The sequence below is a fragment of the Myxine glutinosa genome, chromosome 2 (genome assembly GCF_964187855.1).
Source record: "Myxine glutinosa chromosome 2, kmMyxGlut1.1, whole genome shotgun sequence".
Taxonomy (NCBI): domain Eukaryota; kingdom Metazoa; phylum Chordata; class Myxini; order Myxiniformes; family Myxinidae; genus Myxine; species Myxine glutinosa.
In genome coordinates, this window is record NC_136262.1 from 35,098,649 (window position 1) to 35,387,006 (window position 288,358).

At 45.6% G+C, this 288,358-nt stretch overlaps 3 protein-coding genes and 1 non-coding gene across 8 annotated transcripts in view; 1 reads left to right on the plus strand and 3 right to left on the minus strand.

Annotated features, from left to right (window-relative positions):
• Nucleotides 1–14,468: 14,468 nt before the first annotated feature.
• Nucleotides 14,469–14,540, minus strand: TRNAD-GUC (transfer RNA aspartic acid (anticodon GUC)). Its single transcript has one exon. It is a non-coding gene; the product is annotated as a tRNA-Asp (tRNA).
• Nucleotides 14,541–15,192: 652 nt separating this feature from the next.
• Nucleotides 15,193–207,267, plus strand: WDR35 (WD repeat domain 35). Of its 5 annotated transcripts, XM_068108360.2 has the most exons (27): nt 15,193–15,391; nt 57,300–57,408; nt 59,606–59,680; nt 61,766–61,858; nt 68,410–68,538; nt 119,296–119,429; nt 124,724–124,889; nt 125,993–126,135; nt 130,301–130,426; nt 137,827–138,012; nt 157,039–157,099; nt 164,209–164,353; nt 164,485–164,551; nt 164,740–164,793; nt 167,834–167,943; nt 168,034–168,235; nt 174,442–174,522; nt 179,775–179,911; nt 179,999–180,202; nt 188,966–189,112; nt 189,219–189,351; nt 195,882–195,992; nt 196,514–196,678; nt 196,817–196,942; nt 204,230–204,383; nt 205,199–205,445; nt 206,367–207,267. In XM_068108360.2, the coding sequence occupies exons 1-27, from the start codon at nt 15,368–15,370 to the stop codon at nt 206,521–206,523; spliced, it is 3,486 nt and encodes a 1,161-aa protein (XP_067964461.2). In that variant the 5' UTR covers nt 15,193–15,367; the 3' UTR covers nt 206,524–207,267. The 5 variants fall into 5 exon arrangements, with proteins under 5 accessions (XP_067964461.2, XP_067964463.2, XP_078629302.1 ...); XM_068108362.2 differs by lacking the exon at nt 137,827–138,012; XM_078773176.1 differs by lacking the exon at nt 130,301–130,426.
• RIDA (reactive intermediate imine deaminase A) lies at nt 206,991–224,906 on the minus strand. The gene is made up of 6 exons (XM_068108363.2): nt 224,582–224,906; nt 219,138–219,243; nt 209,704–209,758; nt 209,541–209,609; nt 207,433–207,488; nt 206,991–207,324 (listed from the first exon to the last, which is right to left on the minus strand). Exons 1-6 carry the CDS (start codon nt 224,644–224,646, stop codon nt 207,250–207,252), a joined length of 426 nt encoding a protein of 141 aa, XP_067964464.1. The 5' UTR covers nt 224,647–224,906; the 3' UTR covers nt 206,991–207,249.
• Nucleotides 224,907–247,413: 22,507 nt separating this feature from the next.
• Nucleotides 247,414–288,358, minus strand: part of DST (dystonin) — a 390,037-nt gene continuing 349,092 nt past the window's right edge. Inside the window, exons 84-101 of the mRNA XM_078772579.1 lie at nt 285,211–285,417; nt 278,305–278,424; nt 277,871–278,040; nt 277,524–277,683; nt 271,096–271,290; nt 268,358–268,486; nt 267,921–268,064; nt 267,558–267,746; nt 267,200–267,329; nt 266,466–266,629; nt 266,032–266,194; nt 265,637–265,791; nt 260,730–260,804; nt 257,208–257,225; nt 255,334–255,451; nt 252,861–253,129; nt 250,615–250,663; nt 247,414–248,136 (exon numbers count right to left, since the gene is read on the minus strand). Of these exons, the coding sequence (XP_078628705.1) occupies nt 247,847–248,136; nt 250,615–250,663; nt 252,861–253,129; nt 255,334–255,451; nt 257,208–257,225; nt 260,730–260,804; nt 265,637–265,791; nt 266,032–266,194; nt 266,466–266,629; nt 267,200–267,329; nt 267,558–267,746; nt 267,921–268,064; nt 268,358–268,486; nt 271,096–271,290; nt 277,524–277,683; nt 277,871–278,040; nt 278,305–278,424; nt 285,211–285,417 (2,745 nt within the window). The 3' untranslated portion in view covers nt 247,414–247,846. The remainder of the gene's footprint in view (nt 248,137–250,614; nt 250,664–252,860; nt 253,130–255,333; nt 255,452–257,207; nt 257,226–260,729; nt 260,805–265,636; nt 265,792–266,031; nt 266,195–266,465; nt 266,630–267,199; nt 267,330–267,557; nt 267,747–267,920; nt 268,065–268,357; nt 268,487–271,095; nt 271,291–277,523; nt 277,684–277,870; nt 278,041–278,304; nt 278,425–285,210; nt 285,418–288,358) is intronic.

Sequence of the window (288,358 nt, forward strand, 5' to 3'; positions counted from 1 at the left end):
ATAGCTTGGTCAGGATTTGAACCTAGGCTGGATAGTTTATAGCTCGGTCAGGATTTGAACCTAGGCTGGATAGTTTATAGCTTGGTCAGGATTTGAACCTAGGCTGGATAGTTTATAGCTCGGTCAGGATTTGAACCTAGGCTGGATAGTTTATAGCTTGTTCGGGATTCAAACCTCGGCTGGATAGTTTATAGCTTGGTCAGGATTTGAACCTAGGCTGGATAGTTTATAGCTTGGTCAGGATTTGAACCTAGGCTGGATAGTTTATAGCTCGGTCAGGATTCAAACCTGGGCTGGATAGTTTATAGCTCGGTCAGGATTTGAACCTCGGCTGGATAGTTTATAGCTCGGTCAGGATTTGAACCTAGGCTGGATAGTTTATAGCTTGGTCAGGATTTGAACCTCGGCTAGATAGTTTATAGCTTGGTCAGGATTTGAACCTAGGCTGGATAGTTTATAGCTTGGTCAGGATTTGAACCTAGGCTGGATAGTTTATAGCTTGGTGAGGATTTGAACCTAGGCTGGATAGTTTATAGCTTGGTGAGGATTTGAACCTAGGCTGGATAGTTTATAGCTTGTTCGGGATTCAAACCTCGGCTGGATAGTTTATAGCTTGGTCAGGATTTGAACCTCGGCTAGATAGTTTATAGCTTGTTCGGGATTCAAACCTAGGCTCGATAGTTTATAGCTTGTTCGGGATTCAAACCTGGGCTAGATAGTTTATAGCTTGTTCGGGATTCAAACCTAGGCTAGATAGTTTATAGCTTGTTCGGGATTCAAACCTGGGCTAGATAGTTTATAGCTTGTTCGGGATTCAAACCTGGGCTAGATAGTTTATAGCTTGTTCGGGATTCAAACCTAGGCTAGATAGTTTATTGCTTGTTCGGGATTCAAACCTGGGCTAGATAGTTTATAGCTTGTTCGGGATTCAAACCTGGGCTAGATAGTTTATAGCTTGTTCGGGATTCAAACCTAGGCTGGATAGTTTATAGCTTGTTCGGGATTCAAACCTAGGCTAGATAGTTTATAGCTTGTTCGGGATTCAAACCTGGGCTAGATAGTTTATTGCTTGTTCGGGATTCAAACCTGGGCTAGATAGTTTATAGCTTGTTCGGGATTCAAACCTGGGCTAGATAGTTTATAGCTTGTTCGGGATTCAAACCTAGGCTGGATAGTTTATAGCTTGTTCGGGATTCAAACCTCGGCTGGATAGTTTATAGCTTTGTCAGGATTCGAACCTAGGCTGGATAGTTTATAGCTTGTTCGGGATTCAAACCTGGGCTAGATAGTTTATAGCTTGTTCGGGATTCAAACCTAGGCTAGATAGTTTATAGCTTGTTCGGGATTCAAACCTGGGCTAGATAGTTTATCGCTTGTTCGGGATTCAAACCTAGGCTAGATAGTTTATAGCTTGTTCGGGATTCAAACCTGGGCTGGATAGTTTATAGCTTGTTCGGGATTCAAACCTAGGCTAGATAGTTTATAGCTTGTTCGGGATTCAAACCTGGGCTAGATAGTTTATAGCTTGTTCGGGATTCAAACCTGGGCTAGATAGTTTATAGCTTGTTCGGGATTCAAACCTGGGCTAGATAGTTTATAGCTTGTTCGGGATTCAAACCTGGGCTAGATAGTTTATAGCTTGTTCGGGATTCAAACCTAGGCTGGATAGTTTATAGCTTGTTCGGGATTCAAACCTCGGCTGGATAGTTTATAGCTTTGTCAGGATTCGAACCTAGGCTGGATAGTTTATAGCTTGTTCGGGATTCAAACCTGGGCTAGATAGTTTATAGCTTGTTCGGAATTCAAACCTGGGCTAGATAGTTTATAGCTTGTTCGGGATTCAAACCTAGGCTAGATAGTTTATAGCTTGTTCGGGATTCAAACCTAGGCTAGATAGTTTATAGCTTGTTCGGGATTCAAACCTAGGCTGGATAGTTTATAGCTTGTTCGGGATTCAAACCTCGGCTGGATAGTTTATAGCTTTGTCAGGATTCGAACCTAGGCTGGATAGTTTATAGCTTGTTCGGGATTCAAACCTAGGCTAGATAGTTTATAGCTTGTTCGGGATTCAAACCTAGGCTAGATAGTTTATAGCTTGTTCGGGATTCAAACCTAGGCTGGATAGTTTATAGCTTGTTCGGGATTCAAACCTCGGCTGGATAGTTTATAGCTTTGTCAGGATTCGAACCTAGGCTGGATAGTTTATAGCTTGTTCGGGATTCAAACCTGGGCTAGATAGTTTATAGCTTGTTCGGGATTCAAACCTGGGCTAGATAGTTTATAGCTTGTTCGGGATTCAAACCTCGTCTCGGCACCTTGGAGGCGAGTGTGTACCTCTCAGCCATCACTGCAGGCCTGAAATGGAGGCGGAGGGGGCGAGGGGGGATGATGGGTGTTATATAATGCCCAATTACATAAATAGTACTGGGCGACAATACATGAGAATCATCATCAGTGAGATGAAGAACTTACACTGGACTTGCACAGCAGTGATTATGATCATTAGCCTACATCCCGTGGAGTTTGTTCTTTCTCGGCGCTTTTCCATGCTCCGCGCACCCTCAAGACCGTGTGTCTGTGCCAAGGAAGAGGCACCTCGACCTCGATCGGAGGAACTCACGCTACCCATGTTTCTCTCCTTCGATGTCCGCGTCCCCATAAAACAGGATCGTCCCCATAAAAAACCCCAAAACGAAAAACTGCTGTCATGGTGCCGAATCTCACAATTTCTTTTAGGATCCTATTAAATCATGAAAATCGGTGGTATCGGCTTCAAATGCCGATGTGTCGCCCAGTTTCGGGCTGTTTACCGATGGTCGCGGATCCCCAAACGGTTTCACGAGACATCCCATGTCAAGCCGGTGACGATAATTTGAGGCCGATTTGTGGCAAGGAAGACCGTGTGTCTGTGCCAGTTTGCAGTTTTCACGGTCCACCAGCACACGTTTTGTTTGCTTAACCGCCTTTGTTAGCATTGCTCTGCGTTTGCTCAATCGATCCACACGAGAAAAAAATTGCGCATTTTGCAAACACCTTGCGTGCAGCACGCTTCCGAAAAGATGGCAATTTGCGACCATGTTCGAGGGATGGGATGAAACTCCAAACGTCCCAAAATGTCGGGAGCCAAGGAGGCTTCGTGCGTGGTTGTGGTCGACCGGAGATGCAATGCAGATCGCTTTCGCTCTAACCACATGGCAGGTATAACAGGCCGAGGCAAGAGCCGTTGCCTGGGATCCCGAGTTTAGGAGAATGTGTTTGATGCAGGGAAACCACAAACCGCCGCAAACACATTCATCAACACGGGCACAGCTACTGTGAAGGGGTCACGGGTAGGAACGACGTGTCACCACCCACTTGTTCGTCATTATTGAGACACTCGAGACGTTTACAAATGCCCCCACCTCGCCCCACTAATCGTTACATCCACAGGGTTTGGCTTTTCATTTGTTTCAACTTGCAATTCGGTGGATGGTGTACATTGTGACAGCAAGAACGATGGCAAATCAAAACTGATCAGGATATCTTCAGAATATTAATTGTTTGATTGGGGTTCTTGCTACTTTGACCCAGGGCCTAGCTTCCTGTGTGTGATAGTGGCCCATAGGCAAGGTGGTCAAATCTAAATGAGATCTGTAAAGGAGATTGGTTGATCGGGGTTCTTGCTACTTTGACCAAGGGCCTAGCTTCCTGTGTGTGATAGTGGCCCATAGGCAAGGTGGTCAAATCTAAAGGAGATCCGTAAAGGAGATTGGTTGATCGGGGTTCTTGCTACTTTGACCAAGGGCCTCGCTTCCTGTGTGTGATAGTGGCCCATAGGCAAGGTGGTCAAATCTAAAGGAGATCCGTAAAGGAGATTGGTTGATCGGGGTTCTTGCTACTTTGATCCAGGGCCTAGCTTCCTGTGTGTGATAGTGGCCCATAGGCAAGGTGGTCAAATCTAAAGGAGATCCATACAGGAGATTGGTTGATCGGGGTTCTTGCTACTTTGACCCAGGGCCTAGCTTCCTGTGTGTGATAGTGGCCCATAGGCAAGGTGGTCAAATCTAAAGGAGATCCATACAGGAGATTGGTTGATCGGGGTTCTTGCTACTTTGACCCAGGGCCTCGCTTCCTGTGTGTGATAGTGGCCCATAGGCAAGGTGGTCAAATCTAAAGGAGATCCGTAAAGGAGATTGGTTGATCGGGGTTCTTGCTACTTTGATCCAGGGCCTAGCTTCCTGTGTGTGATAGTGGCCCATCGGCAAGGTGGTCAAATCTAAAGGAGATCCATAAAGGAGATTGGTTGATCGGGGTTCTTGCTACTTTGACCCAGGGCCTAGCTTCATGGATGTGATAGTGACTCGTACATAAGGTGGGCGAATCTAAACAGGATCTGTGCAGGAGACCCTTTGATTGGGGTTCTTGCTACTTTGACAAATGGCCTAGCTTAATGGGTGTGATAGTGGCCTGTAGGTTAGGTGGTCAAATCTAAACGAGATCTGTACATGAGATTGTTTGATTGTGGGGTTCTTGCTACTTTGACCCAGGGCCTAGCATCATGGGTGTGATCGTGGCCCGTCAGCAAGGTGGTCAAATCTAAACGAGATCAGTACAGGAGATCTTTGATTGGCGGTTCTTGGTACTTTGACCCGGGGCCTAGTTTCATGGGTGTGATAGTGGCTCGTAGGCATGGTGGTCAAATCTAACGAGATCAATACTGGAAATTTGTTGAGCGTGCACGACCAATGGCTTGCTGGTTCCGATTGGGCATCTTTAATTGCGACATCATAGCATGCTATTCAAAGGATGGCATGCTCCACCATGGGATCCCCTTGATGACCACACAAATCATATTGCAGGTTATTTGTCCAATTTGATGCATCTCCTGTGATCAAACAAAAAGTGAATGACTTGGCGGGGGCAGAATGTGTCGGGAGTAGAACCAGAATAAGAGCATCGAGTCTGTAACAAGTCTGCAGAGACTGGATCATCGAGTCTCCAACAAGTCTGCAGAGACTGGACCATCGAGTCTCCAACAAGTCTGCAGAGACTGGATCATTGAGTCTCCAATTAGTCGATGGAGATGGTAAACAAGGCCAGGACCTCGAAGTCTTGGTGGACCTTGATGGAGAGGGAAGTGACCAAGACCCAGGTTTTTTTGACCAAGAGTATTTAATACAGTCTGGCACCCCACCTTGATCTCTGGCCTACATCACACCTATTAAGCTAGGACTGGGTGCCTCCGAACTCTCTGCTTATGGCATTCAAGGCCTCTTCTCATGCATCCTTGACATCCTCCACTTCCGCATTCAGTGTGTAGCTCTTAATGGGATCCTCTCATCTCCTCTCACTATGAAGGCTGGAGTGCACCGAGGCATTGTCTTGGGCCCAGTCGTGGTCATCATTTTCATCAATTATCTTTCTGATTCCCTGGAAAATGCTGTTTATCCCTGCTGATGATTCCACTCTCTGCCATATCATCTCTCATCCTTCAGACTGGAAGGCAGCATCCTCTTCCCTCATTGCAGACATTCATAAAATCAGGAGCTGGTCCAACACTTGGCATATGTCTTTCAACCCTGATAATTCTCACACACTCACCCTGTCTTTCCGAAGGGACCATCTGCAAACCCTGCAATCTTCTTCCCAAAACAAAACACATGAAGAGGTTAAGTCACTCAAACGTTTGAGTCTCACCAATAGTCATGATCTTTCGTGGCAGACCATATTTCAAAGACGGCCTCTAAAGCCAGGTGCCGACTGGCCATCCTTCATCATGTAAGGTCTTTCCTTGGGCAGTCAGAACTTTTTCAATCTACAGGTTCTTTATTCATAGCATGATGGAGTACTGCTCTCTCCTTTTGACTGGGTTCCCCTGCCTCACAACTTGTCCTTCTTGATGTTCTGAAAACCAAGCCCCTCAAAATCATTAGGATCTCTGGCGACGAAGCTGAATGTCTCGGCCTGTTATTTTCACATCGCAGACAGGTTGTTGGCTTATCTGTACTCAACTGCCTCCTTTTTGGTCTTGCACCCTCTGCCCTCTCTTGGCTCTGTCCCTCCCAGGTTTCTGCAACACATGTTCTGCTACTAACCCACACTGCACTCTCTGCAGACTTGGACAAAATCACAGACTGGGCAAACAAGTGGAACATGTCTTTCAATCCTGACAAATCTCACACTCTTACGATGTCTCTCCGAAAAGACCGACTGGACAACCCTCCCATCCACTTTCTGAATAATCCTCTTGAAGAAGTTCTGTCACTCAAGCTTTTGGGTCTCACTATCTGCAATGATCTTTCCTGGGAAAACCACATTTCAAATCTGGCCTCCAAAGCCAGTCGCCGACTGAGCATCCTCCGTCGTGCGAAGTCCTTCCTTAGCACACCTGAGCTCCTCACCACATACAAGGCTTTCATCCGCAGCTCAATGGAATACTGCTCTCCGCTCTGGGCTGGTGCTCCTGCCTCACACCTAGCTCGTCTTCACGCTGTTGAAACCAAAGCGTTCAGAATCATTGGAATCTCCCGCGATGAAGCTAACTCCGAGGGCCTTTCAGTTTTCACTCACTCACCGCAGGCAGGTAGGTGGTCTTTCTGTCTTCTACCGACTCTTCTCCGGCCTTGCTCCCCCAGCTCTCTCTGTGCTTTGTCCCCCAAATATTCCTACAGGTCGCACCAGATCTGCCAGCAACCCTCTGATGGTTAAACTGCCGAAATCTCGGCTCTCTGCTCACCTTCACTCTTTCATTCCTCTTTTCTCTTGCCTGTGGAACCAACTTTCCCAGTCGGTTCAGTCCCATTCTTTCCTCCAGAGCTGAGACAGCTGTTCACGACTAGTCCAATCCATACACAATGTGTATGGTGTAATACACAATGTATTACACCATACACAATGTAATGTATTACACATGATCTCTTCTACCTCAAATTACTCAATTCGCAAGCACTCCCTTGTCCAGGTTATAGTGATTTCCCCCCTCTCCGTCACCTGTTTTTGTTTGCTAGTTCTCAGTTGGTTTGTACCTTTTCTGTTTCATCCCCACTTCCCCTTCCTGCTTTGTTTCATTCAGCTTGTGTGCAACGTTTTTCTCCCCTCCTCCTAAACCTTGATCTCACTCTCACTTCTTCTCTGCTGTTGGTGTTTCCCCCTTTCCATTTTCTTCCCTTCCATTCTGCTCTAGATCTTTTCCACGAGTCTTGATCATGGAGAAAAATAAAGAAAGAAAGTCCCAGCACGAGCAAATAGTAATCTGTGATCATCGACTATTTATCCATCTTTCCGATCCGATGTACCATACTCTGTATGGCGTTGTATACGCAACAGAGCTTTAGTTCTGCCGAAGCAGTTTCGTGTGATGCTTTGCCTGTGGTGGTTTGCCATCCCTTTCCCAGCAGTAGTTAGGGCAGGAATTTGTAATTTGTTCAGGGTGCTGGGCGATAGTTCACTTACTCTTCGCGAAGGACATTGTGGGATTTTTTAACGTCCACAGATTAATGGCGGCAGACTGGACGCCCAGTTTAAAGTACAACTGAGGACGGCACACACATTGATGAATAGACCTGCCTGTGAAACACTGAGATGACAGTCTTTTTATTGTTGGGTCAGGATTCGAACCCAGGCTAGACGGCTTAGAGGTGAGTCTCTACCTTTAGGTACTTTCAAGGAAGAAAGACACGAAAGGTAAATACATACTATGCATGAGGTTATCGTCAAAGTTTTCCTCTTTCATTCAATCAAAACCGTGTGCATTGGGACTCATCTATCACACGGACAGGACATTATCAGCGGCCTGCAATGAAACCTTCGTGCTCTGATGTTGACAGAAGGAAACACAGGCGTGGCTACCAAATCTACTTCACTTGGACGACGTCTCCAGGCGTTTGCTCATTAACTCGGACAATTGCGACACTGTCCAACAAAGGTTTCTCAATTTCAATATGAACCTAAACAACCTCATCATTTAAAACCCGAAACATACTTGCAATACGCGACTTTCAAAATGACGTGTGACTGCTAATGAGGCCTTTGGCACATACTCTGCACGTATGCGTTTTCAATGACTCGGTTCTGCTCGCTTGGGCACTTTATTTTAACCTGCTGTTGCTAGCGTGATTTAAACAAGAACAAGGTGTTTTTTTAAACAAGAACAAGAACCAAGCAAACAATATATTTATAACAGCTCTCACAACTCCCATAGATCCCATTTCCTACCCCTCCCTTCCAACATGATAAACAGCAAATCCCATCATTTTAAACTTACCCTGTACATTCCCAAACCCCAGATACATCCTTCTCATCGGTGTTCAGAAGCATCCAAACCAGATACACAAGCTTCATGTCTTTTCAGGTCGTGAAGATGTCCTTTACACGAAGATTTAGTTACTGTTACTTGGTAATGACGTGTATAACCATCTTTCCAATTGCAGATGCCCACTAAATAAATCACCAAGGCTGGCATGCTCACAGGAGGCACTCCCACAATGTTCAAAGTCCATGCAATGGTAGCGACTCATTGGGGGCTTGTGTAGCACACATCCGTTCACTCGGGCTTTGCACCGGCCCACACAGCTGGAAATTTTGCAGTATGAGCAGGTGCCCGTTCGGCAAGCTGAGAAATTTATCCAAATCTTTCGTTGTGCAGAGGCACAGCCCTTTCTCTCAGACACTTTTCCAAATATTTTCAGCTTCTTTTAGAAGCTTTGTGAGCCATTTTAGGTAACAATCCTTATTTCGCATGCACAATATTCTTTACTAGCCGAAACCCGTGGAACATCCACGGAAGGGAGGATGTGGTGTATGGATAGAGTGTACCATTATGGATGGCATAGGGGATTTGCTTGTCCGAGTAAGAGTTAGGAAGAAAGATGAGAATGAAGAGTGCGTATATGAACAACGATCGCCGACACCGGCACAAATGCATGCTCTGGATTGTCCACTCAGTGGACGGCTTGCTTTCGCCTTCGCCTGTCCAATCAGTGGACGGCTTGCTCCGCCTTCGCCCAGCAGACGCCAATACGATGGCGTCATAAGATGGCGTCGTATCGGCAGTTAATCAGATGCTTTTGGGCCCCAACATCGGCTAATTCAGATTTTTCGAGTATGGCTGTACGTGATAAACAAAGAGCGCGGTTCGTAGATCGTAAATCCATTAGTGCCGTGGGCATCGGGTCACTGGGTGAGGCGTAAAAGGGATAACAAAGTCGAGTCCTTACGCTATTATTATATAGATGATGCCCTGAACACTTCCGGGGTTTCTGCACATGTGCACATATATGGGCCGTATTGCGTCATTTCAAAAGTCATGTATTCATGATGGTTGATGTCACATCCGGCTCAGTTGGGAGAGGAGAGGGAGAGGGAAAGCAAATAGTTTCATCAAAATGTTAATCCCATGAGGAAATACTGCATAAAGAGTAAGAAGGTTGTACAGGCAGACAATAAAATTTTCAAATAGTCAAGCATAAAAAGCCCCCCCCCCCCCCCCGTCAGGTAATCAAACCCGGTCTCCCGCGTGACAGGCAGGGATACCACAATACTAATGAGGAACAACACAGTGACATTGCTATAGTGAGTGACATGTTAAATGTTGACTTTACACACCCTGAACTTGTTTGAACAACCTGGAATAGTGTGACTCATATCCTATAATTAGAGTATGACATATTTTGTTACGGATTCGTCACTTCCAACCTTTGTTGTTATGATATACTAGTAGGATATATTTTAGTTTCAGGTAATATTGTTGTTAAGATTTTTGTGTGAAATGGAGATGACTTTCGTAAAAGGAAGAATAAATGTTTGTGAAGGAAAAAGGAAAATGCGGCAAAGAAACCAGAAGAGGAGAGAGGAGGAGATCAGCAGGGAGAGGTGACGGCCATGAGAGAGAGACAGCCATGAGTCGCATCGAGGCTGCGAGCGGACTTTTTGATATTGGTCGCTAATTAGTTGAGGCTTCCCGTGAAAGGGATTGCCCACGACATCGTCCTATATTGCGATTGCAATTAAACATGCGTCTCAGGTTTCATTATGAAGCGTGAACTATTGTTGGCGGGAAAGCAAGCACCTCCATTACAGGCCAATCTGCCATTTTGTCCTCAAAGAGGCCGTCCGATTGGTGCATCTTGTTTTGTCGTTGGGATTCCCATATCAACATCATCGTGTGGATCGCCGTTGGTTTCCATATCGGCTCAATTTGCATATGGACATCACCGTGTGGAATGCTGTTGGTTTCCATATCGGCTTAATTGTTGGTGGACGTGAGATGTGGATTGCAATCCCGTTTTGGGGAATTGTTACCGTGCCACCAGCTGCCCGACTTCCCACCTCGTAACTCCTCGTCCGCAACCACGCCGATACCTGCCTGTTATTGTCATTCTGCATGACTTCAACCTTCACCCCGCGTGGGGATTTGTACACGGACTTTGGGGAATGTTACATTCCACTCACGTTTGGCGTATCGTGAGTTTATTGCTTTGAGAGCATTGGGGAATGATGGTACCATCATATGTATTGTTCATTTGATGCAAGTGATATTTTCATGGTACTTTATTTAAGAGTGTTATTATGGTGTATGTGAGAGTTCTTAATACAATTACTTGTTTGTTCTACACAACTGCATTGGTCTGGTTTTATCATGGTTTATTAGAACACTCAAAATAACAAATCTTTCTGCCGCATTCCCTCTCAAGACTTTGAGGGGCACTGTAACCGGAGTTTGGGGAGGTAACACGTAACAATTTACTCTTCCTTATTTACCCTGATGACTTGGCCAACTCATCCTGACCGTACCTATCACTTTTTAAAAACAAGAACGAGGCTCATGGAAGAGCAAGGTTAACTGATGGTGAGTGGTTCAGCGGGGCAATAATTGGCACAATCAGCAATTGGGACTGACCCAACAACAAAGTAAGAGGTTGAGTTAGGAAAGATTCATGGGGGTAATAAAGATCATGGGTCAGGATGGGGAAATGCACAGGTGGCGGTGCACTGACAGCTTGGAACTCTGGAGGGAAGAGTAGAAAATAACTTTGGCCTCTGGAAGGAGCTTCCATGGACTGTAGAATTGTTAATACAAACGTATCTTCCAACAATAACACAGCATTCGATCCATTCCAATTAAACGTGTTTGTTGTCCATGCTTCGGTGTTTGTGGCCATAAGAAATGCACGTGCAGACATGTCGTGCAGGGTAAAACCTAGTGGCAAAAGACACAGATTAATGCAAAACGTGAGGTTACGGCCCCTACCTGCCCCTCATTACCTCCGCCACCGAATGTGGATGTCGGCTCTGTTTTCACCCCTGTGTGATTGTTTGTCTGTTTGTAAACACAATATCTCAAAAAGTTGTGAGCAAAGTCGGACAAAACTTGGTGGACAGGTTGGGTGTGTGACGACAACGAAATGATTCGATTTTGGTGAATATTCGAATCCGGATCAGAGAATTTTTAATTTTTAAAAGTGATTCTTCACCATTGAGCGATGGGGGCAAAAACGATATATAGCATGATGTTCCAAAAGGTTGTGGACGACATATGACAAAACCTGGTGGATGAGTTTGGTTAGTGACAAGAACAATTGATTGGATTTTGGTTGATGTCCAGATCTGGCCCATCATTGGGATACAAAACGTAAACTGTTCAGCCTGGCAGAGCTGGTATGCTCTCTACCGAGCGCTGTTCGAGTTACACTCGCCGGAGGAGAGGGTGTTGCTTTTGGGTCCGTTTGTTTGCCTGTTTGTTCTGCAGAATTTCTCTGCAACCATTTATCCGATTGACACACAATTTTCACTATAGAAGCATCTCCTCCTGTATAACTTTTCAATGATAATTATGACATCACAGGTCACATGGTATGGGTGCCATTTTGGGAAAACCGAAAAACTTTGCACTTCTATATCTCTGAAACCGCTCAATGGGAAAAAATGGAACATGGCTCATTGTCAATTACTCCCCATGGGGAACAACCTATAGTCATGATTACTTGATGATTACATGATTACAACATATATTCATGATTACAACTTCATTATGATGTCATAATTAAGATAAGTAGCATGTTGTTCCGATCGCTTTGAGCATGACCAAACACACAAATTGTATCTGAGAATTAAGTTGATGACGTCATCAGTCACGTGGTTTGACATATTGGATTGAAAATGGCACCTTCAAAAATGTTTTTTTCAGAACGGCTTACTAGATCGATGCAAAACTCCACAACATGATCTACTGGCTTGGGGAATAAAGTTTGAAAAGGAATAAGTCATAAGTCAAACGATCTGGCAGCCATATTGGATTATATGCAAAAACGGCATAAAGGAAATTATTGTTCTTCTCTGAAAGCACTGAACGGATCGATGTGAAATATTAACCATACGATTGACTACCCATACATACCCTCCTCCCATCATCGGTCACATGGTTTGGCAGCCATATTGAATGGGTTTCTCTCATCTCCCCTTCTTGTTCAGGCTGGAGTTCCTCAAGGCAGTCCACTCTCTGCCCTCAGATCGGCAGGCAGCAGCCTCTTCACTCTCTGCAGACCTGGACAATATCACAAACTGGTCAAACAAGTGGAACATGTCTTTCAATCCTGACAAATCTCACACTCTCACTTTGGCTCTCCAAAAAGACCGTCTGGACATCCCTCCCATCCACTTTCTGAACAATCTTCTTGAAGAAGTTCTGTCACTCAAGCTTTTGGGTCTCACTATCTGCCATGATCTTTCCTGGGAAAACCACATTTCGAAGCAGGCCTCGAAAGCCAGTCGCCGACTGGGCATCCTCCGTCGTGCGAAGTCCTTTCTGGGCTCTTCTGTACTCCTCACCACATACAAAGCTTTCATCTGCCTCTGGGCTGGTGCTCCTGCCTCACACCGAGCTCGGCTTCACGTGGTTGAAACGACAGCTTTCAGAATCATTGTTATCTCCCATGATGGAGCTGATTCTGAGGGGCTTTCACTCTCTCACTGCAGGCAGGTAGGTGTTCTTTCTGTCTTCTACCGACTCCTCTCCAGCCTAGCTCCCCCAGCTCTCTCTGTGCTTTGTCCCCCAAATATTCCTACAGGTCGCACAAGATCTGCCAGCCACCCTCTTCTGGTGAAACTGCCAAAATCTAGGCTCTCTGCTCACCTTAACTCCTTCATTCCCCTTTTCTCCCGCATCTGGAACAATCTCCCACACTCTCTTCAATCCCACTCCACCCTCCAGGTCTTCAAAACAGCTGTTCACGACCATCTCTTATCTTCCCCCCATCCAAAACCTTGATCTTTCCTACCTCCGTTAAAACACTCCAAATCCACCTCTTTCAATCTCCAACTTCTTTCCTGAAATTCCTAGTTGTGTCAATTGGTACCGCCCTGTTAAACGTAGTAAACAAATTTTGGTGGCATTTCATGCATGGCGTGCATTACCAGTAAAGTGTATGGTGTAGCGGTGGTACATGAAAATTAATTAAAATATGAGTGCGTCAATAAAGCACATGCTATTAGGAAGGTGTTTTTATCTGTAGGGTATGTATTATTAGAATGTGCTTACGTTTATAGATTACGTACAATTGGAACGTGAGTACGTCTATAAAATACATACTATTGGAATGTGAATCGAGACAAGAAAAAAAGGTCTGTTTGTGTGTTGCATGAACATAAATCTTCGTCGTCAATACACCACACAAACACAGCAGCTCTAACAAACACGACACAAAATACACCACACAAACATGTCCCAGCGAGGGTCTGCCATCTCTGATTGCTCTTTCTTGTAACTTCTGCAGCGAACGGGCCACCCACGCCTGCTCATCCAGACCTCACAACCACTGTTGTGGTCAGCTGACCATTATCCAAGAATTTTTTTTTTTCTGGAATGGCTCAGACTTCCATGTGCACTGACCTTTTTTGGGCGGCTCATGGTCCAAACCTGACTGTCTTGAGCAGCCTTGTGGCCCTGGTCGGTCTTTCTGGCACGTGATCGGCCGGTTGCCCTTGGAGCACGAATTAGCTGATTGTGGGAAGCGGTGGGAGCAATGGATCTGAGTACGTCAAAGGAACAGTAAGATACTTGGAAATCTGCTCTGGGTATTAAGTAAATTGCATGAAATGAGAATGGGGCACAATCACGATGAGTGGGAAGAACAGCAAAGGGGGATTATAGTTATAGCGCAGGAAATGGACGTTCGCACTTAAAATTAAATGCATGTAATGTGCCACACCCTGCCAAAGAACACATAAACAGGCCATCTATACCAGTACAAGTGCGGACGAAAGTGGAGCGGACGAAAGTTCAACCAAAACCTCGGACCTAATGCATGGACGACCCGAAAACCATCGTTGGGTTACGTAAAATTGACACGTGATAGTTATTTCAGTTGCCTTAAAGGAGAATGCGTCATGCACTTACTATCGTGAAAAATAAATACTGGATAATAAAGAGTACCAAGGTTGCACAGGTAGTTACTGGTAATAAAAAATGTAAGCAAAGTAAAAAAAAAAATAGCCTCCCCGTCGGGGAATCGAACCCCGGTCTCCCGCGTGACAGGCGGGGATACTTACCACTATACTAACGAGGAATGGCACAGCAATAGTGTTTGCAAATGCCTTTTTCAAATGAAATAACAATTTTACACATCAATCTGGAATCGTTTCTTTGAGTAACCTTTGAACATTAACTTGTTCTGAACAACCTGGAATCGTGTGACTTATACTCTATGGCGAAGGACTGCGCCAACTCAACTGGTCTGATTCTAATTTTGTTGGGATTATTTAATTGGATGAAAAATTAAAGCAAATTAATAGTTGATGAAAAGACTCGTGGTTAAAAGTAAGGAGTTAAATAACAAGTAAGTGACAAAAACCGTGCTGCAAAAAAGATCGACACATGGAAAGGAATAGACAGACGGTCGTGTTTCGTTTCGATAATGTACCTGATGTACTCATGGGTTAGCGAATTGTCAAGTTTCTTCTCTGTTTTCACAAGTTATATAAACCCTCGTGCATTGCTTGGCTCTTTGCTTAGAATCTGCTGAAAAGATCGATAACTGCTTGAGGTGTATTGCACTATAAATAGTTGGAAAGGCTGGCTTCCTACTCTTTCCGCATTTTGTTCACTTTCAGGGTAGAATGATAATTTAAACCTCAATATGCGTAAAAGGTAGTATATTCATGTCGGTTGAATCGGAAAAAAAAAATCGCTTGAGCTATCAGTTACACGATGACGAGAGTGAGATAAACCTTTCGGTGAAGAAGAAGAGCGTCACTAACGATGGCGAGAGAATAAGCTTCATCGGTTACTAACTTACTATGACAATTGGCTCAGGCTGTCATCGTTCTGCAGTTGCGAGGAGATTTGAATAAGAAATCCATCCTTTCTTTCTGAAAACTGAGACTACGAGTGGTCATGTTCCTGTACCTTATTAATAAGGTATGTAAACAAGGCAAACCTAGTGGAATGTTTTGTTTTGTAGCGCTGGATTATTGGCTCGGCGAACGTTTAGGCCGCTTGGAAAGTCAAGCATTCACAGAAAAGACATTTCTTTTATTTTATTTATCATAAATGGCTGCTAACTGTCGCAATGTAATGTCAAAATGTGGTGTATAATGTTAGTAAAAATGTTGTATTGCTCATTTTGACATTTAAAATAATAATATTTTTGAAATAAAAATCTTACAAGGTGGAAATGTTGGAGACGAAAGTTAAGGAGGTATTTGTTTGAAATGGTGGGGATTTTGGGGTCAGATGGAGTTTGGGTTTGGTTGTGTAATGTGGAATAGAAACTTTGTGGGGTTGGGATGGACGTAGTGGAGTGCAGGAGTGAGATTGGGGACGCGGGGGGTCGGAAGGGGGGGGGGGGAGGGGGTCGGGGAGGGGGGCAAAGCGTAGTGTGCCAAAGGTCTCAGGTGTTTTGAATGTGCAATTGCCAAATATTTTAAAATGTTTGACTTTCAAGACATTTGCCATGATTACATAATCATTTATTTGTTTGACCTGTCTGCTTTTGAGAGAATCTTACTATAATTCACCAAATGTCCGTCCGTCTGTCTGTCTGTCTGTTCGAAGGTACCGTAAAAACTGCTGAACCGATCGCAAAGATATTTTGGGTGGATAATCCTGGGATCTCCAGGAGTAAAATAGGCTATTTAGTTTTCCTAATTTCAGCTTTAGTCTCCAGCATTCTCAGGTTTGGACTCCCGCATAACATTCGCGTTCGCATAACGTTCATTGTTCTCATTGTGACGATGTTGCTTTCCCGGGTGCCGTGCGATCGGTGCAGCCGTTTGTGCGGCACCCGGGTGTAAGGTATCACGACAAACTATGATCAATTGTCGTACACGTTTATTCACTCTGCCGATACAGGCCCGATTCACCTCAGCGCCATCCGAGCTGGGGCGTAGGGATACAATGTGGTCATGGTGTAGGGATACAACGGTGAATATTTGCACTTCATACATGACATCCTCCCCTTTAAGTCCAAAATTACCAAGAGCAATACGTGCTAGATTTCAAGAATTGACATTTCAAAAGCAACATTTCCAAAACATGTGAAAATATGTGTGCAAACGATTATGAGAATAATGAAAATACGTGAAAATAGAACATGTGTCACCGTGAAAATAGAACATATGTCACCATGAAAAAAAAAACATCTTCAAAGATTCAACCGGTCGGGTGCTTTTCTCTCACGCATTGAGCGTCGCGGTGTACCAGTGGATACAGAGTCCGAGGTGATTCCTTTGGGTCACGGTGTACCAGTGGATACAGAGTCCGAGGTGATCCCTTTGGGTCGCGGTGTACCAGTGGATACAGAGTCCGAGGTGATTCCTTTGGTCTCCACGAAGGGTGTAGCGTTCACAGAGGTTTTCGGGGCATCCGAGCCGGCTGGAGCGGCCACGACGATCTCCGGCAGTGGTGGGTCGAACTGTTGTCCTGACTGTGACGATGCTGCAGGCTCTATCGACTCACAGTGACGATAGGTTATGTGGTCCTGATGTCGACGAATTTCGCGGCCATCCTGCAGGCGAATCACGCAGGACAGTGGACCTGGCTTCTCGATGACCCGGTAGCCACGTTGCACCTGCACCAAAATTTCGGGCAAACACTGGATCTCCAATGTTGATACATCGACTGTTGGACGTCTTATCGTGCACCAACTTTTGATTAAGCTGGCTCTGATAAACATTTGATGATATGTCTGGTTTGAGATTGTCAAGTGTCGATCTCAGGTGTCGTTTCATCAATAACTCAGACGGAGCTGCACCGGTTGTTGATTGTGGCGTGATGCGGTATTTGAACAGGAGACGAGACAGCTTTGTTTCCAGGGTTCCCTCCTGAAGTTTCTGCAATCCGGATTTGATGATTCCCACAGATCGTTCGGCCAAGCCATTTGAAGCCTGGTGATGTGGGCTGACAAACTTATGTTTGATGCCGTTCCGACGTGTGAACTCGGCAAACTCGGTACTGGAAAAACACGAACCGTTATCACTCACGATCATCCTGGGCAGACCATGAGTGGCGAAACAGCGTCTGAGTCTTTCGATGACAATGGCTGACGTAGTACCACGCGTCACATAGGCATCAATCCATTTTGTGTGCGCGTCCGTAATTATTAGAATCATGCTGCCGTTAATAGGCCCGGCATAATCGAGATGTAGGCGATGCCATGGTTCGCTGGGCCATTCCCAGGGATGCAGTGGCGCTTTCGCAGGTGTATTCCGGGTGCTCTGGCAGGGGTAACAATGTCGAACATGATGTTCGATATCAGCATCACGATTCGGCCACCACACATAGTTTCTGGCGAGTGACTTCATCTTCACAATCCCGGGGTGACAGTCATGGATTTCATCCATGACCCTGGAATGCAGATTTTTCGGGATCACGACACGACATCCCCAGAGTAGGCAACCATTTTCCACGCTGAGTTCGTTTTTACGTGCTTTAAAAGCCGCAAAATCTGGGTCACCCTCAGGTAGCAAATGCCATCCAAGCTGTACAGCCTGGACAGTTCTGGACAGAACGGGGTCTCGTCGAGTATGAGTGCGGATCTGGCCGGAATCGACAGCACAATCTTCCAGATGATCCATCAGTGCGATAATGGATCCTGGTGTAGGCGAATCATCAACGGATTCTGGAAGGGGTAACCGACTCATGGCATCTGCATTTGTGATAGACGAACCGGGTTTATAACATATGGTGTAGTCATAAGCAGCGAGAAACAGGGACCAGCGGATGATCCTGGGCGGTAGTGTGTCAGATGTCGCCTTAGTTGGACCAAACAGACTGATCAGCCGCTTGTGATCAGTGCGAATCGTGAAATGATGTCCAATAAGGTACTGGCGAAATTTGCTGACGCCGAAAACGATTCCCAATCCTTCCTTGTCAAGTTGGGAATAGTTCTTCTCTGCCGGGGACAACGTTCTGGATGCAAATGCAACCGGTCTTTCCGTACCATCAGGCATCACGTGCGATAATACACTCCCCACTCCATACCGACAGGCATCGCATGTCAGCACAAGATCCTTCTCTGGATCAAAATGAACGAGAACATTGGACGATTTGAGCAGATCCTTAGAGGTCTGGAATGCTGATTGTTCAGTAGACCCCCAGCTCCAGGAGACTCCTTTCCTCAAAAGCCGATATAGGGGGCCCAAAACATCGGTCACATTCGGAATGTAACGACCATAGAACTGAAGCAAACCGAGGTATGACTTCAATTCGGTCACGTCTCGTGGAGCAGGAGCATCCTTGATAGCTTGGACTTTCTCATCTGTCGGGTGTAGACCCTCGGCATCAATCGTATGACCCAGGTACGTGACTGATGGCACCATAAACTTGCACTTGTCTCGACGCAAACGTAGGCCGGAGTCCGAAATCTTCTTCAGAACTCTCTCCAGGTTTTGTAGATGTTCTGCGTCCGTACGACCAGTAATCAGAATATCATCCTGGTAACAAACGACGTTGCGTTCGGCGGGAAACAAACTGTCCATGACACGCTGATAAATTCCAGGTGCAGATTTCACTCCAAAACTGAGTCGGTGGTACCTGTACAACCCACGATGCGTGTTGATGGTAAGATACTGTTTCAAATTCTCGTCCAAGCGGAGCTGTAGATAGGCGGATTTGAGATCGAGTTTCATAAAAGTCTTGCCTCCCGTGAGACGAGCATAGAGGTCTTCGATCCTCGGGATTGGATATTTATCCAATGAAGAACACTTGTTCATGGTCATTTTATAATCTCCACATATGCGGATGGACTGGTCCGATTTTATGACCGGAACGATGGGCGCCGCCCATTCGGCATACTGGATTTGCTCGATGATCCCCATATTTTCAAGATGATCCAGTTCCTTGTCAATCCGCTCCCGCAGGGCGAAAGGGACTGGGCGAGCTCTGCAAAATATAGGATTGGCATCCCGGTCAACCCTGAGTTTAGCCGTATGTCCTTTCAAGGTTCCAAGCTCATCCTTAAAGACATCCGGGTACGTATCCAGCACATTTTAAAGTGTGTATGCTGCGGTAGGAGAAATGTTGGCTGCCCGGAGTTGATGAATGCTTTTCCACTTCAGTCGAATTATGCTCAACCAGGTCCTGCCGAGTAAGGAAGGGCCCTTTCCAGGAATGACGATCAGGGGTAGGTGAAACTCACGGTTATCGTAGCCCACCGTGACATCACATGTACCGCAGGGAACAATCTTCTCACCTGTATAGGTGGAGAGACCATAGGTAGTAGGTTTCAGATGGGGTCGGTCAGCATCACTCCACAGGTTTGTGAAAACAGCATGGCTGATGAGCGAGACGGCCGCACCAGTGTCGACCTCCATTTGCAATGGCCGATTGTTGACGACAACAGTGGCAAGAAGAGGGTCCCGCCTATGGTGAGAATCAATATGAAGCAGGTCATACGATTCTGAGTTGTCGGAAACAGAGCTCACCTGGTCAAGCTCAGGTTCCTCCGAACCGATAAACTGATGAATCTTGTCAGCAGCTTTTCCTTTTCCCGATTTGCGAGTGATGCAAGCTGGAGCAATATGGCCAGTTTTCGAACAGAAATGGCAGGTGGCATCTTTGAACCGACACGTCTCCAGAGGGTGCTTTCCGTTGCACCGAAAACATTTGTTGTGGGTTTGAGACTGCACTGGCTTCTGACGAGGAGCCTTGTTCCAACGTTTTGGCTGAACATGATCCAACCGATTCACAGCAGGGCTGGTACCAGATGAGCGAGTGGCACCGATGCTTGTAGCGTTGCGTTCAGCACTTTCCATGGAAATGGCGGTGTCTCTGGCATTTTGGAACGTCAGTCTTCTCTCAGCAAGCAGGCGCCTACGAGTGCGGTCATCGGACATGCCAACCACGAGCAAATCAATCGTCATCAATCGTCGTTCATCGTTCAGCACGTCATCAATCGTGTCCCCAAACTCACACAGATGTGACAGTTTTTTGAGGTGTGCAATGAAGTCTGCGATCGACTGACCTTGATGCTGTCTGCACATGTAAAAATTAAACCGACACATGATGACTGAAGGAGATGGATTACAATGTTCCTTCAAAGCGGCCTTGAGCTCTGCATACGTGAGCTCCTCGATTGTCCGAGGCCGAATCAGGTTTTTAACAAGTGTGAACGTCTCACCTCCGCAAACGGACAGGAAGACGGCCTTCATGCGGGCTTCGGTCGCGATGCCGTTCGCCTCGAAGTAAAAAGCCAACCGCTCAGAATACGTGTCAAAAACCCCCTCATGAGGGTCGAATTCATCGATATGGCCGAAAGAAGTCATGGTCTAGATGTTTATCCTCGTCGCCATGTAAGGTATCTCGACAAACTATGATAAATTGTCGTACATGTTTATTCACTCTGCCGATACAGGCCCGATTCACCTCAGCGCCATCCGAGCTGGGGCGTAGGGATACAATGCGGTCACGGTGTAGGGATACAACAGTGAATATTTGCACTTCATACATGACACCGGGAAAGCAACATGTATCCATCGATCGCTAACAGATCGCTGTCTCCATCGATCTTGCCAAGGCCATAACAGCTATCGGCTCAAAATCCTTTTAACTGTTGATTTGGTACAGTTACACGTATCGGGAATTTGGTACACGTATCAGGAGTACATACAATATAGCGATTGTGAACACGATTAATCGATCACATTCACGATCACGATCATAGTGTATCGATCATGATTTGAAACACGATGGAATAATATGTACCGATATGAACAGTGATGTGGCTTTTATTGAAATTCTAAAGATACTGTTTAGATTTTGATGATTTGCGTGTGATATGATTCAATGGATGTTTATATGAATCGTTTAAAATAAAAAAAACCCTTCAATTTCTGATATTTTGCCTTTTCATTTGGGCCTCCCAATTGAAGCCCCGCCCATAGGGCGGGTACCTTTGCTAGTTTGCTATTAATATAATCTTGGATGAATCCATTGCCTGTTGTATTGTTACGTTTGTGTTGGGCCGGGGAAGGGGTAGAGATTACCTTAGAACAGGTAGAACTGCATAGAGCAGTATGGTCCGTGTACATGTAGTTAGCCAATATTGATGCAATAAGCAGGGACATGTAGCTTAAGGATTGTAGAGCAGCAACGAAGGCTGAAAAGGGTGTAAATGCGAATGGTTGGGTGGATGTGTGGAGTATCGTTGAGAGAGAGGAAGACAAATGATGAATTGTGAAAGATGATGGGAATGGAGCCTGTGATGGATGCTGTGAAGAGAAACAGGTTGAGATGGTTTGGTCATGTGTTGAGGAAGGATGAAAGTGACTGATTGAGAAGAGTGATGGAAATGAATGTAGAAGGAAGTAGAGGATGGGGAAGACCAAGAAAGACTTGGCTAAAGATGGTGGAAGAAGAAATGCGAGCAAGGGGGTTAACAAGGGGAGATGCAGAAAATAGAGCAAATGGAGAAGATTGTCATGGGGCTCGCAAGGCTAACCCCCGCTCTCGCAGGGAAAATGGCCTTAAAATGCCTGTTGTTGTTGTTGTGTTGTATGTAGCTTAAGGATTGTTTGTTTGAATGTGCATCATAGGTATGGTGATTCTTTGTAATAAATAGCGAGGGTTTAAAGTTAAAGAAACGTGTAAAACCTCCATTGTCATCCACCTGATTCACCGGGTGGCATGAGAAGAGCAGAGGAGAGTGAGGCAGTTTGTAATGGGGCTCTGCAAGACAAGGGAGAGAGAGAGGAGGTGGAGCTATGACCGAATGCTGAAGGGGGTGGAGCCCAACGCCTCGAGGGGCGTAGGGTTGTCGAGAGAGAAGGTAGGAGCTTGTATTGAGTGGGTTCGATGCACTTGAAGGATCACGGAGTTCAGGGGTTCTGAGGAGATTTGGAGACCACCAGAGAGTGTTTAAGGGTCACGCTCTGAGTCCGGTGTGTAGCGCCATTGGTCCTTATTTTTATGCCTCCGCTCCCGAAGGTGGCTGGAGGCATTATGTTTTTGGGTTGTCTGTCCGTCCTTCCATACGTTCCTCCATCATCCTTCTAAGGTCGACAAAATGACTAACAGCTTTTTGGGGTAATAAGCCATTCGAGTATCCTGCATCAGGCCCGATTGTACTCAGCCAATGAAATGACTCGGCAGCTTCTATGCACCTCACGGTGTGAAAGGAATGGTTATTCTTGGGAAAAATGCCAGGGGCATAGAAAGGCCCCTTTATATATGGTATGTGCCATGTGGCAAAGTATAGAAAAGAAGGGACTTAAAAAAAAATCTCATGTGCATGCTGGACTACCCTTGTGTTCTTAGGATGAACCAAGTAATGTTCTAGAAAAGTTCATATATAATGGGGCACCAATTTGATTCATACAGCTACATGAAGAAGTAAATGTATTTTCAATACAGTTACATTCTCTTGATTTCAAAGGGACCTCTTTGCGGTCCTTCATTTTTCTGTAAAAAGTTAAAATACCATACATAATATTAATTTTCTATTCTATTGCAGAAGTAGGTGTACATATACAATTCATCCATCATCTCTAATTATCATCAGTATTCATCATGTACATATCATGTTTGTCCAATATGTCTGCAATGTCAACACTTGCAAGTTTATGTAATGTGCAATTATGGTCCAAAAGGGACTGGTAAAATAGGCGGCACCAATTGTTGCCTGTAATGTGTACACACATCGCGCGCTTGTCCAACACTTGTCCTGAAGAATACATCACACTCAACATGTCTGCAATTTGTTGGTACATAGTGCATACAAACTTTATTAATTTTTTTAACACATTAGATTTCACACACATGCACACGATCTTATGTGTTTTCGTTTTCAGAAAACCGTTTCGGTACACAGAAAACTTTACGTACTGATGGCTTTACGTACTGATACCAGTAGAATCCGAGAGATGAATTTTCAGTCCCCATGTTAAAGTTGCATACAGAGAAACGATCCCATATAAAGGGAGGGGTGCTTTGCGCCTCCCTTTGATTAATTATTTAAGACGATATAAAAGACTTTAAAAAAGTATTTTTTAGACTATGGTGTTAAGAGCGTCAACACATTTTGGATTGACGGACAGACACCAACGTGAATTCAAGGGTTTTTAAAATAAAACTCATGAATGCATAAACAGACGTTGCTGAAATTTGGAACATATTACCACAACGTACAAAGCATTTACTTCTGAAATTTGCAGCCCATTTCGTCCATTTTATTGTTACAGATCCAAATGTAATGTAACAATGTAATGTAATGTAACAAATGTAATGTAACAATCCAAATTGTTACAGATCGCGGTTTAGATGTTATGATGACCGAGCGGTGGTATATTACCGCGACCTAACAGGATCCCTGACTCACCCGATTCACCCAGAACTTTGGCCGGATCGCACCGCAGCTGCTCAATGAGGGGAAAAGACTAAAACGACGAATGCAAAGAGGAAAAGGAATAAAACGAATAGACGGACAGAAGAGCAATTGGATTTATTATTTACACAAGCAAAAAGGAGCAATCAAGGTTTATTTACAACACATAAGACGCAAGTGACACAGTGCAAATTTTAGCTTACCTACAGACTTAATTAAATACCCAGGGACAGAACAAACAAAAGACAGACTCACGCGGGGAATGACCGGAATGGCAGGAGGTGGATGGCTGGAGGTGAACGCTTGGTGGAGCCAACGCGGAGCTTGGTGGAGCTTTGGTGGAGGTGAACGCTTGGTGGAGCCAACGCGGAGCTTGGTGGAGCCTTGGTGGAGGTGAACGCTTGGTGGAGCCAACGCGGAGCTTGGTGGAGCCTTGGTGGAGGTGAACGCTTGGTGGAGCCAACGCGGAGCTTGGTGGAGCCTTGGTGGAGGTGAACGCTTGGTGGAGCCAACGCGGAGCTTGGGGAGCCTTGGTGTGACGGGTTCTCTCTCCTTCCCTCACAAGCTTCAGGACTCTTTCTCTCTCTTTACGACCAACTCTTTGTGACCAACTCTCTCTGGCAACCGACTCCTCATTGCTCCCCTCCATTTGATCCTGGGTTACTCCTAACCCCTCTATCTCTCCCACCGGCATCCCGTCGCCTTGACCAGCCATGGCGCGATTTCAAAGTTCAGGTTTTGTAAAACAAAACAAATTTCGGCCGCTCCAAATTTTTGACCAAATTTTTTCTAGATGTTTAAAAAAAAAAAAAAATTTGGTTCGGGCCCCGAATCTCACTCCCAGACACCAATTGTTACTCTAATAGTACAATTGGTGTTCCAAAATTTGGGCCTAACAAATTTAGTCCCAGGTCCGAATCCAACTCCTGACAACCAATTAGTGTGGCTCGTACCGAGCGATAAAGTTATTGGAGCATGGAATGAAGGTATTGGAAAGGGTGTTGGAGAGGAGGATAAGGAAGAAAGTGAAGATCGACGAAATGCAGTTTGGATTTATGCCAGGAAGAGGAACGACAGACGCGCTTTTCATTGTGAGGCAGTTGCAGGAGAAGTACATGGAGAAGAGGAAGAAGTTGTTTCTTGGGTTTGTTGATCTGGAGAAAGCATTCGATCGGGTTCCACGCAAAGTATTGACATGGGCATTGAGGAAGTTAGGAGTGGAGGAATGGTTGATCAGAGTAGTGATGGCAATGTACAAAAGAGCACGCACAGCTGTAAGGACGAAGGACGGGAACAGTGGTGAGTTTGAGGTGAAGGTGGGAGTGCATCAGGGGTCGGTACTAAGTCCACTACTATTTGTAGCTGTGATGGAGGTGCTGGCTCAGAACGTAAAGGAGGGTTTACCGTGGGAGTTGTTGTATGCAGATGATCTGGTGTTGATTGCGGAAAGTATGGATGGACTGAAGGAAAAGATGAACACGTGGAAGGAATGTATGGAGACAAAAGGTCTGAAGGTGAATATCGGAAAGACGAAGGTGATGGCAAGTGGTAAAGCATGTGGTGAGGTGGAAAGAACTGGGAAGTGGCCCTGTGCTGTGTGTAGGAAGGGTGTCGGAGTGAACTCCATTCAGTGTACAATGTGCGCTGAGTGGGTTCATCAAAAATGTAGTGGTCTGAGAGGGTCATTAACCAGTGTGGCAGCTACATTCAAATGTAAGGTGTGCACAGTGGGAGCTGCAGATGGAGGAAATGTTGAGTTGGATCTTGGAGATGGCGTGAAGCTGGAAGGTGTGAAAACATTTTGCTACCTCGGAGACATGCTGAATGGAGAAGGTGGATCAGACTCGGCAACGGATGCTCGAGTGAGATGTGCATGGAAGAAGTTTCGGGAATTGAGTGGCGTGCTGATGATGAGGGGAGTGTCGTTGAAGCTGAAGGGAAAGGTGTATGCTGCATGTGTGAGAAGTGTTATGATTTATGGGAGCGAGACATGGGTAATGAACGTAGAGCAGCAACGAAGGTTGGAAAGGGTGGAAATGCGAATGGTTCGACGGATGTGCGGAGTATCGTTGAGAGAGAGGAAGACAAATGATAAATTGCGAAAGATGATGGGAATAGAGCCTGTGATTGATGCTGTGAAGAGGAACAGGTTGAGATGGTTTGGTCATGTGTTGAGGAAGGATGAAAGTGACTGGTTGAGAAGAGTGATGGAAATGAATGTAGAAGGAAGTAGAAGACGGGGAAGACCGAGAAAGACTTGGCTAAAGATGGTGGAAGAAGAAATGCGGGCAAGGGGGTTAACAAGGAGAGATGCAGAAAATAGGGCAAAATGGAGAAGATTGTCATGGGGACCGCAAGGCTAACCCCCGCTCTAGCAGGGAAAATGGCCTTTAAAATGCATGTTGTGTTGTTGTTGTATTTCGTCCAGTCGAAGCCGAGAAACGTATTTTCAGTCCCCATGTTAAAGCTGCATATAGATAAATTATCCCTTATATAAAGGGAGGGGTGTTTGCCCCTCCCTTTAATTATTATCTCTGGACATGTGGAATTGTGACGAATTTAGAGCCAAAATATGGTACTGTAAAACGGCAGACTTGTCTGCTGAAGGGATTTAAATTAAACCTTCATAGAGGTAATGTATTGTTATGAATTTTGGGGTAGTGATATATAGATTCAGGTAAATCTGCATAGGTAGGTGCTTCGATGATCGTGGATAGAAAGAACCATTTCGATGTACATAAGTCAGGGACCTGTTTAGCCCGAATGTCGGATTAAGTGTATATTTGTCCCGATTACGAGGAATGGTGCGTGTTAACTAGTGTAGGGATTATGTTAATTCCCCTGTGCGTGAGACCTTGTGATCTATCCTTTGGCTCTTTTGGCACTGCACCATAGACACTAGTTAGGCCCATTAGTACAATAATGAACACATAACAATAAAAACTAACCAGAACCCAGATGACGCACTTGGGCTGACAACCCCGACTTGGCAGACACACATATCACAGGCAGGCCGGGAGCCATGCCCAAAAGGACTCGCTGTTGGGCAGGAGTCGACCAACCAAAGGCCAGATTAAAGAGGGGAGCCGTGACTGGTCACTACGAAGCAAGAAGCAGCTCGCTGATTGGTGAAGTAAGAGCAACGAGAAGCAACGCGCTGATTGGCCACCGACCGATGGCATGAGGGAGAAGCGAGCAGCCATTGGTGGAGTGCTGTTGGCCTGCGCTGAGTGGAGGAGGAGCACGTTGACGTCAGAGCCAGGATTATAAAAACAATGGTGAGACCGACATTTTTGCTCTTGCTTTGGTTGGTGCCTGCCTGCGAGTGTGTGCTGACGATCTTCTCCTCTTGGCGTTCTGGACCTCGGCGCAAGTGGTTGTGTGCCGGCCTCGTCTCCTCGGTCCCCTGTTCATTTGACATCTGGGATTGAGAGAAACAGCTGATGGGAGAGGCGGCGCGTGGACGAGAGTATGAGCGCTACGGCATGTGAGGACATCGAGGCCTGGTTCCCACCAACGCGCGTGCTTCACACCAACAACCGGAGGTTTCCACCAATGCCCCGGACGACTTTTGGCGACCCTGACGAGATCCCACAAGCCGCTCGCACCTAAGTCACACATAAAATCCTAACCCCTATTTATTTCATTCGTTTACCCCCTGTGTGTGTGTGTCTGTAATAGGAGCGCTCCATTTAGATTAGAGGGATTAGTCCACCGCGTTTACCTCGTTGTTACCGGCCTTTCATTTCAATAAAGCCGGCGTTTATTTTTGTACATAAAATCCGGTTGGTTTGAGTTACTTTTGCAGGTTTGAAGACTGATCGGCGGATCGCGACAGGTAAAAAAAACTTCGGCTTCTTCTTCTTCTTTCTTCCTCCCACGCATATATAGTGAAATCCGCATTTGGGCATCGCCTTTGGAGTTAAAGCTGTCTTTGGCTATCCGTGATTTCCCCGGTATTAACCAAGGGGAAGTCACGTGACGGTATAATGATGTAAACATGAAGTGATTAAATTTTGGGGTCAATAAGTCAAAGGTCAGAGGTCATGTCAGGTGAAAATGTGATAACTTGAGAACAGCTGAATGGATTTAAATGAAACTTGGTATAAGTATTACAATGATGTAATAATGTGGGCGGAGGCATATCGGTCGACATCATGACGTCAAAAAGTGTTGTTCTAGTTTAACCTTTGGTACTGGAATGATAACTGAAGATTTCCAATTTTGGGGAATAACACCATTGTCTAAGATTGATTAATACTTTTGTGTGAACACTGGAGCAAGTTGATGACTACACAGTTTCAGAACGTTATTGAAAATACCATCTGGGCCAGTGGCTTTGTTCACTTTAGTCTTTGGCATTGAATGTGAAGGAGGTTCGTGGTGAATTTGCAGACTCTTGTCCGAGTCCCACATTTTATCCTTTAACATTTCCACAACAGAATCATTCTCAACTTTGAAATCATCAACATCAAAAATAAAAATCATTCAAAATTATCAACAAGTCGTTCGTACAGTCTGCTAGCCTCATCGACATGTTTTTTATTCAGCCATAGTTTGCATTTTCTGCCAAGCAGCTCGAGAATTATTTCCTTTAAAATTCCGTTCCAGCTTTAGTTTATGATCTGCCTTAGCCTTTGTAACTAGTCCATGTATTCCTTTCTGAATAACTTTCACTTACGTTACAACCGATCACCATCTAAAAAGGCTTCCCTCTTTTGCTTACGTAAGACCTTCAGCTCCTTGGTGATCCACGGCTTATTATTGGTTTTACAACCTCGCAAGAGATGACAGAATCGACACAGAACTCGATGTGCTCAGAAATAACAGCCAAGTCACCATCATGTCCACAGATCCAGATGAGTCCATTAATACACTCCAATCTGTACAATCAAAGCATGCCCGCAGCTGCCCAGTGGTATCCGTGCTCACACACCACCGTTCCTAAGTAACGGCTTTGCACCTTTTCAGTTTCTGCTTGTAACATGGGAGCAAAGGAATATTATTGTGGTCGGAGTTTTCCAGCTGAGGACAAGCTTTTGATGAATATGCACAAGGAATGTTGGTATAACATAAATCCAGCGTTGCCTCATTCCGTGTGTGTTGTTGTACATGTTGATCAAATGTTGGTAACACAGTGTCAAATCTGCACTGATTAAAATCTCCCAATATCATTTTGGCTGAATCAGGTGACAATGCCTTGATACCATGAAACGAAGTGTTCAATTGTTGTTGATACGTTGGCCTGTGGTGGAATGTAGACAACCATTACAACGATCTGGTTTAGTTCCCATGGTAAATAAAAGCTCAGCAACAAGCAGTTCATGGAGAGCTTCGTAAGCGAACCTCTATGGCATTATTGCATGTATATGTAAATCCATTCAACATTTCACTGTCATTCCCCATTCCCTTGGGAACAAAATTTCATGTTGTCATTTCAAATGTCCCTTCCATGATCCGCCATCTTGCTCACGTGATCTTGCTTTGCTGGCCGATCTCTCAAGCGTTAAACGAAGGCCACACGAAGAACGTGACGTATTTCCGTTTTATTTTTCTACTTCCGGCTTTCTTCAAATTAAGGGTTACTTTCCGTTACACAATGACAGGAAACAGTCCTGAATACGCTTTGACTACCTTTAGAGTCGACACCACCACGTAGCTCACATCTCTCAACTAAACAATATAAAAAAGCGATCCTTATTAGAGCCAACCGCGAACGATACCATTGACCATTGTCGACGAAGCTCTCACTTTACGCAATGCGTATTTTCATATTAATCTAGGGTACATGTGTTCACCTTCACTGACCAGTTATTACACCATCATGAATTGATGTACATACACACATCGCCTCCACGAGATTTCCCAGACCTCCTCTCACATTCTGATGATTCTCCAGATCCATTGCACGATCTGCACATAGTTGGTCCATTTTGTTATGCAACTAACGGATATTACCCAAAATGATGATGGGTAATCGCCACTTCCTCACATTCTGTCGAAGATCACCTTTCTTACTCCTTTTTCTCGGTAAAATCTATTATAACAAGTGAATCCTCTTGGATTGCGCTGAGGTTCGGGCATGGAATTTCGAGCCTCGATCATGGTTCGAGCCTCGATCTTGTATACAAAAATAATAATAATAATAATAATAATAAGAACCTTGGGCCGAATCTCGCGCTTCACCAGTGCGCGTGCGCGAATTTACGTCACGTCGGCAGCGAGAAGGGGTTCCCCAACACGAACCAATCAGGAACTGCCACGTCACACTTATATGATCTCAGAATTCCTGTGACAGGAATTCGCGTTACACTGGCTGGAAGTCATTCGCTAGAGGCGCTTCCTCAGCGCTAATAATAACAAAAAGATACCAAACACGAACCAAGAAGCATGAAAACAGTCCCTTCAACAGGACACGAAATGCCAGTGGTGGTCGCCACAGTGCAGTGCCAGATCCAATCGAAGCACAAATACTAATGATATAACTAGGGAACCTATGTGCTATGCCAGGGGCCGCTTTTCATAACCGTTACACTATAGTCAGCCAATTATAAAGAAACAAGACCAAAAGTCTAACAGCGAAGTAGCTGGGCTTGTAAAATATTATAAACCACAAACACACATTATTAGCTTTTCAAACAGTCGTTAATGCTGCTTATAACATTAAACAAAGAAATTTGGAGGAATCCCGACATCCGTGACGTAAGTTTTATTTACAGAATCTACTGTAATCTATATACCCCAAAGGGGAATGACCCTTCCTGCAGCTCCCTTAGTGAGCGGGTGTAGGCCTCCTTGTAAATTAAAATGTTGGTCGGTGGAGTCAGCCATTGTAATGACATCATCAACGTAATGACGTAACGGACACAAAACTGTCGCGACTTTAATATGTAGAAGATGATATATTTTAACTTCCAGTACGTTTGGAGTCACTACAAAGGGATTAGTGCTACGATTAGATTTACTATAATATTAACGTTACTATTTCAAAAAAACCGAGGCTAATTCCTTACTTCTGCGATTATTAATATTCGTGCCGTACACCGCTTATCACTGATTCATGAACCATACACCGCTTCAATCCATTAACTTTCCATTCACGACACTGGGATTAAAGTGTTAGGGTGATATTTGCTATGTCGTCGTCGTCGTCGTCGTCGTCGTCGTCGTCGTCGTCGTCGTTATTATTATCTGGCCTGGTGTTGGCTTAGCAGTTAGGGTGCCGGCTTTGGATCATAGGATCCTGGGTTCGCAATCCCGGTCGATCGCTGAATTAACACCAGTGGGGTTGACTCAGCCTGTCATCCTTCAGAAGTTGGAAAATTGAGTACCAGCTTGCTGAGATGAATGATCCTGGTGTGTACCCTGATTTAGAATAGGTACACCGTATCCCTGCGCATCGTAAGAGGCGACCAAGGGTTGGCGTCAGGAAGGGCATCCGGCCATAAAAACATTGCCTCAAACAGGGAACCATGATTGTCATGGGGCCCACAAGGGTAACCCCTGCTCTAGCGGGAAAAATGGCCTTAAAAACGATCATTCATTCATTCATTCATTATTATTATTACGAAAATGAAACTACTGAAATGATACACCACTGTATTAAGAAACCTGGGCTTAATTTGTCTGAAGCGGCCGAAGGCGAGTCATAACACCTAAGGCCTATACGTACCGTTTTGTTGGAAGAGACGTAACGCCGATTCTTTCGATATTTGATGATCATTTTAACAATCGGATTGTTTGTGTTTCACACTGAATGAAAAACGTAGAGGTAGAGCATGGCGATTGTGATATATGACGTGTTCAACGATATGTTCGGCATGAACGGCATATAAATAAAAATGGCTGAGTGTTTGGAGAGTCAGCCACAGCACCACCGTAATGACATCAGACATAATCACATCACCCTGTCATGTGACCAGATCCTCAGCTCTGATTGGTATACGTTTGAGGGGACATACATACACACATACGGACGGACAAACACTGTTCTAGACTGGTTTGCCCGATGGGCTACGCCGTAAAAATAATCCAACCCCCGTCAGTTTTAAATTATCACTCTGAAATCCCTTCTAATCCTAAACACCATTCCTGTCAGCCTGCCTGCTTAGTCTCTTTCCTAAATTACCCACTGGTCCCCATGAAATCCTTCACAGAGAACTCTGCCTCGGCTGCCACACCCAACACACATGCCGTGGAACCTCTGTGAGATCCCCATGGGTCTCATGGAGACTCTGCAGCTGTGGTTGTCATGCCTACTTGGGCTGTTTGCTCTGCACGGTCCTCCGTGCATGCTGCGCCCTTCGCACGGCCCGCCGGGCCCCATGTGACCCCTCGCTAACTGTGTCGGCGTTCCCAACTTTGCGCCAATACCTGTGGGAGACCGTGGAAATTTACTCTGCATCTACCCCCTCCCTTTCTAAAGGGCTCACAGGGGATCCGTTTCACCCCAGCCTCCCCCAATTTGCCTTCTGGCCCCTTCCTTTTCTATAAAGCTTATGGGGGCAATGAAATTCGCCTAATCGGTGGTGGTTAAACATCCGAGACTTCCTGTGAGGTCTCGAGGAAGAATGCAAATCCCGGTCTAACTAATCTCCAGGGGCTTGCACGCACACATACCCACTTTGGCGCCCCCCCCTGCTTACTCCTCAACTCACCCCAAGCCAGAATTATGCTCACTAATCATGGCCTTCACCTCATGGAAAGCAAATCCAACTAAAAGCAATCTCAGTGCCTTCCACAAAGCTCGCAACAAGTGTGTGTCTTCTCTCAGGAGAGCCAGGAAACACTATCTCTCTACTCTCAAGACTGAATTCTCAAACCTGTCTCTCTCCTCCAAATCCTGGTGGCATCTGGTCAAATCTGTTTCTGGTGTTTGTTCCCCTTCCATCCCCTCCCTTACCTCAAACGGCTACACAGCTACATATCTAATCTGCTTTTTCTAATGACCTCTGTGACTCGAGGTTTAGTTGAGTTATCTTATATAACTAGGCATCCTCCATTGTGCGAAGTTTTTCCTTGGCATTACTGAGTTACTCACCACTTACAACAAAGCTTTCATCCGCAGCTTGATGGAGTACTGCTCTCCCCTCTTGGCTCATGCTCCTGCCTCTCACTTAGCTCGGGTTCACGCTGTAGAAACCAATTATTTTAGGATCATTGGTATCTCCCATGATGAAGCTGATTCTGAGGGTCTTTCACCGCAGGCAGGTTAGCAGTCTTTCTATGCTCTCCTACTCCTCTCTGGCCTTGCATCGCCTGCTCTGTCTGTGCTCTGTCCCCCAAATATTCCTGCGGGATGCACAAGGTCTGCCAGCAACCCTCTTCTGGTGAAACTGCCAAAATAGTTTGTCGTTTCTACCCCTGTTAATCCACCTCCTTCCAATTCCCCGTTTTCTTTCCTGAAAGCCCCTGTAGTGTCCATCTTGTTTATCCTGTGTAACCCATCCCTCTCTCTTCCACAGATTTTTGAAATACCAACCACCTCCCCCCAAGCCCTCTCTCCCCCACAGATCTCCCGATGTCCCTGCTCTCAAATGTTGTGTTTGTGTGCTTCCCCTTCTCTCCCCATCTTATCTACCGCTCCCCTTATTATATGTTTTAGGTGTCTGTTTGATTTTTGTGTTATTAATGTCAGCTCTTTCACGAACCTCGATCTTGTATACAAAAAAAATAAAAAAAATAAAAAATAAAAATCTCCTGATGTTCCTGTTGCCGACTGTTGTGCTTCCCTCTGTCTCCCTCGCTTGTCTCCCTCTCCCTTTATTATATGTTCTATGTGTTAGATATCTAGCAGCAGGTCCATGATACTTGCGTATAATCATAAAGATTCTATTTATTATGTACCTACATACGAAGCACGGGTTGTTATTGTTTACACAATGTGTAAGCATACTCCCACTCTTATAACGCTCATTCTAACCACTAACTGACTGACTGATATGAATGTTCAGTACCTTCTGGTTGAGAAAAATCACAGAACAGTTGAAAAGCATCCGTAAATGAAAATGTACGAAAAAACAGTAACATTGTGGGAGCTGTGCTCGCACTATAAAGCCAGACAAAATGGACGACACAGGAACGAAGTTTCACCGAGCTATTTATTTAGCTCAAAACCAAAGAACTCAAAAGCACACTCAATCCGCCCCTCGAACGGGCGGCAATTTATAACGCAAACTGAACGCACAAAAGCCACGCCTCTCAGGCGGGGCGTGGTATGCAAAATAGGTAAGTCACGCCTCTCGACGGGGCGTGGTATGCAAGGCGAGTGTTCGCCCGAGAGGGCAAGTCTGGACACGCCCGGGCGAGTCCGGACACGTGACCGCTCGCCGGTTGCGTCATCGGCCGGTGCACGGTAATTGTGTCATGCTTCCGTAACCGCTACATGCGCCCCCCCAGAATTAACCTGCACCGGGAGAGTCAGTTTGAGGGGGGTCCTGATGACCCGGCCGAAAAACGACCCCTGGCGATTCGTGTGGGGGTGGTCGGCGGCGTGGCATTGGATGGTCGGGCGGGGGGCTTGGTTGACGGGGGACGGCCCCGTCGTGGAGGAAGGGCCAACCGTGGAGGTTGGTCGAGGTCCAAATGGGCCGGTTTGAGGCGGTCCACGGAGATGCGGTCCGGCTTGCCGCCGATGTCGACGATGAATGACTTGTCGTCCCTCTGTAGGACCTGGAAAGGCCCATCGTACGGCGGCTGGAGCGGTCCCCGGTGTGCGTCGTGCCGGATAAAAACGTACTCCGCAGTGCGAAGTGCTGGGGGGACGTGGGGTTGGGGGCAGCCGTGGTGGGACGTGGGCACGGGGGAAAATCTCCTGGCGGCCTCCTGGAGGTCCGAGCGTTGGCGAGCCGCGGACCAGGGGCCGGTGGCATCAGGGATGAATTCGCCCGGCATGCGCAGTGGCTGGCCGTAGACCAGCTCGGCGGTGGAAGCCTGGAGGTCGTCTTTAGGGGCCGTTCGGAGGCCCAATAGGACCCATGGGAGCCTGTCGGCCCAACCGTCGTCCTGGAGGCTGGCTCTGAGAGCGGCCTTCATCGAGCGGTGGAATCGCTCGCAAAAGCCGTTGGGTTGGGGGTGGTAGGTCGTGGTGCGGTGAAGCTTGACCCCCAAGGCCTGGGCGACCGCGCCCCAAAGCTCGGAGGTGAATTGCGGGCCTCTGTCGGAGGACATGTCCGAGGGCGCGCCGAAACGGGCAATCTAAGTGCCAATGAAGGCCTGCGCCACTTCGGCGGATGTTGTTGATGCCAGCGGGACGGCCTCCGGCCACCTGGTGGTCCTGTCCACCTTCGTGAGGAGGTGGGTGAAGCCCCGCGAGGAGGGAAGGGGTCCCACCAGGTCCACATTGACGTGGTCGAAGCGCCGCGCGGGCACGTCGAATGGTGCCAATGGGGCCTGGGTGTGCCGGTGGACCTTCGCGTGCTGGCAGGCGACACAGGCATTGGCCCAGTCGCGGACGTCCTTACGGAGCCCGTGCCAGATGAACTTTGCTGCCACGAGCTTCTGTGATGCTTTCCGGCCCGGGTGGGAAAGGCCGTGGAGGGCGTCAAAAATGTGCCGCTGCCATCCGGTGGGCACGATGGGGCGAGGTTGGCCCATGGAAACGTCGCACAGGAGAACCGTGCCTGTGTCCTCGAAGGGGACGTCGGCCAACCGCAGGCCTGTGTCCGCTGTCCGGCGGGCTTGCACCGTGGGGTCGGCGGTCTGGTCGGCCGCCATGCGGGCGAAGTCCACACCCAGGTGGATGGCGTTCGCGCCGGACCGGGAGAGGCAATCGGCCACAGCGTTGTCCTTGCCCGCAACGTGCCGGATGTCCGTCGTAAATTCGGACATGGCGGAGAGGTGGCGCTGCTGGCGGGCCGACCACGGCTCCGTAACCTTGGCCATGACCAGGGGTTTGTGGTCCACAAACGCCGTGAACGGGCGGCCCTCCAAAAGATGGCGGAAGTGGCGAACGGCCAGGTAAAGGCCGAGGAGCTCGCGGTCGAAAGCGCTATACTTGCGCTCGTTAGGTCGAAGCCGCCGGCTGAAGAAGGCCAGCGGTTGCGAAGCTCCGTTCACCCACTGTTCATGCACGGCGCCCACCGTGTAGTCGGAAGTGTCCGTGGTGAGGGCGATGGGTGCGTCGAGCGCCGGGTGCGCCAGCATGGTCGCGTTGGCGAGGGCCAGCTTAGCGCCCGTGAACGCCGCATCCATCTCTGTGGTCCAGGCGACGTCGTGCTTGGCCGGCTTGCCCCGGAGGGCTTCGTACAGGGGGCGCATGAGTTGGGTGGCGCGAGGCACGAACCGTTGGTAAAAATTTACCATCCCCAAAAATTCCTGTAGGGCCTTGATGGAGCGGGGGCGCGGGAAACTTGTGACTGCCTCCACCTTGGTAGGCAGCGGGACGGCCCCGCGCTTCGTGATGCGGTGCCCCAGGAAGTCGACGGCCGTTACGCCAAACTGGCATTTCGCCGGGTTGATGATGAGGCCGTGCTGGCCGGGGCACTCGAAAAGCGTGCGCAGGTGGACGAGGTGCTCCGCCCGGGAAGTGCTGGCGATGAGAATGTCATCCAGGTAGACGAATAGAAAGGTGAGATCGCGCAGCACACTGTCCATCAGCCGCTGGAAGGCCTGGGCCGCGTTCTTAAGGCCGAACGGCATTCGGAGGAACTCGAAGAGGCCAAAAGGTGTAATTACAGCCGTCTTCAGATCGTCGGCCGGCCGGACAGGTACCTGGTGGTAGCCCCGAATAAGGTCGACCTTGGAGAAGATCACCCGCCCCGCCAAACGGGCGGAAAAGTCCTGTATAGTATATGTGGTATCGGGTACCGGTCGGGGGTGGTGGCGTCGTTGAGGCGGCGGTAATCGCCGCATGGTCGCCATCCGCCACCCGGTTTGGGCACGATGTGCAGGGGCGAGGCCCACGCGCTGTTCGAGCGCCGCACAATGCCCAACCGCTCCAGCGCGTCGAATTCCGCCTTCGCCACAGCGAGTTTGGCCGGGTTGAGGCGGCGAGCCCTGGCGTAGACCAGTGGACCTGTGGTCGGGATGTGGTGTTCGACGCCGTGCTTGACGGCGACGGCCGAAAACGTGGGCTGCGTGAGGGCGGGAAACTCGGCGAGTAGGCGGGTGAAATGGGAAATACAGTTTGTTTGAAATAAATCACAAATATCAGAAGAAAGTTTTTAAAATTTAGAACTATTCTCACTCAGAGTTAAACATCACCGTAATATTATGCGGTTGCTTCAACGTTTTCGGTGAATTATATGTCATTCCCATCTACACGGGCATGTATTCCTATTAACGTTATGTAAAGTACATAAATTGTGTGGATTACATCGTTTGTGGATGTGATCAATTGCCAGTAACCATTTTATATAACTGAATGTGCAGGCGCAGCATCTAACTCAATATGTCGAAATGTCACACACATCCATGCCCGTGGGATTCCCACCCGTGGGAATCCCACGGGCATGGATGTGTGTGACGAATTTTAAATATATGTCGACTGTTATTTTAGGCGGTGTATTTTCGTTTATCATCATGGCGCGATTTTAAAAAATATATCTCTGCATTTTCCTCTCCAATACCTCCTCACACTTTACACACACACCGGCCCATGTTTACACACACACACACACACACACACACACACACACACACACACACACACACACACACACACACACACATATACACACACACGTACATCGACACACATGCACGCACACATGCACGCACACACACACACACACACACACACACACACACACACACACACACACACACACACACGTACAGACACATATACACATATGCACATATGCAAATATGTATACACATAGTCACATATGTATCCACATATACACATATATACATGTACACACACACACACACACACACACACACACACACACACACAAAACAGACACGCACACACACGTACAGACACATATACACACATACACACACACAGACATATATATACACATACAACAACAACATGCATTTTAAGGCCATTTTCCCTGCTAGAGCGGGGGTTAGCTTACATACACATACACACACATATATACACACACACACACACACACACACACACACACACACACACACACACACACACACACACACACACACACACACATATGCACGCGCACACGCGCACACGCACACACACACGTACACACACGTACACACACACGTACACATGTCCCACATGTATATATCCCACATCCCACATGTATATACATGTTTAAACTTAAAGTGTACGTGCCCTTCCCCCCTCCCCCGCCCGGCAACGCTGGGTACTTCTGCTGGTAACTAATAAAATGAAAACGAAGAAATATCTCTCGGTAATTTCGTGAAACTCGGTGGAATTGGATGAAATTCGCTTGGTGAATTCACTCGGTGTATTCGGTTCGGCTCGGTTCACTCGGTTTAAAGAAAAAGCGATAATGTCGACATGTTGCTGTCTGTGTCATGTTGGGCGGTGTATGATACTTGTTGGCTGTTGGGCGGTGATATGGTGTATTTTAAAAAATATATCTCTGCATTTTCCCGCGTTGCTGACACCGAGTCGTTCTTCATCGACTGTGTCATTCATTTTGGAAATGGAAGTTTCCACGCAACGCATGAATTGTCACGAGTCAAGAGGAAGTGTCTCGTCATCATCAAATGACAAATCTATTACATTGTGAAAATTAAAGATTTCAAATAAACCTATTTAAAGTGTATGCGCAAATAACTAATAAATAAAGAAACGAAGAAATATCTCTCGGTAATTTCCTGAACCATATTTTACTTCCGGCTAATAATGTTGAATGAAATAAAAACGAAGAAATATATGTCGTTTTGTGACGACTGTCATTAAAAGTAAATGGTGAATTCATTCGGTTTATTCGGTTCGGTTCGGTTCACTCGGTTTAAAGAAAAAGCGATAATGTCGACATGTTGCTGTGTCATGTTGGGCGGTGTATGATACATGTTGGGCGGTGTATGATACATGTTGGGCGGTGTATGATACATGTTGGGCGGTGTATGATACAAATTGGGCGGCTGTTGGCGGTTGGGCGGTGATGTGGTGTATTTTTTTAAATATATCTCTGCATTTTCCCGCGTTGCTGACACCGAGTCCAAAACCATCGATAAAAATGAAATCATATGGCGAGTTAGATTGGAGATAAAGGCGTGAGAGAGACTCAATGGCCTTGAAGTTACAGGCCTTTGAGAATTCATTTGTTCTATAAACGGCAACTTTCATCGGATTTTCTTCCCGTTTTTTTTCAACCGAGTCTACAACTATGTTAGCAACTGTGAAAAATGAAATGATATATCGAATTTTTAATATATATCGACACGTTGCCGTCGGTGTCATGTTGGGCGGTGTATGATACACCATGACGCGATTTTAAAAAATATATCTCTGCATTTTCCCACGTGTGTGGAATGTTCTCAATTATTGCTGACACCGAGTCCAAAACCATCGATAAAAATGAAATCATATGGTGAGTTAGATTGGAGATAAAGGCGTGAGAGAGACTCAATAGCCTTGAAGTTACAGGCCTTTGAGAATTCATTTCGTTCTATAAACGGCAACTTTCATTGGATTTTCTTCCCGTTTTTTTTCAACCGTCTAAAACTATGTTAGCGACTGTGAAAAATGAAATGATATATCGAATTTTATTTGAAATAAAACTGGGAGAGAGAGCAAGACACCACGGGCCTACAAAACAGGCCTCAAAGCTATGCGAGTTAATAAAATGGTGGATATTTTTTTATAATTATATGAAGCCACTCCCAGAATGGGTGGAGCTATGGGTGGAGCTACCCTGCAAACCGAGTAAGCCACACCCCGGACAGACGCCCAACAGACAGACAGACAGACAGAATCATCTACGGCTATTATAATATAGAGTATGTTGAAAAAATAATTTTATATATATATATATATATATATATATATATATATATATATATATATATATATATATATACACCACCTTCGGTGGCAGAGGTAAAAAGTCTGACTTAATGCAATTTAATTCCAGGCTATAAGGCAACAAAGGTGACAATTTTGAAAGGGGGTGTAGACTTTCTATAGCCACTGTATATATATGTAAGTGTGTGTGTGTGTGTGTGTGTATGCATATATATATTGTTACGGATCTCGGACGTCGGCTCTCCCCTTATCAAGGGGGGGTTAGTCCCCTTGTCTTGTTATCTGGCCGACCCGAGTCCTGGGGGTTATAACGTTCCTTTCGGTCGGTGGTAAGTAGGGTTGTTGGTCGAGTCTTAGTCCAATTACCTAAGTACTACCACCGGCCGTAAAGCAAGGAGATAACTCCCGCTCGAACCACGGATATGATGGAAAATGCCGAGCGGATAGCAATCCGCGATCCGAGCCGTTAACAAAGTGACTAAACCCGATTATAAGCGGTTCCAATCGTGCCACGTTTACCCAATGAGAGAAAAGACGAATGCGATCGGATTAGAGGAAACCAAGAAAGAACAATGCAATTTATTACACATGTACAGAAAGAAGAGGAAACAAAAGGATGTACAGGATAGGAAGAGGAAGAAGCAGAACACAGGGCAGTCTTAAAACAGTCTTATTCTTAATACCCAGGACACACATACACACTCACATGGGGATTGTAGATGGTTGATGGAACAGGTAGAGGGTTCGGCGATGGGGTCCAGGCTCCGGTCCAGCGGCAAAACCCGGCAGGCAGCTCCGCGCGTAGTTGAGCGCGACCGGACAGTTTTATATAGCGGGGGGGAAGCTGGCTTCCTGCGTACGTAATATGTGCACACTTGTGCCAAACGCCCTCTCTCCAAAGTCCTCCTTTGATAAAGGTGCGCTCTTCCAATTGTCCAATGCAACGCGCGTTTCCCAGCGAGTCCTTAACAAGCGCTGCCGTATCTCTCCTTCAAGCCAATGCAATGTGCTCGCTGGCAAGTTCTTTGATCAGCGCACTCTCCCGACCAAGTCCGAGTTCTGCGCACCAATCCTTCTCCGCGTAAGTCTCCTTACAACGCGCGCGCCTCCAACAACTCCTCTCCGACGAGCGCGCCTCCGACAAGTCCTCTTACAACGCGTGCGCCTCCAACAAGTCCTCTTACAACGTGCGCGCCTCCAACAAGTCCTGTGAAAGGGCTTTGCGCTCGCTTATATATCTCCACCAGCAAAACGCTCCGCGAGCCTAAAACCACGCCTGTCGGCGATGTCCCTTCAGCTCTGGTTGGCTGGTGAGGGCTTACCGGCTCTGCCTTTGACGGCTGGATGACGTGGCCACACCTTCTGGGCGTTCCGCCCCCTTTCCCGGGCCTCACCGCGTGGCTTATGGCGGCGTTTGGACGGAAGCCCAGCGAGGCTGCGAACGCTGCTAACAAAGGCGCGTAACAAATTGGGAGAGCCATAGGGCAGACTGGAGGCCGCGTAATGGCGTCGCTGGGAGAGGGAGGTTGCAAACTGAACGGAATGGGGCCTACTTCTTATTTGATTGACACAACGCAGATTCAACTATTGGAAACATGGCCTTATCTAAAACACATACTAATGAAATAACTGGAATCCTATGGTGGCCTACGTGTTGCTTGTGGACTAACTAGGGGTGCTACCTTTAACCTTTAATGATGTTGAATTTATTTACACAAGTGTGGGTTCTAAAAACCGCAACAATACATATATATATATATATATTGTTGCGGTTTTGAGAATCCACACTCTTGTGTAAATATGACATTAAAGGGTTAAAGGTTGCACCCCATAGTTAGGCCACAAGCAACATGTAGGCCACCATAGGACTTCAGTTATTTCATTAGTATGTGTATAGGTAAGGCCATGTTTCCAATAGTTGAATCTGCGTTGTGTCAATCAAATAAGAAGTAGGCCCATTCCGTTCATTTTGTCAGCCTCCCTCTCCAAGCGACGCCATTACGCGCCCTCCAGTCGGCCTCATGGCCCCTCCCAAGTGTTACGCGCCTCGGCCAGCAGCAGCTGCCTTAGCGGTCGCTCAACGCCGCCATAAGCCATGAGGCAAGGCCCGAGAAAGGGGGCGGAGCGCCAGGAAGAAGGTGTGGCCACGTCAACCCACCATCAGGGCGTGGCCGGTAAGCGATAAGCAGCCAACCAGGGCTGAAGTGACATCACCGACATGCGTGGCTTTGGGGCTCGCGGAGCGATCGCTTGGTTGCGTTATAAAAGTGCGAACGCAAAGCCCTTTCACAGGACTGACTGGGAAACGCGCATTGCAAAAGGACTCATGAGAGATACGGCGCGCTTGATGAGAGAACTTACCGGAGGACCTTATTAAAGGAGGACCATATTAAAGGAGGGCCTTATTAAAGGAGGACTTATCGGGAGAGCGCACCTTTGTGAAGAGATATACGGCGCGCTTGATGAGAGAACTGCCCAAGATGGCGCGTACAGGACTGTGAGGGCTGCAAGGAAGCGCGCTGATTAAGAGAACATTGGAGAGAGGGGGCGTTTGGCACGAGTGTGCACCGATTATATTACGTACGCAGGACACCAGCCTTCCCCCCGCTATATAATTGTCCGGTCGCGTTCCACTACACGTGGAGAGCTGCTGCCGTTTTCCATCTGCTGCACGGTACGAGTCGAGGACTGGACGAGGTGGACGTCATCGCCGGACCCTCTACCTGTTCCACCCTACCATCTACAATCCCCGTGTGAGTATCTGGTATTAAGAATAAGACTGTTTAAGGCTGCCCTGTGTTCTTCTTCTTCCTCCCCCTATCCTGTACATTCTTTCGTTTCCTTTTCTCCTTCTTGTAAATTGTTAATAAACCAATCTTTGTTCTTCCTATTTTCTGGGTTTCCTCTTTATCCGATCGCATTCGTCTTTTCTCAATTGGGCAAACGTGGCACGATTAGGAACCACTCAGAATCGGGTTTAGTCCCTGTTAACGGCCCGAATCGCGGCTCGCTTCGCTCGGCGTGTCCACCAACGCCGTGGTTCGGGCGGGAGTTATTTCCCCGCTTCACGGTCGGGGTTAGTAATTAGGTATTCGAACTAAATTGACCAATAACCCTACCTAATACCGACCGGAAGGAGCGTATAACTTCCAGGACTCGGGTCGGCCAGATAAAAAGCAAGGGGATTAACCCTCCCTTGATAAGGGGAGAGCCGACGTCCGAGATCTGCAACAATATATTAGGGTGGTCCAAAAATTTGAAGATTGGATTTTCATTTCTCCACAAGCCTGCCCCTATTCCTATTGAAGAAAGTATTTTGTGGTGAAAATTTGAGCTTGATTGGACAATATTTAGAGGTAGCTCAAAATGTTGACAAATTTTAATGAATAATAAGATACAGAATTTTTAGCATCATACATCAAATCATAGATAATTATCTATTTTCAATTACTCAAATTATTTATTATTGTTATTGTTGTCGTTTGTTTGTAAACTAATAAATAATTATGTACAATGTACCATTGTACAATGTACATATATGTTCAATTGTTCATTGTTCATTGTTCAATGTTCATTCATATAGTCAAATTAAGATTAAAAACAAAACAGTAGATTAAACATTCATGTATTAATTTGACAATAAATTATTTATTGGAAAAAGTAAATCATCCATCAGAAAATATAAAATATCTATCAGAGACGATAAAACAAAAATCATCAGAACAATTAAAACAAAGTAAACATCAGAATACACATAATTTGAATGATTTTACGTAACATTGTTTTCAGAAACTTGTGTTTCAAAACATTGCCTACTTCTTTGACAAGATGGCTTTGGTTGACTGGAAAGTTTTCACGATGAAGTTTCACAACTCTCAACACAAATTGCTTCTGCTCTTCATTCTTGGTCAGAGTGTCATGGAAAGTTTGGATGACAGCAACACCCCGCTCAGCACAGTCATTGATAACCTTCATGCTGCGTATCTTCTTCTCAAGCTCTTGGTATGAGTTGTCTGTGTTCCAGAGGTGTTGCTCCTTTTCCAGAAAACTCAGTGATACTTCTTTGTCAGACTCTGAGATGACAACACCAAATAATTCAAGAGATCGACTTGTGATGTAGGTGTCCACTGAGTCAGAAAGCCTGAAGGCTTTAGCATATATCCTATGAATATTGTTTGGCGTTGGAGCCCGCTTGAAGTTCTTCACCATCTTTGCCTTTGTCTCATCATCTACCCGGCTATCAAAAAGAGCTAATGCAGCAAGGTGTTCTGATAAATACCAGAGGTGTCTAGTGAATGCTTTGACAGCAGTTTCACGGACAACCATATCTGGGTAAGAATCAAGGGTTTAAATAAGAAGCAAATCATTGAGAGGTGCCTTTATGGGTAGCGGTGCCTCATTGCGCCTTTGGGCTTCTGGAAAGCGCCTTTGGGCGCTTTTGGGCTTCTGGAAAAGCGCTATACAGCGCCTTTGGGCTTCTGGAAAAGCGCTATACAAAATAAATGAATTATTATTATTATTATTATTGCCAGAATCTCGCATACACAAGTGCAACAAAAAGAGCAATCTGTGTGATTCCCTTCAATTCACGTGATGTTAGCTTTATTTGGTCTTTGAAGAGAACGATCTTGAGAGCATATATGGCTTTCATCATCCAGTGGGCATTGTGCATAGCTCCTGGGGCACGGAATTTCACCTCTCTGGCCTCACATCCACCCAGAAATGTATGGCATAGTCTCAGAAGTTCTTCATAGTCATCACGTGGGTGTGTTCTTCGAGTGCAGCTGCATAAAAATGTATCATATTCTGACATTCAACAAGGTTATCGGAAAATATTTTATCTTCTACTTGGAACCTCTTCTTGTCAATTAAAGGCCACTTTTTCTGAAACCTCTTGAACAGTCTGATCTCAGGTCCGCTAGTGGGTCCTATGACTTTAGTTGTAACATCAGAGAGCATTACTTCAAACACATGATGACGACATGCAATCCAGACAAGCTTAGCATCCAAAGCTGCTTCAATGAGGGTACATGCTCCGTTTCTCAGCCCTGTGTTGGATGCAGTGGTGTCAAACACTATGCCTTTCACCAACTGTTTGACATTCCACTCCTCAAGATGTTGTATGCATGCATTTGCTTGTGCTACACCAGTGCCTTGGGGAATTTTTGGGACTCCAAGCAACTTCTCGGTATTCATACCAGTTACAAGTATCGCTACCCGATCAACAGATTCTTTGTGATTGCCAGTATAATCAGGGAGCAGTTTCCCATCCCAGTGTAGTAGGAGTGGTCTATTACATGAGAAATTTGCCTTTTATTCAGTGGCCATTATTTCCCTTCCACGAATTCGAGCACGACGAATTCCACTGTGTGACAGAGAAATGTCTTCAATGGTATGACCAAGAGATTGTGCAAAAGCACTGGCCACAAACATAGCACGCCGATCTGAGAGATTTACTCTGTCCAGAGTTGCCACTATTGCTGGAGTGATCACCTTGATGGGAGCCTTTTTCGCCTGTTTGGCAGAAGATGGACTTTGGAGTTTGAATTCATTGTCCCCTGAATCGGAGCTTTCAATCTCAGACTCATCATCATCATCAACCACAGCCGATGTTGATGGAACAGATTGCATTGCTGTTAGAGTCCCAGCAGCATGTTTCTTCTTTCTTTTATCTTCATTCTCAAGCCTGATACGCTTTCTGTTCTCCTTCACTGCCAGAGTGTTGTCCACAGATCCCATACGTGAACTTGAGGGATCCTCACGCTGCATGATAAGGAATGCTTTGTCTTCTTCATTCGTCATTTTCTCAAGCGCATCATTTGGTGAGATATCGAAGAGGGATTGAAGATCATCTTTGAACATCTGCTCCTTCACTCTATAGTTTTCGAATGTCTTGGTTCTATTTTTCTTTACCAGTTTGTAGGCATCATACAACTTCAAAAGTTGGCGCTCACAGGAATCTACTCTCTGCACTGGAATTCGTGCTTTCTCCCAGTATGCACACACAGCTTGTACACTAAGTTTGGCACTTTCACGAACTGTATGGTGTTCTTGTATGTGATGGTACACCATTTTCTGCAATGTGTGTCCTTTGGTTGGTAGTCGCCCACATATTATTTCCTTTTCAGACTTGCCCAGCAACCAAACTGTGGAAGAGCTGCGAGTTTCTGCCATCTGAAAAAAACAGGATAAATTTAAAATGTTACGTTTTGAGCAACCTCTAAATAAGTTCCAATTGACTTCATATTTGGTTCATATGATCTTTATAAACATAGGAACAAGGGCAGCCATGTGGAGCATGGATTTTTAATAGTATTAAATATTACATATATCTGTGGATTACATATATCTGTATATCTGTATGATATATACACACACGAGTATATAGGCATAATGAACCTGCCATTCACAGCTTTAAAAACACTGCAAGAGCCCTCTGTACTAGGTGTCGTAGTGAGCTCATTGTGATGCTGAGTCACTGCTGAGCAATCTTGTAAGTCATGCAATTTATTTGTGTTGCCAAGCTGTTAGTTATTGAGTCAGTCACAAATTATTTTGTGGAAAATGCAATTCCTTCTCGCTCGATTCAAATCTTGGGTTTTCGTGAAATGAATTCCATTGTTCATTGCTGCACCTTTGGCAATCTCTTTAGATACTCAGGAAATGTTGGAGCTGTTGATATTTTCATGAGGTGGCTGTGAAAGGGTTTTATTTCAAAATAATGTTTGCCAAAAGCATATATACACAAAGAATTAAGTTAAGCACCCCCCCGTTTTTTTACAACCTCGCACATTACAAGTTTGTTGTCGTCAAAACAGTGTAATATACCCATGATATTGCTATATTTTCTGGAGAAGTGATATTATGGTCACATAAAAACATAACAATCATGCCGTTTTCAATATTTTATTCTGAATAATTTAAGGTGAAATTTTTTGGGAATTTTAGGCATATTTTCACCTCAATTTAAGTATGGAGCTATAGGTCCATCACGGACAGTGTGGATGACGTTTATGTTTTCTAACGTACAGTCATTGTTCTGAGAAGACCTCTAGCGATCTTTGCGTCAATAACGTGTGTAGGACCCACGTGATCGGATGGAGCAAGGTGCTGTGACAACCATCCCCTGGCCTGCGTACAGTCCTGACCTGAACCCCCTCGAGCACGTTTGGGACATGTTGGGACGACAAATTGCGAAGATGGTCCCTCCAATAGCCAATCTGGATGAATTGGAACGTGCATTACATCGGGAATGGAACAACCTGCCACAGCAACGCATACGACGGCTTACAGGGTCTATGAGACGTAGGGTTGAGTCAGTGATCCGATCACGTGGGTCCTACACACGTTATTGACGCAAAGATCGCTAGAGGTCTTCTCAGAACAATGACTGTACGTTAGAAAACATAAACGTCATCCACACTGTCCGTGATGGACCTATAGCTCCATACTTAAATTGAGGTGAAAATATGCCTAAAATTCCCAAAAAATTTCACCTTAAATTATTCAGAATAAAATATTGAAAACGGCATGATTGTTATGTTTTTATGTGACCATAATATCACTTCTCCAGAAAATATAGCAATATCATGGGTATATTACACTGTTTTGACGACAACAAACTTGTAATGTGCGAGGTTGTAAAAAAACGGGGGGGTGCTTAACTTAATTCTTTGTGTATATTTGTGTGTTCCACAAAACAGCTTGTCCTGTTGAAGAAATGTTATTATTTCCTCAGATTAGGACCAGTGGATATATATTTATGAAATCAAATTGTACACTGCTTCTTTCCTATTCCATCTCCAGGCACTGCATGATGTCATTTTTCCTCCATTTTTGTTCTTTCTTGTTTTCTTTCTTGTTTGTTTGTTTGTTCGGGCGATATCTCAGCCATCCTTTGAGTTAGGACGCTGAAATTTGGCCACAATAGTGAGCACGTGCTTTGGCAAAAATGATATATTTTCATAAATTGATTAATTATTACCGATTTATGAAGTACTTATTTATTTTCTTTCTCATCTGGGAAATATCTCAGGCACCTTTTGAGCTGAGAAGCTGATATTTGGACACGACAGTGACCAAGTGATTTGGCAATAAAGGGTATTTTTAATTTATTGATTAATCAATTTATTGAGTCATTATTATTTTTTTCGATTAATTACTTAATTATTTTTCAAAAAGTTAGATTTGAATGAAGCATTGTGGTTTAGGTATGCTACTAGCCAATTGATTAAGAAATTATTTTATGATTACTATTTATTTATTTTATTTATGCAATTAATCAATTAATCATTGAATTGTTGTGCACCGTTCCTTCCCAATTCCGTCTCCTTGTGATGGAGAATATGTTATTTCTTTATTTGGCATGGGGGCGGTGTACTTTGAATGTATCTCTACTTGTTTTGCCTCTAACTTCTCTCACCCCATCCTTTTTTGTCCAGATAAACTGATTATGGCAATTGTCATTATATGTACTAGGGCATGCCCGTACTATATATAAGCTAGGACGTGCCCGTACGTGGGTGCCCGTTCCTTGCCAAAAAAAAAAAAAAAAAAAAATTTGTGTAGGGGTGTGTGTGTGTAAACATCCTAGGGCGTGCCCGTACGTGGGTGCAAAAAAACATGCGTGCAAACAACAACAACAAAAAAAAACTTTGAAACCACGTGGCAGTAACGACCACAGAACCCCCCCCCCCCCTCTATTTACATGAATGGTTTGGTCCATTCGCAACGACCACAGAACCCCCCCCCTCTATTTACATGCAATGGTTTGGTCCATTCGCAACGCCAAAGCGAACGGCGAACGGCTAAATCGCCATAGCTCGGTAAGTACTTGTCCGATTAATTTCAAACCTTGAAAAGGCACATCCTCGGGTCCCCAGCAATATACCTGGCAAGTTTAAAGTATATCGGACCCGTGGTTGTCGAGAAACAGCGGTCACAGACAAACATACACACATACACACATACACACATACACACATACACACATACACACATACACACAGAGATTAATGGAATTATAGATAGATATCTGACTCTGGACTTTAAAAGCCCTCTGCTCACAAATATATTGCTTATGGAAGAGTTTGAGGGCAAGGGAACTTTTTCTCCAAAGTCTCCTAGCCAGATGTTGCTGTCATTCAAATTATATTAATTTCTCAAACAATTTTCACATTATTTTGGGTTTGGCTGCCAGTCAAGCTTTAGGGCTGACAGCTTAGCTTAGATTTCATGTACTGTACTTACCTTTGAGCTATCTAGTCTTAGGCTCACGATAAACTATTCACCATGGTACTTCACAGGCAGGGTGTTGCACGAATGGCAACACTGTCATTTGGAGGTGGTACTGGACCTGGCTCCCATCTGCTTTTGCTTGTTGTGCTGTGATTTTGGTTGCATCTGCTTTGGATTTTGCTTGTGAAGATAACATGATGCCTTTTGAAACGAGTAAGCTATTGTGTATTGATCTTCTGCTTTAACAGTTATATTTATTCCCACCTTCTTGTACAGTCAGCCACAGAAGGTTTTTGCCTCAAGTCTTTCATGAACTGGCTGGCCAGGCTGGACATTTGACTGGAGTTGATTTCGGCAGGAATTTTGAATTTGTTTATTGTGATTGAACATTTAGCAAATTCTAAATTTGTCTCATGGTTTGAGGATGGTTTTGGTAGCACCCTGCGGTGGAGTAGCGATGTATCCAGGGTTTACTTTCACCTAGAAAACACTCATGACCTCTAATTTCATCAAGAAACCTTCTTTGGATAAAATTTATATAACCAAGAGGGGGAGTTGCTTTGCAATGTCCCATACCGGTCCCAACGAATGTTTTTGTTCCAAGCAAAAACAGTATAACTCATTGAAAAATTAGCGAAATGGCCCGAAACTCAAACTTGTTATGTAACTTATCAAATAAAGCCATGTTCCAAGTTTCAGTTGAATATGTGAAAGGGTATGGAAAATAAGGCCACAAAACCCCAGGTGAGACAGACAGATGGACGGACAGACAGACAGAGAGCAAACCTTCAGTCCCTTCTGGGTAGGGGGCTAATAAAAGGACAGTCTGTCCCTTTGTCCCGTTTTCTGTCTCCTTTCTCACAGCTTTGTGTGTGGTCACCAAATGTGTGTGCATAAATTAACATTGTCGTAAATTAAGCTTACAGATTCCAAATTTATTTCCAACTCCTCTTTTTATTTCCATTTTGCTCGGGTGGAAGTAGACCTTTGTTAAAGCGCGTTCTCCATGCTGGATATCCTCATGGCATTCGGGTGGGCAGCACTTCAAGGCCAACTGTCAGAGGATTGTTGTTGTGGTTCTCTCCATTCATTCCCTTAATCACAGGATTATTGTTGTTCTATGACCCTCTTGTCCTAAAAAATCCCATACCTTCTCATCAACGATATCCGCTCTTCTAATATTAATAATTTGGCATTTTTACCGGTCACTTTGCTGACGGATTTAATCAAAAGACAGCATGTTGTACTTCATAAGCATTATGCTCCATTCACTCTATAATTTTCCTGAAGTCATCTTCCATCTATTCAGAAGTCAGCTGACATCATCCTCGCCAGCCAACCATCCTTGCTGCTTCTGTATGACACAATCAAACATCACTTCTACTTTGCAGTGAAGCTCAGTGTTGGATGCTTTGGTTTAAACCTCTGCTTAAAATGAGTGAAATTAAACATTTTGAAGATTTCGAATTATTCATACTCAAATTACTCCGACAATAACTAATGCATGTTATCAAATTGTTTAAATTTGCTTTAGATAAGAAGATAATGATTTGTAATACCAGCTACCACCGGGTGGCACTACATGATACACATTTACATAGGAAGAATTTGGGGTCTTCCTCCACCCTCAATCCCCTTCCCCAGAAATGCTACCCAGATAGAAACCATACTTGGAGTACCCAAAGGCAAAAAGCAAAATTTGGTTGGAGTTGGTTCAGTTATTATTATTATTTTTTTTTTGAAGCATATTGTCGTGCGACTACCCTGTAGTGAACACCGCAGGGCGACACGGATGACCAAACGAGCTTTACTCCAAGGCGTTCAATCCAATGATGACGATATTCTTTACACGCGGGGGAAGGAGGATGACAAACTTACCTGGACGGCTTCCACCCGACGTCTTCGCACCTGGATAAATTAATTCCAAGCCGACACAGAATTAAAATGTACAATAAAAAGGTTTAACAAAAAATAATGCAGGACAATGAAAAGGTAACACTAAATTCCTAAATTGAGGGACCCTCCATACAGACTCGATTACAGAAACAGGGAAAAAATAACTGTGAAAATAAATGTGTGTTTATGTGGCACTTAGCTCTAATCGGCTGTTGAACCTCGTCAGGAATCGTCCTTGCGCGTGAAAATATGCTCGTTGGCACGAAGTCTGTGCGCGGGAACGACCTTGGCGCTCAGCTCGCTCTTCCAGCCGCCGAGCCCAAAGCGAGCAGGCCGCGCTCGTCCACTCACCGTCTGTTCCACACCAGCTCCCACGTCCCCCAGCGCAAGAGCTGTATGAACTCCGACCACTCGCCGTCTGCTCCACACCAGCACCCACATCTCCCAGCGCAAGAGCACTATGAATTCCGACCACTCACCGTCTGCTCCACACCAGCACCCACGTCCCCCAGCGCAAGAGCGCTATGAACTCCCGAAGCAGAGTGAGATATCAAATCGTGACTGTTCACAGCCAAAGCCAGAAGGTCAGAGCCAGCCACGAGAAGGCAAAGAAGAGAGGAGGCCAAGAGGAGGAAGAAGAGTTTGCTATGGAATCCCGAAGCAGAGAGCTTTTCGGCGACCGTTCATCAACAAAGCCAGGACTCGAGAGTGAGAGCAAACCAAGAGCGAGGAACAGCCAAGAGGATGAAGCCAAGAGAATGAAGCCAAGAAGAGAAAATGTCCGCAGAGCGTTCCTTTATACTCAAGGCTCTGACGTCATCCGTGCCTACTCCACCAATCCAATAAACCCATCTTAGCTGTCTTTGCGCCAATCAATCCTGGACCAATCACTGCTCTTTGGGGCGTGGCCTCCCGGATCTGCCTGTTTGTTGTGGCAATGTGACGGCTGGCAGCGCCAGCAGTATTGTTCGATGCCTGGTTTCCAGTTGGTTTTTATTTAGTGTGGTAAATGCACGATTTCCTGGCTATGTGTTTGTGCTGCATGGGTCATAAGGAACAGAGGAAAAATTAACAGAGGCCATTACATACAGGGGATTTATTACCCATAATCCCCAACTAATTAACATAACCCCACCCGTCGTGATGGGAATGAAGATACGAGCTTGCACGACATACGGTCTATCAGATCCTTACTTATGATACATGAGGGTTTCTTCTTCTTCACGACAGTCGGAGCACACTACCTATGCAATTATACCTGGACTAAGGTATTGTCTACCCCCTACAAACGTAACAATATATACATAAATAAACAAAACAAATGTTTCTAATAATATTAAACTGTTTGTATTATTAAGCCCATTTGTGCAATATTTTAGTTCAATTGCAATCAAGTGAATTTGTTTTTATCTGTCGAGGGGATGCCTTTTTATACACATTGAAACATCAATTAAAATTTTCCTGCTTTAGTTGCAATTACATGTATGAGTCAAATAAAACTGTTTAATGTCAGTTGGGAATCAAACGGAATAATATACTGTAGAACCCTGACATTCGCGGGGGATGCATTTCTGAAAAATGCCACGAATGTCGAATCCACAAATGTCAGGGCATTGTTTCAATGGGAAAAAGGGGGATAGGTTCCCGGCAGTTCATGATTCATAAGGGAAGAAATCCAAAGTCCCACAAATATGCCCATGAAAAACCACAAATATGTGAAGTACAGGGCTGTGAATGTTGAAGCATGTCAGAAAAACCGCAAATACGCCCATGAAAAACCGCGAATACGCCCGTGAAAAACCGCGAATACGCCCGTGAAAAACCACAAATACGCCCGTGAAAACCGCGAATACGCCCGTGAAAAACCGCGAATACGCCCGTGAAAAACCGCAAATACGCCCGTGAAAAACCACAAATACGCCCTTGAAAAACCGCGAATACACCCGTGGAAAACCGCAAATACGCACGTGAAAAACCACAAATACGCCCGTGAAAAACCACAAATACGCCCGTGTAAAACCACCCGTGAAAAACCGCCCGTGAAAAACCGCAAATACGCCCGTGAAAAACCGCAAATAGGCCCGTGAAAAACCGTAAATACGCCCGTGAAAAACCGCAAATATGCCCGTGAAAAACCACGAATACTCGAAGCACAGGCCATGAATGTAGAAGCCTGTCACATTTTATGAACTACGAATACGCGGGGTCCGCTAATGTTGGGACCGCCAATTTTGAGGTCGGACAGCACAATAACCACTGTACTATGGTATACTGTTATGTCATTGTTGATAAGGAGAGCGGCAAAGATATTTTTCATGCTGCAAACTCCGATGCTTAAAAGCTTGTTGCAAAGTGTCTTCAACATGCGAAACACCATGAATGTCCCAATTGTGGGTATATCTATTTATTACGTATGCATGGGAGAGGCAAATTGAGAAAAGGAAGAGATTCAATGAGAAACCAAGTTTTGATGTACAGTGGCCTGGCAGGATCATAAACTGAAAGGTAGTGCATTCGCCTTTGAGCTTTCTTGTCTGGGTTTGATTTCTGGCCCGACCACGCGTACTAAATTATTTTTATTCCTGTTCAAACAATCAGAAAATGAATTTTTCTCTCCAGAACACTTCCTGATAAACACTTTATGGATGTTGCTTGCACAAAAGTGTTTTTGTTGTTGTAAACCACTAAAGGTTCTTGCATATGTAAAGGAACTGTAATTGTTACCTTATGATACTTCAACTCCCATTAAAACCATGCTGGTTCCTCTTCATAAACTGTTCTGTACAAAAGCTCAGAAAAACCTAAGATGTGGTTAGATATTTAACCCATGGATGCAGTGATTGGGCCTCGGAGGCCCACAAGGTTTTTTTTGTTGCAAAAACTATGTTGCACAATTTTTTTTGGGAATGAGCCTCATTTTTACCAACTTTCATGTTGTTACACAAAATTCAGTGATATAAAAAATATATATTTCATTCAGGCTCGTGGGAAAATCTTAATTCTTCACTTATAACCCGAAAATCCGACACTAATGCAGGCCTGGGGCCTTCGAGGCCCCGCATAAATGTTGTTGTACCACTATGTTATATCATTATTTTCTTGATATGAGCCTCATTATATGCTCCTATAACTTGGTTACAAATAATTCAGTGACAAAAATATGAAAATTTCATTCAGGTTAGAGGCAAAATCTTCATTCTTCACCCATAACATGAATGCAGGCCAGGGTCTTAGAGACCAGCCATACATGTTGTTGTTCTACTATGTTATAATCATTATTTTCTTGATATGAGCCTCATTATATGCTCCGATAACTTGGTTACAATAATTCAGTGACAAAAATATGAAAATTTTCATTCAGGTTCGTGGGAAAAGCTTCATTCTTCATTCATAAAACGAATGCAGACATGGGGCATTAGAGGCACCTCATAATTTTACTTGTGTTATAACCATGTTATATAATTATTTTCTTTGCATGAGCCTTCTTGTATGCTCCTATAATAGGCTATGAGCCAAGGGGGTTGGTCGGTACCATACAGATGGAGTAAGGCTCATTGTGATTTTTAGCAAGATATATGTCCCTAGATATGAAAAAAAAGTGATAGCAGTGTATAACTCTCGGCCATCTCTGTGTTATCACCCGAAATATTATTATAGGCTATGAGCCAAGGGGGTTGGTCGGTACCATACAGATGGAGTAAGGCTCATTGTGATTTTAGCAAGATATATGTCCCTAGATATGAAAAAAAAGTGATAGCAGTGTATAACTCTCGGCCATCTCTGTGTTATCACCCGAAATATTATTATACGCCTGCTTCGCTTCGCCAAAAAATGTGATATTTGCTAAAATTGGAATAAATATGTTTTTAAGGACCACAGAGTGCCAATAATTTGCATACTGGATGCCAACTAATATAGTAATAGAAATATAGAACATTTGTGGGGGTCATTTATCAAAATATTGATATAATGACAAAAAATATGTTAAATTTAGTGAAAAAGTGGTCGAAATCGCTTCGAGTTCAGAATTCACATTGTACATTTTTGTCAATATTTCAAAAATGAAAACTCCCAGAGTAACATTTGACCCCTCAAAATCTTCGCAAGGAACCACTGCATTGGAATATATCATTACTTTGTAATATGGTGGTTGTTTGGGGCACATATTTTGGCAAAGTTCAAAATATGTTCAACCATACCCCCTAATTTTGATATTTTGGAACGAAACATAGCTTTTGAACATTTTAGGTTTATTCGTCTACTACTTTTGGTATCTCAGTGTAATTTTTGGTATTAGCTAGTATCCTAAAGTAGGTTTGTAACATCAGCTACATTATCTATCTATAATTCCAGTAATCTCTGTGTGTGTGTGTGTGTGTATGTCTGTGTGTGTGTTTGTTTGTCTGTGACCGCTGTTTCTCGACAACCACGGGTCCGATATACTTGCAACTTGCCAGGTATATTGCTGGGGACCCGAGGATGTGCCTTTTCAAGGTTTGAAATTAATCGGACAAGTAGTTACCGAGCTATGTCCAAAAAACGATTCAACCAATCAGAGAGCAGCGAGCTATCACGTGTGCCGAACGTGCCGAACAGACTCTGCCTCGGACGGCACATTTGAGAGCGTATTCATTTATTTCACGTTGGCAAACTATGTTGGCGTTAAACTATGTTTTAAAACTAATTAAAACTAATTTGCGATTCATCGTAACTGCGATTTGCGACCTTCCGGACAGTGAAGACTTCACTTCCGGCAGCCAATCACAGAATGCGTTGTTGCGAGCCGAGCCGAGCGCGTGCGCCATTACGGTTCGTAATTCGATTTCTTCCGGAGAAAATAATAATTTCTCGATTTCTTATGCGCATTATTTCTCCCAGAGCGAAGGGCGGAAGCGAAGAGCGTTGTTTTTTTTGTTTACGGGCGTACGGGCGTACGGGCGGGGTAGAGCGTACGGGTAGCGTTTTTTTTTTTTTTGGCAAGGAACGGGCACCCACGTACGGGCATGCCCTAGTATTTCACAATGCATGCAAACTTGCTCCACACTAGGTTTATCATGATCTCTCGAACAAATACGATCTCGATCTCGATCTCGGCACTCTGTGGTCCTTAAAAACATATTTATTCCAATTTTAGCAAATATCACATTTTTTGGCGAAGCGAAGCAGGCGTATAATAATATTTCGGGTGATAACACAGAGATGGCCGAGAGTTATACACTGCTATCACTTTTTTTTCATATCTAGGGACATATATCTTGCTAAAAATCACAATGAGCCTTACTCCATCTGTATGGTACCGACCGGTCAATTTGGGGGGTCTGGCTCATAGCCTATAACTTGGATATAAATAATTCGATGGAATGAATATAAATATATTTCATTCAGATTCGAGGTAAAACCTTCATTCATAACACATTACACATTACACATCACCCATTACACATACCCATAAACACATTACCCATTACAAATTACACATTTCACATTACACATAATCATGATAAGTAAATAAAATGCCCGGGCCTCCCAGGACTGCATTGGTGTAGGATTTTTGACAATGTTGTGGACATATACATTCTAAATAAAAGGATTAGTGAATCATATTTTGTTGAGCAAATACTCCTCCATGACCCTCAACTTTTTAGAGAAAAAAAAAGTTGAAAACCCAAGAACAAAAATAATTTTTTTCCAAATAAAATAAAATAAAGGATTAATTACTTGTATGGGATTCTTCCAAATAATAGGATCAATGATTCTCATTTTCTGAGCAAATACACGCCCATGAGCATCGACTTAGATTGAAAAAGGATATGAAAGAAAAAAAATCGATAAAAAATTAAAATAAAACAAACATTACACGAATACATCCGTTGGGCCTCCGAGGCCCAATGGCTGCGTTTATGTAGGATTTTTGACGCCTGCATCTAAGAGTTAAATGGAGGTTTGATAAATGTAGATTGGTTGATGATGCGGACAACCACAAGGTAACCTTCATTTTGCAAACAACCATTAACTCGTACATTGTGATTTGGCAATTACACATGTGAAATTACACAATTACACAATTACACATGTGAAACACAGTTTGACCGCTTGATGAGGAAGCGATGAAATAAAACCCCCCAAAAAACTGCAGTATTTCTTGCAAAGTAGTCTCCACAGGCTCCACAGGCAAATATAAGCCTCCACAGGTGAAATAAATGACATGACATGGCATAATCAAGGATAAACACAAGGGGTCATCATTCTTTCCCATCATTTCTGTGTTCCATCCACATGGCATCTGAGTTTTAATTATCTTGTGTTGTGGAAATATTTGCCCAAGGCACAACTTCTGCACCTTCTGGTACTTCCTGTTGATTAATGAAGTCTGAGACATTACAAGTGAAACTGCCATGTATGGGGAAATCCATGCCAGCCATTGTGTAATTTGTTTGGTCCTGCTGATGCTTTGCCAGTGGACTGTGGCTGATCATCAACTCCGATGTATTGCCTGGAGCAAAGATCAGGGCTACATAGCTCTTGGCGGAGACTGCGGCTTTCTGAATGTGATCAAGCTCGAACCAGGTAGGATGGTCCAAAAGTAGTAGCTACTTCCAATGAAGGTAATACATTGTTATTTGACTAGCAGCACAATAAAGGTAGCTTGTTCATCCATCAAGGCCAATTTGTTATCCACCTTAAGCAATTATATGGCAATCTGGATGCCTTGGTACAACACGTCAAGAGAAATCTTATTTTTGACTGAGAGTGAACGTTTCTTGCTTATGGAAAATTGGTCAGTTGTCACACTCTCACGTCATGAAGGTCCCAATTTTGGGACATCTATTTATTACGTATGCATGGGAGAAGCTGAATTGAGAAAAGGAAGAGATTAAATGAAAAACCTCCTCCATTTTAAATGGAAAACAGAGTTCTGATGTACAGTGGCATGATGTGATCATGAACTGAAATGTAGTGCATTTGACTTTGAGATTTGTAATCTGTGTTTCATTTCTGGCCTGACTATAAATTGACATCCTGGTGCTTTGCAGGCAAGACGTTGCATCAATAATTGTTTGCAGGCAATAGCTTGTTCTGGAAATTTCGATCAATTGCTTAGCGTCCTGGTTATTGCAGGGGTTGCTCAGCCGACTGTTCTGTCTGCCAGCATGCGTTGAAAGATGTTAAAGTTCCTGCAGTACCTTTCAAAACACAGAAAAAGTAGGAAATTGGGTGCTTGCACTTTGGCTGGCCATATTTTAATCCTCACTCCAGATCTCCAGTGGGCACTACATCAGCACCATAGCTCCACATCTCTGTAAATTATGAAAACCAGCAGCCAGGTGCCACATATGCATGGATGATTGAACATGTGCATGTAATGATGACTTTTTGCATTAAAAAAAACCACCTTTAGAGGCCATTTTTCCCCGCAAGCGGGGGTTGGCCTTTTTCGGGGACCGTGGTTGTTGTTGTTTTTTTTGGTCCCCTTTTTGAAGCAATGTTTTACGGCCGGATGCCCTTCCTGCCGCCAACCCTTTTTGTCGCCTTTTTACGACAAACAGGGAATTACCAGTGAACTGGTACTCAATTTGCCGACCTCGGAAGGATGACAGGCTGAGTCAACCCCCCTGGCGTTAATTCAGCGATCGACCGGGATTCGAACCCAGGATCCTAGGATCCTAAGCTGGCACCCTAGCCGCTAGCCCAACACCAGGGTAATGCACTTTTTGCATTACTAGATGGAATTCATAGAATACTTACCCTGCGCAGTCAACTTGGTGCGAACCATCTCTTCTGTTTTTGTAGGGTTTTTTTCTTTGTTTGAACATGGCTGCCAGACCACGTGAGCGATGACGTCACAAATTTATATTCTCTAATATAATTGTTGCGTAGATCACGCTCAATAAATTTCAAACCGATCAGACTAAGCATTGTCCCTGCCGAATTACGACGTCATAATTAAAGCACCAATGATGTCATTGTTAACAACACTTATTCCCCATGCAGAGATATTTACCATGAGCCATGTTTCAATTTTTTCCATAGAGCGGTTTTGGAGCTATAGAGGTGCAACGTTTTTTGGTTTTTCCAAGATGGCACCTGTACCACGTGACCTATGACGTCATAATTATCATTAAAACATGCTACAGGCGCTCCTATGGTCCAAATTTTGTGTCCATCGGACTAACAGTTGCAGAGAAATTTATTTTTTCATACTGATCAGATCGAGATGGACTTGTCAAATTATGACGTCATAATGAAGGCACCGATGACGTCATCATTAACATATCTTATTCCCCATGGGGAGTACTTCACAATGAGCCTTGTTTCAATTTTTTCCATTAAGCTGTTTTGGAGATATAGAGGTGTAACGTTTTTCCAAGATGGCATCCGTATCACGTGACCTATGACGTCATAATTATGAATAAAAAAAATCTACAGGCGGAGGTGCTCATATGGTAAAATTTTGTGTCAATCGGACCAACGGTTGCTTAGAAAATGAATTTTAAAAATGCAGCACATACGCCACATGTTCGCACGTATGCAGCCGAATGCCACCCCTGCTTTTTGCTTCGCGGGCGCAGGGTAAATATAGTGAATGGCATGAAATATAGTGAGCTATTTGTTCAAAATACCATGTTTTGTATTTTGAATAACCTGGATTATGCAGATGTAAATGACAAAGTAAACGCAATTTTTGCACTAAATATTTGAAAATTCATTTCGTTGGAAAGCCAACGCCTTTGTTAACGGTGCCTTTGTTGATCCTTCTATCCAGGTGTGGATGCCAAGGCGGTTGGACTTGGAGCTTCGAACAACCTCTGCACCGTGAATCAGCCAGAAGGACACAAAGGTACTGCAACTATAGTACACCAACATGCCCACCTGGTGCATGCTCGGTCACCACATTCCCTTTGGGCTCATGTATGAATTATGTATCGATACACGGTTGATTGTTTTCTAAACGGGCATCGTGATTGCAGTGGAATGTTTATTAGTGGCCAAATAATTTTAGCTAACAGCATTGAGAATGCTGTCGACGCAAGAAGGCACCCGTGCATCTGTCTTTCGAGTTACTGTGGGTCGAGCTTGCGGGGCCTGTTAAATCTAGACCCAGATTAGCAATATTGCTTGTTTCCATGGATGGCACCACGGAGCAATTTATTTATCGTCTCTTAATTATTAATTCGAGATGAATTGTCAATGTTCCAAGGTATAAATAAATTATCGGAATCAATCAGCTGTTTCAAATGCAATGTAATTGGTAACGCGGGATTAGTGTATGCTCATCTGTCACGTTGATTATCATTTTGCTGCTCTATTGGATCGTTGCCATCAGCAAAACTGTCAACACTTGCACAACCCTCCCCCACCCCCCCTCGTGTAATAAATAAATCTGCACCAACCCCTTTCCACCATGCATAAGCACCAGGCATCTCTCTTGTGCAATCGGTATTTTTCTGTCTTTATATTGGTTTGTCTTTTTGTCTTTATATTTGTTTTGTATATATCGTATATATCGTATATATCGGTATCGTATATATCGGTATCGTATATATCGGTATTTATTTATATTTTGTATATATCGGTATTTTGTTTGTTTCTCTTTATATTGGTATATTAATATTGGTTTGTCTGCGGTTCCCATCTGAGCACTGCCATCTGTCTGGTGTTAACTGGTGATGTTGAGATACCAGATTCAAATTGAATGTACTGAGTTGAGTTGTCCGTGGTTTCCTGGTGTCCTCGTAATTCAAGTACACAGTACCCTGATATCTCCTATTGTCCTTGTCCTGCATGTAATAATATAATTTATATACGACCTTCTCCACGAGTCGTTGACACTTTATAGAAAAGAAATGCAGACCATACTCCCTCCCTGTATCGCTTGCAATGGTTTATTACCCTCGCCAGAGGAGAGGGTATTGCATTTGAGTCCGTTTGTCTGTTTGTCCGCACAGAATAAATAGGATTTTCTCTGCAACCGTTGGTCCGATTGACAGGAAATTTTCACCATAGGTGCAACTCCAACTGTAGAATTTTTTAATGATAATTATGACGTCATCGGTCACGTGGTTCGGCCGCCATCTTGGAAAAACGGAAAAACTTTGCACCTCTATATCTCCGAAAGTGCTGAATAGAAAAAATTGAGACATGGCTCATTGTAAAGAACTCTCCATGGGGAATAAAATATGTTAATGATGATGTCATAGGTTCCTCCATTATGACGTCATAATTCGACAAGTACAAAACTTCATCCAATCAAGATGAAATTTCTTGAGTGCCATGTTGGCATAAAGTGGTGGAGGAAAAAAAAAAAAATGATGACGTCATCGGTCACGTGGTTCGGCCGCCATCTTGGAAATACCGAAAAACTTTGCACCTCTATATCTACGAAAGTGCTGAATAGAAAAAATTGAGACATAGCTCATTGTAAAGAACTCTCCATGGGGAATAAAATATGTTAATGATGATGTCATATGTGCCTCCATTATGACGTCATAATTCGACAAGTACAAAACTTCATCCGATCAAGATGAAATTTCTTGAGCATAATCTCGGAATAAATTAGTTTATAAAACAAATAATGATGACGTCATTGGTCATGTGGTTCGGCCGCCATATTCGTTTTAACACAAAAGCCTTAAAAACCACTGAAAATACATCCTGGGGAGGGTTTGCAATCTCTGATTGCTCTTTTTCTTGTTGTTTGTTGCAAAAGCACTTTGTCTCCCCATTTCTTTCCTGTGTAATAAACTCCACTTCAATTTTTCATTGGTAATGTGCTTTCTATTATTTCATTTTTTTGGTCATAGGGAATATAGCTTTGTTTTGATAAAAATGCATGTAAAGTCTGGGTTTTATTGAATTTTATGATGTATACATATAAAGCGTGCCAGCCTGTATGTACAGAATGTTTCTGTTGCATCGTGAGCAGGCAGCGTGAAGGTGCTGTCATGGAACGATCGTTACGAGAAGCTCACAAGTAGCGATGAGACTGGTTTCACCATTGTCTGGATGCTGCACAATGGTACGAGCATTCATATTATGTGGGGAAAAGCTGCAGGCTGTGTTTGTGCTGAGAATGGTACAGGGTGTTGGGACTTTGGTGTTTGGAAGTCACAGCTGTTGATTTTACATTTGATTTTGCGAAAATCTTTCATGCCATGTCGACCAGCTTGAATGATTACCTTTGCCACCCAAGGTGATTGATGGTTATGTTTTCATCCTTGTTTGTTACTTGCAAAATCGAAGGTTTTTCAAGTATTTTGGTCGGTTGTGTTTGTTATTCTGTCTGTTTGTTTGTTTGTTTGTTACTTGGCAACATTTTTTTATGCCTCTGCCGACGAAGTCGCCGGAGGCATTATGTTTTCAGGTTGTCCGTCCGGCTGTCCATCCGTCCGTGATAGGTTTTCGTTACCGTGATAACTTGAGAACGGCTAAAGGGATCTTAGTCAAACTTGGCGCAGGTATGTATAATGAGGTACAGATGAACTGATTCGATTTTGGGGTCACGAGGGCAAAGGGCAAAGGTCAAAGGTAATGTTAGGTAGAAATACTGTTACTACGATAACATGTGAACCAGTGATGGGATTCTGACCAAATTTGGTACACTTATGTAGAATGGTGTAAAAATGAACTGATTAGATTTCGGGGTCAAGAGGTCAAAGGTCAAATCTGTAATAGGTTTATAACTTGTGACTGCCTGAAGTGATCTAATTCAAACTTGGTACAGGTATGTATAATGTTGTAAAGATTAAGCGATTATATTTTGGGGTGATAGGTCAAAGGTCAAAGTCTGTAATAGGTCTATAACTTGAGAATGTCTGAAGTGATCCAATTCAAACTTGGTGCAGGTATGTATGATATTGTAAAGATTAAGTGATTAGATTTTTGGGTCAAAGGTCAAATATGTAATAGGTCTATAACTTGAAAATGGCTGAAGTGATCTAATTCAAACTTGGCACAGGTATGTATGATGATGTAAAAATTAACTGATTAGAGTTTGGGTTCAAGAGGTCAAAGGTTAAAGGCCAACGTCTGTAATCGGTCTATAACTTGAGACTGGCTAAAGGGATCTAATTCAAACTTGGTACAGGTATGTATAATGACGTAAAGATAAACTGATTAGATTTTGGGGGACCCGAGGTCAAAGGCCAAAGGTCAGAGGTCATGTCAGTTAAAAATATGAGAACTTGTGAACAGCTGAAGGGTTTTAAATTAAAACTTGGTACAGGTATGTATAATGACGTAAACATGAACTGATTACATTTTGGGGTCAATAGGTCAGAGGTCATGTCAGGTAAAAATGTGCTAACTTGGGCACAGCTGAATTGATTTAAATCAAACTTGATACAAGTATTATAATGATGTAATAATGTGGGCGGAGGCATATCAGTCAACGTGGTGACGTCAAAGAGTGCTGTTCTAGTTTTGACAAGTACAGCAATACCCCGTTTTACGCCATTTTGACCTATGTCAAATCCGACTTTACGCCACTCTTCTAGAGTAAATTTCATACGCGTACGCTATAATTTCATACGCTATACGTACGCGTAGCTGCTGGTTCTCATTCAAAACAAAGGCGACGCCATATGCATTTTGTCCTGTGCTGTGGTCGCGTGCTTGCTTTGCCTTTCGCTGTTATTTTTGTGATTATTCCTTTACTGTGTAAAGGTTCCTTTACTGTGTAAAACAACCAACGCAACGTGGCAACGGCGAAACATGACGACGATGCCGGCTCGGACGACCGTCCGTGGCAGACGTCACGTCACCGTGCAGAGTGTGCAATGTCCGTGACGAGGTCAGGCCCCAGGGCCCATGGCCCATGTGAAATGAACGACCGTGTCATGCCTCGAGCCGGGGTGCCTCGTCGGGCACCTCGCCGGCATCCGGCGTCGACGAACTGATCGACGTGTGCATGTGCACATGTGCATGGATTTGTAAATGCCTGCCTGTACGTCGTCGTTTCTGCGTATATCGCATCGTCCAAAAAAAAAGAACCACGCAACTTCGACCGCTCGAGGAAAGACGGGGCACGCCTACGACTCAGAGGCGAGCGTCGATCCCCGGGGCGGCCGGGTTCATGGAACCCTGAGCTCGTTCGTTCGTCACAGACGACACGACACGACCACCGGTAAAACTGCTCGTACACGTTGGGTAAAGCACGCCGTGGTGAAGCGGGCCACGGAGCCACTCAGCACACAAGCCCGCTCACGGTCGACACGTCCGTGCCGGTCACCCCGTTCGAGGAGAAGACCCGACCGATAGAAAACAAGGAAGGACTCCCGACGGGGAGCGGCAAAGATTCAGGGCGAAGCCACAGCCTCCTTCAGTTATTTACTCTAGTTTTTTGGTGTTTGTCTTCATTTTAAGGCATTTTAAAGACATTACGCCCGGTTTACGTCAAAAACCGAGTTACGTCACGACTTATGGAACCAATTAATGACGTAGGCCGGGGTATTGCTGTATGTTGATCACCCCGGTTTGTGTGTGTTTGTGTGTTTGTTTGTCTGTCCGCTCACTTATACTTGCCTACAGGTCACAATTTTAAACTGATCTTCACGAAACTTCACCAAATGGTAGAGTTTGTGGTCCGACAGAATCCTATTTATTTATTTACGTCAAAAGGTCAACATAGGCCAAAGGTCAACCACTTTTCTTCAAATTTCTAAAATACTCAATTTTCATCCAATTGACTTGAAATTTGAATAGGATTTACATATCAGCGAACTGAATTTAACCAACAACTATTTTTGAGATCAACATAGGCCAAAATGTCAACAACCTTTTCTAATTTCTAAAATCCTCAGTTTTCATCCGATTGACTTGAAATTTGAATAGGATTTTTATATCAGTGAACTGAATTCAATCACCAACTATTTTGGAGATCAAAATAGGCCAAAGGGTCAACATATGCCAATTTTCTAAAATTGTCTAATTTCATCTGATTAACTTAATTTGAAGACTATTTGCATATCAGGTCACATAATTCAACCACTAATTATTTGTGAGGTCAAAAGGATGCTCTACCGAGTGCCATTCTACTTTGTTCTCTTTTGCCGTGTCACTCTATGAGTGATTTTTCGTCTGTCTGTTTGTTTGTCACTCGCTTACAGGTCACAAATGCAAACCGATCATCATTAAACTTCACCAAGTTGTAGAAGTCGTCACAATTGAGAAGCCTATTGATTTTGAGGTCAAAGGTCATCTGGGGGTCAAAATTCTAAAATCGCCATTTTTCATCCGATTGACCCAAGCTTTAATTAAGATCGTCAATTTTAGTCTTAATGAAATTGACAATTTAATTTATCCATGGCAACCTTTTTGGGGGGGGGAGGGGGAGGGGGAAGGGTGGATTTTGCAGGTATCGTGCTCTGCATGACGTCTTCTTGTTTGTTTGTCTGTGAGCAGAATATCTCAAAACGTTATGGATGGATTCGGATGAAACTCGGTGGACAGGTTATGTGTGTGACAAGGACTAATTGATTTGATTTTGGTGAAGATCCGGATCTGGATACGAGAATATTTTTTAATTTTAAAAATGATTTTCAGCATTAAGAGATACACTACATGGCTAAAAGTATGCGGACACCCCATCTAATTGGTGGATTCAGCTGTTTCAGCCACACCCATTGCTGACAGGTATATATAATTATCAAGCACACAGCCATGCAATCTTCATAGACAAACATTGGCAGTAGAATATGCCGTAATGAAGAGCTCAGTGACTTTCAACATGGCACCGTCATAAGATGCCACCTTTCCAACAAGTCTGTTCATCAAATTTCTGCCCTGCTAGAGCTGCTCCGGTCAACTGTAAATGCTGTTATTGTGAAGTGGAAACATCTAGGAGCAACAACAGCTCAGCCGCGAAGTAGTGGGCCACACAATCTCACAGAACGGGACCGCCGAGTGCTGTAGTGCGTAGCGCGTAAAAATCGTCTGTCCTTGGTTGCAACTCACTACCAAGTTCCAAACTGCCCCTGGAAGCAATGTCAGTACAACAACTGTTCGTCGGGAGCTTTATGAAATGGGTTTCCATGGCCGTGCAAGCCTAAGATCCCCATGCGCAATGCCAAGCGTCGGCTGGAGTGGTGTAAAGCTCGCTGCCATTGGACCTTGGACCAGTGGAAACGCGTTCTCTGGAGTGATGAATCACGCTTCACCATCTGGCAGTCTGATGGACGAATCTGGGTTTGGCAGATGCCAGGAGAATGCTATCTGCCCAAATGCATAGTGCAACTGTAAAGTTTGGTGGAGGAGCAATAATGGTCTGAGGCTGTTTTTCATGGTTTGGGTTCGGCCCATTAGTTCCAGTGAAGGGAAATCTTACCGCTACAGCATACAATGACATTCTAGACGATTGTGTGCTTCAAACTTTGTGGCAACAGTTTGTGGAAGGCCCTTTTTCTGTTTCAGCATGACAATGCCCCCATGCACAAAGTGAAGTCCATACAGAAATGGTTAGTTGAGGTCGGTGTGGAAGAACTTGACTGGCCTGCACAGAGCCCTGACCTCAACCCCATCGAACACCTTTGGGATGAATTGGAATGCTGACTGCTAGCCAGGCCTAATCGCCCAACATCAGTGCCCAACCTCACTAATGCTCTTGTGGCTGAATCGAAGCAGATCCCCGCAGCAATGTTCCATCATCTAGTGGAAAGCCTTCCCAGAAGAGTGGAGGCTGTTATAGCAGCAAAGGGGGGTGCCAACTCCATATTTATGCCCATTATTTTGGAATGACATATTCGAGCACATTCGGGTATGATGTTCGGATGTCGACATATTTATGGCCATGTAGTGTATGGTCCCAAATGATATTGTTGCGGATATGGGATTTGGCCTCCATCCATATCCGCTTGTAAATATCCCCCTATTTCCCCAATACTCCCCAACTATCCCCAATCCCCCATTCCCTAGTCCCATTGTCTGTAAACAACACTCTGTAGAACCGACCTTCCCCTTTTTCCCCCATTAAATGTCGTGCCCAGGTTCACCGCATCTCACGTAGACAACTATAGGACCTCTTGCTAGTTATTCTTAGTCTATGTCAGTTAAGGACTCGTTTCCATTAATTCTGACTCTTCGTTGCACCAGAATGTGATTGTATGGCACCAGTAGTGAGTTTAGGACCTCCCCATACCTCCTCCCATCTTCCTCATGAAACTACAACAACAACAACAACTACAACAACAGCGCGCGGGGAGTGTGCGTCCTCACTCCGGCTTGGTTAGCCGCCATTGCCCATGTGCTCGACGGGGTTACCAAATAGGGGCTCCCTGTCAGCTCCTCGTCAAGGGCGGAGCCCGGTAACCCCCCGCACCCAATAAGAAGCGGCGGGCCGATTCCATCTGGGGCGGAGCTAACGAGCCGAGGGCGTGTCACTCCCCGCTGGATATACGCAGCCACTTACCGGACGTGACGTCAGATGCGCCCCCAGCTTGAAGAGAACCAGACGCCACCTCCAGCGCGACGATACCTCCCTGCATCTTTTGGACCGCGCTAACCTGTCCCTGAGCCAAGGTGCACCTTGTGCTGTCCATCGACTACCTGCCCTTCCTTGCCATCAATCCCTGTGTGAGTCAGTCTTGTCCTGTTTATCTGTGGTCTGTCGGGGCTACTATAAGACCGTGATTAAGTGCCCACCTTCCTATGCTGTCCCTCTTGTCCTTGTAATCTAAACGTTCCGCATACAAATATTATAACCTCCTCCGGAGGTCTTGAGAACTGTACCCCTGGTGTCGTGTCATTTAACCCAGCCGTTGTGTCCTTTCCTTAATTGATTTAGCATAGCGCGATTTGGCCAACGTTCGAGTGGAATCGGGTAAACTGTGCAGACGCGGTCATACCAAACCGCTCGGTAAACTAACATCCAAAACCGCGTCTGTAACAATATATAGCATGATATTTCAGAGTTGTGGATGGGTTATGACAAAATTTGATGGATGAGTTGGGTAGGTGACAAAACCAAGCTGATTAGATTTTGGTTCAGGTCCGGATGCAGATCCGGCCTATTAGTGGGATACAAAGCGTAAGCTGTTCAGCTTGGCGGAGGTATGCGCACTACTGAGTGTCCACTAACTAATGCTAGAAGACAGGATGCACAGTTTTTTGGCCATCTGATGGATAGTCCTGCGATGTGAATGCAACAGACCTTGTGCTTTGGTCTTAACACCAGAGATGCAAGTAATATTGAGTGTTTTAGATTCTTTGAAAGTGTTTTAGACATTAGGAAAACTTCTGTTACCATGCTAATTTGAGAACCAGTAATGGGATTTTGACCAAACTTGGTATAAGTATATATTATGAGGAAAAGATGAACTGATTAGATTTCAGCATTAAAGGTCAAAGGTCAGCAGTCATGTCAGGTAAAAAAGTGATACTTGAGAGCAGCTAAAGGGATTTAAATCAAATTTGGTACAGCTATGTATAATGATGTAATAAAGTGGGTGGAGGCATCGTCAAATGAAAAAAAAATCGCGACGTCAAAGAGTGCCGTTCTAGGTTTTTACTGTCCTTCCTTTTCACTAAAACCATTGACTTTAAATGCCTCAACTTCAAACATTTTCATCGTTTTAGGCCAATGGCTCGAGGAAATGGTCAATCGGCACAGCGGCTCTGTGGTGGGCGGTATGTGCTGGAACTCTGATGGGCAGAAAATCTGCATTGTCTATGAAGACGGTACCATCATCGTTGGTTCTGTGGATGGTGAGATGCTTTCCTGATGGGAATGGAAGTTTTTTTCTGCACAGATAGATTAGGAATGCTCAATTACCTGTTATTTTTCCCACATTTCACGATTCATAATAAGAATCCAATTTGATGATTTAAAATATATATATTGATCGGGCAACCAATTGAGCAGTTTTAAGGTAAGCTGGGGTAACTTTGACACCACTTTATCCTGAAAGCTGATTTGAGAGAAAGATTACAGAAAATAACAACTTTGAATCAACACTGGATAGATTGGGACTTGTTCTCTTTTTTGTGGTTATGAACAAAGACAATGTCCATTTATTGTATACAGCCATGAAGAGGGACAAAAATGTGCAACCTGTTAACATTACTCCAAAGCCTTGGGGTAATTTTGACATATGCTGTGGTAACATTGTCACCCACAATTTAATGGAGTAAATGTGAACAAATTTCACCACAACTGATGAAATACACATGGAGCATTGAACTACAATATCGTTTGAATACAATGGTGCTCGACAGTTGAGCAAACACAAGGGACATGTATATATGTAACAATTAACAAACGGTGTCAGGAATGGTTACCTAGTTTTTAATGCTACTGTGGAGGTATCTATGCATGTATATATGTATATATGTATATATATGTAATGTACATCATCATTTATATATGTAATGTACATGTATATATGTAACAATTAACAAACAGCAATTAACAAACTGTGTCCGGAATGGTTACCTAGTTTTTAATGCTTCTGTGGAGGTATATATGCATGCATAGATAACCCCAGTCCGCAGGCTATATTGTCCTAACGATAATGCAGTGCTTCGGGTCTAAAATACTCTTTGTCTAACGTTTTTAATCCCCCCCTCCCCCCCCCCCCCCCCCCCCACAAAAAAAACAAAAAACAAAAAAAAACATTTATTTTCCTTTCTCCACGTGTGCTGTTGTCTCAACGTGTACTTCTGTCCACGTGTGCTGTTCGCCCCGCCCCCATTATCTCCTTGCCATCCATCTTTTGCCCTGTTCACGTGACTCGTGGTTGTCCCTCTCGGCCCCCTCCCCGTTGGTATTTTGTGAATATAAGATTGTTCTTCACGGTTCTGTTTAAATATTATTTAAATATTGTTGTGGTTTTGGGAATAAAGGCAACCCCCCTATAGTTAGTTGCACCACAACATGTAGCCTCGCTTAGTCAGTTATTTCTTATTAAATGTGAAGTATAGTCTCCTTCCCAGTGTTAGTATGTGTTGAGGCAGGTAGAGTAAGGGTAGGCCTCATTGGAGCCTGGAAATGCCATGTCATGGACCTAGCGCAAGGCTAACAGGCCCGAGGGAGGAGCTGGAGGGCGTGGCTGGTAAGCAGCGAACAGCCAATGGGAGCTAAAGGGGAGTGGCCAATAACGGCGGCCAATGAGAGCTAAGGGGAGTGGCCAAGAACGGCGGCCAATGAGAGCTAAGGGGAGTGACTAATGAGGGGCTGTCATGACACGTGACCCCCCGGCGGCCAGTGGATGCCCGTGGAACATTCTGGTGGGACTCCGGGGGATATAAAACCCGGCCCGGACCCCCGAACTCTCTCTCTCTGGCCCAACGATCTCCCTGCCTGGACTCCCTGATATAGACATTCTGTCCCGGGATTCTGAACGATCTCTCTGGCCCGACGATCTCCCTGCCTGGACTCCCTGATATAGACTCTCTGTCCCGGGATTCTGAACGTGCTCTCTGCCCTGACGACCTCTGCCTGGACTCCCTGCACATGCGCTTTGCCTCGCTGGCTTTGGGACACGCTGCGTGGATTCCCGTTCGTGCACGGCTGAGATCGACGTCTCTGCCGCGAACATCCTCGGGGGGGAAACACCCAACAAGCCATCCAGGCGAACTGCACCAAGCGGCCGTGCTTTGTGCGCGTACCCCTCTTCCTCCCCTTCCCTGAACGAGTCTGAAGGCCCTTGTCTGGGAAACGTAAGTAAGGTTGTTTAGGTTCTCCTCTGTGTCCCTTTTCTATCACCATTGTACTTTTGTGAATACATCCTGTGGTTTGTTTCCAACTTGGCCGTTTTCGTCCCTTCACCATTGGCCTCGCATTGCACGAGTTAAAACCGCTCGATCGGGTTCATAGTGATTAACGGCATGAGTTATGCGACGCACAAACCGCTCGGACATACCATACCCGCGTGACTCGTGTGAGGTTCAGCCCCCGTTCTTGCGGCAGCGTGTGTTGAAGGTACTCGGGTTGTGACCGGAAACCCTTCCACACGTTAGCTGTGGGTTTGGCGGCTGGAATTGCCCAGCAATCTGTCGTCCACGAGTGTAGCGTGGGGGCGGCCTCGTGGACTCAAAGCTCGAGGGGGAGCAGGGCTTAACCCCCCCTCAGTACATTGACGAGTTCGAGATCCGCAACAATATGTTTAAACTTTCCCCTGCAGTGTTTTATTCAGTGGTGTATTACAACACGCTGTTTTTCTTCCTATTTAAAAGGCTTTTTTCAATTTCCTCTCCAACTCATTCCATTTCAAAAAAATATTCAATCTCTTATGATTCTTTCTCACTACATGCTCTAAATTCTCATTCATTCCACCCCTCCTCCATCGTTCTTAAACGGATCGTGAACTTGAAAATCACAACAAACCCAATTTGTTAGAAATGTTCATCTTTCATTAATCATCCACTTTCTAAACTCCCCCCTTGCCCCTCCCCGACAAATCTCCCCCCTTGCCCCTCCCCGACAAATCTCCCCCCTTGCCCCTCCACTCCTAAACTCCCCCCTTGCCCCTCCCCTCCTAAACTCCCCTCACCCCTCCCCTTCAAAACTCCCCCCCAAGCCCTCCCCTTCAAATCTCCCCCCATACCATTCCTCTCCAATTCTCCCTCCTCCCCCCTCATCCTCAAAGCCACCTCCTCCCCACTTTGTCTTCCTTCTATCTCATACCTCCACCTCCCCCAACCTTCTACTTTCCACTGCCCAACTTCAAACAACCCCTCACTGTGCCTCATCCCATCACCATCAAACCTTTTGTCCTCCTCATCCTTCCCTTTCATGTAACTCTTCTGTAATCTCTGACACACTATCAACTGCTCTCCCTACCTCCCCCTCTCATCCTTCAACTTACCCTACCCCTCCCCTCCTCTGTCCTGTACCCCCTCTCTCTCCCCCTCTCTCTTCATTAACGGTATGGACCTCAAACATCCGGGGCCTTCGCTCAAACCTGACTGATCTCTCCATACAGGTTGCTTCTGACAATCCAGACTTGATCTGCTAAACAGAAACTTTCCTCCTTCAAGATGTCTCTGATTCCTTAATATCTCGTCCTGGTTACTCCCTCCTCCGGTATGATACATCTGAGCCTCGTCCTGGTGGTGGGGTTGCTATCTTTATAAAAAAACTCTCTTCCTCACTCTCCTTGCACTGCCCTCTCTCCACCTCACCCCCAGGAGTACCTCTGGCTACGGCTTCCACTCCGCTCCCACCTTTTGTTCCTATGTGTTCTGTACCATACTCCAAACAGTGATGACTCCATTTACATTTCACTGTCTGACAACATGGACCAACTTCTATCCACTCATCCCAACTCTCTCTTCCTCATATGTGGCGACTTCAACTGTCATCATGCCAGCTGGCTGGGTGTGGGTTCCTCTCTCACCAGTCATGGCACCTCAGCAAAGGACTTCTGTGACTCACTGGGATAGACACAATCTGTCAATTTCCTGACCCGGATCTCAGCCAATGGAGTATCTTCTCTTCTCGACTTGGTTATGACAAACTTCCCTGCTGCGCTTCTTCTGCTCCAATCGGTTCTTCTGATCATGTGCTTGTTAAAGTGGACATCTCTCTGGCCATTCGCAGAGAGCCTCCTCAGCGCCGACGAGTCTGGCATTTCACTCAGGCCGACTGGCACGGTCTTCAAGCAGCCATCAATCATCTGGACTGGTCTCCCATCTCTACTGCCTCTGACATCAATTCTTCCTGGGAATTCTTCCAAAGCAAACTGCTCTCTCTTATGCACAGATTTATCCCATCTCGTCTTCAGTTGGCTTACCCTTCCTCCCGTCCATGGTACACTGAATCTTGTGGTGAGGAAGTTGCCCTGAAACAACTTGCCTTTGCCTCTTGGAAGGCTAATCCAACTGAAGGCAATCTCAGTTCCTTCCACCAAGCTCAGAACAATTGTGTGTCTACCCTCAGGAGTGCCAGGAAGCACTATCTCTCCACACTCAAGAATGAACTCTCAAACCTGTCTCCTTCCTCCAAATCCTGGTGGCGTCTGGTAAAATGCGTTTCTGGTGTTTGTTCCCCCTCCATCCCCTCCCTTACCTCAAATGGCTACACATTTGAAACCGCACGTCATAAAGCCGAATGCCTCAACTCTGTGTTTGCCTCAAAATCTTGTGTCCCAAACCAATCTCTCTCTGTTCCCACCTTACCCAGTCGAACCCAACTGCTCCTGGACTCTGTGTCCTTCTCTCCTGACAAGGTGGAGAAGTTTTTGTCAAACCTCGACTCTGATTCTGCAACTGGACCAGACGGCATCAGCCCACGGGTCCTAAAATCCTGTTCTGCCCCTCCATCTCACCTCTCTCTGTTCTTTTCACCCTCTCTTTTGCTCAAGGTCATCTGCCAGCATTTTGGAAATCAGCAAACATTACCGCTTTACACAAAAAAGGTGCTTAAACAGATCCTTGCAACTTCAGACCAATCAGCCTGCTCCCAATAATCAGCAAGGTCATGGAATCCATCATTGCTTCGGATATCAAATCCTTCCTCTTCTCCAATGGCTTGATCGTTGATCATCAATTTGGATTCAGACCAGGTCACTCTACTCTGGACATGCTGCTTCTGCTGTCTCAACAATGGATGGAGGTCCTCAATGCCAAACAGGAAATCAGAGCTGTCTCCCTTGACATATCACGTGTCTTCGATACGGTCTGGCACCCAGCTCTGCTCACCAAACTCTCCTCCTATGGCATCCATGGAAATCTCCACGCATGGCTTGCGGACTTCCTCTCTGGTCGAAGTCAACGTGTGGCCCTGAATGGATTTCTTTCATCTCCCCTTCCTGTTCAGGCTGGAGTTCCCCAAGGCAGTGTTCTGGGCCCTGTGCTTTTCCTGGTCTTTATCAATGATCTCTCCGACTCTCTGGAAAATCCTCTCTATCTCTTTGCTGATGACTCCACTCTCTGCCGCTCCATTCCTCTTCCCTCAGATCGGCAGTCTGCAGCCTCCTCACTCTCTGAAGACCTGGACAAAATCGCAGACTGGTCAAACAAGTGGAACATGTCTTTCAATCCTGACAAATCTCACACTCTTACTATGTCTCTCCGAAAAGACCGACTGGACAACCCTCCCATCTACTTTCTCAACAATCCTCTCCAAGACGTTCTGTCGCTCAAGCTTTTGGGTCTCACTATCTCCCCTCACCTGCTCTCAATCCCACTCCTCCCTCCTTCAATCCCACTCCTCCCTCCCTTCAATCCCACTCCTCCCTCCAGGTCTTTAAAACAGCTGTTCACCACTATCTCTTATCTTCCCCCATCGAAAACCTTGATCTTTTCTACCCCTGGTAATTCACGCCAGAGTCCTTGCAGTGTTCATATTGTTGTGGATATGAGAATGGTTTTTTTTTTTTGTTGTTGTAGTGTAAATTGTTGTAAAGATCACCCTTTGTAAATGTCATGATCCTTGTAAATACCTCCGTAGTGTAAAGGTCAAAGGGCGTCTCGGTAGTTATTCCATGAAACACCACATTGCAGGACCCGATAAAACCCTTGTTCAGTAGCTTATATCTTATTATGTGTTTTAGAGTAAGGCCTTGTCTTCCATTAGAATGACACTCCATTGCACCGAGTGAAATAAGAGTAGATTCCCTTCATTCCCATTCCCAAAAACCCCCATGTCCCCTTTCGTCATTGCCAGGCCTCAATTGCCATTGCCAATTACCTCCCCTCCAATTGCCGCCATTGACCACGAGGCAGGGTCGGAGAAGAAGGGCGTGTCTCCACCTCGTCATAGAGGGGAGGAGTGAGCCAGCCCCGAACAACCAACCGAGCACGAGGGGTTTGGTTTGAGAGGGCGGAGGAAGAGCGATCGGGGAGGTTCGCAAAGGTTCAAGGGTGGGGCTATATATAACCCATGAGAGACGCCCCCAAGAGAGATGCTTTTACTGAGACAAGGAGATGAGTCTGAAAAGAGAGGTCCATGACAAGAGCTGAGTTGGTCGTCAGGGGTGGTCAGTGGTTGCGTTGAGTGGTTGCGTTGGTTGCGTTGAGTTGTCGGTGGAGAAAGAGTGGTTGGACAAAAGAAAGAGAGAGGAGAGAACCCGTCACGCCAGACCCCATACCAGCGCGTCGGCTCCGACCGTGATCCGACCCGTGATCCGACCCGTGATCCGACCCGTGATCCCGCGCACACGACAGGATCGGTGGCATCAGCAGCCGTCGAGGTCCAGCCCGACGTCCCGTGCGGGATCAAGCTCCAGCCAGCTCCGTGCCGTCCTCCCCCTCCAGCCACACACCTCCTTCCAGCCAATCCACTCTGCAATTCCCCGTGTGAGTCATCTTTGTTTGTTCTGTCCTGGGTAGTAACTAAGTCTGTATAAGCTAGTAATTTTCACTGTGTCACCTGCGTCTCATGTCCCTGTACATAATCGTGACTGTCCTTTTTGCTTGTGTGTGTAAATAATAAATCCCGTTACTCTTCTGTACGTCTTCTTCCTCTTTGCATTCAGTCGCTTTAGAGTTTTCCAGATTGAGTAGCTGTGGCGCGATACGGCCAACGTTGGGAGTAGTGTAATAATGTTGCTTCTGGGACACCTCCGTTTAACATGGGAAATCCCTATCTAATGTCATTTACCCCCTTGTCTTTTTCAAAAATCATAAACACCTCTATTTCTCCCACCCTCATCTTTATGAACCTTTTGTCTGTAGTACCTATCCTTAATGTTGTTCATTAGACCACTCAAACACTACAAATATTTGTTTTCTCTTATAGACCTATCATCCTTCTTCTACATATCATCTGGCAGATTAATCTTTGACCCACTCAAACATTGACCCATTCACTTCCATATTAATTCTTTCCCTCCCTCATTGCCCCTAAACACCTATATTTCTCTCACCCTGTTCTTTACGAACCTTCTAACCTTTTGACATGTTATCCTTATTCATTAGACCACTTAAACACCTGTGATCCTTCTGACCTCATGGACCTTTTAACCTTTTACTCTTAATATCATCTGGTGAATATAACCCACTCAAACATCGATCCGACAAATATTTGTTTATGCGTGGGAAATAATTTAATTCTCTTGCCACTCTCTTCACCATCTAATATATTAACAAAAAATATGTTTGAGTTTGGTTCTTTATTAAGATATTTTAACTGAGCTAAGATAAAATGGTAAACCTCCCTCAATGTTCTTGTTTGAGCGCCTCCAGTGCCACATACCATTTTTTGGTAAGCTCCGCCCACTTTTTGGTAAACCACGCCCATTTTTTACTAAGCCCCGCCCGCTTTTTGTTAAGCCACGCCCACTTTTTACTAAGCCCCGCCCACTTTTGCTAAGCTCCTCCCACTTTTGCTAAGTCCCACCCACTTTATAAACTCTTCAGCATTGTATCATTTCCAGGTAATACATTACATCATTTTCAGGGAATTTCCATCACATCATTTCCAGTTAAGACACGCCCAGGGAATTTCCACAGGAAGACACACCCAGTCCTTATAAAAGGCACCGACCACACAGGCTTTTTCAAACACGCTTTCTGCTTCACTTGAGAATGGACTACTATGCCGAAATGGAATGGGATAACTTTGCTATTCCATGGAGTCCTACTACCTGTGTAGAACTCAACCTTCAGATTGATGAACTGGACTCGAACCTCTTATCAATGGAGGTAAGTTTGTTTATTTATTTATTTATTTATTTAATTTTTTTTTTTTTTTTTTTTTTTTTTAAGATGAGACTCGTGTAAGAGTTAACAAAGTTTATTTTAATATTCATAGAGCTTGATTTATACAAATAAAAAATATTGTATTAAATTAATACATTGTTATTTTCTTTCACAGGAAATTGTATCTGAGATACGAAATGAAAATTCTGCTTTTAACACAACTTGGGATGAAGTTATTTTTTTGTTTGAAGACATTTTGAACAACCAAGACCCCCAGAACGAGTTCTACCTTGATGACCCAGCCAAAGAGTTATACCTTGGAGATCCACAAAATCCTGAAAAAGAGTTTTACCATGATGATACTTGTTGTGAGTTATCAAAACAAAACCCACTGAACAAGTTCTACCTTGATGAGCCAGAATACAAGTCATACATTGGAGACCCACAAATTTCTGAAAATTGGGAAAGGAGAGTTCTCCCTGATGGTCTGCAGTTATACTATGTGAGACACATCATAGAAACCCTAAAAAATTGGGCAAGGAGAGTTCTCCCTGATGGTCCGCAGTTATACTATGTGAGACACATCATAGAAACCCTAAAAAATTGGGCAAGGAGAGTTCTCCCTGATGGTCCGCAGTTATACTATGTGAGACACATCATAGAAACCCTAAAAAATTGGGCAAGGAGAGTTCTCCCTGATGGTCCGCAGTTATACTATGTGAGACACATCATAGAAACCCTAAAAAATTGGGCAAGGAGAGTTCTCCCTGATGGTCCGCAGTTATACTATGTGAGACACATCATAGAAACCCTAAAAAATTGTGAAATGGGAATTCTCCCTGATGGTCCGCAGTTATACTATGTGAGACACATCATAGAAACCCTAAAAAATTGGGAAAGGGAAGTTTTCCCTGATGGTCCGCAGTTATACTATGTGAGACTTATCACGGAAACCCCCAATATTTCTGAAAATTGTGGTTTTACCTTGGGGACTTGGAAAGATGGTTATATTTTTGGAGACTCGGAATGGGGGTTTTGTTTTGATGACTCGGAATGTGATACCTATCTTGGAGGCTCAACAGGAATGTGGTTATACCTTGGGAACTTGGAATGTTGGTTTTATTTTGGAGACTCTACCTGTGGGGTTCCTCTTGGAGACTCTTTGGATTCTAAAGCAATGAACAATGTTCTTTATTTAATGACGCTTGATTTAAGCAATATCAAGAAAGTTCGAGGAAGAAAATGCTGGAAAATTCTTTCTTCCCATTTCTACTTCTTCAAACTTAAAAGCCTTGAAAGACAGAATTGGAGGAAGAGGAAAAAAAAAAAAAGAAATACGTATTTAAAAAAGAAGAAAAGAAAGATTATGTTAGGGTTTGGGTGGGATTTTGAATGTGAGGGTTAGGGATGGGGTTGGGTTAGGGTTGGGATTTTGAATGTGAGGGTTAGGGTTGGGGTTGGGTTAGGGATGGGGTTGGGTTAGGGATGGGGTTGGGTTAGGGATGGGTTGGGTTAGGGTTGGGATTTTGAATGTGAGGGTTAGGGTTGGGGTTGGGTTAGGGATGGGATTGGGTTAGGGTTGGGATTTTGAATGTGAGGGTTAGGGATGGGTTGGGTTAGGGATGGGGTTGGGTTGGGGATGGGGTTGGGTTAGGGTTGGGGTTGGGTTAGGGATGGGGTTGGGTTAGGGATGGGGTTGGGTTAGGGATGGGGTTGGGTTAGGGATGGGGTTGGGTTAGGGATGGGGTTGGGTTAGGGATGGGTTGGGTTAGGGATGGGTTTGGGTTAGGGATGGGGTTGGGTTAGGGCTTGGGTTGGGTTAGGGTTTGTATATTATTATGACTCACTCGCACATACACACACACACAAAAGTTAAGCCCCAACTAAAAAGTTGTGGGATTCTGTGTTTGGGGTTCACAGATTTAAAAACGTATCCCCATTATACACACACAAAAGTTAAGCCCCAACTAAAAAGTTGTGGGATTCTGTGTTTGGGGTTCACAGATTTAAAAACGTATCCCCATTATACACACACAAAAGTTAAGCCCCAACTAAAAAGTTGTGGGATTCTGTGTTTGGGGTTCACAGATTTAAAAACGTATCCCCATTATACACACACAAAAGTTAAGCCCCAACTAAAAAGTTGTGGGATTCTGTGTTTGGGGTTCACAGATTTAAAAACGTATCCCCATTATACACACACAAAAGTTAAGCCCCAACTAAAAAGTTGTGGGATTCTGTGTTTGGGGTTCACAGATTTAAAAACGTATCCCCATTACATTTTATTTATTTATTTATTATTTTCAAGGGTATTATCTGCTTACTTGTGTTTTTTGTAATTCTTGTGAGTAAAATGAACCCAAGATTTCTTCTCCATTTAAATCATATAATTTGTAGGTCCAAGGGACTGTATCCATTACATCAATGATTTTAAATAATTCACGAGTCCATTTTTGTGTATAACCTTTCTCAAAATGACTTTTCCATTTGTATATTCTTACAATATCACCAACTTTAAACTTGGGCTTTCTCAAATTAATCTCCTTTTCATATTCTAATTTTGTAAATGTTTCTGATGGTTTTGATTGTGTTGATGAATGAACTGTATTATTGTAATTATCTACAATATCCTGAATTAAATACACCCATTTTTGAGAACCGAGTTGTGTGAATTTTTTATATAATTTCTCTTTTAAAGTACGATTAAAACGCTCAATAACAACTGCCTTTCCTTCATTAAAGGTGCTGTATAATTTAATACCCTTCCCCTTAAGAAATTTCATGAATATTTTGTTATAGAACTCTGTTCCCTCATCAGTCCATAACTTCTTTGGTTTCCTTTTATCCCGATCAAATATTAGCTTAAAGGCTAACATTAAAGTATCACCCCTTTTATTTTTTAAAGGGACAACCCAGGCAAATCTACTCCTCAAATCAATAACGGTTAAAGCATACCTGTATCCCCTGTCATTATTCAATTCAATTAAATCAGCGGACCATATGTGGTCAGTGTATTTAGAATAAACCTTCCTTCTTTTAAACTTTGTGATTATAGGTTTGTGTAATTCTTCAGCCAAAAGCTCCTCAGTCTTGATGGCATCATTAGAGCCTAATAGTTTTTTGAGGAATAACCAAGACCAAGTTTCAATTTAGCATTTATCAAATTTCTCACAATAAACCTATCAACTTTCTCTCTCAACGTTGGATTTTGTATCAAAGACAAATTATACAACATTTCGCTGTCGGCTTTATGTTTTTCAGTCAACGTAGTGGTTTTCCCATAAGCAATATCATGCTTCATACACACTTCGTCAACCCTATTTGTAGGTTTAGACCAAGGTTTAGGATTGTCAGCCTCATCTAATCTTTTATCCAAGTTTGTTCCTGGACCACAGAAAGAATACCCTGGAAGGTGTAATTCCCCTGGAATTCCAGTTGTTGTAAATTTACTTCCTGACAGAAACTTTTGTATGTCTCCTCCTCTTTTAGGAGAGATGAATTGGCACTTTTTAGAGCCACATACTTGACATATTCCTTTTTGATAAACTCTATTATTTTTAGCTTTAACATAAGAGATATTTTTAGATTTAGTTTTCTTTTTACATTTGAGACAATAACTGATATTTATTTATCAGAAAAATTCCGACAGAGGATCAAAACCTTTTTGGTTTTCAACATATACATTTCAATCTTTATTTTTAAAACATAAAGAATCCTAAGGAATGCCTTCACTCTCTCCTCCATTTATTTACAAATAAAAACTAACTAAAGTCAATGACACCAACATCATCAATCACATAATCTTTTCCTTCTTCTTCTTCTTCTTCTTCACCACTTTCTCGTTTAAATCTCCTCCCTGAAATTGAAGACATTGACGTTCTTATTTTTGAAACCATTATCTTCATAAGAGTTGTTAATTCTTTAATTTCCTCTTCGGTGCGTTGAGATTGATTTATTTGCTTTAATACACTCAATCTTTTATGAAGCTCACTGATTTCCATCTTTTTATATTTTTCCTCCCTCTCTCTTTGCTCCCTCTCCTCCTCCTCCATTTTCTCCCTCTCCTCCTTCTCCTTTTTCTCCCTTTTCTCCCTTTCCTCCTTCTCCCTTTTCTCCCTTTCCTCCTTCTCCTTTTTCTCCCTCTCCTCCTTCTCCTCCTTTTTCTCCCTCTCCTCCTTCTCCTCCCTCTCCCTTTCCTCCTTCTCCTTTTTCTCTCTTTCCTCCTTCTCTTCTTCAACTCCTTCCTCATCCCTTGCTACCCTTGAGTTTGAACCCCAAAGAATATTATACATATACTCATCTGGATTTTGAGATATTCTTGTATCTATAATTATTTTTCTCATAATAGGATACCAATAAGATTTGTTGACGATTTCTAAAAGAGTTTTATATTTCATAACTTTGAGAAGTTCATTTTTATTTAATATTTTAAACAAGTCTCTATTTGTGGGTTTAACAATATCAGTATAAGGCCAGTTTTTAATGACAAAATTCCCATGTATATGCTCCAAATCATAAGGTATGTAATACCGAGCACCCTTTTCTTGTAGGTATCCTTGAATACAAAAATTATAATTCTCTTGTAGTCTTCTTCCTGCCATTTATGTATCAGAAATATATGTGAGATTAATATTATGACAGGTAATACCACCCCATCTTCCCACTACCAAATCGGTTTGTATTCCTCGGCTTTCTATCCTTATCTCATTACCTTCCTTCTTTGTCATGCGAACCATCGCTATACTATCATATATTTTTATTTTCTTAAAATCACGTATTTGTTGTTTACTAATTGTACTTCCACATAAATCCTTATCTTCACCAAGTGGATAATATTCTTCTTTACGAGACTGATTTAAATCATGTAGGTCTTCTATGTTTATTGAAAAAGACCAATTATACCCTAAATCAGGCATATCATACCCCCATTTATTAATTCGCATATTAACTAAATGTCCTTCTTTATAAAATTTAATTGTAAGCAGGTAGTTAAATTCAATGAGGAAAGGTGTATGGTCAGTATAACCAGGTGTTGTGGTTGTAAATTTTACTTGTTTCACAAAACGTGCTGTTTTCTTTAAAGATATATATTGTGATAAATCACTGAATCTAATCAAGTCATTCGCATCTGTAGGGTTTGGATAATTGATTAATTTATAAGTATTCTTCATATTAATATTTTTACTTACACTATATTTTTGTCGTTCAGCCTGTGCCTTTGTATAATAATTTGATAAATCAATATCCTGAGAGGATTTTCCAAAGATAGAACCATCTTTTCCAACATAGGTCATTTATATTAGATAAAAAATGATATCATAAAAATTTTCATTATTGTTGAGTTGAAATAATACATATAAACATAATTGGCCACAACATTTAGAATTAATTTCTTGAACTTGGAATGTTTGATAAACACCATTCTGTAAGAATTGTATTACTTCAACAGGTGGTGGCATACCATAACTATCAAAATAATATTTATCCTGACTATTATGAATACAAACCCAATGAGAACCATTCTGTGTGTCTAAATTCATAATAATATTCTTTGTATTCTTATTTATATGTGTTAATTCATCTCTCATACAAATAACCACATTATCAATTTTTAGTGTTTTACAATACTTAGCTAGTTCTATATTTGACGTTGTATTCTTTCCAAATTGTTTAAACCATTTATCCATTTATTTATGAGAAAGATACAATCCATTACCCCGTTTAGTTAGTTTAACACCCGCTTGAGCGATAGAGGAAAGCATATCTCCAACCAACAATCTAGCTTTATCAGGTAGACTTTCAAGTTTTTGAGCAAAATCTACAATTACACCACTTCCACTAATTTGTTTCTCCAACTCCTTGTTATGTCTTTCCAATTCTTTTTGAGCTTTTAGTTGTGCCTTCCTTTCGTTAGCAGTTTTTACCGCTGCTGAAATACCACCAGTCAATGCTCCCGCCGCACTTAAACCAGCAAATAAAGGAATTAGAAACGGGAGAAATCCTCCTCTTGACTCGTCTATTGAATATTTCTTTAACATAGGTTTCGTCATTTTAATTTTAAGTGATCCAACATCATTTAGTGTTTTTACTTGTGTGTGTGTGAGTAAAACATCAATTCTTACAGCTCCTTTTCTTTGAATTGTATTAACATTAATAATACAAGGCTTTTGATTTTGAATACAAGATGTTAATTTATTAAGATTGATTTGATTAACATATACCCCAACCATTTATTTATGAGAAAAAACCTATGTGATATTAATCATAACACCATTATCTGTATTAATCTGTAATTCTGTTTCCTCCAAAAGCAAACAATATGCATTAACCTCTTCACTCTCCCCTCTTTCAATGTATAGAGAAGTATCCACTCGATTAGACTTTATAGTTTCCTTTTGAGAACTCAGGTCAATTGCGTAGATTGTATAAAGTTTTTGAAACGCAACCATATCCAAAATAGGATCATTATTACCATTACTTTCACACACCTTTTGGTAGGACTTGTAGGCTTCCGCATAATCATTTTTTTCCCAATCAATTTCCAATCTATCTCGCGGATAAAATGTGCCATCAAGAGAAACCCGAAGTTGTTTCACCTTTGCATTATCACTCAGGGCATTATTCTTATTAGTACCGTCCTCTCCATCTGGTTTTTTAAAAATGAGCCAGAGGTATCGTGGCTTTCCTTGAAGAACACCTAAATTCCAAGTGTAGGTAGTGTGTTCCAGTTTAACGTGTTGACATCTTCTTTTAAGGTATGATACATTTAGCGGTTTCTTTGAGTTAAGTCTTCTATTTAACATCTCTTCCGTTTTAAGATTAGGAGTATATTCACTGATATACCAACACAAATCATTAATAACAAATTTATTATTTTCTCCAAAAGCATTTTCATCCCCAAAAAGCAATCTATTTACATTATCATTCCTTTGTAGTTGAAATCTAATTTTAAGCCCATACAAAACTTTATCATAATCACAAAATCCAAATATACCTTTCAGAGGTACTGCTACGGTAAAACTATTCTCAGCTTTTGCGTCATCATTATACATTGACTTCCTTTGACTATAACCAGGGTCTGCGTTTGTACCCGTTGACATATCAGGAATAAAACCCTCAACAGCTCCCTTACCCATTCTATCACTAAACGAATATAGTGTAAATTTCATCATTTCAGATGTAGCAGAGACATAATCAACCGCTTCAACCTCTTGTGTTCCAATATACAGGCGGACACTGTCAAACATTTTCCAGAAGAAATCATTTACGAGTGTAGCATTAGTATTATTCGCAGCCTTAGTGAATTTAAATTTACACAGCAAGAAACTATCAGCTATATTCAAGTAAGTTTGTTGATTATTTATTTCAAAACTTTTTGTTCCGTTTGAATTCCAGTCTGTTCCTGTTATAGCATTTACCTTAAAATAGTCTTCCTTTTTAGTGGAGTTTGAAATGATAATCGTATCATCCAAATCATAGATACTATCAATCGCTTCCATACTTGTATTTATATAGCATTAAAATTGTTGAAACCCTGACCCAAGTATTTTAATGATTTTTTGTCGTTCTTGTGAAGATAGTTGAGTTTTACCTTTTTTTATTTCTTTGATTGCTTGTAATTTATGAGACTCCTTTTGAGCATCTTTTATACTCTTTATAGCACCCGCAACGGAGCCCACGGCAGAAGCAGTTGAACCAATTAGGTCTTTATGTTTAAGGATGGTTGAACCAATACCCATTAGAGTATCAATTATCCCATCTCCTTTATTTCGAAATTGATGACCTACACCTCGTTGTCTCTTAGGTTTATAGTATCCTCTACCCACATACCTTGTATAGTCTGGTGAAAGGAACATGCCCTCCCCTGTAATTATTTTATATTTTCCCAACTCGTGTTTTCTCACAATAACCATTATTTATTTATTGAAAAACTTCACGTAGGTGAATTCTGATGGATATAATTTCATCATTAAAGGATATCATACGATTATCTTGGTCGGTTATCCTAAAATTTACTCTGTATATGGTTTTTCCTGACACAGGTAAATAGACAAGATTTTTTGGTTCCATATTAAATTTATAACCAATCGGGGTTGAGTATGCACTGAATGAAAATATTGTATTTGTTCTTATTCCATCGTTATAAGCACCATCAATCAAATCACAATGAATTAATACTGAATTTATACCGGAGGATATTTGGATAACATTATCACTGTAAAACGTCCCGTTATTTTCAATCTTTTTTGAAGAGAAACCCAATAGCTCTCTAAACGAATTTTCAATCGTGAAATCAACTTTATAATTATTTTTAAGTTTAATAGTTGATTTTGAAGTGTGTTTTTGAATATCTATTACAATATTTTTTGGTTCATCACCTTTTTCTTTCATAAGGCGAGAGACTTCTGAAGATATTTGAGAAATCTCGTAAGCTCCAGGTGAAACGGTTATAGTTTTATATCCACTTCCTGGATTATAACTAAACTTGTTGTTTTTCTCTGTGATATTAAAAAGGGTATTGTAAGTTTCCATTGACAACAAAGATGCCTCATATGAGGTAAGGGGGTCAAGTTGTAGTGGGTAAGGGAATGAAGCTGTGTAATCGCTCGTTGTGAAATTAAAACTAAGAATTGTGCTTCTCATCTTATTTAATATCTAATAAAATATCTTTGTATTGACATTTATTAATTATTTTCATGTTCATCAACTGATCTAAAATGGCTGAGGATTCATTAAAACAATTGTTGTTTCCAGCCTTCTGACTACCTAACAACAATAATAGCCTATTAACTAATTGTGATGGGTCATTTGGAAGAAAACTAACACCCGAACCAAGCTTACTTAAAGCATCAATAATATGTTTCTCCTTCTCATTCTTCTTACTTTTACCAGCAACAGAAACTCCATAATCAAGTGCATTTAGCAACTCAATATATACCCTAGCTTCCTCTCTTTCCATATCAAGTGGTTCCTCAAAATATTTTGAACCGCTGAATCCGGGGTTTGTTAGAAGAAACATTAATCTTGGAGTTAATTTAACATTTGGTTGAGTAGAACTCAAGAACATCAATTCATCATTAAATATCAATACCTTTTCTTCCACAAGATGAAACACTGCTGGTTCTTCTGTTGGAATGAGACCTGCTCTGGTTTTTGAACCCGCCGAATATTCATTGTTTTGAAGAGCTTCCACAACATAATTAGGGGGTTGATTTACCTCCTCAAGTTTCCGAAATAATCCCTCGTCATCATATTCTAATTCACCAAGTTCTTGTTTTGTTATCTGACTAAAATCTTTGAGCATTTGAAGTTTTTTCGGAGTAAATTCTACCGTGGGTACTGTAGGTGAGTGTTGAGTTTTCAAAAGTGGTTTAAAGAATTTCTCTTGTTTTCTTTCAAAGGCTTCTTCACCAGTTAGTTTCTGTCTCCGTTTCTTCTTTATCTCTTCCTGTTGTTTAACAACTTTTGAAACTAATTGTTGATGTTCCTTAAACTTTCTTTCTCTTTCTTCAGTATTCATTTTCTGTATTTATTTATTGAAAAATATCATTTAGTATCTCATCTTGTTTCACAACAATATATTTATATTTTCCAATCGTGTGTTTCATATAATTTTCAAATTCTTTTTTACTACATAACGTAGAGCAATTATCTCTCCAAAAATTATTTACATCTATTGAATTTAACTTAAATAAAATAAAAGTATTGGCATTGTTTCTTATTGAGCGTCGAGGGAGTTGAAAATATGATTGACTAAGATATATACAATTACAAGAAGAATGTCTCCCTCTTGTATAGTAGCTATCCATTACTGTTTGGTTTCTCTCATTAACACAATCATCAAAGATGACGAGGTTCTTTTTTGATTTATCTAAATCTTGAGGTGAAGGTATATCATCCGTATTATCACTGAGAATACAAGTTATGGGTTTCGATTTTGATTTCTGTGTATCACAAAATAATTGTATTATATCTTCAATATTATAATCATTCAGTTTGTTTTGAAGTTTAAATAAACCGATAATGTCTTCCTTTTTAAGACCTGCATTAAAACCCTGTGAGAGTAGTTGATACTCGGGTTGAAAACTTGACTTTGTAAAAATTATTAAATTATCATAATCTAAAAAATTAGGACCAAGGAGCATCTTTAAAAGTAAACAGGTTTTCCCACATCCGCTTGAACCAACTATTAGACATCTCAATGAATTTGGAATGTTTTTATGGTTATTAAATTTTATCTTATTTTCCCAAACGGGTAAAAAATCATTCATTTATATATTTGGAAAACAAGTCATCCAACTTTTTTTGAGCTATTTTAGAAACTCTATATTTTATCCTGAGTTCTGGTTTAATTTCAAAATAATTCATTATTTTATTTATGTAGTATCTTGTATTAACATTTCCATTAAAATTATTTTGAATAATAAATATCATTAAACCCTTATACATTTCCTCAATACAAAGAGTCTCTTTCCTTGTAAGAAATGGTGTATTATCACCATAATGCTTAACATTCATCTCTCTTATTAATCTTGTAAAGTAATTCATTTTTGGTTCTAATTTAAAAGAGTTATATGTTTTTTTATATTTCTTATTATCATTAATTAGAATATAATCACAGAATAAACATTGTTTATATGAATCCTCATCATTAAGCCCCACTCTATCACAAGCCGGACAATTCTCTAATTTATCATATGGAGAGTCTGGAAATTCTAAATATCCTTCAGAACTTATCATATTTATGTGGTAAATTTTTACTTAAACTAAACGCAAGTTTATTCATTAATAAATACAATGTTTCAAAGCACAAAAGACAAATTTCAATCAATCTCTACTTCGGTGGAAGATATAGAAAAATATGTCAAAGATGTTAAATTGAACAAAGATAAATATGGAAATTTTTGGGTAAAACCAGTTATGGAAAATAACATGAGCCCCTCTATTTCATTTAAAGGAAGAGCTCTAACTATACCTGGAAAGACATCCATTAAAGTAAATCTAACAAAAGTTTCTCCTCTACTCCTGGCAATTTATTCAAAGCTTGAAAAAGTGATTGACCACGATACTTTGAAAAAGAATGATAAGACCATTAATAATTCTAGAGGAGACATTTGTATTTTCTTTAATAATCCAAAGGGTGTAGATCTAAGTAAAATGAATGATGTTAATATTTCTGGTGAAATGTCATTTCGTTCTATGATAGTTAGAGATTATTTAAAAATAACTTTTGATATAAAAATTGTAGAGATTGAATCTGTTAATGAAAGAAAGTATATAGATATTGATGGGAATATTTTTCTTGCTAATTAAATATGAGTCAATACAGCAGTGAAGATTTTACTATTTCATTGAACTCGGACGATAGTGATGATAGTATTTCATTGAACTTGGATGATGGTGATGATAGTATTTCATTGAACACAGATGATAGTTATGATACTAATAGTTTGTGCTCAAATGATAGTTATGAGAGTAGCTTTATTGATGACTCTGAGTATGATTCTGAGTATTCATGTGATAGTTATGACTTAGATGATTCTGAGTGAAAAAGTGTTTTAGTTTAAGCACAGTGATATATATAAAACGGAGCTGTAAAGCTCAAAAGTGTTTTATTTTAAGCACAGTGATATATATAAAACACCACGTTTTCTCACGCTATAAATATGGTTTATTGTGATACTTGCGAGAAGGAAGTAAAATATTATAAACAACATATTCTCACCGCAAAACATACATACAACATTTTAAACAAACTTTCCCCTCTTCCACCTGAAACAAAACACTGTTCTACATGTAATAAAAATATCCTCAAGAAAGGCTTCAAAATACATCTTAAAACAAATCTACATTTATCAAATTTTATCACAACTAAAAACTCTGATGGAGCATTCAAAGGACATATTAAAATAAGAGTCTTTAACTTCAAACCTCCTGAACCAGAGTCTATAGTTGATGCTGTAGAAATAGTTAAACCTGCTGTTCAAACGTTGATTGAAAAAACACTAAAGGAAATGAAACCACTTAAATTTTATATGGGAGTAAAATTAGAAATGACAAAGGATGAAGGAGTTATAGATGCACCATACATGAGAACTGAGCCACACTTTATATCTTCATATCAAGATTTTAAAACATCAGGAGTCTATGATGAACTTATTAAACAAGAGCAAGATGTGGATAATTCAATCGTAGGAAGTGGATTCAATATAGGAAAAATTATTTACATAGACATTCATATTCTTAAATCAGATCCTCTAAAAGCTTCTTCTTACATTGATTTACCCAGTGTTATCAAAAATAGAAAAGCAGTTATCAATATCAAAAATAAAGACAATAAATGTTTTCTCTGGTCTATTTTAGCACACTTACATCCTCCACATTTTCATGATGAAAGAGTATCTCATTATAAAAAATATGAGAATACATTAAATACGAAAGATCTAAAGTTTCCGATGACTTTAAATGATATTCCTAAATTTGAAAAGATGAATAATTTATCAGTTAATGTTTATGGTCTAACAGAAACAAACAACATTCAGGTTTTAAAGCTTTCTGACAATTGTAAACAAACTCATATTAATCTTCTATATTTTAATTCAGACGAAAATTCACATTATACATACATCAAAGATATTGCTAAATTAATAAAACCACAAGTCTGTAAGAGAACAAATAAAATATATATTTGTTTGCGTTGTCTTAACTTCTTCAATTCACAAGAAAGATTAGATAAACATTCAAATTATTGTGGCGAACATAAATCAACGGTAATCAATATGCCTAAAGAAGGCTCAAAGATCACATTCAAAGATGAAAATAAAAAGATCAAACATCCATTTGTTATATATGCTGATTTTGAAAGTATTTTAGAAAAAATTGATACTGCTTCTCAAGATCCAAAAGAATCATACACAAATAAATATCAAAAACATACTCCTTGTGGTTTTTGTTATTATATCAAATCATCCGTTGGTGATAAATATAACAAGTTAGAGATGTATAGAGGCTCAAATACCCCAGAGGAGTTTGTGAAACGACTAGAAAAAGACTGTGTTCGATTAACCAAGATAATGAGAGAAACCAATAAACCAATGTCCTTAACAAGTAAAGAAAAAAGGGAATTTATAAAAAACAATGTCTGTCATATTTGTGAGGAGAAAATTGGTAAAGGTCTAAAGGTTAGAGACCATTGTCATCTCACTGGTAAATATAGAGGTCCGGCTCATCAAAGTTGTAATAATAATTATCAACTCCCCTCTTTCATTCCTGTCTTTCTTCATAACAACGCTCATTATGATACACATCTATTTATTAAGGAACTCTCAAAGACTTCTGGAAGTATCTCAGCAATTCCAAACACGGATCAGAAATACATTTCATTCACAAAAACAATTCACACATCTCCTATTACTCATATCAGATTTCTTGATACATTTAAATTCATGGCAAGTCCATTGGTTAACTTGGTTCAAAATCTAAAAGAGTTTCCATGTCTTTCAGAGTATTTTTTAGATAAAGATTTTCTAACACAAAAGGGAATTTACCCCTATGACTATATGGACTCATTTGAGAGATTCAATGAAACACAACTTCCTTCAAAAGAAAATTTCTATAACAAATTAAATAATAGTCATATATCTGATAAAGATTATGTACACGCACAAAATGTTTGGGAAAAATATAACATCAAGAATCTTGGCGAGTATCACGATTTGTATCTCAAAACTGATGTGCTTTTATTGGCCGATGTATTTGAAGCCTTTAGATCTGTTTGTCGCACTGGATATGGATTGGATCCTGCTCACTACTACACAGCACCTGGATTGGCCTGGAGTGCGATGTTGAAAATGACAAAACAAGATTTGGATTTGATAACCGATGTTGATATGCTTTTGATGATTGAAAAGGCAAAAAGAGGTGGAATTTCACAAGTCTGCTCGAGTAGATACGCAAAAGCAAATAACAAATATCTTCCAAATTATGATCCAATGAAAGAGAGTTCTTACTTGATGTACTATGACGCGAACAACCTGTATGGCTGGGCAATGTCTCAGGCTCTTCCTTATGGAAAACTTAGATGGGTAAAGGAAAAAGACTACAAAAACGTTTTACAAGATGTATGTATCTCTACACAAAAAGAATTGGATGAAGAAAAAGTTGGTTATTATTTTGAAATTGATTTAAAATATCCAGAGGAACTCCATAACCTACACAAAGATCTCCCATTTGCTTGTGAGAAAGAAAGTCCAAAGAAAGAATGGTTGAGTGATTATCAACGATCGTTTGATATAGGTGAATCAACAGAAAAATTACTTACTACATTATATAACAAGAAAAATTATGTTCTACACCAAAGAAATTTGCGACAATATTTATCAAAAGGTCTAAGAGTAGAGAAGATCCATAGGGTTCTAAAGTTCAATCAAAGTCATTGGTTAAAGGGGTACATTGATTTTAATACACAAAGAAGAACAGAGTCAAAAACAGATTTTGAGAAAGACTTTTATAAATTGATGAATAATGCGGTCTTTGGTAAGACTATGGAGAATGTGAGGAAAAGACAAAATATCAGACTATCAACATCTTGGGAACAAGCATCAAAATTAATTAATAGACCGAGTTTTACTCGAGCTGAGGTCTTTACTGAGAACTTTTGTGCGATCCATTTGATTAAAGAGAGTATTGAAATGAACAAACCTATTTATATTGGAACAACAATTCTTGATTTATCAAAGTCATTAATGTATGATTACTTTTATAATAACTTGAGGAAGAAATATCAAAATGATGTTAATCTACTTTATATGGATACAGATAGTTTTATTTTGAAAATTAATACCAACGATGTTTATTCAGACATGAAAAGAGACATTAATATCTATGACACGAGTAATTACAGTCCAGAGAGTGAGTTGTTCTCTTCTAAAAATAAAAAGGTGATTGGAAAGTTCAAGGATGAATTAGGAGGAAATGTTATGAGTGAATTTGTGGGATTGAGGTCAAAGGCTTATGCTTATAAATACATTGTGAATAACGTTGAAAAGACTGATAAGAAGTTAAAAGGTGTAAAGAAAAATGTTATTAAAGAAACAATAAACTTTAAGGATTATTATAACTGTTTAACAACAAAGAAAGAAGAGTTTAGAAAGATTAATGGAATAAGAAGTTATAAACATCAATTATATTCAGAAGAGATAAATAAGAAAGCATTGGGGGCTTTTGATGATAAGAGGTTTATTTTAGAAAATGGAATTGATAGTCTCCCTTATGGTTATATAAGTATATAAGTGATAAGATATATATATAAGTGATAAGATATATATAAGTGATAAGATATACATAAGTGATAAGATATATATAAGTGATAAGATATATATAAGTGATAAGTTAAAAAGGGGGGGGGGGGGGGTTGGGGATTTTAACGGGCTACCGCCGCCTTTTTTACTATTATATAAATGATAGAACCAAGTATCAACCAGACTAAAGAGTGGAGGTGTAATCAACCTTGGTATATAAATGGAAAACATAATGAATGTGAAAAATATCAAATAGGTATAATTGAAAAGGCAACTGGTAAAAAAATTCACAAAACAAATAAGAGAATTAATTTAAATACCGGTGAATTGGGTAAAAAAGATGGAAATATTTTTGAGTGGACGGAAAACTTTGATGGTTGTCAGGAAAATATATACTTTAATTTTAAAATGGTATGTGGCACTGGAGGTGCTCAAACAAGAACATTGAGGGAGGTTTACCATTTTATCTTAGCTCAGTTAAAATATCTTAATAAAGAACCAAACTCAAACATATTTTTTGTTAATATATTAGATGGTGAAGAGAGTGGCAAGAGAATTAAATTATTTCCCACGCATAAACAAATATTTGTCGGATCGATGTTTGAGTGGGTTATATTCACCAGATGATATTAAGAGTAAAAGGTTAAAAGGTCCATGAGGTCAGAAGGATCACAGGTGTTTAAGTGGTCTAATGAATAAGGATAACATGTCAAAAGGTTAGAAGGTTCGTAAAGAACAGGGTGAGAGAAATATAGGTGTTTAGGGGCAATGAGGGAGGGAAAGAATTAATATGGAAGTGAATGGGTCAATGTTTGAGTGGGTCAAAGATTAATCTGCCAGATGATATGTAGAAGAAGGATGATAGGTCTATAAGAGAAAACAAATATTTGTAGTGTTTGAGTGGTCTAATGAACAACATTAAGGATAGGTACTACAGACAAAAGGTTCATAAAGATGAGGGTGGGAGAAATAGAGGTGTTTATGATTTTTGAAAAAGACAAGGGGGTAAATGACATTAGATAGGGATTTCCCATGTTAAACGGAGGTGTCCCAGAAGCAACATTATTACACTACTGTTGGGTGAATCGGGTTTAGTGGGGAACAACTGTTCGGCCGCGGTTATACCTCCGCTCGGTAAAATAACATCTAATCCGCGGACCGTAACAATATGTTTTATTCCTCTCCCACCTCCCCCCAAGTCCTCCCGATGTCCCTGTGTGCATTTCCATGATATTTCTTGGGAAAACCACATTTCCAAGCTGGCCTCCAAAGCCAGTCGCCGACTGGGCATCCTCCGTCGTGCGAAGTCCTTCCTTGGCACACCTGAGCTCCTCACCACATACAACGCTTTCATCCGCAGCTCAATGGAATACTGTTCCCCCCTCTGGGCTGGTGCTGCTGCCTCACACCTAGCTCGGCTTCACGCTGTTGAAACCAAAGCTTTCAGAATCATTGGAATCTCCCGCGATGAAGCTATCTCTGAGGGCCTTTCACTCACTCACCGCAGGCAGGTTGGTGGTCTTTCTGTCTTCTACCGACTCCTCTCCGGCCTTGCTCCCCCAGCTCCCTCTGTGCTCTGTCCCCCCAATATTCCTTCAGGTCGCACAAGATCTGCCTGCAACCCTCTTATGGTTAAACTGCCGAAATCTAGGCTCTCTGCTCACCTTCACTCCTTCATTCCCCTTTTCTCCCGCCTCTGGAACAAACTCCCCCACTCCCTTCAATCCCACTCCTACCTCCAGGTCTTTAAAACAGCTGTTCACCACCATCTCTTATCTTCCCCCATCGAAAACCTTGATCTTTTCTACCCCCGGTAATTTCACCCCAGAGTCCTTGCAGTGTTCATATGTTTTATTCCTCTCCCACCTCCCCCCAAATCCTCCCGATGTCCCTGCTCTCAAATGTTGTGTTTGTGTCTCTCCCCATCTTGTCTGCCGCTCCCCTTGTTTTGTGTTTTGTGTGTCGGTTTGTCTTTTTGTGTGATTAATGTTCGCTCTTTCACGAGCCTCGATCTTTCACGAGCCTTGTTTTTTTACAAAAAAAAAAAAAAAAAAAAAAAAAATCGTTAAAAAAAAAATCATACTGAAGGATTTTGCGAAATTTTACACAAATGCAGGTCTCGGTCTGGGAGATCGTCAAAGACCCAATGCAAATCCAATAAAAAGTAAAAATCGTAAAATGGTGTCAAATAAGCTCACCTCGACCAAAGCAATTGAAGCAATAATTCGATGTTCAAACACGGGAAAAGCCTAAGAGAAGTTGTGAACAATCCAAAAACACAACTCACGTTAACAGCAAAGGAAAACGTAAGGCAGGAAGGAAAATTGAATGAAAAACAAACACGTGACCGGAAATTACGTCAGAGATGACTCTACCCGAGTGAATAAGTTTGGTAACTTTCGATAGCACAGCTCACATGCTAATTAGGTACTTTGAGAACAAAAGAAAGGCAAAAAATAACTCGGGTCTTGCAGGCCCAAAGGACTGCATTTTAAGGAAAATTTTGGTGTACACCTGACACCATGTTTGATTTGTTTGGTGTACACCTGATACCATGCAATGATTGATTTGTTTGGTGTACACCTGATACCATGCAATGTTTGATTTGTTTGGTGTTCACCTGATACCATGCAATGATTGATTTGTTTGGTGTACACCTGATACCATGCAATGATTGATTTGTTTGGTGTACACCTGACACCATGTTTGATTTGTTTGGTGTACACCTGACACCACGTTTGATTTGTTTGGTGTACACCTGACACCATGTTTGATTTGTTTGGTGTACACCTGATACCATGCAATGATTGATTTGTTTGGTGTACACCTGACACCATGTTTGATTTGTTTGGTGTACACCTGATACCATGCAATGATTGATTTGTTTGGTGTACACCTGACACCATGTTTGATTTGTTTGGTGTACACCTGATACCATGCAATGATTGATTTGTTTGGTGTACACCTGATACCATGCAATGTTTGATTTGTTTGGTGTACACCTGATACCATGCAATGATTGATTTGTTTGGTGTACACCTGACACCATGATTGATTTGTTTGGTGTACACCTGATACCATGCAATGTTTGATTTGTTTGGTGTACACCTGATACCATGCAATGTTTGATTTGTTTGGTGTACACCTGATACCATGCAATGTTTGATTTGTTTGGTGTACACCTGATACCATGCAATGTTTGATTTGTTTGGTGTACACCTGATACCATGCAATGATTGATTTGTTTGGTGTACACCTGATACCATGCAATGATTGATTTGTTTGGTGTACACCTGATACCATGCAATGATTGATTTGTTTGGTGTACACCTGATACCATGCAATGATTGATTTGTTTGGTGTACACCTGACACCATGTTTGATTTGTTTGGTGTACACCTGATACCATGCAATGATTGATTTGTTTGGTGTACACCTGACACCATGTTTGATTTGTTTGGTGTACACCTGATACCATGCAATGATTGATTTGTTTGGTGTACACCTGACACCATGTTTGATTTGTTTGGTGTACACCTGATACCATGCAATGATTGATTTGTTTGGTGTACACCTGACACCATGTTTGATTTGTTTGGTGTACACCTGATACCATGCAATGATTGATTTGTTTGGTGTACACCTGATACCATGCAATGTTTGATTTGTTTGGTGTACACCTGATACCATGCAATGATTGATTTGTTTGGTGTACACCTGACACCATGATTGATTTGTTTGGTGTACACCTGATACCATGCAATGTTTGATTTGTTTGGTGTACACCTGATACCATGCAATGTTTGATTTGTTTGGTGTACACCTGATACCATGCAATGTTTGATTTGTTTGGTGTACACCTGATACCATGCAATGTTTGATTTGTTTGGTGTACACCTGATACCATGCAATGATTGATTTGTTTGGTGTACACCTGATACCATGCAATGATTGATTTGTTTGGTGTACACCTGATACCATGCAATGATTGATTTGTTTGGTGTACACCTGATACCATGCAATGTTTGATTTGTTTGGTGTACACCTGATACCATGCAATGTTTGATTTGTTTGGTGTACACCTGATACCATGCAATGATTGATTTGTTTGGTGTACACCTGATACCATGCAATGATTGATTTGTTTGGTGTACACCTGATACCATGCAATGATTGATTTGTTTGGTGTACACCTGATACCATGCAATGTTTGATTTGTTTGGTGTACACCTGATACCATGCAATGATTGATTTGTTTGGTGTACACCTGATACCATGCAATGATTGATTTGTTTGGTGTACACCTGATAGCATGCAATGATTGATTTGTTTGGTGTACACCTGATACCATGCAATGATTGATTTGTTTGGTGTACACCTGATACCATGCAATGTTTGATTTGTTTGGTGTACACCTGATACCATGCAATGATTGATTTGTTTGTTGCACACCTGAAACCATGCAATGTTTGATTTGTTTGGTGTACACCTGAAACCATGCAATGATTGATTTGTTTGGTGTACACCTGATACCATGCAATGATTGATTTGTTTGGTGTACACCTGATACCATGCAATGATTGATTTGTTTGTTGCACACCTGATACCATGCAATGATTGATTTGTTTGGTGTACACCTGATACCATGCAATGATTGATTTGTTTGGTGTACACCTGATACCATGGAATGATTGATTTGTTTGGTGTACACCTGATACCATGCAATGATTGATTTGTTTGGTGTACACCTGATACCATGCAATGATTGATTTGTTTGGTGTACACCTGATACCATGCAATGATTGATTTGTTTGGTGTACACCTGATACCATGCAATAATTGATTTGTTTGTTGCACACCTGATACCATGCAATGATTGATTTGTTTGGTGTACACCTGATACCATGCAATGTTTGATTTGTTTGGTGTACACCTGATACCATGCAATGATTGATTTGTTTGGTGTACACCTGATACCATGCAATGATTGATTTGTTTGGTGTACACCTGATACCATGCAATGATTGATTTGTTTGGTGTACACCTGATACCATGCAATGATTGATTTGTTTGGTGTACACCTGATACCATGCAATGTTTGATTTGTTTGGTGTACACCTGATACCATGCAATGATTGATTTGTTTGGTGTACACCTGATACCATGCAATGTTTGATTTGTTTGGTGTACACCTGATACCATGCAATGATTGATTTGTTTGTTGCACACCTGAAACCATGCAATGTTTGATTTGTTTGGTGTACACCTGAAACCATGCAATGATTGATTTGTTTGGTGTACACCTGATACCATGCAATGATTGATTTGTTTGGTGTACACCTGATACCATGCAATGATTGATTTGTTTGTTGCACACCTGATACCATGCAATGATTGATTTGTTTGGTGTACACCTGATACCATGCAATGATTGATTTGTTTGGTGTACACCTGATACCATGGAATGATTGATTTGTTTGGTGTACACCTGATACCATGCAATGATTGATTTGTTTGGTGTACACCTGATACCATGCAATGATTGATTTGTTTGGTGTACACCTGATACCATGCAATGATTGATTTGTTTGGTGTACACCTGATACCATGCAATAATTGATTTGTTTGTTGCACACCTGATACCATGCAATGATTGATTTGTTTGGTGTACACCTGATACCATGCAATGTTTGATTTGTTTGTTGCACACCTGAAACCATTGCACACCTGATACCATGCAATGATTGATTTGTTTGGTGTACACCTGATACCATGCAATGATTGATTCGTTTGGTGTACACCTGATACCATGCAATGATTGATTTGTTTGGTGTACACCTGATACCATGCAATGATTGATTCGTTTGGTGTACACCTGATACCATGCAATGATTGATTTGTTTGGTGTACACCTGATACCATGCAATGATTGATTTGTTTGGTGTACACCTGATACCATGCAATGATTGATTCGTTTGGTGTACACCTGATACCATGCAATGTTTGATTTGTTTGGTGTACACCTGATACCATGCAATGATTGATTTGTTTGGTGTACACCTGATACCATGCAATGATTGATTTGTTTGGTGCACACCTGATACCATGCAATGATTGATTTGTTTGGTGTACACCTGATACCATGCAATGATTGATTTGTTTGGTGCACACCTGATACCATGCAATATTTGATTTGTTTGTTGCACACCTGAAACCATGCAATGTTTGATTTGTTTGTTGCACACCTGATACCATGCAATGATTGATTTGTTTGGTGTACACCTGATACCATGCAATGATTGATTCGTTTGGTGTACACCTGATACCATGCAATGATTGATTTGTTTGGTGTACACCTGATACCATACAATGGTTGATTTGTTTGGTGTACACCTGATACCATGCAATGTTTGATTTGTTTGGTGTACACCTGATACCATGCAATGATTGATTTGTTTGGTGTACACCTGATACCATGCAATGATTGATTTGTTTGGTGCACACCTGATACCATGCAATGATTGATTTGTTTGGTGTACACCTGATACCATGCAATGATTGATTTGTTTGGTGTACACCTGATACCATGCAATGATTGATTTGTTTGTTGCACACCTGATACCATGCAATGATTGATTTGTTTGGTGTACACCTGATACCATGCAATGTTTGATTTGTTTGTTGCACACCTGAAACCATTGCACACCTGATACCATGCAATGATTGATTTGTTTGGTGTACACCTGATACCATGCAATGATTGATTCGTTTGGTGTACACCTGATACCATGCAATGATTGATTTGTTTGGTGCACACCTGATACCATGCAATATTTGATTTGTTTGTTGCACACCTGAAACCATGCAATGTTTGATTTGTTTGTTGCACACCTGATACCATGCAATGATTGATTTGTTTGGTGTACACCTGATACCATGCAATGATTGATTCGTTTGGTGTACACCTGATACCATGCAATGATTGATTTGTTTGGTGCACACCTGATACCATGCAATATTTGATTGATTTGTTTGGTGCACACCTGATACCATGCAATGTTTGATTTGCTTGGTGTACACCTGATACCATGCAATGATTGATTTGTTTGGTGTACACCTGATACCATGCAATGATTGATTTGTTTGGTGCACACCTGATACCATGCAATGATTGATTTGTTTGGTGTACACCTGATACCATGCAATGTTTGATTTGTTTGGTGTACACCTGATACCATGCAATGATTGATATGTTTGGTGTACACCTGAAACCATGCAATGTTTGATTTGTTTGGTGTACACCTGATACCATACAATGGTTGATTTGTTTGGTGTACACCTGATACCATGCAATGATTGATTTGTTTGGTGTACACCTGATACCATACAATGGTTGATTTGTTTGGTGTACACCTGATACCATGCAATGTTTGATTTGTTTGGTGTACACCTGATACCATGCAATGATTGATTTGTTTGGTGTACACCTGATACCATGCAATGATTGATTTGTTTGGTGCACACCTGATACCATGCAATGATTGATTTGTTTGGTGTACACCTGATACCATGCAATGATTGATTTGTTTGGTGTACACCTGATACCATGCAATGATTGATTTGTTTGATGTACACCTGATACCATACAATGGTTGATTTGTTTGGTGTACACCTGATACCATGCAATGATTGATTTGTTTGGTGTACACCTGATACCATGCAATGTTTGATTTGTTTGGTGTACACCTGATACCATGCAATGTTTGATTTGTTTGGTGTACACCTGATACCATGCAATGATTGATTTGTTTGGTGTACACCTGATACCATGCAATGATTGATTTGTTTGGTGTACACCTGATACCATGCAATGATTGATTTGTTTGGTGTACACCTGAAACCATGCAATGATTGATTTGTTTGGTGTACACCTGATACCATGCAATGATTGATTTGTTTGGTGTACACCTGATACCATGCAATGATTGATTTGTTTGGTGTACACCTGATACCATGCAATGTTTGATTTGTTTGGTGCACACCTGATACCATGCAATGATTGATTTGTTTGGTGTACACCTGATACCATGCAATGATTGATTTGTTTGGTGCACACCTGATACCATGCAATGATTGATTTGTTTGGTGCACACCTGATACCATGCAATGTTTCGATTTGTTTGGTGTACACCTGATACCATGCAATGTTTGATTTGTTTGGTGTACACCTGATACCATGCAATGATTGATTTGTTTGGTGTACACCTGATACCATGCAATGTTTGATTTGTTTGGGGTACACCTGATACCATGCAATGATTGATTTGTTTGGTGCACACCTGATACCATGCAATGTTTGATTTGTTTGGTGTACACCTGATACCATGCAATGTTTGATTTGTTTGGTGTACACCTGATACCATGCAATGTTTGATTTGTTTGGTGTACACCTGATACCATGCAATGATTGATTTGTTTGGTGTACACCTGATACCATGCAATGTTAGATTTGTTTGGTGTACACCTGATACCATGCAATGTTAGATTTGTTTGGTGTACACCTGATACCATGCAATGTTTGATTTGTTTGGTGTCCACCTGATACCACGCAATGAATGATTTGTTTGGTGTACACCTGATACCATGCAATGTTTGATTTGTTTGATGTACACCTGATACCATGCAATGTTTGATTTGTTTGGTGTACACCTGATACCACGCAATGAATGATTTGTTTGGTGCAGACCTGATACCATGGTGTGGTGCACACTTGTTTGTGTGCACCACACCAATGCCATACATTGGTGGAGGTGGGGTAGAAAAAATTGCAATACCTTAGTGGGGGAAAAATCAAAATATCTTCGTGGGAGTTGTCAGAAAAAAAGAAATACCTCGGGAGGGGGGATGGGGGGGGGGGGGCGGGAGGAAGGAGGGGGGGGGGGGGTTTGGTTAGCAGAAATTAAAACACATCAGAAGTGGGGGGCGGGTATTTGCAGACCACCCCCATGACACTTTTTACAGTCCTACAAGACTCAAGTATGATTATGTATTGTTCATCATAACCTTCACAAAAATACATTGAAAGCTGAAAATTACTTCTTACCTTAATAAGATTGGGAGTGCAACTGCAAGCTGGGAGTTTTCTTCTATATTTGTTATCACTATCTACTGTTAAAATAAAATGCAATACGTTACACAGCAGTGGAGCATGTACACTGGAACAGTCTGCAGAGTGAGCAGTGTACTATTATCATGTGTCAATCAGGAGTGTTGCCATGGTAACCCCAGGGACCAGACACTGAGTGGATACATATGATGTCCATGGTGACAGGGTAGGACTGATTAATTACTGGGGCTGGAACCCATGCTGATGGACACAGTTGATCTTATAAATATCTGAAATAAACAAAGGCTTATACTTATCTTCCACATCCCACCCAATTCAGTTTACCACCTGAAAACAACTTAACATCACAGTATTTGTAGAAAATCTGGAAGTAAATATATGATTACAAGCTAACCTCAATGTATCACTATTCAATATATCACTATATTGGATATTTCACTTTTATTCAATGGATCCCAAATTGCCCATTTCCTTATTATTAGCATATAAAATCTCCCTATATATTGCTATGCACTTATAGTGTGGACCATTTTCATGGACCCCGTACATAGTGATATATCGAGGTTAGCCTATATTATGGTAAAATAACCATAATCAGTGACTCTTGGAAATATTCCGTTAGCTGGAAATATTATTAGCTTATTATGGATGGCTTTTAATGGAATATTTTCATGATATATGACTTTGCTTAATTACAAAAAAGCGCCAATTGGCCAAAATGTTAAGATGGAAAATAAATGGACTAAGCTACTCCTGTGGAAAGGTTATCATATATTAATTTGTTCATACTGACCCCACAAACATTTTAATACCACTTACGTTTTGCCCCAAATTTGGTACCGATTTTCTGTCTGGCCCATGGACTAAATCAGTTCTCAAGTTATAACACGACAAACAAACAAACAGACAAACAAACAGCTCTTTTTATAATATAGATTACAATGTACTATTTTGCTGCCATTTCTGTTTTCTCTATGGTTGAATGATTATGATAGGTTGAATAAAACCATTTTTTACTACTACTACTACTACTACTACTACTACTGCTGCTGCTACTACGACTACTACTACTACTACTACTACTGCTACTTTTTTTTTTCTTTTTTTTCTTTTTTTGTATACAAGATCGAGACTCGTGAAAGAGCGAACATTAATCACACAGAAAGACAAACAGACACATAAAACAAATAACATCGGGAGCGGTAGACAAGATGGGGAGAGAGGGGGAAGGACACAAACACAACATTTGAGAGCAGGTACCGAGAGACATGGAGACATCGAGAGAACTGTGGGAGGGAGAGGGCTTTGGGGGGGAGGCATGGGAAGGGGGGGGGGGGTGGGAGAGGTATAAAACATATGGACACTGCCAGGACTTCCAGGAAAGAAGTTGGAATTTCAAACAAGGTGGATCTGGGGTGAATTAGTGGGGGTAGAAAAGATCAAGGTTTTGGATGGGGAAAGATAAGAGATGGTGGTGAACAGCTGTTTTAAAGACCTGGAGGGAGGAGTGTGTTTGAAGTGAGTGTCGGAGTTTGTTCCAGAGGCGGGAGAAAAGAGGAATGAAAGAGTGAAGGTGAGCAGAGAGCCGAGATTTCGGCAGTTTAACCATCAGAGGGTGGCTGGCAGATTTTGTGCGACCTGTAGGAATATTTGGGGGACAGAGCACAGAGAGAGCTGGGGGAGTAAGGCCGGAGAGGAGTCGATAGAAGACAGAAAGACCACCTACCTGCCTGCGCTGAGTGAGTGAAAGGCCCTCAGAGATAGCTTCATCGCGGGAGATTCCAATGATTCTGAAAGCTTTGGTTTCAACAGCGTGAAGCCGAGCTAGGTGTGAGGCAGGAGCACCAGCCCATAGGGGAGAACAGTATTCCATTGAGCTGCGGATGAAAGCCTTGTATGTGGTGAGGAGCTCAGGTGTGCCTAGGAAGGATTTCACACGACGGAGGATGCCCAGTCGGCGACTGCCTTTGCAGGCCAGCTTGGAAATGTGGTTTTCCCAAGAAAGATCATGGCAGATAGTGAGACCCAAAATCTTGAGCGACAGAACTTCTTGGAGAGGATTGTTGAGAAAGTGGATGGGAGGGGTTGTCCAGTCGATCTTTTCAGAGAGACATAGTAAGAGTGTGAGATTTGTCAGGATTGAAAGACATGTTCCACTTGTTTGACCAGTCTGTGATTTTGTCCAGGTCTTCAGAGAGTGAGGAGGCTGCAGTAGTACAACTACTACTGCTGCTGCTGCTACTACTACTACGACGTTTGGTCTCTTCTTTCTATAACCTGTCCCTCACTTCCTTTTCTGTAATACTCTCTGCTAGACTGCACCTAACCCTTTTTCTTGAGGTATTCATTTTTGGGCCATCCAAAAATCGCAATTGTTTTAGGATGGCCGTATCTTGCCTTGATTTAGGAGTAAGATTCATGGAAGATGTTTTTGCTCCCAGTCTTGGTGGTTTGGCATGAGTGAGGGGAGTTTCCTTATTTCTGTGCTGATTCCCATTGCTCGTAGATGGACGGTTTTGGTCAGTGTCTAAACTCTAAAGGCATTTCAGGGTATACGATATCTTCCACGCCTGATAAAGAGGAGTCAGTGCTTATGGATGGCTGAGCATCTACAGTTAAAGTTGTAACAGGCATGTCTACATTGTGGTCGGTGAAGATTGCTGATTGGGTGTGGGTTGATGAACACAAATTTCTGGTTGGAATACTTGAGCTGTTGCAAATTTCGAAACTGATATTTTGCCAGGATTGATAGGATAAATGCTGGTTGCCGAGAGAAGCAGCCTGATGCATGCAGTTGCCTCAGGAGTGATGGGAATGTAGCTTTGTCTACATTCTTATGTCGGTTTTCAGTATAATGTTCAATCAGTATTTTGTGCCATTTGGATTTGGATGCCTTGTACACTCCCACGTACAGTGGCTGTTGTAAGAATTTGTAAGAAATTTAACAGTTCTGCTCAGAGCTTACGAGTTGACTTATTTGGAGATTGATCAATGGAGGTCTAAATAACCTGAACATGTTCCATGCAGGATGCGGATCGACCACTTTGTAGTGCATCAACTCTTTATCTTCCCATTATTGTCCCCCGTCGCACAGCGTAGCGAAAGGGGGACTATGGCTTTCCCCTCCGTCCGTGTGTCCGTCCGTGCGGGCGTCCGTGTGTCCGTCCGTCCATCCGTGCGTGCGTACGTGCGTGCGTAAGCGAAGGACCGCATTCGAATTTGGTGTGTGGGTGCAACCCACGTCAAAATCCAAGATGGCCGCCGCCATGTATGTCTGATGCCATGTCTGTCTGAACTTTGTAACCTGAATATCTTGAAAAATAAGCAAAGTACCAACTTCTAATCTGGTGTGTGGGTGTATCTCGGCATAAGGAAGAACGCGATTGAAAATTGTGTCGCCACGTCAAAATCCAAGATGGCCGCCACCATATATATGTCTGAAACTTGTGAGCGAAATATCTTGAGAAATAAGCGATGTACCAACTTCTAATCTGGTGTGTGGGTGTATCTAGGCATAAGGACGAAAGCTGTTGAAAATTGGGTCGCCACGTCATAATCCAAGATGGCCGCCGCCATGTATGTCTGAACCTTGTGAGATGAATATCTTGAAAAATAAGCGAAGTACCAACTTCTAATTTGGTGTGTGGGTGTATCTCGGCATAAGGAAGAACGCGATTGAAAATTGGGTCGCCACGTCAAAATCCAAGATGGCCGCCACCATATATATGTCTGAACCTCGTGAGCGAAATATCTTGAAAAATAAGCGATGTACCAACTTCTAATCTGGTGTGTGGGTGTATCTAGGCATAAGGAAGAAGGCTATTGAAAATTTGGTCGCCACGTCAAAATCCAAGATGGCCGCCGCCATGTATGTCTGAACCTTGTGAGATGAATATCTTGAAAAATAAGCGAAGTACCAACTTCTAATTTGGTGTGTGGGTGTATCTCGGCATAAGGAAGAACGCTATTGTATATTGGGTCGCCACGTCAAAATCCAAGATGGCCGCCTTGCGTCTTCCACTTTGTCAATCACATCACTTCACCGACGGGGGACCTAGGCGTAACGCTTGTTACAAAATCCTTGGCGTTGGTACATCCTTTCCAAAACGTTCATGAAACAAATGCTTGATATCCAAGACTTTCTGTTTGGTCCGTGTTCGTTCGTGCATCCACACCGAGGCTACGAGCCTCTCTTCAATATTGTATGGATTCTCATTACACATTCTGATATATATATACATATATATATTAGCCTGGTGTTGGCTTAGCGGTCAGGGTGCTGGCTTGGGATCCCAGGATCCTGGGTTCGAATCCCGGTCGATCGCTGAATTAACACCAGGGGGGTTGACTCAGCCTGCCATCCTTCCGAGGTCGGCAAATTGAGTACCAGCTTGCTGGGATGAATGATCCCGGTGTGTACCCCGGCTTAGAATAGGTACACCGTATCCCTGCGCATTGTAAGAGGCGACTAAGGGTTGGCGTCAGGAAGGGCATCCGGCCATAAAAACATTGCCTCAAACAGGGAACCATGATTGTCATGGAGCCCGCAAGGCTAACCCCTGCTCCAGCGGGGAAAATGGCCTTAAAACGATCATTCATATATATATTGTTGCGGATATGAGGACTGTATTTTTTTTTGATTGTGTGCTTTATTATTACTAGGGCATGCCCGTACTATATCTATATCTAAAATTATATCCCCCCCCTCTATTTACATGAAATGGTTTGGTCCAAAGCGAACGGCTTGCGAGTACGGTGACAATCCCCCCCCTCTATTTACATGAAATGGTTTGGTCCAAAGCGAACGGCTTGCGGAGTTTGGTAAAGAAATCGCCATAGCGTGCACAAACGTGCAGGAAAGCGAAATAATCGCAAATTAGTTTTAATTAGTTTTAAAACATAGTTTAACGCCAACATAGTTTGCCAACGTGAAATAAATGAATACGCTCTCAAATGTGCCGTCCGAGGCAGAGTCTGTTCGGCACGTTCGGCACACGTGATAGCTCGCTGCTCTCTGATTGGTTGAATCGTTTTTTGGACATAGCTCGGTAACTACTTGTCCGATTAATATGAAACCTTGAAAAGGCACATCCTCGGGTCCCCAGCAATATACCTGGCAAGTTTAAAGTATATCGGACCCGTGGTTGTCGAGAAACAGCGGTCACAGACAAACAAACACACACACAGACACACACACACACACACACACACACAGAGATTGCTGGAATTATAGATAGACTAGGGCATGCCCGTACTATATATAAGCTAGGACGTGCCCGTACGTGGGTGCCCGTTCCTTGCAAAAAAAAAAAAACTGCAAAAAAAAAAAAAACTGCAAAAAAAAAACAATGGTTTGGTCCATTCGCAACGACCACAGAACCCCCCCCCCCTCTATTTACATGAATGGTTTGGTCCATTCGCAAAGCCAAAGCGAACGACCACAGAACCCCCCCCCCCTCTATTTACATGAATGGTTTGGTCCATTCGCAAAGCCAAAGCGAACGACCACAGAACCCCCCCCCCCTCTATTTACATGAATGGTTTGGTCCATTCGCAACGGCAAAGCGAACGGCGAACGGCTAAATCGCCATAGCTCGGTAAGTACTTGTCCGATTAATTTCAAACCTTGAAAAGGCACATCCTCGGGTCCCCAGCAATATACCTGGCAAGTTTCAAGTATATCGGACCGGTAGTTGTCGAGAAACAGCGGTCACAGACAAACGTACAGACGTACAGACGTACAGAGATTACTGGAATTATAGATAGATTATTATTGTTATTCTGCGCCTCCTGCCTCCGGAGCTGTGTAAAGGTCAAAAGGGTGTCCCATAATTAGTCCACAAGCATACACGTCAGCCAATCATAGAATACCCCTGTTCGATAGTTATATCTTATTCTGTGTTTTAGGGTAAGGCTGTGTCTCCCATTAATAGAAATACTCCATTGCACCAGTGAAAGAGATAGATTCCCTTCATTCCCACTCCCAAAACTTCCATTTCCCCTTTCGTCTTTGCCAGGCCTCGAGTGCCATTGCCAATTACCTCCCTTCCAATTGCCAACTGCATTTTGGGCGGTTTTCCCTTCATCCGCCATTGACCACGAGGCAGGGTTGGGGAAGAAAGGCGGGTCCCCACCTTGTCATAGAGGGGAGGAGTGAACCAGCCCTTGCCGACCAACCCAGAACGAGGGGTTGGCTTTAGAGGGCGGAGAGAGAACGTTTTGGGGAGGTTCGCAAAGGGTCAAGGGTGGGGCTTATATAACCCGAGGCAGAGGCCCCCGGAGAGAGTCGAAGAGGGAGGAGATCAGAAGACAGGAAGGCCCAGAGTTGGACTAAGCAAGAGAGGAAGTTGTTGGACTGGGTGGGACTAAGAAAGAGAGAGAGAAAGAGTCCTGAAGCTTGTGAGGGAAGGAGAGAGAACCCGTCACACCAACCCCCCACCAGCCGTGTTGGCTCCACCAAGCGTTCACCTCCACCAAGGCTCCACCAAGCTCAGCGTTGGCTCCACCAAGCGTTCACCTCCACCAAGGCTCCACCAAGCTCCGCGTTGGCTCCACCAAGCGTTCAGCTCCACCAAAGCTCCACCAAGCTCCGCGTTGGCTCCACCAAGCGTTCACCTCCAGCCATCCACCTCCTGCGATTCCTGTCAGCATTCCCCGCGTGAGTCTGTCTTTTGTTTGTTCTGCCCAAATGTTAATTAAGACTGTAGGTAAGCTAGCGTTGCACTGTGTATCTAATCTCGTCTGTAAATAAACGTGACTGCTTTCTTTTTGCTTATGTGTGTAAATAGTAAATAAATTTAGTAGTATTTCCAAACCTTTCTTTGCCTTCGTCTTCCTCTTTGCATTCGTCGTTTTAGTCTTTTCCCTCATTGAGCAGCCGCGGTGCGATCCGGCCAACGTTTGGGTGGAATCGGGTTCTAATCGGGGAATAACTGTTCGGTCGCGGTAATACACCACCGCTCGGTCAAAATAACATCTTAACCGCGTCCGCAACAATTGCTTGTCAGGAGTTGGGATTCGAACCTGGGACTAAATTTATTTAGCCCAAATTTTGGACACCAATTGTGTTATTACCGCAACAATTGGTGTCTGGGAGTGAGATACGGACCCGAAGCGCGCTTAATGCGCTCAAAATTACAAGCTGCTGGAAATTTGTGTTGTTTTACAAAAAACCCGAATTTTGAAATCGCGCCATGGCTGGTCAAGGCGATCGAATGCCGGTGGGTGAGCTAGAGGAGGGGTTGGGAGTGGCCCAGGATCAGAGGGACGAAGTAGAGGAGAACATTGGCAATGTGGTTGAGGGAGTATCAGACGCACAAAATGGCGTCCTCGTGCACGTGGGTGTAGCGGCACCAAATTTTGCCGCGCCCGCGACCGTAGCAGCGCCACCGGTGGATTTGAATCTTTTTATGATACAAATGAAGGCCCTTATGGACAAGAATAGTGAGCGATTGGAAGGCCAAATGGGACAAATGGGGAACCGGATGGATGCTCAAAATGAGCAAATGAAGGCTCAGAGTGAGCAAATGGGGGCAATGAGGGACGAAGCAAGGGCTGATAGTGAGCGATTGGGGGGCGAAATGGGAGAAATGGGGGGCAAAATGGGAGAAATGGGGGAACGGCTAGAAGCTAAATTTGAGGGGTTAGACAACGGGATAAAAGAGGTAAAGAATGGGTTAACGGGGGTGGAAAATAGAATGGCTGCCCAGGAGAATCAGTTAGAGGGGGTGAAAAATGGGTTAATGGTGTTAGAAAATAGGATGGAAGACAAATTGCGGGAAATAGGGGAGCAATCCGCCCGGGAAATCGAACAGATGGGGAACCAGATGGAGGAGATGAAGGAGGAGATACGACGAGGTGTAAGTGAGGAGGTCTCGGGGGTACGTGAGGAGGTAAAGCGAGGCGAAAAGCGTATGGAGAAAGAGGTGAGGAATAATACGGCGAGGTTACAGGGGGGCATAGAGGGTCTGACGAAGTGAGTAGAACAGCTGACAGTGGGACAAAAGGAACTAGTGGACCAAGTGGAAAAGAACACGGCAATAATCGGAGGGTTAAAGGCGACACAAAAATAAATTAAAAATGACTTAATAGCGACACAGAGGCAATGTCAGATGGTACGTGAGGGACTGACAATGAGGTTGGACGAGGTGACAGAGGTAATGGAGACGAAGGACTGGCAGGTGAGGACGCACATAGAAACGGTCAAGGTAGCCTTAGAGGACGAACTTGAGGAGACGCACCGGGAAATAAAAGAGGTGAAGCAAAAATTAGAGGAAGTGGAAGAAGAGGTGAGTGAAATTAAGAAAAGACGGACAGAAACTAAAAGAGAAACCCAGGAGGAGGTGATGGAATTGGTACAAGGTCGGTGCTCAACTCATAAGGTGATGCTCACTAACCAAATAAAGAGTTTGCTGGTGGTGAAGGAGGTGCGACGAAGAGGTGCCAAGGTGAGTGGCGATATAATCGGAAATGTACATGATGTGAGGGGAGCTTCAGTCGGCTTGGGGGTTGTTGTGGACCCGGGTGTTCGTGAGAGTCCGTTGGTGAAGTGTGCGACAGGTCTGGTGTGCGAAGGAAGAGGTGTGCGAGAATGTCCGACCATGGGGTGTGTGAGGAAAAAGTGCGCGCCAAGGAGTGAGTGTGCTGTCAAGAGTGAGTTGGTCGAAGCGCGTGTGCGAGGGGGTACATGGAAGCGCGGTGTGGTAAGTGTTACGGAGGAAGTAACGAAAGAGTGTGCGCAAGAGGATGTGCGAGAAAGGTGTGTAACGGACAGGTGCATGGGGAAAGAGTGTGCTGTCAAGAGTAAGGGGGAATGCACGCCTGTGGTGAGTGTTACAGAGGGTGTAACGGGAGAGTGTGCGCAAGAGTATGCACGAGAAAGGTGTGTAACGGACAGGGGCATGAGGAAAGAGTGCGCTGTCGAGAGTAAGGGTGAGTGCGCTGTCAAGAATGGGGGTGAAAGTAGTGAGAGTGACACGGAGCGTGAGTTGGTTGTGACAGGTGAGCGAGGATGTACACCTGGAATGGAAGGATGCACACCTGGAATGGTAGAGCGTGTGTGGGAATGCACACTCGAGTTGGTAGTGAGGCACGTGGTTGGGTGTGCGAGTGAGAGCACACCTGTGATAGTCACAGAGGAGGTGACCGAGGAGGGGGCGCGAAGAGGTGTGTTGGTGAGGTGTGCGAGCGACGAATGTGTGCCAAGGTGTTCGGTGGTCAGGTGTGTGACCAAGTCTGTGAGTGGAATGAGTGTACCTGGGTGTGTAAGAAAAGGTGCAATGACCAAGAGCAGGGAAACGGCTGGATGTATGAGCAAGAAAGGGGTCGCGTATGCGTGTAAGCATGCAGGTGAGGCATCGACGGTAACCGGGTTAGCGGTTAGAGCGACTTATAGCCGAATCGGGCCCTCGGTGCGTGCCGGGCTTCGCGTGCCGCGAGAACCAGCGGGGATCCGAGCCACGGCGGGTTCGAAAGGACCGCCGTACGCGATCCACGCTGGGCCTCGCTTGGAACGGCCGCGTCCGTGCTCCACCAGGCGGAACGGGCAGCCCGATCGGAAGGGTCGTCATGGCGACCACCTTTTGTTGAGACGTTCCGGCAGGTCGAGATCGGGCCATTGGACGGCTCGGTGCCGAGGTGGTGCGTGGGATCTCGGCCCGGGTAAGCCCCCGTCCCGGCCCCGAATGCGGGACGTATCCAGCCGCTGGCACAAAAGAACCCGCGTTCATTGCTCGGCTGTACGAAGCCAGGCTGTAGATGTGAATTGGCGCACCGAGAGGATCTAATAAGTAGACGGGTGATGAGGTTAGTGTTTTGGACCCAAAATTAGAAAAAGGAAAAATTTGACGATTGGCAGATGATTGGCAAATTTTTGATTTGTTGGATTTGGTGTGCAAAATTGATAGTGGGAACGTCCCCCATGTGGAGGGATGGCAACTCTGTCATCCCTCGCGGGGGGGCAAAGGAGCACTAGGTTTATGGGGTTTATGGCAGTGAAAACTAGCCCGGGTGGGTTAGGATATCGTGTGTAGGGATCTAGCGAAGATGACATTAGGTAACGTTAAGATTAGTTAGTGACAAGGATACCTGCAGTGGGGACGCAGGTAGGTTAGAGTGGATTATAATGACGTGGTATGTGCTTAGTTTAAAGGGAAGACGGGGAGCACTAAGTTAGCAGGGCAACAGGTAGATGAGATGATGCCGTGTGTTTGAGGATTGAACAGGTGTGATTGCACAGGTGTGCAACTGAACAGGTGTATGGAGCAGTGTATGAGGGAGTAGTGGTGATTGCGTGTTGTGTTGACCAAATGGTCCAGGAAGAGGAGGAGGGTGCAGGTGGCACCAGGTGTGATTGCACAGGTGTGCAACAACAGGTGTATGGAATAAATAGTAGTGTGGAATATCTGGAGTATTGGAATGGATGGTCGTGGAGTGAGTATGATGGAAATTGTGGAGTGGAGCGGATGGTGCGGAGGTGTGAATGGGGGAAGAGTGGACCCCCATCACGGATACCCGGGAAGGGTAGTGTAATTGTTAGGTAGAGGGTATAGGTAAATTGTGGTTGGATATTGGCATCTGTGGTGCGAGGTGAAAGAATGGTATTTGAATGGGTGCATTAGTGTTGTGGAAATGGCTGGGCGTGTAGCCTGTTAGTGTGTGTAGTTGGTTTGGGCACTCCACCACTGTGAGGATGTCGGCCAGGTGAGGCCGCAGGTGGGCTCTGGGAGCCGGTAGAGTTGTTGTGGATGGGGCCCGAGGATCCGGAGGACGGACCCGGGTAGCCCAGTGCCAGAGGGCACCATGGGGTGACAGAGCCAGGAGGGGCCTTCCCCAGTTAGATAGGTTAGGTTGAGGAGCAGGTAAGCTCGGGAGGCAACTGCAGTGGTGGAGGTGTGCAGGTGGGTAGACCTGCTGGGAGAGCTACATGCCCCAGCCCAGAAATTGTGCAAGGGCACCGGGAGATGAATCGGGGGAGTGAGACCCCAAATTGAGAAGCACCACAGTTTGGTCAATGGGCATTGGTTTTTCGAACCCATAGTGTAAGTTGGCCAATGGATTGGCAGGGAGAGACCCCGGGTAGTGTAAAGTGTGTTAAAGTCATTTAGAGGATAGATAGGATGCAGGATCTCCTCGCACCATCTGCATCCACTCACCTGAGGTGACAGGTACTCCACACCATGCCATGTTTTGATTATTTTTTACTGTGCAAATGTTTGGAATGTGAGACGCATCATGACGTGGGTGTGACATTGTGCTTGATGTTCCATCTCTTCCTCCTTATGAGGATTGATGATGAATTGGGTGATGGCAAATTTTGGTTAGAGGGATTGTGGTGACGAATTTGGTATAGAGGAAATATGGGGAGACGTGACAGTAGCGACGGATTGGTAATGTGTAGATTTTGTACATATGGGGTAAGGGCAAGGGTAGTGTAGGTGACAGGGGGGTGACGTACGGTAGGGACGAGCTTTCTCACTTCGCTCTCCGTACGCATTTCGCCTTGCATTGCCTTATTGATGTGTACCCTTGTGACCTTACCCCTCGCTCATTTGTCTCTTTTGTCTCCCACATGACCTGTGCGCCATTGGGCGCCGAGGGGAGCGTGCGTGAGTCGGCCATTGTGCGCCCGGCACTCTCAGAACCAGCTGTCTGCATCGATGCACCACATTATGGACCACATGCCTGTGGCCGAGCACCACTGATGGACCCCATGGGTTGGGGCATGGCCCCTCTGCTGGAACCGGCCATGAGGGCCCGAAATCTTGCTGGCGGACCTTGGCCACAGGGCACCGATGCCCCACAGGTGAACCACACGTAGTCGGCCCTGTGGGCCATAAATAAAATAAAATAAAAAGGACACATTGGGTGCAAGTTTTAATACAAATAGGCCGCCAGTAAGAAAATGAAAGAATGACAACAACTGGAAGACAATAATAATAACCAGCAGAGGGAGCCGAAGAGCAAGAGATCACCTGCAGGGTTAGGGGTTGTTGGTTTTATTTTCTTGAACAATGGTGACTGCACCGATTGGTGCTTGGGTGTGTGTTGGTGCGTTTTTGGGTGCTTTCATGGTGCGTCGATGCAGAGCAGACTGTCTCCCCCCCAGAAAGAACAATTACAGGTCCTGGGTTAGTCTTGTAAATAAAAGCAGAGTCATTGTAAATAATGCTCCCCACCGTCAGTGTGTAGTTTGAAGACCATTCTGCAATTCGGTTAACTGTGGGCGTGTCTGTTAGGCAGGGTGCAATGGAGCAGCGGGACACATTTATTTATGTTTTAAAAACTGTCGCACTCAGGGTCAGGTTAAAAGTAGAGGGAACTACACCTACGTGTCACACTAAATAAAAGTTGAAGGCCCGGGTCGTGCCTAAGAGGAGGAGGGTGCAGTGTTGCGGATATGAGGACTGTATTTTTTTTTGATTGTGTGCTTTATTATTATTATTATTGTTATTCTGCCCCTCCTGCCTCCGGAGCTGTGTAAAGGTCAAAAGGGCGTCCCATAATTAGTCCACAAGCATACACGTCAGCCAATCATAGAATACCCCTGTTCGATAGTTATATCTTATTCTGTGTTTTAGGGTAAGGCTGTGTCTCCCATTAATAGAAATACTCCATTGCACCAGTGAAAGAGATAGATTCCCTTCATTCCCACTCCCAAAACTTCCATTTCCCCTTTCGTCTTTGCCAGGCCTCGAGTGCCATTGCCAATTACCTCCCTTCCAATTGCCAACTGCATTTTGGGCGGTTTTCCCTTCATCCGCCATTGACCACGAGGCAGGGTTGGGGAAGAAAGGCGGGTCCCCACCTCGTCATAGAGGGGAGGAGTGAACCAGCCCTTGCCGACCAACCCAGAACGAGGGGTTGGCTTTAGAGGGCGGAGAGAGAACGTTTTGGGGAGGTTCGCAAAGGGTCAAGGGTGGGGCTTATATAACCCGAGGCAGAGGCCCCCGGAGAGAGTCGAGGAGGGAGGAGATCAGAAGACAGGAAGGCCTTGAGTTGGACTAAGCAAGAGAGGAAGTTGTTGGACTGGGTGGGACTAAGAAAGAGAGAGAGAAAGAGTCCTGAAGCTTGTGAGGGAAGGAGAGAGAACCCGTCACACCAACCCCCCACCAGCCGCGTTGGCTCCACCAAGCGTTCACCTCCACCAAGGCTCCACCAAGCTCCGCATTGGCTCCACCAAGCGATCACCTCCACCAAGGCTCCACCAAGCTATGCGTTGGCTCCACCAAGCGTTCAGCTCCACCAAAGCTCCACCAAGCTCCGCGTTGGCTCCACCAAGCGTTCACCTCCAGCCATCCACCTCCTGCGATTCCTGTCAGCATTCCCCGCGTGAGTCTGTCTTTTGTTTGTTCTGTCCCTGGGTTAATTAAGACTGTAGGTAAGCTAGCGTTGCACTGTGTATCTAATCTCGTCTGTAAATAAACGTGACTGCTTTCTTCTTGATTATATGTGTAAATAATAAATCCAATTACTCTTCTGTACGTCTTCTCGTCTTATTCCTTTTTCCTCTTTGTATTCGGTCGCTTTAGAGTTTTCCCGATTGAATAGCGGTGGCGCGATCCAGCCAAAGTTTGGGGTAAATCGGGTGTTAGAGTCGGGGAATAACTGTTCGGTCGCGGTCATACCACCGCTCGGTCAAAATAACATCTTTAACCGCGTCCGTAACAATATATTGTTACGGATCTCTGAGTATGGCACTCCCCTTACCGAGGGGGGGTTAATCCCCTCGTCTATTAAGCTGGCCGTCTCCGGCCCTGTCGCTATGATGGCACTTCCGGTCAGCGCTGAATAGGGTGGTAGGCCAATTGTTCGTATTACCTAATTACCAGTGCCTTCCGGTAAGCGAGGAAATGAGCCCCGCCCGAGCCGCGGCTGTAATGGACACGCCGAGTGAAGCGAGCCACGACTCAGGCCGTTAACAAAAGGATGAAACCCGATTATAGCGGTTGGCCAAATCGTGCCACAGGTACTCAATGGGGAAGAGACTAAGACGATCGGACGAGAGGAAGCAAAGAATACGGAGGGTAAAGGAAGAACAACCGCTATGAAAAAGCTGAATGCCTCAACTCTGTGTTTGCCTCTAAATCTTGTGTCCCAAACCCATCCCTCTCTGTACCCACCGTACCCAGTCGTACCCAGCTGCTCCTCGACTCTGTGTCCTTTCCTCCTGACAAGGTGGAAAAGTTTCTGTCAACCCTCGACTCTGATTCTGCAACTGGTCCTGACGGCATCAGCCCACGGGTCCTAAAATCATGTTCCTCCGCTCTTTCACTCCCTCTCTCTGTTCTCTTCACCCTCTCTTTTGCTCAAGGTCATCTGCCATCTGCTTGGAAATCAGCCAACATCACCGCTTTGCACAAAAAAGGTGCAAAAACAGATCCCAGCAACTACAGACCAATCAGCCTTCTCCCAATTATCAGCAAAGTCATGGAATCCATCATTGCTTCAGATATGAAATCTTTCCTCTTCTCCAATGGCTTGATCTCTGATCATCAATTTGGTTTCAGACCTGGTCACTCTACTCTGGACATGCTGCTTCTGCTTTCTCAACAATGGATGGAGGTCCTCAACGCCAAACAGGAAATTAGAGCTGTCTCCCTTGACATTTCACGTGCCTTCGATACGGTCTGGCACCCTGCTCTGCTCACCAAACCCTCCTCCTTTGGTATCCATGGAAATCTCCACGCATGGCTGGCGGACTTCCTCTCTGGTCGTAGTCAACGTGTGGCCCTGAATGGGTTTCTCTCATCTCCTCTGCCTGTTCAGGCTGGAGTTCCCCAAGGTAGTGTTCTGGGCCCTGTGCTTTTTCTGGTCTTCATCAATGATCTCTCTGACTCTCTTGAAAATCCTCTCTATCTCTTTGCTGACGACTCTACTCTCTGTCGCTCCATTCCTCATCCCTCAGATCGGCAGTCTGCAGCCTCCTCACTCTCTGCAGACCTGGACAAAATCACAGACTGGGCAAACAAATGGAACATGTCTTTCAATCCTGATAAATCTCACACTCTTACGATGTCTCTCCGAAAAGACTGACTGGAAAACCCTCCCATCCACTTTCTGAATAATCCTCTCCAAGAAGTTCTGTCACTCAAGCTTTTGGGTCTCACTATTTGCCATGATCTTTCCTGGGAAAACCACATTTCAAATCTGGCCTCCAAAGCCAGTCGCCGACTGGGCATCCTCCGTCGTGCGAAGTCCTTCCTTGGCACTCCTGAGCTCCTCACCACATACAAGGCTTTCATCCGCAGCTCTATGGAATACTGCTCTCCCCTCTGGTCTGGTGCTCCTGCCTCACACCTAGCCCGTCTTCACGCTGTTGAAACCAAAGCGTTCAGAATCATTGGAATCTCCCGTGATGAAGCTAACTCCAAGGGCCTTTCACTCACTCACCGCAGGCAGGTTGGTGGTCTTTCCGTCTTCTACCGTCTCCTCTCTGGCCTTGCCCCCCCAGCCCTCTCTGGGCTCTGTCCCCCAAATATTCCTACAGGTCGCACAAGATCTGCCTGCAACCCTCTTATGGTTAAACTGCCAAAATCAAGACTATCTACTCACCTTCACTCCTTCATTCCTCTTTTCTCCCGCCTCTGGAACAAACTCCCTCACTCTCTTCAATCCCACTCCACCCTCCAGGTCTTTAAAACAGCTGTTCACCACCATCTCTTATCCTCCCCCATCCAAAACCTTGATCTTTTCTACCCCCGCTAATTTCGGTCCCCTTGTGTTTTATACCTCTCCCCCCCTCCCCCTCCCCCTCCCACGCCTCCTGCCCCCAAGCCCTCTCCCTCCCACACTTCTCCCTGCTCTCAAATGTTGTGGTTGTGTGCTTCCCCTTCTCTCCCCATCTTGTGTTCCGCTCCCTCTTTTTGTATATTTTGTTTGTCTGGTTTGTTTTGTTTGTTTGTTTGTGAAATAAATGTTAGCTCTTTCACGAGCCTCGATTCAGTATACAAAAAAAAAAAAAAAAAATTTATTACTATCTACAAGAGGAAACGAAAGAAGGGAATATACAAGGAGAGGAAATAAAAGGACATAGGGCAACCGTAGACACTCTTATATAACACGCCCCTGGACAATACAGACAGACTTACACGAATAGGGAATGGCAGGAAGGAATGGCTGGAAGGGGGAGAAGGTCCAAGCAGATGGCAGGGCCGGGCAGATGGCACTCCAGGTCGCGCTCCGGTCCACACTCCGGGCTTGAGGCAAAACCCGGCGGCAGCTGCACATATCGGTTTCATGCGGTCGGACAATGCGAATATATTGCGGTATTGTCGCCATCAACGGACCCACTCTCCTGCCTTACGACTCGTCGTGTTCATCTGCTGCCTCTCTCTCTCTCTCTCTCTCTCTCTCTCTGCCATTCAACTCAGCTGTATGCTCATCTGGTACCTCGTATCTCGGACCTTCGCACTCATCTGGTGAAGCAGTCCCTCCCAGCCGCTTTTATTGGGCGTTCATGTATCCGGCCGCCGGCTCCTAGGACACGCCTACCGGTCAGCTCACCTCGGCCCTGGTTGGCCGGCGAGGGCTCGCTGGCTCCACCTCTTGAGGAGACATTGACAGGCCACGCCTCGTTCCTGGCGCTCGAACCCACTCCTCCCCTTTTTCCTCCAGATTACCGCGTGTTCAATGGCGCCTTGTGGGCGAGCGCTAAGGCGGCTGTGGCTGGCAGAGGCGCGCTTAGTTGGAGGGCGGCTATTGCCGCAAAATGAATGTGGTTGCAAGGGGGCCTAGGTTATTTGATTAATGCAACGTAGATTCTAGATTCAACTATTGGGAACAGATCCTTAACTAAAACACATAATAATGAGATAACTACAGAGAGGTCCTATGGTGTTCTACGTGTTGTACATGGACTAACTAGGGTGCGATCTTTAATATTAGCCAAACAATGGGGATATTTACAGGGGATTATTTATAAGGGAATTATTACAAATATTTACATGTGAAGGGTTCTCAAAACCGCACAATATATATATATATTGTTGTGTCGGTAGGGTAAAGCAATATCGAGCACCAGGTAGATCTGAATAGGTAACATTCTTTGACTGTCGCGATAGGGAATCTACTTGCAATAAGTTCTGTGTTAGTCCGGTTTGTCGGGTTAATATGTATACCTGTGAACATACCAGGGTGTTCGTGTGCTAGGTAGTTAGGGATTAAAGATAACAGCCCCTGTGTGTCAAACCTGGTGGTCAAACCTTCGTCCCTTATGGCAATGCACACCGGTAGACACTTAGACAGGTCCCTAGCGCAACATTAAATAATTCCCTTCCCTGACAAGGACTTCGGAAGAGAACAGGCAAGAGGCCAGTTCGGGGCACCGCCGATGATGGCCGCCACCAGCTAGACCTCCGGCAGGCCTCAAGTAGCACGCGCTATGACCACGCTACATGCCTGTGATTCGGTGGAGGGCACTGATTGGGTGGCGCGCCAAGGTTGACGTCACCGCCGCAAGGTGCCGACGCAAGGTGCCGAAAAATAGGGGCGAGCCGACCGACATTTTCCCTCTTGCAGATCCAGCTGTTGGTCTTGCACATCCGGCTATTCTTGCTTGCGCAGCTTCCTCTGGCAGCTCGAGCTCTTTTGCACACGTCCTTCCCTGGCTGTCTTGTGCTCTCTGCGTTTTTCCTCTTGGTTTTGGGAGGACCTGGTGGTCTTGGCTCGCCATCTGCGTGGTGCCTGGAGCGGTGCTTTTGGTGCTTTGGGGCCTCGTGTGCGATCGGTGCATCTGGAGCTTGGAGTGGTGCACGGACCTCGTGGTGTGCGATCAACTGGAGCTTGGAGCGAGGCCTGGTGGCGCACGAGCGGGGCCGAATGGAGCTGTGTTTGGACGGCAGACAATACAAGACGACAGACGGGATAAGGCTGCACCCACACCCCACATTTACAAGTACACGACGTTTCCTTTTATTAATTCATTTTCCCTTGTTTGTTTCTAAAGTCGGTGTGTGGGATTCCAATTTAGGCCCTTTATTTGATTACCGTCGCGTTGCTTGTTATCGCGTCCGTGAATAAATCTATATTTTTGTACGATAAATCTGGTTTGTTGAGTTCATTAATTCCCTGCAGGATTGAAGCTGCCGTCGGTTCACCAGAAGGTAAGCGCTTTTACCACAGCTTTCCACTTCCCTTCTTCCTCCCGCGTTTATTATAGCACAATCCGTGTTTGGTTGTCGCTTCCATTAAAGCCGTTCTGGTCTTCCGCGGTCCGTGGTATTAACCGGAGGGATTCGCACGACAATATATATATATATATATGTAATTATATACTGTATATGGATGTAACTAATGATTTTATTGTCCTTGACAAAGAAGAACAAAAAATAACATTGAAAATATACTGATCCTCCACTTTGTGGCCACCATGTACATTGTTTTTTTGGGGGGGGTTTTCCTTGACTTTTTTTTTCAGTTCCTTATTTTGTTAATTTTTTTTTACTGCTGTTGCAGGAAACCGTATCTGGGGGAATCGTATGAAACATATGCAGTTTACTCAAGTGGCCTGGTCCCCAGATGGATGCAAACTTCTTTTTGGTTTGGCTTCAGGAGATGTCCACATATCTGATGGCAGTGGTAACTTCCTGGTAAGATTTCTGCTCTGCAAGTTAAAAAAATATTCTTCTTCTCCTCTTCCCTTTAAGGGGTGAAGTCCAATGGTAGCAAGCCCCAATTAAGAAGATTAAAGTATGATAAGAATTTAAAATTATGTGAATTTCGTTCGCCTTCAATGTTTTTGCAGTGGCGTTTGCTTTCTCTCATTGCATTGTACAGTTGTTCCATGCGTCTTGAATAATTGAAAATACAACAGGCATGAATCACTCTGAGCATATTTACAAAAGTTTATAGATTGCGTTCAGATATTTATGTTGTTAGGTTATTACCCCGCACACGCGAAGCAAAAAACGGTGTTGAGCAATTTGTCCATCCGTCTGTCTGTCTGTCTCTCTTGTCAGTTTATAATCGTCAGTTTATGATCAAGGAATAGCTTATTTAAATTGAATGTTATATTTTGGACACAAATCAGAACATGAATAGGAAGACAAGTCATTCGTTTTACCGTGCTTTGTCTCTGAATTTGTCCCGATCGCACATGTGCAGAGAGGAGTGAAATAATTTTAAAGTGGTGAAGCCGCTTCAATATTTGGCTATGTCCTTCCTTCCACCCATCCATCCGTTCGTGAAAAATGAAGAAGAAGAATCTTTCTAACCGACTTTGTTAAATTCTAAAGGGTTCTAAAGTGTAATTTTAGATGGTTCTATTTTATGTTCTCTTTATTTTGTTTTGATTTATCCTTATCTTTATCTAACCTTCCCATAGTCCCTTACATAGAGTGGCTTTATGGCTTATTTTGGGATGTTTTCGTTTTTAAAAAGTTTTAATGGGTTTTAAAGGGTAATTGTGAAGGGCTCTAAAGGGTAATTCTAATGGATTTTGTTAGTTTATAGGCTTTGCCTCTTTCGTATTAAAAATGCCAAACTGAACCACTCGACACATGTGCAATATATATATATATATATATATATATCGATATATATTGTTGTGGATATGAGAATGTTGTTGTTTTTTATTGTTGTGTAGTGAATAGTTGTAAAATGTCACCCTCCTTCCTGCAATTGTTGTTGTATAAAGATCAAAGGGCGTTCCCGTAGTTAATTCCATAAAGCATACACGAAGGACACCATATATCCCTGTTCAGTAGTTATATCCTTATTATGTGTATTAGTGTAAGGCTGTGTCTTCCATTAATTAAATACTCCATTGCACTGCATTAAATAAGAGTAGATCCCCTTTCCCTTCACATTCCCCTTCCAACAAATTGCCAACTGTTCCCTCCGCGACTCCATTCGCCATGTGCTCCGGCTCGGAGAAGAAGGGCGGGTCTCCACCTCGATATAGAGGGGAGGAGGGAGCCAGCCCCGAACAACCAACCGAGCACGAGGGGTTTGGTTTGAGAGGGCGGAGGAAGAGCGATCGGGGAGGTTCGAAAAGGTTCAAGGGTGGGGCTATATATAACCCATGGGAAACGCCCCCACCTCAGATGAGTTCGGAGAAGTGCGAGAGAAGCGCGGGGAAGCCTTGACAGAAGTGCGAAACAAGAAGCGCGGGGAAGCCTTTGACAGAAATGCGAAGTAAGAAGTGCAACGAAAGAGTTGCGCCCCACCAGTAGTTTTGGCTCCACCAGCAGTTGACTCCACCAGGCCGCTTCGACCCGTTACCCCGCGGGAACCAGATTGTGGTGGCATCGGTGGCCGTCGAGGTCCAGCCCGACGTCCCGTGCGGGATGAAGCCCGAACCATCTGCCCCAGCTGAACCTTCCCATTCCTCCTTCCAGCATTCATTCCTGCCATTCCATCCTTCTTGTGTACGTGAGTTTGTTTTGTTTGTCTTGTCCCAGGGAATAAGTTAAGCTTGTATAGTTAAGCTAGTATTTTCACTGTGTCACCTGCTTTTTCCATTTTCCCTGTATATAACCTTGACTGCTCCTTTTGCTTTAGTGTGTGTAAATAATAAATCCTGTTATTCTTCTGTACGTCTTCTTCTTCCTCTTTACATTCGGTCGCTTTAGAGGTTTCCATATTGAATATCTGTGGCGCGATTTTGGCCAACGTCCAGGAATCGGGTTAGTCGGGGTAACTGTTCGGGTGCGGCGGCCATCCGCTCGGCCAATCAACATCCTAGCCGCGTCCGTAACAATATATATATATATATATATATATATATATATATATATATATATATATATATATATATATATATATATATATATATATATATATAAATATATCGATATATATAAAACACAGTTTGTGTGTGTGTGTGTGTGTGTGTGTAATGTTACCGAGAGACTCCTAAACGGAGAGGCTCACATACTTGATATTTGGCACAAACATGGCCATTGAGTCTGGGAAGAACATGGCCGACCTAAAAATTTATTTCATAATATTTTTTTACCATATTTTTACCTCAGCGCATTTCAGTGAGGAATATTATGACCGGAATGGCAGAGCAGCGCGCTGATTCGCTCAGAGCGATCACGTGATGTTCCTTGCCGCCATTAACTCAGTTACGCGTTCGCACGTATTTCAGAGCGAAAAGTGATTGCGTGTTTTCACATTTCAGCGAGGAACATTGCCATTCACACCACATAGGTTTTTTTTTCTTTCATCTTTAGATCCATATTTTTTGCCATAACGTAGCGCATTATGGCTCTCTCGAGCTCGAGTTAGCCAATCACCTGGGAGCATGAGGCCACGTTGGCCACGCCCACGACACGACGCAGAGTTGCAATCGATCGCTCAGAGCGATCACGTGATGTTCCTTGCCGTGCGATTGCGTTTTTTCACTTTTCAGCGAGGAACATTGCCATTCACACCAGATAGGTTTTTTTTTCTTTCATCTTTAGATCCATATTTTTTTTCAGCAAGGAATATTATACACGGAATCTGAATCGGTGGGGAGTGGGACCGGCATTTGCCCCCTCCCCCTCCCCTCCCCCTCCCACCCCTCTCCTCTCCCCATCCCTCCCCCTCCCCCTCCCCCCTCTCCTCCCCTCCCCCCCTCCCCCCTCTCCTCCCCTCCCCCCTCCCCCCTCTCCTCCCCTCCCCCTCCCTCCCTCTCCTCCCCTCCCCCTCCCCCTCCCCTCTCTTCTCCCTCACGTTTATACACGGAATGCCGGGCAGAGCAGCGCGCTGATTCGACGATTCGTGCGCCCTCCCCCTCCCCCTCCCCCTCCCGTCCCCTCCCCTCCCCCTCCCCTCCCTCTCCCACCCCTCTCCTCTCCCATCCCTCCCCCTCCCCCCTCTCCTCCCCGCCCCCCTCCCCCTCCCCATTCCCCCCTCCTCCCCTCCCCCCTCCCCCTCCCCTCCCCCCTCTCCTACCCTCCCCCCCTCCCCCTCCCCCTCCCCCTCTTCTCCCTCACGTTTATACACGGAATGCCGGGTACTTCCCCCCCCCTCTTCTCCCCTCCCCTCCTCTCGTCCCCTCCCCCCCGTTCCCCTCCTGTCCTCTTCCCCTTCCCCTCCCCTCCCCCGCCTGGCAATGCCGGGTACTTCCCCCCCCCCTCTTCTCCCCTCCCCCCTCTCCTCCCCTCCCCCCTCTCCTCCCCTCCCCCCATTCCCCTCCCCACCTCTTCCCCCTCCCCTCCCCCCTCCCCCTCCTCCCCCCCTCCCCTCCCCTCCCCTTCCCCCTCCCTTGTATGATGGAACATGTTAGATCAGGTCATTGAAAGGATCAGAACATGCATGACATTATAACATGTTAGATCAGATCAACAAAAAGATCAGACTGTGCATGTCATTATAACATGTTAGATCAGAACATGCATGACATTATAACACGTTAGATCAGGTCATGGAAAATATATCATTAATATTATGCCATTATCTTAAATCTTATTACTTTTGCAATGAGAAGCGGCTTTGGAAAACTCCACAAAAAACGCCTTGGAAGAACTCCACGTTAGCGGCAAGAAGGATCGTGTTATTAATCCTTGTGGGGTATATAGACTACACGAGAGCTACAATCGTGTGCGTTTGGCGACATGATAAGCATTGAGTGATGTCTGGACCGGATTCCTCCAAATTTCTTTGTTTGGTGTTATAAACAACATTGGCGACTGTTTAGAAAGGTAATCAAACGTGTTTGTAGATTATAATATTTTTACTTCCGGTAGAGGCCGGTGGCCCGTTGCTCACATGAAAATGCCATGATAAGCTATTTAAAAATGTTATCACAGTGTTTGTTCAAGGAGGAAAAACCCCTTGGGGAGGTGGGACATTATTAGTGTTAATATTGTTTTGTAATAACATTAATATTATGCTATTAGTATTATCATTCTTTTTGTTACAAGAAGTGGACTTGGAAAAAAGCCACGATAAAGCTTGCTTAATACAGATATACACCTCAACACGCAACCCCATTGGCGGCAATGGTGATTAAAAAACCCCTTCGCGGAGAAAACCCCTTGGGGGAGGGGCAAATGAATGCGCTACAACCTTCATTGTGTGACCCTTAGTCCTCCTGTAAAGTTTGGTTGAGATTGGATAAGCAACGATTGAATGTATTGTGGTCAAAAATCGTGAGACAGACAGACAGACAGACACCAAATTGTGTATTTTAGTATGATGGAAGTAACACTGCGCGAGGTATCGTGTTCCATGAACTCTCTAGTTTGTTTTGCTTTTTCTTAAGACATTCTGACAAAGCAAGATTCTTTCATTGATCGATGTCTAAACTTGAGTTTATTGAAAGGATAAAATACAAAAGCTCCACTAACCCGCCGATATGGCACTGCACAAAGTAAATGGTGACTGGCTTCTTTTCTACACTTTCTTATCTCACTGCTTTGCCATGATTTATATACTTTATGCTTGGTCCAAAAACATTGGTGAAAGCCCCTCTCTCTAGAAACTGCTCAAGTATTATATGGTTCTATCCCCAAATTCCTCTCGAAATTGCGCATTAATGTGAGATGGTTCAATACCCTCACAAACAGCCAGAAATTTCCCCAACACTCACAATCTTTCCATGCAGCTTGAACTCTAATTTATAACATTAACGCTTATCACATTTTTACATCAATCTACACTTACAATTGGCATCTAGCCTCAAAAACATAAAGTTCTATACAATAAACAAATAATTCCATATTGGGTCACAGCTATACCAGCAAGGAATAATGCACAGAACATGACACACTGCGTAACAGTCACTCGTAAATAATTTGTGACAAGGCATGCTGCAAATCTTTCTTAATGGACAGCCCGTCAGATCCATTCCTCGCATTCTGAAATGATAAGGTAGCCACACTTGTTGTCTTATAATGACCAACTTCGTTCCCCACTATGCTTTATCCCACTTCCCTTCTCTGAGTGACAGGCCAAGATGGAGCTGCAGTGCATGGTTGGAAGGACAGAAATAGCCAGAATTGTGAGCTTGCAGTGGTATAATGGACGATGGGGTTACTTTGAACCAGACTGCCCATCCTTAGCCGTGTGCCTTGATAATGGTTGTTGCCAGCTGATGCGCACAGAGAATGACAATGGTGAAGCTTATGAAGCACACTTGCCCTTCTCTCCCTTGCTTCCTCATGTTTTATCCCTAAGTTAATACTTGAATTATTAATGATAATTATTCTCACCTTGCAGCAAACCTTTAAACATTATTGCTACCCCTGTTGTGCTGTCGTAGTATCGATGCTCAAATTAAAGTACAGCAATAATAAAGCCCTCACATTAATGGTAGAATTAATCAATCCCACCTCCGCGCTTAAGGTTCACATAACCTTTTGAAAAGTTTAAAGAATGAATTGGCCGTTTGGAAGAACTATTTACATTATTCATTTGGTGCAGTATCTATAAAAAGAAAAGCTTGCTTGAGTAAATAGTGAGAAATCTAACATGGCATTCATTTGGATGGTCTGCAATTCCCTTTCATTGTGATGTAATGGTGAAAATATTGGTGAATTTTTAACCCTTCAAATAATTGTTTTCGATCAATTGTAAATTCCTCCTCGAATTTCCTCCACATTTCCTCAACCCCTCCATACTTTCTCTTTATCGAAGCCCTCCCTGACAGACCCTCACCTCCCTTATCTTGGAGCAAGACCAGCAATAAGACGGTTAGAAAGTTGTCCATGAGAAAAGCCATTGAGAAAACATTGAATGAATGGAGAGAAACTAAGATAAAACATTGAAGGATGCCCTGAACATTCATGTTATGGATAGAAAAATAAAAAACTTCTGTATGACAGAACTGCCTGGTTTGAGTTGCCTTTGTGGCAATAAGTACATAAAACAGAAGAATGATTTCATCCAAAACAATCAAAATTCAGCACTGGGATAAAATGGTTAAAAATGGGCATGGAGTGCTATGCTCAAATTGTGACAAAACCCAGGTGTAGTGTTGCGATAACCCATCCATGAAATTGTACCTGCCATGAAGGCGAAGACAAATACTGCATGGTGGCATTGAGAGAACCAATCCTGACGTTATCAATTTCTCTTCCTTGTGCACACACAGGCACACACAGGCATGCGCTTCTCTTCTTTTTCCTCTCTCTTGTACTTTTGACCTTGACGTATATGTTTCTCAGTAATTTCTGTCCCTCTGAGTTCGTTTTTTCCCCTCATTTACACACGTGCACAGATGTTATACTACTGGACACTGGTATGAAGATTGTTGATGCACAGTGGAATCATTGCGGTTCTATGTTGGCGATTGCCTGCTGCCAGCAGATAAATTCTTCACAAAGTTTGAGTGAAGTGCAATTCTACTCGCCCTTTGGAGAGGTGAGCATGAATAACGATGAAGTGAACTTTTGGCAATCACAAATGCAAGTCATTGTCGCAGCTGTAAATCTATATACACATCAACACCATTGTCTCTCTCTCTCTGTGGCTTTCTTTCTTTATTTATTTCTATGTTACTTATACACAGATACATCTTTTAAGTTACAAGCTCCAAACTCAGGGTACAAATACAACTTTGTTTGGGGGGTAACATAGGCTATGCGATTGCGGCCCTTCTCGGAGGTGTGAGAGGCCGGAGAGGGGGTGGGCGTAAATTATCTATGTAAATGTGTACCGTGGAGCGCCACGTGATGGTGGTGGCAGAGGGTACTACAATTTCCGTTTTTACCTGGATAACGTTAAGGTTAAAGCACTCTTCACACAGGTAAATTTGACTCTTCGTACAGGTAAAAGTTAAAGCACTCTCCTTCCATTCTCCCCTTCCGATAATAGAGAGGCCTGTCAAATCCCCCCCCCCCCCACCTCCAAAAGATTATATATATATAGGGGTGTGCTATATATATATATATATATATATACAGTCACGTGAAAAAGTAAGTACACCCCATGTAATGTTTGGACTTTTTCAACATACAGCTATTTGATCGTCATTTCAACAATATTGATAGATAAAGGTGATATAATATAACAAATATCATGAAACATTTACATTTTGTAGTCCATTGTATAATTTAAATAAACATAAATGCAAATTTCGCATGTGGAAAAAGTAAGTACACCCTTGGCTCAAATTGGTGGTATTGCCCCCTTTGGCAAAAACAACTTCAAGTAGGCATTTCTTATAACTGTCTACCAGTCTCTGACATGGACTGGGAGAAATTTTTGCCCACTCCTCCATGCAGAATTATTTCAGCTGTGCGATGTTTGAGGGGTTTCTTGCCCCTCAAACCAAGCTAACCAAGGCTAACCCCCGGTCTAGCAGGGAAAATGGCCTTAAAATGCATGTTGTTGTGTTGTTGATGTTTGAGGGGTTTCTTGCATGCACAGCTCGTTTCAAATCCCCCCACAACATCTCGATGGGATTTAGATCCGGGCTTTGACTTGGCCATTCCAGAACCCTCCATTTCTTTCTTTTCAGCCATTCCTTGGTGGATTTACTGGTATGTTTAGGGTCATTGTCATGTTGCAAGGTCCACCTTCGGTTGAGCTTCAACTTTCCGACAGATGGTCTCACATTATCCTCAAGCACCCTCTGGGTCAATGAATAATTCATAGTGGATTCTATGATGATGAGCTGCCCAGGCCCTGATGCAGCAAAGCTGCCCCAAACCATAATATTTCCACCACCATGCTTAACAGTTGGTATCAGGTTCTTGTGGTCAAATGCTGTCTTTGGTTTTCGCCAAACATGCCTTCTGGTACTGTGGCCAAATAGCTCTACCTTTGACTCATCTGTCCAGAGCACATTGTTCCAGAAGTGCTGCTCTTTGCCTCGGTGTTCATTGGCAAACTTTAGTCTTACCCTGATGTTCTTTCTGGACAGCAAAGGTTTCCTCCTGGCACACCTCCCATGTAGATCAAATTTGTGCAGCCTCTTTCTAATGGTAGACTCGTGCACTTTGACATCAACAGTGGCAAGAGCTACCTGTAGGCCCCGTGATGACATTCTGGGGTTCTTAGAGACTTATTTCAGCATCTTGCGGTCTGCTCTCGGGCTGACCTTGCTGGAGCGGCCTGGCCTGAACAAGTTGGCAGTTGTTTGGAATCTTCTCCACTTGTCGATGATCTTCCGGACACTCGAATGATTAATTTCAAATTGTTTGGAGGTCTTTTTAAATGCCTTCCCAGACTCGTAGGCATCTATAACCTTCTTTCTGAAGGCCCCAGAGAGCTCTTTTGATCTAGGCATGGTGACGCCGCACACTTCAACAACAAAGAGAAAATCAAACTAAATGTCTGAGGTTTAAATAAGACAGGTTCCTCCAAGATCTTCTCTAACGATGTTCTAATCATTTGCACCTGAGCTGGTGCACCTGATTCTAATTTTAGGTATTTGAAGTAGTGATAAATGTAGGGGTGTGCTTACTTTTTCCACATGCGAAATTTGCATTTATGTTTATTTAAATTATACAATGGACTACAAAATGTAAATGTTTCATGATATTTGTTATATTATATCACCTTTATCTATCAATATTGTTGAAATGAAGATCAAATAGCTGTATGTTGAAATATGTTGAAAAAGTCAAAACTTTACATGGGGTGTACTTACTTTTTCACGTGACTGTATATATATATACAGTGCATTCAGAAAGTATTCAGACCCCTTCACTTTTTTCACATTTTGTTATGTTGCAGCCTTATGCTGAAATCGTTTAAATCAATTTTCTCCCTCATCAATCTACACTCAATACCCCCAAAATGACAAAGAGAAAACAGGATTTTAGAAAGTTTTGCAAATTTATTAAAAAGAAAAAACTGAAATATCACATTTACATAAGTATTCAGACCCTTTGCTATGACACTTGAAATTTAGCTGAGGTGCTTCCCATTTCTCTTGATCATCTTTCAGATGTTTCTACACCTTGATTGGAGTCCACCTGTGGTAAATTCAATTGATTGGACGTGATTTGTAAAGGCACGCACCTGTCTATATAAGGTCTCACAGCTGACAATGCATATCAGAGCAAAAACCAAGCCACGAGGTCGAAGGAACTGCCTGCAGAGCTCAGAGACAGGATTGTGTCGAGACACAGATCTGGGGAAGCCTACAAAAAAATTTCTGCTGCATTGAAGGTTCCCAAGAGCACAGTGGCCTCCATAATTCTTAAATGGAAGAAGTTTGGAATAACCAGGGCTCTTCCTAGAGCTGGCCACCCGGCCAAACTGAGCAATCCGGGGAGAAGGGCCTTGGTAAGAGAGATGACCAAGAACCGGATGTTCACTCTGGCTGAGCTCCACATATCCTGTGTGGAAATGGGAGAAACTCCCAAAAGGACAACCATCACTGCAACACTCCACCGATCTGGGCTTTATGGCAGAGTGGCCAGATGGAAGCCAAACAGTTCAATCTTGGTTTCATCAGACCACAGAATCTTGTTTCTCACAGTCTGAGAGTCCTTTCGGTGCTTTTTTGCAAACTCCTAGCAGGCTTTCATGTGTCTTTCACTGAGGAGAGGCTTCCGTCTCGCCTTTCTTCCGTCTTCCGTCTGGCGTTGTTTCCCTACTTATTACATCGAAATGCTCCTACACGTCACATGGCCCATGCTATTTCCTATTCAATCCTACCTTTCCTATGGTATTCTCTTACCTACCCTCATAAACGTGACAATATTTACACAGTATATCTCTCTCCTCTCCCCTTCCCCTCTCTTCCCCCTTCCCCCCTCACTCCTTCCCCTCCACCCTCTCCTGCTTCTCCCCTCATCTCCCACTTCGCTCCCCCTCCCTATCCCCTCTTCCCCTCTGCCTATCCCACCCTCCAACTCATTCCGGTATGGGTCCCCCTTCCAAGTCGCTCCTGATCGGTCACCCTCCAACTAGCTCCTGTCTGGTCCTCCTCCAACTCGCTCCGGCATGGATCCCCCTTCAGCTACCTCTGGTACAGGGCCCCCTCAAACTCGCTCTGGTACAGGTCCTCCTCCAACTCGCTCCTGACCTGTCACCCTCCAACTCGCTCCAGTACAGGTCCTCCTCCAACTTGCTCCGGCATGGATCCCCCTTCAGCTAGCTCTGGTATGGGCCCCCCTCCAACTTGCTCCTGACCTGTCGCCCTCCAACTTGCTCCACTACAGGTCCTCTTCCAATTTCCTCCGGCAAGGTTTCCCCTCCAACTCACTCTGGTATGGGTCCCCCTCCAACTCGCTCTGGTGCGGATCCTCCAACTCGCTCTGGTATGGGTTTCCCCCCACCCCCTTCAAGTTTTGTCCTCGAATAGTTCACCCCTCCCCCTCTCTCCAATTTGCTCTGGAACTGGTCCCCCCTCCACCCCAACTCGCTTTGGGATGGGGCCTCTCCTGCCTTCCACCCTGATCTGTTCATGATTTAGAAAGACCCATTTTACTCTCACACATAATTATCCTGAATACCTTCTCACCATCTTTTCTTAACCTTATTGTCCACTTAATTTGTGTTTCCAAAGAAGCTCAAGGATATGGGGTTGTTGCTTACACATCTGCTTGCACTTGTCTGTGGTTGTGCTCAGCACCTGCGCACACTCCCCTTGGCTAGCAAGAGGCTGTTGGGCTTGGCATGGGATGGAGCTGGCTGTCGCATTGCTCTGGCCCTAGACACGCTCGTGCTTTTTGCAAATGTCCGTCCTGAGTACAAGGTATGCACTCTGTCTACGCATGTCCATGTAGCCGAGACGGACAAGGATGCTAGCTGTTATTTATTTACAAATGACCAAGGGACAAGATTTAGGTATGATGAAAAGTTATTGAAAGTCCAGTAAATTACTTTTAGAGTGATTGTAAAGGCTTCTGCATCAACATATCACCATGCTGTTTCACTGATTTTATTGTTGGTCCTGTTAAAGGATCTTGTTTGGGTGCAAAAATGCATTTTGAGCGATGTTACAACATTTGCATGGAATACTTTATTGTATAAAATCAAACAGTGCAGGGCAGTTGGATGAACATTTTTTGGTGTACAGTACTAGTAATACCCACTCCTAACCCTCCGGTAAGGTCAACGGTTAAACCACTTGCACTATTACAGTATTACATGTGTACAGACGAAAATTGCAAATTGTCTCCCTAGCCTCTTGGGAGATTATTTTGTGCCCAGATCACAAGCACATATGCAGAATTTCGTGGAGATTAGCCAAGCTGTTTTCAATTTATATAAAATTCATCCATACATCCACATCAATGATTCCCCCGCTGTATTTTACTATAATTCCCCGACTATTGTACACACTTCTCCCATCAATGTGCGTGCATTGATGTTATCTTTGTAGAAGTCTTTGGGATGGGTATGCAAACGCTTCAGGACACGTGCTTTGGCGCCTTCGGCATTCATAAATTTATTGCCACCCATTTGTTCTTACAGTGGTCCAAAGAGATGAAATATATAATTATTCTAATTCCGTGTATTGCAATCTGAATTCCGTGTATTGCAAAACCTGGTGTTGGCTTAGCGGTTAGGGTGCTGGCTTGGGATCCTAGGATCCTGGGTTCGAATCCCGGTCGATCACTGAATTAATGCCAGGGGGGGTTGACTCAGCCTGTCATCCTTTCGAGGTCGGCAAATTGAGTACCAGTTCACTGGTAATTCCTTGTGTGTCGCAAGGTGCGACTAACAGGGTTGGCGGCAGGAAGGGCATCCGGCCGTAAAACATTGCTTCAAAAGGGGACCATGGTGCCCGAAAATGGCCAACCCCTGCTCTGCGGGGAAAAATGGCCTCTAAAGGTGGTTCTTCTTCTTCTCGTGTATTGCAATCTGACAATTCTCCAGCATTAGCTGTTCAACGCGTTTCATGTTTGCAATGAGTGACAGCAATTGGTTGCTTATGAGATCGACTCAAGATTGCACCAGTTCATGGTCATGACGTCACTGCACTGTATAATCGCACAACTACATGAAAGACAACAACAACAACAACATGCATTTTAAAGGCCATTTTCCCTGCTAGAGCGGGGGGTTAACTACATGAAAGACAAACGTCACTAAATTGTCCAAAAGTTTCCTGTGCATTTCAGCAGGTTTGGTGTTCTTCACAAGGGAGTTAATGATGCACCTCCATCCCACTGCGCATGCCATTATGTTGCTGGTCATCTTAGTTTTATGCAGAATGCTTTGAACAACCATGATGTTACTTCCTGTTGATCTTGCTCAAGGTGTAAACAATATAATGTCACAAAATATCAGCATTTGAATTGTTGTTACATGCTCTACAATATAAAGGCCATGTCTGTCTTGAACTGCCTTTTTATAATGATTGGTCATTTTAATGTAATTTCTAATTTATTCCTTACTCTTAGCAAACCTGTCAAGTTGCACATTTGAATTGTCTTTCTTTTAACATCCCTTTACCATTACCATTGGGTGTATATTTCACAGTGAATGAATATGAATATGAATGATCGTTTTAAGGCCATTTTCCCTGCTAGAGCGGGGGTTAGCCTTGCGGGCCCCATGACAATCATGGTTCCCTGTTTGAGGCAATATTTTATGGCCGGATGCCCTTCCTGACGCCAACCCTTGGTCGCCTCTTACGATGCGCAGGGATACGGTGTACCTATTCTCAACCGGGGTACACACCGGGATCATTCATCCCAGCAAGCTGGTACTCAATTTGCCAACCTCGGAAGGATGACAGGCTGAGTCAACCCCCCGGGTGTTAATTTATCCGACTTCCGGGTTCGGTTGCGAGAGGACGCTGGCGTTGCATATTCGCCGCTTCTCCGACTGGATGGATGTACAGGGTCCGCTTCTACCTTTCTGACCTGACATCTCACACCTGTCCTGCCTTTTCACACCCGCACGTGCCGCGTGTTCTCCGGCTGGATAACGGAATCTGCTTTTGATGGTACGGAATACGGAATTCGAAAGGCCCGCTCCCGTTGTTTGTGGCCGTGGCCTTGTTTGCCGGTGGCCTTGTGGCCTTGTTTGCCGCTGTGGTCTTGATTAGCGGCTGCAGTCGTTTGCCGCTGCGTTTGCCGCTTTGCCTCCTCGACCTTGGCCTCGTACTCGTCCCTTCGCTCCTGCCTGGCATGGCTCTGAAGTACTCCGCCGCAAGGCTTCTTCTGCTCAATACCCGCTCCACCCCATCATGCATCTCTGCCATCAAATCAAATGGACTCCTCCGACGACCCAGGTACATTCACCGTGGCTCCGGTCGCAAGTTTGTTTATTCGCAATCAGGTCACTCCATCCCCGTCCTCTGGTCGGCTCAGCGCACTCTCACTCTTCGTCCCAGCGCACCTGGTCACAGCAACCCACACGATCGCACCTCTTGCCTACGAACCCTGGCTAAATCACCTGAATTCATCCCTGCTGTTCAAAACAACATCAAGCTCACCCTGTTCAACACCCGGTCCCTCAACAATAAATGCCTCATCCTGAACGAATACATCCTGGATAACAAACTGGACTTTCTCTGTCTCACCGAAACCTGGCAACAACCTCTGGACTACTACACACTCAACCTCACCACACCCAGTGGATATTCCTACGTCAATAAACCACGCTCGGAGGGCCGAGGTGGTGGAATTGCCGTTATCCACCGTCAAGACATCAAGACCAACCTCATCTCCATCTCATCTGCTCCATCATTTGAACACCTGGCTTTAAAACTCTCTGGTCACACGCAGTCAGTCATGGCTGTCGTCTACCGCCCTCCCAAACCACACCCATCATTCCTGTCTGACTTCTCCTACTTTCTGACCCAGCTATGTTCCCTCTCCCCCTCAATCCTCCTCCTTGGTGATTTCAATATCCACATGGACTCCACTGACTCCACAATAACCACTGACTTCACTGATTTACTCACCTGCTTTAACCTCACTCAACATGTCGACTTTCCTACCCATATCCGTGGTCACATTTTGGACCTTGTCTGCTCCACTGGATTAAATTTGCACCATCTCTATGGCTCCGACCTCACCCTCTCTGACCACTTAGCCATCACTCTGACCATCAACATCCCCGCCCCAACACCAAGGCATTATCGCACAATCAACTTCCGTAAGCTAAACGCTCTTTCACCTACCTCATTCTCATCCACCCTCTCTGAAAAAATGTCCACTTCTCCCTTCATTGACCTCCACACCCCTTCCGACCTCACTGACTACTACAACCACACTCTCTCCTCCTGCCTTGACCAGCTTGCGCCTGTAAAAACCAAAACAGTTTCTTTCACCCATTCTGCTCCCTGGTTTACCCCTGAACTCCACCTGATGAAAACTCGTGCTCGCCAACTTGAAAGACTCCGCAATAAAACGGGTCTCACAGTTCACTCCCAAGCCTACAAGGACCACATACAACACTACAAAGATGCCCTCTCCCGCGCCCGCTCTGCCTACTACTCTCAAATTATCCACTCTGGCTCCGGAAACCCAAAAGCACTCTTCTCGACAATAAACAAACTCCTCCGCCCCCTGAACACCACCACCCAGTCATTCACAGTAGACAACTGCATCTCCTTCCTCTCTTTCTTCCAACGCAAAATTGACAACATCTACAACAGCTTGACCACCGCCGCACCCGCTCCCCCTCCAACCACCTGCCCCCCCTTGTCCTGCCATCCCCTGTCTCGGTTCTCCCCAATCTCTCCTACTGACCTCTCTGAACTCCTCATAGGAATGAAAACTGCCACCTGCACTCTTGACCCCATCCCCTCCAGCTTTGTCAAAGCCTCCCTCCCTGCTCTCTCTCCACTTATCATTGCAACAATAAACTCCTCCCTGTCTACAGGCATCGTCCCACCTTCCCTCAAAATTGCTGCTGTTACCCCCATTCTAAAAAAACCTGGACTAAACCCTGACACCCTAAACAACTTCAGACCCATCTCCAACCTACCCTTTCTGTCAAAAGTTTTGGAACGCGCTGTAGCCACTCAACTCAAACATCATCTCTCTGCCAATAACTTGTATGAAACATTCCAATCCGGATTCCGCTCCAACCACAGTACTGAAACTGCTCTCCTCAAAATCACCAACGACCTTCTCCTCTCCTCTGACGCTGGCAACCTCAACATTCTCGTCCTCCTCGACCTCAGCGCTGCCTTTGACACCATCGATCACACTATCCTCCTCACCCGACTTGAATCCACCTTTAACGTCACCGGCACTGCCCTCTCTTGGATTAAATCATACCTCTCTGACAGATGCCAGTTCATCTCCATCAATAACTGCAAATCCCCCACTGCTCCCCTCCCCCAAGGTGTCCCCCAAGGTTCAGTTCTTGGCCCCCTCCTCTTCATCCTTTACCTGTCCCCGCTCGGTCACTTAATCCGCCGTCATGGTCTCCAATTCCACTGCTTCGCTGATGACATCCAGCTTTTCATCTCCACCAAGTCCGTCTCCACCGACACCCACTCTATCCTGACAAACTGCATCACTGAAATAAAATCCTGGCTTCAAATCAACTTCCTCAAGCTTAACTGTGATAAATCTGAAATAATCATCATTGGCCCAAAAACGCTCACAAAATCCACCCATAACTTTGCCCTCAACATCGACGGTATCCCAGTATCCACCTCCCCTCACATCCGGAATCTTGGCGTCATCTTTGACCAAACCCTCTCCTTCGACAAATACACTAAACAGATCACAAAGTCAGCCTTCTTTCACCTGAAAAACATTGCCCGTCTCCGCTCATCCCTCTCCTCCACGGCTGCAGAAACCCTCATCCACGCCTTCATCACCTCCCGTCTGGACTACTGCAATAGCCTCCTCTATGGTTCACCCTCAAAAATCACCAATAAACTCCAATACATTCAGAACTCCGCTGCCCGTCTACTCACTCATTCCCGGACCCGTGACCACATCACCCCCGTCCTTTACAAGCTTCACTGGCTCCCCACCCCCCAGAGAATCCAGTACAAAATCCTCCTCTTGACATACAAAGCCCTCCATAACCTGGCCCCATCCTACCTGGCTGACCTCCTCTCCAGACACACTCCCACCCGCAACCTCCGCTCTGCTGGTACCAACCTCCTGACCCCCTCCATCCGGACCAAATTCAGATCCTGGGGGGACAGGGCCTTCTCCATCGCTGCTCCCACCCTCTGGAACTCACTACCTCACACCATCAGAGACTCCTCCTCACTCACCACATTCAAAACATCACTAAAGACCCACCTGTTCAACGCTGCATTCAACATTCAACCCACAGCATTTAACCCCTGACTATCTCTTCTCCTTCTCCCTCCTTTTGCTTTAAATATTTCCCTATTGATTCTTGTCTTGTCTTTTTGATTCTTGTCTTATATATATGCCGTATATCGCTGCTGTTTGTTTTCTTGATTCTTGTCTTTTTGCAATTGTTGTTTTCATGTATTGTTATGCATTATGTTTTCCACTCTGTCAAAGCGCCTTTGGGCTTCTGGAAAAGCGCTATACAAAATAAATGAATTATTATTATTATTATTAATTTAGCGATCGACCGGGATTCGAACCCAGGATCCTGGGATCCCAAGCCGGCACCGTGACCGCTAAGCCAACACCAGGCTCAATGCCATGCGTGAGCACTTAATCCTTTATGCCTAAGTCACACATAGGCGGATTTGTCGGCGACTACTGGTGACTGGAAAAATCGCCACCACCCGCCGACAATCGTAATGAAACCGTAATGGACGGTCGCCTGTAGTCGTGGTTATCCTCCCCAGGTCGGCTGCAGTCGGCAAGAGCCGCAAAGGGGCCAAATATATTTTTAAATGTTTAAAAACGGCGCGCTCAGTCGCACTCGAAAAAAATCCGCCATGCTGTCGTGATGGAACCGCCATGCTGTCGTCGGTATCCGTAATAAGAGCGTAAAGCGGCCGCAACCCAGTCGCTCATAGTCTTCCGCAATCGCCCCACCAGCTAGCACGGCAGAGATGCGAATGCCATACGGCCTTCCTGCGGCATCTTCCCGACTACGGGCCGACACTGTTGCGGCTGCATATCGACTACAGAAGAACTGCCACGTCTCCCCTGCGGCTATGGGAGACTGACGACGACAGCAGTAGGACTAGTGGCGGCCGAGTTACGGCCACTGGCGACAGAGATACGACTGCCTGGCGACTGCATTACGACATACCACGATTCCATGGCAAGACAGGATGGTGTGAGGGTCTCTGTGGAGTGAGGTCCTGTGGTGCCGACAAGGATATGGCTTTATTGTTTGGACTTGGGACTTTTGGGAACTTTATTTTTGGGACTTTGGTCCTTTGGAAACTTTATTTATGGGACTTGGGACCAGTGGAAATAATTTGTTGGACTTTATTTCCATTCTCTCTCCCTGCAGAAAAGTTTGATTTTTACATTACAATGATACATCTTTATTAACTTTCTTATTGTACATCAAACATCTTTATGCTTCATGTCATACATCATTGAAGTGAATAAAGTGAAATGTAAAATAGAGAAATAAAAAGATTTTAAAAGTTGTGTGAATCGTCTCCAATCGCCGGCGGTCTTATTGCAGTCTTGCGGACGTCGGAGTAAACCGCCACCCGGCCCCAATGCAGTCGCCGCGATCCGCCATCGGTCGTAATCTAGCCGCCAGACTGTCGCCACGCTGCCGCCGTGCATCCGCAATGCAGTCGTCGTCGATCTTCAACAGTCGCCATCCCACTCGGGGCGTCGTCGCAATGCAGTCGCAATGTGGCCGCCTGCAGTCGCCATACTGCCGCCTGACCATATTTGACCGCCCGAAATCGCCAGTAGTCGCCGAAAAATCTTGATCGCCGGCAGTCGCCAGTAGTCGCCAAAATATCCGCCTATGTGTGACTTAGGCATTAGAGTTTAGAATTTAGATGGATCGCACCATCTTTACTTCTTATGATTGCTAAATTTCCCAATATATGTCTTTTGGAATGATTCTGTTTGTGTGCCAGCATTGAAGCCAATATTTTTGGGAAATATCAAAACGAACATGCCACTTTTTCTGTTTTTTGGGGGGGATATTTCCAACTAGTCAAGATGTCCACATAGGATTGCTGCTGGAATCATATTTGTCATCTGCAATGTTTTGCTCCACATCCTCCTATTGTCCTCACTGCTTTTGTGTGCGCATCTATAGTGGGCGTATGTGCGCGGCACTTTGGTGTATGCGTACACTAATAGGGAGAATGCTGAACATCGTGTGATGTTCTGGAACACAAAGAATGGCGACAAAACCTCAAAGTTTGTTCACGGCCTGCGTGGCATTTCAGCCTGCGATGATGTGTGCCTGCTTTCCGCATCCTCTGACAACTCGCAGGAAATGGTCAGTGGAATTTGTACCTGCTGTGGGAAGTACTGTGTATCTAACGGTTCTGTTTTCGCTGCTTTATTAGTCCCCTACCGGTGTACACCGGAGGGGACTATAGGTTTGCACTCCGTCCCTCCGTCTGTCAGTCCGTCACGCAAAGAACAGCTTTCCGGACTTTTTTTTCTAAACTCTTAATGCTAATGATTTGTAAACTTGGTACATGGTTTCCTCATGATAAGTTACAGATCAAGTTCGAACTTCACGACGTTTCGATCATTTTTGACAAAGTTATGGCACTTTGAACTTTGGTAATTTCCCCAACAGTTTTCCGGACTATAATTTGGAGTGCAGTAAGTCAAAGCTGTTAATATTCCTTGTTTTAACTCCAATTTACATTCTGTTTCCACTTTTAGTGAGAAGTTGGGGTCTGTGCAACCATTCATAAACTGTATTTGGTGCAAATTGGATAATTTTTAGCCGAGTTACCTCAGACCGTGAGTGGGTAATTATATAATTCACACATAGTGCAATACATGCAGGCTGCTCCATGGAGCGACCTTGCGGGCTTATTTTAACTCCGATTTACATTATTTTCCCCTTTTAGTGAGAAGTAGGGGTCTGTGCAACCATTCATGAACTTTCTTTTGGTGCAAATCGGATAATTTTTAGCCGAGTTACCTCAGACCGTGAGTTGGTAATTATATAATTCACACAGTGCAATACACAAGACTGCAGGTAGGGGACATGTATTGCAGGGCAATACTCAGAATGCTTGTTAGTCCCCTACCGGTGAACACCGGAGGGGGCTATCGGTTTGCACGCCGTCCCTCCGTCTGTCAGTCCGTCCGTCAGTCTGTCAGTCTGTCAGTCCGTCACGCAAAGAACAGTTTTCCGGACTTTTTTTTCTAAACGCTTAATGCTAATGATTTCAAACTTGGCACATGGTTTCCTCATGATAAGTTACAGGCGAAGTTCGAACTTCGCGACGTTTCGATCATTTTTACCAAAGTTATGGCACTTTGAACTTTGGTAATTCTGATAATTCTGATGATCCTTAACTCAGTGCCATTTTAAGTTTTAATTTCCTTTAAAAACCAATTTCTCTGCAATAATAGGACCGATTGAGATAACATTTTCACCATATGATGGACTCGGTCTGTAGAATATTTTAATGGTAATTATGACGTCACAGGTCACGTGGTTCGGCCGCCATATTGTTTTTCGTGAAAACACGAAAACCCCTTTTTCTCTGCAACGGCTGAACAGATCGAGGCCAAACTTTGCAGGCAGAATCGCATACCCATGACGAACAAAAAAGTCATCGAGCATGACGTCATGTGTCACATGGTTTCAGAGTTATGACGTTTTTAAGCATGAACCTTTAAAACCGAGCTCCTCCCTCATTTTTGATCCAATCGAGGGGAAACTTCACAGATCTGTTCAGCACTAAAAATGTTCTTTTGGAATTTGCGATAGGGCACGTGATTTGGCAGATATCGTTAATTAAACGAAAATATTTAAAAAAATGGATATCTCTTGTTTATTCTCGAGTTCTCCTCAAGCCGCACTGCGCGTCCTCAGCCTCGTCTCACGAACGTCAACAGCGCAACACAGCGCGCGCTTTCCGGAGGGGCGGAGCCAAGCCGAGCAACATATATATACACATCGATAAATTGATCGTGAACCGGAAAATATAATAAATTACTGATGGTTTCAGAGTTATGACGTTTTAAAGCATGAACCTTTAAAACCGAGCCCCTCCCTCATTTTTGATCCAATCGAGGGGAAACTTCACAAATCTGTTCAGCATGTCAGTCTACTAAAATGTCATTTTGGAATTTGCGATAGGGCACGTAGTTTGGCAGATATCGTTAATTAAACGAAAATATTTTTTAAAAATGGACATCTTGAATCGCTAGTACCTCAGACCGTGAGTTGGTAATAATTTATATAATTCACACAGTGCAATACGTGCAGGCCGCTCCACGGAGCGACCTTGCGGGCTTATCAACGAGGCGAGGCGTGACACACGTTTCTCAGCATACCTCAGATCAAGTTTGAAAACCAGCATCAACCGTGCATAAATTTGCATATTCGATCATTTTTGACAAAGTTATGGCATTTTGAACTTTGGTAGGGGACATGTATTGCAGCGCAATGCTCAGAATGCTTGTTCAATTGGCGATTAAATTGAGCATTGATAATTGGGAACTTTTTGATACCACCGAGTCAACTTTTTATCAAGTCCACTTATTTTAGAATCCATATAATAATGTGCTTGTCATAGCTCTGTCTGTTTGTCTGTCTATCTGTAAAATATTGCGAGATGTTCGAATGAGGGGTTAGGTAGGAGTAGGTGAAGTTGGTAATGGCATAATAACGGGGTGGGTAGGATGTATGTGAAAGAGAGTTAAATATTTCACCATTTTAATGAGGTAATAAATAAATAATAATATGTAATTACCAGGGAACCACAGAAATTCCGTGTAATATAAAATGTAACGTCAAGTCATTAACCCACCTCCCCACCCTACCAAACTCCAAATCTTAACCTCACCCCACCCAACCCCAAGTCCTCAACCCCCTGTGCAAACTATATGTCTCCTCTCTGCCAACCCTCCCCCAACTCTGTCCTTCCATCTCCCCTTCCCATTTCTTTTTCAAGTCTGCAACCCCCCTCCCAACTCCGAGTTGTCAATCCTGCACCTCCTATGCCTCAACCCCATCTCCCCAGCTAGATGTCCTGTCTCTATCCTCCCTTCCCCCTTTCTTCTTCAAGTTCCCGACCCACCCCCATTCGAGCATTCAACTTCCGTCTCCCAACTCTCTGCATCCCTATCCCAACTCTCTGCCCCACCACCAACTCTCTGTCCTCCCCTCCCTCTTGCTTCCTGTTCTTATCAACGTTACACAAGGACACACAAGGAACTTTGGCACAGGAGGCCATTTGGTTCATCATTTAATTTAATTATTTTGTTGGGCGAGGGGAGTTGAGGTCTTGGGGTTGGGAAAGGGGAGAGGAAATATTAATTATTTGGGGTAGGGAAGGGGGGCTTGATTGAATCAATTTGGGGTGGGGGGGGATTTATTTAATCAAGCAACATCTTTAGGGATTTTTTTTTTTTTTTTTTTTTTTTTGTATACAAGATCGAGGCTCGTGAAAGAGCGAACATTAATCACACAGAAAGACAAACAGACACACAAAACAAATAACATCGGGAGCGGTAGACAAGATGGGGAGAGAGGGGGAAGGACACAAACACAACATTTGAGAGCAGGGACCGAGAGACATGGAGACATCGAGAGAACTGTGGGAGGGAGAGGGCTTTGGGGGGGAGGCATGGGAAGGGGGGGGGGGGGCGGTGGGAGAGGTATAAAACATATGGACACTGCCAAGACTTCCAGGAAAGAAGTTGGAATTTCAAACAAGGTGGATCTGGGGTGAATTAGTGGGGGTAGAAAAGATCAAGGTTTTGGATGGGGGAAGATAAGAGATGGTGGTGAACAGCTGTTTTGAAGACCTGGAGGGAGGAGTGTGATTGAAGTGAGTGTCGGAGTTTGTTCCAGAGGCGGGAGAAAAGAGGAATGAAAGAGTGAAGGTGAGCAGAGAGCCGAGATTTCGGCAGTTTAACCATCAGAGGGTGGCTGGCAGATCTTGTGCGACCTGGAGGAATATTTGGGGGACAGAGCACAGAGAGAGCTGGGGGAGCAAGGCCGGAGAGGAGTCGGTAGAAGACAGAAAGACCACCTACCTGCCTGCGGTGAGTGAGTGAAAGGCCCTCAGAGATAGCTTCATCGCGGGAGATTCCAATGATTCTGAAAGCTTTGGATTCAACAGCGTGAAGCCGAGCCAGGTGTGAGGCAGGAGCACCAGCCCATAGGGGAGAACAGTATTCCATTGAGCTGCGGATGAAAGCCTTGTATGTGGTGAGGAGCTCAGGTGTGCCTAGGAAGGACTTCGCACGACGGAGGATGCCCAGTCGGCGACTGGCTTTGGAGGCCAGCTTGGAAATGTGGTTTTCCCAAGAAAGATCATGGCAGATGGTGAGACCCAAAAGCTTGAGCGACAGAACTTCTTGGAGAGGATTGTTGAGAAAGTAGATGGGAGGGTTGTCCAGTCGATCTTTTCGGAGAGACATAGTAAGAGTGTGAGATTTGTCAGGATTGAAAGACATGTTCCACATGTTTGACCAGTCTGTGATTTTGTCCAGGTCTTCAGAGAGTGAGGAGGCTGCAGACTGCCGATCTGAGGGAAGAGGAATGGAGCGGCAGAGAGTGGAGTCATCAGCAAAGAGATACAGAGGATTTTCCAGAGAGTCGGAGAGATCATTGATAAAGACCAGAAAAAGCACAGGGCCCAGCACACTGCCTTGGGGAACTCCAGCCTGAATGGGAAGGGGAGATGAGAGAAATCCATTCAGGGCCACACGTTGACTACGACCAGAGAGGAAGTCCGCAAGCCATGCATGGAGATTTCCATGGATACCATAGGAGGAGAGTTTGGTGAGCAGAGCTGGGTGCCAGACCGTATCGAAGGCACGTGATATGTCAAGGGAGACAGCTCTGATTTCCTGTTTGGCATTGAGGACCTCCATCCATTGTTGAGACAGCAGAAGCAGCATGTCCAGAGTAGAGTGACCTGGTCTGAAACCAAATTGATGATCAGAGATCAAGCCATTGGAGAAGAGGAAAGATTTCATATCCGAAGCAATGATGGATTCCATGACTTTGCTGATAATTGGGAGCAGGCTGATTGGTCTGTAGTTGCAAGGATCTGTTTTTGCACCTTTTTTGTGTAAAGCGGTAATGTTTGCTGATTTCCAGGATGCTGGCAGATGACCTTGAGCAAAAGATAGGGTGAAAAGAACAGAGAGAGGGTGAGATAGAGCGGCAGAGCAGGATTTTAGGACCCGTGGGCTGATGCCATTTGGTCCAGTTGCAGAATCAGAGTCGAGGTTTGACAAAAACTCCTCCACCTTGTCAGGAGACAAGGTCACAGAGTCCAGGAGCAGTTTGGTTCGACTGGGAAAGGTGGGAACAGAGAGAGATGGGTTTGGGACTAAGGATTTTGAGGCAAACACAGAGTTGAGGCATTCGGCTTTGTCACGTGCGATGTCAACTGTGTGGCCATTTGAGGTAAGGGAGGGGATGGAGGGGGAACAAACACCAGAAACGGATTTGACCAGACGCCACCAGGATTTGGAGGAAGGAGACAGGTTTGAGAGTTCATTCTTGAGTGAGGAGAGATAGTGCTTCCTGGCACTCCTGAGGGTAGACACACACTTGTTCCGAGCTTGGTGGAAGGAACTGAGATTTCCTTCAGTTGGATTAGCCTTCCAAGAGGCAAAGGCAAGTTGTTTCAGGGCAACTGCCTCACCACAAGATTCAGTGTACCATGGACGGGAGGAAGGGTAAGACAACTGAAGGCGAGATGGGATAAATCTGTGCATGAGAGAGATCAGTTTGCTTTGGAAGAATTCCCAGGAAGAATTGATGTCAGAGGCAGTGGAGATGGGAGACCAATCCAGACGATTGATGGCTGCTTGAAGACCGTCCCAGTCGGCCTGAGTGAAATGCCAGACTCGTCGGCGCTGAGGAGGCTCTCTGAGAATGGCCAGAGAGATGTCCACTTTGACAAGCACATGATCAGAAGAACCGATTGGAGCAGAAGAAGAGCAGCAGACATTAGCAGGGAAGTTAGTCATAAGCAAGTCTAGAAGAGAAGATACTCCATTGGCTGAGATCCGGGTCGGGAAATTGACAGATTGTGTCAATCCCAGTGAGTCACAGAAGTCCTTTGCTGAGGTGCCATGACTGGTGAGAGAGGAACCCACACCCAACCAGGTGGCATGATGACAATTGAAGTCACCACATATGAGGAAGAGAGAGTTGGGATGAGTGGATAGAAGTTGGTCCATGTTGTCAGACAGTGAAATGTAGATGGAGTCATCACTGTTTCAGGGACGGTACAGAACACATATGAACAAAAGGTGGGAGCGGAGAGGAAGCCGTAGCCAGAGGTACTCCTGGGGGTGAGGAGGAGAGAGGGCAGTGCAAGGAGAGTGAGGAAGAGAGTTTTTGATAAAGATAGCCACACCACCACCAGGCCGAGGCTCAGGTCTATCATACCGGAGGAGGGAGTAACGAGGAAGAGATATTAAGGAATCAGAGACATCTTGAAGGAGGAAAGTCTCTGTTAAGCAGATCAAGTCTGGATTGTCAGAAGCAACCTGTATGGAGAGATCAGTCAGGTTTGAGCGAAGGCCCCGGATGTTTGAGGTCCATACCGTTAATGAAGAGAGAGGGGGAGCATCGGGTACAGGACAGGGGAGGGGAGAAGTAGGGTAAGATGAAGGATGAGAGGGGGAGGTAGGGAGAGCAGTTGTTAGTGTGTCAGCGATTGCAGAAGAGTTCCAAGAAAGGGAAGGATGAGGAGGATGAAAGGTTTGAAGGTGAAGGGATGAGGCACAGAGAGGGGTTGTTTGAGGGGGGGCAGAGGAAAGAAGAAGGTTGGGGGGGGTGGAGGTATGAGATAGAAGGGAGACGAAGTGGGGAGGAGGCAGCTTTGAGGAGGAGGGGGGAGGAGGGAGAATTGGAGAGGAATGGTATGGGGGGAGATTTGAATGGGAGGGGTTGGGAGGGAGTTTTGAAGGGGAGGAGTGAGGGGGGAGTTTAGGAGGGGAAGGGCAAGGGGGGAGTTCAGGAGTGGAAGGGCAAGGGGGGAGTTCAGGAGTGGAGGGGTAGGGGGGGAGTTTAAGAGTGGCGGGGCAAGGGGGGAGTTTAGGAGTGTAGGTGCAAGGGGAGGGATTTGGATGGGAGGGGCAAGAGGGGAGTTTAGAAAGTGGATGATTAATGAAAGACGAACATTGAAAACAAATTGGGTTTGTTGTGATTTTCAAGTTAGCAATCCGGTTCAGAATGATGGAGGAGGGATGGAATGAATGTGAATTTAGACCATGTAGTGAGGGAGACGTATAAGATATTGAATTTATTTTTTTGAGGTGGAATGAGTTGGAGAGCAAATTGAGAAAAGCCTTTTAAATAGGAAGAAAAACAGCGTGTTGTAAAATACCACTGAGTAAAACACTGAAGGGGAAAGGTTATACATATTTAAATAATATTTAAACAGAACCGTGAACAATCTTATGTGCACAAAAATACCAACGGGGGGAGAGCCGAGAGGGACCACCACGAGTCACGTGAAGGGCAAACGGTGGATGGCAAGGAGTTAATGGGGGCGGGGCGAACAGCACACCTGGACAGAAAATACAGGATGAGTCAACAGTACACTAGAGAAAGGAAAATAAATGTTTTTGGTTTTTTTTTTTGTTTGTTTGGATTTTGGGGGTGGGGGGGGGGGGAGGTGGGGATTTAGAACGTTAGACAGAGTATTATGTTCGGGGTAGAAGGGAAAAAAACTAAGAGCCAAGCAAAACACGATTAAGATAACAAACACCGACGGGGGTACAACTACAAGGCCGCACACGAGGAGCAGAACACGATTAAATAATTACAAGTTACAGGAAATTCAAACCAAAAGTAACTATAATCAAAACAATAACGCATGGACGATAAAATAACGAGTTGAAATTTGACAATCTATCTGGGGAAATGGGGGAGAAACACGTGGTCGAAGAACGAACGACCGAACGAATAAGAATGAATAAACGAATGAGAACAGAGAAGGAAATGTTTTTTTTTTGGATTTTTTTGAGTTGTGATTTACACAAGGAAGAGGGCTATGGGGTGAAAAGATTGGGAAAACAGAGAACGAAAGTTATTGGATCACAAAAACACGGACCGCTGAGAGAAAAACAAAGCCTCAAGGTTGTACAGTGTTCACTGTACAACTACAAGGCCTCAAAACACGACCCGAATTAACACGATTTTCAATACAGGTATGAAAGATTTGCACCGAAAATCTTCGTCGGGAGACAATATATACACCATAAAATAAATAGTTATAACGAAAATACAAATGGGAACAATTACTTAACTTCGATTTCGATGGATAGCATGGAGAGCTGAGAATAAACGAACCCTCGCCAGCAAGACCGGAAACGGAAGTCCTGGGAGCACATAGCGAGAGCACATATGAGGGAGCACATAGCGAGACAATATTAAAGTCACATGATATCTAACTGTTCTTTGCATAATATTGTTGGAATCACATTTTGCACTACTTTGAATTTCCAAGGGTACCTGCTAATTAATAATAACGTTATTCAAAGTTAATATTAACGAAATAAGATTCCATTTTAATTTATATTGGCATAACAACAATTGAAATATGGCAGGACACAGAACTTCTTGGGTGCAGTTCCCATGACTACAGATGGTAGGCCTACCTCCATCTGAAGGCAGGCATCTGAATCAGCACAGGCACACCTCCTCCATTAGCGAGACCACGGAATACTCGACAAGCCACTACATCGCATGATTATTGTGTGGCCATTGGCAACTCAATGGTGGGCCGTTATGATGACAGAAAGGATATATATCAGACAGAAAGGAGGAATCTATTGACATTTCTCTTTAATTGAGGTCGGTTGGGATAGATGGGAAAGCAGAAAGAAAAAGAAAGAACCACCTTTAAAGGCCATTTTTTCCCGCAGAGCAGGTGTTGGCCTTTTTCGGGCACCTTGGTCCCATTTTTGAAGCAATGTTTTACAGCCGGATGCCCTTCCTGCCACCAACCCTGTTAGTCACCTCTTGCGACACACAGGGAATAACCAGTGAACTGGTACTCAATTTGCCGACCTCGGAAGGATGACAGGCTGAGTTAATTTAGCGATGAGCGGGATTGGAACCTATGATCCTAGGATCCCAAGCCAGTACCCTAACCGCTAAGCCAACACCAGGCTAGCGGGAAAGCAGGATGCAGGTAAATTGTTCCAGAGTGATGCCGTGTGGGGAGAAACACGAGAGGGATACTTATTTACTCTTTGAGCCAGATACAGTGTAAGGATGGGAAGAAACTGCCAAACGTGTCGAGCGACAAAGTATGCTCAGGTGGAAGGAACAACCTGTGATTGACCCTCAGAGCACATTCCGTGGTAATGTCTGTAGAAAAGGCACAAGGAAGCAACAGAGCGGTTGACTGAGAGAGGTTCCAGGGATGATGCCAACTGCTGTCCCACCAGAATGGCAGCACGTTGCTGGATTCTGTCAATAAGAGATAGATAGGCCAGACCCCCAGCCCAAATATAAGCCATGAGACGAAATAAGCACGAAATAAGCAGCCATGAGAAAATGCTTAATTGAAATAATAAATGTTTACGAAATAAATAATAAATTCATAATAAATGCTTAATGGAAAAATAATACAATTAGGCAGATCATTGATATTGTTGCGAATATGGAATTTGGCCTCCATATCCGCTTGTAAATATTCCCCTATTTTCCCCAATACTCCCCAACTATCCCCAATCCCCCATTCCCTAGTCCCATTGTCTGTAAACAACACTCTGTAGAACCGACCTTCCCCTTTTTCCCCCATTAAATGTCGTGCCCAGGTCCACCGCACCACACGTAGACCACTTTCGGACATCTTGCTAGTTATTCTTAGTCTATGTCAGTTAAGGCCTCGTTTCCATTAATTAATTATGACTCTTCGTTGCACCAGAATGTGATTATATGGCACCAGTAGTGAGTTTAGGACCTTTCCCATACCTCCTCCCATCTTCTTCCCCGTCTACAACAACAGAGGGGCACGGCGCTGCGCGGGGGGGAGTGTGCGTCCTCCCACCGGCTCGGTTAGCCGCCATCGACAATGCGCTCCAGACAACGCGCTCCAGACCATGCGCTCCACGGGGTTACCACAAAGGGGCTCCTTGTCAGCTCCTCGTCAAGGGCGGAGCCGGTAACCCCCCCGCACGCACCCAATGAGAAGCAACGTGCCGATTCCACGAGGCGGAGCTAACGAGCCGAGGGCGTGTCACTCCCCGCCGGATATACGTGGCCACGTAGCGGACGTGACGTCAGATGCGCCCCCAGCTTGAGACGAAAAGACGCCACCTCGAGCGCTGTGCAACCTTCCGCATCTCTGGACCGGACCGGGTCGATCCTGCCCTGAGCCCAGGTGCACCTGGAGCCATCGACAACCGCTTTCCTGCCATCAACCCCCGTGTGAGTCAGCCTTGTCCCGTTTACCTGTCGTCTGTTGGGGTTAACATAAGGTTGTGTCTAAGTGCCTATCTTCCTTTGCTGTCCCTCTCGTCCCTGTAATCTGACCTTCCGTAACGAATATAATCTCCTCCGGAGGTCTTGAGAACCGTATCCCTGGTGTCGTCATTTTAATCCCAGCCGTGTGTCTGTTCCTTCATTGACCTAGCATCGCGCGACTAGTCAACGTTCGGGTATAATATCGAGTATAATCTTGTGCAGACGTGGTCATCCCAAAACCGCTCGGTGAATAACATCCAAGCCACATCTGTAACAATTGGTGTCGAGGAGTGGAATTCGAACCCGGGACTAAATTTATTAGGCCCAAATTTGTAACAAGTAGAATCGATTCGGAGCGCGTTTCCCGCGCGTTATTAGGCCCAAATTTGTAACAAGTAGAATCGATTCGGAGCGCGTTTCCCGCGCGTTATTAGGCCCAAATTTGTAACAAGTAGAATCGATTCGGAGCGCGTTTCCCGCGCGTTATTAGGCCCAAATTTGTAACAAGTAGAATCGATTCGGAGCGCGTTTCCCGCGCGAAATTATAACGGCGAAATTTGAATTTGTTTTACGAAAAATAAAAAAAAACCGAATTTTGAAAGTCGCGCTATGGCGGATCAAGACAGCTGGGGTCCGGTAAAGGAGAGTGAGGTAGGGTCGATCCAGGACCAAATTGAGGGACAAGAGGAGAGCGAAGCAGTGAGGGCGGCAGGTTCGCAAAATAGCGCCGTCACGCACGAAGTAGCGGGCGCGCAAAATGGCGCCTCGCAAGAGCGCGTGGTAGCCGAGGCCGCTGTATCAACGGGCTTTAACATGCAGCCGATTGACATGCAGGCCCTCATTGCGCAGTTACAGGCAGCTGTACAGATGAGTATGGAGAGCCAAATTGAGCGATTGGGTGAGCGGTTGGGGAACCGGATGGATGCTCAGGGTGAGCGATTGGAGGACCAAATGGGGGTAATGGGGAACCGGATGGATGCTCAGGGTGAGCGATTGGAGGACCAAATGGGGGTAATGGGGAACCGGATGGATGCTCAGGGTGAGCGATTGGAGGGCAAAATAGGGGTAATGAGGGACGAAGCGAGGGGTACCAGTGAGGGATTAGACAATAATTTTAAGGGATTAGACAATAATTTTAAGGGATTAGACAATAATTTTAAGGGATTAGACATGAAATTTGGGAAATTAGACGATAGATTAGGGGAAATACAGGAGGGGTTAACGGGGGTAGAAAACAGAATGGCCGCTCAAGAGAATCAAATGGAAGGGATGCAAAAAGGGTTAGAGGGGTTAGAAAACACCATGGAAGGCAAATTGAGGGACATGAGGGACCAAGCGGAAAGGGAAGTTAACCAAATGGGGCAGCAGATAGAGGGGGTCAGAATGGGGGTAGAAACCAAACTGGATGCTCACAGGGAGGAAATGGAGCAGATGAGGGTGGCATCTGGGCAGGAGATGCAAGTGATGGGAGAAGAGATCAGAAGAGGTGTGAGTGAGGAGGTCGGAGGAGTGCGCGAGGAGGTGAGGCACTGTAAGGAGCGCATGGAGAAGGAGGTGAGAAAGGGGACTGTAAAATTGCAAGGGGGTATAGAGGAGTTGACGCTGGGAGTAGAACAACTGACAGTGGGACAAAAGGAGTTGGGGGACCAGGTAAAGAAGAACACAGCGGTAATAGAGGGTTTAAAATCGACACAGAAGGAGATAAAAAAGGACGTAGGGGTAATTAAAAAAGAGTGTCAGACGGTACATGAGAACCTGACGAGGAAAATGGACAAGGTGGTAGAGGTGATGGAGGTTAAAGAGCGGGAGGTGCGGGAGCACATAGAAAAAAATAAAGTGGAGTTAGAGGAAGAACTTAAAGGGGCGCACGAAGAGATGAAGGAAATGAAGCAAAAATTAGAAGAAGTGGAAGAAGGGGTGAGCGAAATTAAGAAGCGACGGAGAGGGGATAAGAAAGAGATAAAAGAGGAGATAAAAGAATTGGTCCAAAGTCTGTGTTTGGATCGTGATGATGTGCCCATTAACCGGATGAGGGATTCGCAGGTGATGGAGGAGAAGCGAAGAGGAAGAAGACCTGGTGTAAGTGGTGACCAATATGGTCGTGTGTATGGTGCGCCAGGGGATTTAAGAAGCTTGGGGGTCGAGATGGACCCGGGTGTTCGTGAGAGGCCGTTGGTGAAGTGTGCGACAGGTCTGGTGTGCGAAAAAGGAGGTGTGCGAGAAAGTCCGACTCTGGGGTGTGTGAGGAAAAAATGCGTGCCAAGGAGTGAGTGTGCTGGCGAGAGTGAGTCGGTCGTAGCGAGTGTGCGAGGGAGCACATGGAAGCGCGGTGTGGTAAGTGTTACAGAGGGTGTGACGGGAGAGTGTGCGCAAGGGTGTGCGCGAGAAAGGTGTGTGACGGACAGGTGCATGGGGAAAGAGTGCGCTGTCAAAGGCAAGGAAGAATGCACACCTGTGGTGAGTGTTACAGAGGGTGTGACGGGAGAGTGTGCGCAAGGGTGTGCGCGAGAGAGGTGTGTAACGGACAGGTGCATGAGGAAAGAGTGCGCTGTCGGGAGTAAGGGCGAGTGCGTTGTCAAGAATGGAGGTGAGAGTAGTGAGAGTGACAAGGAGAGTGAGTTGGTTGTGACAGGTGAGCGAGGATGTACACCTGGGATGGAAGGATGCACACCTGGAATGGTAGAGCGTGAGTGGGAATGCACGCTGGAGTTGGTGGTGAGGCACGTGGTTGGGTGTGCGAATGAGAGCACACCTGTGATTGTCACAGAGGAGGTGACCGAGGAGGGGGCGCGAAGAGGTGTATTGGTGAGGTGTGCGAGCAACGAATGTGGGCCACAGTGTTCGGTGGTCAGGTGTGTGACCAAGGCTGTGAGTGGAATGAGGGTACCTGGGTGTGTAAGGAAAGGTACGAGGACCATGGGCACAGCTGGATGTGTGAGCAAGGAACGGGCTGTGGGGTGTAAGCGTCCAGGTGAAGCATCGACGTTAGACGGGGTAGAGTTTAGAACGACTTATAGCCGAATCGGGCCCTCGGTGCGTGCCGGGCCTCGCTTTGAACGGCCGCGTCCGTGCTCCACTAGGCGGAGCGGGCAGCCCGATAGAAAGGGTCGTTATGGCGACCACTTTTTGTTGAGGCAGTCCGGCAGGTCGAGATCGGGACATTGGATGGCTCCGTGCCGAGATGGTGCGTGGGATCTCGGCCCGGGTAAACCCCCGGCCCTGCACCGAGTGCCGGACGCATCCAGCCGCTGGCACAAAACAACCCGCATTCATGGCTTGGCTTTACGAAGCCGGGCTTTGGACAGGGATTAGCGCACCGAGAGGCATTAGTGAGTAGACTGGGTGATGAGGTTAGTGTTTTGGACCCAAAATTGGAGAAAAACAAAATTTGATGATTGGCAAGGGATTGGCAGTAGTGATTGGCAGATGATGAGTAGTGATTGGCAAATTTTTGATTTGTTGAAATTTGATGTGCAAAATTGGTAGTGAGAGACCCCCGATGGGGTGGGATGGCAAATCCACCATCCTTCCCATGTTGGGGGCAAAGGAGCTATAGTTTATGGGGTGTATGGCAGTGAAAACTAGCCCGGGTGGGTTAGGTTATATGGATAGGGCCCTAGAAGATGACATTAGGTGACGTTAAGGTTAGTTAGTGACTGATACCTGTAGTGGGGACGCAGGTAGTTTAGTATGGATGATAATGACGAGGGAGCGCAATAGTTTAAAGGGACGACTGGGAAGCGCAAGTTTCAGAAGGGAGTAGTTAGCTGAGATGATGCCGTGTGTGTGAGAATTGAACAGGTGTGATTGCACAGGTGTGCAACTGGACAGGTGTGTGGAGCAGTGTATGAGTAGTGAGTGTTGTGGATCAGCGCGAATGCGCTTGGGGAGAGAAGGGTGCAGGTGGCACCAGGTGTGAGAGCACAGGTGTGCCAGTACAGGTGTGTGGAGAGAGTTGGAGTAAGTGGTACGGAGTGGTGTGCATGGTGCGAAGGTGTGGATGGGGGAAGAGTGGACCCCTTTCACGAGTACCCGGGGCGGGTAGTGTAAGTGTTAGGTAGAGGGTACAGGTAAATTGTGGTTGGATATTGGCATCTGTGGTGCGGTTGCAGAATGGTGTTGTGGATGGGTGCATTAGTGTTGTGGAAATGGCTGGGCGTGTAGCCTGTTAGTGTGTGTAGTTGGTTGGGCACTCCACCACTGTGAGGATGTCGGCCAGGTGAGGCCGCAGGTGGGCTCTGGGAGCCGGTAGAGTTGTGGATGGGGCCCGAGGATCCGGAGGATGGACCCGGGTAGCCCAGTGCCAGAGAGGGCACCGAGTGGGGAGAGTGCCAGAGGGCCTTCCCCAGGTAGTTAGGTTAGGGTAAGGAGCAGGTAAGCTCGGAGGCAACCGCAGTGGTGGAGGTGTGCAGGTGGGTAGACCCACTGGGAGAGGTACACGCCACAGCCCAGAAATTGTGCGAGGGCACCGGGAGATGAATCGGGGGAGTGAGACCCCAAATTGAAAAGCACCACAGTTGGCCAATGGGAATTGGTTTTTAGAACCCATAGTGTAAGAGGGCCAATGGTTTGGCCGGAGAAAGACCCCGGGTAGTGTAAAGTTGTTAAAGTCATTTAGGAAATAGTTAGGATTGATGAACCTGTCGCACCATACGCAGCCACTTACCTGTGGTGATGATGATGACTCCACACCTGTGTTTTCTTTGTTTTGTTGCAGGAAATGAAATTGCTGTTGGATTTGTGAGACGCATCACGACCTGGATGAGACATTGGGGTGATTCCATCTCTCCCTCCTTAGGAGGGACTGATGATGAATTGGTGATGGCAAATTATGATGTTGAGTTGGAGATGGCAAATTATGATGTTGAGTTGAAAATGGCAAATTTGATTGGTTAGGAGGGAGAGAAGACGAATTTGGTATATGGGAGGAACGGGGAAGACAGTAGGGATGTTTGTTGATTTGTAAAGTAGATGTTTATGGGTAGTGTTGTGTTTTGTGGATACAGTAAGGGGTAAGGGAGGGGCCATGTAGGTTACCTGGTGGGGGGGGGGGGGGGGAGCGTACGGTAGGAACGTACCTGTCTCACCTGGTTCCCATGTGCCCCCAGTGTGCATTACCTTGCATTGCGTGCACTTTTGCGCCCTTACCACCTTACTCACTTGTCTGCTTCTTTTGTCTCCCACCTCCGAGGATCTGGCTTTGGGGTAGAGAGAGAGGAGAGAGCGGTGCTGGCTTCGCAGTTGTGGGCCTGCACTTTCGCTGCTTGCTGCTGGGATCGATACACCATATGGACCGCAATGTTTGTGGCCACCCACCATGGACCGCAGCTCTTTTGCGGCCAAGCACCACCCGTGGATGGACCTATGGGTCAACGTGGCACCTATGCCATACAGGTGAACCACTTATAGTTGGCCCCCTGACGGCCACAATAAAGAAATGGACGCGGTTGGCGCCTTTCTTTATTTTGTTTAAAAGAAGTAAGAAGGCCAAGTGCACCACATGAAGGCAAGACCAGCGGCAGAACATCGGCCGGCTGCGACACCACCGGTGATTTGTAAACACTTTATTGGTGCACCGGATGGTGCTCACTGTGTGATGGGGTGGTGCTTGATGCTTGGAAGGGGTGCTCTGCACATTATTAAAGGCCGTAGGCCACAGAGCACTCGTGGGTTGGTGTATCGATGCTAGCATGCGTGCTCTCTCTATGCATAACATCTGCATGTGTTCCTCCAAAAACAGGTCCTGGATCGTAGTGTAAATATCAGCGTAGTCTTGTAGATAATGCTCCCTACCGGCTGTATGTTTAGTTTGAGAATTCTTTCCGGATTCGGTTATCCTGTGGGTGTGTTTCTGAGAGGAGAAGGGTGCAACGTCGCAGGGGGACATATTTACTCATTTGTGAATATCTGTAAAACTGTCGCACTCAGGGTAGAGTTAATAGTAGAGGGAACTACATTGCGTGCCACACTAAAGTAGGTAAAAATTTATCGGGTCGGGACGCCCCGAGGGTAGAGAAGGGTGCAATGTTGCGAATATGGAATTTGGCCTCCATATCCGCTTGTAAATATTCCCCTATTTTCCCCAATACTCCCCAACTATCCCCAATCCCCCATTCCCTAGTCCCATTGTCTGTAAACAACACTCTGTAGAACCGACCTTCCCCTTTTTCCCCCATTAAATGTCGTGCCCAGGTCCACCGCACCACACGTAGACCACTTTCGGACATCTTGCTAGTTATTCTTAGTCTATGTCAGTTAAGGCCTCGTTTCCATTAATTATGACTCTTCGTTGCACCAGAATGTGATTATATGGCACCAGTAGTGAGTTTAGGACCTTTCCCATACCTCCTCCCATCTTCTTCCCCGTCTACAACAACAGAGGGGCACGGCGCTGCGCGGGGGGGAGTGTGCGTCCTCCCACCGGCTCGGTTAGCCGCCATCGACAATGCGCTCCAGACAACGCGCTCCAGACCATGCGCTCCACGGGGTTACCACAAAGGGGCTCCTTGTCAGCTCCTCGTCAAGGGCGGAGCCGGTAACCCCCCCGCACGCACCCAATGAGAAGCAACGTGCCGATTCCACGAGGCGGAGCTAACGAGCCGAGGGCGTGTCACTCCCCGCCGGATATACGCGGCCACGTAGCGGACGTGACGTCAGATGCGCCCCCAGCTTGAGACGAAAAGACGCCACCTCGAGCGCTGTGCAACCTTCCGCATCTCTGGACCGGACCGGGTCGATCCTGCCCTGAGCCCAGGTGCACCTGGAGCCATCGACAACCGCTTTCCTGCCATCAACCCCCGTGTGAGTCAGCCTTGTCCCGTTTACCTGTCGTCTGTTGGGGTTAACATAAGGTTGTGTCTAAGTGCCTATCTTCCTTTGCTGTCCCTCTCGTCCCTGTAATCTGACCTTCCGTAACGAATATAATCTCCTCCGGAGGTCTTGAGAACCGTATCCCTGGTGTCGTCATTTTAATCCCAGCCGTGTGTCTGTTCCTTCATTGACCTAGCATCGCGCGACTAGTCAACGTTCGGGTATAATATCGAGTATAATCTTGTGCAGACGTGGTCATCCCAAAACCGCTCGGTGAATAACATCCAAGCCACGTCTGTAACAATATATAACAAGAACAATATTGGAGCCAACACAGACCCCTGAGGAACACCAGCTTTCGCATTATGGTCATGGGATGACTGTCCCTCCTGTACCCCAATGATGATTCAGTGCTTCCAGATAGCTCATTCCTAGGAATATGGAATTGAAAATCTTGTTCCACTGCCAGCTACGAGTTTTCTCATAACGTGGGTTTCCCCAACAATGGATAAGAAATTAACTTCGATTGGCTCATGGAAGGGTAAAATTTGAAAAGAAAGTATATGCATGAAGGAGCTGGGCTCCAACGCGAGTTGAAAGAATTGACGCGACCAAAGATGGAAATTCGTCCGAGTAGGTTTAATAAATGTATCACACTCGGGTACTCTGAAAAGCCCGTTTATCGGGCAGCAATATATATACACATTTATGTCGGGAAGTTTGCCCGGCAAAAGCTATACCGGGCATGCCCGGGTATCAAGGGCGAGCCTTGGAAAGGCGAGTCTGGACCTGCCCGGGCGTGTTTGGCTGCGGCCTGGCAAGTCGAGGCTGGGCGTGCCCGGGCGCTCTGGACGAGCACTGGAAAGGCGATAGCGGGCATGCCCGGACGCTCTGGGCGAGCCCTGGAAAGGCGATAGCGGGCATGCCCGGACGCTCTGGGCGAGCCCTGGAAAGGCGATAGCGGGCATGCCCGGACGCTCTGGGCGAGCCCTGGAAAGGCGATAGCGGGCATGCCCGGACGCTCTGGGCGAGCCCTGGAAAGGCGAGAGCGGGCATGCCCGGGAGAGGCGCGTCTGGCCGTGTTCTGGCCGGTGCAAGGCGATTGTGTGCATCCAGCGGTAACCGCTACATGCACATGCATATTTGGCTTGGCAAATGGGAGTCGTGTATACTATAGGAGTTTGACAGTCAACGTGTTAACAGTAAAACTTACTTGATTATGATCAACATACAGTAAATGTTACTTTACTTTGTAGGGCTGATAGATAGTCTCTAGTTGGTGTACATGCTTTTGTGCTGTCTTGTTTTCATTCCCATCCTGACTATAAACTCTCCCCCCTGGTGCTTTGCCAGAAGCAAGTACGTCGTCCTTCACATGGACGGTCAGCTAGATGTCCTGTCTCCCAACATTTGATGATGGAGGTGAAAGACCTCACATTATTTAAAAATAAAAACGCCAACTTGTGCAGGTAACCTGGCCAGATTCCAAATCCCTTCTCACACTGCATCAACAGCACAGGCGCACTTCAGTAATGATGCAGCCAACAGGACAAATTCCTAATCGAATACTGCTTAAATGTGCTTCTGCTTGAATAACTTTTCTTTATTTGAAGTTTTATTTCCTAGCTGTCAGAAACACGATTGTTTATATTGGGCCAATGTATACTATTTACAGAGGTGTTTATTTTCATTTCTTACTGCTTCATGGACATTAAAGGATGAGGAAGAAGAGTCTTTATTTTGAATGGTAAATTTATTTAACAGTAATTGTTGCCTTTTTCTTTTGTTAGATTTTTTTTCTTCTCATTGTAGAACTACCAAATATTGTGTTGTTTATGAAACAACAACTTGATTTCTGAAAAGACTGCATCGCAGTTGTTTGTGTCCCTGCCGAGACGCCGTAAATGGGAGCAATTGAGGAATATGGCATGATTTGTTGAGTCTGACAGTGTTTGCTTTGTGCATGGAAATAATCAATGACTTCGTTGTTAGCCACCAACTTCAAATGATTTTTGCTAACGTTGTTGCTCTTCAGAAGCGTTAAACTTTTTAATGCCTTTTTGACAGTACAAGCTGTTGCTTTGTAACGACATTGGAACTCAGCTTGATAGCAAGTACTTGGATACTGGTGAGTTGTTCGAACTTTAATCCTGTGCATGTTTCTGGAGATTTTATGCCCAAGTTAGTATAAGATGATAAAGCCACAAATTGATTTGTTTGATTGTTCATCCAAAACATTACATATTTCATGTGAGATTATTGTATACTAGCGTGGATCAGCCCGCTACGCTCTCCTCACCACACGTCGCTACAGAGGCACGGGCCTGTTTTAACTGAGGATAATGACTATGTGAGTTGCTGTGTTGTCATGATTTATACCAATCAAAATACTTTTTTCTTTTTTTGTCTTACAAATTTATTTGTACTATTTGTGATATTATATATTTGTAATTTATTTGTAATCTAAAAATGTCCAAGTGGTTTAAGCCTCTAAATGGTCAAGGGTCCAAGCTGGTGTAATGGGTAGAAAGGGTCTTATGAGCCTTCATGGTCTTCAGGGTCTTTGTGGTCTTTAATAGTCTTCATGGTCTTTAATGGTCGTCGGGGTCTTTATGTATTTTGGGGTCCTCTGGGTCTTTAGCGTCTTTTGGGTCTTTGGGGTCTTTTGGGTCTTTGAGGTATTTTGGGTCTTTTGGGTCCTCTGTGTCTTTGGGTCTTCTCGGTCATCTGGGTATTTTCGGTCATCTGGGTATTTTCGGTCATCTGGGTCTTTTCGGTCATCTGGATCTTTTCGGTCATCTGGGTCATCTGGGTCTTTAAGGGTCTTTGGGGTCTTTTTAGTGTTTTGGGTTGTCGGGGTGTTTTGGACCGTTGAGGTGCTTTGGATCTTCGTGGTCTTTTGGGTCTTTTGGGTCCTTTGGGTCTTTAAGGGTCTTTGGGTTATTTTGGATCTTCGGGGTCTTCAAGGATTCTTAAGTCTTGTGGATATTTTGGGTCTTCTCGGTATTCAAGGTGTTTTGTATCTTCAGGCATTTTGGGTCTTCGGGATCTTTTCGGTCTTTGGGATATTTTTGGGTATTTTGGGGGGGTCTTTATGGGTCTTCAGGGTCTTTGGGGTCTTTTGGGCCTTCGAGGTATTTTGGGTCTTTTCGATCCTCTGGGTCTTTAAGAGTCTTTGGGTTATTTTGGGTCTTTGGGGGTCTTCAAGGGTCTCTTTGATCTTGGGCGGTCTTTTGGGTCTTCGGGGTATTTTTTGTCTTTGGGGTCTTTTGGTTCTTTTGAGTCTTCTGGGTATTTTGTGTCTTTGGGGTCTTTAAGGGTCTTCGGGGTCTTCGTTTTTTTTTGGGTCCTCCGGGTCTTTTGGGTCTTTAAGGATCTTTTGGATCTTTTTGGTCTTTAGGATCTTTGGGGACTTAAAGGGCCTACAAAGGTCTAAGGGGTCTTAGCAGTCTAAAGGGTGGAAATATATATTCCAACAGTACGTAATTAATAGAGGTACGTAATTAATAGACAGGATGTAACCGACTTTCACACAGTACATAATAACAGATATATATAGTCACACAGCTTCACCACCTCACGGCTTCATGGACCGTGTTTTTCGATATTCTATATTTGAAGAAGAAGACGTTTTGGTCAAAAATATACATAGACATGCATGCACACATACATACATGCATGAATGCATTCATACATGCATACATACATAACCATATACGTTTGCTCCAATATAAGATATGCAAAGTTGGAAAATAAAAACTTCTTTATTACGTACATGCTGCAAAAACTAATCATATGGTAATTTATCTAATCGCTAAGACTGTGTACATTTTAGCACAAACAGGGCAGAGGGTGCAAGATCAGAAAGGAGGCGAAAGAAGACTGAGAGATCACCGACCTGGTGTTGGCAAGGAGACAGGCCCATAGATTCAGCTTCATTGTGGGAGATTTTAATTATCTTGAAGGCCTTGGTTTCTACGACGTCACGCTGAGTAAGGTGTGAGGCAGGGGCACCAGTCCATAGGGGAGAGCAGTATTCCTTCAAGCGGTGGATTAAAGCCTGGTAGGTTGTCACAAGTATAGGTGGATAAGAGTTCAGGTTACCAAGGAAGGACTTTGCATGATAGAGAATGCCCAGTCTTTGACTGGCTTTGGAGGCCAACTTTGAAATGAGGCTGGCCAAAGAAAAATAATGGCTGAGAGTGAGATCCAAAGTTTGAGTGCCTGAACCACTTTGAGAAGGTTGTTAAGAACGAGGATGGGAGGGTTTGACATTCAGGCCTTTCCTAGAGAGATAGTGAGGGTTTGGGATTTCTCAGGATTAAAAGACATGCTCCAAGTGTTTGACCAGTTTGTGATTTTGTAGAGAGAGAGAGAGAGAGAGAGAGAGAGAGAGAGAGAGAGAGAGAGACAGAGAGAGAGAGACAGAGAGAGAGAGAGAGAGAGAGAGAGAGAGAGAGAGAGAGAGAGAAGAAAGAAAGAGAAAGAAAGAAAGAAAGCTTCTGTCTATCTGAAAGGTGAGGCATGTCATGGCACAGGGTGGAGTCATCAGCAAAGAGATAGAGGATTTTCCAGAGAGTTCGAGAGATCATTGATGAAGATTAGGAATAGGATGGGGCCTAGAACACTGTGTTGGGGTACTCCAGCCTTGACAGGGGAGAGGAGATGAAAGGAATAATGCCACATGTTGGCTATGAGAGCAGAGGAAGTCAGTTTCCCAAGGTGGAGTTGGCAATGGATGCCATAGGCAGAGAGTTTGGAGAGCAAGGTGGGATGCCAGACTGTGTCAAAAGCTCGAGATATACAGTGAAAAAGTAAGTACACCCCATGTAAAGTTTTGACTTTTTCAACATATTTCAACATACAGCTATTTTATCTTCATTTCAACAATATTGATAGATAAAGGTGATATAATATAACAAATATCCTGAAACATTTACATTTTGTAGTCCATTGTATAATTTAAATAAACATAAATGCAAATTTCGGATGTGGAAAAAGTAAGTACACCCTTGGATCTAATAGGTGGTATTGCCCCCTGTGGCAGAAACAACCTCAAGTGGGCGTTTCTTATAACTGTCTATCAGTCTCTGACATCGACTGGGAGAAATTTTTGCCCACTCCTCCATGCAGAATTATTTCAGCTGTGCGATGTTTGAGGGGTTTCTTGCATGCACAGCTCGTTTCAAATCCCCCACAACATCTCGATGGGATTTAGATCCGGGCTTTGACTTGGCCATTCCAGAACCCTCCATTTCTTTCTTTTCAGCCATTCCTTGGTGGATTTACTGGTATGTTTAGGGTCATTGTCATGTTGCAAGGTCCACCTTCGGTTGAGCTTCAACTTTCCGACAGATGGCCTCACATTATCCTCAAGCACCCTCTGGTACAATGAAGAATTCATCGTGGATTCTATGATGGTGAGCTGCCCAGGCCCTGATGCCGCAAAGCTGCCCCAAACCATAATATTTCCACCACCATGCTTTACAGTTGGTATCAGGTTCTTGTGGGCAAATGCTGTCTTTGGTTTTCGCCAAACATGTCTTCTGATACTGTGGCCAAATAGCTCTACCTTTGACTCATCTGTCCAGAGCACATTGTTCCAGAAGTGCGGGTCTTTGCCTAGGTGTTCATTGGCAAACTTTAGTCTTGCCCTGATGTTCTTTCTGGACAGCAAAGCTTTCCTCCTGGCACACCTCCCATGTAAATCAAATTTGTGCAGCCTCTTTCTAATGGTAGATTCGGTCACTTTGACATCAACAGTGGCAAAAGCTACCTGTAGGTCCCATGATGACATTCTGGGGTTCTTAGAGACTTCTTTCAGCATCTTGTGGTCTGCTCTCGGGCTGAACTTGCAGGGGCGGCCTGGCCTGAAGTTGGCAGTTGTTTGGAATCTTCTCCACTTGTAGATGATCTTCCGGACAGTCGAATGATTGATTTCAAATTGTTTGGAGATCTTTTTAAATCCCTTCCCAGACTTGTAGGCATCTATAACCTTCTTTCTGAAGGCCTCAGAGAGCTCTTTTGATCTAGGCATGATGAAACCACACACTTCAACAACAAAGAGCAAACCAAGCTAAATGTCTGAGGTTTAAATAGGACAGGTTCCTCCAAGATCCTCTCTAACGATGTTCTAATCATTTGCACCTGAGCTGGTGCACCTGTTTCTAATTTTAGGTATTTGAAGTAGTGATAAATGTAGGGCTGTACTTACTTTTTCCACATGCGAAATTTGCATTTATGTTTATTTAAATTATACAATGGACTACAAAATGTAAATGTTTCATGATATTTGTTATATTATATCACCTTTATCGATCAATATTGTTGAAATGAAGATCAAATAGCTGTACGTTGAAATATGTTGAAAAAGTCAAAACTTTACATGGGGTGTACTTACTTTTTCACGTGACTGTATCTAAAGAGACAGCCCTGATCTCATATCTGAAATTGAGGGCCTCCATCCATTGTTGGGAGAGTAGAGGCAGCATGTCCAAGGTTGAGCGACCTGGTCTGAATCCAAATTGATGATCTGAGATCAAGCTATTGGTGAAGAGGACGAATGTAATATCAGAAGCGATTGTGTATTCCATGACCTTGCTGATTATTGGGAACAGGCTGATTGGTCTGCAGTTGCAAGGATCTTTTTTTGCACCTTTTTGTGTAAAGCGGTTACGGATCCATCATTTCCGCCTTTGTTGTTGTTATATACTGTTAGGATTTTTAGTTTCAGGTATTATTGTTAAGATTTTTGTGTGAAATGGAGATGACTTTGGTAAAAGGTAAAAATAAATGTTTGTGGAGGAAAAAGAAAAACGCAGCAAACAAACCGGAAGAGAGAGGAAGAGACAGCTGTGAGCCACATCGAGGTTGCAAGCGGACTTTTTTGATATTGGTCGCGAATGAGTTGAGGCTTTCCGGGAAAGGAAAATCCGTGACATCGTCACAAATTGCGATTGCAATTCAACCTGGTTTTATCACTCAGGTTTTATCACTCATTTTATTTTTTGAAGGAGCAAGCTCATCCATTACAGGCCTATACGCCATTTTATCCTCGAAGAGACTGTCCGCTTGCTGCATTTTGTTTTGTCACTGGGATTCCCATATCGACATCATCGTGTGGAGCGCCGTTGGTTTACATATCGGTTCAATTCCCATATCGACCTCTCACCTCGTAACTCCTCGTTCCCCGTCGTGCTGATACCTGCCTGTTCTCATCGTTCTGCACGGCTTCAACCAGCGTAGTGTTAGTGCACTGACTTTGGGGAATGTTACATTCCACTCACGTTTGGCGTGTCGTGAGTTTATTGCTTTAAGACCATTGGGGAATGATGGTACCATCATATGTATTGTTCATTTTATGCAAGTGATATTTACATTGTACTTTCTTTAATAGTGTGATTATTGTGTATGTGAGAGTTCTTAATACAATTACTTGTTTTGTTCTACAATTGCATTGGTGTAGCTTTACCATGGTTTATCAGAACACGCAAAATAACAAATCTTTCTGCCGCGTTCTCTCTCGAGACTCTGAGGTGCACTGTAACCGGGGTTCGGGGAGGAACACGTAACAGTAAAGCGGTAATGTTGGCTGATTTCCAAGCAGATTGTAGATGACCTTGAGCAAAAGAGAGGGTGAAGAGAACAGAGAGAAGGTGTGATTTAGTGGCAAAGCAGGATTTTAGGACCCGTGGGCTGATGCCGTCTGGTCCAGTTGCAGAATCAGAGTCAGGGTTTGACAGAAACTTCTCCACCTTGTAGGGAGAGGAGGTCACAGAGTCCAGGAGCAGCAGCTGGGCTTGACTGGGTAAAGTGCGTTTATAGAGCGATGGGTTTGGGACACGAGATTTGGAAGCAAATGCAGAGTTGAAGCATTCGGCCTTTTCACGTGTGGTGTCAGCTGTGCAGCCATTTGTGGTAAGGGAGGGGATGGAAGGGGAAGAAACACTAGAAACAGATTTGACCAGGTCCCACCAGGATTTGGAGGAGGGAGACAGGTTTGAGAGTTAAGTCTTGAGAGTAGAGAGATATTGTTTCCTGGCTCTCCTAAGGGTAGAAACACATTTGTTCTGACCTTTGTGGAAGGAACTGAGATTGCCTTCAGTTGGATTTGCCTTCCATGATGCAAAGACAAGTTGTTTCAGGGCAACTGCCTCACCACAAGATTCAGTGTACCATGGTTGGAAGGAAGGGTATGACAACTGAAGACGAGATGGGATAAATCTGTGCATGAGAGAGATCAAATTTCTTTGGAAGAATTCCCAGAATGAGTTGATGTCAGAGGCAGTCGAGCTTGGAGACCAGTCCAGATATTTGATGGCTGCTTGAAGACCATGCCAGTTGGCCTGAGTGAGGAGTGAGGAGTCAGGTCTATCATACCGAAGGAGTGAGTAACCAGGAAGAGAGACTAAGGAGTCAGGGACGTCTTTAAGGAGGAAGGTTTCTGTTCAGCAGATTAAGTCTGGTTTGTGAGAAGAACCTTTATAGAGAGATCGGTCAGGTTTAAATTACAAATGACCTTGTATATTTTTTTATAATTTAGCTTACCTATCTGCTATTTTTACTGAAGAATCGTGAGATGGTGGAATCTCGTGAGATTGTGAGTGAAACATTATTCCATTGTTATTTGATTTTAACCTTGTTCTTCAGGAACTGGAACGCTTTTAAGAATGTGGAGAAAAGACGAGGGAGGAACATAGAGTTGGGGGGGGGGGGGGGGGGTTGACGTGTTGGAAGGAAGAGGAGTCGGGGGTTGAAGACTTGGAGTTTTGGGGGTGGAGTTGAGGATGTGAAGAAGAAATAGGGACAGGGAGTTGTGGTGGGGGGAGGGAGGGATGGAGGCAGATAGGGGACAGAGTTAGGAGGGGAGGTTGCAGACTTGGTGTGGGGGAGGGGGAACTGAAAACTTGGAGTGGGGAGGGCAATTGAAGATAGGGTGGGCAGGGGTTTGATGACTTGGGATTGGGAAGAGATCGAGGACTTGGGGTTGTGAGGAGGTTGAGGACTTGGGGTTGTGAGGAGGTTGAGGACTTGGGTGTTGGTGGAGGGGAGTTTAGTACTTGGTGTTTGATGGAAGGGAGTTGAGGACATAAAGTTAGGAAAGAACTGTTTTTGGAGCTGTGATGGAAACTTTCCAGTCTCTGCTTAATCCCGATGTAACCGATGTCTAACACAGCTCAACCTCGTATTTTGAGGTCTTTGTTTCATCTGATTACCTCTTCTGTATGCCTTTGGCAGAACCCCGTCATATTGCAGTCACACGCACACACGTTGTGGTTGCCTCAAGAACTGAGATATACGTGTGGCATTACCGCGTGGCTAAACGTCTTACTGCAATGGACGTGCAACAGGGAGCCAAGCCACGATGGGATGGGCGTGAGAAGTGAGCCAAGCTTTTGTACTTGACTTTACTTTCACTAAGGGTTTTATGCAATTTTCTCTCTGTAATTTGTTTTTATGTCTATTATTTATTTCCTAAAAATACTCAAAGGTAAATTGTAATGACTCTCCCAGGGTTTATGACATCGATCATGAACTTAAAAGTGGTGATCGTGCAGCTGTGGATACGAAAACTTCCAATGTATGTGAGCTCCTCACCTCTGTGAAGCAATGTTGGAAATGGTGTTTTATTGCTTTAACACTCGTGGATGTTTATTTATTTATTTGTGTGGTTTTGTTGAACGTTATGTTATCGGATATGGACATTAAGGAAGCACAGGTGCAGGAAGTGAGGCAACTGAACTTGTTGCATTGTTTTTATGATTCCAGCCCACCAGAGATCCTATTTGCTGCATTGCTGCCTTGGACAAGACTCTGATCGTGGTGGGTTAATAAGCAAGTTGTTTATCTGGTGCGGTGTCTCCCTCTGAGTTGTTTCCATTGACTCTGTTACGTTTATCGGGTAGAGGTCTAGTTTTATAGGACTTTGAATGTGTACTTCGGATACATGGATAGGGATAACGGTCTGGCGAACGGCCTGTGGAGAGGTGCTCCAAGCCAGTTTTAGTCTCGAGGGATTAAGGATGTCCTGTCACATGTCTCTTATGTTAAACGAAATCAAACGCTTCAGGCAATCCTCCCCTCACACCGACACAGTCAGCGGCGAGACGTATGCCGTGGTGTCTTCTGTTGCACACTCTTGAGGAAGTACCAGCCCTCATGTCTCACCAGCGATTGGCGAACCTTCCTGCATGGCCACTTCTGATTGGTGGCGAGCAAGTCAGTGTGCCATTGGACTGCATTACTTTGTGGTCACGGCGCTGATTGGGTAGGATCGCACCATCACCTGGCTGAGACGCTGTCGCTGATTGTGGGTTTGCACATCATTTGCTGGCACCTGGCGGGCCCTGTGACGTGAACATCTTTGGGGTCAAGGAGGAAAGGAGGAAGAGGAGGAGGGGGAGAAGGAAGGGGTCGGGGCAGGAGAAGGAAGGAGTAGGGGCGAGTGGCTATATTTTACGTAATTCTTCACCATTGAGAGATAGGGCAAAAAAAAAAGATATATAGCATGATCTCTCAAAAATTTGTGGACAGTGTTGAGGATGTACACAGATTGAATGTCCGCACACACCAAGAACAATTTATCGAAGATTTATTATCTGGAGAAGATTCACTTGATTATACAAGGATTACAACAAAGATAGCAGTACACTACACCGACATATACGACCACAGACTCAGCACAACATTTCAAACAAAACTTCTGCCCGACTTGGTTGAATTCAGTCCTTTTATAGTATTTCTGCGAACAAAGGAAAGTCTCCTGGAGCCTCGAGGAGTCAGACTGAGGAATGAGGGGTCAAGGGTTTGAGACAAGTTGGCGCCCATGGACACGATAGAACATCTGTTTAACATTTCAACACAGGCCATATAAGATAAGCAGCCTTAGGTGAAGGAGTGCAGACATGGTGTCTTCGTCATACTGGCACCTACTGGGTTTCTGGTCTTGTCTGGCAAAACAGCTTCATTTTCCTTTTGTATATTTCAATACCTTAAAAATATTGTATTTCTTCCTTGCGCAGATTATCAATGTAAGCTTTATTTCTATAAGTATTCCTAAGCACATCAAACACACAATTGCTATAACCCATAATGCAGATTGATGAAAGATTTATTTTTGAAGTATTTCTGCAATCACATCCAAATTGGAGTGCTTCAACCATGAGCAATACATTGAAGATTATAAGAACTGGTGTCTTTGTATTGATCCGTGAGGATTTAAACAATTAGTGGGAAGAGACCATCATTGGAGTTTTGCCATTGCCTTTAAACAGCAACAACAAATGACCCTTATCAATCCTGAGAATTAAATTAAGTGAAAAACAAATTAAAAACAAGATGCCGGCGATAGCTCGCCTACTCTCAAGAGAAAGACATCTCAATAACAGTTGGAAGTCCATTCAGACTTCCACGACGGATTCGGATGATACTTGGTTGGACAGGTTTGGTGTATGACAAGGATCCGAATCCGGGTCGTCAGGATCCGAATATGGTGAGGTCCGATTTTGGTGAGGATCCAAATATGGATCCGGATAAGATATTTTTTTCATTTTTTTAGGTGATTCTTCACGAATGAGTGATCGTGGCAAAAACGATATGTTGCATGATATTTAAAAAAGTTGTGGACGACTCATGTCAAAACCTGGTGGACGAGTTGGGTAAGTGACAAGAACAAGCCGATTAGATTTGGTTCACCAGTACACCCGCTCAGTAAGGGAGCGGCAGGGGGAGTCATGTTATTATCCTTACTCTTGCCAATTATTATTACTATTACTTATGTTAGATCAGGTCATTGAAAAGATGAGACCGTGGCTCACCATTCAAAATCCTGATAAAATGATGGAGGGAGGCAATATCGCAAGTCACAAAACCTCTTGGGGAGTGAGGGTATTGTTTCATAATATCATTAATATTATGCTATTATCATAAGTGTTGTTATTACTTTTGTAATGAGAAGCGGCTTTGGCAATACGCCACGAAAAACTCCTTGGAAGAACTCCACGTTAGCGGCAGGAAGGGTCATGTTATTAACCCTTGTGGGGTATATAGACTACAATAGATCTACGATCGGGTGCATTCGACAATGTGATAAGCATTGAATGATGTCCGGATTCCTCCCAATTTATTTCAGTTTAGTGTTAAACAGCATTAGCGACTGTTTAAGAAAGGTAATCATACGTGTTTGTGGTTTATATGTTTACTTCTGGTAGAGGTCTTCCCACGAAAACGGCATGATAGGATGTTTACACATGTTAGCATGGTGTTTGTTCAAGGAGGAAAAGACCCTTGGGGAGGTGGGATATTATTAGTATTAATATTGATTGGAATAACATTAATATTATGATATTATCATTACTTTTGTTATTAGAAGCAGCCTTGGAAAATCGCCACGATAAAGCTATCTTAACACGGATATACACCTCAACATGCATCCCCATTGGCAGAGAAAACCCCCTTGGGGAGGGGGGGCAAATGAATTTGCTACAACCTTCATTGTGTGACCCTTCGTCCTCCTGTCAAGTTTGGTTGAGATTGGATAAGTAACGACCGAATGTATGACGGTCAAAAATCGTTAGACAGACAGACAGACACCAAATTGAGTATTTTAGTATGATGTCGAATCCAGATCTGACCTATCAGTGGGGTACAAAACGTAAACTGTTCAGCCTGGTGGAGGTATGCTCTCTACTGAGTGCCATTCTAGTTCCTTTTGCATAAATTTTTCCATACCATATTCCACATAATTGTCATCCCTATGTCCATCTCTTCCGAGTGCCTACTTTGGCACCACAGCATGTTGGTGATGAAAAATGCTGCAGGTGTTTTTAATGATGACAAATCCATGTGAGAAGTTTGTCTGCAGGCGCAGGGGTCTGGCACTCTGATGCATTTCATCCTACCTGGAATGGAGCTCCAGCGAGCTTACACCACCTCCCAACAACCTTGCAGAATTTTCCTCAACTGTAATTGTTCGTAAGTCTTGTGCTGTACTGGAGATTTTGCCATTACCTTGAAGCAAACCATCTTGTATGCTCTAATTATTTAATGGCGTTTTTATTCCAGACGCTTGGCCATTTTAGACTCTGCCGGTTTGCTAACCCTCATGGAGCTGGAGTCTCAAGGTGCATCCAAAGATTCTTGTGGGAAAATTCTTTCACTGCAGAGAAAGGATGTGTGGGATGTGTGCTGGGCATCTGACGACCCGGAGTTTTTTGCTGCTATGGAGAGAACGTGGATGTACGTGTTTCGTAACTTGGATCCCGAGGTGAGAGATGATGGATAGGAGCACACTGGTTTGGTACTTATGAGACTGACTTACACATTTACTCTTGTTGCATGGATACATGGATCCTGACAAATAGAAAGAATGTAATCGCTAATTTCATCACAAAATTAGCGATCTGCGTGGGTGGAAATACAGTAAATGTCAAAACAAATGAGAAATAAAATATGCTAAATGGTAATTTATCCGTCGTGAATAAAAGACAAGCTGCCATTTCGTGCTTTACCCTTCATCCAAGCAAAAGAGAAAGGAAACAAGTACAGATACATTCAAAGGACACCACCCTCATGCCATATAAATAAATATCCTCCAGCGCGGCATTGCCGGGGCGCCTCTAGTGCCTGGCAATACCGCCGTGCAGCTCATAGAGACTGTATTGGGAGGGACAGGTGTACAATAATTGATTGATTAATTGCATAATTAAAATCAATAAAAGATTATGATGAAATATTTTCTTAATCTATTGGCTAATAGCATAACTAAGCCACTAGTGCTTCATCTGAAGATGGAACTTTTAGAAATTTAACTAAATAAGTCATTAATAAAAAATCAAATAATTAATGAATTAATCAATAAATTAATTAATCGATTCATTGATTAATCAATAAATCAAAAGATTCCTTTATAGCCACAACAGTTGGTCACTGTCATGTCCAAATATCAGCTTCCTAGCTCAAAACGTGCTTGAGATATTGCCCAGATGAGAAAGAAAATAAATAAATGATTAATAATGAAAATAAAAAATAATAATCATAAAAAATCAAATAATTAATCAATTGGCTAATAGAATACATAAACCACCACCATTTCATCCGTATCTGTAACTTAAAAAAATTAATTCATTAGGTCATTAATTGAATAATTAATTGATTAATCAATAAATCAAAAATACCCTTTACAGACAAATTACTTGGTCATTGGCATGTCCAAATATCAGCTTCCTAACTCAAATGGTGCCCGAGATAATGCCCAGAAGAGAAAGGAAATATATAAGTACTTAATTAATCGATAATAATTAACGAATCAATAAATTGATTAATCAAAAAACAAAAAACACCGTTTTTGACAAAGTACTTACTATTGTGCCCAAATTTCAGCTTCCTAGCTCAAATTATGGCTGAGATATCGCCCAGACAAACAAACAAACAAACAAGAAAACAAACAAACAAACAATAAAAACAAACAAACAAACAAGAGAACAAACAAACAAACAACCGGAGTGAAAACTGAGTACGCCCTTTCAGCGTGCGTCATTGCCGGGGCCCCTTCAGTGCCTGGCAATGACGTTATGCAGTGCCTGGAGATGGCACAGCAAAGGAGCGGTGTACAACAAGAAAGCAAACAAACAAACAACCAGAGTGAAAACTGAGTACTCCCTTTCAGCGTGCGTCATTGCCGAGCCACCTTTGGTGCCCGGCAATGACCTTATGCAGCACCTGGAGATGGCATAGGAAAGGAGCGGTATGCAATATTTTGTCTTGTTGGCATTGGCAATGATAAATGGATACATCTCTGGCTAGGCACGGACTGTACTAAGCAAACACTGCTGTTCACACCACCTCTGTAGGTAGGTTGCATTGATGCACAATATGTACAAGAGCATCTGTACGGACTAGCTCGCCCAGGAGAGAGGCCGCATCTATGAACACTTGAGTGGCTTACTTGCCATCTTCATCACTTAATAGATGATGCCCTGCCCTTCATATTCCCCCATCCCCTCCCCCCCACCCCCCATCCCTTCGCCCCTCCCTCGAGTAAACTGGTCATGCCTCCTTGAGGCTTTATATCCTTCTTTAAGCGTTATCCTTCTTCATGTTTTTCCTTAAGATAGTCAGACAGCAACCTCTTCCCTCTCTGCAGACCTTGGTAGAATCAGGAGCTGGTGCAACACTTGTAATATGTCTTTCAATCCTGACAAATCTCACAAACATTCTTTCTCTCCGAAAGGACCATCTGGTAAACCCTCCCATCTACGTCCTAAACAAACCACTTGAAGATGTTAAGTGACTCAAACTTTTGGACCTCACCATCAGCCATGATATTTTTTTGTCAGAACATGTTTTCAAGATGGCCTCCAAAGTCAGCTGGCAGCAGGTGCTCCAATCTCTGCCGCTCCTTACCTCATCCCTCAGATTGGCAGTCTGCAGCCTCCTCACTCTCTGCAGACCTGGACAAAATCACAGACTGGTCAAACAAGTGGAACATGTCTTTCAATCCTGACAAATCTCACACTCTCACTCTGTCTCTCCAAAAAGACCGACTGGGCAACACTCCCGTCTACTTTCTCAACAATCCTCTCCAAGAAGTTGTCACTCAAGCTTTTGGGTCTCACTATCTGCCATGATCTTTCCTGGGAAAACCACATTTCCAAGCTGGCCTCCAAAGCCAGTCGCTGACTGGGCATGAGCCTCGATCCAGTATGCAAAGTCGCTGACTGGGCATCGTGCGAAGTCCTTCCTTGGCACACCTGAGCTCCTCACCACATACAAAGCTTTCATCCACAACTCAATGGAATACTGCTCTCCCCTCTGGGCTGGTGCTCCTGCCTCACACCTAGCTCGGCTTCACGCTGTTGAAACCAAAGCTTTCAGAATCATTGGAATCTTCCTCGATGAAGCTAACTCTGAGGGCCTTTCACTCACTCACCGCAGGCAGGTTGGTGGTCTTTCTGTCTTCTACCGACTCCTCTCTGGCTTAGCTCCCCCAGCTCTGTCTGTGCTCTGTCCCCCAAATATTCCTACAAGTCGCACAAGATCTGCCTGCAACCCTCTTATGGTGAAACTGCCAAAATCAAGACTCTCTGCTCACCTTCACTCTTTCATTCCTCTTTTCTCCCACCTCTGGAAGAAACTCCCTCACTCTCTTCAATTCAAGTCCTAGCAGTGTCCATGTGTTTTATACCTCTCCCACCCCCCCCCCCCCTTCCCATACCTCCTTCCCCTAAGCCCTCTCCCTCCCACAGATCTCCCAATGTCCCTATTCTCTACTGTGGTACTTGTGTGCTTCCCTCGGTACTTGTGTGCTTCCCTCTCTCTCCCCTCTCTCTCTCTTTTTGTCTCCCGCTCCCTTTATTATATGTTTTATGTGTCTGTATTTTTGTGATTAATGTTAGCTCTTACATGAGCCTCGATCTTGTATGCAAAAAAAAAAGCTGCCGACTGTGCATCTTCTGTCATACAAGGTCTTTCTTTGACCAAACTGATCTTTTGACAAACTACAAGACCTTCATTCACAACTTGATGGAGTACTGCTCTCTCATTTGGGCTGCGACTCCCCCATGCCTCACATCCTGCCCTTCCTTCTTGGTCATGGTACCGTGGAAAGCAAGCCCCTCAAAATCATTACAATCTCCAGCAACGAAGCTGTGCCTAGCCCTGTTACTTTCATATCGCAGAGAGGTTGGTGCCTTCTCTGTATTCTGACACCTCCTTTTTAGTCTTTCACTCTCTCTTGGCTTTGTTCCTCCCAGGTTTATGGAAGGTGCACACAGTCTACCAGAAACCCTCTTCTTGTTACACTCCAAAATCCAGGTCCACTGCTCACCTCAACTCATTTGTTCCTCTTTTCTCTTACCTGTGGCACTAACTCCTCCAGTATGTTCAGCTTTAAGAAAGCAGTTCATCACGACCCCTTGTCATCCCTATCAATACTGATGATAACTTCTACCCAAAATAACCCCATTCTCAAGTGCACCCCTTTTCCAGGTTATTGTGATTTAGCCTCCCATCTCCCCCTTCCCCACCCTGTCCCTCACCCCTTTTTATTTTCTAGTTGTTGGTTTGTTCCTTTTCTTTTTCATTCCCACTTTCCCCTTCCTCTTCTTTCTGTGTTTCAGCTTGTTCACACCATGTGTCCTTTTCCCCCACCCCTTGATCTCACTCACATCTTCACATTTTGATACTCACATTTGCTGTTGGTGTTTCCCCTTTCCATTTTGCTCCATTACATTATGTTCTGGCTCTTTCACAATTTGAATGTATTTTAATGAATCTGAGCTCGATTTGGTTCAATTTTGGCTTCATTAATTAACCCTTTATACCCTGGTGGCTGGTTATTTATTTATTTATTTAATTATTTTTTTCCCCATGGTCTAAGGCTTGTAACGTAGCTCGTTTTATAATGGTCCAAGGCTAATTTTCTCTTGTTTACAAACATATCACAAGCAACTTCCTGAGCAATTAGCGGCTCCGTTATATTACACCTAATCTTCGGTCTGCGTCACCGCTAATTGCTCAGAAAGTCCGGGGGAAGTTTTTGTGGAGAATTCTTGTTAATCGGAAAGCCAGGCAATAACTGCTGGTTTAACTGGCACCACAAAGTAGACTATCTATATAGTAAATAAAACACAGTTTGTGTGTGTGTGTGTGTGTTACCTATAGACTCCTAAACGAAGAGGCTCACGTACTTGATTTTTGGCATAGACATGGCTATTGGGCCTGGGAAGGACATGGCCTACGTAAAATGACCTCCGATGACGAGATCCATATTTTTTATTCATATTTAACTTAGCGCATTTCAGCGAGGAACATTATACACTGAATCTTAGCCTGTGCCAGAGCAGCTCGCTGATTCGCTCAGAGCGATCACGTGATGTTCCGTCCTCGCCGCCAGACTCGCTCACATACTTGATTTTTGGCATAGACATGGCCATTGGGCCTGGAAGGACATGGCCTACCTAAAAATGACCTCCGATGATGAGATCCATATTTTAATTCATATTTAACTTAGCGCATTTGAGAATAATCCCTCCCCTTCCCCCCTCCCCTTCCCCCCTCCCCTTACCCCCTCCTCCCCCCCTCCCCTCCCCCCTCCCCTTCCCCCTCCCCTTCCCCCTCCCTTCCCCCCCTCCCCTTCCCCCCTCCCTTCCCCCCCTCCCCTTCCCCCCTCCCTTCCCCCCTCCCTTCCCCCCCTCCCCTTCCCCCACCCTTCCCCCCCTCCCTTCCCCCCCTCCCTTCCCCCCTCCCTTCCCCCCCCTCCCCTTCCCCCCCCCCCCTCCCCTTCCCCCCTCCTTCCCCTCCTCTTCCCCCTCCCTCCCCTCCTCTTCCCCCCTCCCCTCCCCCTCCCCCCTCCCTCCCCTCCCCCTCCCCCCCTCCCTCCCCTCCCCCTCCCCCCTCCCTCCCCTCCCCCTCCCCCCCTCCCTCCCCTCCCCCTCCCTCCCCCTCCCTCCCCTCCCCCCCTCTCCCCCCCTCCCCCCCTCCCTCCCTCCCTCCCCCTCCCCCCTCCCTCCCCCTCCCCCTCCCTCCCCCTCCCTCCTCCCTCCCCCCCTCCCCCCTCCCTCCCTCCTCCCTCCCCTCCCTCCCCTCCCCCTCCCCCTCCCTCCCCTCCCCCTCCCCCTCCCTCCCCTCCCTCCCCTCCCCCTCCCTCCCCTTACCACCTCCCCTCCTCCCCTCCTGTCCCCTTCCCCCTTCGCCCTCCCCTTCCACCCTCCTTCCCCCCCTCCCCTCCCGTTCCCCCTGCTCCCCTCCCCTTCACCCCTCTGCCCCCTTCCTCCCTCTCCCCCTTCCCCCCCGCCCCCTCCCCTTCCCCCCCGCCCCCTCCCCTTCCCCCCTCCCCTTCCCCCTCCCTTCCCCTCCTCTTCCCCCCTCCCCTCCACCCCTCCCCTCCCCCCCTCCCCATCCCCCTCCCCCCCTCCCCCTCCCCTCCCCCCCTCCCCCTCCACCCCTCCCCTCCCCCTGCCCCTCCACCCCTCCCCTCCCCCTGCCCCCCACCCCTCCCCTCCCCCTACCCCTCCCTCCCCTTCCCCCCCTCCCTCCCTCCCTCACCCCTCCCCTCCCACCCCTCCTTTCCCCCTCCCCCCCTCCCCTTCCCCCCCTCCCTCCCTCACCCCCTCCCCTCCCTCACCCCCTCCTTTCCCCCTCCCCTCCTCCCCCCTCCCCCACCCAGCAACGCCGGGTTACTTCTGCTAGTTGGTGATAAACTCAAAAAAGAAGAAAGGAAGCTATAAATCTATGATTCAAAATATAATTTCTTTGTAATTACAGGGCTAGAGAAACATTTTTACAGGCAGAAAACGGAAATAAAACTAATTAAAACTTTCAGTGATTTTTCTCCGGGGAGCCGAAAGTCCAAGGAGCTCAGGGTTCAAAAGGTTGAACTGTACTTTTTATCAGTTGATGCACATGTGTGAGAAGTCGAGATAAGGCAGTTGATTGCTGTTTGCTATCTCAGCTCTTCTTGATTGTTTGCAGGAGCCGATTTTAACCTCAGGGTACATCTGTGGCTTTGAACATCTAGAGATCAAATCTGCTCTCCTGGATGAGATAATGAAGGTAAGAACCAAAATGTTGGGAGTGAAAGAACACCAACTGAGGATGTTGTATCAAAACAAAGGGTAGTTTTTGTTTTGCATTTGCTGTTTCTGTTGGATTAAAAATATACAAGGTGATGTCGAAGCTATGTAAATTGTTTTGTTACATTTACACAGCTTCCTTGTGTCGATGTCACTCTGCATTTGCTACTTGAAAATGCATTGTTCATCCACTTCAGCAAAATTGTTCATAATGTAGCATCATTTCACTTAGTAAAGGTACATTGTTGGAACAAAGGTACACGACAGCTGGACTTGTATATTACGACACATATGTATCCTGCATTTATTCATTCATTCTTTCCCTGCTTCATTCGCCGATGGAACACACATCTTATTTCCATCAAGTCCATGACCGGTTTCATGACCAGGTTTTACAGGTTTCATGACCAGAAAAGAACCCTTTATAATCGCCAGGTTAAAATTGCCCCTAACCAGCCCATTTAAGTTTAATTGTCCCTTCCATCGCTCTTTTTATAACATCTAACTTTCCCTGATTCATTGACTTCACATTTCATGTCCCGATTCTGTGGACTTTTGAGAATCTCAGAGTTCGACTTTCGGTTCTGGTGACCTCAGCGACTGCATTTCCTTGAGGGTTTGATGCATTCGCTATTCAACACTATGGCAAGAAATTATCCAATTCATTTCGGTGTCACACTGCTGTTATGATCCTGAAGAATTTGCTTTCAATTTGAACCAGACACTTAGGCATAACCCTTAAATTTGGTCCACTTGACATATGACTCTCTAAAACTGACAATTGCTCTTCCTGGTCAAAAGCCGATTTGTATTCTTTCAAAATAACTGCAAATTGAAAGAAAATACTACTACTACTACTACTACTATTGTGCATGATCTGCTAAGTTTACGCTTTGCACTTCGTTCATTTGGGACAGGTGAAACGTGAGGTGAGGGTAGGAATTTGGGATTTTTTTGGCCATGGTGCCAGCGATCGCTCGCATGCTTTTCAGGAAGGACACCGTGGGATGTTTAACATCCATCAACTAATGCTGGCAGACAGGACACCCAGTTTAACGTCCATCCAATGGACAACACACATATTGATGAATTGCCCGTCTATGAAGCACCAGGATGACTGGGTCGGGATTTGAACCCAGGCTAGACAGCTTAGAGGAGAGTGTATGTACCTCTAGACCATCCGACTACCCGAAAGAAAATACAAGAAATCTATATTACTTGCTAACTATCAAACAACAAAACAGCAACGGACCATTGCTCTGAATCAAAGCAAATGCCGTGAATTTATGTATCTCGATTCTAGATTGAGAGCAACTTCACCAACGTTAAGGGTTTGTTCACTGTCATTGATAAACTTTTAAAACGGGTGAAAACCTCTTTTTTTCTCCCAATGCCCCCTTCTCTATCACTAACCAAGCAACTTGAAGCTGCGTTTCAGGACAAGACTTCAATTATTTGTAGTATATTGAGCAAACATGCTGTGGGCCCTTACACCTTATTCCTCCCCTCCAAACACCTCTGTTTTGATCACTTCTTACCTATCAGTCAAGATACAGTTAAATCATCTGTAAGTAGAAATCGACTTATTTACTCATCCAGTTTTGTCATCTTTTGTCGTTACCTTGATTTGAGTTCTCTTCCCACTTTTATAGTGAAAACAATCGATTGATTAATTTAAGTATCCTCAAAATTTCAGAGGTTTCTCTTTTCCCTTTCATTCCAAGATTTTAAAATGTGTAATTGCCAATCAACTTGAGAAATAATTGCTGTTTTTATTTTATTTTATTATTTTTTGGTTATTTTGGAGTATTTCTCTGAAATAACCTCATAGAGTTGGTTCCCGATGTCTGTACATACATACATCTGTTAACATTTGACTAAAACATCTCACAAACTACCCGACCGATATGGACCAAATTTGATATGATTCATCAGGACAACAAGGTCTCATGGGGTTGTGCTTCCATCCAGATGCACCCCTATTATAGGGGTAAAAGGTTTTTTTCCCCCCCAAATATTGGTATTTCATTCAAAAATCTTCTTCTCAGACCAAATCTGCTGACCAAACAAATCCAGCCCAAACTCTCCACGAGAAATCGCGACCATCCCTAACCTTAAGTTGTGCTCCTCATGGTCGTATCTCCCCTGGAAAGGGGGCCATGGGCTCCCTCCCATAATCCCTCATATTCACTAAAACATATTGTTCTTACAAACTATATGACCGATATGGACCAAATTTAGTACGATACATAAGAACAGTAAGGTTCCATAGGGTTGTGCTCCCCATCTGGATCCGCCCCCTATAAGAGGCTGAAAAGGGGGTTTCGCCTCAATTCAGGTAATTTATTTTAAAATCTTCTCAAACCATGGGGAAATAACTGTCAGTCCCCCATGGGGCTGTTTATTTTGTACCTTCTAGTCTGATTTCAAATTGGTATACAGTACAGCACTGAGAATGCCCTCCTGAAGGTCACACAAAACTGGATGTGGTTGGGAAGATCAATATTCAAAATTTAAGCCACCGTCAGTATTGCTGACCAGGAGGCTCATGTGTGATGTTTTCACCACCAAATATTTTTCCATTGGGCATTGTGTACTTGGTGATAATGTTACGTGCTCCTCCCCGACCCCGTGGTCACGGTGTACCTCCGAGCCCCGAGAGGAGTCACGGCAGAAAAATGTGTTATTCTGTATGTCAAAGATCAATGGTGAAGCCACACCAATTGTTACTCACAAACAAATATTGTATCAAGATCACACAAGAATAACAGTACAACAATAATATGAATCAAAAGTACAATCAATATCTTATGATGGTACCATCAGTTTTATAATATATAACTCACTGTGCTCCAAGTGAGTGAAACAAGAACATCCCCAATGTCTCTAATCCGAAAGACCGACTGGACAACCCTCCCATCCACTTTCTGAATAATCCTCTCCAAGAAGTTCTGTCACTCAAGCTTTTGGGTCTCACTATCTGTCATGATCTTTCCTGGGAAAACCACATTTCAAATCTGGCCTCCAAAGCCAGTCGCCGACTGGGCATCCTCCGTCGTGCGAAGTCCTTCCTTGGCACACCTGAGCTCCTCACCACATACAAGGCTTTCATCCGCAGCTCAATGGAATACTGCTCTCCCCTCTGAGCTGGTGCTCCTGCCTCACACCGAGCTCGTCTTCACGCTGTTCAAAGCATTCAGAATCATTGGAATCTCCCGCGATGAAGCTAACTCCAAGGGCCTCTCACTCACTCACCGCAGGCAGGTTGGTGGTCTTTCCGTCTTCTACCGACTCCTCTCTGGCCTTGCCCCCCCCCCCAGTTATCTCTGGGCTCTGTCCCGCAAATATTCCTACAGGTCGCACAAGATCTGCCTGCAACCCTCTTATGTTTAAACTGCCAAAATCAAGACTCTCTGCTCACCTTCACTCCTTCATTCCTCTTTTCTCCCGCCTCTGGAACAAACTCCCTCACTCTCTTCAATCCCACTCCACCCTCCAGGTCTTTAAAACAGCTGTTCACCACCATCTCTTATCTTCCCCCATCCAAAACCTTGATCTTTTCTACCCCCGCTAATTTCACCCCAATTCCACTTTTTTGAAATACCAACTTCTGTCTGGGAAGTCCTTGGTGTCCTTGTGTTTTATACTTCTCCCACCCCCCCCCCCCCCTTCCCACGCCTCCTCCCCCAAGCCCTCTCCCTCCAACACATCTCCCTGCTCTCAAATGTTGTGTTTGTGTGCTTCCACCTTCTCTCCCTATCTTGTCTTCCGCTCCCTCTTTTTATATATTTTGTTTGTCTGGTTGATTTGTTTGTGAAGTAAATGTTAGCTCTTTCACGAGCCTCGATTCAGTATACAAAACAAAATCAAAAAAAAAATCCCCGGCTTCAAGCCAACGTCGATCCGCTCCAGCGATCGACAGATCAATGTCCAATCGAGACGAGAATCCCGCTCGGATGATAGTCACAGTCACGCGGCCAAAGCTGTGCAAAGGCGCCCTCAAGGCAACTGGGAAATCTAAAGGCGCCCTCCAGGCGACGGGGAAATCACACCCTCGGGTATGGACATTCCACAGCTCACAGTCGGCGACACGCAGACTTTCCACTCAAAAGCCACGTCACACACACACCCCAGATCGACGTCTGAATGTGGTGAAAATGGTCGAAACGAGACGAAACCGTGAGCGAAGTGCAAGTCCTGCGCGAGTCAAAATGGCCGACGGCCCCGTCTCGTGGCGCAATGGCACGACGATGATTCTCTCCTGAATCGATCACAAAACCTGACACGCAGGTTAATCTGTCACAGCGATAACCACTCTGTCGCAGGAATCCCTTTCCTGGGAAACCTGAAAGTTCGCTAGTGACTGTTGTTCGCCAACGTTCGCTCCAGACCGCAAATAGCTCGGCTCCTTCTTGTCCGACGCACTCGCTCCGCCTTCTTTTCCTCATCTTCCTCTTCGCCGTCCTGTTCCGGTTTTATTTAAAACATTAACTTTTAACTTTTGAAAATAGAAATATCTATTTCCTTTAAATGACAACAATAATAATACATGGGATCAGAAATGTTTACAGTGGATGAAAACCACCACAACGGAAGTGACGAATCCGTAACAATAACTATTCTTCCAAGTGGGGTGGGTGGAAGGGTGGAGTATACCCAGATCTACCTGTGAGTTGAACTTGATTATGTGCTGTCTCTTGTGCTCCACTGAAATCCCAACATAGATGTCTATGAGCCTTCTTAAACTGGGTGCTGTTAAGACTGACATGCTGGTCCTTGGCGCCTCATTAGTCCTTAAAAAAAAAAAACTTTCCTGTCATCAAAAGACTTGATTGGCTTTTAATGTATCGCTTTTTGTAAATGCCCATTAGTCTTTTAACCAAATGTAAACTTTGTTCCTGCCTGATTTTCTGACAACCACACCCTGCAAGAAAACCACGGGCTAACAACGGGTATCTGCTGTTCACTCTTCACACTTAGGACGAAGACTATTGGCAATTGAGCATTTGATGTGCCCCCTCCCCCCCCCCCCCCATGTGGTACTAAAACGCTTTTAAAATTCGCACGGCATCCTCATTTACGCTTTATAAACCTCTCAAAATGCATCTTTTTTACAGTTCCTTCTCCTTCTTCTGCACCTTTTGTTCCTTGTCCTTCTTTGTAAAGACCTCTTGTAGTTTGTTGTTAAATAAAAAGTGCTATATAAGAAAGTGATTGATTGATTGGTTGTAGGAACCTGAAAATCCAAAGGATGAGCTTGTGGTGACCTTTGAAGCTCGTTTTCTACGTGACTGTCACACACTGGTGGAGAGTGTGGGACTTCCGGATGCCCAACAGTTTGTTGAACGTAATCCACACCCTCGGCTCTGGTACTGTCTGAAATAGGAGAAGGGGATGGGGTGTGTGTGTGGTGATGGTGGTTCGTACAGGGTTAGTGTAAAGGACGTGTGTTCTAGGCGGCTGCTAGCTGGAGCGGCACTGGAGCAGCTGCAATTGGAGGTGGCGGATCACGCATTTGCACGATGCCATGATTATCCCGGTCTTCAGCTCATCAAGCGACTTCACAGCTTAACGGGACAGAAGCTGAAACAGGCTGAAGTGGCAGCCTATTTTGGCCGCTTTGAGGAGGCAGAGGAGCTCTACCTTTCCATGGATCGCAGGTAATTTATATTTTGAAACATCCCTCTTGTGCATTTTTATTTTGTCAATACATCCCTCTTGTAAGGATGATGATGATATCTGGATGAGTGTGACTCAAACTTAACTATAGAACGGCACTCGGTAGAGAGCATACCTCCGCCAGGCTGAACAGTTTACGTTTTGTATCCCACTGATAGGCCGGATCTGGATTCGGACCTGAACAAAAATCTAATTTCATATTATTGGTCCACCAAGTTTAGTCATAACTCGCCCATAACTTTTTTGAGATATCCTGCTATGTGTCGTTTTTGGCTCGATCTCTCAATGGTGAAGAATGACTTAAAAATTAAATAATTCTCGTATCCGAATCCATATTCAGATCTTCACAAAAATCGAATCTATTTGTCCTTGTCAGACACCCAACCGGTCCACCAAGTTTCGTCCAAATCCGTCCACAACCGTTTGAGATATCCTGCTTTGTATCGCTTTTGGCCCGATCTCCGAATGGTGAAGAATCACTTTAAAGATTCTAGTAGCCGGATCCGGATCTTCACCTAAATCGAATCATTTTGTCCTTGTCACATATGCTACATCTCCGCCACATTTTGTCTGGATCGGTCCACAATTTTTTGAGATATCTTGTTTACAGACAAACAAACAGAAAGGGGTGATAACATAACGTCCATCCACCTTCGGTAGAGGAGGTAATTACTTATTTATCTTTTGGAATACTGCCCCACAATAAAAAGGTAGCCATAGGCCACATTAATACCTCCACAACCAAAGGTGGATGGAGGTTATGTTTTCATCCCTGTCTGTCTGTCTTTCTGTTCGTTTGTTTGTGAAAAAAATATCTCAAAAAGTTGTGGACTGATTCGGACGAAATCTGGTAGAGAGGTTGGGTATGCGACAAGGACGAAATGATTAGATTTTTGGTGAAGATCCGGATTCGGATCCGGCTACTAGAATTTTAAAAGTGATTCTTCACTATTGAGTGATAGAACCAAAACCGATATATAGCAGGATATCTCAAAAGGTTAAGGACGGATTTGGACGAAACTTGGTGGAGAGGTTGTGTGTGTGACAAGGAAGAATATATTCGATTTTGGTGAAGATCTGAATATGGATTCGGATACGAGAATTATTTAATTCCAAGCGATTCTTCACGATTGAGAGATCGGGCGAAAAGCGATATATAACATGATATTTTAAAAAGTTATGGACGAGTTAGGAATAAACTTGGTGGATGAGTTGTTTCGGTGACAAGAACAAGCCGATAAGATTTTGGTTCAGGTCTGAATCTAGATCCGGCCTATCGGTTGGATACAAAAAAAACTGTTCAGCCTGGTGGAGGTATTCGCTCTACCCTCCACCGAGTACCGTTTTAGTTTAATGTCAGTTATGGTGGGGTTTTTTGTGTGATTGGCACTAACGTTGTAAGTGTTGTAAAGTGTGTTGTTTATAGAAATGGGAATTGCATTGAATTGCAAATATTTCAAGTAGTAGGTCCGATCAATGATGAGACTGGTGCTGTTCACCTGCAATATGGTCTCTATTTGGTACAGTTGCTTTATTGTCACGGTTGGCTGCGGAAGACAAGACGCAGACCTGCGTAACGTGTTCCACACATGTTTGTTTGATTGTGACAATTTGCTGGTCATAGTGGAAGGGAGGAGAGGAAATCCATTGCAGCAAACTTCTGTTGGGTGTTATCAGAGATGGGATGTGCTGTTCAAAAGTAGTAATTGTTATGCTGGAGATGGGTGGGAGGAGGATGCATAACCATGCATTACAGTGGGTGGGTATGTTTACTCGAGTTTCATTATGCTCATCATTCTTTTATTTAATGAACCTTAATTGTTTTTTGTAAAGTAAGTACTCTTTCCCAGCCTTGAGATGGTTCACCATCTGCTTTTATTTCAACAGCGGTGTAAGGTTCATGAAGGAGCTTTGTACATAAATTGCACGCATGACAATCAATAACATCAGATGACAGATGATGAGAACGTTGAACCTGCACGTAAATTACAATAACATCGGTACATTGGGAGCTAGGCATTAAGACCTATTTATTTAAGTTGAAGAGCCAAACAGGTCAACACAATCTAAATAGACTACACAGTTAAATAAATGAACAGGTTTATAACACATTAATTGACATATAGTAAGGGAAACATATGAAAATCTGTTAACTAAATTGTTACCAAAAAATTTCTTCACCAATATGTTTGTAAAGGTGTGTAATAACATGTGTTAAAATGTTGAAGGTCAACTCCCGTGGGAAACCCAGAAAAAAAGCTGTTGAATTCGGGTACCGAAAAATTATTTTCGAGAATTTATATTTTTTTAAATCGGCCCTTAAGTAACTTATGAGGGGTCAAATAAGGGTTTTTCATGATTCTGAGTTGATTGTTAACATTTATATTTCACCACAGACACTCCTTTGTGGAAAAATAATTTCTAAATATATCTCATTTTCTACTTTGCAGGACATGGAGTCTAGCAATATGGATGAAGACGTTACTCCACCTGTGCTCAATTGCTTCATCTGTGCACGCTCGGATACACCAGCTGAAAGGCTCATACAGGCAACTCCAAAGGGATACTCAACTTTATTGAAACAAGCAGAAACTGTCGAAAATGTTACTGTTGTGGAATGTATGAAGGAGGCTCAAAAGGAAGGAAAACTGAGGTACCACCAGAAGTGTAAAAATGATCTGTACAACAACTTTGTTGCAACCACCAAGAAGTCAGCTCAAGCATCAAAGGCAGAGAAAGAGTCATCAAAGTTGAAGAGAAGACGCACTACTTGTGAGTTCAGTTCATCAACTGGCTGCAGTTCTAGAAGATCACAGTCAGTTGACCTCCTGTATAAGGATGTATGCATTCTTTGCAACCAACCAGCCCAGCCCTACAAAAATAATCCAGCACAAGCTAGAAAGAAATACAGAGTGCCAGATAATTTGACTGCAGATACACTGAAGGCAAGCTTGCTGAAGACAGCACGGAGTCGCGGGGATGACTGGGGCACTGAAGTCACTGGACGCCTGGAAGGGATCAACGACTTGGTAGCAGAAGAAACACTGTACCATTTGCGATGCAAACTTATGTTTGCGAGAGGTGACAGTTTGTCCAAGACTGATGAGGAAGGAAAAAGGAAGAGAGGACAGAGGAGTATTGATGAGGAGCAAGAGGCAGTTTTTATTGAATTCTGCGAATGGTTAGACTCAGAATTAGAGCATGGGGTAATGAACATGGACCAAGTCCATGAAAAGCTGCAGGAGTTTGATCAGTCACCAGAGAAGAGCCTTTCTTATTCAAAGCATTGGCTAAAGATAAAACTTCTAGAGAAATACGAAGACACCTTGTATTTCACAACACAGGAAAGAAGGGCAGATGTACTCTGTCTCAAAGATGGCACCGACAATATTCTGCGAGAGCATCATGCTAATCTTGACCATGGAGATGAGAAGACTCAGATCATAAAGACGGAACTCAAGTTCATATCCAATGATATTGCCTTGATTGATTTAGGTCCAAAGTCATACCCCACCACACACAGTATGACTGACATCGATAGTCAGCTGACACTTGTTCCTGCAAGCCTTCAGATGTTCTTGAGACCGATTGTCAAGACAGACGAAAGAGTTGCCGTTTGGGGGCAGAATTTTATTAAGGCCTGTCGACCTCGGTCTGGAGTATTGCCACACCAAATGGGGCTTGCCATACAACTTGATCATAGATTTGGGTCAAAATGGATGCTCAACAAGTTCCACCGGCTGGGATACACCGAGTCTTACACGGAGACACAAAACTACAAATACTGCTTCCTTAATAGTAGGAGTGGAGATGATGTTCCAGATACTTCTGGCACTCTTGACACCATTGTGGAGGAAACCGATGAACAGATCAATGATGAGGTTGCGGTTGATGATGCGCTTGAGGATCAATCAGTGATGACAGCCAAAGTGCCAGCCAGTGAAAGTGAATTGTCAAGTAATGATCAGGTGGTCTTTATGGAGGTTGGGGAAACAAACAATGCAGTCACTCAGTTTGTTGGAGACAATATAGATTTAAACATTGTCTCTATTCACGGAAACACTCCCTTTCACTCAATGGGTTGGATCGAAGTCACCTCTCCGGCACCACCTTTGCCAGATCCACAGACAACAGCAGCTTTCCCCCGGGTGAAGTTGAAGGCACTCGACAAAGCTAAGATCCTGAGAGGAACTGAAGTAAAGATTATTCCATTTACGAACAGGAAACAGATAGGAACGAACGCGATCATGTTTCTCCCCCTCGCTGAGCTTTCCTCCTCCCTGGCTCATGATCAGCCACTCCTCACTCCAGGTGACACACTCTGGGCAGCGGGGTGGGTGATCAAAGCCAACGATCCTGAGTTCCCACACTCCAACTGGAATGGCTGGATGAAGAGAATCCATGCTAATGATGCAAAGCAGAGCACACAGATCGAGTTCCTCCCAGTTATTGAAGGAGACCCTAATGACCTCAACACCATCTTCACCACTCTGAAAGAGTGCATACGGCGCGCTGGGGTCGCTATAGTGACCTTTGATCTTCCGATTTGGCTGAAGGCTGTGAATATAATAAAGCAGGCAAATCTACCCGTCACTCCAAGGTTGGGTGGTTTTCACCTGCTGAAGTCTTATCTTGGATCAATGGGTAACATCATGGAAGATTCTGGACTACTAGATGTGATCCAGTTGATCTATCCTGGAAGTACGACAGCCAACCACATCATGGATGGAGGATGTTTTGACAAGGCAATCCGTGTTCACCTAATCATCGATGCAGCCATCTATCAACACATCATGAAACTTGCCTTCACTGAGGAGGAGCGTGAATGAGAAATAACTCTTGAGTATTATATATGTATGTGAAATAAAAGCTACTTTGTGTGTAAATGTAAAAGTGAAAATATAAATGTTAACAATCAACTCAGAATCATGAAAAACCCTTATTTGACCCCTCATAAGTTACTTAAGGGCCGATTAAAAAAAATAAAAATTCTCGAAAATAATTTTTCGGTACCCGAATTCAACAGCTTTTTATCTGGGTTTCCCACGGGAGTTGAACTTCAACATTTTAACACATGTTATTACACACCTTTACAAACATATTGGTGAAGAAATTTTTTGGTAACAATTTAGTTAACAGATTTGTGAAATATCTCATAAAATGCCCTTACTAATATGTGGGAAGGTTACATGCCCAGACCAGGAATCGAACCCAGGTCCTCTGGAGAACCGTACCAGTGGTCTACCATCTGAGCTATCTGGGTGACCCTGACTGAGCATGTAATTTTCCCACACATATGATTGCCACTCTTTCCGTCAATGCTTCCGGGGCGCTCGCTGCCAACCATAGGAGCAATAACGGTCTGAACACGAGAGGGTCTTCCTCCAATGTGGGGACAAATCCATGGCCTCTATTATAAACACCACTGGGGGCGTAGTGAAGCAATTAGATGAATGAACAGGATTAAATAATAAAATTGATATGTGGGGAAAATTGCACGCCCAGACCAGGAATCGAACCCAGGTCCACTGGAAAACCGTACCAGTGGTCTGCCATCTGAGCTATCCGGGTGACCCTGACCGAGCATGCAATTTTCCCACACATATGATTGCCACTGTTTCCGTCAATGCTTCCGGGGCGCTCGTTGCCAACCATAGGAATACCAAAGGCCTGAACACGAGAGGGTCTTCTTCCAATTGCAGGACAAATCCATGTCTGCTATTATAAACACCATTGGGGGCAATATGTCAATTAATTAGTCATAATCCTGTTCGTTTATTTCATTGTGTTTGTATGCCCACAGCTCGGGAGGTAGCTTCATCGGATACATTTTGTCCATTGGTTATCGAGTTTAAGGTGCCATCTGGTTCATCTGTGATGGGCATGGCCAGGCACTGCTGTTTTATTTCACTGACCCTTTAAGTCATCATCTAGCAGTGTCCATGTGTGTTATACCTCTCCCACCCTCCCCCTTCCCATGCCCCCTCCTCCCAAGCCTTCTCCCTCCCACAGATCTCCCGATGTCCCTGTTCTCTACTGTTGTACTTGTGTGCTTCCCTCTCTCTACCCATCTTGTCAACCGCTCCCTTTATTGTATGTTTTGTGTGTCCGTTTTTTTTTTTTGTGATTGATGTTAGCTATTACACGAACCTCGATCTTGTATACAAAAATATTAAAAAGTCATTTTGCAAAGTCTCGGTAGTAGGCCGCAGTGGAAACCTTAATTGTTTGACAGGAAGTCATCTTTGATGACACATTCTGAGGCCTATAAAGGTCCCTAAATGCTCAAAATAATTTTCCTATTTTTTGCTCTGAGCTACTAAGACAGTTTAATGCTTTGTATTTTGAAACTCCCATTTCGATTCTCTTATCTGTTTCCAAGACTTTGGTAGAGTTCTATTGAAGCAAATGATCATCGATTGCTCCTCGAAGCACAGGGCAAGGATGACGGTGGAAATGCAGATTAGTTGCTGATCCACGTTGGCTAGATTTACGAGTATGAAGAAAGAGTCTTATTTTATGCTCATATTGTTACATAAATCAGGCTCGTACAAACTGCCATAACAGAGGGTTCATTTGATCTTTAAAATGAAAATGCATTCCAGAAATTTGGATGTACAAGTGCACCATGCATGTAATACAGTCCTCACTGTTTGCCAAAATAAATGAGTCCAATTATATAGCGGATGGTGCCGGCAGCAGTCTGGAGGAATGCGCAATCAAATGAGATTGAATCTCGACCAGCAAGATTCAAATCTCAACCCAGCTGTGAACTCTCATTCTGGCATTTTGCAGGCATGGTGAGGCATTAATAGTTGTGCCATCACTTAGATGGACGTTAAACTTGGTGCTCCACCTGCCACCATTAGTTAATGGAAGATCCCAAGGTGTTCTTCGTGAAGAATCGGCGAGCTATTGCCAGCATCCTAAACAAATTCCAGGTTCCTGTACACTCAGTCGAGTACCTTGTGTCGGAGACTGTAATGCTCTGTCCAGGATTGTACACTTGCCAAGAAACTGCTTCGGTACATCCAATGCTTCATATGGAGCTTGGTACATGATGGTGATGAAACTGACAAGTTCATTCGGTGAGGAAATGTGTGCCTGTTGCCACAGCCCAAGTCAGGTAACCCATTCCCATTTTCTATTGCCTATAAAGCTCCTCTTTCGTTTTGATTTGGTGCACGCAACATTTTAAATACTAAAGTTTAATATTGATTTTTTAGTGTGTAGACCAGGAACCAGATGTTAGCAAGCGGTATGGAAGGATCAAATGGAAAATGGAATTAATATGGAGGAAGCACATCTAGCCCAATATCGGATAGGGTGGAGAGCAGTGGTTCAGGGCTTAAGCTGCACAGCAGTGGAGATATGAAGATTGATTTTGCTACTACGTAGTTGGCTGAGACGCTCCGTTTGAAATGCAAGGTTCTCGGTGAAGTTTTGTATATAGCATCAGATATTTGAGGAAATAGTGCTGGCACACTTTGCTGTTTATTGGTGAACGGTTTGGCCAAACCAGTAATTTCATAATGGTAATGAATGAATGAATGAATGATCGTTTTAAAGCCATTTTCCCCGCGAGAGCGGGGGTTAGCCTTGCAGGCCCCATGACAATCATGGTTCCCTGTTTGAGGCAATGTTTTTATGGCCGGATGCCCTTCCTGACGCCAACCCTTGGTCGCCTCTTACGATGCGCAGGGATACCGTGTACCTATTCTAAATCGGGGTACACACCGTGATCATTCATCCCAGTGACGCACACAATCAAGTAGTCCACGGAGTGGACAGAGAGAACTCAATAAACACAATTGTGTTTTAATCGGCCTTCTAGGGGTAAGGCACGATGCTTTATTGGCTCGATCACAAAAACCATAAATGGTAACAGAATGGAATAAACTGCACAAAGCCTGCAGGAACTGTCGGCAACAGACGCTCCAAACAGGACGCAGGTAAGATCACTCGCGGTTCCAATCGACGATCTCCGGGACTCGGAGGGTAACAGGATGGAATTCACCGCACAAGGCCGGCAGGAACGGTCGGCCAGCAGCTCCAACACGAAGCAGGCAATCACTCGCGGTTCCAATCTACGAGATCCGGGAATCACTCGTTTTCTTCCGGAGTTACTCGCTCGTAAAATACCAAACTGTAATCGACCAGCCCAACTCGGCTGTCGTGAGGATTCAAGGAAAGCCCTTTTGAGATTTCCCACTCGGAGCCTTCGAGCCGCGTCCGTTGCACAAGATGGCGACCGCCTCTCTCGACTCTCCACCAATCACGTGCCGAATCGCCTCCCGATCGCGTGAGGCTCCAAGGAGGCCACGTCACGCGGTGGGCGGGGCACCAAATCTGGGTGAGAACAGGTGGTTTCACCGGTGGTTTCTCACAATATATATATATATATATATATATATATATATATATATATATATATATATATATATATACATATATATATATATATACATATATATATATATATACATATATATATATATACATATATATATATATATACATATACATATATACATACATATACATATATACATACATATACATATATACATACATATATATATATATATATATATATATATATATATATATATATATTTATTTTTTTTTCATAATGGTGAGGGATAAAAATCGCTTTTAGTATGAAATGACATGTACCAGTTCCTTTGCACTCTGATTATGCCATACCTTTGAAACCCTTTACTCCAAACACTGTATGGGAGCAGAGACCTTGCGCTGAAGCTGCGCACCAAGCTGGGTGATTGGTTTCGGGTACTCCAACTGCTTAGTACCACTGCTGGCAATGCAGATGATGCACTCAAAGAGCAGGCAAACAACAGCATCGGAGAGTACTATGCTGAAAGGAAGAAATGGCACGTGACATCTGCCTTTTACTTATTCTCTGTTTTAGGATTTACAGTTTAGCAGTTTGTTGAGGACATTTTAACACTTTTTGTTGATACTTTCTCCACTCTCAAGGTCTAGCTCAGTGAAGTACTACATGGAGGCTCATAATATGGAACAACTGGCTGAGTGCTACATCATGCTGGAGGACTACGAGAAGCTCTCCGAGCTGGCAAGTTCACTCCCAGAGCAGCACAAGCTACTACCGGTGAGTCGATTTGATGAATGTGTTAAACCGGACAAATGAATTAATAATTTATCGACCCCACATATTACGGCAGCTTTAAACTAAAACATGTACAGATACATTCAAAGTACACCGCCCCCATACCAAATAAATAACATCCTCTTGCGCGCGGCATTGCCGGGGCGCCTTGGGCGTCCAGCCATACCACCGTGCAGCACAGAGAGACGGTATTGGGAGGGAGAGGTGTACAATAAATGATTGATTAATTGGGTAATTAAAATCAATATATATAAATAATCGTAAAATAATTTCTTCATCAATTGGTTAATAACATACCTCAACCACCAGTGGTTGAGGGGTAACCTTTCATCCGAAGAGGTAACCTTTTGAAAATTAATTATATAAGTCATCAATCGGAAAAAAAAGAAAAAAGAATTGATTAATCGATTAATTGATCAATCAATAAATCAAAAATATCCTTTATAGCCACATCACTTGGTCACTGTCATGTCCAAATATCAGCTTCCTAACTCAAAACGTGCCTGAGATATTGCCCCGATGAGAAAGAAAATAAATAAGTGATTAATAATGAAAAAAAATGAAAAAATGGTACAATAATTAAATTATTAATCAATTGGCTAATAGAATACCTAAACCACCACCGTTTCATCCGAAAATGTAACTTTAAAAAAATTAATCAATGAAGTCATTAATCGAATAATTAAATAATTAATCGATTAATTGATTAATCAATAAATAAAAAATAGCCTTTGCAGTCAAATCACTTGGTCATTGTCATGTCCAAATATCAGCTTCATAGCTCAAAAGGTGCCTGAGATATTGCCCAGGTGAGAAAGGAAATAAATAAGTACTTGATTAACCGCTATAATTAAGTAATTCATCAATTAATTGATTAATTAAAAAGCAAAAAATACCATTTTGCCAAAGTACTTCCCCACCATTGTGCCAAATGTTCAGCTTCCTAGCTCAAAGGATGGCTGAGATATCGCCCGGACAAACAAACAAGAAAACAAACAAACAAGACAGCAAGAAACCGGAGTGAAAACTGAGTACTCCCTTTCAGCGTGCGTCATTGCCGGCCCCCTTCATTCATTGTCATTGCCGGCCCGGCGATGACGCCATGCAACGCCTGGAGATGGCATAGGAAAGGAGCGGTGTACAATTCTCACTTACCGATCACAGCCGTTTGCAACTGGGAATGCAACTTCATGTATTTAAGTTTGCAACTTCATGTATTTAAGTTTGCAACTTCATGTATTTAAGTTAGTTTCCCTGCATTGGAGCAATACCAAGGTTGCTTTTGGACCAAAGAGTATGTGGGGAAACTTTGTTTTTTAAAAGTCTGTTTTGTATGATGTGCTGCATCACAGAACTAAAAATCTATGTTCTGGCTGCTTTGGAGGTGGAAAGCTACCATGAGATGAAGAGTTCATAGAGCCGGATACCCCACGCAGTGTTTAAGTCTATAATTTTAATAAAACGATGCTTTTAAAGATAGTTTTTTTTAAATCCGGAAGTTTAGTGCTATTGAAATAGTCTTGTACAGTATACACTATCCTATAGAACATTCCAGGTAGTGCAAAACTGGAGGTTTTTGGAAGTATTATGAAGGCGATTGGTGTTCTACAGTGTTCAAGTATATAATTCAACTTAAATAAACTAAACATTGAAAAAGTCATGTAAATATATTAATTCCATTTTTACAGGGTCGATTGCACCTGGTGTGTACCCTAGTTAGAATAGTGTTACGTGCTCCTCCCCGACTCCCTGGTCACGGTGTACCTCCGAGCCCTGAGAGGAGTCACGGCAGAAAAATGTGTTATTCTGTATGTCAAAGATCAATGGTGAAGCCACACCAATTGTTACCAACAAACAAATATTGTATTAAGATCACACAAGAACAACAGTACAACAATAATAGTAATCAAAAGTACAATCAATATATCCTATGATAGTACCATCAGTTTTGTAACATATAACTCACTGTGCTCCAAGTGAGTGAACCAAGAACATTCCCAATGTCTCTTTCCCGGCTTCAAACCCAAAGTTGTTGATTCCGGCTTCAAGCCAAAGTCGATCCGCTCCAGCGATTGTCAGAACGATGTCTAATCGAGACCAGAATCCTGTTCAGATGATAGTCACAGTCACGCGGCCAAAGCTGCGTAAAGGCGCTCTCAAGGCGACTGGGAAATCCAAAGGCGCCCTCCAGGCGACTGGGAAATCACACCCTCTGGTATAGACGTTCCAAGGCTCACAGTCGGCAAACCTCAGATTTACCTTCAAAATCCGCATTGCACACACACACACCAGAGACGTCTGACTGCGGTGAAAACGGCTGACAGGAAGCAAAGAAAAACCTTGCGCGACGCGCAAAGGCTGAAGCGAAGCAAAGAAACCTTGCTCGGCGCGCCAAGCGCGCGAGTCAAAATGACCGACGGCCGTACTCGAGACGTAACGGCAGTCCACCGATTCTCTTCGGAATCGACCGCAAAACCTGACATGCAGGTTTTTCTGTCACAGCGATAACAACTCTGTCGCAGGAATCCCTTTCCTGGGAAACCCAAAGCTCACTCGTGACTCTTGCTCACCAACGTTCGCTCCAGACTGCAAAGGGATACGGTGTACCTATTGTTCCCAATACTGCAAAGCAACTATGCTTCTTGTCCGACTCCACTCGCTCCGCCTTCTTTTTCTCTTCTTCCTCTTTGTCGTCGTCCGATTCCCGATCCGGTTTTCGGTTTCTTTTAACTCTAACTTTTTCACCTTTTGAAAACATTTCATAAACAATAAACCTTTTGAAAACAATAATAGCACATGGAATCAAAAATATTTACAGTGGATGAAAACCACAACAACGGAAGTGACGAATCCGTAACAATAGGTACACCGTATCCCTGCGTGTCGTAAGAGGCGACGAAGAGGGTTGGCGACAGGAAGGGCATCCGGCCATAAAAACATTGCCTCAAAAAGAGAACCATGACAATTACAACTACATATAGGCAGGGAACAGCCCGAAGTGGAGATCGGTTTCTGAGGTTTGGGACATGGAATGTAGGGACAATGACAGGGAGATCAGGAGAAGTGGTGGAAGTATTGGTCAGAAGAAGAGTGGACATATGTTGTGTGCAAGAGACGAGATGGAAGGGAAGTGGTGTGAGAATGATGAAGGGGAGGCAGGGACAGAAATACAAGTTTGCGTGGCAAGGGTGCCCGGAGGGCGTGAATGGTGTTGGTGTCCTGTTTTCTGAGGAGTTTCTAGACAGTGTGGTGAGTGTGACTCGAATGAGTGATAGGTTGATGATGGTGAAAATGATGATTGGAAAGCTCTTGGTGAACGTCATCTCGGGATATGCTCCGCAGGTTGGTCGGAGCGATGAAGAGAAGGACAAGTTCTGGTGTGCGATAGAGAAGCTGATGGAAAACGTGAAAGATGAGGAAGTTGTTGTGGTAGGAGGAGACCTAAATGGACATGTGGGAAGGAGTATGGATGGTTTTGACGGAGTTCATGGGGGTTACGGATATGGTGTGAGAAATGGAGAAGGTGAAAGGATTTTGGAGTTTGCTGATGGAGCTGATTTGTTGATTTGTAATACTCAGTTCCAGAAAGAGGATAATAAGCTTGTTACATACACGCCAGGTGGGTCGACGACAACCGTTGACTACCTGATGGTGCATAGGCGAGATAGGGGGCACCTCCGGGACACAAAGGTGATCCCGGGGGAGGAGGCTGTTTCACAGCACCACTTGGTTGTCTGCGACATAAGGGTGAAAGGTGCGAGGAGAGCTCGGCGGGTGAAGTACCAACCGGGAATGAAGGTGTGGAGGTTCAAAGAGGTGACAGTAAGGGAGGCATTAAAAGAGAGGCTGAGTAGGGTAGAGGATGATGTGGTTGAGCTTGAACATGGTTGGATGTCAATGAAAGATAGTCTGTTGGGAGCTGTTGGTGAGGTATGTGGATGGACAAAAGGACCACCGAGGCACTCGGAAACATGGTGGTGGGATGATGAAGTTGGAAAGAGGATTGACGAGAAGAGGAAGAAGTACAAGGAGTGGCAGAAGGCGAAGGGTACGGGAGCAGAAAAGGCAGAGCATGAAAGTTATAAGGCAGTCAAGAAGGCTGCAAAGAAAGAGGTAGCAAAGGCGCAGGAGGCATGTAGGAAAATGTTCGGAGAACGCTTGGATTCGGAAGAGGGTCAGAGAGCGGTATTCAGGATTGCAAAGCAGATAGCGAAAGAGAGGTGTAATGTGATGGGGGTGAGTTGCTTGAAGGATGAAGTGGGACAAATCGTTGTGGACCCAGATGGAATTAAAGGAAGATGGAAAAGATATATGGGAATGCTGTTGAATACAGAGAATGAATGGGATGGCAACATAGAGAGTAACCCAGTTTTAGGACCGGCAGAGAAGATAACTGAGAAGGAAGTTGAGGAAGTGATAAAAGCAATGAAGAGTAGAAAAGCGGGAGGGCCGACGGGAGTTGTGGGAGATATGTTGAAGGCAGCAGGAAGTTGGGGTGTGAAGAGAATGACAGAGAGCTGTAATCTGGTGGTGAAAGAAGGCCGCATTCCAGTGGATTGGGAACTGAGTACCCTCGTCCCTCTATACAAGGGGAAAGGTGACCCTCTGGAGTGTGGCTCGTACCGAGCGATAAAGTTATTGGAGCATGGAATAAAGGTATTGGAAAGGGTGTTGGAGAGGAGGATAAGGAAGAAGGTGAAGATCGACAAAATGCAGTTTGGATTTATGCCAGGAAGAGGAACGACAGACGCGCTCTTTATTGTGAGGCAGTTGCAGGAGAAGTACATGGAGAAGAGGAAGAGGTTGTTTCTTGGGTTTGTTGATCTAGAGAAAGCATTCAATCGGGTTCCACGCGAAGTATTGACATGGGCATTGAGGAAGTTAGGAGTGGAGGAATGGTTGATCCGAGTAGTGATGGCAATGTACAAAAGAGCGCGCACAGCTGTAAAGACGAAGGACGGGAACAGTGGTGAGTTTGAGGTGAAGGTGGGAGTGCATCAGGGGTCGGTACTAAGTCCACTACTATTTGTAGCTGTGATGGAGGTGCTGGCTCAGAACGTAAAGGAGGGTTTACCGTGGGAGTTGTTGTATGCAGTTGATCTGGTGTTGATTGTGGAAAGTATGGATGGACTGAAGGAAAAGATGAACAATTGGAAGGAATGTGTGGAGACAAAAGGTCTGAAGGTGAATATAGGAAAGGCGAAGGTGATGGCAAGTGGTAAAGCATGTGGTAAGGTGGAAAGAACTGGGAAGTGGCCATGTGCTGTGTGCAGGAAGGGTGTCGGAGTGAACTCCATTCAATGTACAATGTGCACCGAGTGGGTTCATCAAAAATGTAGTGGTCTGAGAGGGTCATTAACCAGTGTGGCAGCTACATTCAAATGTAAGGTGTGCACAGAGGGAGCTGCAGATGGAGGAAATGTTGAGTTGGATCTTGGAGACGGCGTGAAGCTGGAAGGTGTGAAAACATTTTGCTACCTCAGAGACATGCTGAATGGAGATGGTGGATCAGACTCGGCAACGGTTGCTTGAGTGAGATGTGCATGGAAGAAGTTTCGGGAACTGAGTGGCATGCTGATGAGGAGGGGAGTGTCGTTGAAGCTGAAGGGAAATGTGTATGCTGCATGTGTGAGAAGTGTTATGATTTATGGGAGCGAGTCATGGGAAATGAACGTAGAGCAGCAACGAAGGCTGGAAAGGGTGGAAATGCGAATGGTTCGGTGGACGTGCGGAGTATCATTGAGAGAGAGGAAGACAAATGATGAATTGCGAAAGATGATGAGAATAGAGCCTGTGATTAATGCTGTGAAGAGGAACAGGTTGAGATGGTTTGGTCATGTGTTGAGGAAGGATGAAAGTGACTGGTTGAGAAGAGTGATGGAAATGAATGTAGAAGGGAGTAGAGGACGGGGAAGACCGAGAAAGACTTGGCTAAAGATGGTGGAAGAAGAAATGCGGGCAAGGGGGTTAACAAGGAGAGATGCAGAAAATAGGGCAAAATGGAGAAGATTGTCATGGGGACCGCAAGGCTAACCCCCACTCTAGCAGGGAAAATGGCCTTAAAATGCATGTTGTGTTGTTGCTATTACACCACCCTATCTAGCACGCTACATTAGTTTTTCTTGCCTGTTGTATGTATCCTTTATGACATCCCTGAACACAGTAAGTTTCCTGTTTGGAATGATTATCAATTTTGTTTTACTGCCAGGCAGACAGACAGAGTGAAATTATTATCCTTCTCCTCCTTTCTGCGCATGTGCAATCAGGACGGATTCGGAGACAAAGTACTGTTAAACGGCGGGTTCGGTTTCCGATTCGTGTTCAAAATATTGCATTCAATTTAAATAACTTATTCCTCGATCATAAACTGACATTTGTCGACAAACAGAAGGATAGACAGACATGAACCAATTGCTTAATCCCTTTTTTCACTTTGCATTGTCAGGGTAAACATGCATAGTTCTCTTGTGCCAACCTTAGGAGATCCACTTACTGTACCTTTGTGACCGCAGAAGCTTGGCCAGGTGTTTTTGTCAGTTGGGATGTGCCAGGAGGCCATTGACGCATTTCTTAGAAACAACCAGCCAAAGCTTGCAATCAACGCCTGCGTGGAGCTCAACAAGGTAAGCTCCCCATGATGTCAAAACGACCCACTTCGAGGCCTGTGTACCACAAAGAACAGGAGCTATGATATGATTTTTGTTTATTTTTTCGTGGGGATAGCTGCTAATATTAAACAATATGTTTACTATGGAGCAGATGGTTACACTGTGCAAGCACAGTTTAAGTACCCAGCATGGTTTGTTTGTGTGGTAACAGATTAATTAACTCACCGTTGGGAAAGGATATTGGCTGAAAGAGTCGAAACCTCCATGAATATCCGAGCCCTGTTAGGGATAGGGTTAGTTATTAATCGGAATTCCAAGCAGTCGGAAAATCGATACCGATTGCTTACCAGTTAATACGTTTAGGTGAAAAAAAAAATCGACATTTGCAATGAACATAAAGGTATGTATAGGGTGTTGTAGAATTATTATTTCCAATTTGACATCCTTAAATGTTGATATAGCACTTTAGGAATTGATGTTACTGTTCAATAAATATAATTAGATTTGTGAGAAAATGATCGATTTGTTTTGGACAGTGGAAACAGGCGGTGGAATTGGCACAGTTCCACAATGTGCATGAGGTGCGACCCCTTCTTGCCAAATATGTGGCCCGTCTGTTAGAAAATGGGCAGCAGCTGGAAGCCGTGGAGCTTTACCGCATCGCACATTGCCACCTTGAGGCAGCTCAACTGCTGTTTCAGGTGAGGTCTTCAACTAAAGCGCTGCTTTTGCGGCACGCATCTGTTGTACTTTTGCATCACCCAAAATCCCGTGGAGATGCAAATCGGAGTATCTGCCTCAACCGATCATTTAAATGCATTGTGTTCCCTTCTACGCAGCTGGCGGACAAGGAGGCAAAGATGAGACGGAAGCCTTTACTTGCGAAAAAAATCTTCGTTCTGGCTGCTTTGGAGGTGGAAAGCTACCATGAGATGAAGAGAAGCCAGAAAAAGGACAAAACGGAGGTGGGAAGTAACGAGTGACTATTTCGGGTGTTTGCTGCTAAGTGCAAAGGAATGAGATGTGTACATTTTATTTAACTAAAAGTATTGAGACAACAAGGAAATATGTGGTGTTATTATTTCACAACTCTTTTTTATTTTAATACTAGGGGTTTCTACTTCTTTGGGAGAAATCACAGCTAGGAGAAACCACGTCAAGAACACTTTGGACTAATTGTTGATACATACTCTTACGTGTGTGGGGGTAGGTAATGAAATACCTTAGTCGAGGTAGAATTGTATAAATTAGCATGCCCCGAATGTCGCGAAGAAGAACCTTCATGTATTTAAGTTAGGGCCAAATGTCTGTGTAAGCATTTGTATGTCTCCATGTGAAGGGTAAAGCTATGCTAATTAGGTAGGGCATTAGGATAAATGCCCAGTGTATAATTGCCCTGTGATTTTACCCTTTGTTCTTATGACATTTACCCGGCCAGTCATGCACTCGGCACATAATTGAAACCGACCCGATCGCCGACGGTACCCAGACACTACTACCCCGCCCAGCCGAACCTTCTCGATGGGCCTCAAGAATGGCCGTGAGGCCACGCCCCGAAGGACGATTGGGTGGGGAACGATGGGACGATGGAGTGGCACTTGGTGATTTGAGCGCGCGTGACATCAGAGGGAACTTTCCAGGATGGGGAAAGAAAAGGAGAAGCAAGCGCCATTTTGGCCTCTCTCGGTTCCAGTGTTCATAGCAGGCAGACGCATTCTTTCGCTCTCTCTGGTGCTGGCTGCATGGCGAGCAGGCACATTTTTGGCTTTTTCCTGAACTGGCTTCGTGACAGCTGCGCTTCGTGCCGTGTGCGCCTGGGAGGAACATCAAAGCGGTGGGGGAGTTTTTGTGGACAACTCCCATCGTAAGGAGACTATCCTGTCTGGCCGGCTGGCTACCGGCGTGGCTCCACGCCATCTTGTGTGTTTCCTGCGCAGTGGTTCGAGGCGACCCCGCCAGGTGCTCGTCGAGACCAGAGTTAGGTGTCGGCTGGCAGAAACATTATTTTATTTCTTTAAGTTTTCCCCGTGTCTGTTTCATGGGTCTGAGTGGAGATGTCTCACTGTCGGATTTATTTTACCTCAACATTATTTTTATCGTATTGCATTTATTTTCATTAAACCATTATTTGTTGCATTTCATTTGTTGTATTGTTGATTTGCCTTGTACGTTTATTTGTTCGTGGGTTCGGAAAACCCTCGTCATGGCCGTCCGTTCAAATAAGACCAGGGACCTCCATTTCCCTTGCACCGCCATAAAGAGATAACACCGCCATAGTTTTGGGTAAACACTTTTAAAGCTCGGGGGGGGGGGGGGGGGGGGTCGTTAAAGTTAGTCGTTAAAACGTTAAAGCTCGGTCGGCCATCTGTCACCCAGGGGTCTTGACCCTGGGGACGCGACAATACTATCAAGTTGCCCGTGCCTGCACGGGAGTCTAAATGGAGTAGGTATAGAGGTATCAAAATGCAAATGGCTTCTTCTGGCATTGAGCCAGCAAGCTGGGAGCAAACATTCACATTTAATGCCACATCTGATGCAATTAAAAGGCTCTAATTGCAGTGAGGTGCTCCATTTGAAACTGTTTGTTCGATATATGTAGCTTTTTGATGTATAGGGTCTGTAATAAAATTTATGTTGGTGTCGAAGCCAGTGAGCAATTGCAAATCTGGAGTATATTATCAAAACAATAACTAGAAAGTATCTTAAAATACAAAGCCCCACATCCGCTTTGTATTCAGACATCTTATTTTTCTTCTTCTTTTTCCTCGGTATGATAACCATGATGAAAGCAGCAAAAAAATAAAAATAAAAATTTGACAATTTTATGCAACCTTGACCTTTTAATCTTAAAAAAAAAAAAAAAATTCTAGCTTTTGATTGGTGAACCAATTCAGTGACCAAATATGCAAATTCTTAAAATTTCAGGTCAATTGGATGACAATTGTCGATTTTATGTGATGCTGAACTTTGACCTTTTGACCAGATTATTAATTTGACTTCTCCATATCATAATAAAGCTTTGTTGAAATTTCATGACAAAAGCTCAAATGGTAAAAAAGTTATGGCCCGGATACACACAGACAGACAGACAGACAGACAAACGTGATTGCAAAACCCCATCTGTCGCTGCGCGGGGGACGGGCTAACAAATGTTTTATTACCATTTTCCCCTTTTTCAGGGGGTTGGTCGAATGATGGCTCCATATGGATTTATCCACTGTAATTGTTTTTTTTTTTGAAACCCAAACGTTCCACTTCTTTCTTGCCAGTTTCGATCCATACCATTTTATGACATCCTTTCGGCCCTTTCCTTCCACCATGAGTTTATTGCAACAGCTTCATCTTCTATTCTTAATCCTGATTTTGTTTTTTAAAATCCAGGACATACCTTACAAAGGAATCATCATACTAAAATACGCAATTTGGTGTCTGTCTGTCCGACTGATTTTTATGACCGCAATACATTATGTCGTTACTTATTCAATTTCAACTAAACTTGACAGGAGGAGGGAGGGTCACACGATGGAGGTTGGTAGCGACTTAATTTGCCCTCCTCCCCAAGGGGGTTGTCCATCTTGGGTGAACTCTGAGTTGAGGTGTATAACCGTGTTAAGATAGCTTTGTCAAGGCATTTTTCTAAGGCCACTTCTAACCACAAAAGTAACAAGCATTCTGAGTATTGCACTGCAACACATGTCCCCTACCAAAGTTCAAAGTGCCATAACTTTGTCAAAAATGATCGAATATGCAAATTTATGCACGGTTGATGCTGGTTTTCAAACTTGCTCTGAGGTATGCTGAGACACATGTGTGTCACGCCTCGCCTCGTTGATAAGCCCGCAAGGTCGCTCCGTGGAGCGGCCGGCACGTATTCAACTATGTGTGAATTATATAATTACCAACTCACGGTCTGAGGTAACTCGGCTAAAAATTATCCAAATTGCACCAAATAAAGTTTATGAATGGTTGCACAGACCCGTACTTCTCACTAAAAGTGGAAACAGAATGTAAATTGGAGTTAAAACAAGGAATATTAACAGCTTTGACTTACCGCACTCCAAATTATAGTCCGGAAAACTGTTGGGGAAATTACCAAAGTTCAAAGTGCCATAACTTTGTCAAAAATGATCGAAACGTCGTGAAGTTCGAACTTGATCTGTAACTTATCATGAGGAAACCATGTACCAAGTTTGAAATCATTAGCATTAAGAGTTTAGAAAAAATGTCCGGAAAACTGTTCTTTGTGTGACGGACTGATGGACTGACGGACGGACAGACGGAGGGACGGAGTGCAAACCTATAGTCCCCTCCGGTGTACAACGGTAGGGGACTAATAACCACGCTGACAATAGCACAATAGTAATGTTATTACAAAACGATATTAATGCTAATAATCTGCTTTACTGGTGAGTCTTTCCCCTCTCCCCAAGGGGTGTTTCCTCCATTGACAAATTCCCTGTTAAAATAGCTGTATAAACAGCAATAAACCTTTCCGTTTTCGTGGGAGCACCCCTACCAGAAGTAAAAATATTATAAACCACAAACACATATGATTACCTTTTGAAACAGTCTCTAAAGCTGTTTAACAGTAACACTAAACAAAGTGAGGAAACCCAGGGTGTGTTCAGTCACAGGTCACACCAGATATTATAATGTTTTGTTAAGGTGTATAAATAACTTATATTTTATAAGGTGCCATTTTTACAAGGCCGCTGTCCCTCCTCCCCAAGGGGAATTAATTCCTCCTTGGACAAACACCATACCATGTTAAGGCGCTTATCATATCGTTTTTCCAAGGCCGTTTCTAATAACAAAAGTAACTAACAGCTAGAACGACACTCGGTAGAGAGCATATGCCTCCGCCAGGTTGAACAGTTTACCTTTTGTATCCCACTGGTGGGTCGGATCTGGATTCGGACCTGAACCAAAATCTAATCGGCTTGTTCTTGTCACCTAACCAACTCATCCACCTAGTTTTGTCATAATCCATCCATAACTTCTTGAAATATCATGCTATACAGTATACAGTCCATTCAGAAAGTATTCACACCATTGACTGTTTCACGTTTTGTTGTGTTACAGCCTGAATGTAAAATGGATTGAATGAAAACAAATTGTCACAGATATACCCAAAATACCCCATAATGATAAAGTAAAGGCATGTTTTTAGAGATTTTAAAAAGTACAGTACAGTGGTACCTCGGCTTACGAGTTTAATCCGTTCCGTGACGGAGCTCGTAAGCCAAATCGCTCGTAAGTCAAAGCAAATTTTCCCATTCAAATGCATTGAAATGCTATTAATCCGTTCCAGCCTCAAAAAAAAAACACCAATTTTTTTTGTTAGGTGCTTTTAAATAACAAAAATGTACTTTATAAATAACAAATAATGTATAAACAAGCACGACCTCGTATATACTGTACATAATACAAGAGAATGTAAAGAAATAAACTGGTTTTATTAAGCAGAGGAGAAGAGCATGCCAGGTGAGGTGTGCGTGTTGTCGACTTGGCGAGGCAGTACGATCGTACTCCTTCTACGATATGTACGATTTTGAAGCAGAAGGAGTCCATAAAGGCTATAACGCCAGCCAAGGGCGTTACGATTATTTCAAAGCTCCGGACCTCTATCCATGAAGATATGGAGAAGTTGTTGTTTGTGTGGTTGAAGGAGAAGCAGCTCGCAGGAGATACCGTGACCGAGAGCATCATGTGTTTGAAAAGATTGAAACTCGGATATCGAGCACGGACCACGAGGTGTTTTTTCTTTTTTCTTAATCTCGGTTTCAGTGAACTTTTGCTCTGTGCTCACGTGTACTGCACCTGTACCTGTAATGGTACGTCAGAGGATGGCACCTGTTGTCATCATATTAAGTGCAAGATGTTCTGCATCGTAAGTTGGTACACCGTGGTCTTTCGGCGGTGTTTAAGCCGGCCGTCTTGGCTTCTGTCACCATTGGCATTGAGTCTTTCGATGTAGGTAGGTCGTTGTGTGCCGGTGCCTTGGCCGAATTCCTTCATTGCTGCATTGTTAGCTCACCTGGTTTTTTATACCACATCTTTGGTTATCGGACCAGCGAATGACGTCATCTCCAAAGTATGGCTTATTCTCACTTGTCTTGGACGATCTTCTACTTCTAGCCTTCCACCGTGCATTTAGTGTCCACTGTACTTACTGTACAGTGCCTGGTAAAATTGATGTAATGGGTTTTTGACCGTCAATGCCATGAACCGTCATGAACCGTCATGAACCGTCATGAACCGTCATGAACCGTCAACGCCATGAACCGCTAACACTCAAAAGCCCATTTATCGCGCCTTATAAAGCAAAACGCAAACCGAAAGCCATGCCTCTCAAGCGAGGCGTGCTTCCGTGGTCACGTGATCCACAGGTGTAGCTCATTATACCCGCACGCGCGACACGCTTTGGCGGTCACGTGACCAGCCACTCTGGAGGCGGGGATCCCCGCCGATGACGTCACCGGCTGGAGCAAGGAGATTCCTCGCTCATGTATTTCGACGATTGCGTGTTTTATATCCAAGCAGAGATGCTTTCACGGCAAGATAACCACGTGACCGGAACCGGAAGCCACAACCGGAAAATTCAAAAAAATAAATTTTTTGAGCTCGTACATCGGATCTCGGCTCGTATCCCAAAGCAACAAACCGCCCGAGCGACGGCTCGTATCCCGAAAAACTCGTACGTTGGGGCACTCGTAAGCCGAGGTACCACTGTATATTGAAAATTAAATACAGAAATATCTAATTTAAATAAGTATTCAACCCACTGAGTCAGTACTTCGTAGAAGAGACTTTGGCAGCTATTACAACTTTGAGTCTTCTTGGGGATGTCTGTCGCAGGTTTGCACATCTAGATTTGGGGAGTTTCTCCCGTTCTTCCTTGTAGATTTGCTCAAGCTCTGTCAAGCTGGATGGGGAGCATCGGTGAACAGCAATCTTTAAGCCTTTTCACAGATTCTCAATGGGATTCAAATCTGGGCTTTGGCTGGGCCACTTGAGGACTTTCACGTTCTTGAGCTGAAGCCATTCCAGTGTGGCTTTGGCTGCATGCTTGGGGTCATTGTCCTGTTGGAATGTAAATCTCCAAGTTATTTTGCACTTTGAAGTAGGTTCTCCTCAAGGATTAGACTGACTTTGGCTCCATTCATTGTTCCTTCTGTCCTTTCAAGTCTCAGTCTCTGCTGCTGAAAAGCATCCCCATAGCATGATGCTGCCACCACCATGCATCACGGTAGGGATGGTGTTAGATGAGTGATGAGCTGTGCTCGGTTTCTGATAGACGTAGTACTTTGCATTTAGGCCAAATAATTCTATTTTCGTCTCATCAGACCACATAATATCTAACACTAGCAGAAGTACCCGGCATTGCCGGGCGGGGGAGGGGAGGGGGAAGAGGAGGGGAGGGGAACGGGGGGGGGGGGAGGGGAGAAGAGGGGGGGGAGGGGAGAAGAGGGGGGGAAGTACCCGGCGTTCCGTGTATAAACGTGAGGGAGAAGAGGGGGGAGGGGGAGGGGTGGAGAGGAGGGGGAGGGATGGGAGAGGAGAGGGGTGGGAGAGGGGAGGGGGAGGGGGTGGTGGGGAGGGGGAGGGGGTGGTGGGGAGGGGGAGGGGGTGGTGGGGAGGGGGAGGGGGAGGGGGAGGGGGGAGGGGGGTGTTCCTCGCTGAAATGTGAAAAAACGCAATCGCTTTTCGCTCTGAAATACGTGCGAACGCGTAACTGAGTTAATGGCGGCAAGGAACATCACGTGATCGCTCTGAGCGAATCAGCGCGCTGCTCTGCCACCGGTCAGATTCCGTGCATAATATTCCTCGCTGAAATGCGCTGAGGTAAAAATATGGTAAAAAAATATTATGAAATTTTTTTTTTTAGGTCGGCCATGTTCTTCCCAGGCTCTATGGCCATGTCTGTGCCAAATATCAAGTACGTGAGCCTCTCCGTTTAGGAGTCCATCGGTAACATCACACACACACACACACACACACACACACACACACACACACACACACACACACACACACACACACACACACACACACACACACACACACACACACTGTGTTTTATATATATAGATAAGTAATAGTAATAATAATTGGCAATAATAATGAGAATAACAAAATCCGCTGCCGCCCGTAGTGAGTGTGTGTGCACTAGTTTATCCAAATGAGAGAAACGACCAAAACTGAAGTGCTTTGTGCTGCCACTGATTATGATTTTTGGTGTGTTCTCAAAGGCGGCCTCTGCACTTGTGGGCTTACTTGAGGAAGATGCGACGGCTGGAGGATTGATGGTAGACTTGCCCTGGCGTGGTGCTGAGGCTTATCACTTTTACCTACTGGCACAGAGGCAGTTCTACAGTGGGCAGCCTGAAACTGCAACTGCCACAGGTAAAGGAAGTCATGTTTGGTAAACAAATATGTTTGCCAAGTATAGTCTTACTCACAAGTACCCAGTAGGGTTACCTCAATGGTATGTAATATGTACCATTAGAAACTGTGGGCCTACTTTTGAAAGCTCAACAAAAGTCGTGACCTTTTATATTTCAGATTGTCACATGTTGCACATTCACTTTGTTCACCAAGGACCTTGTTCTTAAAAAGACCTTTAAACTCGTCTGTTTTGTTTATACAAGTTTTTCCATTGCCACATCTTCATCAAAAGTGCTTTATAGTGTTAGGATGAAAATTTTGCCGAAGTCCCTTAGAAAATAACTGTTACATTGTTTGATTAATAAATGCACTTTAACGTTGCTCAGAGTGTGCAAACCTTAACGTTGCTCAGAGTGTGCAAACCTTGCTCAGAATTGTTGATTTGCCAGCAGGGGTCACATGATGTTAAACTGGTCATCTGAGGCTTTAGAAGTATTTTCATGAGAAGAATCTTGCAAGATTAGCTACTGTGCTGTCATCACTGTTCATATGCAGTACATGGCTGTGGGATACCATCAGTTCTTTCAAAGACATGCCAGTGCAAAACACCATTTAGAGTTTGAACTTCGATTTTGGACTTATCCTTGTTTGATTTTTTTAATGGGCCTTTTAACAAAACAAATGAAATGTTTAAAGTAAATGAACAGATATTTCTTTGAAGTCCCCATTTAGTCTTTTTTATCAGTCCAAGTCTTCATTTACTTTACCTATTGGTGCAAAACAAAGTTTGTGTTATCTTGGTAGCTTCATCCAAACCCACTTTCCTCCAACAGCAAAAGTCCTCGTTGATTACGAAGATATAATCCCTCCAGAGGATATCTACTCTTTGTTGGCCCTATTCGCCTGCAAAAGTGGCGCCTTCAAAACAGCCTCACGAGCCTTCCTGCGCCTTGAGACAATGCCTGGGTTATCCGAAAAAGAAAAACGAGCTTATGAACAATGTGCCTTGGAAGTATTCACCAAGCACAAACCTTACGATACTTCGAAAAGCGAGGAATCACAATCAGAGATATTGGAAGGGTGAGTGGAGAAACCACACTGCTTTAACACGCCGCTCAACGTGACTCCACAGAGCACACGATCCCCCACCATGTTCGCCAATTCTAGTGCTCCGTCCCTCCTTGTATCCTGTCCGGTAGCTTCCTGGCTTACCCAGTGCAGGCACTGCAGGTAGCTTCTGAGCTTTCCCTGCTTGCACACTCATTCCGCAGCTCAAGCATTGCTTCCAGCATTTCTCCAGTGCACTTGAGAACGAACTTCCTGGGTATGCATGCTTGCCCATGCTACCAAGTTCCTGGCATCCAAGTGTTTGTGGACTCCAGTCATCCCACATGCTTGTGCCCCCCCCCCCCCCATAGGGGATCGTCCTGGAGTTCATACCACCTCCCCTCTTAGGGGGAGTGCTTTCGCACTCTTGCCCCTCTCCTTCCCTGAGGGAGCGCTCGGACACTCACGTCTCCCTCTGAGAAGCCCGGTGCGAGCGCCCCCATGCCCTAGGAGGATGAGTGCCCCAGCGTTCGACCTCACCTTCCTTGAACACGCATGCAATTCCCCACACTCCCAAGTGCTCGCACTCCTCTGATCCAACCTTGCGCATGCCCGTGCACTCTTGCTAGCCTTCCCTCCCCCCCCCTCAGTGTGCTCTCTAACACTGGCCCCCCCTCCCACTCCTCCATGGGACCCCATTTTCTCTCACCTGTGGCATAAAGGGTGGAGGGCAGAAGGAAGAGATGAATAGGGGAACGTGCATTGCTTGGATGGGTCAAATTGTAGGAGTTGGGAGGGAAAGAGTGTAGTTGTTCACAATGATAGAGTAATGGAGAGGTACACATTTAGTTGATGCGCATTAGAAGCTGGTGGTCCAACAGATTATTGAAAGAAAGGGACAGATTTATGATCAAGTTCCTAAGTGCTAACTTCTGACCGGTTCCTGTGCCACAGAATTTTCCCAGAAGAGAAACCTCCTGTGTGCGTGGTGACTGGCCGTCTCCTCACGGATTATGAGTTGTGGATGTGCAGCGCGTGTAAACATTGTGCTGGCCGGCTCGACATTTCCTCCTTTTCCACGTGCCCGCTTTGTCACAGCTCCGTCTTATAGAGGTTTGATTGCGTGTACATTGTGTTGACGTTAGCATGACCTCAATTTCTCCAGCCTAATGCAAGGCTATTGGGAATAATTCAATGACGACGGTCTTTATTTTGTGGTAAAATGAAATGACACCGATGGTCTTTTTTTTGGATGAAAATCTGCCTTTTTCAAGACCATCTGAATGTTGAGAAATATTTCTTTTCATTTTTTTTTTTTTTTTTTTTTTTTTTTCTATACAAGATCGAGGCTCATGTAAGAGCTAACATTAATGACAAAAAAAACCAAACGGACATATAAGACAAAATAAAGGGAGCGGGAGACAAGATGGGGAGAGAGGGGGAAGCACACAAGTACAACATTTGAGAGCAGGGCCCTCGAGAGATCTGTCGGAGGGAGGGGGCTTGGGGGAGGAGGCGTGGGAAGTGGGATGGGGGTGGGAATTTATTCTGTATTTATAACAAAACAAAGGCTTAAAATGAATTTTTACCTTTTATTATGCAGTATTTTATCGAATGTGCAGAACTCACCACAAGCGGTCCTTAAATCATCAGTCAAAGGTAATCAGGTCTGCAATGGTAAACCTCTTCAGCTTAATAAAGGACAAACGGCAGCCATTCGGCCTCAAACACCGAATTGCAGTTCTTCGCTCCTCACGTTAGGCGATGTCACTAAATGATGTGTGGGTTATTCAAATCGAGTCAGTCACCATTTCACAATCACCATGTTCAAAATAAATCAAAGTTTGTGTCCAAAGGGCTTGTCGACTACTTCACCTACAATGGCTATCGCCTCAATCTCTACACTCGCACCCTGGCAGGAACATGGGAATGGGAGGAGACAAAATGGCAGGCACTCCTGTAAGCCATGAGTCCACAACAATAAAATCCAATCAAATGCATCACAGGCCACGAGACTGACCTTTGGAAGCGCTGCCACTTGATAGGCTGCACGGGCAGGAAACTGGGAGCTGAAAACTGAAGAATGCACAAGGAAACAATCCATTATTTAATTAACACAAAAACAAGCATTTTAAGCTTGAGCAGGAAAGGCTTCCAATAAACAGGTGGCAAAGTCATTGAATGTTAATGTACAGGTAGTGCCCTCCACAAACATGTCGGTCAGCATGCATGCGGTGGGGTTGGGGAGAGTGGGGCTGCCGAAGGCATGCTGGGGAGAGTGGGGAAGTCTAATGCGGGTGGTGTGTGGTGGGCGGTGAAGTGGCGGGGGGATGGGGGAGGGAGGGAGAATGCACGTGGTGATAGTGAGGGGGGTGAATGCGTGGTGGGGGGGGGGGGGGGAGGGAAGGGGGGAAGGAGGGAGGGGGGAGAAAGTGTGTGAACATGTGTGGGGTGTGGGAGCAGCGAGCACGCATGCGATACAAACGCGATACACGCGATACAAACTCATGGAAACTCAGTGTTAGAAAAACATCCAACAATTAAAATGGCACTCGGTAGGGCGCACACCTCCACCAGGCTGAATAGTTTGGGTTTTGTATCCCACCGGTCGGCCGGATCTGGATTTAGAATGGAGCCAACATCTAATCGGCCTGTTCTTGCCGTGTAAGCAACCAATCCACCGAGTTTTGTCATAATGTGTCGGCAACTTTTTGAAATAACATGCTATGTATCGTTTTTGGCCCGATCACTCAATGGTGAAGAATCACTTGGAGATTAAAATTATAATGGCACTCTTCGATGCTACCTGATATGCCTCCACACACACATTACTTTACCACTTGTACCAAGTTTGATTTAAATCACTTCAGCCGTTCTCAAGCATCACATTTTACCTGACATAACCTTTGACCTCTTGACCCCAACATTTAACCAGCTCATCTTTGCATCAGTATGCATACTTGTATCCGGATCATTATTCGGATCTTCACCAAGATAGAATTTATTTGTCCTCGGCACATACCCAACCTGTCCACGAAGATTCATCCGAATCCGTCCACAGCTTTTTGAGATATCCTATTTACAGACAAACAAACATATTCCCTCCCCATGGCTAGTCTATCATATGTATGGAGTTTCAGATCAATCTGTTGAGCTGTTCTGGAGAAGACTTTGTTTTTATTTTCAATCCAATATGGCCACTAGACTATGTGACCGATGATATCAATTGAATTCTTCACTCACATCGGGTCATAGATCAGACATATGAAGTTTCAATTTAACCAGACTCCATGGTGTATTGGTGTAATGGTTGGAGCGTCTCCTCAGAATCTGCGAGGTCGGCAGTTCAAACCCTGGGTGGGTTTTTTGTTGTTGTTTTTTTTCAACCAATTATGGGTGGAATAACACTTCACCGAGGACATTATCGTTATCATCCTATATATTCCTGAGGAGTTGATTAGATATCCCAAGTTCCAATATTTTTTGTTGAGTGTTTTTGGAGATTCCAAAGTTCCAAGTTCCAAAGCCCTGGTGTTGGCTTAGCGGTTAGGGTGCCGGCTTGGGATCCTAGGATCCTGAGTTCGAATCCCGATCGATCGCTGAATTAACGCCGGGGGGTTGACTCAGCCTGTCATCCTTCCGAGGTCGGCAAATTGAGTACCAGCTTGCTGGGATGAATGATCCCGGTGTGTACCCCGGTTTAGAATAGGTACACCGTATCCCTGCGTATCGATCGTAAGAGGCGACCAAGGGTTGGCGTCAGGAAGGGCATCCGGCCATAAAAACATTGCCTCAAACAGGGAACCATGATTGTCATGGGGCCCGCAAGGCTAACCCCCGCTCTAGCGGGGAAAATGGCCTTAAAACGATCATTCATTCATATTCAGTGTTTTTGGAGATGTCCAAATTTTTTCTTTTGATCCAACATGGCTGCCCTGACATGTGACGTCAGAATCATCAATAAAATATTCTCCATGGGGAGCTCCTCCTATGATTAAAGTTTTGCATCAATCGGATTAGTGGTTGTGAAGGGAAAATTTTTAAGCGAAATATATAGACGTGGACAAACAGACGGGCGTTACAATAGTCTCTCAACCCCTTCGACACGAGACGAATAAATGCACTTACATTTTTTGTATACATCATTGACAGCTACAAAGTCGTCAATGTTTGCCAGAAGCACCGTGGTCTTCACAACTGCAGTGAACGCGATGGAGAGGGGGTTAGTTTCAAATGGAAGGCAGCTTGGTAGCAAGGAATGTTGTTCATTTTGTAATGTCGAATAATTTACCATTGCTAAAACTTGCATTTGATTCCTTTAGGATCTCCCCCATATTTTCCAGAGCCTGGAAAGACAAGGGTGGGGGGTAGGGGGGGGGGGTGGGGAGTACAAATTAAAGAGCAACACATGAATAGAAAGAGCAGTCTTTATATAAACACAGTAATAATATTGCCTTGTGCCTATGAGGGAAGCAGGAAGTGAGGCGTCACATCCACACCCAAAAAGGGTTAAGGTTGGGGCTGACATTGAGTGGTTGTAGTGAAAAGCTTTGTAACCAAATATATTACCAAAAGGAGAAGTGTATGTGTGTGTATATGTCGTTGGTTGTTATCTCCATTTGTGGGCTTCTGGAGGTGGAATGTAGTCCTCCCAAGACCCAAAGTATCCACCTCCGCTTCAGTAAGGAATCACATTTCATGGACCAAGCTGTTGAAGTTTGTCAGAGTTTTTTTTTCCAAGGGCTCTTTTCAGGATCGTCACCAATTGTAGTTCATTTGTGGTGATATTCCCGGGGATGGTTTTCAAAATCTCAGTGAGGTTCTTCTTTATAACTCCTGTTGCTCCAATTATCACTGGTACAATTTTGATGGTGTGTGTGTGTGTGTGTGTGTGTGTGTGTGTGTGTGTGTGTGTGTGTGTGTGTGTGTGTGTGTGTGTGTGTGTGTGTGTGTGTGTGTGTGTGTGTGTGTGTGTGTCTGACTGACTGACTGCACTTTATACCAAAGGGTTCTTGCTGTTGTAAAATAATCCGAATGGTACCGTGGGAAAGCTACTAATCGATTTACTTGATTGGAAAGCTAATAATCGATTTTTGTTGTTGAAGATAATAATTGCTAATCATCGAAATTTGTCTAATCATTAAAATGCCCGTTTGAAAAGGTCGTCTTTCCAGGATAGAAGAAGGCCCTGGAGTTTTATATCACGGTTCTTTCAGAATATCAGTATTACAATAAGAACTTTTTCGAAGAGTGGTTCCCAAACCTTTTTGTCCACGACCCAAATAGTACTAATTTCTATCACAGAAGTTGTCGGAAAAAAAGCTTTTGAATTTATTACCAGGGTCGAGGACGTCCAGTGGGATCTGTACAGGTAAGGGCTTCGCTACCCTCATCGCCCGTGCATATTCACAGCGCCATTGGATTGAACGCCTTGGAGTGTAAAGCTCGATCGGCTATCCATCCCCAGGGGTGTTAATCCCGGGAACGCGACAATACATAAGCAAAATTCTGTGGAGGTGGGGGTGGTTTAACAGTTGTAGAAAAGATCATGGCTTTGGATTCTGGTGACCAGATGTCTTGAAGGGAATAATTGGATCGAAGAGAGTGTAGAAGGCTGTTCCACAGGCAAGAAAAGAGAGGAATACATGAGTGGAGGTGAGCAGTGGTTCTGGATTTAGGCAGTTTCACTAAGAGGGGGTTGCGAGTGGATCACATGCATCCAGCAGATACTTGGGAGGGAGTGGAGGAGGGACAGAGCATGGCGAGGCAGAGGGTGCAACACCAGAAATGAGGCGGAAGAAGGCATAGAGACCAGTGACCCGTTGGCGATGGCGAAGTGATAGGCCAATAATCGGAAAAACTTCCTCAAAGGAATAGGAAAATATTCTAATGGTCACACGGTCCGACCTGGTTGCTCAGGTTCGAATCCGGTGAGTCGTTGATCGACCATGTCAGTTCCCAGTTACAGAGACCTCCCACCAGATCCCACATCCAGAGCCACGTTACCATGCCGATTGAAGTCATGCACCGGATGAGTGCCTGTGCCTTGGAAATCACGTGACAGATCTCACCTTTGGATGAGCTTACCAAATCACGTGATGCAGTCTCATCTCTTCAACCAATCAATCTGCCTTTAACAGCACTAGATTGGAGGCACCTGATGAAACCGTCACGAGCAAGCATAATGAGCCAGAGACCGAGCCAGGTTTATAAAGTGTATTGTGTAATGGCACATCTGTGCAAATGCAAACAATTAATAATCTCAAATTACCCACTACCTCATATGCACCCACTATACGAACGGGAACCTGAATTATCCTCTGCCTTTGCCTCTCAAGACACACACAATACAAGACAAAGGAAGCCACAAGACAGTAGAATTCCTAGGCCAAACCCGGTAAATTGCTCACGAGGAGAATGCCCAGTTCAGATGTAATTGTCCAGGCAGGGTGTGTGGGGGGAGTGACACAGCCCGATGGAGTGTGCGTGATGCCGGCAGGACAGGGCTTAGCTTCCTCCTCTCTGAGCTCGTTCCAGGGCTCAGCTTTCAGCTCAGCACTTCCAGGGTTTTTATTTATTTATTTATTTTATTTTATTTTTTGTAAACAGAATCGAGGCTCGTGAAAGAGCTAACATTTATCACACAAACAAATCACACAGACAAACAAACAAAGTATATAAAAAGGGGAGCGGTAGACAAGATGGGGAGAGAAGGGGAAGCACATAAACACAACATTTGAGAGCAGGGACATCGGGAATATGTGGGAGGGAGAGGGCTTGGGGGGAGGCGGCGTGGGAAGGGGGAGGGGCAAGGGAGAAGTATAAACACAAGGACACCAAGGACTTCCAGGAAAGAAGTTGGTATTTCAAAAAAGTGGATTTGGGTGAAATTAGCGGGGGTAGAAAAGATCAAGGTTTTGGATGGGGGAAGATAAGAGATGGTGGTGAACAGCTGTTTTAAAGACCTGGAGGGAGGAGTGGGATTGAAGAGAGTGAGGGAGTTTGTTCCAGAGGCAGGAGAAAAGAGGAATGAAGGAGTCAAGGTGAGCAGAGTCTCTTGATACTTTAATTGATACATTGATACTTTAACCCCTCAAAATCACTCCTGATTATATTTGGCATGTAATCAATCATTTCAGGACAAAATTAGCATACTGCTCGGGTAGGAAAATTAGCATACTTTAAATGGTAATATTTTTCAAAACAAATAAGAAATAAATATTTTAAATAGTAATTGATCTGCCATGAGAGGGAATCTGTAAAAGGGAATTCCCCTCATCGCTGATCAATCAACATTTAAGTTATTTACTTTTTATTTGTCCTGATTCTATACTCAGCTCGTTTTAACAGCAACGTAATTATTCTCAACCCACTGCACACAGAAACGAGACGTTGCTGGCTCTCCATTCCGCACGATGAACTTTTACTTTACCATATTTTCCTCCTTTCTGGATCATGAGGATAAAGATGCATCTTCCATCCTCTGTCTGATCAATTGGAACTGTCCCATTGTGAAGAGCACGGAATATTTTACACCCCAAAACCGACTTCAGAATGAAAAATAATGACGACGAGATGTAAATATGACAGAGTCTACAAAGATGCACACAATGTAGCGCTTCACTCGGTGAAGATGAGTAACAAAATGGCACCTTGCGGTCTTGTGATCACGTATCCTCCAATCACGATAGTTTTCGCTCAAACCAAGTTCGCCAAATTCTGGTATTCTATGGCTCTGATCCAGGCCTGTCTTGGTGACGACGGTGTCTCTACGATGACCACTTTTTCCCACTTAAACCTGAGGAAATGGCCTAATCCAGCAAAAAAGGGCAAATTTAGACAAAAAAAACAGAGGAATAAAACATCATATTGTGGCGGACACAAAAGCCCACTGGCGTGGTGACATCATTCCGCGCACCAAGTGGGCGGTGGCCACGCCCGAGGGGTAGGCGTGGCCTCATGATATACACCGGGCGCGCAGCCCGGAGCGCGCCAGTGTTACAGTGAGCTCCTGAAATAAAGACGCTTATAAGTTACCGCTTGTCCGCTTCCTCCTTGCTCGCAAGCAGCGCGCGTAACGCCGCGCTTTACTGGTGACCCCCTTGACGTTGGATCTGCCGGAGCGATCCTTCCACACGCGACGCCATTGCCATGGCCAACTTCATCAAACTTCCAGAATTTTGGGAGGCTCAGGCCGAAGTCTGGTTCGTCCAGGCCGAAGCCCAATTTCAGCTTCGGCGCCTCACCGGCGATGACACGCGCTATTGCCACGTCGTCGCCTCCCTCGGGCCCGGCACGGCCGCTCGAGTTGTGTCCGTCCTTCGCCACCCACCGGACGGCCACAAGTACGAGGCACTCAAGCGGCTACTCCTAGCCACGTTCGGCCTCACGGACGACGCACGGGCCGACCGCCTCCTGGATCTCCCCGAGCTCGGTGACACGCGCCCGTCGGTCTGAATGGACCATATGCTGTCACTGTTGGGCGACGAAGCCCCCGGTTCTCTATTCCGGGTGCTTTTCCGTCGCCAACTTCCAGCGCAGGTTCGCCTCGCGTTGGCCGGGACCGGGCTAACGGAACCCCGAGCATTGGCAGCCGAGGCGGACAAGTACTTCGCCGCTTCGGACACGCGGGCGAGAGTCGGCGTGGCCGTCACGGCCCTCGTGGCTGATGCTGCTGATGCTGCTGCTGATGCTGCTGATCCACAGCATCAGCTTACACAGCATACGCAGCATGCTGATACGCACCTCGTGACCGCCGCCACACCCCGCCCACCGCCGCGGCGAAAACCGCCACCGCGGGGAAACCCGCCAACTCCACCGGCCTGGCGGAGCCAGCCGCGCTCCTCCAGCTCCACCACCTGGTGCTGGTTCCACGCCAAGTTCGGCCATGAAGCTCGGCAGTGTCATCCGCCATGCTCCTTCAACAGGTCGGGAAACGCCTGGGCCGGCGCTCAATAGTGGCGATGAGCGCCGGCCGTTCGAGCAGCCTGCTGTTCATAACGGACACCTTCTCCGGGCGCCGTTACCTGTGCGACACGGGAGCGCAGGTGAGTGTCGTTCCCGCCGGCACGTCAGACAAGCACGCCGCGGGTGGGGGCCCCGCGCTGCTTGCCGCGAACGGGACACCCATCCGTACGTACGGAAAACGCTGCCTCTCTCTGCGGTTCGGAGGGCAGGTTTTCCGATGGACGTTCGTCACCGACGACGTGCCCATGGCACTGCTTGGCGCGGATTTCCTGTGCGCTAATGGGCTCCTGGTCGACGTCAAGCGCAGACATCTTGTCCAGGCCGAGACGTTCAGCTCGCTCGCTTGTGCGTTGCCCAGCTCAACGAGCGGCTTGCCAAGCGGCTTGCCGAACGGTTCGGTTCCGGCCATGTTGGTCTGTACGCGTCCGGCAGCGGACGCATTCACCCGCCTCCTCGCCGGCTTCCCGGCCCTCACGCGGCCCACCTTCTCGGCGGGGACCGTCAAGCACGGGTTGGCCCATCACATCCCCACCGTCGGGCCACCGGTCTACGCCCGGGCACGCCGCCTCGAGCCAACGAAGCTGGCGGTGGCAAAAGCGGGGTTCGCTACCCTGGAGCGACTCGGCATCGTTCGGCGCTCAGAGAGCGCTTGGGCGTCGCCGCTGCACATCGTGCCGAAGCCCGGCGGGGGATGGCGACCGTGCGGGGACTATCGCCGTCTCAATGACGCCACGACTCCCGACCGCTACCCCGTCCCCCACATTCAGGACTTTTCCGCCCGTTTGGCGGGCATGTCCTTCTTCTCGAAGGTGGACCTCATACGCGGCTACCATCAGGTCCCCGTCAGGCCGGAGGACGTCCCGAAGACGGCGGTCATCACGCCATTCGGACTCTTCGAGTTCCTGCGCATGCCCTTCGGTCTGAAGAATGCGGCTCAGGCGTTCCAGCGACTGATGGACAGCGTCCTGCGTGACTTGGATTTTGTCTACGTCTACCTGGACGATATCCTCGTCGCCAGCGCGTCCCACGAAGAGCACCTACGCCACCTCCGCACGCTCTTCGAACGCCTGGGCCAGCATGGCCTGATTGTGAACCCCGCAAAGTGCCGGTTCGGCGCCACCATAATCGATTTTCTGGGGCACCGTGTCACCAGGCATGGAGCCGTCCCCCTGCCGGCCAAGGTGGAGGCGGTGAAGGGGTTTCCGCGCCCCCGCACGATCAGAGGGCTGCAGGAGTTCCTGGGCATGGTGAACTTTTACCATCGGTTCCTGCCCCGTATCGCCCAGCTCCTGCGCCCCCTGCACGAAGCTCTCCGAGGTAAGCCGGGCAAAGGCGACGTTACCTGGACTGAGCAGATGGACACGGCGTTCACGGGCGCGAAGCTCGCCTTGGCTAACGCCACCATGCTCATGCACCCGGCGCCCAATGCACCGATCGCCCTCACCCCCGATGCCTCGGACTACGCGGTGGGCGCGGTGCACGAGCAATGGGTGCGTGGAGCTTGGCAACCGCTGGCATTCTTTAGCCGGCAGCTTCGCCCGCCCGAACGCCGTTACAGTACCTTCAACCGCGAGTTGCTCGGGCTTCACTTGGCGGTCAGGCACTTCCGCCATCTGCTCGAGGGCCGTGCGTTCACTGCCTTCGTCGACCACAAGCCGCTGATCTTCGCGATGGGCAAGGTCACCGAGCCGTGGTCGGCCCGGCAGCAGCGTCACTTCTCGGCCGTGTCCGAGTACACGACGGACATCCAGCACGTCGCGGGGAAGGACAACCCGGTGGCGGATTGCCTTTCCCGGGCCGTCGCCCACGCAGTCCACCTCGGCATCGACTATGCCCGGATGGCAGCGGACCAGGCCGCTGACCCCGACGTCCAGGCCTTGCGGACCGCCGTCACGGGCCTCCGCGTCACCGAGGTGGCGTTCGATGGCGCGGGCGCGGCCCTCTTGTGCGACGTCTCCCTCGGGCGTCCTCACCCCATCGTGCCCGCGGGCTGGCAGCGCCAGGTGTTTGACGCCATCCACGGCCTGTCCCACCCGGGCGCGAGGGCCTCCCAAAGGCTGATCGCCGACAAGTTCGTCTGGCATGGCCTCCGGAAGGCCGTCCGCGGCTGGGCCAGGACGTGCCTCGCGTGCCAGCGCGCCAAGGTGCACCGGCACACCCAGGCCCCATTGGCCCCGTTCACGGTGCCGGAACGCCGGTTTGACCACGTCCACGTGGACCTGGTGGGACCTCTGCCCCCCTCGCGGGGTTTCACCTACGTCCTCACCATGGTGGACCGCACCACCCGGTGGCCGGAGGCCGTGCCCTTGGCGTCGACAACGGCGGCCGATGTCGCGCAGGCTTTCATCGCCACCTGGGTCGCCCGGTTCGGCGCCCCCTCAGACATCTCGTCCGACCGCGGCCCCCAGTTCACCTCGGAGCTCTGGGGGGCGGTCGCGCAGGGGCTCGGGGTCCGGCTGCACCGAACCACGGCCTACCACCCCCAGGCTAACGGCCTGTGTGAGCGATTTCACCGCTCATTGAAGGCCGCCCTCCGGGCCACCCTCCGCGACGGCGGCTGGGTCGACAGGCTCCCCTGGGTCCTGCTGGGCCTCCGGACGGCGCCCAAGGAGGACCTGCGCGCATCCGCGGCGGAGTTGGTCTTCGGGCAACCGCTGCGGGTGCCGGGCGAGTTCCTCCCCGACTCCACGGCACCATGGTCCGCGGCACAGCAGCGCTCCGCTCTGCAAGAGACCGCCCAGAGGTTCGCCCCGGTGCCAACGGCATGCCACGGGCACCCACCGACGCACGTCGCCGCGGAGCTTCGCACGGCGGAGTACGTCTTCGTCCGCCACGATGCCCACCGGACACCACTGCGGCCCCCATACGACGGGCCTTTCCGCGTGCTGGAGACCGGGGCGAAGCACTTCACCCTGGACATCGGCGGTACTCCTGACCACGTTTCGGTAGACCGCCTCAAGCCGGCCCACCTCGACGTGGACCATCCACCGCCAGTGGCCCGACCCCCACGTCGGGGCCGCCCCCCTGCGGGCGGACCCCCGGCACCGCCCAGCCCCGCCGCCCCCCGGTCCTGCACCCATCCCAGGGGCAGCCAGGGGCATCCCACCTGGCATCCCTGCACCCCGGACGCCGCCGATCGCCAGGGGGCGCTTCGGCCGGGTCATTCGTCTGCCCCGCAAACTGGCCCTCCAGGTGCGCGGGAATTCTGGGGGGGGCGCGTGTGGCGGACACAAAAGCCCACTGGCGTGGTGACATCATTCCGCGCACCAAGTGGGCGGTGGCCACGCCCGAGGGGTAGGCGTGGCCTCATGATATACACTGGGCGCGCAGCCCCGGAGCGCGCCAGTGTTACAGTGAGCTCATGAAATAAAGACGCTTATAGGTTACCGCTTGTCCGCTTCCTCCTTGCTCGCAAGCAGCGCGCGTAACGCCGCGCTTTCATATAAAGGCTCGCAGGAATGAGGAATTTTAGAGAATCGGGTGAGTTTCACATTTCGAACGATACGAATTAGCGATGCATATCTAAAAGAACAATTACTTTATGCTCTATTAAGCATTTATTAACTCCTAAGAACAATTTACAATAGTACACAGAAGGAGCACATAAACAACCACACAGCCACAACACCAACTAGAACAGCACTCAGTAGAGAACATACCTCCACCAACCTATCCCTATTTGTGAACGTCTGCTTGTTCGGTTGTGCCTCATGGATAGCCTAAGAAAGTGACTTGGAGAAGGAAGAGGGAGCACATGGGGGGTAACTTTTCACGAGAAAAAACATGGGTGCATCAGATTTAGACTAGGGCATGCCCAAGGGGTGTGGTTTCCTCTGACTATAAATTGTCCATGCAGCTTGCATAAGAACAAAAAATGTAGTTTATCATGAAGTGCTGAAAGAATATTGTGTTGCTTAACAGAAGGGTATAATAAACAGAATATAAAAACTAAATTGCATGACTATTTATTTTCCGGGAAACGCTGCATAACTTTGCTAGTAAATAATAATCGTAAAATATAATTAATCAATTGGCTAATATAATACCTAAGCTACCACCGTTTCATCTGCATCTATAACTTGCTTTCTAACTCAAAAGGTGCCTGAGATAATGCCCAGAAGAAAAAGGAAATAAATAAGTACTTAATTGATCGATTAATTAAGTAATTAATTGATAAATCGAACAACAAAAATACTGTTTTTGCCAAAGCATTTGCTCACTATTTTCTCACATTTGCCGAAATTTCAGCTTCCTAGCTCAAAGATGGCTGAGATATCGCCCAAACAAACAAACAAGAAACCAAGAAACCGGAATGAAAACCGAGTACTCCCTCTCAGCGCGCGTCATTGCCGGGCCCCCTTCGGTGCCCGGCAATGACGTCATGCAGCGCCTGGAGATGGCATAGGAAAGGAGCGGTGTACAATAAGAAGGCGTCAGGCAGTAGCCTGATAGGTATGATGAAAATCGTCACTGTCTCCTTCATCTTTGACCTATTTAGTCAAATAACATTGACGACCTCACTTTTTTCCTTCAGAATCTTCTGGTAAAGTTTGAAGAAGATAGCTGAAACAATTCACGAGTTATCACACTCAGCCAAACATACAAACAAAAACGAGACAGACCTATATGAAGATTTTTTTAAACTGTCTCATAAGCAGACAGGGAGGGGTTCTCCACCACCAAAAGCGAGTCAACACAGCATTCGAGATTCAAAACCACAATCCCTGGCATTTAGATTGGATTCGGACAAAGCCATACCTTCTGGGCCTGCGATTGGACCCCTCCTGTCACTAGATTGCCCGTACAAGGGTCCAAGCCAAGCTGCCCCGATATGTACAACGTACGATCCACCAGCACCGCCTGGCTGCATGCAGAAAGAAAAACAATAGCGAGCAGTCACCTGATGCTAAGGTTACTGCAGAACATAGTTGTCCAGATGTATTTCACAATGTTAGACATAAAAATCAGAAATCAGATCAGGTCAGGTTCCACAAATACAGGGTCCGTCAGGGAGGTGTGACGATTTTCAGAAAACTCGTACACAGTTATTTTTAGTCGAATTTCAATTTTTATTATTTTTTAAGACTACATATATAATGCCATGTAATACACTGTAACAAAGACATTTTAAAAATGTAATTCATGTTTGAAAAATGACATCATCTAAATGGCGGCCGTTCTTGTCCAAGCATTCTTGCAGACGCGCGGAAAAGTTCCAGCATTTCTCAGCACAGCAGCATCCCTCAGCAGTTCCAGCATTCTTTCTGCGAATGTAAACCGCCGTACGAAATCGTTCTGCTGCAGTTCTTGAACCACCATGATTTTGTATGCGTGATAATGAAGGTCCAAGTGCAAAATTCGATGAACTGATCTGTCTGACATCCGTAGAGCGCGAGCGTGCCGTACCGCTGACCGACGAGGGCTGGCCTCCACAGCTTGTCGAACCCTTTCGATGTTTTCCGGGGTCCTAACGGTTCGATCACCTCCCCGAGCTGCTCCCGGCCTCACAGATCCAGTTGTCCTGAAGTTTTTTACCCACCCTGAAGCCTGAAGCCTGACGCCTGAAGCCTGACGGCCTGAAGTTTTACCCTGAAGTATTGTTATACCCAATATATTGTGTTTCAAGACGGAACGGCGCCACGTCGACCAACATTGAAGTGAGTACGAAATCTGCGCTGTGTAAGCACCACCGAACTACCCGTTTGAATAAACGTCTCAACAACAAAGACGCGATGTTCAATCGTCCACAGCTCCATGGCTACTGAAATGGCGCCTAACAACGAGTAACCAACAGCCATCACGCATGCACTAGACCCCCCACTTGCATTGTTATACCCAATTCAAACATGAATTACATTTTTAAAATGTCTTTGTTACAGTGTATTAAATGGCATTATATATGTAGTCTTTAACAAATATAAAAATTGAAATTCGACTAAAAATAGCTGTGTACGAGTTTTCTGAAAATCGTCACCTCCCAGCCGGACCCTGTACAATAAATATGGGTCAACACCACAGTCAGTCAGTTTTGGAGCTGAAATAGTTAACCCAACTAGGTTCACACAGCCAGAGCCAGTTTATCCATCTATCATTGTTCACATTGTAGATCATACACCAAACATGAGAGCCAAAGCACAGGAACATCATCAAGCTCTGCAAATAACATTGAAGACGATTCCAAACAAACGGTCGTTGGGGAATTCCAAATCCCACACCTCACCACTGTGACAGTCATGGGTCAGATAACTCTGAAACCCAACTAGTCTATAAAAATATCACCAGCACAATCTACACTACAGCACTTACCTCTGGCCGGATCTTTGTGCCCAGTGTCGGTTTACCGTACCTGAGAGATGGATGGAACAGATGGGGAACCGTGCCTGTGACTGCGGAGTTGGCCAATCGAACCAACACACTAAATATGCACCACTGTTTTATCGAACTGTGTGTGAACTAAAGTGTTTGAATGCTTATGCAACTGGGAATCATGTGATTTTCTCTATTAATCTAACTTATTCACATTTTATCTGCATTTTTTGGATTTATCACTTTGGAGCAGTTTGTGAAGACGCTATATATTCAGTTTGATTTGAAAGAATCATGAAATAAGCTCAGGTGGCATGAAAATGTGAAAACCTTGGAGGGGGTGAATACTTTTGCAAGCTGTGTACATTCCCCTTATCCCTTACGCAAGAGACCCCCTCCCCCCCCACCCCCCCACCCCCCTTGGATGCCTTGTAAGAATAACTTGCCACCTACACATTAAATGGATCCAGACATCCGAAGGAAGAAGAGAGTGTTTGGGAAGAGGGGTTGAGAAATTGAGTGTGAGAAAGATGAAGTGTGGGGTATTCCTTGGTCGAGGCTGCAGTGACCCACTGCTTTGTGGTTTTGGCTTGTCTCAATCCGGACTTCTTCCTCCACTGTGGTAGTGCCCCCGATCGTGTGGGGGAAATGCTGGAGGTTCATGAGCCAAATACGATAATACGTCTGTGTCACATATCAGGAATCTCATGAGATGTTTGAGGTGAGGCAGAGACCTTTGGTAGCGTGGCGACGACCGGGTTAAGTGAAGGCACGCTGAGCACGAGGTGCATTTCGTGTGAAAAAGTCCGAAAGAAAGAAATGGAAAGGGTTAGCAAGACGGGACGAATGTCCAGGAATGAAAGAGAACAATTCGGAAAGTGAAGAAGAAGCATCTGAGTAGAGTTGATGTCTGTGTGGAAGAGGTTTCGGAGAGAGAACAGAGGGCCAAGTTGTTGGAACAAAGCAGTATCAAAGCAGTAACAAGTACGTTTGGTGCGAAATGTGAAAGTTAAAGGAAAGAACATGAACTTGGTCTAACTCATATTCACAACACACATCTATCCCCACATGATACAACTTCATTGCTAAACCGAATGTTACAGCATAACGAGCTTTATTCCTATGTGTAAAGTAACGGAACATCATGAAGCTCTCTCTGTAAATAACATTGAAGGTGATTCTAAACTCGTTTTCACAACTTTTAAACAAATAAATCAGATTGTCATTCTACACCACTTGGTCCTACTACTCCTCCTCCTCCTCCTCCTCCTCCTCCTCGAAATCATTCTTTCCGTGAACTGTCCCAATTTACGATGGTTATCGGATGCAGAGGGGCCATCGCCACCAGAACCCTGGTGTTGGGCTAGCGGCTAGGGTGCCAGCTTAGGATCCTAGGTTCGAATCCCGGTCGATCGCTGAATTAACGCCAGGGGGGTTGACTCAGCCTGTCATCCTTCCGAGGTCGGCTAATTGAGTACCAGTTCACTGGTAATTCCCCGTTTGTCGTTAAAGGCGGCAAAAAGGGTTGGCGTCAGGAAGGGCATCCGGCCGTAAAACATTGCTTCAAAAAGGGGACCAAAAAACAACAACAACCACGGTTCTCGAAAAAGGCCAACCCCCGCTTTGCGGGGAAAAATGGCCTCTAAAGGTGGTTATTTTATTATATCGGATGCAGAGGGGAGACAGAAAGGGGGAAGGAGTGGCGGTGGGGATAAAGTAGTGTTAAGAGATGGGGGGGGGGGAGGGGGTGGAGGAGAGAGGGGAAGTGGGGCTGAGGAAAGGAAGAAAGTGGAGCTGGGGGTGTGGGAGAGGAGATGGACCTTAGGTTGGGGGATGGAGCGGGGAGGCGAAACGGACCGAGGGGAGGGAGGTCGAGGAGCGCAAAGGCAAGGGGGAGGGGGAGGGGGAGGTCGAGGTGAACAAAGGTGAGGTTGAGTCTTAGAGGACTGAGGGGAGGGGCGAGTCTAGGAGGAATGAGGCAAGGGAAGAGGACTGAGGTGAGGGAAGAGTCCAGGAGGACTGGGGCGAGGGAAGAGTCCAGGAGGACTGAGGCGAGGGAAGAGTCCAGGAGGACTGAGGCGAGGGAAGAGTCCAGGAGGACTGAGGCGAGGGAAGAGTCCAGGAGGACTGAGGGAGGGTAGAGTCCAGGAGGACTGAGGGAGGGTAGAGTCCGGGAGGATTGAGGTGAGGGAAGAGTCCAGGAGGAATGAGGCGAGGGAAGAGTCCAGGAGGAATGAGGCGAGGGAAGAGTCCAGGAGGAATGAGGTGAGGGAAGAGTCCAGGAGGAATGAGGCGAGGGAAGAGTCCAGGAGGGATGAGGCGAGTGGGAGTCCAGGAGGACTGAGGTGAGGAATGAGGCGAGGGGAGGAGGACTGAGATGAGAGGGGAGTCCAGGAGGATTGAGGCGAGGGGAGTCCAGTAGGAATGAGGCGGGGGAGTCTAGGAGGACTGAGGCGAGGGGGAGTCCAGGAGGACTGAGGCGAGGGGGAGGACTGAGGCGAGGGGGAGGACTGAGGCGAGGGGGAGTCCAGGAGGACTGAGGCAAGGGGGAGTCCAGGAGGACTGAGGCGAGGAATGAGTAAGAGGAATGAGGCGAGGGGAGGGGGGGAGTCTAAGAGGAATGAGGGGAGGGGAGGAGGGAGTCTAAGAGGATGGAGGGAGTCTAAGAGGAATGAGGGGAGTGGAGGGGGGGAGGGATTCTAAGAGGAATGGGGAGGGGGGAGGAAGTCTAAGAGGAATGAGGCGAGGGGAGGGAGTCTAAGAGGAATGAGGCAAGGGGAGGGGGGAGGGAGTCTAAGAGGAATGAGGCAAGGGGAGGGGGGAGGGAGTCTATGAGGCGAGGGGAGGGGGGGGAGGGAGTCTAAGAGGAATGAGGTGAGGGGAGGGGGGGAGGGAGTCTATGAGGGGAGGGGGGGAGGGAGTCTAAGAGGAATGAGGTGAGGGGAGGGGGGGAGGAAGTCAGAGGAATGAGGGGAGGGGGGGGGAAGGAGTCTATGAGGGGAGGGGGGAGGGAGTCTAAGAGGAATGGGGAGGGGGGAGGGAGTCTAAGAGGAATGAGGGGAGGGGAGGGGGAGGGAGGGAGTCTAAGAGGAATGAGGGGAGGAGAGAGGAGGGGAGGGAGTCTAAGAGGCATGAGGGGAGGGGAGGGAGTCTAAGAGGAATGAGGGGAGGAATGAAGCGAGGGGAGGAATGAGGCGAGGGGGGGAGTCTAAGAGGAATGAGGCGAGGGAAGGGGGGGAGGGAGTCTAAGAGGAATGAGGGGGGGGGAGTTTAAGAGGAATGAGGGGAGGGAGTCTATGAGGCGAGGGGAGGGGGGAGGGAGTCTAAGAGGAATGAGGTGAGGGGAGAAGGGGAGGAAGTCAGAGGAATGAGGGGAGGGGGGGGGAAGGAGTCTATGAGGGGAGGGGGGAGGGAGTCTAAGAGGAATGAGGGGAGGGGGGAGGGAGTCTAAGAGGAATGAGGAGAGGGGGGAGGGAGTCTAAGAGGAATGAGGCGAGGGGAGGGGGGGTAGTCTAGGACTGAGGTGAGGGGGGAGGACTGAGGTGAGGGGGGGGAGGAGTCGAGGAGGACCGACTGAGTGGAAGGAGAGTGTCGATTCGGACTGAGGTGAAGGTGGGGGGAGGAGGTCGAGGAGGACAGGCGTGAGGGGGGGGGGGTCGAGGAGGAAAGAGGGGAGGGAAGTGGTCGATGTGGGTGGAGCGGAGTTGGTGGATTGGAATTTGGAAGAAGGGAGTCGTGCACAGAAGTTTTGTTTGAACCATTCTGTCCATATTTGCAGGGCGGTGGAGGAGGAAATAAACCAGCAAAGTGCAAAGGACACAGAGAAATATGGGGATGAGAACTAATCAACTATCAGAGGCTTGGAATCAATCAAAACACGTGGCTCGGAACTGCACCTGTATGGGCCGATGGCCGCCGGAGCCCGGCTTGTGTTAATGATTCGCCGCACAATCGCCGCCATTTCTCGAGCTTTTCCTGCCTCGTCCAAGCTGCGTGGGGAATCTGTGAGGAATAAGGAAACAAGACCCCACACTCTTAATGTGGAGCACAATTCGTGGAAAGGGACGCTGCGACAACTCCACCAATCAATAACGGAGGAGTGGCAGTGGCTTAAAGTACAGCCAATCAGTCATGGGGGTGTTTCAAGGTCCAAACTCGAAAGGTTGCTGCGAACACGTGATAGCAGCAGCCATTGGGACGAGTGTTTGGGTCCAGTGCTGTGAACATGGCCGGGGCCCGAGAGATGAACTAGTTATGAAAATTCATTGGTCACACACTCACGTGGTGTCGTGAGCTGTGCACGGATTGGACAACGTTCCGGGAACTCGCGGGAGGCGTCTCGTCGTCATGGTGATGAAGCAGCAGAAACACGTGGGATGTAAAACAGCAGAAGTATTCCCATCTGTCCTTGCATATAGTGCAGTCCAGAATGCATTGCGCGACCACGAACTTTCAGTTCACTTGCTGAAGGTGTTGGTGTTATGGTGGTCGATTATTGGTGTTATGGTGGTCGATTGTTGGTGTTATGGTGTCCGATTGTTGGTGTTATGGTGGACAATTGTTGGTGTTATGGTGGACTATTGTTGGTGTTATGGTGGACGATTGTTGGCGTTATGGTGGACGATTGTTGGCGTTATGGTGGACGATTGTTGGCGTTATGGTGGACGATTGTTGGCGTTATGGTGGACGATTGTTGGTGTTATGGTGGACGGTGTTATGGTGGACGATTGTTGGTGTTATGATGGACGATTGTTGGTGTTATGGTGGACGATTGTTGGTGTTATGGTGGACGATTGTTGGTGATATGGTGGACGATTGTTGGTATTATGGTGGACGATTGTTGGTGTTATGGTGGACGATTGTTGGTATTATGGTGGACGATTGTTGGTGTTATGGTGGACGATTGTTGGTGTTATGGTGGACGATTGTTGGCGTTATGGTGGACGATTGTTGGCGTTATGGTGGACGATTGTTGGCGTTATGGTGGGCGATTGTTGGCGTTATGGTGGGCGATTGTTGGCGTTATGGTGGACGATTGTTGGTGTTATGGTGGACGATTGTTGGTGTTATGGTGGACGATTGTTGGTGTTATGGTGGACGATTGTTGGTGTTATGGTGGACGATTGTTGGTGTTATGGTGGACGATTGTTGGTGTTATGGTGGACGATTGTTGGCGTTATGGTGGACGATTGTTGGCGTTATGGTGGACGATTGTTGGCGTTATGGTGGACGATTGTTGGTGTTATGGTGGACGATTGTTGGTGTTATGGTGGACGATTGTTGGTGTTATGGTGGACGATTGTTGGTGATATGGTGGACGATTGTTGGCGTTATGGTGGACGATTGTTGGCGTTATGGTGGACGATTGTTGGCGTTATGGTGGACGACGATTGTTGGCGTTATGGTGGACGATTGTTGGTGTTATGGTGGACGATTGTTGGTGTTATGGTGGACGATTGTTGGTGTTATGGTGGACGATTGTTGGTGTTATGATGGACGATTGTTGGTGTTATGGTGGACGATATTTGGTGTTATGGTGGACGATTGTTGGTGTTATGGTGGACGATTGTTGGTGATATGGTGGACGATTGTTGGTATTATGGTGGACGATTGTTGGTGTTATGGTGGACGATTGTTGGTGTTATGGTGGACGATTGTTGGTGTTATGGTGGACGATTGTTGGCGTTATGGTGGACGATTGTTGGCGTTATGGTGGACGATTGTTGGCGTTATGGTGGAGGATTGTTGGCGTTATGGTGGACGATTGTTGGCGTTATGGTGGACGATTGTTGGCGTTATGGTGGACGATTGTTGGCGTTATGGTGGACGATTGTTGGCGTTATGGTGGACGATTGTTGGCGTTATGGTGGACGATTGTTGGTGTTATGGTGGACGATTGTTGGCGTTATGGTGGACGATTGTTGGCGTTATGGTGGACGATTGTTGGCGTTATGGTGGACGATTGTTGGCGTTATGGTGGACGATTGTTGGCGTTATGGTGGACGATTGTTGGCGTTATGGTGGACGATTGTTGGCGTTATGGTGGGCGATTGTTGGCGTTATGGTGGACGATTGTTGGCGTTATGGTGGACGATTGTTGGCGTTATGGTGGACGATTGTTGGCGATATGGTGGACGATTGTTGGCGTTATGGTGGACGATTGTTGGCGTTATGGTGGACGATTGTTGGCGTTATGGTGGACGATTGTTGGCGTTATGGTGGACGATTGTTGGCGTTATGGTGGACGATTGTTGGCGTTATGGTGGACGATTGTTGGCGTTATGGTGGACGATTGTTGGCGTTATGGTGGACGATTGTTGGCGTTATGGTGGACGATTGTTGGCGTTATGGTGGACGATTGTTGGCGTTATGGTGGGCGATTGTTGGCGTTATGGTGGACGATTGTTGGCGTTATGGTGGACGATTGTTGGCGTTATGGTGGGCGATTGTTGGTGTTATGGTGGACGATTGTTGGTGTTATGGTGGACGATTGTTGGTGTTATGGTGGACGATTGTTGGTGTTATGGTGGACGATTGTTGGTGTTATGGTGGACGATTGTTGGTGTTATGGTGGACGATTGTTGGTGTTATGGTGGACGATTGTTGGTGTTATGGTGGACGATTGTTGCAACAGAGCGGGGACAGACAATAAGTTGCTCCAAAAAGCTTTGTTGTCAAATATGTGTTTTTTTATGTAAAGAAGCATAAACACACTATTTGACGTAACACACATCTTTCTGCATGAGAATGGCAACTTGCAACCAAACAAACGTGCACTTTTGTGTCAAAACTGCTTCTATTTGACAAGTGCTCCAGAATAACCTCAAATGTTTTTTTCTTCTTCTTTTTTTTCTTTTTTTTTCTTTTGACCAATCTTGAATAAAACGTCTATTTGCTTTTGAGCTGTCAGATCACTTGGGTTCCCCCTATTTACCAACTGTCATCCTCTTATCCTGCAGGCAAGGCAAGCGGGACAGTCGATGTGGACCGAGGTAGGGGGTGGGGCAAGGAGGACATTGGTACTGGGGTCCAGAACAGAATGCGATTGGATGGGGGGGAAGGGTCGAGGAGGTCAAAATTGAGTGGGGGGTCGAGGACTGAGGGGAGGTGGAGAGTCGAGGAGGACCCAATTCCAATTCAATGTGGTGTGCCGGCCCTCGAATGGACGCTAAACTTGTTGTCCCGTCTGTCGGCATTAGTTGGTGGACGTGAAAGATCCCAAGATATCCTTCGCGAACAATGGGTGAGCTTATCGCCGGCATCCTGAACTCATTCCAAATTCTTGCTTCAGTAGCGTCAGCACAACAGCCCTTCCACAATCAGCCAATGATGCAATTCACATGAATGTGCTTGAGAAAGAACAACATCCATTACCGGTGAAAGCTAGATGGTATTCATAGAATACTTACCCTGCGCAGTCAACTTGATGTGAGCCAACTCTTCTGTTTTTGAACGTTTCTTTTTTTTGATCCAATATGGCTGCCAGACCACGTGAGCGATGACATCATCAATTTATATTCTCTAAATAATTGTTGCATAGATCACGCTCAATCAATTTCAAACTGATCAGACTTGGCGTTGTCCATGTCGATTTATGACGTTGTGGCGGACACGAGGGACAAGAATTCAGCGCACCAGCAGATGGCGCGAACGTCCAGGCGGGGAACTGTAATGCATGCCCCGCCTATCGGCCGATCGGCCATGCCCGGGGGCAAGGCGTGGCCTCGGGACATAAATGCGGGCTCTAAGCTCGAGCCCGCCCAGTGCTGAAGTGCGAGCTCTTAATAAAGGCTCTTTGCATGTACCAATGCATTGTGGCCTACCTCTCTGGCAATCGAGTCGTGTGTGCACAGCACTACACTGGTGACCCCGATTGGTTCAGCCGTTGCTGACCACCGAACGAGCCATGGCTACCAATGCCGTCGCAGTCAAACTCCCGGAGTTTTGGGAAGCGCAAGCCGACGTTTGGTTTTTGCAAGCCGAAGCTCAATTCCAACTCCGAGGCATAACGGCGGACGAGACCCGGGACTACCACGTGGTCGCCGCCCTCGGGCCCGGCACTGCCGCCCGAGTCGTGTCCATCCTTCGGCGCCCGCCGGGCGACAACAAGTACGAGGCGCTCAAATGTCTCCTCATCGCCACGTTCGGGCTCACGGAGATCGAACGGGCCGACCGCCTCCTGGACCTTCCCGCCCTCGGCGACACACGACCATCCGTCCGGATGGATTCCATGCTGTCCCTGCTTGGAGACCAGCCCCACGGATTTCTTATTCCGGGCGCTTTTCCTATGCCAGCTACCTGCACAGGTACGCCTCGCGCTGGCCGGTTCCAAAATAAAGGAACCCCGCGCCCTGGCTGGAGAGGCCGACAAGTATTTCGTGGCCTGCGACATGCGGTCGGTGTACGGTGCTGCCGTAGTGGATCCCGGCGCGGAGGCTCCAGCGCCCCCAGCTTCCCTCGTGGCCGCTGCTACGCCCCGTCCACTACCGCCGCCGCCACCACCACCGCCGCCGGCACGGCCGCCACGGCCGTTACCGCCGCAAACCTGGTGCAGTGGTGCTACTACCATGCCAGGTTTGGCCACCAGGCTAAAACGTGTCGCCCGGTGTGCTCTTTTGACGGGTCGGGAAACGACCGGCGCACACTTGCGGCCATGAGCGTCGGCCATTCCGGCAGCCTCCTGTTCATCACGGACACCTTGTCCGGGCGCCGTTTCCTTTGCGACACAGGAGCGCAGGTAAGCGTCCTCCCCGCCTCCACGTCCGACAAGCAAACCGCGGGCCGGGGCCCCGCTTTGCTTGCCGCCAACGGTACACCCATCCCCACATTCGGGAAGCGTTGCCTCTCACTGCGGTTCGGAGGGCAGCGCTTTCAATGGTCGTTCGTGACCGCCAGCGTGCCAATGGCACTGCTCGGTGCGGACTTCCTATGCGCGAATGTGCTGTTGGTCGACGTGAAGTGCAGACGGCTCGTCCAGGCCGAAACCTTCAGCTCGCTCGCTTGTTCGCTGGGCGGCTCACTGAGCGGCTCACCGAGCGGCTTGCCAAACGGCTTGCTGGAAGGTTCCCTCCCGGCGAGTTTAGTTTGCACGCTTCCGGCAGCGGACGACTTTACCCGCCTCCTCGCAAGTTTCCCGGCCCTCACGCGGCCCACCTTCTCAGCGGTGGCCGTTAAGCACGGGGTGGAGCACCATATACCCACAGTCAGGCCGCCGGTCTATGCCCGGGCACGCCGACTCGAACCCACGAAGCTCGCCGTGGCGAAAGCGGAGTTCGCCACGCTGGAGCGGCTGGGGATCGTACGGCGCTCCAACAGCGCTTGGGCTTCTCCTCTGCACATTGTGCCGAAGCCCGGTGGAGGATGGCGGCCGTGCGGTGACTACCGCCGGCTCAATGATGCCACCACCCCCGACCGCTACCCGGTCCCGCATATCCAGGACTTTTCCGCCTGGTTGGCAAACACGACCGTGTTTTCCAAGGTGGACCTCATCCGGGGCTACCACCAGGTCCCCGTCCAACCGGACAATGTCCCAAAGACGGCCGTCATCAGCCCTTTCGGCCTCTTCGAGTTCCTGAGAATGCCTTTCGGGTTGAAGAATGTGGCCCAGGCGTTCCAACGGCTTATGGACAGCGTCTTGCGCGACTTACCTTTCCTCTTTGTCTACCTGGACGACATCCTAGTCGCGAGCGCGTCCCGGGAGGAGCACCTGCTCCACCTCCGCACGCTTTTCGAACGCCTGGGCCAGCATGGCCTAATCATCAACCCCGCCAAGTGCCGTTTCGGCGTCGCCACCATCGACTTCTTGGGGCACCGCATCACCAGACACGGGGCCGTCCCTTTACCGGCCAAGGTGGAGGCGGTCAGGGATTTCCCGCGGCCCTGCACGATCAAGGGGCTCCAGGAGTTCATGGGCATGGTAAATTTTTACCACCGCTTCGTGCCCCACGTCGCCCAGCTCCTCCACCCCTTGCACGAGGCCCTCCGGGGCAAGCCGGGCAAAGGTGACATCGCCTGGTCGGAGCCGATGGCCGCAGCGTTTGCGGGCGCAAAGCTGGCCCTGGCCGACGCCACCATGCTGGCGCACCCGGCGCCCGATGCACCGATCGCCCTCACCACCGACGCGTCAGACTACGCGGTGGGCGCGGTGCACGAGCAGTGGGTGCGTGGTGCTTGGCAACCGCTGGCGTTTTATAGCCGGCAGCTTCACCCGCACGAACGCCGCTGTAGCACCTTCGACCGCGAGCTGCTCGGGCTCCACTTGGCGGTCCGACACTTCCGCCATCTGCTGGAGAGCCGCCCGTTCACGGCTTTCATCGACCACAAGCCCCTTGTGTTCGCGATGGCCAAGGTCGCCGAGCCATGGTCGGCACGGCAGCAGCGTCACCTCTCTGCCGTGTCCGAGTACACGACGGACATCCATCACATGGCGGGTAAAGACAACCCTGTGGCGGATTGCCTTCCCGGTCCGTCGTGCACGCGGTCCACCTCGGGGTCGACTATACCCGGATGGCGGAGGACCAGACCGACGACCCCGGCATCCAGGCCTTGCGGACCGCCGTCATGGGCCTCCGCGTCACCGAGGTGCCGTTCGACGTCGCGGGCGCGGCCCTCCTGTGCGACGTCTCCCTCGGCCGGCCTCGCCCCATCGTGCCCGCTAGCTGGCAGCGCACGGTTTTCGACGCCATCCACGGCCTGTCCCACCCGGGCACGAAGGCCTCCCAGAAACTCGTCGCGGCGAAGTTCGTCTGGCATGGCCTCAGGAAGGACGTCCACGACTGGGCCAGGACGTGCCTCGCGTGCCAGCGCGCAAAGGTCCACCGCCACACCCAGGCCCCGTTGGCCCCGTTTACGGTGCCCGAGCGTCGGTTCGACCATGTCCACGTCGACTTGGTGGGACCTCTGCCCCCTCGCGGGGGTTCACCCAACTCCTCACCATGGTGGACCGCACCACACGGTGGCCGGAGGCCGTGCCATTGGCGACGACGTCTGCGGCTGATGTGGCGCAAGCCTTCATCGCCACTTGGGTTGCCCGGTTCGGTGCCCCCTCGGACATCTCATCCGACCGCGGCCCCCAGTTCACCTCGGAGCTCTGGGGCGCGGTGACGCAAGGGCTCGGCGTCCAACTGCACCGCACCACGGCCTACCACCCCCAGGCCAATGGCCTGTGTGAGCGCTTTCATCGCTCGATGAAGGCCGCGCTCCGGGCCAGCCTCCGCGATGGCAGCTGGGCCGACAGGCTCCCCTGGGTCCTGCTGGGCCTCAGGACAGCGCCCAAGGACGACATGCGCGCGTCATCGGCGGAGCTGGTCTTCGGGCAACCACTGCGGGTACCGGGCGAATTTATCCCCGACTCCACGGCTCCTTGGTTCGCGGCGCAACAGCGCTCCACCCTGCAGGAGTCCGCCCGGAGGTTCGCTCCGGTGCCGACGGCACACCACGGTTGCCCGTCCTCCCACATCGCCCCGGAGCTTCGCACGGCGGAGTACGTCTTCGTCCGGCACGACGCCCACCGGGCACCGCTATGGCTCCCGTACGACGGGCCCTTCCGCGTGCCGGAGACCGGGGACAAATATTTCACCGTCGACACCGGCAGTGCCCCGGATCGTATCTCAGTGGGCCGCCTCAAGCCGGCCCACCTCGATCTGGACCACCCCCCGCAAGCAGCTCTGCCTCCGCGTTGAGGCCGCCCCCCGGCACCCCCCAGCCCCGCCGTCCCGCTACCCCCCAGCCCTGCACGCATCGCCAGGGGGCGTTTCGGCCGGGTCATCCGGCTTCCCCGCAAGCTCACCCTTCAGGTGCGCGGGAATTCTGGGGGGGCGCGTGTGGCGGGCACAAGGGGCAATAATTCCGTGCACCAGTGGGTGGCGCGAACGTCCAGGCGGGGAACTAAAATGCATGCCCCGCCTTTCGACCGATCGGCCACGCCCGGGGGCAAGGCGTGGCCTCGGGACATATATGCGGACTCTAAGCTCGAGCCGCACAGTGCTGAAGTGCGAGCTCTGAATAAAGACTCTTGTTGTATCAACGCGTTGTGGCCTACCTCTCTGGCAATCGAGTCGTGTGTGCACAGCACCACAATGTTATATTTTAGTCGACTGATATGCTGTTTTATTTTATGATGTTTTTGTTTACGACGTTTTGAAACGTTTGACGTTTTTGTCCCTATTACTCAATGGTGAAGAATCACGCTAGAAATTCTAATATCCGGAACCAGATTCAAATCTTCACCATCGTAGAATTTGGTGCTTTTCACACACACACCCAGTCAACTACTTTTTGAGATATCCTGCTGACAAACAGACTCACAAACTACAGACAGACAGACAGACAGACAGACAGACAGACAAGAACGATGTAGTGCATAGCACGATACTTGCGAAATCCAAATAAACAATAGTTGCCATGGAAACTGCAATTTAGTAATTCGGAAACTTTGATGTATGAAGTGTTTTACCTGACAAGTACACCCGCTCACGACGGCAGCTGCAGAAAGGGTCATTCCTCTTTGGGGTATATAGATTACTATCGATCTATGGACGGGTCTCAAGCACATCGGGTGTGTGTTCATTTACCAAGTTTCTTGTGGAGAGATCGCCAAGTGGTTTAAGCATTGGAGCAAGCACTCCATTCAAAACCCTTAAGGAACGGCTGGCTAGGCAAGCACTAGCTAGCTGCTTGGTAAATGTTGCACATCACGGTCTTCCTCCCTTTCAGTTTCGTATTAAAGAGCAGGAGCGAGTTTCAAAAGTTCGCTACGAAAAACGCAGCGTTAGTGCCAAGAAGGGCCATGTAATTAACCCAATCCTTGTGGAAGTATATAGAGTACAGTAGATCTTCGCTCAGTTCTGTAAGTAAACCTGACTTCACTGATGTGGGGATTCTTCCAAATTTCTTCATTTCGTGTTATAAAGAGCATTAGCGACTGTTTAAAAAGCTAACCATGCGTGTTTGTGGTTTATAATATTTTTTACTTCCGGTAGAGGCCGTTGCTCCCACAAAAACGCCATGATAAGATATTATAAGCGTTGACTAGATGTTTGTTCAAGAAGGAAAAACCCCTTGGGGAGGTGGAATTTTATTGGTATTAATATTCTTTTGTAATAACATTAATATTATGCTATTATTGTTAGTTTTGTGATTCGAAGCGGCCTTGGAAAAGCACCACGATAAAGCTAACTTAACATGGATATACAGTCACGTGAAAAAGTAAGTACACCCCATGTAAAGTTTTGACTTTTTCAACATATTTCAACATACAGCTATTTGATCTTCATTTCAACAATATTGACAGCTAAAGGTGATATAATATAACAAATATCATGAAACATTTACATTTTGTAGTCCATTGTATAATTTAAATAAACATAAATGCAAATTTCGCATGTGGAAAAAGTAAGTACACCCTTGGCTCTAATAGGTGGTATTGCCCCCTTTGGCAGAAACAACCTCAAGTAGGCGTTTCTTATAACTGTCTACCAGTCTCTGACATCGACTGGGAGAAATTTTTGCCCACTCCTCCAGGCAGAATTCTTTCAGCTGTGCGATGTGTGAGGGGTTTCTTGCATGCACAGCTCGTTTCAAATCCCCCCACAACATCTCGATGGGATTTAGATCCGGGCTTTGACTTGGCCATTCCAGAACCCTCCATTTATTTCTTTTCAGCCATTCCTTGGTGGATTTACTGGTATGTTTAGGGTCATTGTCATGTTGCAAGGTCCACCCTCGGTTGAGCTTCAACTTTCCGACAGATGGCCTCACATTATCCTCAAGCACCCTCTGGTACAATGAAGAATTCATAGTGGATTCTATGATGGTGAGCTGCTCAGGCCCTGATGCAGCAAAGCTGCCCCAAACCATAATATTTCCACCACCATGCTTTACAGTTGGTATCAGGTTCTTGTGGTCAAATGCTGTATTTGGTTTTCGCCAAACATGTCTTCTGATACTGTGGCCAAATAGCTCTACCTTTGACTCATCTGTCCAGAGCACATTGTTCCAGAAGTGCTGGTCTTTGCCTTGGTGTTCATTGGTAAACTTTAGTCTTGCCTTGATGTTCTTTCTGGACAGCAAAGGTTTCCTCCAGGCACACCTCCCATGTCGATCAAATTTGTGCAGCCTCTTTCTAATGGTGGATTTGTGCACTTTGACATCAACAGTGGCAAGAGCTACCTGTAGGTCCCGTGATGACATTCTGGGGTTCTTCGAGACTGCTTTCAGCATCGTGCGGTCTGCTCTCGCGCTGAACTTGCTGGGGCGGCCTGGCCTGAACAAGTTGGCAGTTGTTTGGAATCTTCTCCACTTGTAGATGATCTTCCGGACAGTCGAATGATTGATTTCAAATTGTTTGGAGATCTTTTTAAATCCCTTCCCAAACTTGTAGACATCTATAACCTTCTTTCTGAAGGCCTCAGAGAGCTCTTTTGATCTTGGCATTGTGACGCCACACACTTCAACAACAAAGAGCAAACCAAACTAAATGCATGAGGTTTAAATAAGACAGGTTCCTCCAAGAAGCAGAAGCCGTTGCTCCCACGGAAACGTCATTATAAATATAAGGGATTTATACACATTATCACTGCAAGAAAAACCCATTGGGGGAAGTGGGACATTATTAGTATTAATATTGTTTTGTAAAAACATTAACAATATGCGATTATCATTAATTTTGTTATTAAAAGCGTCTTTGAAAAAACGCCACGATAAATCTTCTTCATTGGACAAACGCCACGATAAAGCTAACTTAATATGTCTATACACCTCAACACGCAACCCATTGACGGCAATGGCGGAGAAAACCCGATCGGGGGAGAAAACCCACTTGGGGAGGGGTGAAATGAATGCGCTACAACCTTCATCATGTAACCATTCGTCATCCTGTCAAGTTTGGTTGAGATTGGATAAGTAACGACGGATTGTATTGGCGTCAAAAATGCATCAGACAGACGGACAGACAGACACGAAATGGCATATTTTAGTATGATGATGGTAAAGCGCGGCGTTACGCGCGCTGCTTGTGAGCAAGGAGGAAGCGGACAAGCGGTAACATATAAACGCCTTTATTCAAGACTACACTGTAACACTGTACCGCTCCGGGCTGGGCGCCCGGTGTCTCTCATGAGGCCACGCCTACCCCTCGGACGTGGCCACCGCCCACTTGGTGCGTGGAATGATGTCACCACGCCAGTGGGCTTTTGTGTCCGCCACACGCGCCCCCCCAGAATTCCCGCGCACCTGGAGGGCCAGTTTGCGGGGCAGACGAATGACCCGGCCGAAGCGCCCCCTGGCGATCGGCGGCGTCCGGGGTGCAGGGATGCCAGGTGGGATGCCCCTGGCTGCTCCTGGGATGGGTGCAGGACCGGGGGGCGGCGTGGCGGCGGGGCTGGGCGGTGCCGGGGGTCCGCCCGCAGGAGGGCGGCCCCGACGTGGGGGTCGGGCCACTGGCGGTGGATGGTCCACATCGAGGTGGGCCGGCTTGAGGCGGTCTACCGAAACGCGGTCAGGAGTACCGCCGATGTCCAGGGTGAAGTGCTTCGCCCCGGTCTCCAGCACGCGGAAAGGCCCATCGTACGGGGGCCGCAGTGGTGTCCGATGGGCATCGTGGCGGACGAAGACGTACTCCGCCGTGCGAAGCTCCGGGGCGACGTGCTTCGGTGGGTGCCCGTGGCATGCCGTTGGCACCGGGGCGAACCTCTGGGCGGTCTCTTGCAGAGCGGAGCGCTGCTGTGCCGCGGACCATGGTGCCGTGGAGTCGGGGAGGAACTCGCCCGGCACCCGCAGCGGTTGCCCGAAGACCAACTCCGCCGCGGATGCGCGCAGGTCCTCCTTGGGCGCCGTCCGGAGGCCCAGCAGGACCCAGGGGAGCCTGTCGACCCAGCCGCCGTCGCGGAGGGTGGCCCGGAGCGTGGCCTTCAATGAGCGGTGAAATCGCTCACACAGGCCGTTAGCCTGGGGGTGGTAGGCCGTGGTTCGGTGCAGCCGGACCCCGAGCCCCTGCGCAACCGCCCCCCAGAGCTCCGAGGTGAACTGGGGGCCGCGGTCGGATGAGATGTCTGAGGGGGCGCCGAACCGGGCGACCCAGGTGGCGATGAAAGCCTGCGCGACATCGGCCGCCGTTGTCGACGCCAAGGGCACGGCCTCCGGCCACCGGGTGGTGCGGTCCACCATGGTGAGGACGTGGGTGAAACCCCGCGAGGGGGGCAGAGGTCCCACCAGGTCCACGTGGACGTGGTCAAACCGGCGTTCCGGCACCGTGAACGGGGCCAACGGGGCCTGGGTGTGCCGGTGCACCTTGGCGCGCTGGCACGCGAGGCATGTCCTGGCCCAGCCGCGGACGGCCTTCCGGAGGCCATGCCAGACGAACTTGTCGGCGATCAGCCTTTGGGAGGCCCTCGCGCCCGGGTGGGACAGGCCGTGGATGGCGTCAAACACCTGGCGCTGCCAGCCCGCGGGCACAATGGGGCGAGGACGCCCGAGGGAGACGTCGCACAAGAGGGCCGTGCCCGCGCCGTCGAACGGCACCTCGGTGACGCGGAGGCCCGTGACGGCGGTCCGCAAGGCCTGGACGTCGGGGTCAGCGGCCTGGTCCGCTGCCATCCGGGCATAGTCGATGCCGAGGTGGACTGCGTGGGCGACGGCCCGGGAAAGGCAATCCGCCACCGGGTTGTCCTTCCCCGCGACGTGCTGGATGTCCGTCGTGTACTCGGACACGGCCGAGAGGTGACGCTGCTGCCGGGCCGACCACGGCTCGGTGACCTTGCCCATCGCGAAGATCAGCGGCTTGTGGTCGACGAAGGCAGTGAACGCCCGGCCCTCGAGCAGATGGCGGAAGTGCCTGACCGCCAAGTGAAGTCCGAGCAACTCGCGGTCGAAGGTACTGTAACGGCGTTCGGGCGGGCGAAGCTGCCGGCTAAAGAACGCCAGCGGTTGCCAAGCTCCACGCACCCATTGCTCGTGCACCGCGCCCACCGCGTAGTCCGAGGCATCGGTGGTGAGGGCGATCGGTGCATCGGGCGCCGGGTGCGCGAGCATGGTGGCGTTAGCCAAGGCGAGCTTCGCGCCCGTGAACGCCGTGTGCATCTGCTCGGTCCAGGTAACGTCGCCTTTGCCCGGCTTACCTCGGAGAGCTTCGTGCAGGGGGCGCAGGAGCTGGGCGATACGGGGCAGGAACCGATGGTAAAAGTTCACCATGCCCAGGAACTCCTGCAGCCCTCTGATCGTGCGGGGGCGCGGAAACCCCTTCACCGCCTCCACCTTGGCCGGCAGGGGGACGGCTCCGTGCCTGGTGACACGGTGCCCCAGAAAATCGATTGTGGCGGCGCCGAACCGGCACTTTGCGGGGTTCACAATCAGGCCATGCTGGCCCAGGCGTTCGAAGAGCGTGCGGAGGTGGCGTAGGTGCTCTTCGCGGGACGCGCTGGCGACGAGGATATCGTCCAGGTAGACGTAGACAAAATCCAAGTCGCGCAGGACGCTGTCCATCAGTCGCTGGAACGCCTGAGCCGCATTCTTCAGACCGAAGGGCATGCGCAGGAACTCGAAGAGTCCGAATGGCGTGATGACCGCCGTCTTCGGGACGTCCTCCGGCCTGACGGGGACCTGATGGTAGCCGCGTATGAGGTCCACCTTCGAGAAGAAGGACCTGCCCGCCAAACGGGCGGAAAAGTCCTGAATGTGGGGGACGGGGTAGCGGTCGGGAGTCGTGGCGTCATTGAGACGGCGATAGTCCCCGCACGGTCGCCATCCCCCGCCGGGCTTCGGCACGATGTGCAGCGGCGACGCCCAAGCGCTCTCTGAGCGCCGAACGATGCCGAGTCGCTCCAGGGTAGCGAACTCCGCTTTTGCCACCGCCAGCTTCGTCGGCTCGAGGCGGCGTGCCCGGGCGTAGACCGGTGGCCCGACGGTGGGGATGTGATGGGCCACCCCGTGCTTGACGGCCCCCGCCGAGAAGGTGGGCCGCGTGAGGGCCGGGAAACCGGCGAGGAGGCGGGTGAATGCGTCCGCTGCCGGAAGCGTACAGACCAACGTGGCCGGAACCGAATCGTTCGGCAAGCCGCTTGGCAAGCCGCTCGTTGAGCTGGGCAACGCACATGCGAGCGAGCTGAACGTCTCGGCCTGGACAAGCCGTCTGCGCTTGACGTCGACCAGGAGCCCATTAGCGCACAGGAAGTCCGCGCCAAGCAGTGCCATGGGCACGTCGGCGGTGACGAACGTCCATCGGAAAACCTGCCCTCCAAACCGCAGAGAGAGGCAGCGTTTTCCGTACGTACGGATGGGCGTCCCGTTCGCGGCAAGCAGCGCGGGGCCCCCACCCGCGGCGTGCTTGTCTGACATGCCGGCGGGAATGACACTCACCTGTGCTCCCGTGTCGCACAGGTAACGGCGCCCGGAGAAGGTGTCCGTTATGAACAGCAGGCTGCTCGAACGGCCGGCGCTCATCGCCACAATTGAGCGCCGGCCCGGGCGTTTCCCGACCCGTTGAAGGAGCACGGCGGATGACACCGCCGAGCTTCGTGGCCGAACTTGGCGTGGAACCAGCACCAGGTGGTGGAGCTGGAGGAGCGCGGCTGGCTCCGCCAGGCCGGTGGAGTCGACGGGTTTCCCCGCGGTGGCGGTTTTCGCCGCGGCGGTGGGCGGGGCGTGGCGGCGTTCACAAGGTGCGTATCAGCATGCTGCTGAACCACAGCGTGCTGTAGAAGATGATGCTGTGGAACATCAGCGTGCTGTAGAAGATGATGCTGTGGAACATCAGCGTGCTGTAGAAGATGATGCTGTGGAACATCAGCGTGCTGTAGAAGATGATGCTGTGGAACAGCAGCGTCGAAGGCCGTGACGGCCACGCCAACGCTCGCCCGCGTGTCCGAAGCGGCGAAGTACTTGTCCGCCTCGGCCGCCAATGCTCGGGGTTCCGTTAGCCCGGTCCCGGCCAACGCGAGGCGAACCTGCGCTGGAAGTTGGCGACGGAAAAGCGCCCGGAATAGCGAACCGGGGGCTTCGTCGCCCAACAGTGACAGCATATGGTCCATTCGGACCGACGGGCGCGTCTCACCGAGCTCGGGGAGATCCAGGAGGCGGTCGGCCCGTGCGTCGTCCGTGAGTCTGAACGTGGCTAGGAGTAGCCGCTTGAGTGCCTCGTACTTGTGGCCGTCCGGTGGGTGGCGAAGGACGGACACAACTCGAGCGGCCGTGCCGGGCCCGAGGGAGGCGACGACGTGGCAGTAGCGCGTGTCATCGCCGGTGAGGTGCCGAAGCTGAAATTGGGCTTCGGCCTGGACGAACCAGACTTCGGCCTGAGCCTCCCAAAATTCCGGAAGTTTGACGAAGGCGGCCATGGCGATGGCGTCGCGTGTGGAAGGATCGCTCCGGCAGATCCAACGTCGAGGGTCACCAATAAAGCGCAGCGTTACGCGCGCTGCTTGTGAGCAAGGAGGAAGCGGACAAGCGGTAACATATAAACGCCTTTATTCAAGACTACACTGTAACACTGTACCGCTCCGGGCTGGGCGCCCGGTGTCTCTCATGAGGCCACGCCTACCCCTCGGACGTGGCCACCGCCCACTTGGTGCGTGGAATGATGTCACCACGCCAGTGGGCTTTTGTGTCCGCCAGAATGGAATGTTATGGATAACAAATTTGGTTGATACATTTTCTTCTTGTGGTCTAATGGGTCAAGGACCTTGACCCTTGACCAATTTTGACGAGATTTTATACACGTAGGATACATATATGCATACAGATAAGCTGTGCACGTTTCAACCTGATATCTTGAAAAGTTCCTGAGGTTTGGCAATAACTACAGCGAGAACATGCTACGTGAGCTAAAACGAGCTAGAACGGCACTCAGTAGAGAGCATATCTCCGCCTGGTTGGCCATATCACTCAATGGTGAAGAATCACTTAAAAATTAAATAACTCTCATATCCGAATCCATATTCAGATCTTTACCAAAATCGAATCGAATCGTCATTGTCAGAGGATTTATAATACCGGTCCACAAAGTTTCGTCCAAATCTGTCCACAACGTTTTGAGATATCCTGCTATGTATCGTTTTTGGCCCTATCTCCCAATGGTGAACAATTACTTTAAAATTGTACTATCCGGATCAGAATCCAGATCTTCACCAAAATCTACTCATTTCGTCCTTGTCACAAAAGCTACATCTCTGCCAAATTTCGTCCGAATCCGTACACAACTTTTTTGAGATGTTTTGTTCACAAACGGACAAACAAACAGACAGACAAACAGACAGACATGGGTGAAAACAGAACCTCCATCCACCTTTGGTAGCGGAGGTAAATATCTCATTTGATTATAATTGGGATAAAATGATCATTTTCTCTTTGTGACGTGGTCCTTTTTCTATTCCATGGGGGACTTTCTCTAATCCACGTGGGTCTTTTTCTCTTCCACGTGGAACTTTCTCTATTCCACGTGGGTCTTTTTCTATTCCATGTGGGACTTTCTCTATTCCACGTGGGTCTTTTTCTCTTCCACGTGGGACTTTCTCTATTCCACGTGGGTCTTTTTCTATTCCACGTGGGACTTTCTCTATTCCACGTGGGTCTTTTTCTATTCCACGTGGGACTTTCTCTATTCCACGTGGGTCTTTTTCTATTCCACGTGGGACTTTCTCTATTCCACGTGGGTCTTTTTCTATTCCACGTGGGACTTTCTCTATTCCACGTGGGTCTTTTTCTATTCCACGTGGGACTTTTTCTATTCCACGTGGGACTTTCTCTATTCCATGTGGGACTTTTTCTATTCCACGTGGGACTTTTTCTATTCCACGTGGGACTTTTTCTATTCCACGTGGGACTTTCTCTATTCCACGTGGGACTTTCTCTATTCCACGTGGGACTTTTTCTATTCCACGTGGGACTTTCTCTATTCCACGTGGGACTTTCTCTATTCCACGTGGGACTTTCTCTATTCCACGTGGGACTTTCTCTATTCCACGTGGGACTTTCTCTATTCCACATGGGTCTTTTTCTATTCCACGTGGGACTTTTTCTATTCCACGTGGGACTTTCTCTATTCCACGTGGATCTTTTTCTATTCCACGTGGGACTTTTTCTATTCCACGTGGGTCTTTTTCTATTCCACGTGGGACTTTCTCTATTCCACGTGGATCTTTTTCTATTCCACGTGGGACTTTTTCTATTCCACGTGGGACTTTTTCTATTCCACGTGGGACTTTTTCTATTCCACGTGGGACTTTTTCTATTCCACGTGGGACTTTTTCTATTCCACGTGGGACTTTTTCTATTCCACGTGGGACTTTTTCTATTCCACGTGGGACTTTTTCTATTCCACGTGGGACTTTTTCTATTCCACGTGGGACTTTTTCTATTCCACGTGGGACTTTTTCTATTCCACGTGGGTCTTTTTCTATTCCACGTGGGACTTTTTCTATTCCACGTGGGACTTTCTCTATTCCACGTGGGTATATTTCTATTCCACGTGGGACTTTTTCTATTCCACGTGGGACTTTTCCTATTCCACGTGGGTCTTTTTCTATTCCACGTGGGACTTTTTCTATTCCACGTGGGACTTTTCCTATTCCACGTGGGACTTTTCCTATTCCATGTGGGACTTTTTCTATTCCACGTGGGACTTTTCCTATTCCACGTGGGACTTTTTCTATTCCACGTGGGACTTTTCCTATTCCACGTGGGACTTTTCCTATTCCACGTGGGTCTTTTTCTATTCCACGTGGGACTTTTTCTATTCCATGTGGGACTTTTCCTATTCCATGTGGGACTTTTTCTATTCCACTTGGGTATATTTCTATTCCACGTGGGACTTTTTCTATTCCACGTGGGACTTTTTCTATTCCACGTGGGTCTTTTTCTATTCCACGTGGGACTTTTTCTATTCCACGTGGGACTTTCTCTATTCCATGTGGGACTTTTTCTATTCCACGTAGGACTTTTCCTATTCCATGTGGGACTTTTTCTATTCCACGTGGGTATATTTCTATTCCACGTGGGACTTTTTCTATTCCACGTGGGACTTTTTCTATTCTACGTGGGTCTTTTTCTATTCCACGTGGGACTTTTTCTATTCCATGTGGGACTTTTTCTATTCCACGTGGGACTTTTCCTATTCCATGTGGGACTTTTCCTATTCCATGTGGGACTTTTTCTTTTGCCACTAACCAAGACGATCAGATACATCAAACAACATATCGCTCTTTCTCTCTAATTTCCCTGGAGTGACTGGTGTGCCTGTCTTGTGTGAAGAATCAAGATCGGAATGTGCAAAGAGTTCTTCTGTGCTCAAGTTTGGCCTTGGCCTTGTCCTTGTGACACTGCATTCTGTAAATACTTGTTCTTGTAAATACGTGCCTTTACCTCGTTTGCAAACTGTTTCCAACCTGCCCGATTGTCCGTTTCCACCATTGGTTTTCGCAAAGCGAAAAGCAGGGTTAGGCATTTGGATGCATACGCCTGCAAATAGGCTCTGCCTGTAGAATTTTGTTTATGCCTCCGCCGACAAAGTCGCCGGAGGCATTATGTTTGCGGGCATCATCTAAAAGCACTGTTGCATATAGTTTGAAAATGATGATGTCAAGGTCACGTGGTATGGATGCCATTTTGGAAAAATCGAAAAACGTTGCACCTCTATATCTTTGAAACCGCTCCATGGAAAAAAATTGAAACATGGTGCATTGTCAAGTACTCGCCATGGGCAATAAGATATGTTAATGATGATGTCATTGCTGCCTTATTTATGGTCATAATTCGACAAGTATAACGCTTCATCCGATCAGTATGATTTTTTTTTTCTCTGCAACTAATGGTCAAATGGACGCGAAATTTTAACCATAGAAGTGCCTCCTCCTGTAGAATATTTTAATGACAATTATGATGTCATGGGTCACGTGGTACAGGCACCATCTTGGAAAAACCGAAAAAACGTTGCACCTCTATATCTCCAAAACCACTCCATGGAAAAAAATTAACGTGGCTCATTGCAAAGAACTCCACATGGGGAATAAGCGTTAACGATGACGTCATTGGTGCCTTAATTATGACTTCATAATTCGACAGGGACAACGTTTAGTCAGAGCAGTATGAAATTTCTTGAGCGTGATTTACGCAGCAATTATATTAGAGAATATAAATTTATGATGTCATCGCTCACGTGTTCTGGAAACCATATTGGATCAAAGAAAAAAAAACTTCAAAAACAGAAGAGTTGGCTCGCACCAAGTTGACTGTGCAGGGTAAGTATTCTATGAATACCATCAGGTTAATTATATTTTATATTTTCAGAAAGTATGAACATTTTATACTATAAATAAGGGTATTTGTGAATAATCATCTAAACCTGGAAAATACATTATTTACAGTTTTGTAACGGGTCATATACTTTGACCTAATAAAAAACAAGGTTCCCCATGTGTGAATTTTTTTCTGCGGATACAGGACAATCACATAAAACATTTAGCACCCAAAACGGTTATTTTCATGTTAATTTCTACTGTACTATACCGAGATATCTATCTCTATCTCTTCGCACCCAAATCAAGGCGAAGTTCTCTCCAGTCCAAAGTAAAGCTCTTCTCTTTTTTTCCCTTTCTTTCTTTTTCTCTCTTTTTTTTTTTTTTCTCTGTCTCTCTGTCTCTCTCTATCTCTCGATGGCAGCACCCTTATAGGCGGTCATCGGCCTGAAAGACACCTCGTCTGAAGCACTGGATGGCTGTGTTCAAAGCCACACCGTCACATTGAGTGACTGACAGCCAGAGTATTCTACAGGGAAATTTGGGTTATGTAGAGTTAATGGGGGTAATAAAGATTTTGGCAAGAATGGGGTGACATGACATGGCGGTGCAATGGCCGCTCGAATGTCAAGCTATGCCGATCGAGTGGTTTGCGATTCAACTTCTGTTTAGTGATGTCTCGAGTATCACAGAAAGAACATCTTTCGTGACATTTTCTTTTCGCTAATCGATTATTATTTTGGAGATTCCTTTTGCATAATTAATTAATATCTACTATACAAGAGAGCCGTTGGTCTGTGTGTCGCCATTTTTCTCAGAGATGGCAAAACGGATCTTCGTTAAACATTCAGAGGTTCATCAGTGAGTGCTTGGGAATGCTTTAGGCAAAACAAAAAAAGTTTGAAAAAAAAAAAAAGAAGCATATATATATATATATATATTTTCAATCGGCCGCTCTACAGTACCTAAGCCTTTTTGATTAATGACAGTTATATACAAGTACACATTCGCATAAACAAATACAAAACAATCCCCAGACATTTGAACACAAATAATAAAACCATTCCAGAAGTGGTCGAAGTTGGTGGTAAGGCTTCTTCTTCCTCCTGAACGTCATTATAACTCAGAAACGTGATGAACGACACATTCACCAGCATATATTCAACAAAAAGGTAAAATGATGATTTGACATTTGTGATAGATTCTAATTTGGATGTAAATGCTTTTCCCTTATATTTGCCCTAATTTCAAATATGTTAATGTTTATTTTTCGCTTGAGCAACGCCGGGTACTCCAGCTATAAACGCTTTTATACTTTACTCGGGGTCCAAATACAAATACAACTTTGTCTGGGGGGTAACATAGGCTATGTGGCCGCGGCCTCATTCGGGGGTGTAGGGGACTGGGAGAGGGGCGTAAATTATCTATGTAAATGTGTACCGTGTAGCGCCACCTGGTGATGGTCGCAGAGGGTATTGTAATTTCCTTTTTTTAGCCGCGTCGCAGACGCTGCTAATAGAGTGCCCTCTGCTGTTGTTGTTGTTGTTCTTCTTGTTCTTCTTGTTCTTGCAGAGAAGACAAAACCTCAAAGCTCCACCCATTCTGGGAACCATAGCTCCACCCATTCTGGGAGAGCCTTCATATAAACAAATATCCACCATTTTATTAACTCGCATAGCTTTGAGGGCTGTTTTGTAGGCCCGTGGTGTCTTCCTCTCTCACACAGTTTTATTTCAAATCAAATTCGATATATCATTTCATTTTTCACAGTCGCTAACATAGTTTTAGACTCGGTTGAAAAAAAACGGGAAGAAAATCCGATGAAAGTTGCCCTTTATAGAACGAAATGAATTCTCAAAGGCCTGTAACTTCAAGTCCATTGAGATTTTTTTTTTTTTAAATCGCGGCATGGTCAGTCATACACCGCCCGAAATAACAGACGGGAAAATGCCGAGATATATATATTTTGTTTAAATCGCGGCATGGTCAGTCATACACCGCCCAAAATAACAGACGGGAAAATGCCGAGATATATTAAAAATTCGTCCATTTGATGACAATCGTCACGATGAAATATTTAATTTATACGTCGTCACAATAATGTGGAGAGAGGAGCATAGCTTCGTTCACGTGTCGCCACACACGGGAAATTGCCAAGATATATATTTTTTTAAATCGCGGCATGGTCAGTCATACACCGCCTGAAATAACAGACGGGAAAATGCCGAGATATATTTTCACTTTGCACAAAAATAACATCAAGTAATCGAATCAATAGGAATGTCCTGTGCCTATAACATCGACGTTATAGGCACAGCTGCATCTAGGCATTGTGTAACATCGATGCGGCTTTTGTTTTAATTAAAACTTTTTGTACTTGTTTTTTAACCTGTGCAACACTGAGGTTATGAAGCACTCTTTGCATGGGAAATTTTTTCCTCCTTCCCTTCCCACCCTCCCCCAAAACGGAGGGGCCTGTCAAAGCCATCCCACCTCCCAAGACATGTATATGTAGTATATCTCTCCCGTCCCTCTCCCCTCACCCTGCCACTCCCTCCCTCACCCCTCCCTCTCCTGCTTCCTCCCCCTCCCTCTCCTGCTTCCTCCCTCCACCCCCCCCCCCCCCCGGCAACGCTGGGTACTCCTGCTCGTGAGCTTTAGAAAGCAAACAAACTGACAGGAAGTGCCTCGGTAGCAAAGTCAGTTTACTGTATGGCAATACTTAATTACAATTAAAAATAGGGGAATTGTTACCAAACTTGTCACTCAAGCAATACAACTCAGCATAGACGACATGACACCCCTTCTCAACTTCCGAAGATACACAAGAGGTTTTTACATCGGAATTTAAATAAGGACAGCAATGAAACACCAATGGAAAGCACAGGAAATGCGTCGTTCTTTTTTAATGTGACGTCATTTTTGAGAAGCAATCCACACTGGCCACAGCTGTAATAAGTTGCAGTTGCAGCAATTTCGCTTGGGGGATTTATGTCAGGTTCAGGTCAAATATAACTCCATCCATAGGTGGGGGAGAGGGGAGAGGAAGTGTGGAGGACCAGCATGAAGAATGGGAGTTACAGCTTCACCCCACACCTCCAAAACCTGGAACGGAATCACGGACTCGGCTCAGCACTCACTACACTACAACATTGCTAGTGTCGCCACTGCTCAAGATCCATCAAGTCACATTGCATCGTTGAACTTCAAAATATGAGCTTAACCTTTAAATGATCATTTCGTAAATCCTCTCCGAGTCAGTTGGTGCAATAAAATATGCAAAAAGAAATAAACGATAGCAAACGCCTCGGATGGGAATCGAGGAATTGCACGAAGCTATATATATGGAGGACCCAGATCATGGTAGTTGTTGCACCGTCGACCTTTTTCAAATATGGAGTCGTGTTGTCACTACTCTGATCCTTAGTGAAGGCCTCATGCTGCAGATTACGGCCTTGCGGGGCCTTGGACGAGTAAACAAATAAGCCGCTACAATTGCACAGCAATACCTTTTGCCTCTTGATTCTTTTTATTATTCACATCCATTTTCAATAACGGGGTCTTTATGCGGGGCACCCGACGGATGCCTGTAAAGGTTATTACGACACTCATGCACAGGAGCTTCGTAAAGTTACGGAAGTGGTAGTATGCAGAAGTATGGACCGACGGTTGTGTGGGTTGTCGTGAGTGACTTGCTACCCCAGCAGTTAGGACTACGTATTAAATAAGAACCAAAAATGATAAAAACGCATTAAACAGTTACCTCAGCAAAATATCAATAAGAACAAATCCTTCAAGGCTTGCCGCCATTTTCACCTCACGGCTCGGGCGGCATTTATATGCAAACGCGTTTCGCCATCATTCAGGACGAGCGGCACTTTTGGCAGAATTCAAAATGGCCACTGCTAAGGGAGCATTTTTGTACCGTTGGCCTCGCCATTATCTCTTGAGGTTTCCACGAATTGGTGTGCTGTTGTTTTTTGAGGCCTTGGAAGGCGTTGGGATCTTGGACGGTTTTCCCGGAGCCCTTGCGTTTGAGCGTGTAGTGAGTCGACCGACGGAACGCGTGTCGACGCTCGTCTCCGTTGTCTCAGAGTAGTGTGACAACATGTCTGACACGTCCATGTCCGATGCATCGCTGCCGCGCCGACTGCTCGCGTGACTTCCGGGTCGGCTCCCGGCCTGACTTCCAGCTCGGCTTGGCGGTCGACTGCTCTTCTTGAGAGATTCTGTAGGTATTCGAGTGGACAGGAAAAAATAATCATCTGAGTCTGCAATTTGGAAAATACTTTATGTGCACAATATTCTAACGGATATTACAAAGCAAATGAGATGCAATTGCCATTTGCCACTGAAAGGAATTCAAATTGAGTCTGAAAAGGATGCTGGGGGTGAGCTGCTTGAAGCTGTTCTGTTCTGTTCTGAACCTGTTCTGAAGCTGTTCCACTGATGCAGTGTGTACCCTGTAGGTTAGAGCAGGAAGTTGGAATTTGTTCAGGGTGTTGGCAATAGCTCGCCTCCTCTTCGTGAAGGACACCATGTGATCTTTAACGTCCACCAACTAATGTCGGCGTATGGGACGCCATGTTTAAAATCCGTTTGAGGGACGGCGCACACGTTTATGTCTCTCAACCACTCCTATGAGTAGCAAAGGCAAAGAGGTAGCAATGGAAAAGAGGTAGCAATGGCGCAGGAGGCATGTAGGAAAATGTTCGGAGAACGCTTGGATTCGGAAGAGGGTCAGAGAGCGGTATTCAGGATTGCAAAGCAGACAGCGAAAGAGAGGTGTGATGTGATGGGGGTGAGCTGCTTGAAGGATGAAGTGGGACAAATCGTTGTGGACCCAGATGGAATTAAAGGAAGATGGAAAAGATATATGGAAATGCTGTTGAATACAGAGAATGATTGGGATGGCAACATAGAGAGTAACCCAGTTTTAGAACCGGCAGAGAAGATAACTGAGAAGGAAGTTGAGGAAGCGATAAAAGCAATGAAGAGTCGGAAAGCGGGAGGGCTGACGGGAGTTGTGGGAGATATGTTGAAGGCAGCAGGAAGTTGGGGTGTGAAGAGAATGACAGAGATCTGTAATCTGGTGGTGAAAGAAGGCCGCATTCCAGTGTATTGGGAACTGAGTACCCTCGTCCCTCTATACAAGGGGAAAGGTGACCCTCTGGAGTGTGGCTCGTAACGAGCGATAAAGTTATGGGAGCATGGAATGAAGGTATTGGAAAGGGTGGTGGAGAGGAGGATAAGGAAGAAGGTGAAGATCGACGAAATGCAGTTTGGATTTATGCCAGGAAGAGGAACGACAGACGCGCTCTTTATTGTGAGGCAGTTGCAGGAGAAGTACATGGAGAAGAGGAAGAAGTTGTTTCTTGGGTTTGTTGATCTGGAGAAAGCATTCGATAGGGTTCCACGCGAAGTATTGATATGGGCATTGAGGAAGTTAGGAGTGGAGGAATGGTTGATCAGAGTCATGATGGCAATGTACAAAAGAGCGCGCACAGCTGTAAGGACGAAGGACGGGAACAGTGGTGAGTTTGAGGTGAAGGTGGGAGTGCATCAGGGGTCGGTACGAAGTCCACTACTATTTGTAGCTGTGATGGAGGTGCTGGCTCAGAACGTAAAGGAGGGTTTACCGTGGGAGTTGTATGCAGATGATCTGGTGTTGATTGCGGAAAGTATGGATGGACTGAAGGAAAAGATGAACAAGTGGAAGGAATGTATGGAGACAAAAGGTCTGAAGGTGAATATAGGAAAGACGAAGGTGATGGCAAGTGGTAAAGCATGTGGTGAGGTGGAAAGAACTGGGAAGTGGCCCTGTGCTGTGTGCAGGAAGGGTGTCAGAGTGAACTCCATTCAATGTACAATGTGCGCTGAGTGGGTTCATCAAAAATGTAGCGGTCTGAGAGGGTCATTAACCAGTGTGGCAGCTACATTCAAATGTAAGGCGTGCACAGAGGGAGCTGCAGATGGAGGAAATGTTGAGTTGGATCTTGGAGACGGCGTGAAGCTGGAAGGTGTGAAAACATTTTGCTACCTCGGAGACATGCTGAATGGAGAAGGTGGATCAGACTCGGCAACGGTTGCTGGAGTGAGATGTGCATGGAAGAAGTTTCGGGAACTGAGTGGCGTGCTGATGAGGAGGGGAGTGTCGTTGATGCTGAAGGGAAAGGTGTATGCTGCATGTGTGAGAAGTGTTATGATTTATGGGAGCGAGACATTGGTAATGAACGTAGAGCAGCAACGAAGGCTGGAAAGGGTGGAAATGCGAATGGTTCGGTGGATGTGCGGAGTATCGTTGAGAGAGCGAGGAAGACAAATGATGAATTGCGAAAGATGATGGGAATAGAGCCTGTGATTGATGCTGTGCAGAGGAACAGGTTGAGATGGTTTGGTCATGTGTTGAGGAAGGATGAAAGTGACTGGTTGAGAACAGTGATGGAAATGAATGTAGAAGGAAGTAGAGGATGGGGAAGACCGAGAAAGACTTGGCTAAAGATGGTGGAAGAAGAAATGCGGGCAAGGGGGTTAACAAGGAGAGATGCAGAAAATAGGGCAAAATGGAGAAGATTGTCATGGGGACCGCAAGGCTAACCCCCGCTCTCGCAGGGAAAATGGCCTTAAAATGCATGTTGTTGTGTTGTAACCACTCCTATGAGTACCTATGCATGTCGATACAATGGGAGTAATGGGATGCACCATACCTGTGATGAAGCCTGGTTGTTTCAGCTTGCTCGCATGGACTGGAGTGCTCTGCAATAGGATGGTCAACGTGATGGAATTATCATCAGTCGCTATGCAATAATCCAAAGATCAATGGATTTAACCATTTAAAAAAATATTTTATATGCAAAGTCAAGGTTCATGGAAGAGAGAGAAACTCAGAATGGAACAGAACACGAGGAACACAATGGAAAGTGGGGAAACACACCAACAGTGGGGTGGAGGGACACAACAGAGGAACACTTGGAGGAATAGTGGGCGAGGGGAAGAATGAGAAACTATGTGGATGGGAATAGTCACGGCAATCGTCATTTCCAATCATAGAACATGAGCCTGATGTTGGCTTAGCGGTTAGGGTGCCGGCTTAGCGGTTCGGGTGCCGGCTTAGCGGTTCAGGTGCCGGCTTAGCGGTTAAGGTGCCGGCTTAGCGGTTAGGGTGCCGGCTTAGCGGTTAGGGTGCCGGCTTAGCGGTTCGGGTGCGGGCTTAGCGGTTCTGGTGCCGGCCTAGCGGTTCGGGTGCCGGCTTAGCGGTTCGGGTGCCGGCTTAGCGGTTCGGGTGCCGGCTTAGCGGTTAGGGTGCCGGCTTAGCGGTTAGGGTGCCGGCTTAGCGGTTAGGGTGCCGGCTTAGCGGTTAGGGTGCCGGCTTAGCGGTTAGGGTGCCGGCTTAGCGGTTAGGGTGCCGGCTTAGCGGTTCGGGTGCCGGCTTAGCGGTTCGGGTGCCGGCTTAGCGGTTCGGGTGCCGGCTTAGCGGTTCGGGTGCCGGCTTAGCGGTTCGGGTGCCGGCTTAGCGGTTCGGGTGCCGGCTTAGCGGTTCGGGTGCCGGCTTAGCGGTTCGGGTGCCGGCTTAGCGGTTCGGGTGCCGGCTTAGCGGTTCGGGTGCCGGCTTAGCGGTTCGGGTGCCGGCTTAGCGGTTCGGGTGCCGGCTTAGCGGTTCGGGTGCCGGCTTAGCGGTTCGGGTGCCGGCTTAGCGGTTCGGGTGCCGGCTTAGCGGTTCGGGTGCCGGCTTAGCGGTTCGGGTGCCGGCTTAGCGGTTCGGGTGCCGGCTTAGCGGTTCGGGTGCCGGCTTAGCGGTTCGGGTGCCGGCTTAGCGGTTAGGGTGCCGGCTTAGCGGTTAGGGTGCCGGCTTAGCGGTTAGGGTGCCGGCTTCGCGGTTCGGGTGCCGGCTTAGCGGTTAGGGTGTCGGCTTAGCGGTTAGGGTGTCGGCTTAACGGTTATGGTGCCGGCTTAGCAGTTAGGGTGCCGGCTTAGCGGTTTGGGTGCCGGCTTAGCGGTTAGGGTGCCGGCTTCGCGGTTCGGGTGCCGGCTTAGCGGTTTGGGTGTCGGCTTAGCGGTTAGGGTGTCGGCTTAACGGTTATGGTGCCGGCTTAGCGGTTTGGGTGCCGGCTTAGCGGTTTGGGTGCCGGCTTAGCGGTTAGGGTGCTGGCTTAGCGGTTTGGGTGCTGGCTTAGCGGTTTGGGTGCTGGCTTAGCGGTTTGGGTGCTGGCTTAGCGGTTTGGGTGCTGGCTTAGCGGTTTGGGTGCTGGCTTAGCGGTTTGGGTGCTGGCTTAGCGGTTAGGGTGCTGGCTTAGCGGTTAGGGTGCCGGCTTAGCGGTTAGGGTGCCAGCTTAGCGGTTAGGGTGCCGGCTTGGGATCCTAGGATCCTGGGTTCGAATCCCGGTCGATCGCTGAATTAACACCATGGGGGTTGACTCAGCCTATCATCCTTCCGAGGTCGGCAAATTGAGTACCAGTTCACTGGTAATTCCCTGTGTGTCGCAAGAGGCAAAGAACAGGGTTGGCGGCAGGAAGAGCATCCGGCCATAAAACATTGCTTCAAAAAGGGGACCATGGTGCCCGAAAAAGGCCAACCCCTGCTCTGCAGGGAAAAATGGCCTCTAAAGGTGGTTCAATCTGTTAGAACATGTCACAAAGAGCCATTTATTAATTGTGCACAAGTAGTGGTGGAGTTTATGTGAAGAGGGAGGTCTATATTGGGTAACATAGAGAAAAGGAAGAGGAGGAAGGATAGGTAAGAGACATGAGGGGAAAAGAGGGGAAGAGGTTTCACAAAAAGATAATGTATGGGGGTGTGGGGTCTTAAAATGGGGTCTACTAGTGTTTTGGATGTGGCATGGATAGATTCCGAATGACATAACTTATAGATTGATCAAAGTCTGCAGTACGGATGGATAAGAAAGACTAAGGAAGAAACGAAGACGGTCATATCACAAGCATTGTGCAAGCAAACCTTGTTGCCATTGGTGACGGCAGGTGAGCTGGGTGCAGAGGCTGTGGTGACAGAGTTGTTGTTGTTTCCAGGAGAGGTGACGGTAGCAGTCGTGGCAATGGCCGTGGCATAGCTGCTGTAGCTCGGACTGGTGGCGGTGCGCGTCGGCGAGGTGGGCCGCGAGTTGGGCCGGGAGCGCCGCCCTTTAGACTTAAACGGCGCCATAGACTGACTCATCCCCTCACCAAGGATGAATTTCTCTCGAAGCTCCAGGTTTGTCCTGCCCCTGGCTGCAGGTAGAGAAATTGCGAGAATTAACATGCTGTGAGATGCGACGAGCGTGTCTGTGAGGTGTACAACGGCATGTACACGAGGTGTATTGAGTAATGGCGGTGCCGGAATAACAGGCTTATAACGTGGCTAAGAGGAGAGCGTGGCCATTCGGGCAAGCCTTCATGGTATTCAGTGGGATGAAGCGGTGGCAGCAAACAAAACAGCTGTGGCTGGCTGCGGCTCCAGTTCAAGAGAGAATGAAAGAAGAGAAAGAAAAGGAACGAAACTTCCGAAAAGCACTGTGTGAAGAGCTCTGCTCATTTTAAAAAGCATGTTGAGAGGCAATAAGAGGCAGTGACAATGAGAAGCTCAGTAATAACTACATTGCTATGACTGCCAGGAGACAATCCAATGACATGGACAAAGTTTCTGTGGCATTTGAGTTCAATCACTTGTAGCAAATAGAGAGGATTTGCCATAAAGGAAGCTGGATTGCTTTATACCCAGTTTGGAAAAGCAATGTAACTCCTGGCATTCTACCATTGCTATTGGTTGAGGTCCGATGCAGTCAGACTTTGCAAAATTTGGAGCATTAGTAGTTTTGGATCAGGCCAACATCATGGGAATACTTCATGAAAAAGAAAATGTTGTGCATTTGGTCAAAGTAGACCAAATGGTGGCACATAGACAGAATTTATGTGTCACCATCACTCAGTCGAAGGTGACACACAGTCCATGTGATCACAAAAAGTTGTGGCAAAGACCTTAACGAAAGACCAACAGGAACCAACACGGTGGTGGCTGTCAAAAGATGCCGATTTTATTGGATGGGCCTATATTGCATATTCCACCATTCCTTAAGGTCTTCGCCTAGTGGTTTTTGAAACCCGGATGCACAGAATAGTTATTGATGATGGAGCTTATGGTTGCATTCGTTAACGCCGATTCATACGCGTCTGAGATGAGAAAATGTGAAGGATTTTTGGTAACCAGGAAGTTTATGACCAAATCCTTTGTCTGAAAGATCATTATGCCCGCAGTTTTCAGACCAAGAGGATCATGCATGTTGCCATCCCCAAGTCTCGGTTGACTTTCCGTCTGCCCCAAAAGCTCAGATGAAACAACTGTCAAATGAATTATGAAAACGAGGCACATGCACTCAAAATGGAGTCGGCAAACATGAAGCTGTCTCTCCATCGGTAACTGGCTTCATGCAGCTTTGGGTTATGTATCCCTTTCAAAGAAAACCAATTAAAAGTGGCTTTGCAGCCATTAAGGAATTCTCCAAAATATTTGCAAAATATTTTCTACCAGCATATTAATAATTAAATAAAAAAGTTAAAACACAATCCATTAAGGGCCCATCTACTCATTACATAGGTAAATATGGTGGAATTAGCAACACCTCCATGAACTCCGATGTGCTGCATACTTACTGTCTGCTTCCCTTCGTTTTATCCTTATCTCCCCCAACCTCCTTTCTCTTCCCACCCAACTCCTCCGACCCCCCTTTCTCTATATCATCCTTATTCTCCTTGTTTTCAATTTTAATTTCATCAATAAATGCCCCCTTTATAAAGCTGCAGTCATACACAATTTATGGCTCCAAATCAGTTATTATTATTATAGAAATTAAATATCCCTGTAAAGATGATCATGCGACCTTTCCATCATCTGCTCTTCTGGTCGTTCTCAAGCAATGGGCCTTCAGAAGCAGCAAGCACAGTGTGCGCAACAAAAAAGTAGAGGCAGGTAAGTGCTAACCTATTAAAACTTGACCAGTTTTTGTGGGGCTATTGTCCCAGTTGATGAGTTTGACCCCGTAGTGATGGACTGGAAGGGGAGAGGAAGAGGAAGACAAACAGCAAGGGGGTGACAGAGGGAAAGATGGTGGTTTGTTAAGGTAAAAAAAAAAAAGAGGGTAAAATGAAGAGAAAAAGTGGAAGGATAAGGGTTCTAGATCTGGAATAATGGTGCAATAAATTAATCCCAGTTATAAATGGTGAAAGGGGTATGATGCAGGTAGTGATGGAGATAAAGCCAAGTAAAAATAAAATAAAAACAATGGTACGGTTGTGAAGAAAGCGATTCGACCAAAACAAAATCATAAACAAACACGTCTGGAAGCCACCACTAAAATGATTACATGATCACAACCCATCACACTCGGACATCATAAATCAACTGGACCGAATGGCGAAGCTCTAAATAACACACTTACCTCGACACGGGTCATTCTTTACGAGGAATTCGTCGAGGGCCATCCAGCCTCCACCTACGCGCACCATCACCGTGCTGCGCAGGATTCGTACCAAGCGCAGCTGCTGTGAATCCCCAAACTGTATAGGGGTCGAGGTGTATATAAGGTGTCTTCAGAAAATTGTTTGCCTTATAAATCTTAGGTGAACTACTGGTATTTTGTCTAAATTTGTCTGGTCCCCACATTCGCCTGGTCTCGTAAAGCATATGTATTGCCAGTATACAGGGTGATCCATGATCAAGTCCCTATTTTAAATACAACACTAAAAATATATATTTTAAAAGAGAAAGAGCATGAATGGCTGTATGGTATGAGGTTTGGAAATCAAAGATGGTGGCACCAAGAAATAGTAAGATATGCCACTTTGGATCCAAAAGCGATGAAAGACTGCCACCAAAAAAGCTGGTTCGGTCAAGGATGTAAGTAGCTCAGGAAGACATACCACAGCGAGGTCACCGGTGGAAGATTGCCGCAACCACAAAATTGACGTTGACGTTCATTGGAGAATTCGGTTGAAAATGTTGTCGAACAATTGAAAAAATATTCTGAGGACGCAGGAACTGATGTTGAAATTTGATGTTCATGAATTAAAAATGCAACAAATGGTGTCTCGGGGGGAAAATATTTTGGTGTTTTATTTATATTAACATCATGATATTTCTATATTTAAAAGGGGACTTAATTATGGATCACCCTATAGACAATGCCACCCAAAAATCCCTTAATAATTATAATAATAATAACTCGAGTGAAGTTTATGGCACGGCATCTCAAATCCCCACACTTCCCACCTAACGTAAGGTTGAAAGATGGCAAAAGGTTCCATTGGCAATGTTCCAATATCACATCTTGAGTTTAATTTTTTATTTTCTGTTTTGACCCCTGTGACCGTAAGTCTCCACCAACTATGGCATAAACCAGAGGTCAAATCCAAAAACTCGTTACATGTTTCATGCACCCCAGTGTTGATTGCATACATAAAGTTTCATTTAAAAATGTGCCCGTAATTGCATTTTTTTGGTATATGACCTTTTGACCCCACCTCAGGAGGAGGAGCCAAAATGATACTGCTCCTGCACCTTTGTGCCATGTGGTGATCATAACTACCAAGTTTGGTGAATGCACAACCGTTTGGAAGGAGATAGCGTGAGGGACGGACGGACACACAGACAGGAGCCGATTACAATATCCTCCCAATTTGTTTTAAAAAAGGGTGGGGATAATGATAATAACTGGAGCGAAATCAATGGCATGCCGTTGCAAATCCCCATGCTTCACACCTAAAGTAAAGTTGAAAAATGGCAAAAAGTTCCACCAGGAATGACTCAATATCAAATTTTAAGTTAAAATTTTTTTCCCGTTTGACCCCTGCGATCCCAAGTCCCAACCCCCTTGGGGCATGCACCGGGGGTCAAATCCAAAAAAGACGTCATATATTCCATGCATCTCCCAATGTTGATTGCATATCCAATGTTTCATTGTAAAATGTTTTTAAAATGTTCCGGTAATTGCATTTTTCGGTATTTGACCTTTTAACCCCACCATGGTTCAAATGATACTGCTCTTGCACCTTCGTGCCATATGGTGATCATAACTACCAAATGTGGTGAATTTCTGCTCAACTGTAGAGATGACGCATGACGGACGGACAGACAGACAGAGTTTTTTTTCAAAAAGTGTGATACTAAAAACAATACATCATGATTAATGTAGTGTGATGCACAAACAGCTCAACACATCATGGTGATGGCAGGTGTTCAAAACAAGGTATTTGTTAAGAATGAAAAGCCTTTATTCGACCGAAGGTGAGGGTGAGGTAGGTAGGCATCTGGTACCTGATTTCCCAGGAAAAACTTTAGGTGTTACGTCCGCAAGCATGGACAAGGCAATTGAAAAGGAGAGAGGAGAATTGGGTTAGTGCTTGAGGCCACGGTCATAGACATCTTCCTGCCATATAACAAATTTGTACCCTTCATCTGCACGTAACAACAACAACAACAACAAAGCCCTTTTAATCAAATTTTAATCAATTTTAAAATTTAATCAATTAATTTTTAACTAATTAATTTCAATTAATCAATTAATTTAATCAAACAATTTTAAAATTTAATCAACCAAATAAAAATCAATTTTAATCTCAAAGTAACCCTTTTAATCCCATAAATCTAAGCTTCTTCACCAAAATGTCAATGTGCGGATACCATTGTTCACAAGATGAGTTAATAAGGCGTTTCTCATTTCCATGCGCAATACCGATCGCAAGTGTACGCGTACATAAAAACGAGTCTTCTCCATATTACTCATCCTTCTTTAAACTTGTTTGACCTCCTGCACCATGTTCTTCATGTCATCGTAGTCTTGGAAATGAAGAGGGAAAGATTGTCCATCATATGATGGCTGCGAATATGCAACTCTTCGTGAAGCTTTTATTCGACCGAAGGTCAATGTGCGGATTGCTCACCCCGCTCTGCTCACCAAACTCTCCTCTTTTGGTATCCATGGAAATCTCCACGCATGGCTGGCGGACTTCCTCTCTAGTCGTCGTCAACGTGTGGCCCTGAATGGGTTTCTCTCATCTCCTCTTCCTGTTCAGGCTGGAGTTCCCCAAGGCAGTGTTCTGGGCCCCGTGCTTTTTCTGGTCTTCATCAATGATCTCTCTGACTCTCTCGAAAATCCTCTCTATCTCTTTGCTGATGACTCCACTCTCTGCCGCTCCATTCCTCTTCCCTCAGATCGGCAGTCTGCTGCCTCCTCACTCTCTGAAGACCTGGACAAAATCACAGACTGGTCAAACAAGTGGAACATGTCTTTCAATCCTGACAAATCTCACACTCTTACTATGTCTCTCCGAAAAGATCGACTGGACAACCCTCCCATCTACTTTCTCAACAATCCTCTCCAAGAAGTTCTGTCGCTCAAGATTTTGGGTCTCACTATCTGCCATGATCTTTCTTGGGAAAACCACATTTCCAAGCTGGCCTCCAAAGCCAGTCGCCGACTGGGCATCCTCCGTCGTGCGAAGTCCTTCCTCGGCACACCTGAGCTCCTCACCACATACAAGGCTTTCATCCGCAGCTCAATGGAATACTGTTCTCCCCTATGGGCCGGTGCTCCTGCCTCACACCTAGCTCGGCTTCACGCTGTTGAAACCAAAGCTTTCAGAATTATTGGAATCTCCCGCGATGAAGCTATCTCTGAGGGCCTTTCACTCACTCACCGCAGGCAGGTAGGTGGTCTTTCTGTCTTCTACCGACTCCTCTCCGGCCTTGCACCCCCAGCTCTCTCTGTGCTCTGTCCCCCAAATATTCCTACAGGTCGCACAAGATCTGCCAGCAACCCTCTGATGGTTAAACTGCCGAAATCTCGGCTCTCCGCTCACCTTCACTCTTTCATTCCTCTTTTCTCCCGCCTCTGGAACAAACTCCCTCACTCCCTTCAATCCCACTCCTCCCTCCAGGTCTTTAAAACAGCTGTTCACCACCATCTCTTATCTTCCCCCATCCAAAACCTTGATCTTTTCTACCCCCGCTAATTCACCCCAGATCCACCTTGTTTGAAATTCCAACTTCTTTCCTGGAAGTCCTGGCAGTGTCCATATGTTTTATACCTCTCCCACTGCCCCCTTCCCACGCCCCCCCCCCCCCCCAAAGCCCTCGCCCTCTCTCAGATCTCTCGATGTCTCCATGTCTCTCGGTCCCTGCTCTCAAATGTTGTGTTTGTGTCCTTCCCCCTCTCTCCCCATCTTGTCTACCGCTCCCTATGTTATATGTTTTATGTGTCGGTTTGTCTTTCTGTGTGATTAATGTTCGCTCTTTCACGAGCCTCGATATTGTATACAAAAAAAAAAAGAAAAAAAAAGAAAAAAAAAGCTGTTCTTCCTTTCACCGACTGCTGCGGCCGATCGACATCACCACGCCTTTTCAGAAACTCTTCACCTGTGGCTCTTTTTAAACTTTTCTATTTGGAATTCCATGATTTTCATACCATCTAAGGAAATAAATTGAGCATCCAGATGCTGTTATAATTTGCCGTAGACAGTTAAAGGCATTTTGTTTTTAATTCTGTGTATGAGTCCGCAAAAGTACCCGTTTGCTCATCTCCTCCAGGCTCAGGATGCTTGTGCCTTCTGCTATAGTTTTGTCTTACCCTCTTTAGTCTGAGAAGAAAGAAAGAAGATCCTCACGCTTTACTCATTGACTAACCCACGTACTTTGGTCGAGATTTTTATGCAAGATTTGTGGAAAACTTTGGTAAAAAGAAACTTGTCAAGGAAGACGAATTCCAGGAAAGGTTTATACTTTAGAAGCCAAATCGATAAGATATCTTGTCCAACGTTAGGTAATTAGAGATGATGCATTAGTTTGGACAAATAATGTGGAATGATCAGTTTTGGTGCAAGGAGTTTCACAAAAAAACCTTTAAAATTGCTCTTCTTCATCACACAGCACACTCACCAGCACACCAGATAGTTATAGACACTTATGTATAGCCAGGTAGGAGGTGTGCCAAAACAATGCACCAACAATGAGATAACACTCATCACCTGAAGCATGTGACCCACTACATGCCCGACCAGACAGTGATATTTAGTTTCTCTCCTGAATCATATAATGACGTAAATACGGTGACAGTCACGTGGGGAATTTGGCTGGGGTTGTACGCCTGTATAAGCATAACACAGGTATCCAAAAGTAAATATATGTTGCACAGAAATCACCTGTAAAGCGCAAGGAGAAAATCTTGCCTGAACCTGATTCGGTGTCCCACAGGATGGCATCACATTACAATTTTGTCAATCAAAGCGAATTTAGTCTTGGCAGCCTTCGCCCATGACAATAGCACTTGAGATGGGCAATCTAGGAATGTAAGTATTGCCAGATTCCAGGTGAGCCATATAAATGTACTCATGTGTGACAATCTACAAACTGCGTACGCATCCACATAATGTGTATGCTCACTCGACGGAACCCCGAGGGCCATATAATATCACACTCGTATAGCGTGCGCATCGAGACATCATAGAAGTGAGGGACGGACGGGTTCTTAGTGCAAAAATAAATAAAGCAGAACGAAAACAATTACATATTGGTATGAGTGGTGGAGATGGAGTGATGAGGGAGATATAAACCCGATGTAAAAAAAAATAAAAACCTGGATGAAGTCTTCATTTCCCATCTTTCCACATACAGTATATAGGAGGCCCTTCTTCAAATATTAATTGTTAAAATCTCAGATGTTAACAGATCTTGACAAGACAAGTTCCTCTTATTACCTGAAGTAACTTCATTAAACACACAAATTAGTTCACATTTGAAAATATAACCCAGTCCGAAATCAGGAGGAACCCCGGGCCTTACCCGGTACTTGTTGTCCCCGATCTGTTCCACTTGGAATCGCTTTGGACAACGACACTTGGACACCTGCCTTGTAACCTGCACATCAATTCAAGGAAATGTTTCACCAAAATAACATTTTCACCACACCTTTGTACCCTCGATTTCACGTTTTGTTTCCCTTGTCATCAGATAAGCCACAAGGTATTTTGAGCAAAGTATAAATCACCATCTTGATTTATTGACACATTCTCAAGTGAGAAATTTGCTGTCCAAGTTTTTATTGTAAAGAGAATGATCAATAATAAGTTAAAAAGAAGAAGCATTTAAGTTATTTATAAGGCTTCGTAACACTCAAATAAGTAATTAGAACTCTAATTGAACTCGGCTTCACCAATCCAGCATTTGTTTATGGAATGTTGTTCTTTTGGCCGACAACACTCCCCCTTCCCACACCTCACCATGCTTGTTTATATTTTCGGTCTATGGAAAGATCATTGAGATTAAAAAATAAAAGCCTTATAAAACATTTTTATTATGACGAATCTACAAAACAGGCAGGCCATAGTTTCTCTCTCTGTGTTGCCATCATCCGGATGGAGAAAATATGAAACTGCTCAATGCGTTGGAATTTATGATTCAATGCTTCCAAGTCCCCCCCCCCCCCCCCCACCTCCCCCCACACACCATCTCTCCATTTCCACTTATCTCACTCTTTTCATCTCTCTCGCTCTTCGTCTCTCTCTCTTCGTCTCTCTCTCTCTCGCTCTTCGTCTCTCTCTCTTCGTCTCTCTCTCGCTCTTCGTCTCTCTCTCTCTCTCGCTCTTCGTCTCTCTCTCTCTCTCGCTCTTCGTCTCTCTCTCTCTCTTCGTCTCTCTCTCTCTCTCTCTCTCTTCGTCTCTCTCTCTCTTCGTCTCTCTCTCTCTCTCTCTCTCTTCGTCTCTCTCTCTCTCTCTTCGTCTCTCTCTCTCTCTTCGTCTCTCTCTCTCTCTCTTCGTCTCTCTCTCTCTCTTCGTCTCTCTCTCTCTTCGTCTCTCTCTCTTCGTCTATCTCCATATATATATCTATCTCTATCTCTATCTCTATCTCTCTCTCTCCCTCTCTCTCTCTCTCTCTCTCTCTCTCTCTCTCTCTCTCTTCGTCTCCCACTCTCTCTTCATCTCTCTTCATCTCTCTCTCTCTCCATCCATATCTTTCCTCATCTCCCTCTCTCTCTTCGTCTCCCACTCTCTCTTCATCTCTCTCTCTCCATCCATATCTTTCCTCATCTCCCTCTCTCTCTTCATCTCCCTCTCTCTCCCTCTCCCTCTCTCTCCATTCTCTCTCTTAGTCTCCCTCTCTCTCTCCCTCTCCCGACCTCCAGTTTACCTCTGCAATCAACATCTGGCAGTGGTGCAGTCTTTGGAAGTCATTTGATGAACAATCAACCATTAACTTTTCTGGGCCAATCACATATCCAATTAAGCTGGCCTCCAGGACAGGAAGATGCCCACCTGGAAATCTATACCTTGTTACCCTCCTCAAATCTAAGAATTCCAAATTAATTGCTCATCTATATTATTTTGTTCCCTCTTTTCACATACAGTAACGTGAAAAAGTAAGTACACCCCATGTAAAGTTTTGACTTTTTCAACATATTTCAACATACAGCTACTTGATCTTCATTTCAACAATATTGATAGATAAAGGTGATATAATATAGAAAATATCATGAAACATTTACATTTTGTAGTCCATTGTATAATTTAAATAAACATAAATGCAAATTTCGCATGTGGAAAAAGTAAGTACACCCTTGGCTCTAATAGGTGGTATTGCCCCCTTTGGCAGAAACAACCTCAAGTAGGCGTTTCTTATAACTGTCTAACAGTCTCTGACATCGACTGGGAGAAATTTTTGCCCACTCCTCCATGCAGAATTATTTCAGCTGTGCAATGTTTGAGGAGTTTCTTGTATGCACAGCTCGTTTCAAATCCCCCCACAACATCTCGATGGGATTTAGATCCGGGCTTTGACTTGGCCATTCCAGAACCCTCCATTTCTTTCTTTTCAGCCATTCCTTGGTGGATTTACTGGTATGTTTAGGGTCATTGCCATGTTGCAAGGTCCACCCTCAGTTGAGCTTCAACTTTCCGACAGATGGCCTCACATTATCCTCAAGCACCCTCTGGAACAATGAAGAATTAATAGTGGATTCTATGATTGTGAGCTGCCCAGGCCCTGATGCAGCAAAGCTGCCCCAAACCATAATATTTCCACCACCATGCTTTACAGTTGGTATCAGGTTCTTGTGGTCAAATGCTGTCTTTGGTTTTCGCCAAACATGTCTTCTGGTACTGTGGCCAAATAGCTCTATCTTTGACTCATCTGTCCAGAGCACATTGTTCCAGAAGTGCTGGTCTTTGCCAAGGTGTTCATTGGCAAACTTTAGTCTTGCCCTGCTGTTCTTTCTGGACAGCAAAGGTTTCCTCCTGGCACACATCCCATGTAGATCAAATTGGTGCAGCCTCTTTCTAATGGTAGACTCGTGCACTTTGACATCAAAAGTGGCAAGAGCTACCTGTAGGTCCGGTGATGACATTCTGGGGTTCTTAGAGACTTCTTTCAGCATCTTGCGGTCTGCTCTCGGGCTGAACTTGCTGGGGCGGCCTGGCCTGAACAAGTTGGCAGTTGTTTGGAATCTTCTCCACTTGTAAATGATCTTCCGGACAGTCGAATGATTGATTTCAAATTGTTTGGAGATCTTTTTAAATCCCTTCCCAGACTCGTAGGCATCTTTAACCTTCTTTCTGAAGGCCTCAGAGAGCTCTTTTGATCAAGGCATGGTGACGCCGCACACTTCAACAACAAAGAGCAAACCAAACCAAATATCTGAGGTTTAAATAAGACAGGTTCCTCCAAGATCCTCTCTAACGATGTTCTAATCATTTGCACCTGAGCTGGTGCAGCTGATTCTAATTTTAGGTATTTGAAGTAGTGATAAATGTAGGGGTGTACTTCCTTTTTCCACACGTTAAATTTGCATTTATGTTTATTTAAATTATACAATGGACTACAAACTGTAAATGTTTCATGATATTTGTTCTATTATATCACCTTTATCTATCAATATTGTTGAAGTGAAGATCAAATAGCTGTATGTTGAAATATGTTGAAAAAGTCAAAACTTTGCATGGGGTGTACTTACTTTTTCACGTGACTATGTTGAATAGCCTCCTGGAGTTCTTTTTTCCATTCCCTTCAAATGGTGAGACATCACCACCCTATGTTATCCCCTATTCACATTCTTTATCTTTTCGATTCCTAGTGGCTTTCCTCTGCCGTCCACCAGCGATTTCCCACATTTACCCTGTTCGTCAGCTATTTCTGTCTGCTTAAATGTTCCTTGTCTACTCAGCCCACTCTTCTACTGTGTGTCCCTACATATCCTGTCCGTGTCTTCTTTCTTTCCATATTTCTCCATATTGTTGTATGATAACTCCCTCTGCACCGTCGCTATGTCAATGTTACCTTTTGTCGTTCAGCTATTGCTTAAACTTCGAATTCTGTAAAGGTAAAATTAAACATAAATTTCACATTACAAGTTGTGCTATTACCATCAAATTTCATCATTACATAGATTGGCTAAATTTTGGTGTTTGATCACTAGATCGTGATCAACATGTTGAACCCATGGTGTTTTCAGAATCATTGGAATCTCCCGCGATGAAGCTAACTCCAAGGGCCTTTCACTCACTCACCGCAGGCAGGTGGATGGTCTTTCCGTCTTCTACCGACTCCTCTCTGGCCTTGCCCCCCCAGCTCTCTCTGGGCTCTGTCCCGCAAATATTCCTACATGTCGCAGAAGATCTGCCTGCAACCCTGTTATGGTTAAACTGCCAAAATCAAGACTCTCTGCTCACCTTCACTCCTTCATTCCTCTTTTCTCCCGCCTCTGGAACAAACTCCCTCACTCTCTTCAATCCCACTCCTCCCTCCAGGTCTTTAAAACAGCTGTTCACCACCATCTCTTATCTTCCCCCATCCAAAACCTTGATCTTTTCTACCCCTGCTAATTTCACCCCAAATCCACTTTTTTGAAATACCAACTTCTGTCCTGGAAGTCCTTGGTGTCCTTGTGTTTTATACTTCTCCCACCCCCCCCCCCTTCCCACGCCTCCTCCCCCCAAGCTCTCTCCCTCCCACACATCTCCCTGCTCTCAAATGTTATGTTTGTGTGCTTCCCCTTCTCTCCCCATCTTGTCTTCCGCTCCCTCTTTTCATATATTTTGTTTGTCTGGTTGATTTGTTTGTGAAATAAATGTTAGCTCTTTCACGAGCCTCGATTCAGTATTCAAAAAAAACAAACAAACAAAAAAAACCCTTAAATTCACCTTAACCTTAAGATCCCTCCGAAGGTAAAACATCATCAACTTGTCCAGCAAAGACATCATCGAAGATTTGGAACTTGAGAAAGACCAATACGTATAGAACTCTACTTCTGAACACAAAGGTGAAGAGATTTACCTATATGAGAGGATGAGGTGATATTGACTACCGGTACTGAAAAATAATAACTCGAGGGAGATCTTAACCATAGGAAAACTATTTTTTTTAGAATGAGGTCTTTTGAATCTTCCATGAACCATGTGTGTAGAAGGTCTTGAAGGTGTCCATTTTACTCCATTTACTCGAACTGTCAGCCAAGAGCACCCTGGGTTATTTCACAACTGTATCAAACATTATTAAAATTCTGCTCAAATCCATCACTCGGCCAGGAGTTTGAATCCACAGTCAATATATCCTGGTAGCCACACGTCCAGGTGGAAATTATGATTAAAATAGCAATGTAGGAGAGAAGTTGCATTAAAATCAATAAAAACAAATTAAAATGTGAATTGACAACCAAACGACTTTCCACATTCCACACCCTTCGTAATTAATCAACTCACCTCGTCCTCAATCTTGTCGGCATCAGTGAGTGGGCGGTAAGCATCCTTATTTGGGTGCAGCGCTGCCACAAACTCGTAGTAATCCATACAGCCATCGCCATCCTTGTCAAACTCATCTGCCACAGCACTCATCTCCAGTCTGTTTGTTGGGAATTCTGTTGGGGAAGAGCGAAGTTACAGTGACTTTCAAAGGGACTCACTTATAAGACTGATTCCGGTGGTTGAACCAGCACCACCAATCAGATTCCTTTCATTTATAAGAGTGAGTAAGTATACTAATCGTGTTCCAATGGTTTACATCAAAATTAGTTGCAGCGAAAAACACGAAGCTCTCGGATGTCCCTGTTAAGTCGATCTGAAATGATGGCCAGGCCCCTGTCGATGATCATACTCACTCGATGACAAGATGCCTTCGATGAACTCCTGTCGCGTAATCTTGCCATCCTGATCCTTGTCGATCCTCCGGAAGAAATCCATGACGCGGGATTTCTTGTGGTTCATCCAGCGCATGTAGTGCTTTCTCCACACATCAAAGTCAAAATTGGCGAACTCCTTGAGCTGCAGCAAAACGGTAACGCATAGTCAGAGGAGTTCGTTGTGTCATCAGTAGAGCTCAGTGACCCCTGATGATCAAATGAGCAGAAGGTTCAAAATAAGCGGCTTGTCAGTGAATCCACAACACCTAAGCCTTCCCAGAATGGTGAGACAAATTGTCTTGCACAGGCTTAACCGCATATACTCACTGGGACTTAATTCATGGTTAAACATCAAAAACACATTCAAAACAATCAAAAGTCTCACTTTGTTCAGGAACTGTAAAGAATGTTACCTCCGTTAGGTGATCGAGCTCGTCCTGTAGCTTCCGCTGTCGATCCCAAGCCATGAGCCAAACCTGCCTCCATTTGTTGAACAACAGGTTCACCCTTGGGTTCTGCATCTCCAGTGGCACAGGGCCAGGTCCGGGTGTTGGGGCTGATGTGCCACTTCGCTTCTCTGTGTGGTAGGTTTTATGTAAGAGGAAGAGGAAGAGTGCATGATAGAAGTTTCAGGGTGTTGGAGAATTGTTTATGAACTTAAAACTTCCAGTAAACCTATTTGGGTTTAATGTAATCACTTTCTTCAAAAAAAACAGGTAATGATTACAAAATTGCATTGCCAGTCATTCAGAAGATCAAATGCTTGATGATCGAACGAAGGCTTAAGAATTGTACCCTTTTTCAAATTTGGCCTTGCTTTATGGGTAGCATTTTAATGCTCACCACAAGTTGCTGTTGAAGAGTCAATCGTGAAGTGTTGACTGGCACCGCCTGTAGGCCAGACTAGGCAAGCCAGGCAGATTACCTTCTCTGTGATGTCATTAGTGAGCTAGCCAGGTTTTATTGGCATTTTCATAGCAATATATTAATCCAATAGTGAGATGAGTTTGGCTTCCAAGGACAGAGAGCCCAATTCCTGAATATTATTGTTTTCAGTCCAGGAACCTCTTGGATAGCAGCTCGGTTCCTTGCCAATAGGCCACCCTACATACTGCAACCCTTAGCTTTCCACCATACCCGCACTTACTAACGCGGCCCCTGTCAAACAGTGGGATCTGGGTTGTGCTGGAGGACTGATTGTTTGCTGGTTTCCTCTTGAATGTCTTTGTCAGCTTGTCCACATCTGGTTGCTTCTGCGTCATCTCCTCCATGAAGGTCTAGGGGTGTGAGGTACTGCTCAGTGCGTAGCATGTGACTCTTGTATCACACGCCATGTGAAGTTTATTAGTTGCCACACATGTGAAAGTCAATGGATTATTATATTATTATATTGACTGCATATTTTCTTCTCAAAAAGGTGTTTATCAAACATTAAATAATGAATCAGCATGAAAGAGGTTGCAGAGAAGTAGACAATTCAATTATGCAAGAGCCATGAAGTTCACCTGATGTTCTATTATCAAAGCTTTGACATCTTCCAGCTCTTCGGGCATCGGCTGCACGTCCCTCTGGCAAAGGGTCTCCTCAGCCCGTTGCAGCCAGCCAAGAAGGCGGTCCATAAGCTGCGCATTGGTGAGCAACTCTGCTAAGAAAGCCTCCAGCCTTTGTTGGTGCTGCTTGGCCCATGCCATAACCTGCAAAGCACCCACAGTTACAATTTTGACTATTACCAATGACCCATGGCCTACTTCCTCACAAATATTATTATTGGCCCATGCTATTACCTGTAAATCACCCACAGTTATCATTTTGACTATTACCAATGACCCATTGATGTCAACATCATTCAAGCTGCTGGGGTAACTGACCTCCTCAAAACGAGCACGAATGATGGTCAACCAATGTTTAACATTGGTGATCGCGTCCGGATGGCTGACGGCAAGGATAGATTCCCCCATAGTCGTGGCGTGATTCAAGTCAGCCAGACGTTCCTCGAGCTTCTTCATGAATGTCTGTCAATGCAGAGTGTCAGTTATACTTTTGTATGTGAGCAAGAGTTAAAAGAAGCATTCTTTAGATTATGGCGTGAGGCCTGACTGTAGCTGAAGTATTACTATAGGAAGGCAGGCCTTGGTCTTAAAATCTCAAAATTACTACAGTGGTCTTAAAACTCAGGAGTCATTTACACCACATCGTGTCGAAAGAGCTGATATTTTGGAACATGTACATTTCACTCTAATTATTTTCTCTGCCACGTTCTAAAATATCTGAAAACAGTTGTCCAACATGGGAAAAGTGTCCAAACCTGGTGTTGTTCCATCAGGCCGCAAAGGGCCTCCTCGTCATCGGGCAGCACACCATGAAAGCGAAGCGTCTGTTCAGCCTCAGCTAACCATTCGAGCAGTGAGTGTACAGATGTGTGGAACACCTCAGCCTGGGAAGAGGAGCAGGAATACATAGCACTGAAGGAGTGAAGGAGTAGAGGGCACTGTCTGGGTTAAGGTCAGTGTGAGGGTTTATCTGATAATAGTGAAGCTTCCATCAGGGTCATGTCATTGAGGTGTTGTAGGGTGTCGTTGCATTTTCAGGAATTTTACCAGAAAGAACTAACAGCTTGATATTACTAAATGTTGTATTTATACATTTGCATTTTATTGCAGGGCTGGTGGGAGGCCGAGATGTATGAACACTCACTAGATATCGCATGTACAGTATAACTAGATCGTATTCTTAGAATACTTACCCTGCCTGCGCAGTCGACTTGGTGTGAGCCAACTCTTCTGCTTTTTAAGGCTTTTTAAAATTTGATCCAATATGGCTGCCAGACCACACGACCTATGACTTCATAAATTTACATTCTCCAATATAATTGTTGCGTATATCACACTCAATAAATTTTAAACTGATCGGACTAAGCATTGTACTTGTCGAGTTATGACTGCATAATGAAGGCAACGATGGTGTCAACATTAGCAACACTTATTCCCCATGCGGAGTTCATTACAATGAGCCACGTTTCAATTTTTTCCATGGAGCGGTTTCGGAGAAATAGAGGTCCAAATTCTTCCGGTTTTTCCAAGATGGCGCCTGTTCCATGGGACCTATGATGTCATAATTACTCCGAAAATATTACACGAGTAGCCACATGCTATGGTGAAATTTCTGCGAATCGAACCAACGGTTGCTGAGAAAATGCATTTAAACAAGATGACGCCCATATCACGTGACCTACGACGTCCGAATTATCACAAAAAAAATCTACTTGAGTAGATGCATAGTATGGTGAAAATTCCATGTCAATCAGACCAATGGTTGCTGAGAAAATGATTTTTATTAAAAAATCAAACACGTACGTACATATGTACCTCCGCACATGACCGATCGCTTAACCCCGCTTTTCGCTTCACAAGCGCAGGGTCCCAAATTACCAACAGTATTTTGTTTACTAGTTCACATCCTGTCTGGTATACCAAAAACGATCCATTGCACGATTTATCACGGGGTGTGTATCGTACTGTACTCGCTGGGTAACGGCAAAACAGCTTTTCAAATAACTCGGTTTGCCTCTTTGAGCTGAACTTCTCTCAGAATTATGTTCATGCCTGAAATAAAATAAATGGTGCTTCACATTTCACTAAACTTTTATAACAATGTTTCATGTATGATACTGTGTGATATGTGCCAGTCAGTCATGTATATTACCATCTGAGAGGAGACCAAGGTATTCTTTGCTGAGCTGTGAGATGAGCAATCATTCTTACATTGTGGCCTTAGCTATTAGAGTTATTTACTATGATAATTTAATTTACAATACACTTATCCCTTCAATAACTAGAGAGTTCATAGAACATGATACCCCACGCAGTGTTCAAGTATATACTTTAATTTTAATAAAACAATGATCTTGAAGATCATAGAAAAAAATCCGGAAGTTTAGCCCCCACTCTATACATACCTCACCCTATGCACTGTAATAAGACGACGTTGAGTCGCAGTTTAGGAGATGGAGGCTTTATTGATAACCATAGGGTGCAGCGTCAATCAGCGTCTTACCGAGCCATATCACGGCCTCTTCTTCACCCGATTCACTTCACCCCGGGTACACCCTCTCACATGCCACACCTAACACTATATACAGTATATCGACATATAACATGGTTCTTGAAGTATTATGAAGGCGAGTTGTGTTCTACAGTGTTCAAGTATATAATTCAATTTGAATAAAGTTTTAAAGAGGTTTAAGCAATTGTTTCATATCCGGCTGTCTGTTTGTCTTATCAGTTTATGATCGAGGAACAACTTGTTTAAATTGAAAGTTATATTTTGATCACAAATCGGAACAAAAATCGGAAGACAGGTTTGCTGTTTTACCGTACTTTGGCTTTGAATTTGTCCTGATCGCAAATGGGGGAGAGGAGTGAGATAATATTTTTACTCTGTCTGCCTGCCTGGCAGTCACACAAAATTGAAAATCATTCCAAACAGTTTTTAAGGATGTTATAAAGAACACAAACATGCACAAATACCTCATGTAACGAGTTAGATAGGGTGATGTAATAGACACTGGTTTGAATGGCGGTAAAACCCTGTATTTATTTATTTATATGCCTTTAACCCCGCTTTTTGCTTCGAATGCACGGGGTAACAATAACTGAAATGCATCCTTGGGAATATAACTGACGGACATCCTGAGTTTCCTCTGATGTCATGGCTCCTTGAGGACCAATAAGAAAGAATATTTGACTTCTGATAAGGAATTATTTAAAAAATAATTTCATGATCAAAATTTGCATAAATCTAAATTGATTTGTTTTAGATAGGCAGGCAGGATCTTGTCTTACCACTCAGGGATCATTTTCACTACACCGTCTCAAAAGAGCTGATTTTGTGAAATGCATGTATTTCAAATACATTTTAGATGTATGTTCACAATTATATGTGCTTCCACAACGATATTTAGTGTCACCTTCACTTTCGGCATATATTTTAAACCACCCAGTACATGAAATTAATTAAGAAAAAGTTACCAAAGTCTGTCCTTACCTGCTTCAAAGCTGACTCTAGACGTCCTTGTTTTGAAATTGAAAGGCGGCACACAATCTCCCAACGTGCCACCAGTTCAGCCATCTGGCTCTTCAGCCATCCGGTATCGTCACGTGAACCTTCGGCCAGCTCACGGGCTGAACGGCGCAACGCCTGCACACTGCTGCTCTTCTTCCCAAGCTCTCTTTGGAAGACCTGCTCAACGAAGTAAAGAGGAGAGCATCCTTAATGATAGGCGTATAATCCCAACGATAGGCACCACAGCCAATCATTTATAACAAGAAGAAAAAGACATTAAATGTCATAGCCCCCGTGGTTTTATTAATTTTGCTTTACAGAGTTAAAGGCCATCATTCGACCATCTTTGGTCATATTACAAAACAAAATATTCTGCATATGTGTACTCCCATGTATTGTCTTTGCGCCAAGTTTGAATTAAATCGGTCCATGCATATCGAGAAATGGTTGGGGACATGTTTAAGTAACAAAATGGCTGGCACTCGGCCATCTTGGATCTGATTGGAAAAAAATGGCGTGCATATGTAACTCATCTTTCCTTATCTCTTTGCCAAGTTTGGACAGGATCGGTAAATGCATGTCTGAGAAATGGTTGAGGACGTGTTCAACATTGGATTTTTCACAACTAAAATGGTCGCCAGTCTACCAGTCAACCATCTTTGATCAGATCGCAAAAGAAACCGAGGTGCACGTGTATACCATCATGTACCATGCGTGTGGCAAGTTTGAACAGTCAGACCATGTATGTTGAGAAATGGTTGAGGACACGTTTAGGTAACAAAATGGCCGCCAGTCGGCCATCTTGGATCTTATCTTGAAAGAAAATGACGTGCATATGTAGGCCATTATTCTTTATATGTTTGCCAAGTCTGAACAACATTGGTAAATGCATGTCCAAGAAATGGTTGAGGACGTGTTCAACATCAGGTTTTTAAACAACTAAAATGGCCACCAGTCGGCCATGTTTGATCGCATCAACAACAACAACAACAACATGCATTTTAAAAGGCCATTTTCCCTGCTAGAGCGGGGGTTAGCCTTGCGGTCCCCATGACAATCTTCTCCATTTGCCCTATTTTCTGCATCTCTCCTTGTTAATCCCATTGCCCGCATTTCTTCTTCCACCATCTTTAGCCAAGTCTTTCTCGGTCTTCCCCGTCTTCTACTTCCTTCTACATTCATTTCCATCACTCTTCTCAACCAGTCACTTTCATCCTTCCTCAACAAATGACCAAACCATCTCAACCTGTTCCTCTTCACAGCATCAATCACAGGCTCTATTCCCATCATCTTTCGCAATTCATCATTTGTCTTCCTCTCTCTCAACGATACTGCGCAGATCCGTCGAACCATTCGCATTTCCACCCTTTCCAACCTTCGTTGCTGCTCTACGTTCATTACCCATGTCTCGCTCCCATAAATCATAACACTTCTCACACATGCAGCATACACCTTTCCCTTCAGCTTCAACGACACTCCCCTCATCATCAGCACGCCACTCAATTCCCGAAACTTCTTCCATGCACATCTCACTCGAGCAACCGTTGCCGAGTCTGATCCACCTTCTCCATTCAGCATGTCTCCGAGGTAGCAAAATGTTTTCACACCTTCCAGCTTCATGCCGTCTCCAAGATCCAACTCAACATTTCCTCCATCTGCAGCTCCCTCTGTGCACACCTTACATTTGAATGTAGCTGCCACACTGGTTAATGACCCTCTCAGACCACTACATTTTTGATGAACCCACTCAGCGCACATTGTACACTGAATGGAGTTCACTCCGACACCCTTCCGACACACAGCACAGGGCCACTTCCCAGTTCTTTCCACCTCGCCACATGCTTTACCACTTGCCATCACCTTCGTCTTTCCGATATTCACCTTCAGACCTTTTGTCTCCATACATTCCTTCCACGTGTTCATCTTTTCCTTCAGTCCATCCATACTTTCCGCAATCAACACCAGATCATCTGCATACAACAACTCCCACGGTAAACCCTCCTTTATGTTCTGAGCCAGCACCTCCATCACAGCTACAAATAGTAGTGGACTTAGTACCGACCCCTGATGCACTCCCACCTTTACCTCAAACTCACCACTGTTCCCGTCCTTCGTCCTTACAGCTGTGCGTGCTCTTTTGTACATTGCCATCACTACTCTGATCAACCAGTTCCTCCACTCCTAACTTCCTCAATGCCCATGTCAATACTTTGCGTGGAACCCGATCGAATGCTTTCTCCAGATCAACAAACCCAAGAAACAACTTCTTCCTCTTCTCCATGTACTTCTCCTGCAACTGCCTCACAATGAAAAGCGCGTCTGTCGTTCCTCTTCCTGGCATGAATCCAAACTGCATTTCGTCGATCTTCACTTTCTTCCTTATCCTCCTCTCCAACACCCTTTCCAATATCTTCATTCCATCCTCCAATAACTTTATCGCTCGGTACGAGCCACACTCCAGAGGGTCACCTTTCCCCTTGTATAGAGGGACGAGGGTACTCAGTTCCCAATCCACTGGAATGCGGCCTTCTTTCACCACCAGATTACAGATCTCTGTCATTCTCTTCACACCCCAACTTCCTGCTGCCTTCAACACATCTCCCACAACTCCCGTGGGCCCTCCCGCTTTTCTACCCTTCATTGCTTTTATCACTTCCTCAACTTCCTTCTCAGTTATCTTCTCTGCCGGTCCTAAAACTGGGTTACTCTCTATGTTGCCATCCCATTCATTCTCTGTATTCAACAGCATTTCCATATATCTTTTCCATCTTCCTTTAATTCCATCTGGGTCGACAACGATTTGTCCCACTTCATCCTTCAAGCAACTCACCCCCATCACATCACACCTCTCTTTCGCTATCTGCTTTGCAATCCTGAATACTGCTTTCTGACCCTCTTCCGAATCCAAGCGTTCTCCGAACATTTTCCTACATGCCTCCTGCGCCTTTGCTACCTCTTTCTTTGCAGCCTTCCTGGCTGCCTTATAACTTTCATGCTCTGCTGCTTCTGCTCCCGTACCCTTCGCCTTCTGCCACTCCTTGAACTTCTTCCTCTTCTCGTCAATCCTCTTTCCAACTTCATCATCCCACCACCATGTTTCCGAGTGCCTCGGTGGTCCTTTTGTCCATCCACATACCTCACCAACGGCTCCCAACAGACTAGCTTTCATTGACATCCAACCACTTTCAAGCTCAACCACATCATCCTCGACCCTACTCAGCCTCTCTTTTAATGCCTCCCTTACTGTCACCTCTTTCAACCTCCACACCTTCATTCTCGGTTGGTACTTCACCCGCCGAGCTCTCCTCGCACCTTTCACCCTTACGTCGCAGACAACCAAGTGGTGCTGTGAACCAGCCTCCTCCCCCGGGATCACCTTTGTGTCCCGGAGGTGCCCCCTATCTCGCCTACGCACCATCAGGTAGTCAACGGTTGTCGTCGACCCACCTGACGTGTATGTAATAAACTTATTATCCTCTTTCTGGAACTGAGTATTACAAATCAATAAATCAGCTCCATCAGCAAACTCCAAAATCCTTTCACCTTCTCCATTTCTCACACCATATCCGTAACCCTCATGAACTCCGTCAAAACCATCCATACTCCTTCCCACATGTCCATTTAGGTCTCCTCCTACCACAACAACTTCCTCATCTTTCACGTTTTCCATCAGCTTCTCTATCGCACACCAGAACTTGTCCTTCTCTTCATCGCTTCGACCAACCTGCGGAGCATATCCCGAGATGACGTTCACCAAGAGCTTTCCAATCATCATTTTCACCATCATCAACCTATCACTCACTCTAGTCACACTCACCACACTGTCTACAAACTCCTCAGAAAACAGGACACCAACACCATTCACGCCCTCTGGGCACCCTTACCACACAAACTTGTATTTCTGTCCCTGCCTACCCTTCACCATTCTCACACCACTTCCCTTACATCTCGTCTCTTGCACACAACATATGTCCACTCTTCTTCTGACCATTACTTCCACCACTTCTCCTGATCTCCCTGTCATTGTCCCTACATTCCATGTCCCAAACCTCAGAAACCGATCTCCACTTCGGGCTGTACCCTGCCCACATGTAGTTGTAATTGTCATGGTTCTCTTTTTGAGGCAATGTTTTATGGCCGGATGCCCTTCCTGACGCCAACCCTGTTAGTCGCCTCTTACGACACGCAGGGATACGGCGTACCTATTCTAATCCAGGGTACACACTGGGAAACGTTTAAAACATGGAAATTCTGGGGGGTGGGCGGCGTTAGCATCACGGCTGCGGTTTAAACATATTTAAATAAATATTTAAACAAAACCATGAAAAACAATCTGGGAAAAGTCTCTAAGTGAGAATGTGGATTTGAGAAAGCAGGAGCAGAGGTGAAAGAACAAACGAGAATATAGGGGGCGGGGCACAAGTCGAGACGAGGAGGCCGCACGAGACACCAGGCCGCACGAGGCGCGAACAAAGAAACGACTAATTACACACAAATTTGCAACAACTACAAAACCAAAACCAAATAGAAACACACAATAACACATACACAACAAAATACGCAACGGAAATTTGACAAAGAAACGAACGGGAAAACACTCAAACTTTGATGCCGTGGAGAGATCGAAGCAAGCCCCGTCGCTCGAGGGACTGGAAGTCGTCTCCCTGACTTGATCGCATCAAGAAACAAAATCAAGTGCATATGTATTATACCATCATATATTGTGTTTGTGCCAAGTATTAACAATATTGGTCCATACATCTCCGAGATATGCTGGTGGACGCATGGACGGATGGACGAGACCCAATCCATAAGCCCCCATTTCGGACTAAGGCCAAGGAGGATAACAACCTCATCCATGAACACCTCTTGGCTACCAGGTGCTATTTACAAAGAAACAAGACCGAAATTCTAACAGCGGCGAGGCCGGGCATGTTTGATACTTTAGTTGAAGAGGATAGTATGACCTGGGTGGAGATGCCAGTTAGCAAATAATGTAAGTATTAAATTATTTTGAAGTACTCCAAGTTTCTAAGTTGTCCGTCACCATGGAAGTGAAGAGACTGCATTGAGACAACGGTTTATTCCAAATGTTGTTCAGTTAGTCAACACTATCAGTGACCTCAGCACCATCCCGACACACACCACTGTGCGTGTTACGGAATGAGGTGTTTATACGGCGGCTGGAGTGCAAATCCTGCCACCAACCTCCTTGAGAGAGGACCCAGTGAGTTGGTACTCATTTTGCCGACCTCGGAAGGATGACAGGCTGAGTCAACCCCACCTGGTGTTAATTCAATAGCTGACCGGGATTCAAACTTAGGAAGCCACCCACCCTAACCGTCAAACCCAAGCCACCCACCCTAACCGTTAAGCCAACACCATGCTTAGGGTAGTTGGAGGCAGTCATAATAAATGCTTCAATATTTGAAGCCCTTAATCAAAGTTTTAATTATAATATGATCTGGGGGCATTACCCCTCCACCCCCTCCCCCCCCCTCCCCGTCATGTCATATATCATCACCCTGTTGTCATAATTTCAGTTCCCCCAAATCATCAAGTGTGATAATTTGCTCCAACCAGGTATATGACGTAATATATGAACGTTTCCTAAAGGGTGTTAAAAGAAACACAACTGGCAAAGCCAAATGGCATTACTTTCTACCTTTCAGAAGCGTAATTGTCGGCTATAAAACTCACCCAATATGTCGGATAAATATGTGAGGGACATACATACATACGGAGAGATAAACGCTGTAAACACAGAAACCTAACATCTACGACATAAAAAATCACGAATTTGCCAGTTCTAAAAGCCTCTTTGCGAGTTTGAAGAAGAGGAAGAAGCGCCAATGTATGGTTTATTCACACAGCAGTTTGAACGGAAACATTTATTATTCTACGACAGTATAAACCCTTTAAAAGGACACGGGATGAGCATACAAAATTATATATACAGTAATGATGTTTTGCGAAGCAATAGAAAACTAGAACAATGCGATGTTTTATGGCCGGATGCTCTTCCTGCCGCCAACCCTGTTGGTCGCCTCTTGTGACACACAGGGAATTACCAGTGAACTGGTACCAACTTGCCGACCTCAGAAGGATGACAGGCTGAGTCAACCCCCCTGGTGTTAATTCAGCGATCCACCGGGATTCGAACCCAGGATCCTAGAATCCCAAGCCGGCACCCTAACCGCTAAGCCAACACCAAGTTCTATCAACAACACAAGGATGAAGAAAAACCATGAAATGCCAAAATAACATCATGTGCAGAGTAAAACAATGACCCCTGTGATCATGGATCTCTTTCCCAAGTCTCATTTAGTTTTGACATTAATGCCACGTTTCACCATAATTTAGAGATGATGTTGTGCACAGAGCATAAGTGATTAAGACAAAGACAAGACCTTATGTGAGTCCATGAGGTTGAGAACCAGATCAAGGTCGCCATGGACAGGGAGATCTTCAGCAAGCTGTGGCTCTACACGAGAAAGCCAGTCGACCAGGGCCTGCAGGGCCTCGGTGAACTGTCCAGAGAAGAGCAGTGCCTCCTCCAGCTTGTGTTGCCTGTGAAAGAGCAAGCCATGGAACTCTCAAATAGAACATTGGCTTCCAGAACTCAGGCTCCAAGGTTTGCATTTCCAAAGCAAGGAAGAAAACTTCCATTAATTACCTTATTTACGTAGTCCTTCACAAAGTTAACGACAATTTTATCCCATTCTACTCCAACCTCCCTTCCACCCACATCTCTCACCTCTCCACAGACTTCCCACAGACAGTGTCCCAGTGATCTCTCAGTTCTGAAATCACGTCTTCCAGCTTCTCACGGTCATCGGCAGCTTCAGTACGTTCCCTCATAGTGCGGCCCATTCGGCCGGCACTATCATACAACGGCTGTTTCCCTCCGAGGGCCTTCTGAAACTCCTGGCCAATGAAGCATCACGGTGTAAATTTTAGGTATTTGATTAAAAATGCCAGTAATTGGATATATTAAGGTAATTTGACTCACTATGTTAAGATTATATGGGATGTGGATACAACACAGGTGTGAAAGGTCAAATGGCCTAAATGTCGATCTTGTCGAGACTGTTTATTCCAAGCTCCCACGTATATATAAACATCTGTCTTTGCAAAATGATTTACAATTCATTTTCAACAAGGTAGAGGAAGATGGTTTAGAGATCTCACTTTATGTTTTCCCAGCTGGACCTTTATCTTCTCTGGATCATTGGCAATGTCCAGCTCCGAATCCAGGCCACGCTCTGCCTCTTCCAACCATCCTATGAGGGTACTCCACAGCTCATGAAACTGCCAGGAAGGTGGTGAGAGCAGGGTAATACCAAGGATAAAAAACAATACAAAACCCTATTATACCTCCTAAACCTCCTAAACCCTATACCCTATTATACCTCATGGACATCTGCGCATGCGCAAGATTGGAGGTCACGTCTCTTCAAAGCTGTCCATGCGCGCACGCTTTCGAAGTTAAGTAACTTTTCACAATTGTGTTTTTGTTGAAACTGTATCTTTCCTTTGGTGTGTGTAACTATTGGTGTGTCTTTAATAGTATTCTTTGTGTTGGTTTTTCATACCTGTGTACAGAATCGTCGGTTAGTTCGTGTCACGTATTCTGAGGCCTAGTGAAGTACGAGTAGGCTACCGTGTCTGACCTTGGCTTGAGGCTTTGTTTCTGTCTCAGCGGTTTCTTCGATTGCGCTCGCAATTACTTTCGGTCTCTATTTTTCACGTTTCACGTTCGGTCTCTGTCTCTGTTCTCATCTCGACTCAAAAAAAAAATAAAAACCCCAAAAAAATTCCCTTCTCTGTTCTTATTTGTTCGTTCGTTCTTCGACCACGTTGTTCGTGATCACGTGTTCACGTCGTTAAAAAATGTTTAAACTGTCCCCTGAAGAACTGTATTCTGTCATATACTATAACACCTTTTTCTTCTTCTTCTATAAAAGGATGCTTTCGACTTGCACACCAAATCTATTCATTCCAAAAAAAAATTCCTTCTCTTACAGTTACAGTGCCTCTTTCATACATTCCCTAAACTCTCCAGAATTCCACCCATCCTTCAGCGTCCTCAAACGTATTTTTGACTTGAAGGTCTCAAGAAACTCATTTTGCAATAAATGTTCGTTTCCCATTAATCGTACATTTTTCAAAATCCAATCTCACCCCTCCCCTCCAAATCTTCCCCATCACCCCTTCCCTCCACAACTTCCCCATCACCCCTTCCCTCAAAAATTTCCCCATCACCCCGCCCCTTCAAAACTTCCCCATCACCCCTCCCCTCCAAATCCACCCCCTTGCCCCTCCCCTCCAAATCTTCCCCATCACCCATCTCTTTCAAATATTCCCCCTTGCCCCTCCCCTCCAAATATTCCCCATCACCCATCCCTTTCAAATCTTCCCCCTTGCCCCTCCCCTCCAAATCTTCCCCATCACCCCTTCCCTCCAAAACTTCCCCATCACCCCTCCCCTCCAAAACTTCCCCATCACCCCTCCCCTCTAAATCTACCCCCTTTCCCCTCCCCTCCAAATCATCCCCATCACCCATCTCTTTCAAATCTTCCCCCTTGCCCCTCCCCTCCAAATCTTCCCCATCACCCATCCCTTTCAGATCTCCCCCCTTGCCCCTTCCCTCCTAAACTCCCCCCACACCCCTCCCCTCCAAGACTCTACATCACTCCTCCCTTCCTAGACTCCCCTCTCACCCCTCCTCCTCAAAGCGTCCTCCCCGCTTCTTCCCTCTTCCAACTTTCACCTTCATCTCCCTCAACCTTCTGCCTCACTCTTCCCCCTCCTCAAATAACACCTCACTGCGCCTCACCCAATCACCATCAAACCTTTTGTCCGCCCCATTCTTCCCTTTCTCCAAGCTATTCTGAAATCTCTGACACACCTTCAACAGCTCTCCCTACCTCTTCCTCCTCTTCCACATCTTACCCTACCGCCCCCCCCCCCCTGTTCTGTATCCGATGCTCCCCCTTCCTCTTCTTTAACAGTATGGACCTCAAACATCCGGGGCCTTCGCTCAAACTTGACTGATCTCTCCATACAGGTTGCTTCTGACAAACCAGACGTGATCTGCTTAACAGAAACTTTCCTCCTTCATGATGTCTCTGATTCCTTGGTATCTCTCCCAGGTTACTCCCTCCTCCAGTATGATAGACCTGAGCCTCGTCCTGGAGGTGGGGTTGCTATCTTTATAAAAAACTCTCTTCCTCACTCGCCCTGCACTGCCCTCTCTCCACCTCACCCCCAGGAATACCTTTGGCTCGGCTTCCCCTTTGCTCCCACCTTTTGTTCATATGTGTGTTGTACCGTCCACCAAACAGTGATGACTCCATCTACATCTCGCTGTCTGATAATATGGACCAACTTCTATCTACCCATCCCAACTCTCTCTTCCTCATAAGTGGTGATTTCAATTGTCACCATGCCAGTTGACTGGGTGTGGGTACCGCTCTCACCAGCCATGGCTCTTCAGCAAAGGACTTCTGTGACTCACTGTGACTGACACAATCTGTCAATTTCCCGACCCGGATCTCAGTCAACGGAGCATCTTCTCTTCTGGACTTGGTTATGACTAACTTCCCTGAAAATGTCTGCTGCTCTTCTTCTGCTCCAATCGGCTCATCTGATCATGTGCTTGTTAAAGTGGACATCTCTCTGACCATTCTCAGAGAGACTCCTCAGCGTCGACGAGCCTGGCATTTCACTCAGGCCAACTGGCACGGTCTTCAAGCAGCCATCAATCATCTGGACTGGTCTCCCATCTCTACCGCCTCTGACATCAACTCATCCTGGGAATTCTTCCAAAGTAAATTGCTCTCTCTCATGCACAGATTTATCCCATCTCGTCTTCAGTTGTCATACCCTTCCTCCCATCCATGGTACACGGGTTCTTGTGGTGAGGCTATTGCCCAGAAACAACTTGCTTTCGTCTCCTGGAAAGCAAATCCAATGGAAGGAAATCTCATTTCCTTCCACAAAGCCCGAAACAAGTGTGTGTCCACCCTCAGGAGAGCCAGGAAACAATATCTCTCCATTCTCAGGACAGAACTCTCTTATCTGTCTCCCTCTTCCAAATCCTGGTGGCGTCTGGTCAAATCTGTTTCTGGTTTTTGTTTCCACTCCATCCCTCCCTCACCTCAAACGGCCACACGGCTGACTCCGCACGTGAAAAAGCTGAATGCCTCAACTCTGTGTTTGCCTCTAAATCTTGTGTCCAAAACCCATCCCTCTCTGTACCCACCGTACCCAGTCGTACCCAGCTGCTCCTGGACTCTGTGTCCTTTCCTCCTGACAAGGTGGAAAAGTTTCTGTCAACCCTCGACTCTGATTCTGCAACTGGACCTGACGGCATCAGCCCACGGGTCCTAAAATCCTGTTCTTCCGCTCTTTCACTCCCTCTCTCTGTTCTCTTCACCCTCTCTTTTGCTCAAGGTCATCTGCCATCTTCTTGGAAATCTGCAAACATCACCGCTTTGCACAAAAAAGGTGCAAAAACAGATCCCAGCAACTACAGACCAATCAGCCTTCTCCGAATTATCAGCAAAGTCATGGAATCCATCATTGCTTCAGATATAAAATCTTTCCTCTTCTCCAATGCCTTGATCTCTGATCATCAATTTGGTTTCAGACCTGGTCACTCTACTCTGGACATGCTGCTTCTGCTTTCTCAACAATGGATGGAGGTCCTCAATGCCAAACAGGAAATTAGAGCTGTCTCCCTTGACATATCACATGCCTTCGATACGGTCTGGCACCCCGCTCTGCTCACCAAACTCTCCTCTTTTGGTATCCATGGAAATCTCCACGCATGGCTGGCGGACTTCCTCTCTCGTCGTAGTCAACGTGTGGCCCTGAATGGGTTTCTCTCATCTCCTCTTCCTGTTCAGGCTGGAGTTCCCCAAGGCAGTGTTCTGGGCCCTGTGCTTTTTCTGGTCTTCATCAATGATCTCTCTGACTCTCTTGAAAATCCTCTCTATCTCTTTGCTGATGACTCTACTCTCTGTCGCTCCATTCTTCATCCCTCAGATCGGCAGTCTGCAGCCTCCTCACTCTCTGCAGACCTGGACAAAATCACAGACTGGGCAAACAAGTGGAACATGTCTTTCAATCCTGACAAATCTCACACTCTTAGGATGTCTCTCCGAAAAGACCGACTGGACAACCCTCCCATCCACTTTCTGAATAATCCTCTCCAAGAAGTTCTGTCACTCAAGCTTTTGGGTCTCACTATCTGCCATGATCTTTCCTGGGAAAACCACATTTCAAATCTGGCCTCCAAAGCCAGTCGCCGACTGGGCATCCTCCGTCATGCGAAGTCCTTCCTTGGCACACCTGAGCTCCTCACCACATACAAGGCTTTCATCCGCAGCTCAATGGAGATACTGCTCTCCCCTCTGGGCTGGTGCTCCTGCATCACACTTAGCTCGTCTTCATGCTGTTGAAACCAAAGCATTCAGAATCATTGGAATCTCCCGCGATGAAGCTAACTCCAAGGGCCTCTCACTCACTCACCGCAGGCAGGTTGGTGTTCTTTCCGTCTTCTACCGACTCCTCTCTGGCCTTGCCCCCCCAGCTCTCTCTGGGCTCTGTCCTGCAAATATTCCTACAGGTCGCACAAGATCTGCCTGCAACCCTCTTATGGTTAAACTGCCAAAATCAAGACTCTCTGCTCACCTTCACTCCTTCATTCCTCTTTTCTCCCACCTCTGGAACAAACTCCCTCGCTCTCTTCAATCCCACTCCACCCTCCAGGTCTTTAAAACAGCTGTTCACCACCATCTCTTATCTTCCCCCATCCAAAACCTTGATCTTTTCTACCCCTGCTAATTTCACCCCAATTCCACTTTTTTGAAATACCAACTTCTGTCCTGGAAGTCCTTGGTGTCCTTGTGTTTTATACTTCTCCATCCCCCCCCCCCCCCCATTCCCATGCCTCCTCCCCCCAAGCCCTCTCCCTCCCACACATCTCCCTGCTCTCAAATGTTGTGTGCTCTCAAGTGTTTGTGTGCTTCCCCTTCTCTCCCCATCTTGTCTTCCGCTCCCTCTTTTTATATATTTTGTTTGTCTGGTTGATTTGTTTGTGAAGTAAATGTCAGCTCTTTCACGAGCCTCGATTCAGTATACAAAAAAACAAAAAAACAAAAAAACAAACAAATACGTAGTAATAAGAAAAAAAAAAAAAAAAAATCTTATTCTTCTATATAAAGTATCGAATCACGGTATTTTTGTACAACCTATCCTCCAGGGCGGTTGTGTGTTCATGCTTCCTTATGGCCTTAATGGTTTCCTTGCAACTTGCACTTTTGCATTGGACTAATGCATACTTTTCAAATCCTTGATTTGTGTAGATTTTGAAGGCCCAATTCATCACTATTGGCAGGCCAACTCTGCCATATTGGTAAACGGACTTCGGGCTCCCGGTTCCGGTTCCTTGAGCTTGGTTGGCCATTTTTGGAGTCTGCCGAATTTCTCAAAGACAAGTACTCCTGGTAGTTTTGTCGAGTTTTGCTGTTTATTTTGCTGTCTCTGTGTTTACTGTATGCTTCTAGTTCGGTGTTTGTTTTAAATCTTGGGCCAATTTGTAAGTATTCGTCGTTCTTTTCGTGCCGGGTTTTTGAGGCCTACATTTTCCTAGTTTGAGTCCACAATTGTGTTTTTTATTATCTTTTCTCCCTACTACCTTCAGCCTTTTTTGTTTTCCCCCAATCCCCTTATTTCTCCTTCAAATCTTCCCAATTTTAAATACACCCCAAATCCACCTTTTTCATATTCCATTTTCTTTCCTGAAAGTCCTTGTTGTGTTCATCTTGTTTATCCCGTGTACCCCGCCCGCCCCAGCGCTCTCCCTTCCACAGATCTCCTGATGTCCCTGTTCTCTACTGTTGTTGTGCTTCCCTCTCTCTACCATCTTGTCTCCTGCTCCCTTTATTATATGTTCTATGTGTTAGCTCTTACACGAGCCTCAACTTAGTATACAAAAAAACAACAACAAAAAACAAAAATGCAAGACCTCATGGGAAAGTTGACCATCACTATCAGCAACTAAACACCACCATATTGGCACACCACTGAAGGCCTTATGGAAAGTAAATTGGTTGTTAGCTACAACATGACCTCACATGTTTGGCAGTGGGGGGAAAAGAAATTGCTAACTGTTTTGGGAAACCTCAGAAGTCAGTTCTCTATCGCTTCACCTCTGGCCTCGCTCGTCCCTCTGTCTCTTCATCCTCCCCAAACTTTCCAAGGTCACAAGCGTTCTTCCAGAACACCACAGCTGCTTACGCTCCCCAATTCAAAGCTGAATGCTTACCTCCATTCCTTCATCCCTATACTCTCTGGTCTATGTAACCGCCCCCCACTCTTCCATGAGCATTGTCCATTACCACCCCATGCTTTATCAACCCCTGCTGTCTTTATATTCTTGGTGACCCTCCATCCACTCGATCCCTTTCCTTTCTGCCACTCTTTTTGCAATATATTTGCCACCCTGTGACCCTGACTCTGCCAGTGTGTGAACCTTTGTCCTCCATGAGCCTAGATTTCTGCATACAAAATAAAAACCCCTAAAACGCCAAGTAGATCAAAATGATTGTTCTCAGATTTGGTATGGAATATGAGTGCTAAAAACCGACTATTTGCACATTTTCCAGGTTGCTTATTCAAGATCACTTCTGCTTTCTTTCATGGGTTCAAGTTGGTATGAATAATAATGGTCACAGAAGGGATGCCAAATCCAGGCTGTAACTTCTACCCTATAAGTGTACGTGTTCTCAGAACAATTTAGTATTCTATGGTTCATTCGCATTTATTTACTCATTCCCTTGCTGTTGTGGTGTTTCACAATGCCAGTCTCAGCCATTTGCTGCATTGAAGACCCAAGACTGCAACAGGATATGATAGGTCATAATGAGGGGAATCATCAAGCAAATAATATTTTTTGAACATAACCACTGCACTGGCTCATGCGGATGATAAAAAAAAAAGAATGATCGTTTTAAGGCCATTTAGCTTACTAAAAAAAATCCTAAAAAGATATGTGACTCAGGAAGACTAAGGCAGTGCCCATGTCACCTGCTTCGCCCTCTTGCAGGTCTCCTCGAGCGCACGACTTCTCTCGATGGAGCGCTGCACGACCTTCTCCCATCGAGCCTGCACGCTCAGCAGCAGGTTCTTTACTAACGCCACATCCTGCTTTTGGGCCAGGACCTTGAGCTGGGACCCCGTGCGATCTAGCTGTAGCAGGTTGTCCCGGCGCCCGTTCAGCTCCATCACAAATACCTGGTGCGACAACAGAAGGTACAAGTTGTATTACAATGCAGTATAACCAAATTGGGCATGAATGTACGAATGTTTTCAATATTATACAATGGTCAAGTGTTGGTTAACATTGCACAACTTAACGTTTATAGCACTGGGGATTTCCCTGTGGATATTAAAATTCCACAGTAAAATTCACAAACAGTGATTCACAGGCGGTGTGGGGCAGTGAAGTTTCAAAAGTACATTAATAGTTTTATACTTCAACCCTCCTTCCCGTGCCTCCTCCCCCCAAGCCCTCTCCCTCCCACAGATCTCCCAATGTCCCTGCTCTCAAATGTTGTACTTGTGTGCTTCCCTCTCTCTCTCTCCATCTTGTCTCCCGCTCCCTTTATCTTATGTTTTATGTGTCAGTTTGTCTTTTTGTGATTAATGTTAGCTCTTACACGAGCCTCGATCTTATATCCCCCCCCCCCAAAAAAAAAAGAAGTTATAAAATGGTTGTGAGCGAACATTTCGATTCATAATTATTATCCGATAACTCAATGGGAGATGAAGAAGAAACATTCACTGATTATAAATTATAACACAAGGTTTCTGATATACGTGGGCACACCCACGTGCCATTAGATATTAGATCCATTAGACCATTAGATAAATGCCACTATGGCATTATGGCATTAGACGCATTATGGCATTAGACATTATGGCATTATGGCATTAGATATGGCATTAGACGTGCCATTAGACCATTAGATAAATAATTACAGACATATCCAATGTATAGTAAATCGTGTCGCAAGGGGCAACTGCTCGTGAAAACAAAACACTCCTTGCTGGAGATGGGCACAGATATAGTGACTACGCACAGAAGAGAAATGGTAATGCAGTTAGAAGGGAGAAATAAGGGGGGTGTAGGGAAGAAATTGAGATGACCTTCAGATGAACTTAACATCTTTATCGGCTCTTGAATATTTACACACTTTCTATTTTTAATGCAATGAGACTGGCTGTTCCGCAAAGCTTGCAAAGTCAAAAAGAAAGCAACACAACCATTAGCCAAAAGTCAGACAAGGGTTTTTTTGTTGCCAAGCTTCTTCATAAATCTGTGGCCTCAACTTATAAATAGCTTTTTGACATCGGAGTACGCAAAGGAATTTAAAAAAAAGCTCTCGAGATGTTTGTGGGTGATTACATCGCTGGTGTCTAAAAAGGGAAAATGGTGTTAAACAGCAAGCTGAGACGTCCTCGGTATTTTATGGGGTTTTTTTTTTGTTTAAATACATAGTCAAGGCTCATGGAAGAGCTGGAACACAGAATGGATTAGGACGCAACACAAAAAAGGAATAGCAGGAGGAGAAGGGGGAAATGCCAACAGTAAGGGCGGACAGGGAAAATTGACAGACGGACAACAGACAAACGAGGGATGTGGGTAGCAATGAGTGGTAGGGGAGGATGCAAGGGGTGGACAAGGTGGATACAGAGGAGAGGGGGGAAAGGGAGGTGTGGGGAGGGTGGTTTAGCAGTTGTAGAAAATATCATGGTTTTAGATGGGGCATGATCTGAGATCATGATGAACAGCTGTAATGAAGACCTGGAGTGAAGAAGGAGATTGAAGAGAATGTGGAGGTTGGTACTACAGGTGGGAAAAAGAGCAACAAATGAGTGGAGGTGAGCAGTGATTCTGGATTTTGGGAGTTTCACCAGGAGGGGATTGATGGTGGACCACATGTGCTTGCAGATACATGTGAGTAACGCAAGAGGGGAGGGCGGGGTGGGAGAGGGGAGGGACAGAGCACATAGAGGGAAGAGAGTGCAAGACCAGAAAGAAGGAGGAAGAAGACAGAGAGATCACCGACCTGTTTGCGATGGGAAAGTGTTAGGCCCATATACTCAGCTTAATCACAGGAGATTCAAATGATCTTGAAGGTCTTGGTTTCCACGGCATCAAACTGAGCAAAGTGTGAGGCAAGGGAGCCAGCCCAGAGGGGAGAGCAGTATTACATCAAGTTGCAGGATGAAAACTTTGTAGGTGGATAGGAGCTCAGGTGTGCCGTGGAAGGACTTTGAACGACGGAGGACGCCAAGTCGATGACTTGCTTTGGAGGCCAACTTTGAAATGTGGTTTGGCCAAGAAAGATCGTTGCTGATAGTGAGTTTGAATGAATGACTTTTGAATTTGAATTGAATGAATTTGAATTACTGAATGAATTTGAATGACTGAACCTCTTCAAGAGGGTTGTTAAGAAAGTAAATCGGATGGGAGGGTTTGCCAGACGGTCCTTCCAGAGAGAGATAGTGAGAGTGTGGGATTTCTCAGGGTTAAAAGACATTCCAAGTGTTTGACCAGTTTGTGATTCTGTCACAGTCTGAAGAGAGAGAGAAGAGGGGAAGCCTGTCTGTCTGAAGGATGAGGAATGCCATAGCATTTGAGTGAGGAATGAGTCATCAACAAAGAGATAGAGGATTTTCCAGAGAGTCAAAGAGATTAATGATGGAGACTAGGAAGAGGATGGGGCCTATACCACTGCTTTTGGCACTCCAGCATTGATGGAGAGAGGAGAAGAAAGGATTTAGTTGTGAGCCACATGTTGGCCATGAGAGTAAAGAAAGTCAGTAATCAAAGAGTGGAGTTGACCTGGGATTCCATAGGCAGAGAGTTTGGAGAGCAAGGCAGGATATGCTAGACTGTATCGAAAGCTCGAGATATGTCCTGATCTCATGTCTGCTAGTGAGGGCCTCCATCCATTGTTGGGAGAGTAGAAAGAGCATGTCCATGGTAGATTGGTAGAGTGCCTGATCTGAATCAGAGATGAGGTCATTTGTGAAAAAGAACGAAAGGTTAGCTCGGCTTTGAACAGGTTTTGAAGCTGAAAATACACCTTTGTTTCTTTCCTTATTGCAATAGTGGCACTGCTCATTTAATGTACTAGGACGTGCCCGTACGTGGGTGCCCGTTCCT

Excerpts from the sequence above, each read along its gene's own strand:
- WDR35 (XM_068108360.2), top strand. The coding sequence starts at position 15,368 with ATGTTCCTGTACCTTATTAATAAG. Across the intron at positions 126,136-130,300 it reads TCTACTCGCCCTTTGGAGAG|CACCTGCGCACACTCCCCTT; the intron begins GTGAGCATGAAT and ends GGTTGTGCTCAG. Across the intron at positions 130,427-137,826 it reads ATGTCCGTCCTGAGTACAAG|TGGGCGTATGTGCGCGGCAC; the intron begins GTATGCACTCTG and ends GCGCATCTATAG.
- RIDA (XM_068108363.2), bottom strand. The coding sequence starts at position 224,646 with ATGGCGGCGATTGTGCGGCGAATCATTAACACAAGCCGGGCTCCGGCG. Across the intron at positions 209,759-219,137 it reads TCCAATCGCAGGCCCAGAAG|GCTCTGGAAAATATGGGGGA; the intron begins GTATGGCTTTGT and ends TTGTCTTTCCAG. Across the intron at positions 209,610-209,703 it reads AAATGCAAGTTTTAGCAATG|TTGTGAAGACCACGGTGCTT; the intron begins GTAAATTATTCG and ends CGTTCACTGCAG.